Source organism: Letharia columbiana, assembly GCF_014066305.1.
Source record: "Letharia columbiana isolate WasteWater2 chromosome Unknown Sc0000025_s0, whole genome shotgun sequence".
In the NCBI taxonomy this organism is placed as follows: Eukaryota; Fungi; Ascomycota; class Lecanoromycetes; order Lecanorales; family Parmeliaceae; genus Letharia; species Letharia columbiana.
The window spans coordinates 45731-323558 of record NW_023501067.1 but is presented as its reverse complement, the minus strand read 5'-3'; the positions used below and the strand labels follow the sequence as shown (position 1 = coordinate 323558).

Genomic DNA, 277828 nt, shown 5'->3' with positions numbered 1-277828 from the left:
ATGCACATTACGTCTTGACGACTGCCGAGCCATGTCGAGGGGAATGTGCGGGCGCCTGTATTGGGCGACGGTTGGGGAAGATCGAAGAATGGAATGGAAGAGTTATGGTGTTTGGCTACGGGGGAGATTTGGAAGGGAGAGATTCTTGTTGTATGAGAAGAATGTTTGGGTTATTTCCTTTGACTTTGTCATGGTTCTAGAAAAAGAACTTGCATTGTGTTCGTGTACCACCTTCTGCAGGAAGATCCAAATGTGCTGATCCCTAACGCCCTCTTCCTTGTCACTTCCAGACCTCTGGAACCCTGTGAAATGTGTCGTAGCTGAGTTCTGGGTTTATCTCAAAAGCACTGGTAGGTCAGCGCACATTTGAGGTACGTGGGTGAAGCTGCCTCCTTCAAAGAGCCAATTAATGAAGTGAAACATTCCCGAAGAGCCTTCCGGCGGAGGGAGTGTTAGGGTTCCGGGAGGTGATGGGACCAGCATTGGGATGGGCCGCTATGCTCGGATAATCAAAGAAACTGGAGCCGTTGCTAGCATTGGCGTTTACTGCTGAGATCGTCCTTTCTTGATACATCCTGAACATCTGACGTTGTCTCTGAGCTCTGCCTTGCAAGCAGAGCATCTATTGAGTGGTGTGTGTAGCAAACAAGTCTGGATCAGGTCCCAGGCGAACTGTGGAGTTGTGGACACAATTTCCTCGAGGCGGGGGTTGAGTATCGAGTCTTTCTGAATCTCGTTGCCGTGAGCTCGAGCGTGAGAAACGACCAGGTCGCGGAGGCCACGGTTGGATTCCGGCGTGGTGCTGTAGACATGTTTGATGATATCCAAGTAATGGCCATTACCGAATTTCTTCTTGCTGAGGGCCTTTTCGAATTTGTTCATGGCTACCACGCCGAGTGTGGCAATGTCGTATTTGTCTGCTACAGCGAACATCTCCGCATGGAGGAGTGCATGCTGTGCTCGACCCTTTTCGAGGAGGTCCTCATCAATAATTAGGTAGTCCAAATGACCGATCCCTTGGTACTCCCCACGATAGAGGAAATCTAACATACGGTATACCACACGCTTGGTGTCGTGGGACAAGTCGATAAGGTTGCCCTCGGTTTCCTGCTCCATGGCGTAAGCACAGATTAACACTTTGAATTATCAGTGAAAGAATTACTTGGAAGCCTGCGGTGCACATGGCATGAAAAACATCTGAAGCAGTGCAGACCTGTACATTTTGGGGTCAGTATCACTTCTATGGGTCAAGAAAAGGTCGTAAGACAGTTGTTGGGGGTGAAGCACGCTTTTCGCTCATCGCAAGGCATGCCTCGATACTCAATTCATGGTCTGAACAAGGAAGAAAATGCTCCGGAAGGTGGACGTACCACGACTTTGTGGGCGGGGATTTGGTGGTCTTCACATTTGATCTTCAGATCGGAGAACTGGTCATTGTTGAAGAGGCTGCCCGAGCTGTCAGAGATCTGCCGTACAATGTTCTTTGGGAAGGCCAGGACTTACTGGGCAGCACCGCTCACGAGACGGGGACCGGAGGAAGACATTTCTCAAAGTAGCTGCTGTAATGGTGTGCTGGCTGGTACTGTGAGATCCTATGAAGCTGATTATGCCGTCAGAGTACAGTATCATTTAGGATGCCAAGTAAAGTTGCAGAGCGATCGTGACGTTGAGTACTGAATAAACGCAGCCGTATTCGAGATATGGTGCTGTGTGAAAGAGGGAAGAGATTTTGAGGTGGGAAGATTAAAACCCGGAGGATGACGAGGGGGAGCAGAGTAGCCGCGTCTCAACACCTTCAATATATCAAGTGAATTTGTTCTCAGTTATGAGGTTTCGAAAGGCTGTAGTCAAGATAGGATATGGGCCTCGCAGGCACCAGCTACCTCTTCAGGTAGAAAATTTAGTTTCCAAGCTTTCTTGATGGCATGTAATACATGCACACCCGTTTCGAAACATTGACAGGCCCCCCGCATCTAGGTGAAACTTCCAGGCAGGGTGGGCGTCAGATTCGACGCACCCTACTTTGCATTTTTAGGGCACTTTCCGGGTCAACACGAATATCCACCCCTTCTCAGTACTCCTCGAACAAATGAACTTCTTCCACATACGTACGGTCTGACTCTATGGTATGGACGGTCGGAACGGCTGAGTTCGAGCACTTCTTCAGGGATACGACTACTGGTGAACAGTCATTAGAGATATTTTGGGCCTCCAACACGAAAATAGCCAGCGGCGTCTTCTAACGACCCCCAAGCTAGACATCGAGTGGGTCGCACGGAAAAGTGGTGGAAGAGATCCAATCGCTAGTCAGTAGAAAGAGTAAGTCAAGACTTGCTGTGGTTTATAGCGTTCTTAACGCTGTAGCGAACCTCCAACGTTTCCGTATCACAGCACCAAGATACGACGCCGCTGTCTATCCGCGGAATTAGTCGCCAGTATTGAAAACATGTGATAAGAACGTGGCTGTAGGCCATGTGGGAGCTCCTGAATAGGTATCTGCCGACTGTCGAAGCCAAGTGCCTAATAGAAACCGCAGATATCAAATCTTATCTCCATCAGCATCTCCATTTTCTCAATAGATCGGCACACCTTGTAAATCTACATGCACTGAGAGACTCAGTCAAGTGGAATCTGTAGCTCATCCAATGAATGGTCGAATACCTGTAGACAGTACAGTGGACTTCATGTGGGCGCTTGCACTGGCTGCCAGTCAGTCCTTGAATGACGTGTTTACTGTGCTGGATGTGCGAAACAGGGACCGAATAGTGCTGTTGTGAGCGAAATTGACCGATGAAAGTATGACGCTGAGTACGTTGGCTCGAACCTGGAGAGGAAATTGTCTTGCATAAGTGATAGTGGCTGGCCAGGAAGATTTCAATGGCTCCGGGCGCATAGAGACAGCTAGAAAGGCTGAATGGATTGCTGAGCTTGCTCCTTTGTGAGTGCATAGTCAGCACAGAAGTATATTGAGGCAATGATACGCGCATAGAAGGCCTTTGCTGTTCCTGACTTTGACTGAGCTGTTCTAGACACATGAAAATTTTGTATGTATCACGTTTGGTACACTATCCGCTCGTCGGATTCGAAAAGGCAGAAGGGTCCGCGATGACGGACCTTATTTTGAGTCAGTGTTACCTCGGACCATCATCAACTTCCAACCTGTCAACCATCTCTTAAACAACTCATTTTGTAATCGTAACGTCGACCATGGTTGAGACTGCTGTCCGCTTCTACACGCCCAACGGCGTCATGCACTTCTCACCTCGTGCTACATCACCTCCTCATTATCCATCTCCACCACCACCTCCTCCTTCTGGCCATCCTACACCGTCAATTTCACCACCCCCACCTCTTCTTCCCACCATTTCGTCCCCTTCCAAAAGACAAAAGACCACTGCAAAGATGTCAGAACATCGTGCTGGTCTTGTGACAGGCCTGGCCAAGTGAGCTCTCATATTCTACTCAACATTTATATAGATTGCTCACCACTCGTGCAGCTTACTGAGAACCGGCGAGTTTTCTGACCTCGAGATTCTTTGCGGCGACAGGCACTTTTCGGTACACAAGAACGTCATCTGCTGCCAGTCAATGCCACTCAAAGCTATGTGCACCAACGGAATGAAGGTTTGCACAACCCCTTCTGACCCACCATTTTAACCCCTTCCATACTGACTTATGGGGCCAGGAATCCCAAGAAAGCGTCATCGACCTCACCATCGACACCGAACCCTGCGTCTCCCGCCTCGTGGACTTCTTCTACCGCTGTGACTATGATGAGCTCGGAGATGACTGTGAGGACGCCAGTACCGATGACGAAGACACCGCCGCCAACAACGACAACGTTGCACAATGGAATCTCGGGAGTGGCAAAGATGACGCTGGAACCTATGGCAACGACGCCAGTAGTGACGACTTTCTCCCTGTCCCTCTGATCGTGACTCCACGCCAGCTCTCCTTGCACATCGATATGTACGTCCTCGCAGACAAGTACGACGTATCTTCTCTCGCCGAGCTTGCCAAGAAGAAGTTCGAAACAATGGCTGAACAGTCTCGCCCTCTTCAACGAAAGGAGTGTTTCTTTCCTGCCTTGGAGACGGTCCCTCGCATCTACGCCGTCACGAGCGAACACAACAGAGGGCTTCGGGACGTAGTCGTCGAGTACACCCGTCTTCAGCGCACGAAGTCAAACAATAGAGACTCGTTTATGTTTACGGACAAAGTCGAAGAGCTTTTCGAAAGCGTGCCGGAGTTCGCGGCGGATGTCTTGCAAAGCTGGCTTAAAATGCCGTACCTGGGCTACTGCGAGGAACAGGACTGTGGGCGGATATTGCGCGAACAGAACATCGTTTGCGGGCCGTGTGGCGAGTGTGGGCGCAACAAGAACAGAATTAGAACTCGAGATCCGTCATCCCAATCCCTTTGGACCGCCTTGGAATACGGGAAATGAAAGGCTGGGTGCTGGCTAGGTAGGCGCCAGATAATACTAGGAAATGGATATGGGGATGTGCTGGGCGTTGGATGGGAAGGTGCTATGGATGGGTAAAACTTACCCACCGTCTCTGACGAGCTTTAATGACGGCAACGATTCGAGAATTTTGTGATGGACATCAGCGGCGTGGAATTCGGCGAGCACACGACGAGCTCGATTCTCCTTTTTTAGCTCCGGGACCGAGTACTTGAATACCCACCAGCTCTGACGAGCATTAATGACAGCAACGTCTCGGGAAATGTGCGACGGACATCGGCAGCGTGCGTGGAATTCTGCGAGCACACGACGAAATCAATTTCTCTTTTTCCAGGGTGCCAACTGGAACTAATCGCAACGGACATCGGCAGCGTGATATTTCTGCGAGCGTGGGATGAGTCTAACGCTCTCTGCCTGGACGCAAACAAGCAGGCAAACAGCTTAGCGAGAAAGCCATCCTTGTACCTTACCCTCCGTCCTCTTCTGGCTCACCATGTTTGTAAACGTAGATGGCAGCACATCTCACCGAGCGGGCAGATCCTCATGAGACAAATGTGACATCTCTCCTGAATGAATTTTGATACCTACACACATACGGGAACCACCGCCGTCACCCGGTCCTACAAAACCCCCTTCCTACGGAATATTGCACACAAGAAGTGGACGCGTGCTCGGACCAGTGTCTTCGTGAAAGAAAAAGAAGACCACCCCCGTCATTATCTGACACAAGATCGTAACGAACTTACATCCTCGACTCATATCAACGCCTGCAAAGGGGGAATAGGACTGCATGCTCCCGTGCCACTCCCAACCTTCTCATCTCCCAGCTCTCCAAACGGCGTAGTAGTAAGAAAATTACAACGTCGAGTCTGATGAACATCGGCATCAACATGGTAAAATCGACCCCACCCCCCTCGTCCGTTTTCCCTTTCGGTTGTATCTTGAAAAAATCACTTAACCTCCTTCTTCCGCCTGCCAAACATTCTTCCAAAGCCACTGCTTTCTTCCTTTTCCTTCGCTGGACTCAACGGCCTCATTCCACCGACCGGCCCACTGGGAGGCGGTGGTTCCGTCTCCCTTAAGAAATCTGCCAGGTCGCCCATGCCTCCACCCTGTGGTGGTCCGCTCAATGCCCCATGCTCCTCTCTCGCCTGCAATTGCTGCTTGGGTCTACGCTCCACATGCTTAGCGTACGTTGGCTGCGTGGGTCTGTAGCTGCCCATCTTAGTGCCATTTTGGCTGACGAGGTGGGGCGATATAGCGCGTGGGTTGATCGGAGGGAGTTGAGGCGCTTTGCTGCCGCTACTGACGTTCCGGTGAGCGGATGGCCGAGAGCCGGAGGAGAGGGGAGAAGAAGGCTGAGGTGTTTGAGTTTTGGCGCTGCGATTTCCTGCGCGATTCATTGGATTGAGGTGGAGACTTCGCGGAGGAGGGCTTCTTTGGGAGTTTTGGGCGGTAGTGGACGGTAATCAGGGATGACGGCTATGTTGCGTTGGATGCGTTCTTTTAAGGTGACACTTTGTTTGGCTGGTTTGGGGGCGCCAGTGATGCCGATTGGAGGAGGGCGAGTGGCTGCTGCTGGGGGAGGTGTGTAATTGCGGAGGAAGTCGCTGAGTGACTCTTCTTCGCGTTCAGGCGGTAGTAGTATGTCGTCGTTCTCATCGTCAGATTCGATGGCGTAGGGATCTCTGACACGCCGCTGCTTGCGTGCTCGACCGGGAGGAGGGTCGATGCTGCGTGGTGATGGGGCGCCGCTGTTCCTACCAGCTTCGGGAGTGGAGGGCTGGGCTCGGTTCGATGTATCAAGTAGACCTGTCCTGGAATTGGTAGATGATTGGGTCATTTTGGATGCGGCGAAGCTATCCTGCGTGCTTGCGACCGAAGTACCAGAGCCGACTGCTTGTCTCCCATTGACGTAGCCATTGGAGGTCGTGGCGGGTTGTATGTGGGCGCCTGGTCGTTGTGCACTACGACGAGCGTCCAAACCGTCAGGTCCTGAGCGGAGGAAGTTTGCAAGATCGGCGGTGGCGTTGTTATTGGTGACGGCGGCTTCACGTGCTTGCAATTTTGATGCAGTCCGCATTGGAGCAATTTCAGGCTTTGGAGGTGGGCTGATGTAACTTTGCTTGGGAGAAGTCACGGAAGGTGACTTCGTGAGTTTCTTAGGTCCTACTTGTGATGTAGAGCTGCTTGGGCGCTCTTTCTTCGCGGTGCCTGACGTTACCGGCCTCGCTGCGTGCGTTGGTACACTATCCGGACCAGTCGATCGAATGAAGTCGGCAAAGTCTCTCATATTGTGGTCTTTAGCGTCTGCTTCACGAGGAGCTGCTACGCGACTAGACCGTACTCCCGGAGACTTCGGTGGTGCTTGAGGTGGACTTCTTGTGGTCTCAAATGAGGGTGGGGCTTTCACGAATTCGGTCACGTTGGTGGGATTGGCGCGCAGCCCATTGATGCCGTTCAGTGACCCCGTGAGCGATCCTTGAGTCTCGGACCGTGCGTGGGTTTGGTATTGCGGGGATTCAGGGGTCTAGAGGACATCAGTAACGAAACCATCGATGTCTGCTTTATCACAACATACCTCCATCTCGCGCATGTTCTGTGGTGTAAGTGTGTACTTCACAGTCTCGTCGCTCTTGATTAAATCCTCAAAGTCCTGCTCCCTGTCTGCAGATCTCGGGGCTCTCTGGATACCGTTGACCAAGCTACTGCTGCCATCGGACGAGTTGCGCCGTGGCATTGGTTGGCGAATTAGATCCCCAGATTCCCGGCCTATCATGCCCTTGATTTTTGAAGACATTTGCGACGTAGTAGAGCTGGCAGTCACTGGTCGCCCCTCTCGAATACTGCTGGTTGATATTCTCCCATTGGCAAGCGGTGTTGTACCTGGAGATACCCTCTGCACTGCAGCTCGATCTGTGCCAGTGTTTACCGATATTGGCTGAGCTCGGAGATCAGCCGACTTGCTCACAGCTGTTGAGGGTTGGCTTGCAGTTGAGTGTGTCGGTAACAGAGTGTCAGTCCTGACGTTGTCAGAGCCTTGGGAGCGATGGGCTGGCATATAAGCATCGCTTCTTGGTGTGCCATGGCTGGGAGCATTGGAAGACGCTTCATCAGAGGTGTCATGAGCAGCGTCCATCAACTCTTGTAGTGGCGTAAGAAGAGGAACGCCCTGTTGTCTGGGAATTGCTTTCGGCCCAGGCTCGACATTTTGATTATCTGCTCCCGTGGGCGTGGGAAGCCCACTTTCATCTGGCGGACCTGTGCTGGAGCGTACGTTGGCATCTGGATTGTAAATCACATCTTTGTTAGATGGTGCCTCATAGAGTACAGGAATGTCGCGTTTCACAGCCTTCCCGCTTTCATCATAGGTGCGAAGTTGGTGCCCTTGCAGCATTGCCAGATTAGCGAGATTTCCAACGTGGCCTGATCGACCTGTGTCATTCTCCTGGTCCAGTGAATCAGCACGCTTTGGAAAAGCGGCACCCTCAGACTCGTCCTTTTCCCTATCTGAGATTTGATCCGAAGTCCTTGGTTGCGCAACAAGATCCATCTCGCTCCTTTGGAAGCTATAACTGCTCGAGACGGTACTATCTCTTGATTCGGGAAGAAGTCCGTTTATTGGTCCATTGCCTATTGTCTCGGTAGGTGCGGAGGATCCGTTGAAATTGAGAGCTTGAGGCGCTAAATCATGATCATACTCATCAGTGTTGAGAGATGATTCTGTGTAGGTACTCATACCACGGCTTGGCTGGTGAGACATTTCCTCCGAAGCAGACCCGATTCCCTTGCGGATGGTCCCATCATACATTGTCGACACGGCTGTACTGTCGCCTGCAGGTACTGGGACATTGGTAGAGTCATCCGTAAGCCGTGGTAGTTCCTTTTCGGCATCAGCCCGGTCATAATCGCGTTCTAAAGGATCTGGGCGTTCGCGGGGTGTGGTAAAAGCTTCATCCACTGGTGATCCAAAGGGTGTTTGCCTGACAGGGACAGACGAAGAGCGCTGGTGCTGTTGTACTGGTCGTTCCTCGGAGCCAGATGGCACTGAAAAACTGGGCTGCGACAATTGAGACGGGGTCTGGGTCGGCGTTATGCTACCATGTTTTGAAACTTCAATCATGCTGCGTCGCCGGCCTTGCTTTTCGTCGGCACTCTCTGCATCAGGAGTCTCAGCGGAAAATTCCGAGAAGTTTGACTCCTCTGGCAGGTCCAAAGCTTGCGGAGCAGCTACCGGGACTGGCTCCTTTTCTTGTGGCGGTAATTGCATTGCGGAGGGTCTCTGGACGTGGTCGAAATACCCGAATCCGTCTCCTTCACTGATGCTGGTCTTCCTGCTTGCGGAATCACTTGAGAAAGATGTCTTGTGCCGTCCAAGAGAAGCTGGCCTCGGACTCAGGAGACTGGAGGACCTGACTCGCTTTTTCCACGATCGCCAGAGGCGTCCCAACGTCCCATTGAAAGCCAGCTTCTCCATATCAATTTCTTCCACTACTGCTCGTGGATAGTGTGGCCGCGGCCCCTTGGTCTGGAAACGGTTGTACGCTGCTTCCCCGGCCAGCAACATGGCATGCTCTCCAATGAACTCCAAGACAGATGTCAAAAAGATGGCTGCTGCTGGCGAGATAGAACCAATCTCCCTATGAAGGCGCCGTCGTCCCTCGTTGGCATTCTCTTCTTCTTGTTCGAGGTATGTCTCCTCGTCCTCTTCCTCCATATCTCCCAAGCGCGTGTAGACCATGCATCGCAGTCGGGTTCTCCGCCATATGAGATTCAGATCATAATCTCCTCGAAAGCTCTGACCACCGTGGAAGGCAAGAAGCTCCTCCGCATCTCCTCCAGCCATGTAGCCTTCCAGTTCCTCGTCCGCGCCTTGGATGGCTTCTTTTGCTAGTCTTGGCTTTAGAACTTCCTGGATTGCGGGCCTGAGAGCTGCGATGGAGGTTGATCGTGAGTTGGCTAGAAAACTGTACAAGAGCTGATCCAGGAAGCCGTTGACGAGAGCGACTGAGCCAGGCGCGACAATTGCGGTATCTAACTCCCCCTTGATCCCTTCCCCTTCGAGATAGCCCCGGTCGGCGCGATCAGTGTTGACAATCTGGGAGGCAGCGGACAGAGCAATGTAAGCGGGATCAGGGCTTACTGAAGGCGGAGACGTAAGAGAGGATCCGGAAAAAGAGGACGTTCGCTCGCTGGACGCGCTGTGGTTTCGCTGAAACATAGAAGATGGATTTTCCAGGCCGTTTGGCCGTGCATCCCGCTGCATCGTGAGGAGCGATGATGGAGTGGATGACAGAGAAAGGGCCATCCGATGATTGATCTCACTTCCACCAATAGGGCATGGTCCAGATGGTTTGTGGGAAGTGGGGGGAAATTCGACGACTTAAGGAGTGAATGAGAGCAGTCGTGGCCGGTGATACCTCCAGGGGATCAGCTTAAAGGTTCAAGAGAAGAAATTGCGACGAATCACAATGCATTCGATCCGGCGCTCTTTGCGAGAGGGAAGGACTTGTTGGAAGGTGTCTAGTTGTCGGGCTGTCACCGTTAGTATTACTCCGATTGATACCGGGGCAAAGCGTCATTGACGACTGTAGGTAATGCTGGTGAAGCGCAGGCAGCTCTGGCGCTCGACTGACTCGAGCATTTGACGATGAAGGGGAGCCAGAGAATGGCGACTGGAGAAGCAGCAAGAGCTAAGATATTTTGTTCAGGAGACTCATCTGAGACAAAGACAAAGCAAACTTCTTGGCCCTCTTCTCGTCTTCTCAGGCGCGGCGCAGTTTGATCTTCGCCGCTAATGATGCCTAATGACCTAGAGTACTAGGTATCGGTGTAGCCCGGGACGGAAGCTTATTTCTCTCTGCTTCCTGGGGCTAAGATTAAAGATCGCGAATCTTCGCTAAGTCTTGCCTTCTATCTACCCTCGTACCTACAACGAACAATGAAATGATTGGGTCATGTATTCACAAATGGGCACCTGCAGCTGAAATGTAACTGCTAAAAATGATACCTCCACAATGCTCTTCAGAAGTTGAAACAACCAAGTGGATGACTCTTCAGACATTTGCCCTCAAAAGCTGAATTAGTCTCGTCTACGAGTACAAGTACCTGTTGGTCTCACGGCTGAATCGCTGCAGCAGGCCGTGAAGACAATCGAGCATCACAATGAGCATAGAGCCCACAACACGATGCTTGCTTCTATACATTTGGGAGAGGTTCAAGACCCGGGGTTACGATCTAATTAATCCTAGAAGTGCCTCTTCTGTGTCTGTCGATTTTCGCTACCAGATAGTAATCGTACAACGCCATCTTCAAACGTCGATTCCGCGCTGGCTTAGCGTTCTTCTCTTAAAGTTAAGTGGCAACAGAGTCAGGTTTGGACCAACGAGATTGTAGGCGATTGTAAGCATCACGACTCTCCTTCGTGTAGTATTGGAGGGCTGGAGCTGATCGAGAGGTATATGGAAAATTGCAGTTGGGGTGGATTGGCCCAAGATACGCTAAGCTATTTTGGGCGCTAACTTGGCCTCAGACTCAACTTGCGTCTATGTACATTAGGTACACTATATTCCCCACCAACGCTGGTGTCTCATGGGCCCGAAGAATAAGGAAGTAACACCAAAACCATGATTAGTTATGTGGAAGCCCATTGGCTTGGAGAATCAATCGATCGTTCAAAGCCTTGTCTTCCAAGAGCTCCCTGGAATCGAGGATTGATTGCTGAGTGTCGGCTTCGGGCTTGACACCTCTCTGGGAAGTCATAACGACAGCGACGTCGAGTGTCCTGATAGGCCCATGGAGGAACAATGATACTACCACATAATAGGACAGCGGGATAGACCTTGGCGAGGAGGTCTTGGCAAATTCACCATATCGGAGGACGTGGACCAACTTGATCCCGACAATTGAGAAATCGGCCAAAATCCCAGCCCTGACTTGTAGTCTCCAAGTCTGCACTTTGTGCGAAGAAGTTACCAGATCTAGAGACATGAAATCTATTCAGGCTTAGCGTAAATATTTAGCGTCATGCATGCCAATTGAACAAACTGTCTTCACCACTTATGACACGATCATCCTTCGACATGTTAAATGAGCCTTGCTAATTATCTCTCGCATATCTTCGGGGCTGGCATCGGCCTGTTTGTGCCGCATAGAGAAATGCGATCTCGCCGGAGTGTCTTGCTTCCAGCTGTATGAAAAGAGGAGCTTTTTATGCGTATCGCTACCTTGATAATGACTGAATGCACCAGCACCACACGTCGGGCTCAAAGAATTGAATACTGATCGTGGCTTCTACCTATCCTCTTGCGTCTTTGGACGACGCATTGAGCCACGTTGGCTGCATAAAGAGACGAGCAATGACCTCAATCCAGGCCATTCTCGACCTTGGTCGGTGATCTGGAAAGGCGCTGATGAGAGTCTGACAGCATCAAGACATAAAGAGTTCTCGTGTGGGGCGTTGGTTTTCAGGAGTGAGCCTCATGCCTTTTTACCCATACTCTCGATTAGTTGGACGCACCAGGAGAGTCGAGAGTCGCGATGATCTCGCCCCTCTCAATTACCTCTGGTCGATTGAATAACACGATGTCTGCTGTTGGATCTTTGATCTGCTCCACACATTCCTGTTTTGCCTGGCTGATGACAAGGAAGGATCAGCGTGCAAGAGCGAGCGCCAAGAAGCAGAACTTGATCATACTCTCTCGAGTCTTCGGACTGTTGCATTCATCTGCTCACAATAGACAAAGAGAGTCGCGATGATCTCATCTCTTGTCTCTGTGTCTGGCTTCGGCCGACTGAACAGGGTTCGCGCTGATGGCTGTCTGACAGGCATAGTACAGAATGTATTTGCTACTATAAGGGATTCTTGTACTATTTCATGCCTACCATCCCACTTGCTCCCGTCTCAAGGCCCACAAGCTCACACTGACTTCTAAGTCCATGTGACAGACAAGACTCCGATCGCTACGAAGATACTGCTTTCCGAGCTATTTTCAAGAAAAGTCGTTCACCATTGCTTCATCGGTTGGCTCTATGTAAATGGGCCGTCATAAGATATCCTTCAAGAGGACCCTCTCAATTTATGCACATTTCATGTTACGGTGGATCGTGAGCTCTAAAGAACTAACTTTCAGTACAGAGATATCCTTCTCCGAAGCATTCAACTCGAGCCGCCGATCACAGGCTCGTGTGGCTTGATTCACTCTGCAAGACACAGCTTAACCATCTTCCTTTCTATGTGCTGACTTAGTGAGCTGCAATCTACCGCTTGAGGTCGTAATGTCCTCGGTATTCGCAGGAAGAAGCGTGGGCTGCATTGTTGGAGTCATCACATAGGTCAATTTGACAAGTGGATACTGTAGCGACCACTAGGGGTTCTGGATGGTTGGCGGGTGCAAGATGGAACATTGGGAAAGTCTGTGATTACATGTCAAATACACAACACTAAACTTTGGATGATTTTCCTAAATGTCATGACGTGACATGCAAGGATGTTAGCAAGAGAGTTCCTTGCTCTGTACATGTAGGAAAGTAATGCTGATGACTGCAATAGAGAAAATGACGAATCAGATTGTCACGATAAACAATCCAACTAAAGCGCGGCAAAGGCGGAGAAACGCCGTCTTGGCGGAGTTGGTGCATGATATTTTACTTATGATGGTAAAGTAGCTTGTGATCGAATTAAGGAACAAGCACTGCAGATGCAAAGACCGAAAAAGCAACATCGCATTTTGCTTGGAGGCCTAAATATCCTTTCCGAGGAGCAAAGAACGCGGAGATGCAGCTATTGCGGAGTATCAGCTTACGGTGGTCTGACGCAATTCGGCGTCGAAGATGAGGCTACTGAACGTGCAATGACGGTCCAGGGACACGAAGGGGGAGATAAGAGCATGTGTGGCTTTTCCTTATCGGGCCATGTGAGGGGTGCTTTTGAGGGGCAAGCGACATCACAGTCTCAAGAATTGCTGCTGCGTTTCAGCAGCTGCTTGTCCAAGCATTCGACATCTTGGCTTTCCCACCGAGAGATGCATGGCAATCTCCATGTCCCATCATCCAATGCTATCTCTAGACCCGATCTACTACCTTAGTCGGAGGAGATGCCTCCCTACACCTGGCCGCAGGCTGCCTGCTGCCACCACCCGTAGTAACGCATCGAGGAGGTGTAGCACAGACATTAAAACAACCAAATAGATTATACCATCGTCGTAGAGAAGCAATGATAGTACTTTTATAATAGTAATAATAGAGTGGCAATTGAACATTCAATCTGACATTCTTTACATGCTTTTTTTCCGGGGAGCACTGTGGCTAACAATAGCGTGGGCAGAGCAACGGCTTTAAGATGCCTCGTGGAACGTTTGTCCCCAACCAATAATTGACTTTGATCTTCTCATCCCTGATCCATAAGTACCTCGCAGCTCCCTTGCTTTTCTTCTTTCCTTCAGTCACAACCTCACTCTACCAGACACCTTGATAGCCTTGCTCCAAAGCCTAACACTCCGCTTACCATATAGTTCTACGCAGTAAACACCCGCAAACATGGTGAGAGCTACTCAAGACGGTCACGCAAACTTGCAGGCACTGACAGACCCTTTAGGCCGAATCAACTACCATCTCCAACACGGAGAATGTGAGTTGGAAGCTCTCCCAACTCTCAAGAACTTGCCCATTGCTGACTTTGATTCCAGCTCATGAAGTACATGGGCCTCGATCAGAAGGGCTACAGCATGGCCGAGTACATCTGGATTGATGGCCAGAACGGTGTTCGCTCCAAGACCAAGGTACGTGTTCTACTTGTTGCCCCCACGTACAGCCGCAATGCAGGCTTCCAGCTATTCTCGGTGCGGCCGAAGCTACAGAAGCGCTCTTATCGGCAGACGGGTGACACCGTGAGGCTTGGCAAGCAGCTCAATTTCGCCTCTGAAAGGGTTCCCAACAGCCGCAAATATCTAATACCGCTGCTTACTTGTTCCTCCCAACAGACTCTCGACAAGCCCTGCAAGGACGTCAGCGAGCTCTCAGAATGGAACTTCGACGGTTCATCTTGCGGTCAAGCTCCAAGCGGCGACTCAGATGTCTACCTCCGCCCCGTAGCTATCTACCCGGATCCCTTCCGTGGCGGCGACAACATCCTCGTTATGTGTGAGTGCTGGGACCACGATGGGACACCCAACAAGTTCAACTACCGTCACGAGGCCGCCAGACTCATGAACGCCAACTCAAAACAAGAGCCCTGGTTCGGTCTAGAGCAAGAATATACTCTTCTTGGTCTTGACGAAAGGCCTTACGGTTGGCCTAAGGGAGGGTTCCCAGCTCCTCAGGGACCGTACTACTGCGCTGTGGGAACCGGCAGGGTATACTGCAGAGATATTGTCGAGGCTCACTACAAGGCTTGTTTGTTCGCTGGTATCAAAATCTCAGGTATCAACGCAGAAGTCATGCCTGGCCAATGGGAATTTCAAGTTGGGCCTTGTGAGGGTATTGAGTGTACGTCGATCCTTATCATTGTTCCTCAAACGCTTTGAGCTGACTTTGTCCAGTGGGCGATCATCTTTGGATGGCCCGTTTTATGCTCCACCGCGTCGCAGAAGAATTCGGCGTCATCATCACCTTCGCTCCCAAGCCAGTGGCAGGAGACTGGAACGGTGCCGGCCTCCACACCAACGTCTCAACAGCCGACATGCGCAAAGACGGCGGGCTCAAGACCATCGAGTCCATGATGGGCAAGCTTGAGAAGCGCCATGTTGAACATATGGAAGTCTACGGAGAGGGTAACGCGGAGCGAATGACTGGCGAGCACGAGACTGCCAGTATGGAAAAGTTCAGCTGGGCCATTGCGAACCGTGGCAGCAGTGTTAGAATTCCACGACAATGTGCTGCGGCTGGTAAAGGTTACTTCGAGGATCGGAGGCCTGCGTCGAATGCGGATCCGTACCGCATTACGGGTATGATGATGGAGACTGTGAGTGACACACTGCCAACTTTATCTCCTCACTCCCACTAATGCGTCTTTTACAGCTATTTGGAGGATTGCCCGATGAAAAGATGTCGAAGTAGGAGGTTATGTGGACTCGAACGGGTGTGACTATGAATCGTTGATGCACAAGAGGTGGCAATGCAGGCTTTTGATTAAAGGAAATGGTACGGCGAGACGAGGGAACTGTTTGAGCTTGTATTTTTCATCCTGAGCTAGTCAAATCAAACCTATAATTGATCATAGACCGTGCAGTGTTCTTACGATCGACGACAGCGTCTGCGATACTTGACTTCGGCTTCTAGCGCCTATAAACCCAATCCCCCATGTAGAACAGTAGAGTAGACATCTCGGTTCATGACACCACACTCATTTACTGTACTCGCATTATAGCGGAAGTCATCGCTGCCCCGACACTGCAACTTGCAGATATACACTTCAATGTTGAATACGTGGAGCCGAATGCGCTACCGGTTTTTGATATCAAACATATCTCGCCCTTGCTGCGCCTCGAGCATATCGACCACATACAGTTCCGCAAGGATGCTGGACTTCACATGCTCAGTCCAAGCCTCCCACACTTGGTAACCACACGCAAGGCCCCAACAAACACAATGGCGACTCCGACATCCCACCCAAACCCCCAAACCGCCCAAAAACAGCCCGCGGCTTCCCACCTCACGCCAGCCTCGGCGGGCTCTCCACCAGCTCCTTCCTCCTCGCACTCGCGCTCAGTCACCTCGCCAGCTTTTTCCGCCCTCAAGGCTCCCGCCCGCCAGTTCCACCACCGCAATGGTTCCGCGCAAATACCCGGCAGCACGCCCAGAGGCGGTCCTGGTACGCCAAGACCAGGAACGACGAGCTCTACAGAATCGCCTGCTGCGACGGCAGCAGCTGCCATGCTGATGGATCCGCAGTATGGCTTTACAAACGGTGCGGGTTTGGGGCTGGGATTCACGCCGAGAGGGACAGGCTTCACGCCTGTGGCTATGCAGATGACGGGGAGTAGTGGGGGTATCAACAGCATTCTAGCTGCCCAAGATCAAGAAGAGGAAAGGAAGAGAAGAATGGAGGCTGTGGTAGCTATGGTAGCGGGGAGGTGGGGCTTCGTGAGTCAAGAGGGTGTGGAGAGGTGTGCTAAGAGACTGGGATTGGATGCACTTTGGGAGGATGGAATGGGGGAAGGGAAGAGAATGTTGACAATTGCCGGGACTGCAATGCTTCTCGAGGTGGGGTTTGAAGCGGAGGAAGTAATGGGTTGCGTGTTGACTTTTCCGGGTAGTGGAGAGGATGTTGGGCGGAGGGCAGCCAGAGGGGCACAGGTGCTGAGAAGGGATTTGAAAGGAGAAGGGTATGTAGGGTTGGAAGGGTTTGTGGAGAATATGGAAATCCTAGGGAGGATGGATCGACTGGGTGGGGAGAAGATCAGCTGTTTTGATGCTACGGATGGAGTGTTTAAATGCCTGGAGAAACTGTGGAGGTTGGAGACTGAGAGGGAGAAGCGACAAGGGAAAGAAGTGGTGGAAGAGGAGGTCATGTGCCGGAGCAGTGGGAGACCGAGGATGCATGCGAGGGGACGAGTAGGCGTGGCATTGCAATACTGGATGGAGAGGAGGCTGTTGCTCGGAGTGGAGGAGAAGGCAGACGAAATGGACATTGACAACAAGGAAGCTGGCGAGGTGGACGACCAAACGGACATCTGGTCAGCAATCATTGAATGCGAAGCCTCTTCCGCCGAGCTTTATCCTGCGATCAGAGTCTCGGATGCCTGGGTGTCTGAAGCCGTCGAGAAGCCAGCACCAGCAGAATCTAACGACCTACCTGGCAACGACTCATCAATCGATTGGCAAGACCCTCCCCCGACGCTCCTGCCCCCAGACGAGCAAGGAGAGAGCGGCGTCGCAGTCACAGAAGCAAATCATCTCCAGCAACCCAAACCACCAGATGTCCGCTTCGTCGCTAAGTTCGAACCGCCAGTGGTTCTGCCCTTGCCAACAGCCATACAAGTCCAGAACTCTGTTGGCGCGCCAATATCCCCGGAATTGATCCTACCCACCACCTACGAAAGCCTACTACTTGCGGGAAGTGAAGTCCAGAACCCCCCCAGCGACCCTCGCACCATGGAAAAGACAGTCATGCGCTATGACTCGGCCACTGACACATCGACCTCACATATACACAAATACAGCTTGTTCCCTCAACAGCAAGATTGGGCAAGCGCGATCACGCACCTCCCATTTAGCCACCCAAGACAGATCGTTGCCGTTCTGCCTATACTACGCCAATGGGCTCTGACAGGCGGTATCCTTCGCCGGGCGTTCGACTGTGACAAAGAACCTACTCCACCGAAAGCAAACGGCCAGTCGACCTCCCAAGATCAGCCCTCCGAGCCAACAACCTTTCAAACGCTCGACGCTGAGCTTGCTGCCTTCATGTCCTCACCTCTGCCAAACGCCCCTAAGCCACCCTCAGACAAGGTGAGGGAAGTGCAGATCACGTTCAAGGCTACGCCTGTGCCCCAGTTCCAAGTCAATTTCCCAAATCCACGCTACGGTGGTAAATTGGCTGGCTTGAATTTCATGATCGGGTTGAATGGAATCATTGGTGGTGTGGACGTGCATGATGGAAGCCCTGATTGGGGCAGTAACGGTGCTGCAAACGCGGAGGCAGATGAAAAGGGACAGGAGAGGGTGAGGATGAGGGAGGAAGTGAGGAAGGTATTGGAGGTTGGGGAGAGCGTTGGGGTCGCTGTTGAGTGGATGACCAGATAGGAGGATGAGACGTTGAGGATGGCACCGAGGAAGGTGTAAGCGCATAGCTTGATTGATCTCTGGGGAGGGAAAGGAGTTGTTTGTAGATACCCAATTTAGTTCGTCATTTTTGCTCTAGAACCTCGAGTAAGGCTCTTCCACCAATTTACTCAAAGTCTACCCGCTTATCCGTCAAAGATCGGGACGACAGAGGAAGCTGCCCAGAGGCATGCAGGACGAATCGGTACGCCGACAATCTGTCATCGAGGAGCGCGTCCTACTATATACATTACAACTTGAGGCTCAACAGTCTATGCAGACAGTCGTCTCTCCCCTACCGAGACAAATCCGACGGATCGAGCGTGGAGCCGACGCAAGGGTCGCATTTGGCCGGAAACGGACATTGCATTTCTCGCACAGCGAACATCCCGCAGCTCCGTAACGTTTCGTAGCCGGCCATTCCGAGTCCGTACGATAACGTACTCCATAAGATGTACATGATCCGACCCGGTGGTGCCCGCGTTCTCGGCGTTTTATCTACCCGGATGCAAAACACACCTCTCCCTTTCCCTTTCCCAATCCCTATCCCTACCTGTCTCCGTGGCGACTTCTTCTTCTTCTTCTTCTTCTTCTTCTTCTTCCCTTCCTCCTTGCGTCCAAGGCCGAGACGGTCACTCGGTGGGAGGCGCGGGGATTCCGGTCGAGGCGGACGGGCAGGTTGGAAAAAGAGGCTCTGGTGCTCTTGCGAAAGAGGAGCCCGTGGTCTCCGCTCGGTCGGGTAGATGGTCGCTGTGGAGGTGTGAGGATGTGCGTGGCTTGGAGAGGTCGGAGGGAGTGGGCGAGGTTGGCTGTGGGTATATCATCTTGTGATGGTTGGCTTTGACTTGTGAAGGCTTGCTCACGGGGTTGTTCCACCCGTCAAGAAGGCTATACAATCCGATTTCGATGTCGGTGTACTTGGACGTTACAGGCTGATCTTGCCCAGTCAAGTCTTTGAACTTCTCCTTGAAGACTTCAAGGGCGTCCGGAAGGTGTCCTCCAGAACCGAGTTCAAACTGCCCGAGGGATCCGTCTGACGTCCTTCCGAGCGCCTTTGCGGTCTCCGGCTCTCCAAACGCTCCATAATCAAACCGTGTCGTGTAGAGGTTTTTGGCGCATACCTCAGCGCGACATTCGAGTCATAGGTAGCAGAGTTTGTTCTTGAATTCCTCATGGATTTGTCTGGAATAGAGCAGCGCCGTAGGGATGGTCACCGTCAAAAAGTACGGAGATATTGTCGAAACATGCTTAACAGGACCAGTCAGCTGGAACGATGAAACTCGACTCACCCGGCTCCAAGTCCCAAGGCTCTTTCGATCCGCCATCCGGAGTCAGACCCGGCTTTGGCATTGACTTTGCATAGAGTGCTGCCAGGCCATCGCCGACATATATAGGGAAGTTCTGGACGTGACGTTGGAAGTCATCCCATAAGTCGTTTGTCTTGGCAAGTCACTCCAGGTCCAGCTCCATTTTTTGAGCAACAATCTTTCGAAACGTGCTGTCAGGTTCGGGCTGCGCTCCACAGATGGCAGGAATGCACTCGTGAAAAACGACCATGTCCCGATGCTCTTTGACAGCTTTGATGAAATACTTTCTCGCCAGCAGAGCCAGAGCTGGAAGCTCGTACTTCTTCGCCAGGGTAGACACGACCACGTGAAGACGGGAGCGTGGGCCACCGGAAATCCCGAACTCTCCGGATTCCTCCAAATGTGAATAATTGCTGAACTAGAGTAATCAGACCTGAAATTCGGCTGCAAGTTGGGTCCTCATGCGTCAGGTCGATCGCGTAGCTCAGAGCCTCCTCCTAATTGTAGCATGTTAAAACCTTATGACCATCTGTAATGCATCAAAATGCAGGGACTAACCCTGTACTGACTCATTTCAACAATGGAGAGGTCTTTGAGACGCGGTGATTGCGACTATACTATGGCACGATAGACTGCGATCTCTTTGCTTCCGCAGAGGATGTACCCCTGACGACATTCGAGCATCCTAGGCTCGAGTCAGGTCAATAGATTGAGTGTTAGTGAGCACATTGGGGAGTGACCTTTGTAAACTGGCAGACGGTGGATAGGCCACGCCTTGTGGGCGTTCCCTCCAGCAAGACTCGCAAGGAATCCGATAGGATGGATGATTTTCGGTAGGGTAAGCCATCACTGCCAAGTCACACGGGGACACGGGGTTCTGTAATCTCATTAAGTGGGGAAAAGTTCGGGCCAAGTCCTGCGAGGGCAGATGTGGGCAGAGGGGTAGCCGTCATGAAACCAAAAACCCCAGCTAATACGTCACGGGTGGCAAGGACATGCGTGGTGCGCGGTTGGCAAACGCACTCCTACTAAAAGTGAGCAAATTTCGAGTTCTCACCTTCTTCCAAAGTGTCAAGCCTCAATTCACGGCGCTTTGTCACGAATAGGCAACATGGAGTACGCAGTAGCAAAATGAGAGGGTATATCAGATGTAGCCAAGAGTACGGCTCTCGGTGTAGTTACTATCCATAATGAGCGTATCCGAGCTTTGGTTTTCTCTGCCACATCGCTTTTCCACTTTCATCCTTTGAACGCCCTGAAAGATTCCAACGCTAACGATCTTCTGGATCCCCCGAGAACAGATTCACTCGCATCCGATGGCTCTGCGCCGGTTGATTAGCACTGTCGTCCTCCCAGAGAGCTCATTCGTGTCACTCACAGAAGGCAGCTTGGGTATCACAACGCCTAGAACGGCAAGGAAATTGATGATAAAGTACGTCAGGTCGTAATGTGTGTAGTGTGTGCTCAAAAGGAAGAGAACTATGGGAACACTCAAAAGGAATTTCTTTGCCGGAGTGTATTGATCCCCATTGTCGATCTGCTCCCACATGTTCAGGTTGTCGTAGGCCCCAGCATTGAACTCAAAGGGGACACCTCGGACGTAGTGAAACATCAAGTATGAGCTGAACATGTAGACGATATTGACAAGTGTCCATGATGTTTCTTGGGAGACTCCTGGAATGACGTCGAAGAGGAGCTTGAGACCAATGATGCATATGACGTGGATGGCCCAGGCTCCTTGATGGAGATAAAAGTGTCAGCAGGGTAGATAGAAACGATCGGCTGGAAGGGCGAGAATGTGAATCCGGCCACAGAATCCAATGTTGCCTCCTATGATCCTCCCTGAAGGACCCAGAACTAGAGGCGTGCTCACCTTTTGCGTTGACCCAATCTGCATTTACGTTTGGCAACGCCGACTGATCGCTCATATGCTCAATAGACTCGGGTGGCTCCTGATATATCAGACTGCTAGAACGCCTCCTCCTACTTTTCTTCCCGTCATTCATCTTTTTTCCACCAGACGATCTCAGCGAAGGAGCAGGCTTGGTATTAGGCGTGAAGGCTAGCATCCGAGGGACGAGTAGAGAAGACAGATTTGCGGTATTGCTGGGATTTGAACGGTCCGCGTGACAAGCGTACAGAAGGCAAAGGATAAAATAGCGGACAGAATGTTTGTCTGTATAGCAGTCAGTGCTGAAGCCTAGACGCAGCTGTCTTGTTTGAATCAAGCGAGACACGAAGGACGTCACCGGCCCCAAGCTCCACTCCGAAGAGAAGACGAAGAGGCAGTTGCAGTCTTGTTGACAGCTTCGCGAGGAATAAGACGGTGCTTGCTTACTTGGGGGATGCAAATACTGCCTATTTAGATATCAATCATAAGAGCTGCCTCGGCTAATGGATGAAACGAGAGATGGTAAGTCTGCAGTGTTCGTGAGTCGAGAGATAGATGTACTTGACAGCAAGATTTTTTTGGGACCTACCTGTTGACTGAAGAGCTTCGTAATGAAGGGTGCTGTTGCTGTTTCTGGGCAAGCAAGGTTGAGGTCTCCGCCGGCCGGCCGAAGTTCCGTCCGGCTTGGCACCTTAGCTCCGATTGGACGTCATTTCGCGTACTTTTGCCTCTACTCTCAGTTCGAAATCATTGTCAACATTCAATAAAATTTCTACCAAGATACTGCATCTTGACCATAGCGTGTTCCACTCAACAATTCTAACTGTCTTCTTGAGTAGACATGCCCAGACAATGGCTACCAACGCAGCAGATCCAATGGAGCAAGATACCGACACCCACACTGCTACCCTCGAGCGCAAGCGGCCTCACGACGTAGTTTCTCGCGGTGACGCCTCCAATGCCGGTTCTGCACACTCAACTCCTCGAAAACGTGCTAAGCACGTTGGAAAGCTGGGACATCAGGATGTCAGGGACTTCGTACCTGGGGGGGGGAAGCTTCAGCACGAGTGCCGTACCGGTAGACGAGGCACAGGACAGCGGTGATGACGGCTCTCAAGCGGAGATAGGCCTCAAGGCTGAGACATTCAGTGATGATGAAGTATTTAAAGTCTCCGAATCTAATGTTGCGGAGCAAGAGAAGGCTCCCATCGAGGGGCGTCGATTGTTCATCAGGGACCTTCCATCAGACACTACAGAGGAGGATCTCAAACAATTCTTTAAGGGATACTCCATGTGGGTCACTGTGCTATTTATTTTGCTCGCTAGTACTGACGCTTACTAAAGCCAGAATATATGGCTTCCGGACCTCAAGGGCAACCACTCTCAACTGGCCACTATCGTACAGACAGAGAGTCTTTCCTTGGACGGCGATCCTCCCTTGACTAACTCTTCAAAAGGAGCCGCTACCACTAGTCCCAATGACGGACGTCGCCTGTATGTTGGAAATCTTCCTTACGCTACGACGGTGGAAGATCTCAGGGAATTCTTCAGAGGGTTCTCCCTGTGGTTCTTCCAATGCCTTCTAGATAGCTAGCTATACTGACTATGAGCAACAGGGAAAACGTCAACATCCCAGTCACCCCGCGTACGCGTCATCCTGTTGGCTACGCCTTTGTTACCGTCTCCACTTCTGATGAAGCAGATCGTGCAACATCCCAGCTCTCTGGTAACAAGATCCTTGAGCGAAAGGTATCAATTCAACGAGCTCGGGCAGAGGAGACGAGAGCTCCAGATCCAGGCACTACTACTGCGAAAGAGGGGGCTTCTACCACAAGGAGTAATACAGATGTCAACGTCGAGGAAGAGAGTGAAGGAACCAATATGCTCAGTGAAATCCCCGAGATTATGACACCGCATGTTGCACAAGTTGCTCTACCTATAAGTTGGAATGCCGTCAACAATACAAAGATCCGGACTACTCTTGGGGGCAGGGTCGGCAAGGAAAAGCACTTCGTAGACGAACCAAGTCTGGTGAGTAGGGGCCGAAACGAAGCTGAAGGTCATCCAAGTCGAGATCTTGGTGAGTCGATCCTGCTTCTGGTATCAATGGCCACCTAGAGTTGCAGAAGTTACTGACTTGTGTCTTTCGCAGCTACTTCAGTGGCACTGGAAAGGGTTAAGGGACTCCGCATTCGCCTTTCCGCCATGGATCCCCACGATGGTCCTGTATCTGCGTACAAATTAGCGCAGCAAGAACTCCATGATGCAGAGATCGACTACAATTATTGCTTGTACTTTCCAGTGGATGAAGCGTTCCAACCCCCTCCCCTATCAACTGCGCGGAAGTTCACGCCGAAGAGAAAAGATAGCAGAGAACGCAGGTTGCGCATGTGGAGCATGGTCGAGCAGTGCACGAGGGAAGGAACCCTACAAGATCTCAAAGAGGGAAAAATACGTGTGAGTAGCGCTGAGCGCTTAGGTCAACCCTCGCCGGCACAGAGAAGCGCTTCCGAGTTGTCGGGTGGTTTAGAGCAGACCAATGGTCAAAGGGACCTGCAACGGTCAACAATTACCGATTCTTCGCAGATTCAGATCCTCGGTCAGTTTGCCCTTATTGGAATCCTGCCCCAGCGGATCTGTATTAGTACTAACGGTATCAAACTCCAGAAACTCAAGAAACGTCTCGGAAACAGTATGGTTACCTCAAAGCATTCCCCAACATGAAACCGGGTACTCACAACTATGAGAAAATGAAGAAGAGAGTCCACGAGACTGAAATACATCTCAACTACTGCAAATACTTCCCTGTTGCCGAGGACTACTTGCCTCTCGCTTTTGCCAAGAGAGGATTGAACGAACTAAATAGCTCTAATGTAGACGGTATCAAGGCCAGTGAACGCAGAGCGGCCCAGATATGGAAATTGGTTGAACAATGTACACAAGACGGAAACCTCCAGGATCTCAAAGATGGCCGACTTGCCGCATGGCTTAACGGCGCGCCGCCACCAAACCAATCTTTCTTTGCCTCGGCGCTACAGGCAAGACACCCCCAAGGAGTCGCCGGGATAACAGGCCATAATTCTAAGCCTCGACACGGTTTTGGGCCAAAGAACGCTCATAAAATGGATGCTGGTGCAGCCTCTGCCAATGTGAAGCTGACACTGAAGGAAGTGGGCAAGTCTCAAGAGCGCCAGGGCGCTTCGGAAAGTGATGGAGGAGTGATGGTAAACTTGGACTACAGGAATCAAGATATGTCATCTGAAATTGAAGATAATGACATTGAATCAGTCATGAACTCGGGAAACAGAGACGAGGAAATGCCATCAGATGTCAACGACCAAGACATCAAACAAGAGTTGCCGGCAATGAACCAGGTTGACGATGATCTTTATGCAAGTGACAGTGGTGCGGCCAGCAATAATGACACTGAGAGCAACGACTCTGATATGGATAGCGAAGGCCAATCTGAGGATGGTGACGCCATGATGCAATATTCAAATTCTGAGCAAATCGCTGCTGATGAAGCCGAGCGAAACAAAAAGACAACTGCAGTCCCGCCAAATCATAGGGCATATGTCCTGGCTGATTTAAGTTCACACGACCTCAATACTCAGCTGAGATATTTCCACACCACGAAAGCTCGTGAAGAAGTCGACGGGAAAACACCCATCAGATGTCTTGTTTGCGCAAAAGAAGGTCATATGGCTGAGTTGTGCGAATTTCTCACTTGCTCTGCCTGTGGAGCCTTCAACCGGCATACGACACAGGCTTGTCCCAATAATGCGAAGTGTGAGAGATGCCGTGAGCAAGGCCATGACGAGCGTTATTGTCCCTACAAGTTAAAAAGGATGCCCAAGCATGAGATCGTGTGCGACTTATGCCAGCGCAACGGCCACATCGAAGAGGATTGCGAGCTCATTTGGCGAACATCCGGCCGGCCATGGGAGTCCGACTTGGCGCATGCAAGCGTACGGCTCTCCTGTTATGAGTGTGGGCGCTCCGGCCATTTAGGCAATAATTGCCTCTCCCGGAGGCCCAACAAATCAATGGGTACGAGTACCTGGGATGGCAATTTTGGTCAAGTGTCGATCAAATCCACGCGTGAAATCAAAATCAAGGGAAAAGCAACACAGCAAGATCCCATCAACATTGACGATAGCGACGATGAGCGAGCGAACTTCTACCGGCCTAAGATCTCGGTGCCAGAGCCAGTACGCAAGGGACAGATCCGAATAATCACTGGCAGATATGAATCGCCAGTATATGAAAGTACTCGGAATAACAGACAGGCGTACGCTGATAACAGGCATGGTTCATTTACCACTGTCAATGAATCCTACCGAAACGACGAAGCCAGACAACCTTATCAGCAATACCGAGATGGTGGAAGGGGCAATTGGCGTGCAGTTGATGGGCCAGACTATGCAACAGGCCACGATGATCTTCGACATAACAGATATAGGCCCAGTGAACGAAGCTCAAGATCGCCTCCAAACCGACACCTTGGAGGCTACGCCGGAGGAAGTTCCTGGCCCTCTCCACGATCAGCACCAAAGGCCGTAAACCAAGACAGGCGTCCTCCTGTACACGCGAATGTCTACCGGCCCATGCCGAGTGCCGCTCAGAATGCATGGACTAAGCGTCGGGTGTAACTTTACTCTGTTTTGAGAATAGTGTTGTTCACGGTGGCTTGAGGGTTTCCTTCTTTGTTTGCATGAACGGCGGAGCAGATGGCTTTTAGCAAGGCGCTAAACAGGATGCACAACGAATGAGATACCCGTGTGCTAGCGATGATAGATGGAGCATGCAGATGCTTCTTTCCTAGAATGTTCATATGACAATCACCATCCTCAACCAAGGAGAAGATGGGAAAAAGCCAAGAATATGTACATTCTTCAAACCATACCAGAGTCAATTGGCCAAAACCTCCCTCGACTATTAATATTTTGTTTTAAGATAACGTCGATCGCGTTCGACAATACCCCGTATGCGTCTCTATATATCGGCTCCACCAGTGATAAGCTAGCTATGACTCTCCGTATGTATTTACCCATCATAATTAAAATATTGTTTTCCAATCTCATAAAGCTTTGACTAGGACAGACCCGCCCTTGACGGGTATTAAACAGGAAAAGAATGATCATATAAACACCCCCCCCACCCGACAGCCATTTTCCTAACGGGGAATGGCACCCCGGCTTGCCGGACCACATCTGACAAGACGGAAGAGGTTAACCACTACACCATTAAGGAGTAACGATAGAATGATCACTGTTGTAGAATATCGAACCAATACAGCAGTTGCGAGTAGATTAGGCGAGCCTTAAGAGCGACATCGCCGTCACCATTGTATATGCAGGCAAGCTACCTTAGTACGGACCCGTGACAGATCGGGAGACTTCAAGTTTAATGAGCAAGGGAGTGGACGATATTTCGCCGCTAGCTGTCCTCTCCGTATGGGATATAGAGAAATCGCGAACCTTTCCTGCAAGCTCTCCAAGCTTCAACAATCACTTGCGCCAACTGCTTCCGCACACCCATACAAGTCTCAGAGCTCCGCCGAATCCTTTCCAATATGCCAAAATATAAGTTTTCCCTTCCCCGCAGCTTTGATTGACTCTACTAACAGCCAAGCACTCTTCTGTAGGATCTCTACCTCCCTCGTCTCTCACCATCAGACGCTAACTCCACAGGCGACTACTGCGATGTCTACCTCACCCACGACTCCATGTCCGTCCGAAAAGCCCATAACAGCGGTCGAAATCACGAGCGGAACGTGCTAGACTACTATCAACGTATGTCTCCAACTCCCCTTTCCCCTTTCCCCTTCCCCTCCTCCTCTTCTCTACACAACAACACCCGGACTGACTCCAGACTGCAGAAATCGGCCACGAAAAAGCTCAGTCGGTCATCGACTCCATCACATCCTCCTACGCCGCCGAAGGCCAAGCGGGCGCAAACCCCATGCTCGCACCGCAAGGCGGTCCACCCATGGGCGGGCAGGGCTTTCCTCCCCCGCCGTTTGGTTTCCCCGGTACGCCGCCCCATTCCCGAGCCGTTCGTTGCCAAAATCCCGCGGACGACGTGTGCTAACAGACCCCCTTCCCTCTCCACAGCCGGAATGCCCCCGCCGCCCTTCATGCCCGGCCCCGGCGGTCCCGGCGCCCCTCCGCCCGGCTTCGTGCCCCCGCCGGGCGGTCGCGGCATGCCTCCTTTCCCCCCTTTCCCGCCCGCCGCTTCGCCGAGTGGCAATGGACCCCCGATGCCCGGGATGCCCGGCGGGTTGCCGTTCCCACCGCCCGGAGGCATGCCGCCGAACTTCCAGGGGTTCCCGCCCCCGATGGGGGGGGCCGGGGCAGGGGATGAGTCCGCCGCAGGGCGGGTTCCCGCCGCCGCAGGGTATGCCGCCGTTTCAGGGTGGGAGGTAGCCGATGGGATGTGGGTGCTTGAAAGGTGGATGTTTTGAGCGGAGAGAGAGACCCCCTGCTAGGATTTTTATGAGGGGCTGGAGAAGAAGGGGGAAGATTCGTTTGATGGATCTAGATTACAAAAGCATTCTTAGGGAGGCTGGAGATCGGAAGCCGTTGCTTTGGTTGCATGATACCCAGGATCGGGCTATGTTTCACAGCATGAGGGCAAGGCTGCTATGCATAGACCAGAAGCTGCGAGAATTTCGACGGAAAGGCTGGTGGCTAGCATTTTCTGCTGGGAAAGCTATCAATGCGTGGGTGTCGAAACATCCAAACCAATTACATGCCACGCTTGCTCAATCCTTTTCGTAACCCATATCCCTTTCATAATCCATCGAAGTCTTTCACGACTTCCCAGGTGGATCTCTAGGCCCAATGATCTGACGTCTCGCTCCAAATCCTATCCCCGCTCCGCCCCGGTTTTGACTATCACCACCCAGATACCCATACTGATTCACGTCCCAACTGCCATCGCCAGGCCCTACACCACCCTCTCTTACCCCTGAAGCAGCAGCCGCTTTAGTCGCTCTCTGCGCTTCTTCCCATTCTTGCTGGCGGAGACGGTCGAGTTCCATTTCTCGGCTAAGGAGAGAGGATGGCTTGGCGAAAGGTGGCTTTTTGGTTGGTGTACTGGCGGACTGCGACTGAGGAGGCGGAATCGGTGTGGAGATGGCGGGTGATGTAGGTCTTGCGAAGGGTGACTTGCGTTGGGGAGAGGGTTGACGGGGACTGGAAGCGTAGCTTGCTGGATTTGGGAGCGGGCGTGGTGGAAGGGATGAGATTGGTGGTGGTGAGGATGCTTGAGGAGTCGGCAGGGGTCGAGGTGGTTGCTGAGGGGGTCCATCTAAGCTGGGCAGGGGGCGCGGAGGCTGCGGTGGTAGAAGGTCTTGAGTTGTTGGAAGAGGTCTTGGAGGCTGTTGTGGTGGAGCTGGCTCGGCGTTGTGGCTTGACCATTCTTTCCTCAGATAGTCACGCTCGTCTGCTCTCCGGGAGTCTTCACTGTCCTGGTGCGAATGTGCTGGCGCCGGTCGACTCCTGCTTCGAGGGCGATCTTGCTGTACATTAGCGCTTGACCAAGAGGTCCCCTCCTGGTTTCGAACTTGATCTGCTTGCAACCGCTCCTGTCGCTCACGTTCATACTTCGCTTCACGCTCCTTGGCTTCTGCTAGCTGCTTCTCTAGTTCTTCGACTCGATCTCGTTCTGGAGCTCGCTCGGGATCCTCTCCGCTAGACGCCGGAGGCTTTTGCAGCTGTTCCGCTTTGTACTGGCTGAGGTACTGACCCTGGAGTTGTGGCCTTGGCTGGATTTTCCCTTGCCTTTGCCTCGCTGTCTTGATCTCAGCTTCCGCCTCTTCTTTCGCTCTAATCTCCTCCTCTTCTTTCCATTTTCTTTCTTCTTCGTCCCACCGGCGTTTCTCCTCTTCAACTCGGCGCTTTTCTATTTCGCGTTTTCGTGCCGTCTCTTCTTCCCACCGCTGCTCTTCAGCAAGCCTCTCCCTCTCTTCTTCGGCTTCTCGTTCCACACGCCGTTTGTGCTCAGCTTCGTCAGCTTGCAGTCGTAATCTCTCATCCTCTGCTTCTTGCTCACGCTTCTTGCGCTCCTTCCCTGCTAAGCTCGGAACCTTGGGTGCTGGTGTAGTAATCTGTCTCCGGCCTCCAAATGAGATTCCTTGATTTCCTTGACTCGCACCACCCATATACCCATACTGATGGATGTTCCAAGCCGGAGTTGTAGCACCCTCATCGCCCTTTTTGCTCCAGCTACTGACGCCTCCCGAAGACGATGCTGGTGGAGCGCCATTGACGGTCTTTTCTGCATGATTGTCGGATATTGAAGGACTGCCTCGTCCGCCTACTGCTTTAGATGCCTGGTGTGAGGCCTGGTGGGAAGTAGCTGAACTAGCCTCGCTTGAGTTGCTGATGCCTCGAGGCCGCCCATATCTTGCTGCAGAAAAGCCTCCAGTACTCTGCGGGCTGATGATGCCAGTCTTGCTCTTATCCCCTCCTATAGTACTCGAAAATTTGCTTGGCTGTACGGCATGGGCTCTTCGGCTAAAAGAGGATATGCACTGTAGTACCTGAGCAGGATCTTTCGACTCATAGAGATCGACGGTCTGGAAAATATCATGTGACTGTAGGTTCAAAGGAGGCGATTGGCAGGCGCGGAGAAAGTGAGAGATGTTCTCCATCTGGACGAAAGGCATGGATGAGTCTTTGAAGCGTACACCTGGTGGGGCTGCGAGGTTGACAAGCCTGCCGGACTTGTGTCAGTCTCAGTACTATCAGAGGTATGGTAATACCGTATGGCATACTTGCAGAGTGCAATCCCATCCTTCAGTGCCTCCAGCAAATCCCCATCAACCAACCGCTCTCCCAGAACATCCTGGATCCATATCCTCACTTCATTCGCAGCTTGCGGGGTGTACTTCGACAGGCGAATATTTCGCATGTCCTTGTCGAGGGAAGATACCGAAGCCATGGTGGTTGACCTTGCTCTGTTTTCAGGCCACAGGAAGGCTACCTAATGTCTTGCTGGGATACTAGGTTTAGCAATACTGGTTGTACATAATGTTCCAGTGCTGATCCGTAAGCCTGTGCATATTTATGCTTGTGTAAAGTGAACTCAAGCGTGCTGTGTATGTTTGGTACAGTGTCAAGGCTGAACTCAGTGTTCCCCAGATTGATGAACTCCCGCTTAGCGCGGCGGGATGACCAGGGTCGCCACTAGACATTTTGATATCGAATGAGGATCCCAGCAACGTCTACTACTCAATCTCCAAATGTCTGCTCCTTCTTCATCTCCTCTCACTGCAATATGGCGAAAATGGAAGACACTAGAACTACCATGGCGGCGACGCTGGCTAGCCGGTACATGCTCTCCAGCGTTCGGAGCGCCTACTATTCCAACCACTTTACTGACATACAACTACAGGCACCGACCTCAACGGAAACACCTTCTGGTACTTCAAGCCTAGCCTCGCATTCACCCGTCCTCGCCGCATCCTCCAAAACAACCCCAAGATCGCCTACTCCGACATCGAAATCTCCCCAAGTTGGCACCAATGGCTCCGCGGCACTCGCCCTACTCCCCCTTCACTACCGGAACAGATACAAGATGTTCGGCGCCAACGCGATTTGAAGCAATTGGCTGCTGCGGCAGATGCGAGATGGGCTGCTAAGCCGTCGGTTCTTGATAAGCCGAGAAGGGGGAATTTGGAGCTGGGGGTTGGAGACGGAGAGGCGGAGGGGACGGTGGGGAGGAGGTGGGAGGAGGGGCAGAAGACGGGGAGTGGGGAGAGGGTGGAGAAGGAGTTGAGTGAGGGGGAGAAGGGGGAGAGGAGTGGGCAAGTGAAGAAGCAGAAGGAGAATCCATGGGCTCGACAGAGAGGGAACCCTGGCGAGGGGTGGCAGCCTGAAGCCTGGGCACCTGGGCCTGTGAAGAGATAGTGGCATATTAGATGAAAGCACACATCATAGATGGGCGTAAGGGAGCTCAACGATAAAATGAATTTGGCTCTGACTATCTACATTGACTAGCTAACAACGCGGCCACATGCATCGTGGCTTGCTCTCTTCAACTCGCCAGATGCCTGATTTTTGCCATGCGCCCCATTGTACAATTACCGTCACCACAAGAGCGGTCTCGAGCCCATCATGTCCCAAAATCCTGCGGAAGCACTCAAGTGCGGTAAGAAGAAAATGCTCAGACTCCACTCTTTCAACCATGGTGGGGTTCATAAAATAATCATCGAGGCAATATTATCAATATCTATTATATGCTGACGCCGCGGCCGTAAAGTGGTCCTCAATGATCGTAACCGGCACCCCGCTGCCATGGACTGGTATTGTTCTGCTGTCTGTAGCCACCTGCAGTATTCGGGCGGTAGGGTGACTGGTCTCGTTGTCTTCCCATCAATGGCATGTCGGCGCCAGGACGAGAACTCGAGTTGTCGTTTTTGTACATTGGCGGTCCATGGCGAGGAGTACCATCGCTGGGGAGGTACTGCATGTTCGGATCAACGGGAGAACGCGGTGGCTCTCGCGCGCTGAGGTTTCGGTTTGAGTTGGCGGTGGATGGTGGCAGAGGTGCGCCCGCGGCGTCATGACCCATTTTTCCAGACCCGGAAGAGTAAGAGTCTTCATCGTCATCAAGGTCACGACCATAGAAACCCTTCTGGGCCATGTCTCCTCGGGCAGTGACACCAAGGGCATCAAGCTCGGTATTGAGATTTGTCTGAGACTTGATGAACGAGCCGCGATCGTCTCGCATAGGCTGGTATCTCGTGTCGGGATTCTTGGAGAATATTGCGTAACATGTAGCGACAAGTACCATTAACAGGAGGACTAAGGCAAAGGCGGCGTTGTAGACGAAGAAAACCACACCCATGACACCAGTAACAATCCCCTGTGTGTGTGTCAGTATTGAATCTGGGTCCAATGGGATGTGGACAAGCTTACCGGTTGGTTAAAGACCGAGGTGAAGACTAGCAAGAAGATAGCGTTGATGAAGTTAATGGCTGCGATGGAGATGTTGAATGCGTTGGTCTTCTTGTCCATCCATGGCCGGAGAATGCTGACACCGATGAGGAAGCCAGCCTCGATGACGACCAGTGCAATGGCTTGAGTGATGCCGCTGTTCTGGGCAAAAGCAATAAACAATGCTTTGATCAAAATATAACCCAGACTTGGCATGATGAAGTAGTAGGCTGTAGCACGGAATTGGACATATAAGAAACCCCATTTGTTGAGAGCGGACGGATCGGAGTAAAGGATGTAGGCAGGGTTCTTATGCATGGTAACTGATCGCTTGGCTATCCGGAAGACCTTGAGCGAGGCCCAGGCCAAAGCTATGCTCATTGAGACGAAGAAGAATAACGCAAGTACGACTTCGGCGGCGGAGTCCCTCTGCGTCAACTCCCAAAGGCATAGAATGCAGATTTGCGGATAGCCAATGAGCACCTACAGTAGTCGCATTAGTGTTGGGTCATTAGACCTAGGGCTCATGGCTTACCAAACGGAACAATATACCCTTCAGCACAACCTTCCATCCAGTTCTGAAGTCTTCAAATTTATCGCCCTTAAACCATCCGGCCTTAACAGCAATTTCGCAAAAGCCCTTGAATAGCATTACACAGACCGCTGTGAGGAAGACGAAGATCATGAAGAAGATGAGTCCCGTCAAGAAAATGTTGGTGGTTTCGATCTTCGCGCGAAATCCAACCCTTTTGATGCCGGAGACTATGACCACTTTTGCGGCTGAGGCTGTCGCAGAGGTATTGTTGACTCTTTTGGACAAAGCATGAGCGGCACGCATAATACTCTTGCCCACATTAAGAGACCGCTTTTGGACTTCGACAGACTCCGTGTTGAGAGTTGACAGTAGCGTTGACGGCGTTCCCCCTGTAGCCCTTTGATACCAGGTACATATCGACTCCAGGAAACCGACTCTGATGATTCCCAAGCTCCATTGAAAATTTTGGGTCCATGAAGCAACGATCGGTGGAAGAGGAACAGCAGTCATACCAATAATGGCTTGAGCTTGGAAAAAGCCGAACAGAGACAGAGCATTTGCGGCCACATGGGCTGCGGTATTTGAATGTCCTAGCCCCGAGGTCACCGCAGAAGCTAGCAACGCTAGACCAGCGATGACCGCAGTCGTCCATCCGACCCCTTTCTGGTCGACCGTCTTTCCGTTGGAGAGCGGTGCTTCGACACAAGCTTCACTAGCCCCAGTCACGTTGTTCTTGATGTAGACCTTGACAACACCATCCAAGTCCGGCACACCGTATGTAATGCTGGGGATATATTTCTCGACGCTTGACGGAACGTCAATGTTCGATTGGATGTTGATCTGACCAGTGTTCATGGGACACAGGCCCTCTAGGTTTGAGGTGCAAGGGTCCAAGGTCTGCTTCAAAGCGGTGTAGCCGTAAGCAATAACATCGATCTCTGCCGTGACATAACCTGAAATCGATGAAACCCCGAGGATGTTGAAGGCTAAACTGTTGTTGTCTGGTGTGAAGATGACATTGAATAACGTCGCTGTGAAACTGGAGTTCGCTTGGCAAGGGTTCAGGGATTGTGACTCTATCAATCTCTCCGGTGATGCGAAAGGCGCCAGGGAAACTATAGTGGCAAGAGAAAGCCATGCTGACCCGGACAATGATGAGAAACGCATAATGATGTGTGGCCAAATAAAGGATCCAAGCGTTCAAGGTGAAGATGTAGAGGCGCTTGGTTGCACCTGAGTGCGGTGTTCGAGACCGGGTTGCGCAGCCGCGCCAGGTATCGAAACAGCTGCTCTAGCGAAGTGATGTTTCTGTGAATGGAGCGCTATCAAATATGAGCCGAAGAGGGAATAATGAGACGTCGTGATGGTTGATGGTATGAGGAGGATTGACGGTTGTCGCTGCGACGACCAAAATAGAAACAAAGAAATTGAGCGAGTGGCAAGGCTGGACAGTACTCGTACCTAGTGGACAATGGAGGTCCCGGATCGCCGCGGTTTTTTTTTTCGTTCGTAGGACCTCAGCTTGACCAGTGCATTGTAAGGATTGTATTTGGAGAGTAATTGCAAGAGATGTGTTTGATGGATAGGAGACTCGGTGATGTTTTATTGAAGGATGGATGGGCAAGGAGGCGCAAGTAGCGCGACATTTCATTTCCAGGGGACCGGCCTCGTATTTCCCGTAGGATACGCGTAATGGTCATCAATGTATTTTCTTCACCACCAAATATTCGTTCTACAATCGTAAGCTTACTGACAGGCTCGGATCACACCGTCTTCTACGTGGAGAAATCAAAGCCATCATGCACATTATGCTCATGGTTATTTCAGGATATTGGTCTGGTTTCCTCAAACGGCCTTTTGATCCAGCAAAATACTCTCCAACTTCTTCGGCTTAAGAAGCAATATGCTTGAATGTCCGGAAGGGAATGCCCTGATCCATCACTGTCTGGTGGAAGATTCCTTAACGTTGACTTTCTTTATTTTCATAAAGGATAATGATGATAAAGGACAATGATATATATCTCGTTCCTCCGCAGTTTGACACTGAATTATGCCTATGATCTATAGCGCTAACCTGTCTAAGCTAGACTGCCAAGATGATAGACTTCTCGGCCACAAGAGTAATCCCGGGACGAGCTTCTCTTCTGCCAAATAGCCAGCTTTAACGGTTCCTTTTAAACCTCAGCCAACGCTAGTGTACGATACCGGAGAGTCATTAGGCCGGTACAGCCACATTCCCCTGATTAGTAAGAGATTCCCATAGAAAGTAGGGGGCGGATCCTGCCTTCCTACTGCATCCTCCCCATACCTCGCTGTCGCCCTCCCACACCTCCTAGACTCCGCTCCGTCAAATCTTCGCGTAACCCCCTCTTGTATTCGTCAGCCCCCTGTCACGGTTCCAATGACCTTACGACCTTACTTACTTGTGTTATGGCTTAATTGGGCTTAGCGTGCCAAGGCCTTTCGGCCTTTCTACCTTACTGTGAAGCCTATACTTATAATAATCCTACATAGATAGTATTCTCTTTATACTATAATACAGAGTTATTACATATACCATTAAGTTTCTAATATAATACTATCTATCTTTCTTCTAGAGCGGTAGCGACCTATTTACTAGTTATACTAAAGGTGTAACTAAGAAGAAAGTATATTATTAAGAAGTTAGTAGCTATAGTTGAAGGAGCTTACTACTCGAAAGATCATTTAAAAGAAAATCTTTTACTTATATAAAGGCTAATCTAGCTAGATTAAATAAGAATCTGAAGGAAATAAATATCTTTAATATACTAAAAGGAATAAATTCCCTTCGTACTCTCACTGGCTTAATACTAGCTATAAACTCATCAACCTTAAATCTAGATAATACACAAAGTTAAACTATTATAGATGAGCTATAAATACGTTACCGTCTAGAAGAACTTAAGAACTCCGATGAGAAGGTCTTAAATATCTTTATATTGTCCGCATAATGTAAAAAAAAGCGTTCTATCTTTAGAAGATATATTATCGAACTTAGTTTAGATTATATCGAAGTATAACTTACGAATATTATTAAGAAAGAGTCTATTGCAATCTTTATATCTATTGTTAACTCGTAGAATTTTATAAAAAGCGCTATCGATACTTCTAATACTTAATATAATAAATTAAAGACTTTAATAGAGAGCTTTCGAACTGCTAGCCGAAATATTAAGGTGCTTTAATAATAAAATAAATAACTTAACTAGAATATCGCTTATACTAAGATAAAGATATTAGTAATTACTATCTAGCTAAGTAATAGTAATAGCTAATTATCCCATAAGCGAGAAACTAATAATAGATTTTAAAGCTTACGTAATAGATATCGTATTAATATTACGAAACTTATTAAAGAAAATAAGAAACTTAAGTAAGACTTAAGACGTAAAGAGCAATAGCTAAAGAAGTAATAACCTTACATATTAACTAATTTAAAAAACTTTAATAAAAAGAACGTAAAGGTTATATCTTATTAGCCGAGTATTCCCATTAATAGCATCTATCGAAATTTACGTTATATCTCTATTACGGATCGCGTAGAGAATATAGAATTAAATAAACGATATCTCGACGTCTCGGATTTTTATAGTATTAATGATCGAAATAAGTAGAATAGCTGGCGTTAATACCTTAAAGCGAAGTTTAGATAAAGCGCCATAATCTTCTCTACTAAACTTGAGAAAATCGATTACATACGGGATTATTATAAGTTTACTACGTATAACGTTATTAAAACGAGAGTAGATAAAGATACCTTAGACCTATACTAAATCGCCCAAAAAATAATTAACGAATTAGATAATATATTCGAAATATATAATAAGATTATTAAATTGAATACTAAGATATTCGATTCTAAATTTAATATAGGAGTAATAGATAAGAAGAAATCGTTCGAGAACTTCTACGCACGATTCTCTGCAGCTATCGCTCCCTTAAAATTTACTAATATCTATAAAATATCTAACCTAAAACGATTAATCTCCACACGCCTAAGATATCGAATTTCAAGATAGCCTTTTAGCACTTTCCGAGAATTGGTTATTTTCCTACAAACATTAGATATAAACCTACGGGCTATTGATAATACATTAGATTTAAAGAGTAAGGAAGAAATCAATAAAACTGATAATAGTTGTGGGAACTTTATCCCCTCGAATAATCAGCGTAATACTTTATCCACTAAAAGAAACAATAATACTACTATCGAGAATTCCTATATACGAGAATATAAGTATCCTAAATCATTAGTAAATAGAATTTAAAAAGAAAGTAGATATTTTAAGTGCTTGAAGACTAGATATCGTTTTAGCGATAATAGTGTTTTATATAAGAATATAGACTTATTAATAAAAGAATAAGTTGATATAATTCTAAAAGCTGTCGGCGTTAAGAAGAACGTCCTCGTCGAACTACTATAAGAATTGGAAAATTAAACGTCCCTAGCTAAGTCGCCGCCAGAGATCTAAAAGCCTTATATATAAGGATCAAAGAGTTAAAAACAGAAAGGACACTCGCTTTCGTCTCTCTATCCGCGTGTGCTATCGCTACTAAAGCCTCTTTATAAAATAAACGCTAATTAGACTTTCATAGAAAAATTATTATATTAATAGAATAGATTAAGACTAACTATCTCTCAGATATCGAAGCTTTAATACTAAGCTTCGTAGATATATCTTTTATTAAAGTAAATAAGCTATTTAAGGTAGTACTAATATAATTCTATAGGTTATAATTAGCCAATAATAAATCTATCTCCGTATTCGATATTATATATATGACCTTAATAAAACTCGCCTTAGGAGATCATATAGAAGAACTTTGATGCTTGATTATCTATAAGGGCGTAGTTCACTAACGGTTAGCTAGCGAACATTAGCTATAAAAGATATAGTATCGTTATGGGATTTAATAGTATATTTAATAGTAGAACTAATCTCTAAGAAATATTAAAACTTCGGGACATGCGAAGTAGACCTATGTCCGTCAAGCCCCTAGACATATAAGGTACGTCATTAAAATTAGATTCTAAAAGGGACCCTAACGTAGTATATACGATATCGGCGCCTTGGCGTAAATAGCGTCAAGGTCTATAACGCATTAAGCCTAACAATTATCTTCTCTTCTAGGCCCTAGTCTTTAGACGCCTAAATAAAGATAGAACGCTTATTAAAAAATCTTTAAACTCTAGTAAAGAAATAAGAGAAAAGAGTCGATCTATTAAAATTACGATATCGTTTCGATAATGCGATAGAATTAACTCTTACGCGCCGTAGGCGCGTTACTAATATATTATATAATAATATTAATACTATCTTCGAGAATAACATCGCTTTTATAATATTAATTAATAGTAATCTATAGTAAGTCGATACGCTTAATATTGGCGTTCCTATAGCGCTAGTTAATAGCCTCTATAGCGAATAATATTAGATTTAAAAACTTATAATAAAACCTCGAAAATCTAATAAGTAAAAGAAGGGAGAAGAGTTTTTCTATAGATAACGTCGTTTCTATAGCGTCTTACGTTTATAGCGAAGTAACGTAATAATAATCTTTATTATAGAAATTCGAAGGGAGTAATTAATAGAGCGACGCGTTCGCGATAATATTTTTAATTATTAATTAATAATAGTAGAAATAATAATAATAGCTAGGTGACGCGGCCTAGTAGGTAATAGTAAAATATTACCGCGTCGCTACTATCTACGTTATTAAGTATTATTTATTAGTAGTAGCGCTATAATAGAGAATATAAAAACCCCTTTTAAATTATTTATTTTTATTCTTTATAACTTCTAACGCCTCTCTTATAAGTGCTTACTTTAACGCTATAACGTCGATATTAATACTAACATAAGCGTAGTATATCTTATTATATTAGTAGTCTACTTCTCTTTATCGTAAGTATCTTATTATTATTAATCGCGTTAATATATAGGCTAATAATTTTATAGTATCCTTTTTTAATAATAATAATAACTTTAATAGTAAGTATATAGTCGCCTTATAGGCGCGACTACTAACCCTTAATTATTTCTATTACTATCGCTTTATATATGTATTTATTAATAAGTTCTAGTATCTAGTTTATTATATAGGACTTACTTTTATTAAGGCGATAATTTATATATTTGAGATAAGTCTCTCTTCTACGATAACTGTAAGGTCGAAAGACGCGATATTAGTTGCTATATTAAAATCTCCCTATATCTTTAAACGTAGATAAGAAAATTAATATGGCGCTATCGCCGCGCTAAATAGTTTTAAAAGCTATCTCATCGACGAATTAAGCTTAATAAGAAGATTATCTAATAATGTAAGTTATAGAAGTATACGATAGCGATAGCTTCGGCCGCCTTTATTATAATTATAGATCTTTAAGATTAGCTTATAACGATATATAAGCGTATAGAGGAATTAAAGGGAATAAACGAGTTACTAAAGAAGAAGCTTGAGAGCCTTCGTTAGTATACGGTGGACGTCGACGAATATTAATATGAAGACTATACTTTAATTATCTTCTCATTAGAGAACTAGATTAATAAACTTGACTCGAGATCTAATGCTAAGATAGCGGAGGATACTTAAGTAGTGATCTTTTTTTTAATAGTAGCGCTAGCGTAGGGTTCTTAGGTAGTTCTTTAATAGCTACTCTAGATAAAAATACGCTTATATTAATAGCATATACTCTAATATAATAAATTTTCTTTATAGTAGAGTTTAGTAGATAGCTAAATAATATAATTATTTTATTAATCTATATCTTAATAGTAGTAAGTATAAAGGAATACGCGCGTAGTATAAGTATTATCTAGAAATATATTTAATTTAATCGATAATTATATCTAATTTCATCGCCTTCGCTTACTCGTTATTAATTTATATAATTAATTAAGCTCTTTAGTAATAAGAGACTTATTATTTATTACTTAGTATTTTCGCTTATTATCTATCTACTTATAAACTTAAATTAGCTCGCTAGTATTAATAAGTTTATTATCTAATAATTATTAATTATACTCTTCGCCTTAATTAGTTTATTTGACTTTATATTAAACGTCTTTCTTATACTTAATCTTATTAATAATTTCTTTAATCTTTTAAAGCTTATTATTATTAATAAGATTGAGAGCTTATATAAAGACTTTCGCTGTGTTACTATAATCGCGAAGATAATAAGACTTAAATAACGATATATAAAAGATATTATGAATTCTATATGTCGAGGATAGAAGTAAATGGTATATCTACGCCTCTACCTTATCTATAATTCGAAATAATTTTATGAATTTATAAGATAACTTCTTATTTAGATGTTTCTACTTTAAATTCTTAGTCACTAATATTATTAAATTGTCTATCTTATAGTTTTAAGACTAATATATTTTATTATAGTACTTAAACTAAGCCGTAACCGCGCTGCGAAGGCGCTCTACTATCTTATTTCTTAATGCTTATAACTTCTTTATCCTATTATTTATAGCGGATATCTCTCCTTTAATAAAATCGTCCTTAATCTCTTAACGAATTTTAAGATAATATTCGTATATTAGAAAGAACGATATCGTTTCGATAGAGGAATATCAACTATTTATATAAGCGAACTCTACTATTAATAGTTGTTTCGTCTAAATATTTTACTTATCATTAGCGAATACGCGTAAAAAGTATTTTAGTATCTGATTTTATCGCTTAGTCTATTCGTCGATTTACGAGTAAAAGGCGGTACTTAAGCGCCGCTTAATTTTGAAATAAAAGTAAACGGCGAACTAGAAGCTATTAATAAATATAGAGTCTCTATTATTAATAATATCGTTTAATATACTATAGCGGTATACTATTTCGAAATAAAATACTTTTATTAGCTAAGCGATATCGATTATAATAGATATAAAAATATATCTTATTATTTTTATAAATCGATTTACTATAACTAGAATAGTATCGTAGATAATACTCTTATACTTACTCGCTAATAAGCCGATAATAAAATTTATAGAAATTTTCTTTTATAATTTAATGGCGATAAAAAATAAGTTTAACTCGCTATATAGATGATATCGCGAAGCTTTAATTCGCTAATAAACGTTATATATCTTAATATAGTCGATAACTTACTTTAGGCTTTTATTTTAATAATATTTACGAATAAGTAGCTTATATGTCTTCACAGCGTCAAAGTATTTTAATAACAAATTATTATAACATTTACTAATAAACTCTTCTTTTAAGACCTTATCTCTAGAGATATAAAGGCGACTATTATATCTTAATAATCCCTCGAAATCTAAGATCTATACTTAATTACATACGCGACGTTTAACCGCTAGCTTATTAATATTAATTCGAAAAGAGCTCATCTAATTATTATAAGCTTATAGATCTTAAATTAATATTTTTATTAGCCTTTAAAATACGTTATAAGTAGTCTCTTATACGGCCTTAAACTTCCTTCTAGAAATAATTATTTAAATATCGATAATGCGAAATATAAGCGCTATCGCCGCTATAATCTTTTTACCCCTTTATAACTACTCACCGCTAGTTTAAAGTATAAGTTTATTCTATAGTATCGATAAAAGTTTAATATTTAATAGCGAAGTTTTTTTATAGTTAAGGCGCCGCGATAGCGGGTCGATAAGATTTAATTTATCTATTTAATAAAAAATCTTAAAATTATAAATAGCTAACTTTAGCGCTTAACGGGTTTATCTAAAGTTTAATTCCTTCTACTTTATAAAGCCTTTAAGATTATTATAGTTCATTAAAATCTTAATATAAAACGTATTACCTTCTAGATAGTAATGCTATTATTTTATAAACGCTATAATAGCGAGTAGCTCTTAATTATAGATCTTATAATTTTACTTTATAGAAATTATTTTTCTAAATTAGAATATTATTGGTCGCTAGTAGTTATTCTTATTCGATTATAAAAGTATAATCTCTATATCGAAGTTAAAAGCGTCGATCTTAAGATATAACTTCAAATTTAAATTATAGTAATGTAGAAATAGCGTGATTGCGAAAGTACTTTAAAGCTGCTAAAACGTTAGCTCCGCGTCATCTATCCACTCTAGCGATTCAGGTTTTTTATTATTCTTATTTTCTTTAAGTAAGTTAGTAAATAGCGTTACTATATTAGAATAGCTATAGATAAATCATTAATAAAAATTAATAAAGCCTAAAAAGACTTATATATCTCGATAACTTTTTAGTTTTGGCCACTTCTTAATAATAGCGACACGTTTCTAATTTATTATAACACCTTCGATAGATATAATAAACTCTAGAAACTTAACTCGTTCGATATAGAATTAATACTTTTTTAAATTGGCGTATAGTTAAAATTAACGTAAACGCTTAAGCACTTATTTAATATATCGCTAATACTCCGCTAGATTAGCACTATAAATTAGAATATTATTTAAATATATCACGCACATTATATTTATTAGGCTTATAAGGGCTCTATTAATATACGCTTAAAAAGTTATCGATATATTAACGAGCCTAAAAGGTATAATCAAATATTCGAAATAACCGTAGCGACTACAAAACGCTATTTTTCACTTATTATCTTCTTTAATCTAGATTCGATAATAGATATTCTTAAGATTTAGCTTTATAAAGACTTTAGCCCTATATAAGCGGTTTAGAGTCTCGATAATTAGAGATAATAGATATTGATTTTTAATAGTTATCGTATTTAGGCCTCGATAATCAACGTAAAGATAAAGCCTCTTATTCTTTTTAAAAACGAAAAGAATTAATGCTTTGACTAAGAAAGTTGAGTAATAAATCTAGTCTTTCTAAAGGGAGTTCTTTAGATAGCGCCGTAGCTTCGCTAATTTTATTTAAGATAGATTATATAAAAGACTATATAGCGGCTCCTTACCGCTCTTAATCTTAATAATATAATTTCCCTACTTAAGCGTAGATAAGATTCTTATTTTTTCATTAAAAAAAACGTCGTTAAACTCTAATAACTTCTAAGAAAGCTTTAGATTACGCTTATTTTTCGATTCGCTTCGCGCTACTATAACGTATACAATTATAAACACATTTAGCTTCTATTTAATAGTTTAAATAAATTTAATTAGTTCTTCAATCTACAATTTGCTAGCGTTAACTTTAAATCGCTACTACTTCGCCGCTAAGTCTAGTAGTACTTATAATTAACTTAGCCTAAGCATACCTAATACGATATTAAGACCTTTTTAATTAATGGCATAGAAGAGTATACTATACTTTCTACTCTAATTCTAGCTATTTACTAATTAATAATTTAGCTAATACGCGCTATAGCAATATATACTTTAATCGCTTAGCGCTTTCGATTATAATAAGATAGCGTCGTAAGATTCTAAGTTCTATTAAACCACGAACTTTTATAAAATTAAATTAATATATACTTTAGTGTCGAGTAGAGTAATAAGTTATCTCTATTTACTCTAAAGCTTTATCTACCCCTTCGTAAGAATAGAAGAAATTATCTCTATTAATCGTTATTTTTACCTCGCTTCTAAGACGGTTATAAAATCTAATCTTTTTTTATTAATATTATATCGATATAGACTATAGATAATTTATTAAGATCTAAATACTTAGATATTTAATAATTCTATTTATTATAATAAAAACAACTATTCTTCTTATAATTAGAGTTAAAAGATTCGACTTTACGCTTTACGCTATCGTCTTAAATACGCGCTACATAAGCGCCGCCATTTAAAGCCAATTTAGACTTCGAAATTTAATCCTTCAAAGACTTATCCTTAGCGAATCCTCTTAAAAACTTCGAATAGAAACCGCCGCCAAAGCGTACGCGTTTCAAAATCTTTTTCTATATAATAATCTAGATAAGAATTTCTTCTTATTATTTCGATATATTATTAATACTTAGAATCTTATTCTTAAGCTCTAGTCTAAGCTTAGTTAAAAAGAAATTAGCTTAATACTTTTTAGAAAATAGGATTATATAAGCCTCTAGCTTCTTTAAATAAGTCTTAAAAATAAATACCTTCTAATCGAAGCGTTATTTAATCTTCTCTCACTTTTCGTAGACGAGAAGATAGCGATTTACTAGATCCGCTATTAAATTAAATAAAAACTACTTAAAAAATTCGAAAGTCGTATCTCTTAAACTATAAATTTGATAGTATTTATATTATTAAGTATTAAGATTACCTTCTAAAAATTATATATAATAAATAATCCTTAATTAGTTAATAGTGAAATATTTAGAACTTATAAGAAACTTAATTTCGACTTCGCGAAACTAGCGTAGATACTCTCTCTTATTAATATTTTTATAAAAATATATTCTTTTAGAGCGAAGTGTTTTCGCCTTAATTAATATATTCATTAGAGGCGCGATAGTAATTAATATAGGTGAGTTCTCGCTAGTTATAAATAGTAAGCTAATATTATAAAGCTCGCGATTGCGGGCCTCTAACGTAGTTAATTCTTATTCTTATTTTAGGCGACGATTTTCGGCCCTAGCGACTATAAAACGTTCTTTTATAATAAAATCTTTCACTAATAAGAAATTCTCGAATTTATCATCGACGCTATAGCGGCTCTCGATATTATCTTTATTTTTCATTATACGATTTAGAGATAAACCCGATATCGTAATAATAATAGGCCTTTTCCTTTGAAAGATAGAGAGATTAGAACTATAAGAGTATAGTTTACTAGCGATTAGCTAGCGGACATTAACTATAAAAGACGTAGTATTATTATAAAATTTAATAATATATTTAATAGTAGAACTAATCTCTAAGAAATATTAAAACTTCGAGGTATACGAAATAGACCTATATCCGCTAAGCCCCTAGATATACAAGGTACGTTATTAAAACTGAATCCTAAAAGGAACCCTGACGTAGTATATGCGATGTCGGCGCCTTGGCGTAAGCAGCGTCAAGGCCTATGACGTATTAGGCCTAATATCACCTTACTGAGACGATTTAATATTATTCTAGATATGCCATAACTAGAATAATATAACTCTTATATATTCTTTAGATTTAGAATTATTACATTTAATTTAGATTATTATATATCCAACTGTTTATTATATAGCAAACCCGTTATAATTTAGAGTAATAATAAGTCTTTAAGAAAGGACTTGAATTATATAGTAAAGACTATATTTAAAAAAAAGGATATAGTAGAGATCTCCGCCTATGCCTTTATCAAGATGGCTAAGAAATTAGAGAATTAAGTTATTGTTATATGGCCTTAAGACTTCGAATAACTTTCTAATTCTATCGATGAGAAAGCAAAGTTTATTACTGACGTCGCCGCTATTATAGCGGAAGATTACGAGAAGTTCTTTTATAAGCTAAGAAAGAAACCATCAATCACGAAATAGCTACGGGAATAAGTTTCTATAGTATATCACGAATAGCTAGACGTTTAAAATCCCATTAAAGCTAATAAACTTCCCTTTTATCGCTTTATTAACCACGAAATAGATCTTAAGAAAGAAGTTATCCCATCATCGAAAAGGGCTTACGGGCTTTCTAGAGACTAGACATTAATCGTAAAGGAATATATCAATAAGATACTAGGAAAGAGCTATATTAGACCGAGTACTTCTTTCTACACAGCACTCGTTCTAATCGTGAAGAAACCCGATAAAGAACTTAGGCTATGCGTGAACTATAGAGCCCTTAACGCACTTACTATCTCTAACCGAAACGCTCCCTTATTAATCAAAGAGACCCTTGCTAAATTGTACGCGGTGAGGATATACAGTAAATTCGACATCATAGCCGCTTTCAACGAAATTAGAGTGAAAAAGGATTACGAGGAAAAAACCGTATTTCTTACTCGGTATAGCCTATTCGAATATATAATAATACCTTTCGAGTTGTGTAATGCTCTTGCCACTTTCCAGGCATTCATTAATAACACCTTACGCGAATACCTAGATATATTCTATATTACCTATCTAGACGATATCCTTATCTATAATAATATCGAAGACGAGTATATTTAGCACATAGAAAAGATATTAGAGAAACTTCGATAAGCTGGCCTCTACCTTAATATTAATAAATATAACTTCTATATTACCAGAGTTAAATACCTAGAATTAATCATTATTACGGAAAGAGTAGAAATAAATATAAAGAAAATTAAGGCTATTACTTAATAAAAGAAACTCAGATATACTAAAGATGTATAAGCATTCCTAGAATTCACTAATTTCTATCGGAAGTTCATTACGGGGTACTCTAAAATTGTCGTACCTCTAACGAATCTTACTTATACTTAATAGAAGAAAGACTTTATCTATTTATGGGCTTAAGGATGTTCTAAATAACTCGCTTTCGAAACGCTTAAGAAAGCTTTTACTACTGCTTCTATACTTACTTACTTCGACTCAAACAAAAAGACTTAACTAGAAACGAACGCATCTAATTTTGTAATTATTACTATCCTATTATAAGAAGATAAAGACGAAGTACTTAGATCTATAATATTTCTCTTTAAGAAGATATCTCTTATAGAGTGTAACTACGATATCTATAATAAGAAACTTATGACTATAATACGGGCCTTCGAGAAATAGCATCCTAAATTAACTAATACCCCCATCGAGGATCCTATCAAAGTTATTTCAGATTATAAAAACTTATAATACTTTATATTATCTAAACAACTCAACTCCCGCCAAATAAGATAGACGAAGTTTCTATCCGAATTTAACTTCCGTATTATCTATCGCTTAAGAAAATAAAGTATTAAATCTAATAGCCTCACCCGACGAGTAGGAGATCTATCTAAAAACGAGGACGACGATTATACCCGTTATCGATATCGTATAATTCTTAAAGATAACAATCTTAACGAAGGTATCAAGAACGCCATACATCTAACCACTATACTTCTAGACGATATAAAAGAAAATATTACCTCTCTAACTGTAATGCTATATAAACTCAGCGAACGAGACAATATTAATAGTAAGAAGTCTAATAAAGAATTATCATTAAGGGCCTCGATAAAGACTTCTTAAGAGAAGTTCTTAGAAGAATCGAGAGAAGTCTCTGCTACTAATGCTTCTGAGTTATTATATCAGATAAAGAACACTTATAATTACGACAATACCGCTTAAAAAATTATTTAGTTAAAGGTATTTAAATAGAGGAAGCTATCACTTAAAATAATCAAGAACAATCTTAAACTGAAATTAAGTGATTATTACCTTTACGACGGGTTATTATACGTCAATAACAGATTATACATATTAGACATTCCCGAATTACAAACCAAAATCATCAGAGACATTTATAACTTTCCACCCGAAGGCTACGCTAGTAGATTATTAACCTATAATAGAATAAGTAGACTTTACTATTAGCCAAGAATAACGAATTCCATTACCCGCTATATCAAGAGCTATTATATCTATAAAAGATCTAAGACTTATAAAAAAGGTAAGTAAGGTCTACTTAAACCCCTTCTCATTCCCGAATAATACTAATAAGACATTTCCATTAACTTTATTATATTATTACCTATTTACCTCAGATATAAATATCTCTATTAATATATTATAATGGTTATAGATAGGCTTAACAAGAAGAAGAAATTCGTTCTCTTAAACTTTCTGAAAGTAAAAATAGTAGTTTAGGCCTTTATCGAATTTATATAGCGAGAGAAAAAATATCCATTTACCATTATCTCCGACCGAGGCATTCAATTTACGGCATATTTCTAGAGAAGACTATACGAAAGAATTAGAACCAAATCTAAACTCTTTACTACGTTCCACCTCGAAATTAATAAATAAACAGAGAACGCTAACGCTGCTCTAAAGTAATATCTTAAAGCTTATATTAATTATAACTAAGATAATTAAATAAATTTATTACTAATAGCAGAGTTCGAAACTAACTCCAATAAGAATATCTTATTAAGCATATTATTATTTCTTCTTATTAAAGGATACATTCCCCGCTTAAGAATAAAACCCCTAATCCTTTAAAATTAGTCCGCTAGTTAAAAAGCGAAGAGAGATATTAAGTTAGCTGATAAATTCATTAAGAAGATAGATACTATAAGAAATTACCTAAAAAGTTAACTCGAATAATTACAAGCTTTATAAAAAGAATAAGCTAATCATCACCAGCTTTCGGCATTAGAATTTAGAGTCGAAGATATAATCATACTTAATAGAAGAAATATTAAAACCATACGCCCCAGCAAATCACTAAATTATAAGAATTTCGGATCGTTTAAAATTACTAAAGCTTTAAATAATTTCGCTTACGAGTTAGAACTCTCTACTTTTATAAATAATATTTACTTTATCTTTTATCTATAGCTATTACATCTCGATAATAATAACCCACTACTAGAATAAATCGAGCCTTCATCGCCATTTATCGATATTAATAAAAAAGGTGAAATCTACGATACTAAAGAAATAGTTTAATCTAAATTAGATAAATAAAAGAATAATCCCTTAACTAGTAAGAGAGAATATCTTATATATAAAATTAGATATAGGAACCTCAAGATCGAGGAAAATCTATTCTAATAACTATTTACGAATATAGTAGGATATTCGAATCTAATAGTAGACTTTTACTATTATCACCCCGAGGCCGTTAACCCTTATTTATTATTTAAAAGACCTTCAGAATAATCTCCTCTATTAGCGCTACTAATTTATAGCAGCTATATTAATTTATAGAAAGACCTTAACATCGTAACGAAATACTAAATTAATACATCTAAGAATATTACTTCATATACGCTTAGATATACTTCTTATAAGATCGATATCTACTATATAATAATCATCGCCGGAGCTTCAAATTAAAGAGAGGGGTAATATCACAGTTCTAATAACCTTACGACCTTACTTACTTATATTATAGCCCAATTAAGCTTAGCGTGCCAAGGCCTTTCGGTCTTTCTATCTTACTATGAAGCCTACACTTATAATAATCCTATATAGATAGTATTCTCTTCATACTACAATACAGAGTTACCACACACACCATTGAGTCCCTGACACCCCCTCAGTACGGGGGCTTCGAGGATACTCAGGAGGAGTTGGATTAATACGGTAGCAACCCGGAGGGCATTGATCGAGACCGCAGCCCGAAGGCGGAGTCTTCAGACGACGACTTCCTACCCCTGATGCAGGAAGAGGATAATAACGACAGCGGCGGCGAATGGAGTAGGGCCACGTATTCTGACGCGTCTAGATCATCGTCACCGAAATCCATTGCCCCTCCCTCCTCTTCCTCCTTGAAACGCAAGGCCGAGACCTCCTTAGACGCGTCGATAGATCAGAAAGAGTCTCGCAAGGGGACCAAGCGAAGAAAGACGCGTGCTGATGAAGTAGCCGTCTCCCGTTTGAGATCAACAATTATGGCCTTGCCGCCGAATATTGAGGCAATTCGTCAGACCCTGTTTGATGTAAGAGAGGAGGTCCGGTGGACGGCTGAGGAATTCGCCCAACTGTGGCCGTTTATGGACAACTTCTGGGTATGCAATAAGCCCAACAATCCCATCACCAAGTCGGGCACCCAGTCATCCTATTGGTGGTGTCGTCTACACAAAGGGGCCACTGAGTCCGACAATGCCGGCTATGACGTGTCCAAATTGCAGGCGCCTACTAACCCTGCAAAGGTCTCAGTAGATAGCGAGGATGAGGGCTAGATAGCTAGCTAAACCCCCAATGAAACACCCATAAAGCAACGGCGAGGTAGATTTCGTCTCGAGACGCTAGAAATATTAGGACGACAGCGACGGTCTTCTCATTAGATTCCGCCCTGATAGCCCCGAGATACCGTAACGGTGACGACGTCTTCCCACTCAAATTCCGCCCAGCCTTACTGAGTCGTTCTCCGCCCCATAGGAGGCGGCAGCGAGGTCTCTCATTATAACGCAAACTCCGCTACACCTCCCATACAAATCCCGCCCTAACCGATAGCAATGCCAGCGGGTACAGCTGAGAGGTCTCCGGCGACAGCGGCAGCGACAGTAAGGTGTCAGCATCGTCGCGCCTTATTTTGGTGTGGCTACCATACAAATCTGGCTCAGCCACCTTATAAGTACGCTAATGGTATTTTTCTTAGCATTGGCTGAGGTATACAGAGGTCTGCACCGAAAGTCCTACACCCGCCAAGACTCTTACACTCAGACTTCGGATAACGCCCCACCTAAAGAGTTACCTAGACAATACGTCTGAAGTTCTTCGGAATCGCACCTAGCCCTAGCCAGGTTTCGGGGCTTACTACCCCTATTAAGGCTAAAAGAAATACCTTAAATCCCATTATACGCTGTGAGAAGATATTTTTAGGCTTCCCCTCTACAGAGCCGCTTTCCGAAAGTAGGGTTAGGGCTGCACTAGTGCGGGTGTAGGACTTTCGGTGCAGACCTCTATAAAAGCTACCGCTTTAACTTTGACCAAAGATCGACAACGAATAATAAGGGTCTGGGGCAAGGAAACTCTTCTCATAAGATGATAAGACTCTCTCCTCTCTTTTAGTGCTCGATTCTTATATAGCATACAAAAAGTACAAATCACCAGATCATGCAGGTACGCGTTGCTAAGTTATCTTTGTAAGACTCCAGTCGGGGTGTCAAAAGATACACTTCCTTTCCATTCATGGTATTGACCTGATATTGCACGCCGTAGCTGTTTGATTTCACGAAGTGCCCTCCTTCTCATTGACAGAATTTGTCGGCGCAGAGGTTGAAGATGAGGAATCTCAGACAATGTTCTCCAGATCTGCCCACGCCCCACCGGAAGGCTATCCCTGCTATCCGTAGAGATCTCCCGCTAGCCTCTCGCTTAAATTTTATTAGCGTGAATCTGTGAAAGTAGGAACTTCTGTCAAAACCGATAAATACTGTGACGTGGAACAACAGAAAGATTTTGATTGAGACATGGAGAACACGGAGCTCAGATCGAAGAAGCGAAAGCGCAAGCACGTCAGTGAGGTGGTGGAGGCTGAAGTATCTACCGAAGCAAAGGACGCTTCAAGTGTCCTTCCCTCAGTCAATGGCTTTGCAAAGTCTGAGCCTCCCAAGAAAAAGAAAAAGAAGCATACACATCAGGAGAAAGGCGATGCGCAAAAGGGCACCCTGTCAAAGCCTGTTTATGATGGTCCCAGAAAGGCGAACGCTGTGGAAGGTGCCCCAGTAGAGGAGGTGGAAGAGGAGGTGGACAAAAGAGCTGGGCTGGCCTCGGGTGACGCTCTCAGGGACAAACACGATGTGGAAGATGAATCATTAGGGTCGGGGGGAGAGGAGGTTGAGAATGTTGCAACCATAAATGCGAACAGGAATGATGCTCCCCCTGCAGACACAGACGTGCCATCGGCTTCGGCTTTATCATTACCGTCCACAGGCTCTGACCCCAAAAGCTTCAAGGACCTGAACTTGTCGAGCAAGACGATGCAAGCCATAGCGGACATGAATTTTGAGAAGATGACGGAGATTCAGCAGAGAGGAATACCACCGTTGTTGGCTGGTAAAGATGTTCTCGGCGCAGCAAAAACAGGCTCCGGCAAGACTTTGGCATTTCTAATCCCGTATGGATTTTTCTTTGTTATTCTGTCCTAAGACATATTCCTTGTGTACTCAAGACATCTTCCCGGAGCAGTACCCTTGTTCCGACTACGACACCGCTCCCAGAAACTTTGTTGCACCTGGAATTGCGTTCCCATGAAGAAATGCTGACTCCGAAATGTATGATAGTGCGGTCGAGATGCTGAGTGCTCTCAGATTCAAGCCCAGGTAGGGCGGAGATGCATTTGTGTCTACGAATCAGGCTAATTGACCGTAGAAATGGAACTGGAGTCATTGTCGTCTCACCGACACGAGAGCTTGCCCTACAGATATACGGCGTTGCGCGTCAATTGATGGCAAATCACAGTCAAACAGTATGAGAATATCTTCGAAAGATTAAAGTATAAGTTAATTAATAAATCCAGTACGGAATCATTATGGGAGGAGCGAATCGACGCGCCGAAGCTGAGAAAATCGCGAAGGGAATCAACCTCGTCATGTAGGACTCTACTCGCGTTGCTCCGAAAAAAATCTTTGGTTCTTGGACTAATGGTTCCTGGTAGCGCCACGCCTGGGCGTCTACTGGACCACCTGCAAAACACGCCTGGCTTTGGCTACAAAAACATCAAAGCACTGGTGAGTCTTTAAGTCATTTACAGTATGTCGAAGTTAGCTGATTGCTTCGTTACATAGATTATAGATGAGGTAAAGGATTTCCCGAGACCAAAACCCCTCATCCGACCTTGATGTTGAGCTTTAAGACATGTCTAAGGAGTGCAAACTCTTCAGTATCGTCTAAGGGCTCAGAAAACTTTTTTGAACAGACAGTGCTGACTCCGAAACCTTTTTCTAGGCAGATCGTAGGTTTACACTTGAAGATCCTACACCTTTGCTTTGGAGCGCAGGGTCAAGCCATACTAATGTGCAAGCAGGAATTCTTGAAGTTGGGTTTGAAGACGAGGTCAGGCATGTTCCTCATGATAAGACGATGTGATAAATTAACGATATGCTTGCAGATGAGACAAATCATTAAGATTCTCCCTAAGGACGAGCGGCAAACAATGCTTTTCTCTGCAACGCAGACTACCAAAGTCGAGGACCTCGCAAGAATCTCACTGCGACCTGGACCCCTTTATATCAATGTCGAAAACACCAAGGAACACTCAACAGTGGAGGGATTGGAGCAGGGATACGTCGTCTGCGACTCAGACAAACGCTTCCTCCTCCTTTTCTCATTTTTGAAGCGCCAAAAGGTGTGTCATCATGGATTTTGGAGACTTGTCCACGGTTGTACTGACAGGTCCGATCAAGAACAAAAAGTGCATAGTTTTTTTCTCGAGCTGTAATTGTGTGAAATGTATTGTCTTCCTCCTTCTGCCCGCTATGGTTTTTCGGCTAAAGATCTCTTGCCAACAGACCATTCCGAGCTGCTAAACTATATCGATCTTCCCGTGTAAGCATCCCCCTCTTCTAAATCATCTTACTCGATCGACTAACGAGTCATTAGGCTAGATCTCCACGGGAAACAGAAACAGATCAAGCGAACAAATACGTTCTTTGAATTTTGGTGAGCAAAATTAGTCTTACTCCCGAGAACTTGACTAATGCTGGACCAGCAATGCTACCAAAGGGACATTGATCGCAACTGATGTAGCTGCGAGAGGGCTTGATGTGGGTTGGAACAACTTCAACTGCACATCCGAAGCTGATTTGGGCTCAGATACCTGCAGTGGATTGGATTGTTCAATTTGACCCTCCAGACGATCCTCGGGGTATGTGTTTTGACCATTTCCTGCAAGATGTTATTGACTTTGATTAGATTACATACATCGAGTCGGACGAACAGCACGAGGAGTAAGTACCCGAGGTCCACGTTCTCTCTTTTCGAACAAATCCCAGTTCGAGACATGTCCTGGGTGGTTCTTTACTCTCGAAACATGTTTCAAGGCTCGATACATCCCTTCAACCAGGCTCTTTTCAACCAGGCAATACTAACCTGGAAACCTTAATCTAGTCGGGTGGTAAAGGCAAAAGCCTCTTATTCCTGCAGCCTTCAGAAGTAGGCTTCTTAAAACATCTCAAAGAAGCAAGGGTACCGTTAGTGGAGTTTGAGTTCCCAGCAAAACGAATATTCTCAATACAGAGCCAGTTGGAGAAGTTGATCAATCAGAACTACTACCTCAACAAGGTAAAGTCTCCCTTTTCTTCCTTCTGGACCCTGGCCTTCGTCGAAGACTGACCGTCTTTATCTGTAGTCGGCCAAAGATGGCTACCGCTCCTATCTACAAGCATACGCCTCTCATAGTCTAAGGTCTATCTTTGACGTTCACAAGCTCGACCTCGTCAAGGTGGCAAAGAGCTTCGGCTTTTCTGCACCTCCACGCGTTGACATCACGTTGGGAGCAAGCATGAGCAGAGACAAGAAGAAGGAAGGGAGGAGAGCGTACGGAAGTCAACCGAAACAAGGGCAGAAGTTCCAGCGGAAAGGAGATTGATTTTAGCAAAAGAAACAGTGTTCTCCATTTTTAGCAAGGTGTTGGTTGTCGCTCAACCACGTGCTCATCCCTCAAGGAGGAATGCTGTCAAGACCGATTGGGCAATATTTGACGGCAGTGGCATATTGCCGACTTGAGAATAATAATGGGTAGCAAACAGATCTCTTGTACCTACTGTACCCAAGTTCCCCAATACCGTAAACTCCCAGACATGGCCGAGAGCGCTTGAAGTTGATGAGTTGTCAAGCGCGGGATCTTGCATGCCCAGACATCCACGAATCCAATTGCAATTGGCTCTCTCAGCGGTCTCCCGGTTAACGACCTTCCCGCGGGCCAAGATCAAATATTAATGGTAAGACTAAATAAGAACCGCAGGTTTGTCTGTCAGTACGCATCACACAACTTTGATTTGGATGATGTTTTGGGGACCGAGTCTTTCATTTTTTTGGCCACACTTCACTCTGAGCGTGTGAAGGCACAAGCAGAGCAGATCCTTTTGTGAAGGAGGGGCGGGAGATCTTCGGCTTGTGGCAAAGCAAGATTTCCGGCAGACAGGAACCGCTGCACAGCTCAGGAGAAATGCCAAGAAAATGCCAAGGATTTTCGAGCGAACAATAATGTAACAGTTGATGTCTTGCAGAATACCTACGGTCAATGTGTTTCGGAAGTGTAGAAGTGTAGAAATAGATTAGATTCATCAATCAAATCATTGCGCCTACGAAAGTACTCCGTAGAGGCCTGTCGAAGAAGGGCGTTACGATTTACCAAGGAGCAGAGCTGGTGGCGCCAAAGATATCGACCTATCAAAGCTCGCTACCGAAGCCGATTCCCTTAGCTTACCGACAATTTGGTGGTTGCGTTTGTTGTTCCCTGGCTCAAGCTTTCAGCTTTCCCTCGACTTCAGGTTTCTACAGAAACAATCTTAGCTTCACCACTCCAGTTCTTTCTCCTCTTGCTAGTTTCTCACTGAATACAGTGCGGCGGAGTTACAGGTGAGCTTTGAGCGTTCAATGCTGCCAAGGCCATACTGACCTCGCCAAGTGAGAAACCGAAGGCTACGGTCGAGCTCGGCCGATACAAACAAGATATCACCAGCCATCTATTTCCAACAGCGGATCGCCCTGCCTCTTCCACAACTTCCACGCACTCAGGCACTACTCCTTAGCTGGCTTGTACCTTCTTTTCAGCCTTGCAGACGTTACGCTACCATCGTCGAGAGTCGGATAATTCCCTTCATGGTCATTGCACCAAATTCTGCGCCTTCCCAACCCACGTCATCTCCATATTGAGGGCGCTGCACCACGCACAGAAGCTTGATATCACTTCAACTGTGGTCTCAAATAACCAACCATCCATCAATGGTCTACAATTAGTCCGTCTTCATACCCTTCGAGGTCAAGACAGGTTGATACATCGCAATGGGCATCGAGACTCGCAAACCGCCGTTGCCAGCGCCAACCGAGTCCTCAACCTTGCAAACATCAGGAGGCAGCGGTGAAGAGGCTGACCTTGCTACCGACGTCTCACGCCGCACAGATCGGACATCCTACTCGATACCTGAAGACGGAAGTCCAGTAACCATACCTACGAAGAAGCGCAGGGACTCCCGCGATAAAGGCCGTGAGAGTGCACTTACTCACGCTTCGCACCATTCCCAGACGTCGCTATTGATCGAATACTTCGAGGGCGGAAAAGGACCGAACGTACATTCCAGGCCCAGCGTCCGGGTGAAGGTGACGCCATCAGCTGCGCGTAAGATCAAAGACACAAACGAGCACGTTCAGGTCACCGCGTCAAAAGGCAGTCGCAAGCCTTCTTACACAAGGCGGATATCGCTGGGCCAACACTCTACGGGAGAGAGGCAGGCCACAGAGAGTGCGGACGACAAGAGTATTAGCTCGTACACATCGGCGGCGGAAGAGTCAAGCTTAGCTCATCGATACCCGCCTGTGGAGGTCGAAATAATGCATAGAGACCAAGATAGTGACCTATCTGGCCTAAATCTAGCAAGGGAGGAGCGATACACTCATGTGAACCCATCCGACATATCGTCTATGCCACCGGATAGCATGCTCGAGGGAAAGGCAGGAAGTGTGACACCTCGCCGCGGCAGTCGAAGCACAAGCAGAGATGCTGTTGTCACCACCGATACTCTGAAGACGCCATCGCGGAGGAGAAGCCGAAGTCTCAGTAAAGAGAGACTAGCCCACAAGGCTATGGAAAAGCTAGTGGAAAGGCCTCGAGAAGTCAGTGGTGGGAAGCACAAGCGCAGCAGTAAAACTCGCAGCCGCAGTGGCAGCAATGAGCAGCTTGTCGAAGATGTCAATAGTAGGCGGCGCAGATCGAGCAAAGGATACAGAGAGGAAGAGCTTGCCAGTGGTGCCGAGTCAAGCCTCCTCACAACGTCTCAGCTCTCTCCTCGACGGGAATCTGGCGATCAATACTCCTTCCGATCTGGAACCTCAAAATCCTCAATCAATGCCAACCCAAGATTGCTCGAGACGGTGGAGAATGCTATCCGCCGCTTAATCATGCCGGAATTGGAGACGTTGAAGCAAGAGCAGAAGATGCAGCAAAGTCGCCAAAAGTTCGACCGGAACAGTAGGGGATCCGTGGATTCGGGTCGAAGCGTTTCACATACCGAATTGTCTCGCAAGCTCTCCAAACATGCAAGTGCTCCAGATGTTTCTGGAAAGCCCAAGGTGTTTCTTAATAGAGATGAGCACAATGCAGGGACACTGTTATCGGGCGATTCGATTAAGGGCAGGAAAGAGAGCAGACGGGACAGAAAGTCCGATTCGCCTTCTGAGCGCAGGTCAGAGCGCGATATGTCGGAGGAAACTGTCATTCGTGATGGAGAGAAACCCTCTCGAAAGAGAAGCAAGGAGCACCGTTTGAAAGACACTACGGCTGGAGCCATTGCGGGAGGAATCCTTACAGCTGCGGCTTTGAACCATCATGACCTGAAGCACAATGACTCAAGGTCTAGCATGGATCGGGAGAAGCGAAGGAGGAGGAGGAGTAAAGGGAGTCACAGTCGAAGTGCGAGCATTGCTGAGAGTACCGAAGAGATCTTTAACAAGCATGACGTTCCTCCGATGCCGATGCGGAGCGACATCCAAAGTTCGGAAGTGACGCGAGACTCAATCTTGTCAGAACAGACCGATGGGACATTAGGGACGTTAAGGACACTATCCCCTTCGGAGGAACGAATACATACCGCAGAGATACGACAGGTATCTCGCGGTTCTCCCCGCGAGATTTTATCTCCCGCCTCAAGAACGCCGACCAGAACACCTCAAGATGCGCGAAGGGGAGGGCTAGGAACCTATCATAGCAATTTATCGCAGGGAGACCTCGCGGAGGCTAGTCCACACAGCAATCGAAGCTTTCGGGATGACGAGCATCACTCAAAACTGGTGGAAGCAGGTGTTGTTGGAGCAGTGGCTGGAACAGCTGGTCTCACTGCCCATAACTTATCAGATCGCAACGATCAATACGATAGACACGGATTCGCCTATCAGCAGGAGAGTCGTGGCCTAAGTCCTATCCAGAGTGTCTCTAGTCGTCAGGAAAGCGAGATTAACCGGCAGTCGTTCGGTCATAAAGGCTCTTTGTCATCCCTGAAGCAGCCCCTAAAGAAGGACTCAGCTGCTTCGATGAGATCGTTGGCGTCTCCTGTTAGCGTGGATATGACTCGTTCGAACAGACCCAAAGGCATCAACTTCGAGCCAGGTGAAGATGTGCTTGCGCAGCTCCGCGACTCGAAGTTTACGGAGGGTGAGTACTCTGATAAAGACCCTGCGATGGATGAGTGGCTGGAGCAGGAACATGAAAAGAACGATCGCTATCGCGATTCTGGCAGCTACCGAGACTCTATGATTGATTACAAGCATATGACAAACTACACAGATGACAGCATGGATGCCCCATATCTCGACAAAGTTGCCGCCGCTCAAGAACGTCACACCGTGGGCGTTGGCAGAAACCCTGATTACAGAAGCACACCAGTAGCCGTTGAATCAGCAGTTGCATCGCTTCTTGAGACTTCAGTGATTTCGTCGAAACAGGAAGACAGATCATATGCTGGATCGCGCGAACAAGAACGGGTGGAAGCTGATGCGGAGCGCGAAGTTGCTCAAAATTCTAGGGAGCAGCAGCACGAGCATCAGACCAAGTCATCCTCTGAGAAGCACTATAGTTATGACAGGCTTTCTGCCAAAGACTCTCCACGTCAGAGCATTGCTAGATCCCTGGATGAACGCGAGGAGCACATTCCCATGGGTGCCAGTGGCTTGCCAGTAGCTGATGACCCCATACCTGAGATCGGACATGGCTTGCACTCGGACTCTGAGATTAGCACCAACCCTTCCATCATCCAAGGACCAATGGGTGGCTATCAGAATGACAATCTCGATCACTGGCCAAACAAGCCCACCCCACCACAGGCCAAAGGAGAGTTCTTGTCTCCCTCTAAGGATTCAAGTGCTCAAGACAGCCTCAAGGCCGCTGCTGCAGGCTTCCTTAACGCAGCGACTTTAGCTAGCGGACGAGGCTCCCTTGAAGAGCAAGGAAAATCGCGGGAAATGTCAATACACGACGACTATCAGCCCAGGTTTCATGATGACTATGAGACCAACGCCAAGCATGATTTCAGCCCCGTTCGCGAAACTTATATGGCCGGTGGAAGAGTTCCTAGTCCACCCAAAGACGAGGGCTACATCTCTGGGCCTCAACGTGGTGCTGCCAGTCCGGAAATACGCTTCAGAGATGCTAAAGCCTTCAACGACCGGGGAAGGGATGGCATGACCGAAGATGAAGATCCATTTATTAGCCGAGGCCACGACAGGCATCTGAGCACCAATTCGCATGGACTGGCACATGGAATGGGCTCCCCGCTCTACGACAGCGCTACAGGCGGCGGCATTGACAGAATCCAGTCAAAAGACATTGTGGCGCTCATGGATCATGTAAGTGACTACCCCCTGTGTGCAATTCAATTGTGCCGTTCTCCATGCTAAAAAAGTACCAGCTTACGGTCAGGGACGCCCAACGCAATGCCAGAGATACTGAAATATTGGTGACTCTGGTCAGAAGTGCAGCTGAGATGCGCAACTCCTTCGAAGAAATGAAGAAGTTCATTGCTGAGCAAGACGACCTTCTTGTCGACGTTGGTAACAAGCAGCATGACCGTACAATTCAGAAGATAGTCGTCGGTGGCCCACGACCTCAGCCATTGGGACCACCCAAATATCAACGTCGCTCTTCTACAGAGGACGATGCAGAGGATTCGCCTGCTAAGAGACGAAATGTGTTTAGGCGCGCTCTCAAAGGGCTCAGCAGCCGCAATCAGAACGATATTGGCAAGATAGAAGAGATGCTGGTCCATCTACTTGGAGAAGTCGAAGGGTTGAAGGCTGTTCAGGGCGTGCGGCCTGCTGGGGGAGGAGATAACCGCGCTGACAGCCTGAATTCGTATAACAACATGCGCGCAGCTGGCCCAGACGGGTATGAGCCAGAAGGTCAGGCCGGTACCGGATCAACAGGCCAATCCGGGTACTTCTCAAACCCTCCATCACGGGAAGCCAGCGCCATGAGAAATAGAGACAGTCGCCGCGGATCTCAGAACCGAGTAAGTACAGTACTTGAAGCGGACGAGGAGCCTGAGCCGCATGAGCAGGGAATTCTTGACAATCATAACGAACAGCTGCTCACCCCTACCAGGGAGAACGCTCGAGCTGGGTCTGTGCCATTGGGTACTCCACCGCAGACTCAGGTTCCAAACGGGACTCAAAGTAACGAGCATACTCCGAGAACAGGAACAGATAAGAGTCGCAAACACAAATCCAGCAGCTCATCGTTCTTCCCGAAGATCTCCAGGTGGTCAAGGACAACAGCTTCTTCTGTCGGGGACAATTTCAGGAATAGCATGGACCGACGACAGCAGCGACCTTTCTCAGAGGCATCCCGCTCGGGAGAAGACCTACAGCCGTATGAAACAAACGATCATTATGACCACCATGGGGACGACCGTATTCGTTCTAATGACTCACTCGAGAACGATGATGTCGTTCGTGATGTGGCCCAAGAAAACCGACCTCCTTCTCCCCTGATCCCATCTCAAGTATCTGAGGATCCGAAATATCAAGCACATCGGAATTCTCTCAATCTGCAGCATCCCCAGCCACGTCCTGGACCCACGCATCGATTCCAGCACCATCTCGAATCTCAAGCCCAGAACTTCGGCTCCCGCTCTCCCATCTCGCCCACCTCCGACACCTTTGGGTCTGACCCCACTCTTGCTCGTTACGTCCCAGGTGCCATCAACAGATATAGTGGATTGGCTGGCAACCTGTCCCCAATATCCGATGCAGGACACTCAGAGACATCAGGGGCCGAACAAGCTTCTGCTCCTCCACGACCGCCAAAAGTCAAAGATGATGGTCCACTGATTCCATCAGGTCCGTCGCGCCCGCCAAAGCTAGCGAGCAAAGACAGCAGGCCAACCTTTGCATCGCCTCTAAGTACAGAACATCTGCAACCTGAGCAGAGATATAGCAATGGTTCCGCTTATGATACTGCAAGTCACCTTTTACTAGTCGGTTCGAAAAGCATATTAACTGACCATCTTCTGCAGGCGAAAGACTCACCGCGCTCTACCTCCGGCGCTGCCATGCAGCGCAAGCCTACTGGTCCAAGGCCCATCACCTCTTCCGGTAGTTACAGCCCAGACAAGGAAAGCGTCAAGCGGAATAGATATCGCGGATCGCCAAATCAAATACCTTCACCAACCGAAGAGGCTGACTTCTAGACATATTTTTGACATGCGTATTGCTGTGCCTCTTATTCTCCGTGTCATAATAGCAGCATCATGCAGCGCACATTGACGAGAAATTTCATTTGAGGGAGCGGAAGACGGTAATCGAGCGATCGAGCAGGGCGTTGTCAGGGGTGTGGCATATAATAGGTGCTAAAAGCATTTGTGCCGTTGTCATGAGCCAGGTGTTCTAAGACATTTTACGACTCATGCGAGAAGAAAGATACTATTCGAGACCCATAGTTAGCGATCAAAAAGCCTTCTTTTAAGTCCCACCTTCTCCATACTTATCATCTTCGATTATTCCGTATCAACAAGCTTGCCTTCTGCTAAATAGTAGCACATGGAAGGCATGATCAGCAACATGGTAGGTGAATGTGGACTTTCACTCATAGCTGTACTCGTAATGAACACGCAAGTGTTACACCGGGGCAAGGCATATGCTATTGGGCGCTCTTGATTGCAAGAAGCTTTGAGCATTACTCTCCTTCGGCTGGCAAAATTCCATGAGCCGGCATCTCTGACCAGTATCTCGTCTGTTGACTGTTAACGTGTAGCCACATGTCAACGCATACCGTCTCCAGTCCGGCCTCAATCACGGAATCACAATGCTCGCAATTGTTGGTCAGGGAAAGACACTGGTCCCGGAAGTGATTAGCGTTCATCAAACATCACGAGGCCAGCAATGTGCTTTCAGAGCGGTCGTCAATTCTTTATCCGAAAAAAAGGGGGGTAAGATATCAGTCCGTGGGCTTGGTCAGCGACACCTAACTATTGAAGCACGGCTATTTCGTATGTCGCCAAAGGCAGCAGCGCCAATGGCATGTTCAGCATGCTCCACCACTTCGAGCGGTCAAGGACCCACTCGGCATGATTTGGAGAGTTCCTCCTTAACATGTCTGTTAGAGAGAGTAGTTCTGCTTGATCGATACTATCACAATGACATGATGCGTTCCCAGAGAACGAATGTTCATCCTTGGCGCTACGATGTGACTTAAATTGGTGCCATGCATGGAGAATAGATTCTGACAGAAGAACTTGCTGCAGTGATGCTTTGGGAGAAGACTCGCAACTAACGGACCGGTGAGTGGCCCATGCCCTCCCTAAAGAGCAATCCCTGAAGTCAAAAAGCCTATCAGAATAGCCACTCAGGAGTCACGTCCCCATGACTTCTTTAAGGTACGTAAAGTCTCAAACTATTCCTTTCTTTTCTATACTGTCGTTCGAGTTGCAAGAACTCCTACGTCCCCAGATTTTCTCTGGAGAGAATGCTGATCCCAGTATCTCTCCAGGATTACTGTTCCGAGGCCCATTTGACACGGAGGCTGAATGACCTGGGATGCAGAAATGTAATAAATGTGCGTAGACTGTGCCTGGGGAGCTGTGAGATGCTTCGTTACTCACTTTTCTGGAAGGTAGTGGAATGGGCTTACATTGGAGAGAAGTTTTGGAGAAACGAAATGGGGAAAATCAGCAAATCAGAACCTAGGCACAGGATTTGTTATGAGTATGCTGACTACGGAGATTTCTGGGATTTGATAGCTTGGTATCATACGCAACGGTATTTATTCCACCTAGTCCCTCTATGTTGTGGTCATCATTGACTAAAGTGCGAATAGCCTCATCCTTCCGGAAGCGTTTTTGTGGCATGTCTTCCACTCCATGGCGAACGCCCTCTGCTATTGCTGCTATGGGACCAACAATCCATCGTCCCGTAAGCGCGGATGGGACGGCATTGTCCATATGGATATAAAGCCGGAGAACATACTGCTTGCCGCGCCTGGTCTAGACACGCACCGACTCTATCCCTGCGTGAAGCTAGCAGATTTCGGTAAATATCCCAAGCTTACTAATCTTGGATACTGACATGAACAGGATTGGCACATACCATGGGAGTGAGCGTGGCAGAAATTCGTTACTTCAAGAGCGCCAGACCGAGTGGAGGAACTGAGGGGTAAGTACATTGAAACCACATCGCCTATACCTTGCTGACGTCGAGACAGATACATGCCACCAGTGAGTGTCTTGGTGACATTTCCAGACATCATACCCGCTACTAACGGTGATCATAGGAAGTGATAGACAGGACGCCGGAAAGAGAACGTAGAAGACGTCACCCTCACGAGCTCATAGGACCGCATTGCGATGTCTATTCTTTGGGAAAATCCATCCAGAATGGAACAAATCTGCTCGGTCTACATTACCAAACCCTCAAATTCTTAGACACGAAACTCAACCGCTTCGAACCTGAAACCAGACCAAGATTGGACCTGGTCTACACGTCCGATCTCTGGAACCTGATGAACCGCTGCCAAAATGAAGACGCAAGGTATCGTCCGAAACTTCACCACCTGTACAACGAAACAAAGCTACGTATGGAAAACTTCCGCGCCCTTGCACAGGCCGAAGGAGCAGAGGCATTTGGAAATGGCATTCCCGACTGCTTCCACAGCAACGTTCTTTATAAAAGGGCAGATCGCAAGCGCTTCGAGACCGATCCTGTCTTCCGCTCGAACTACAGGAAAGCAAATCTGCGGCCCGTGTGGGAGATCCTTGGCCCTCTACCACCTCAGAACGTGGCGCAGGCCGAACCGTCCATACCGCTTGACGCAGACCATTCTGTGCATGTGAATCGAGAGGACGGAGCGCAGGTTAACGAGCGGACGGGTCAGCAGCGGGGTAGGTTACCGGCGTATGTGGAAACGAAGATCGAGAAGAAGGATAAAGAGAAAAGGAAGAGGACGGCGCGAGTGCAGCGGGGGATCCGGGGGTTGTTGAGTCGAATGAACTTCTTCTCCTAGGACATTGGGTGATTCCTGGATCGACTCAGACTAATAATCTGCTGCTTGTGTTTAGATCACTACCACTTTGATCACATATTGAGGCTTCGTATTGCAGAGACCGGGACTTTATTTGGTATCTATCGCTAGAAAAGCTCCTTGCCTTTTATCGGACGCGGCACTTTCTTGCTGCCATCGGGATGGCTTTTCTCCAAAAGTCCTGGCGATAGAGGGCGGGACCCTCAATCAAATCGTAGAGGTCCGACGGTTGCCAGAAAATAGTGACGATTTTCACGAATTTTTCCTTGAGAACCGTTCTTTTACTAGCAAGGGAGAAGTTGTAGAAGTAGTAGAGTTCAGGCGCAGTACCAGAAGATAGTGACGATTTTTTACGGATTTTTCCTGAGAAGAGTCGTCATCACAGAGCAGTGAAGGTAAACACAACGATCAAAAGATCTCGGCTTTTTCAAATTCCGAATACCTCACTTCCAAAATCAACCACCCGTCCAAAGACAAAACACTTCCTTCTATTTCCTTTTATTTCAACCCTTACAAACTGTACGACCGCCATCATGGAGCGTTCAGATGACAAAAACCCCTTCGACCCCGACACCTACGATCGACCCGCTCTAAGCATCAAAACCACGCTCGAGCTTCGGGCCTTCTGCGCCGAGTTCTTTGACAGACACATCCGCACCAGCGTCAAAACGGACGAGGAAGACATCGCAGCCTTTCTCGCCCTAATCACTTATTCGCAGAGCTTCTTCGCACGCGCTCGCGCAGTCATTCCAGAGCTTCAGGCACCTGACGTGGAGTCATCGCACCCAAATGAAAACGTCCAGGTCTTTCTGTACGCGACCCGCGATATGAGAGGTCCACCGGGTATGAAGTGGGAATTTCTGCCCGAAGAGTCGGCATGGACGAAGCTCGCAAAGGAAGGGATGGACAATCTCGCGAGGAACATTGCGAATAATGGTACGGGGCACAAGAAGCAGGCCAGCGATGCTAGTGCTCGAGGTCCATCTAGTAAGCACACGTTGGGTATCATGCCGGAGAAAGCCGAAAATATACCCTCAGAACCCCCTCTGCACCCACCAAAGAGCGTCAAAAGCAAGCCCGAATCTCTTCCGAAGAAGCTCGACCTCCCCGCCATCCCAACGTTCGTTCCGGGAAACGCCATGGGGTCCGACGAACTTGTCTGGTCACCGACCTCCGGCACCCGGCAGCGTCGAACCGATGAGCTCTACCAGAGCACCAAAGCTAGTCCAGCGAACCCGATACAATTCGGCCAAGTGATTCCTCCAAACCCCACCTCTGCATACAGTATCAAGGCCCAGTACCTCTTCCATGGCTCTCGTGATCTGTCTGATACCCCTACGAAGGGTCATTCGGACTCCATAAGGATAACTCCACCACCGCAATTCAAGAGCACCCAGTCACCACTCAATCCATCTGCTGCATCGTCTGGCCGATCGAAAGGAAACAGTACCAATCCAAGACGCATGCGCCGCAACAATCTTGAAGAGACGCCATTCCCTGACAGCACTAATCGTATGATGGAGATGGCGACACTCGGCCACGATCCCACCAGCAAATACCCGTCTTCGTCCCTCTACGACACCACGGCCTACCCTGTCAATGATCTCAGCCGCACAAACACGCCTTCTCAATTCAAAGGTCCCCAGTACCCATCGAACCAGGCGCGCGGCGTTTACGGTGCTGATCCCTTCTCAGCTCCACCAACCGTTCCTGCTTACGGAACTCTGAACCGGTCCAGTCAGGGCATGTACGGTGGACCTCCAAGTCCATTCCAAGGCCAGCTCGGTCCCCTCCAGTCTCGACCTCAGGCAGCATCTTTTCATTCTTTCCCTGACCAGGTACCGTACGTACCTAACCCAGACCTCTGGGCCACCCATACCCAACGACCCCGCCATGGCGCGTTGCCCAATCAGATGATCCAGCCCATTCCTCAGATGACGGCGCGAACACAACTACCTCCGTCCATGGCCCAAGCGCCCACCAGCGAGGCCCTCAGCGTCCCACCCCCAGGTTCCATGGACCCCCTCGACTACTGGACCCTGCTGACCCAGCGCGAAAAGGACATAAACGCCCGCCTCCAAAACGCCAACCGACCCATGACAACCCACGAGCACCGATACATCTCCTTACTCCGCGAGGCCCGCATCATGGCAGCGGCGACTCAGCTGCCGGCCCGTGGCGGCATGTCCAAGGGTAAGTGGCTCGCGGAGTTGGGTCGGACGCTCCGGTCGATCTGGAAGACCGGTCCGCGCGGCGCAGGGTTCCCTCCGGTCGTCGTGGCGCGCAAGATGGATTTCGAGAAGGCGATCGAGCGGGAGATTGGGTTGACGTCGCAGGAGAGGCAGCACGCGAGCTTTGAAAGCGCCTTGGATCGTGCATTCGGTGCTTGAGGGAGCGAGGCGGTCACGGTTTGGTTACGGTTCCAGGTCTTCTACATCAGCACGGTTTCTTCAATCGAGAACTAAGATAATCGCATTCCGAAGGGACAGGATACAGCAGCAACAGCGGGAACTTTCCAACGGAGCGTCTAGGCCTACATCAGCACATATCATTCAGGGGCGAAGAGCTGAGCCATGCTGTCAGCAGTCGATGCTTTTAAGGAGCTGGCTCTGAGGATTTTTCAGCAGGGACTTTGGCCTCTCAAGCGTGTCATCCACGCAACACGTTTTGTATCATAAGCAAGCTTTCATAGGAAACGATCTCCTCTCCATTAGTGGCGAGCAAAAAGATTGCCATTCGGCAGCGTCACCCACAGCAGTGTGAACGAAACCACGAACAGAAACTCCCAGAAGAGCTTCGAATCGCATGAAAGAAGGTGAGGGATGAAGGTAAGGATTCGACATTTCCTCCGTGCTTAGTCATCTCCTGCTGTTGCAAGCATACAATCCCTTCAAAATAGACGCACTCTGTGAGTCTCCGCACCGTGATTCAAATTGTCTTGGTCCAAAGCATAAAAGACCTAATACGCAGTGCCCATCTCCCCAGTCTCCTCAACGCTCTCGTCTTTTCATCCATCTCCAGCGATGCCCCTTACAAATTCTGTCATTCTAGCAAGGTAGAAGGCTCTGCTGGGCACCCCGGATGAGGCACGGAAGGAACCATACCCATAGGGTACACCTAGACTGCATCAGCGCAAGCTCCTCGAGAGTTAGTGCACGGAGACAACACTCGCCTCCAGGATGGCGGGGCCTGCAACAATGTTCTCGTCCGAGGGATCGACGCAGGAATCTGATAACACGACATATACCTGGCCTGAGACGCCAACTGGGATTTCATCGACCACATAGTCGCTGTCATTATTCGCTATCCGTACGGGGACGGGCAGCTGAGCGGTGGTCAGCCACTGCCAGGTCCGCGAGACTTCGCTTTTGGGAGAGAGTCCGAACCTTTAGGAGGCCGGAGATGAAGACGGCGTAGACGGTCGTGTCTTGGGTGACTCCAAGCTGCTCCGCATTGCTGAATGCACCGGAAAAGGTGACAGAGGATAGACCAGCCCTGACATCCTATCAGCACCAAGAAGTATATTGACCAGAGCAGTCCTTTCTCACTCATAGTAATACGGCGTGCACTGCGGCGTCAAAGTGGGGAAAGCCGTAAAAGGCAATTTCACCGGGCCGCTGTTGAAGTTCTTGATGAAAGGCAGAGCAAGTGTGTGGACCTCATTCTACGATGACAGGCATCAGTCTCCGTCTCCGGTGGCCACAAGCCCAGACCCACAAAGTCGAGCGGGGTATCGAAAGCATTGGGAAACGGCGCCTCCCCAAGCCCCGCCCGGACGTACGAAGACTGGCGGGCCTCGACCCCCAGCATCGAGGCGACCGCGGTCCGGTAATCCGGATCCTCGATCGACGCCAGAGCGCCGAGGTACCTACACCTCGTCAACGAGACCCCCCATCTCCGGCATTCCCTCCTTCAAAAACCCACGCCGAAACGCCCCACCCCCTCAACCACGCCCGCGAGACCGACAAACGACCCCACGTCCGCGTACGGGAACCCCGTAGAGTACTCCAACCCCCCGTCGCCTCCACCCCGGCCGCCCGCAGCGCCGAACCCAACACGGCGACGTGGCTCCGCTCCCCGAAGCACACCGCCCGCACGTTTCGCGCGGAACGTACGGGAATCCGCGAACCCGGCGGCCCGGTGAAGCGGGCCAGGGCGCCGGCGTAGAGGGCGCGCTGCGGGAACGCGAGGGTCGGGGCGAAGTTGAGGATGGTGCCGTCGTCGACGAGGGGCGCGGGGACGCGCGCGGGGGGGCGAGGGGGAGCGGTGGCGGCGGCTAAGGCGGCGAGGAGGAGGGGGGTGAGGAGTGGCATGGTGGTGCGGGGAGCTAAGGGGTGATGTGGTGTCCAAGAATGGTAGGATGGAGGGTGTTGTTCCTAGGATGGGGTTTTCCTAGGAGCGGGTGTGGTGTGAGGGAGAAAGGGATGGTGGAGAGGTAGGGTGGGTTCCGGTGAGGAAAGGCATGGCTCGTGAGTTTCCGGTTGCCGACAGTAGCGAAGACACTGCCGTCCGAGAAGGTCGGCAGGAGCGCTCGAGGCCTTCAGGGGTCGGAGGGTTGGACATGCGTGGCGACTGCGAAGTAAAGACTGTTAGCAGCCACGTTCCAAGAGAAATGCAGATCAGTTCTTCGACAAGTGCCTGGAGCAGAGCGATGGCAGAGAGCCAATCGAAGACGCGAATTCTCGTTGTCCTATCGACTATTGGATCTATTTAATTGAGGTCCGGGATCTATTTTACGCACCAAAATCGAACGCTGTGAGCATGCTGATCGTAATGCCGTCAAACGCTACAGAGAACGCTATCATCGCAACAAGACCACCGAACTACCAAAGGCTAAGGACAACAGCAGGACGAGGCCTGTAACGACGGTCGTCACCTCAATCCTTGGTGGTCCGACGGCAAAGGCGGCTCCCTTCTTCCCTTGAGCCGCGTTCGCTTTTCCGGTCCCCGAGACACAGAGATTGAAAGTCGGCGAGCCATGCGCAGCGGTAGCTTGCGTGCTTCCTGTCTTGGTTTGCGCGTCGGTCTCTTGAGGAATGCCGCTAAAGGTTTGACTCGCCGTGACGGCTGAGGCGGTTATGGACGCGCCAGGAATGGAGCTTCCGGAAATCTCTACAACGTTGGTATCCGTAGTGTTGAAATTGGTCTGGGCCATTCCGATCTGATTGTTGGTCAAGTCATAGACCACATACGCTGACCGAAGGAAAGCATCCCCAAAAAGTATGGGCCCCGTGCCGGATGACATCAACCCCCATGAGCAGATAGTCCCTGCCCCATCTCTGAATGTAGGTTGCACACCATCTTCGTTGAAAATCGGTGTAACAAATTCACCCAGACCGACTGAGATCGTCAGGCCATTATTCCCACCAAAGCCAAAGCTTAAGGTTGCTGGCGAATTTGCTAGGTCGCAAGGCACAATGGTGCCATAATCTTTGTCATTTATGACACCGACACCACCGAGAATCGGGTTGACGACGCTATCAGGAAGATACGCGTCAGTAGTCCCGCTGTCCAAGATAACCGGCAGATCCAAATTGGTCTGGGAGAACTGGACCGCCCCTGAACAATCCAACACAGATACAGACGACAAAGCCACCGTGAAGTCGGTGTATGAGCCGTTGGTTGCTTGCACGGGAAGTACGACCAGGTTGCCGTGGTATTTGGCAGTGTCAACGCCTCCGAACAGGATTGATCCAGTCAAGGAGTCTGAATTTCGTCAGCAAGGTTGCAGTCTTTGGATCGAAGGTACGTACTAAGATCATTGAGCCACAGACTGTAGGCCAAAGTGCTGATGAACCCTTGAGCCTTCATCTGGGCCACAATGTTCGGGTAGACGTCTGTTGGGCTCATGGCTGAGATCGATTCGTCGGCATCATAGCCAATACCCATGATGCCAAATGGCCTAGTGGCCTGCATGGCAAGCCCCATGGTCATATCCTTGATCACAGTATTCCCTATTGCCAAAGTCTCATTGATATAATCACCAGTGACTGCGCTGTTGTCTTGGTACTGGATCTGAAATGCACCTTGGCCAACATCGACATAGCTCGTTGAGCGCGTTGAGTCGTATTGACCAAGCTGTTGGCAGGCTTGCTCATCTTCTTGACAAGCGTTGGATTCGACCGATGGTATCCATATGTCACTGCTACCCGTATCGAGTTGTACGCTGAAAGGTTGGCCCGGTGTGCCGACGGTCATGTTAATGAGGTACCTGTATACACTGTCAGCTAGTACTTTGACTCTGTGAAGTAGGCAGCACTTACGCGATCTCCGCATTGTCGATGTTCGCTGTTACTGTCTTTTGACGCTTGCGTAGGCGTTTGGGAAGTGGCGAATTGCGAGTGACTTCTTTCTTGAAGTCGAAGCCCAGGACCTTTGGAGATCTCTTGTGCGAAGTGAAAAGCGACGCGGTGACATCAGTGACCAAAGACAGGAGAATTGTCAAGACTGAGAGTGCCAGAAGGACTTTAGGTGACGGGGAAGGCATGACGGTGCTGCGAGGCTGCAGGGACTCCCGCAAATGCCTCAATTTAGGTGGATGGAATGAAGTCAAGGAATGGTGGTAGGCAGAAGAGAGCAGTCTAGGATTTCAGTAGGAAAAGAAGAGAGTTGGGCAGGTGGTGAATACATATACATATACGGAGTATTAAGACAAAAGGTGGAAGGAAGTGTTGAGATAGGATTTTTTGACACGCTGGGCTATGCTTGCCCCCCAGTCGATGTGATTCGCCGCTGGTGCCGCCGATGTGACTGAAGGCGAAGGCCAAGCTGATCCAATAAATGACTTCACCCGCCCTCCTTCCGTCCCTAGCTTCCCGGCTTAGACCGTCCGGAAGTGGGCTAACTAAGGCACTAAGTCCACAATCTGGCTACCTTATTTCCAGCCCCCATCTCGCCAAAATGATGTGTTTACGCAGCAAAACAGAATTTCCGAGACGTTCTTGAAACATGTTTCAGCCGAGAGCTTCCCGCGTTAACATTATTTCGTCTGAGAGTAATCGCATGAAGGCGTTGGACAGGTTGGCATTGTAGCTGTTGAGCTTCTGATGAAATTGTTGGAATGCGACGGATAGCCAATCTACTCTCTCGCTCGTCAGGATGTTTCACACGCTCGAATCGCTGTTCACAGCCATCCAAGAAATATGCCCAGTAACATGATCTTTACACGGGTTGTGAAACAACTGCTCAGTCGCCGTTTCCTTTGCATTGAGACCTCTGTCCTAAGATGTCACAGCCGCCGGGCAGCCTCTTCAACTACAGCTCCTTGTGCCCCCAATCCAACGAACGTCCACAGCCATGGGTTCTTCATTCCTGCTGGAAGTGTTATAAATAAGGACTTCGAGCTTGCTTAGTAGCCTCTACTACATGAGTCCACTGAGGTAGCCTTCCCAGCGGTACTTGGATGGCCTGCTTTCACATGGTCACGTGATGCCAAGGTCCCGGAAACCATGTTAGGCTGGGCCCGTAACAGCCAGGTCTTCTATTACTCAATCATTTCCTCTAAAATGTCGCTGCACAGCATTGCCTCATTTGGACCACAGTGTCAGTCCGTACCCAGGGCGCTCTCGTTCTTGGCTTCGCTCTTGTTTTCCTCATTGGCCTCGCTCTTGCCTTCCTCATTGGCTTCGCTTTTGCCTCCCTCATTGCCCTCGTCAGTCTTGGAGGGGTGGCTCTTTTTTCCTTGATGCTCTTCCACTCCACAATCCCAGCGCCCAGAATCATGCAGGCGCTAAGGGCAGCGGTTAGGATGAAGACTCTAGTCAAAGCGTAGCTGTATGCGTTTATGACGGTGTTGAGGTCGCCCAGCGGCACCATGCTACGGTAAGCCGTCGCGCCAGCGTTAACGATAGCCTCAGTGTTGAGGCCCGCTATGCTAGAAATGCTATCAACGAGCTGGCTGGAGAAGATGTTTTGACCAACGGAGAGGAAGACGGAGCCGCCGAGCTGCTGCATGAAGAACATTAGGGCCATGCCGAGAGGGACGTCGGCACGCGGCAGGACGGTTTGAGGCGCCAGGTTGGAGGTCTGGAAGCCGCAGCCGATGCCGCAGCCGTAGATGACTTGGTAGCCAATCCAGTGGCTGCTGCCTGCGCTCGGTGTAAGGGTCGAAAGCATGCCGCCGCCGACGGCGCAGAAGACAAGGAGAAAGCAGCATGGCGGGAACGTAGTATCCGACGCTCTCAGTGGAGATGGCGCCCACGATGCCCATGACGACCAGAGACAAGACCAGAGGGATGGTGCGGATTCCTGCTTCCATGGCCGACTGGCCTTGGGCCGCCTGGAACCAAATGGTTAGGTAGTAGACGACGACCATCATTCCACCGGAGAGGAGGAACATGAAAAGCATACTGCCACCGACGGAACGGTTCAGGATGACTCGGGTCGGAGCCATGGCGGTCTCTGGTGTCAGGACCTCGACGGCCAGGAAAGCGACGAGCAAGACGGCAAAGGTGACGAGAAGGCCGATGATTCGGGGTGCCGACCAGGGATAGGTGGTATTGCCCCACTGGAGAGCCAAGATGAGGCACACCATGGATGGAATGAGGAATAAAAGTCCAAAGGGGTCGAGACGCTTGAGCTGGTCCAGGACGGTGAGCTTCTCGCGCGGTGGAGGTTTGAGGTGGAGAAACAGGAGTATGGCGACGAAGGTGAAGCCACCGATGGGCAGGTTGATGTAGAAACACCATCTCCACGTCAGGCTCCTAAGAGAAAAGTCAGTACAAGATGCTTTCCCGGCGCAGGGCGTCGACTTACCGGTTGTCGGTAAATGTGCCGCCGATCAGAGGGCCGAGCACCGACGAGACACCAAAAGCCATACCGAAAAAGGAGGTGAATATAGGCCGCCTGCGAAGGGGAACGAGCGGAACGATGATCATTATGCCGCCGCAAAAGATGCCAGCAGCGCCGATGCCAGCGATGGCGCGTCCGACGATGAAAGCTGCGGAGCTAGGGGCGGCGCCGCAGAGAGCGGAGCCGACCTCGAAGACGAGGATGGAGACGAGGAACACCCATTTGGTCGAATAGAGCTGGTAGATGCGGCCAAAAAGCGGATTGAAAATGGCGGCAGTCAACATGTAGGCGCTGCCATACCAGCCGATATCCTCGATCGAATGGAACTCGTTGGTGATGCCGGGGATGGCGGTAGCGATGATCATTCGATCCTGTTGGGGCCGTGAGTGTGAGCCCAGCGCTGCAGAATTCAATCCCAACGAAACTCACCAACGCGACGAGAAAAATCGACGCGTACATGCCGATGATGATCATCCAGAACCTGGGGGATCTTGGCTGGAAGTTCTTTTCCGCATCTCCATACTCGTCGTCTTCATCGAAGGGCCGAGGCGCCTTTGGCGCACGTTGCGCGGATTGCAGGGAATCTGCAGAAGACATAATCAATCACACAGCGGGAACAATGAAGAAGTTGCTGCCCAAAATCTGTCTGGCCATGGAACGCTGGACCAGCGGCGAGCTTTGCTCTTATAGCCATCGCTCTCGATCCGGGACCGATTTCTTTTTTCAAAACATTAGGAGTTTAGATATACCGAACAAGCCTGTGAATCGCATGACGGGCATGTAGTAACAACCCGAGCAAGGAGGGTTTTGATTTTAGCTGTCGGGGCAGTAGAAAAGCCCGACGGGGCGGATCAAGCTTGGTCTTGGCATCGGCCCGCAGATTTAAAATGGGTCAGTGACTGACTGGGTCTCTTCATCTCTGCGCTGGTGTCCCTGGCAACTTGACAGGCCTTTCAACGTTCAAAACTTCCGACTTATACTGATTAAAGTATTACTCTCATCATTTGCCGCAGCAGCCGGCGTCGACAATGATGTCAACGCCAGAGCGAAGCAACCCGGCCACGTCTCTCGCGGCCACGGATCGTCCCTTCTCACAAGCTGCGAAGCCGCAGCGGGTGCTTGCTTGCGTGTTGTGTCAACAGCGAAAGGTGAAATGTGACCGCAAATTCCCCTGTGCCAACTGTATCAGGTCCCACGCGCAGTGCGTACCCGCCGCGACGCTAGTCCTCCGCCAGCGTCGCCGCAGGTTTCCCGAGCGAGAGCTGCTGGACCGCCTCCGCTACTACGAGAGCTTGCTCCGCCACAGTAACATCAAATTTGAGCCGCTCCATAAGGAATACTCGACCACAGAGAAGAAATCGCTCAACACAGACATCGAGGGTCGCGGCTATGACTCCCAAGACGATGAGCAGCTAGTAGCTACTGCGGGCGCAGATCAGTCGTCGTCTCCTTCGATGGCAGTCAAGTCCGAAACTGTATACGAGGCCAAGTACGCGCCTGCTCTCCAAGAAACAAGATGACCAATAACTTTCTTCCAGGAAATTCTGGCACGCCATGAATCAAAGGGCACAGGTACGTTCGCCTATGTGTCCAAGCCGCACTGACAATTGGAGATTAGTCTCGAAATCCCGACGATGATAGCAGCGATTCCTCGCCCGATGATGTGCGTGAGGCTATGGTCAAGGACGCCTGGAATGAACTGTATCACAATAACGACCATCTCCTGTTCGGCTCGCGTGAGACAGCCGTCGATGTCTTTACCCTGCACCCGGAACTAGTCCAGATCTTTAGGCTCTGGCAGATCTATATCGACAACGTCAATCCGCTGCTCAAAGTCACACACACTCCCACCCTGCAAGCACGCATCATAGACGCCGCCAGCAACGTGGCCAGCATCAAGCCCACCTTGGCGGCGCTCATGTTCAGTATCTATTGCGTGTCCATTCTGAGTCTCGGCGAGGACGAATGCCGTACCATGTTCGGTACGCCAAGGGAACGTCTTCTGACGAGGTATCAGTCCGGCTGTCAGCAAGCTCTACTGAATTGTGGGTTTCTACGCTCCGGCGATCGTGACTGCTTGACCGCGTTATATCTATACCTTGTGAGTCTGTCAGGCTGCCATCTTCATGCTGGCCTAATACTATCAGATCTCGGTCAGACCCGCTACAGATCCCCAGTCCCTGTCTTCCATGCTCGGTGTTGCGATCCGCATTGCGCAACGCATGGGGCTTCACAACGAGTCGGCCTATGCCAAATGCCCCGCTCTCGAGGCTGAAATGCGCCGAAGACTTTGGTGGTCTCTCATACTCTTCGACACTCGCATTTGCGAGCTGGCCGACTACAAGACCGCGATGCTAGTTCCTACCTGGGACTGCAGGACTCCTCTCAACCTCAATGATTTTGATCTCCAACCAGAGATGAAAGATCCACCAGCGGTTCAGGAGAAATCTAGCGAGGCCCTTTTCGCCGTCGTGCGCAGCGAGATGGGCGAGTTCGTCCGTCACAGCGCGTTCCATCTCGACTTTGTCAGTCCGGCTTTGAAGGCGGTTGCCAAGGACGTCCAGGGCGGCCACGTTCCAGAAGGTGGCAAGCTGGTCGCGCTGGAGAAGACGATCGAGGACAATCATCTCAAGTTCTGCAATCCTGAGAACCCACTCCATTTCATGACGATCTGGACGGCGCGCGGTTACCTCGCTAAAAACCGTCTCCTTGAACATTATTCAAGATTTCCGAGGTCGTCTGTGCAGCAGACGGACGTGCAACGCGACGCTGCCATTTCCCATGCACTGAGCATGCTTGAGTGCGATACGAATCTCATGAGTTCACCCAATACCACAGGGTACCTTTGGTTTGTTCACTTCCACTTTCCATTTCCCGCATACATTCATATTGTTCAAGACCTGAGAATGCGGCCTGTCAGCGACCACGCTGAACGGACTTGGGAAATTATGAGCGACAACTACGAGGCCCGATTCATGTTTCTGGGACAAGACGACAATCCGCTCTTCAAGATTTTTACTAAAATAATCCTCCAGGCTTGGGAAGCGCGCGAACTAGTGTTCAGACAATCGGGAAAGCCGCTAGTGCCACCACGAATTGTGTCTGACATTAAACGAAAAGTGGCGCAAACGACGGAAGATGCACATGATCCTTGTATAAAACAGCCCAACGATGTTTTCGGCATGAATACTGACTTTTCAATGTCGATGCCAGTGGACTCTGGTTGCCACAGTCTGCTTTATGGCATGGGAGATCAAGGCTATGTAGGGTCGGAGTCGAGCCCGCAACATAACATGCCCGGACAGGCTGCGCTGGATGTTGATTTGAATGACTTGAATTGGACTCCAATGGACTGGAATCCGTTGTATCGCTGCGACTGGTGACGCTGGTAACTCTTGAGGCCTATTACTGCCGTGCTACATGATTCGGCTCGCTACACTTCGCGGCTCATAGACATACGGGATATCCAACCTTAACCACAACACGGGGTCGTCCTGACCTCTCCCGAGAAAGCACCTAAGCCCTTCTTTATGCAGAAGGACTCCAGAGATCTCCCTCGGTGATATGCTCAACAGCATACTCCTCCGTCTGTGCATGTACCGAGTCTTGTAATGGGTCCAAGTATGCTCTCAGCAACCAATCTTTTCGACAAATGATCCTGTGACGGACCAAGTCGAAATACAGGCACATGACGCACGTTCACGGGCAACAAAGTCTGCATAGGCTGCATCATCCACAATCCTCGACCAACTCTCGCCGCTATAGAAGCATGGTTGGAACAACCATCGAAGAACTGACCCCAAACTTCATCCTCATCTGCATCTCTACTGCAGCATCGACGTCAACGAAGATCACTACCTCCTCCACCCCCAGCACTTACCCATAAAGCGTCAACAGCCTTGTAAGATCCCATCGCTAGACCTTCAGCCACAGATATTAGTGACCCACAATCAAGGAGGAGGAGTAGGAAAGGAAAGCAGAGAGGACCTTTTCAGTTACCGTTTTCGGGACGACTGGAAACGGGGGCCGCAGAGTAGTACGCAGGAGAAGATTGAGCGGTTTCTTAGCATTACACGAGGAGAATGTCGAGAGATAGCAGTACCGGAATTTGTTTGCAATTGCCAAATGTCCTCAAGGAGCGGTGAACTAATACCCAGTATCTCAAAGCCAATCGGCATCACGCCGCCTTCGGCTCCGCCTCGAGGCCCTCAATTATGTCTCCCAGCGTACACGGAGGCCCTCGCCGACACACTATGACACCGAGACAAGAGACCGGCATATTGACGGGATCCTTTCTGGAACGACCAGGCTAGCATCGCAGAAACTTCAATAAGTGAGACTGGTTTACATGCCACAGACTATGCAACGCGCATCCTGTCGCAACAGTGGAAAGAAGCGAAATTTGGAGGCTATGGAGTATAATTATGGACCATTCCTTCACTGGGATCTTTCGAGGACGTGTCGCGATAAAGCATCTCGCTGCACTCCTGAGGCATAATTTTATCTACCTCCTGCAGCAAATGCATGATCGTTTTGAGCCGCGGGTTGAGATGATCCGCAGCTTTTTTACTGTTCCGAACCTTCCTTTTGAGACTTTCGTTACCGATTCCAAGCTGAATTGCTTCTTCTTCAGCGCGCTGCCTGTGTTTGAGTTCTGCGGTCGCCTGTTCTTACCAGTCACTCAGCTCCCGAACCAGTCGAACATTATCTTCTCGGAGTTCGTCAATTATTGCACTAAAGCTGACCTCTGGATGTCTCCGTGGCTACATGAAGTCAGCAAAGCCCACCAGCCAAAAGGGAATATTGTGTACATTCAATGATATCGCGCATACAGACTTGCTGAATAGACAGCTACCTGGTCCTTTTTGGTCACGACGAAGCTCCAGTCGGGCGTGTCACTTCGGTGCCTCCGCCCTTAGACTACCTTCCCGAATGCCGCCTTTTCCTTTCTTCAGCTGTCTGGTATCTAGTGCTCGTCTGCATTTCTTCGCTCGACCTTGGCTCCGCTCTTGCGTTCGCTTTAAGAAACTTCGAATCGACCCATATATTAATCTCAAATGCGCCACAAACGCTCCATATGCGATTACAAAGGTGTATTCGAACGACCATATACAAGCTTGACGATTTGCCTGATCTCATAGACGCGTCCAAATCGCCCGCTCTCGGCCAGAGCTGTGTCTTTCACCCCATTGCTCGTTTCCTCAAGTGTGTAGAAGCGGGGAAGGTCGACTAGTGGCTATGCGTCACTTTTAGACGTGAAGTAGCTAAGTCTAGGCAACAAGCCCGACGAAGCTTATGTGAGGCTATCGCTGGGAAAAAGCATTCCTGCCAATGAATGTCAAAGTCCCTGCATACTGTATCTCTCGATCTCCCCTTGCCTGACCTCAGCTTTGCAGATTCGTACATAAGGACATCTACAGAATGGCTTCAGAGACCTATACAGTCTTCTACAAACCCAAAGGCGTCATTGAGTTGCTGGAATCTGGCACGGGTAGCTTTATAGGGATCGTGGACAAGACCACTGCCTTGAATTTCCCCACAACCCCCGGCGACCACGGAGCACTTGCGACTCTCGACCTTGAAGCGTAAATCCTTACAAAGATTGGACCTCACAAGCATATTATTCGTTCCAAAGGCCAGAGAGATGACGGAATTCTACTTGAACGTGCACTGCACGGATCCATAGCCCAATTTCTCGAAAATCCCACAGCGACAGGGAAACAGAAACTCGCGTGGGCATGTCAAGCCACGAAAGCTGTCAGCGCAACACACGAGGCCAGTGTCTACCACTGCGATATAAGTGTCAATAATCTCCACCTAGACGAGAGTTTGACCATCAAGCTTTGCGACTTCCAAGGACAGCTTCTCCGTCTGGACGGCACTGTCGACAGAGATGGCCTTTCTAGGGAAAACACCAAATCCTGTATGCCTCGAACCGACGACGACTACTCGTATCGAAAGACCGATATTTTCGCTCTCGGCTTTGCACTGTACTACATATTGCAGGGTCACGAACCCTTCCCGGACCTGGATCCTGGCGATGATGAGGAGGAAATCAAAAGAAGATTCATGTCGGGCCAATTCCCTGAGCTGCCGTCCCACTTGATGAACCTCGTGACCCACAAGTGCTGAGCAGGGGAGTATTGACTCGGCCGAAGCGGTTTCGCAAGATTTGGAATCCGAAGCTGTGCCTCAGCTGGCTGGGGCTGGGGCCTTGGGGAATGAAGCGATATTTTTCGGGAGACTTCTGAGACCCTGTGTATGCGGAAGAGAAACCCCAAACCATACAGCCGACAGGAAAATTCTACTGAAGGCTATCTTTCACCACCCTGATTTTACCTCGTTCCTCTCAGGGCAAGCAAATTCCGACAGAACCTAGTATATGTTGAAGGTAATTTGCTACCAGTTGCACTTTAACGTCTACCCTACGAGCCTTGGAGTATTGTTATTGAGTTCTACCAGACTAGAAGAAAATGGAGTGGCAGTAGGTAGGTGGATGCTGTTCATTGAGCCGTCACACTACTTCAATAAAAGCGGCTGCGCCAATCCCACCTTTCCAAGCTTGTGCTTGATATATTCCACGATCTTTCGAAAAGTAGCGCGCCCGCCCTGACAATCATTACTCTCGAGGTGTTGCATCAAGCCGCTCAGGGTCGAAATTTGCCATACCGGCTGTGACAGGTTCATCTCGGGGGGCATATGGAAAGACTCTTCAAGCGGCGAGGCCATCAGATCATGTATCTCGACCAGATCGTAGTGTGCGAGTCTACCGCTCGGAACGCTGCTTGGACCTTGAGTTATAACTTGTCGTTATCATTGCGAACCGTGGGAACACGGAGGTTAGATGCTGCAAGCTGCCCTCGACCAGGCCGACCTGCCTTGCTCGGAGGTTGATAGCAGTCAATGGGGTTCAGATCTGCAGGCCTTGCAAAATGTAGGTGCAAAGGGAGTAGATAGTAACAAATTGGCTATTTTTGTTGTGAAGGAGTCTGAGAAAAGCCAACGCGAACCAAGACGGCGAAAGCCGGTTTAATTCTACCCAAAAGGCTGGTTGGCCATCAGCTGCAATCTCTCCAGCACGCATAGCTCACCCCCTTGCCTCCAGACTCTTAACAGTACCGGTCCGTGCAGCCTCTAGCCGCTGGAGCCTTGTATTTGGGCGCGGCACCCATACAATTTCATCGCCACTGCGCCCCTCGCAGATGTGGACGTCCCGTCGAAAGGCCTCAGCTGCAGCGACCCAGATCTTCGAACCAAGATCGGCATCAGGCATCGACAATACTGCATCCTGCATGATGCTCAGCAAAGAACGAGATCCACGTCTCGAGGCCAGAGTCGTGTACTTCTCGATAGCAATTCTTCAAATTTGCTCCTCAACCAAATCCCTAATTCCCGTCTTGATTTCATGCCTCGAGAAAGGTGGAAGGAGCAGCCAGCTCGAGGAGCTCGGAGATGTATGGAGATGAAAACTGTGAAGGGCGAGAATTCTAGGATACGCGTGGAAGTAGGCGTGATCCTTTACAGTAACTTCAGCAATGGGGCTGAGGGGGACCCGGAGGAGCGTTCGTACAGCCATTGGCTGTCCCGAGGTGCTAGAAGGGCAAGGAGGAGCCGGCCTTCAAGCGAGCGAGGCCGATAAGGGGGCGATGGACTGATTGGAAGGGAATGTTGAAGGAAACTTGCAAGAGGAGAGGGGGGGTCAACGGGATCTATGCAATCACCATGGCGAGGGCCTGGCAGCACCTGTAATCGAATACAGGTCGGCACACAGAGTCATGGACAGCGCTAGTAGCCTGACCCTAAGGTACCTACTCTCGGAAGTAGATCTAAGTACCTTAGGTACCCTTCGGCTCGGTTGGGGCGTTATCCGAGATCTTGGCGCAGCAGTCTTGGCGTTTTGTGTGCCGAACTCCGTGAATAGAGGTAAGAGGCTGAAAAACCTATCAAACAATCTAGTGGAATTTCTATGTAATCACTTCAAGACTTACCGTACATAGTACGATAGCTGTGTCAATTAACATCATTGCTTTGATGTCTATGCTACAAAAGTGTGTGGAGGACGTGACAGGACCCAATGCCAAGACTTTTCAAGGATTCTGAATACGCTAGTACAAAGCGATTTGTCAGGCGAGTCATAGAATATCTAACGGCCGCACGCAAACAGAAAAAAAAAACTTTGTATGACGACCTAACTTCAGAAGCTTTCCGACTCGGAACATATAGTCATGGCCTTCCCACGACGATCCACCATACGACATCCTGGCCGGCCTACCCTCCTCGAGCGTACACACCTCTCTCCTCTGGTAGAACGACCTGCGGCTCATACTTGTCTTCCAATGCTGAGCTGTGAAGAGAGCTCGGGGCTAAAGACATGTCTAGATTCGAGCAGGGAGGTGGTGGGCCAATGACAGATGCAGATCAAATACACAACAATTCGGGTATCGAGCAGGAGAAAATTATCAATGAGCCTACCTTGAGAACAAGCGCGGATCAGCCTTCAGAGGATATCAATGAAGGGAAAAAGATCAAGCGTGAAGGACCATACATACAGCCTGCAGAGCCTACGCGAGGCCTGTCACAAAGCCAGAGTGCAGAGATCGCAATACCAGGAGATGAAGAAGCCCTGGATTCAGATCGAGCACCCATTGAGCGTCTGGGGAGGGAACGACCTGCTAAATTCAAGTCTTCTGGAGCTGAGCTTGCCTTCTGCTACTCTGTTATAGCCTCGCAGTTCATGTCGGTGCGTTTCGTAGCAGCCACGCTCTTCAAGGGTGAGTTCTAACATAGACTAGGAATACTTCGTCTCTGGTTTCAACGTAATCCTACCAACCTTGATCAAGGACCTCTCCATACCGCAAGCTTCTGCCGTCTGGCCTGCGAGTGCCTTTGCCCTGGTCTCTGCCGCCTTCTTCCTCCCCTTCGGCCGTCTGGCAGACATGTATGGTGGATACCCGGTCTATCTCTTTGGCTTGGTCTGGTTTACAATCTGGACTATCATAGCGGGTTTCGCTCAAACCGATTTGATGCTGGATTTTTGTCGAGCGCTTCAAGGATTAGGCCCTGCTGCTTTTCTTCCGTCGGGTGTGATGTTGATCGGAAGCACGTACAGACCTGGACCCCGAAAGAATCTGTACGTATCTTTGGAAACCGCATTGCCTCTTCTGAACCAAATCTTGAGTGTCGAGACATGTCCTGGGAGTGTTGACTCTCTAGACGTGTTCCAAACCTCCCTATACCCTCTCAAACAAGCAAGACTGACCTTGAAATCATAATCCAGGGTCTTCAGCATTTACGGCGGCGCGGCGCCACTGGGATTCTTTGCCGGTGTTTTTATCGCTGGCGTGACTGGCAGTTTTCTTCAATTTGGATGGTACTTCTGGATAGGAGCCATGTTAGTCTCCACTACGATTGTGGCAGCGATATTTGCGATACCAAACGACATTGAAGAGCGGAAGGCTATGGGCGTTCAAATGGACTGGCTTGGCTCCATCTTCATTGTGTCAGGCCTGATCCTGGTAATCTTTGCCATCACTGACGCTTCCCATGCGCCAGATGGGTGGAGGACGCAATACATCTATGTCACCCTTACTGTGGGTGCCTTGCTCATTGGCATCTCCTTCTACATTGAAGGATGGGTGGCCGCAAATCCGCTGCTACCTTTCGATCTTTTTCAAGTACCATATCTCTCAGCCTTATTCGTGGCTTTGTTCTTTTCGGACGGTGTGCTGGGGATCTTCCTTCTTTATGCTACGCTCTATATGCAAGACATCATGGGAGCTTCTCCCTTACAGGTGGCAGCATGGTATGTTCCGATGTGTGCTGGAGGTTGTATGATCTCCATTGTTGGAGGTTATATCTTGCATCTACTCCCTGGCACCGTGCTGATGCTGATTGGTGGAGGGGCATGGGTTGGAAACTCTCTCCTTTTCGCCCTGGCACCGGAAGGCGCCAATTACTGGGCGTTCATTTTTCCTGCTATGATCTGTGCTACTATGGGAATCGACATCATCTACAACGTCGCTAACATATTCATCACGACCAGTCTTTCACAGAGCCGTCAAGGGCTTGCAGGAGCACTGATCAATAGCCTTCTGTACCTGGGCATTGCGTTTCTCCTCGCTTTTGCGGATGTGATTCAGACTGGGACAAGGGATGTGGGACTGAAGCGGAGCTACCAATCGGTCTTCTGGTACCAGTTTGCCTGCTCAGTTCTGGCTCTGGTCATCATGATCGGATTCGTTCGAATTAGAAAGGCGGAGAGCGAGATGACTACAGATGAGAGGGCTGCCCTCGAGGTCCACAGATCTAGGTCTAGATAGCCCAAATATTATACATAGCGTAATTCAATGATCACAAGGAATCCGAAAAGCAAAGCCAATTGATGTTGGACATCAATAATATTTTAGAAGATAGAGAGCAGAAGACATTGAAATAGAGCGACGTCGATCACTTCAAACACTTGCATGTCCGTCTCTTTTCGCCTCAGTCAGGAATTGCGAAATTTCCGCTCTGGCATCCCCTCGGCCAAAATGGCATCCAGTACTGCTCATCTCATGCCAATGGCGAATGGACTGCCACCCGGAATGTCGTCCGACTCCCAAGGTTTCCAGGGGAGGGCGAGCCGCCTGCTTCCAGGCACTGGATCCAAGCGAGCCTACTGCTACCTACCCTTTGCCCTCAAGCTCAAGCCTCACTCCTATGGGATCCCTGTTAGTCACCTTGAGACGCTCTCTAGACTTTTTAATTCAATATGAACTCCACACCCCCCTCGCAACCTCTGCGCCGCTTCTGTCGCCGCTCCACATCTGAGTGCGCAGCCCGCGAGAAATGACATCACGCCTTTGACCGCTGTGTACGGCCTACAACTTTTCATTCAGTTGGTGCAATGCGCTTCATGTAGTCGGTTAGTCAAGCCATAGTGTCAACATGCCACTCTCACAGTGGATCTACGGCAATCACGAGAACGGCTCATGGGCAGGCCCTCATAATGTTCCTCCTTCCCAAAGCCCCAAATCTCGACCTCCGCGAAGTCTACGAGACAAGGTACCTTTTCATGGCACCCTTCCAAAGTACTCTGGCCCATATGGCGTGCGTATACATGGCCTTTCTCTTGACGGCTAGAGCTTACTGGCATGCTAGGTCGGATTCATGGACATCGAGATTCCTGCAACCTCACCTCGCCCTTTCTCCCATATTACACGCCACGGTCGGCATATACTGCAGCTTGAGACAGTCCTCGTCTCCCTCTACTACCCCTCGGCCATAGGGTCCGGCAATGGCAAAGACCCTGGAGGCCACAAGCACTGGTCAAGAGAAGTTTGGCTACCTCATCCAAGGTCAGAAATGTCAAAAGGGTACGCTGCTTTTGCTGGATTACCGCAATGGTTGACAATAATGTGGTTTTTCGTGACTACATGGTTCACGAAGTTACCGGCGTTCAGAAATGCAAAGCTTGCGAACCACTGGCCGCCAGAGAAGAATGCCACTGAGGGCGGTTTCAAAGTCAAGAACGAGAAGGGCGAGCACCCCAAAGGCCAGCCAGAGGAGCCGATATTTCCACTGGTCTTGTTCAGTCACGGTATGGGTGGCTCAAGGACGGCATACAGTAGCGTTTGTGGAGAATTTGCTAGCTATGGATTCGTCGTCTGCGCGGTGGAGCACAGAGATGGTAGTGGAGCACGAACGTTTATCAATCATCCATCAGAAGGGAAAGGCAGTCGGAAAGAAAGGGAGACCAATGGTCATGTTGATCACTGGGAGAAAGAGACGAAGCGCCACTGGGACGTTGTCGATTTCATATTTCCAAAACAAAATCCAATGGATACTAGGCCAAGCAATGAACAGGGCGTAGACAAGGAACTTCGGTCTGCCCAAATTGAGATGCGTCTCGTTGAGATCGAAGAGTCATACGACATTGTCAAGGCTATTGTTGCGGGCAAAGGGTCCACGGTTGCCGAGCGAAATCTACGAAACGCTGATGGAATTGGGGCATCGTCTCGTGGGCTCGACGGTGTAGACTGGGACTCTTGGAAGGGGAAGGTTAACATCGCCCAGGTCACCATGATTGGCCATTCTTTTGGAGCTGCCACGACTGTCGAGGTCCTCCGCCATGCTGATCGCTTTCAATGGGTTGGTCAAGGGATCATGTATGACATATGGGGTATTGCTCTTACTCCGCCAGAGTCAGAGCCGAGACATCGCATCAACGCCCCGCTTCTTGGAATAAACTCAGAAGCATTCATGTACTGGAGCGACAATTTCAGCGCTGCTACTCGTGTCTGTGATGAGGCCAAGATGCATGGGTCTTTAGCCTGGCTTTTGACCGTCCGTGGTACTGTCCACATCTCCCAGACGGATTTCGCTATTCTCTACCCACATATCGCGTCAATGGTTTTGAAACAGACGATCAACCCTCGTCGAGCTATCGATGTAAACATCAATGCTTCCCTTGAATTCTTAGACCATGTCATGCCTACCCCTGTCGCACCATTTCATCGTTGTCTCGAAAACGAGAAGCTGCTTGAATTACCCTGCGTCGACGAGCTACCTACCGAACACAGGCCTGATGAGAAATGGATGGCGGTCCGCTTAAAATTACCTCATGAGGTTCGGGCTCGAGTTTCCCCCAAATTACGGCGAAGATTGAAGAGATATGGAGGGTTAGATGGAGAAAAGGAGGTCTGGATGCATATGGCACCGGGTATAGAGGATCTACAGTGCAAGGCAGGCAGAGGCTGTGCACCCAAGCAGAAAGGAGGAGGCGCGGATGAGGTTGGAAAGATTACAGACGTAGCTGCTACAGGGGATGAAGCGCTCAAAGGCTTTGTTGCGGCTAGTATTCTTGAAGAATGATGCCCAGTACAAATTCTGAAACATGCGTTCTCAGTCATCCACATTACTTGGCCGGCTTTTGACCACAAAATGGGCATTAAACAAGGCTACATGAGTCTGTATCTATTTAAGATTTCGGCTTGTCCTCTTATAACGTGACAACAGCACACACCTCGGAACCCTACATACGGAAAGAGCGACCTATTGCACTGGTAACAATCCAGAGTATCATCCGAGAAACACCGGCATCCTGCCCACGATCCGCCTCAAGAACGGGCTGCATACCCATCAAGAATGGCTCCGTGCGAGTGTGGGAAACGGTTCGACGACCTCACGGAATGGAAAGCGCACTCTACAAGGACAGGCCATTGCTGTGTATATGAATGAAGGAAGCAGACTTCTGCGGCTTCCATCCGTGGCTTTGCCTTTGAGATAGCAACATCATCAATCTTTGTGACGAATCATACACCGGCTTGGTACGTTCCAACAACATTCGAAGAAACGAATCCGAACGTGGGTTGTTAATCTCTGCCTTATGACGGTTGGAAGTATTTGGTATCCTGGAAATTGGATCCTATCGAGACTTGCTACCCGTTGTTTGGCATTTGGCAGGGTCTAAATACTTTCACAACTCCTCCTCCTGAAGGTTTTCCTCCGCTGTCTAACGATGTTTGGAAAGTCCCGGTCCCCTCTGGAGGGCAGCCAAACTTGACTCACCAGTCTCCTGACGGGCTAGCCTCCGTACCCTTCACAAAGTCTCCAACTGCGGTACATTACCATTCATTCAACCCACGGCCCCCTTCGATACTCACGGCAGTACCTCATCCTGTGCTGGCTTCTTCCACCAAGTCTGCTACTACCCCTGCTCCGATGCCACGCCAAATGCCTCCTGCAGGAGATGCTAATCCCAGATCTACAACATCGTCTGTTCTAGAAACCTCCAAGACACCTACTGCGGCGATTCCTCCCGCTCCGACTGCGACTATATAAAAATAGGCTTCTCGAGGGCCGGCTTCAATTCCAGGTCAATGAAGTCAACACTGGCTCTCAAAAGATTGATAACAACGGTGCTTGGGAATATGTCTTCCAGAATTTCAATTCTGGAACGATCATTTTAGCCTCTTCTTCGACTTTGAGATATAGCTAAGTGCGCCGCTAATATGGCTAGTTCCATAATGCAAATATTCGTTATGATCTAGTTCCTCGCCTTGCTAAGCAACTTTTGCATAATTCAGTCAAGGTTCGGAAGGCGTCTCTAACTCCCACACACCTTGGGTCAAACATCTCAATCTGATCCGCCTCTTCTTTCACGGGGGCGACCTACTCTTAACCGATACTCTGGTTCTATACCGGCCGCGTGAGACTCTCAGAATTCTAATGTGGTTCCGTCGTGTTCATATCCCGGGAAAGCACCTGGTACCTGGAAGCTTGCCGTAGGCCCACATGTTCGTTATTAGCTTCTCGACATCATGGGTGCATATTCGAAATTAGGAAAGAATATCTTTGGATGCAGCATACAGATCGCGGATATCTATACAAAAGTCTACTGGCTTTCTTCAAAACCCTGACCCAGGCGACAACGGCCTCATGTGCTACGAATGGGACTACGAAACTCCCACTGAAGAAGCTCCCATCGTCAGCTCCTCCAGTCTATTTGTCTTACAAGCTCGCAAAGAAGAAAAAGGCGAAGGAGCGGTTATATTGAAGTCATGACACCTGAAGACGCATTTACACGTCACAAAGTCACCACTCAAAGCAAGCTCGACGAAATGGGAGCTAATAGATGTAGGAAGTTGAAAGAAGGACTACCGACTAAGAGAGCTACGGCCAAAAAGGTCCATAAAGAAGAACGAGAAGCTGCGAGACTCTGATGTCACCATGGCCGACGGTCAGGCGGACGAAGGCTACCAGAAGAACCGTGAGCACAAGAGGTTTGGTAAGTCACAATTTTGTTGGGCGCGGGGGTAATGGTCTGCGCCAACTGACACCCTCCATAGATCGTACCATCGTCGCCGAAGGTCAGGATGTACAGACTGCCAGCATTTCAAGCGATGTCGAAACAAATCACATTACGGCCAAGTCCCTGTCAGACGGCAGACCTTACGCCTGCTCACTATGCAAACGAGCCTTTCGGATGGAAGAAAGCCCTCGACAACACTACGGAGCCTCGCATCCCGGCTGTTTCTACCAGGTATTCGCACGGACATGTGACACTTGCAAAAAGTCGTTTTCGAGGAAGAATGCCCTTGAAGAGCATCAACGTGTTGAAAATCATTGTTATTGTCACGAATGTACGATGATCTTCGAGTTTGAATCCACAGCGGTCGAGCACTTTGAGGCTTTGCACGCCTCCCAATTTCGGTGCAGTGACTGCGAGCAAGACTTCGTCAGCGAGCATGCTCTGAATCAACATCTTAACGACAAGGTCCACCGAAGGATACCTTGCCAAATATGCGAGCAGGACTTTGGAAGCAAGCCAGCGTTGGACCGACATATCGTGGTAGAGCACCATGCTTCCGACAATCCAGAGAGGGTTTTTTACTCCAGAGATGCCCACGGTTGCTACATTTGCCAACGAACATTCGTCAAAAAGAACGACTTGGATTAGCATTTGACCTCTTTGAAACATCATCCTCTTAGTGATCTCGGGTGCGTTGCCAGTGACAAGTGCAAACGCCGTTTCGTTTCGCCCTCCGCTCTGCTGCATCACCTGGAAAGTGGTACCTGCTGTTCCGGAATTGACCGGCACACTGTCAACAATCTTGTCCAGGACAACGATATCGAGCGTATTATTACCAGTAGCCGTACCGGTCAGGACCTTCATTACAACTGCAGCGGGTCCGAATTGTCTTCATCGACCGGTACACCAGTCTTGACCCCCACATCAAGCGTAGCAAGCAGCCCTGTTATGGCTGCGATGGCAGACAGCACAGGCGAGGAACCAGTGTCTTTCCTCTCACTCGAAGCTTCCCTTTCGACCAGTGGAATTCTCCGACCTAGACCTCCTCAGATGTCTTCTACCCTGGAACCTTCGCCATTCCGACAACAACCAAAAGTCCTTAGCGACTCCGCGTTGCCGGTTCGTTCTCTGTTCCACGAGTACAAAACTCCGCTGTTCCACTGCCCCAGCGCCCTCGCGAGATCAACGCAGCATGGGGCATCACCCAGGAATTTCACCACCTCGAGTGGGCTGGCGCAGCACGTTGAGAGTGGAGCTTGCGGTGAAGGATCGGCTACTCTGAAGAAGGCGATGGAATTTGTACAAGAGCATTTGGATAAGATGGGCCTTGGGACCATTCGCCTGCTGGAATGAAGGTCTGCGCTGGGTGAGGGGAATTGCGAGTCAAGTGATCTCGAGGCTTGGTTCCGTGCGCCTGAAGTTTGGAAGGGCTTTCTTTTTCATTAAGTAGAGGATCGATGACATGACCCTCGAGCTGCACATGAAATCGCAATCGCACACGAATCACGAAGAAGACTCGTGTTCGCATCGATATCCAACATCGGCTTCCCCCGCACTGCTCCAGGCACGTTTCCACGCACAGTATCCCCGCGACCGACCCAGCCGGCTGGAAAAAGGATACGACTTCCGAACCTTCACCCCCGTCACTTCCCCACCCCCTTCCTTCACGGCCTGTTCGATCACACTATCCGTATCCTACAGAAACACCCCAATCGCCCCATGCATCCCCCGCCGTGTCATACCCCCGTCGGATTCACGAACCCCACCCCCTTTTCCCCCTCCCCCACCACCAACAACACTACTCAAACACCCGTCCCGCACGTTCAACCCCGCGTCCCCGATCGACGCGTAATCGCACAGGTCGGCCATCATCGCGACGGCCAGCGTGCAGGCTCCGGTAGGTGTCCTCGCGCGGCGTCGGCTGCGCGTGGGGCGGGGCGGGGCGGAGAGCAAGGAGAAGGTGAAGATGGTGCTTGCGTGGCTGTGGGAGCGGTGTTAGGATGGGTTGGGGTGGGGAGATGGGATGAACGACACACACACGCGCGCGTACCGGTATATTTCGTAGTCTTTCGAAGGGCGCGATGGCGGTGTCGTGCCAGTCGTGGGCGAGGCAGGCCGGGGCGGGGCTGTCGATGCGGCGCGGGTTGCCCGGATGAGGGGTCCGGTGGCGTTGGGGGGGTGGGATTGCAGGCGGGGCGGCGAGGGGCGGGGAGGGTGATGGTGGGGATGGTGGAGGAGAGGGGGAGTGGCGTTCGGGCCGTTTTTGGGGAGTTGTTTGGGTTTGGGAGGGGTTGGGTTGATATCTCTGACCACGGCGTGCGGGGCCGACTCATCGTTTGGGGTGAGCTGGGTTCAGCTAGCTAGGGGCGTTGGGAGATGTGTGGAGTTTTGATCTTGTGCGTGCGGCAGATCGGATCTGGTCGAATGCGCAGGTTGGACGCAGACTGAACTCGTGAGCGGATGTGGAAGTGGAAGTGGAAGTGGAAGTGGAAGTGGATGCGGCGAGAAGGTATGTGGCCGCATGTTGGGGTTGCTCAGGCGCGTGGGAAAAGGCAGGATTGGTCGCGGATATGGCATCGTGTGATCATTGGCCAGGTCTTAAAGAAGTGATGGCGTCGCGGGTGGGCAGTGATGGAGATGAGGAGGGCGAGACGCAGGGGATGGAAGGTTCATGCCGGGAAAGAAATGCTTGCGGTTGGGATAGGACATGGTAAAGCAATAGCAGTGATGAGGGGATTCCGGAATGCTTATCTGCAGCGCCTAAAACAAACAGTTCGCTCTCGATTCAAGAAATCTGCACCGGCGCCGGCCCCGCTATCGTCACCGCAGTCAAGCTGTTGACATCCGCCTTTGTGTTCTGCCCCGTCAGCGCCGCGAACGCGATCCCGGCCATCCCCCCGCAATCGTACTCGTAACCACGCCCTCCCCGTCAACGGTAGCGCGCTGGTAGTCGACCACGTTCGCCTGGTTCACCCAGCCGATGTACAACCCCTTGCTCAGATCTTTCTTGCTTACAGCCGTCGTGTCGAAGACGAACTTGATCGGTCCGCCGCTCCCGGTCGTCTTGCCGGTGACCTTTGCCGTCAAGGCCGGGATGACGGGGAAAGCGGGCGTGGCGGCGCAGGAGCCTTTGACGATGAAGGGCGCCGCGAGGTTGAGGGCGTAGGCGGCGGAGATGCGGGTGTCGAAGGGGGCCGGGTTGGGCACGTCGCTGACGGAGCGCTGGCGGAAGAAGGCGTCGTGGCGGGCCTCGATCGCCAGGATGGAGGCGGGGCCTTGCACCGTCCCGGGGTCCGTGAGGGCGAGGCTCGCGACGACGTCGACGACGGCGCCGAGGCCGACGGAGGTGATGATGTTTGCCAGCGCGTAGAATTCGTCCGCGTTGCCGACGGGGAATGTGTATTTGCACGGCGTGAAAGTGGGCGCGCCGTTCGCTTTCAGTATCCCCTCGGCCGTTTGCACGTGGATGAGCTCCTGCGCCTGCACGCGCGTGACGACGTCGATGGCGTGGTCGTGTCGGTGGTCCGTGTTCCACTTGGTGAGGTTGTGCAGCCCTTCGAGGAAGAAGGCCGACTCCAGGTTCTCGAGGAAGTTGACGCCGGAGAAGTTGGCTATGGCGCCGGGGGAGATGCCGAGGGGGGAGGACCGTTGGGAGGGCCTCCACCAGCTGTGGCGGCGGTGGATGGAGCCTGGCGGGGGAGGACGAGGGCGGAGGAGGAGGCGAGAAGGAGGAAGAAGGGGATGATGGTTGAAGTCTGCATGATAGCTGATGTCTGCTTTGAGGGGATGGAAGTGGGAGGGTGGTCGAAGGATGCTAGGACAGAAGATTGATACTAATGCTGAGTTTCCGCTAATGGGTAGGTAATACACAGAGAACGAGGTGGAGGACACAAAGGACTGTAAGAAGTGTCGTGACTATTCTGAAACCTGTGCTGATGGCCGGTGCTTGATGAAACAATGACAATGTTCTATGGGGGGGGGGGGCAAGCCTCTGATATACAATTCTGCAAACATCACAGACCCCATGTTATCTCGCGAAATAGATACATCAGCGCAGTAATAAAGAGTAGCAACATAATCTCCAACATGTTACAATATGCATCGTCGTATTTAGGGTCTGGTCGTGGAGGACGAGTTGTATGTTGTAAAAGCTCGGGAGACTTGGAGGCGCAGTCCGTAATTGAGCACGCTATTTCTGGCCAAGATACCGTATTTCTGGAGAGCACTGCCCTTCCGCCGCGGACACTCTCGATTAGCTTCTGATATTTGGTAGTCATTGGTAAAGAAGGACATGTCTGTAGAGATTTGATGATGTTGGTGGTACTTTAATAAGATGAGAGATCATGGAGATGAGTGAATGAGTACGGCAACCCATTTGGAACAGCGGGCCAACCAACAAATTTTGATTTTTTGATTTTCGCAAACCCATAATTCAGGGCCCCATCATGATTTATTTATTGTTCTATCACAACGTATACAATAGATCTATAACGCTTAGAGATAATTTATTAAATAGTATATGTATTCGAGATTATATCTAGTCTAAATGTTATTTAAAGCTTAACGCTGTTTCATATCTAGAAAAAATTCTAGAATATCTCATTAGAAGATTATTTCGCGAGAGCGAGATTAAGAACGCTATAGTTGATAGTCCTTAGGATTTTAAAGCAAATGCCTTATTGTGATGTGCAAGGCCTACAATTAATGAAAAATGGAAATCCGTTGGTTGACCCCCTGGTCCAAATAGGTTGCCGTAGTGAGGGAGTGAGTGACCGCGTACATTAGTGTGAATATTTATATGTAAACAAAAGGGTATCAATACTCCGTCTCATCTATGGAGACTTGCCGTTAGTCTCCTCTAAGCGGCCACGTTCACTGTGCCATTTCGCTCTCCTGTCCCCACGCTGCTGTCCACGGAGACCTTCTCATTGCTCAAGTCAAGCACCTCTCTCTTGATTTCCCGATCTGCACCTTTCCGCTTCCCGTCTATCGATTCTCTGTTCTTCGAAGTCCCGCGCTTCGTTGTCCCAGACATGAATAGACTTCCTTTCTTCTTGAGTATCTTGCTCCCTCTTCTCTCTTCCCCACTACTCCTCGCTATGGCCACGCTTTTTCTTTCTCTGCGTTCCTCTTGTTTTGTCTCCAGAACCTTCTTTGCGTGACCCACAGTCTCGTAAGTGTCATTCTTGCCCATCTTTCTCTTCTCTTTCAACAAGGCTACCCGTCCCTTGAGACCCTCCTCCTTCTGCGCTTCATCTTCCTTTCGAATCTCAGACACAATCCGCCACGCAGCATCGATCTTGGTCAATTCTCGTTGCTTGGCCTCACCGTCGAGAGCCTGAGCATCTTTGCCTCCTTGGATCATACGAGCCTTACGAATGAACGCAGTCGGCTGCCGACCCTTGATGAGCTCCTTATGTACCCCCTTGAGCGTGTATCCGAAAGGTCCGATAATGGCAGCCAAGTCTTTGAGCACGAAACCACCGATACCTTTGCCTACACCTTGGACGAAGCCAAGCGCACCGTTTTTGCGAGCCCCATGATATGGCTGTAAGACCAGACCAGTGACACCGTCATAGACACCAAAAGTGAATTCAGAGCCGGCAGCGCGGAGGCCGGAGTGGAAACCTGATATACGTGGGGGAGTGCGGACGGTGGTATCGCCATAGAGACGTGGAGCATTGTGAAAACCTTGCGCGATAGCGAGTGAGAGATCCATCGGGGCTTTCGCTAGTGCCTCACCAGTTTTGGCAAATCCGTGTCCGGTGTCTTCTGCAAGAGCTTGGACCAAGTCTTGACCCGGATGCTCGTCGGATCCTTCCGATCCAATGTCAGAGGTCACATAGTCGTCAGAGACGGGAGCGTTGTTCATTGTTGCCTTGGCCAGCTCGCCATCTTGCTGTTTACCATGCTTCTCAACGTCGTCATGCACTCGGTCCAGAAGAGTATGTGGCTCCGGAAGATGGCTCTCGGCAACCAGTTTTCCTCCATGGGGCAGGTCACCATCAGTTCCGCCTTCCTCATCTTCCGGCCCCTTCTTCTTGTCGGCATGCCCGTTTGATTGTGAATAAGACTTCATCCCACCATCCCTTCGCTGAGCTTGAGACCCCCTCCGCTCTTTTTGTCTCTGCTCCCTCTTTTCCTTTTTCCGTATGCTTTTTGCCCACCTGACAGGCATCCCACCCAGGCCTTTAGCAATGCCGCCGGCCGAATTTGCAAGAGCTGCACCGGCTCCGGTGAGGGGTTCACCAGGCCCTTCAAAGTCATTCCATTCGTAGTGTCGGCACAGCCTGAGGTCCTTCCATTGAATTTTCTTTTTCTCAATCAGGACTTGTGCTGCAAGGGCCGACAGCCTCAAATTTGAGCTCTTCAGTGTCCAGACCGCGACACGGTCAGGGAGAATAGAGCAACGCATTGAGTGATCGCCTCGCATAGGAAGGTGACGGTGGAACGATTCGACAGCGTTCTTGGCACCGTCTCCCTCCGCCGCAATCGACTTCGCAATCTTCTCTGCAGCCTTTTTTGCTTCTGGTGTTAGACACTGCTGAATTCCTTCCGCAAGTGCATCGGCCGAAAGCTTCTTATAGGGTGTGGCCTGGTGAGCACCCGCACCCGCTTTTGCAACCATCGCACCCCAGAATGGTTGATCCCCGAAAAACGGTACGATCATGGTAGGCTTGCCACACTTTAGGCCAACGGCTGTTGTCCCAGCTCCTCCATGATGTACCACTGCGCTGACACGAGGGAAGAGCCAGTCATGCGGTGTGTTCTCGAGCATATAAATATTGTCTGGTGTGTGGCCCTCGTCACCGAGACCACCCCATCCTTTGCTCACAAGCGCACGGACACCGGCTTTTTCGACTGCCTCGAATATAAGTGAAGTAAATTTGTCGGGATCATCCACGACGATGCTGCCAAAGCCGATGTAGACAGGAGGTTCGCCGGTATCCAAGAATTTGGCCAGTGTTTCCGGCGGCTTGAAGGACGATGCAAGATCGAGGAAGACGAAGCCAGCAATGTCAATTTCTGGGCCCCAATCCGTTGGCTTTGGGATCAGCCCGGGTGACCACATGTACGTGTAGGGTACTTCCAGTCGGAACAGCTGTCCGGGCGCCCATAGAGTCGAGACTGGCTCGAGCCCGAGGGTCTTCACTCGAAAGCGATTGACTAGATCTCCTAGTCCTTGCCACGTCCTATCATTCTGTCAGCAATCGCTTTCTACCAGTTCATACACACAACTTGACGTACATCATCTCGACCAGCGGATATGACATGAAATTGGTATAATTGGTATCAACATTACTCTTCTTGATATTCGCTAAAGGATGCGGGAATTGTTGAGTAGGACTGTACGGAAATGTGAACATTAGATGGAGAGGAACTCCAAGCCGTTCTGCGCAATGAACATGTGCGAAGGATGGTGGATTGGCGATGATGGCATCGGCAACGAACGGATGCTTGCCACCCATCATTTTGAGATTGGCTGGAAGGGTCTCATCATCTGTCGCGTTGATACATGCTCTCCAAAATCCTTGGAACATCTCAAACATTGCGTCTCGCCTTCGGCCAACCTCGCCTGCCCTTACCGTAGATACGGAGGGCATCAAGCCAGGGTTCTTGACCATAAACGCCATGAGCTCTGCTGGATCGCCTCCAACAGAAAAGAATTCCAAGTCCGAATCTTGTTCGACGAACTTCTTGAAGGCTGGATGAGTGGCTATTCGCACACGATGTCCATGATCTTCTTTCAACAGCTTCCCAAGCTTCAGAAATGGTTGTATGTCTCCTCTGCTTCCAATCACCATGATCACAATGTTCAGAGGTGGCCTTGAGGTTTCTTCGTCCAATGATGGTCGCGCAGAAAGAGCGGACAGCCTCGCTACCAGATCTGGTCGTCTGATGTTATCCTCCTCATGTAATGGCGACAGAGTCCGCTCCAGTTCTAGTTCGTCGTCATCGTCAGGGCGCTTAAAATGATGTTGCAGGGTTGCACCGAGAGCATGCGCCAAATAACCATGATTGTTGGTCTCGTTGACACTAATGTTCAGGCGTCCGTCCCTTTTCGATACCTTCCCCTTTGTCTTGTAGTTTTCATTGCCCACAGAGAACTTTCCAAATTGCCCTCCACCTGATCTTCGTCTGCCGTTCTCGTCTGCTTCAGGCACACTTCCAGCACGTCCCCTAGTGCTAGGCGATCGACCGCTGCGATTCGACGGTCTGGAGGCCAGCTTCATCTCTGACTCGTCGTCTGAAGAAGACGATTCATCGTCCGAGGTATGGCCACCAGCTGCGGTGTTGAGAAGCGTAGGCACGTGTCCAGTGTAACCCCTTCGCGGCCTCAAGAACGTCGATGTTCTCTGTGATGGTACAGGCCGTTCCGACTTGAACCTCCTCTTCGCCTGTGGCCGAGGCGCCTCGGGTGCTCTCCCAAGACTTGGTGGCCCTGGTGCCTTCGTTGGCGTTGGTGCCCCATTGTCGACGAGCGGGTTCCTGCTGCGGACTGAAGCATGATGTGGGGCTAATATTGAGGGCGCCTTAGATGGGGCCTGGGATGATTCGGTGCGGTTCTGGGGAAATGGAAATTCGAGTGCTGGTGGTATTGGGAGGATGTTGGTCGCGTTGTTCTCTTCCGAGATGGAGGAGGAGTCCTTCATAGTGAGAGGATAAGGGACACAAGCCTAGCTGTAATTATGTGTGTCAATTTCCAAGTAGTCCCAGGTGAGACGATGGGTTTGGGACTGCCGTGACTTGTGGAGTGCTTTGGGTCATGCGTACTGGGAGTGAGGCTGGAAAGAGGTAGAGATTAAGTGAGATGGCGGAAAAACGTGGAGCGAAGGATTGGCATCTTCACCAATGGGAAAGTAAGAGATGTGGGGAAGGGGAAACAGAGTTGCCATATTGGAGAAGAGAGTGAAGGAGAGAAGGTTGCTGCTGCCCCAAGATGACAATGACATCGAATGCCGACCATTGCTTCATCCGACACATCTTTCCCCCAAATTCCGAAGACGCCAAGAATTGCATTCATTATGATTTATGATTTATGACTTATGATGGCATCCGGCCCGGACGGGATTTGCTGAAATAGCATGTTCAACCCGTGATCGACAGCAGGGTGAGGTCATTATCCGCTTTGCTAGCTGCCGTTTCGGGGGCTCATCCGCACATGCCGAAAGTATGATTTACACACCTGATACGCTGACACGACTCACGAGTACAAAAGCTATCAGCCCTACCCATAGACGTTGGATCTAATGGTAGTGGACCACAATGCTTTGTATGTAACGAAGAATGCTTCAAGGAGAACAGTAGGAAACATACAAGTACATACAAAAAGGTAGCTTTGCGAAGATCAACGCCTATTGTAGTCCACAAAGAGACTTGACGAGGATCAAGCATCGTAAACAGGATATAGATAGTACAGGGAGACAGAGATAGGCAGAACATGGACCCTATGCCTGGGAGGACTAGTGAGAAAAGCAACACGAATCATTGCAATCCTAGGGGACACCTTCGACTCCCCACGTGGAATGAAGGTTGTTGCTATTAGTATCTCCCTCATTTACTCCCATTACATATACTGCTGTATACAGCCGAATCCACCCCATCAATCATCGAACTCAGCCTTCAACATCTCCACCGCATTAACATCCCCACCGGCCTCCTCAATTGCCCTCAACGCCGCCAAGCTCAACTTCCTCTTCTTCTCATTGGCCTCCTGCTCCCTCCTCGCCTTCGTCTTCGAGCTCCCGCTCGGCGCAACCCCGGTGAGGATCCTATCGCTATCATGCGCCGTGAAGTTGACAAAGTTGCCGAAGCTGGAGCCGGTCGATTTTGGAGACTTGATGTTGCCGAAGGATTTGGCTGATTTGAGCGTGCTGGACGATTTCGGTTGCTTCAGTTGGCCCACGGATTTGGTCTTTTTGTGGCTGCGCATTTTTGACCGGCCGCGAGATTTGGTGGGAGAGTGGAGCGGTGGGGAGACTGATAGGGAGCGTAGCTGGGGAGGATGGAGGGCGAGCCATCCCAACTAGATCGGGGTCATCGTGTCCGTAGAGCGCAATGGGTATCTCCTCTGCGCCTGGCGACTGTAGCGGGTTGGACGACACGATCGAGTAGCCAGTCGACGGGTCTTCGTTGACGAACTGACCATAGGGTTCGTATTGGATCAGGAAGTCTTGGCGCATGTAGTCTGACGACGGCTGTGCGATTCCTGGCGTTGACTGCGTGGCACTGGCGTTGTGTTGGTAGGAGTCTATATTGACATTTTCTGGAAGCCTGTGCAACCAGCTGGGCTGAACATGGTTTGGCGACGCCGCTGAGAAACCGAGGTCAAGAGGAGATAGCGGCAGATAATTCCATGATGATGGGTGGCGTAATTGTCGCACATGCGTGCGTTCGCTTCCCTGTTCTTTGCCTTCAGCTTCGACGTCGCCGCTTGTCGAGGGCATGGAGTTCATTTCAGCATCGCTCACTTGGCCTTGAAGGGCATGAGCGTTCGGGAGAGGATGATAAAAAGATGTCTGCGGAGTGGTAGATTTCTCTTTGGGTGCCTCTGACTTCACATCAGAAACCCTCATAGCATCTTTCGGATGCTGTTGTGTGGACTTACGACTCGAAGTCACAATATCGCCGGGTCTATGGTCTCGAAAGCTACCTCTACTCCGTGGAGGTGACAATTGAGGGGTATTGTTCGGCGTCTGAAGACTGATCTGCTCGAACCGCCGTGTCCATTCATGATACGCCGGCGTGTCTTGCCGATAGTGATAGGAAGGACGCATCATCTCGCTTGAAGGAGTTTTGAAGACTTTCTGCGACCTGCCACGCTGTGGTTCTTGTGCGGGAGCGCAGAACTTTGCTTTCCTCCGTAGCGTTCCTCCGAGCGTTGGAACAGCTGAAGGGGACGAAGATGGTATTAGTGGAGCCTTCGTTTGGCGATTTTTGTGGGACAGTTTCCCTTCCAGTTTCAGAAGTTCGCTGCTGGAGATTGCACTTCTCACCGTCGGCGCCTCGCATCGGATGAGAGGAGGGCGGCTTCGCAAGGGTGGAGTCAGCTGAGGAGGTGAAAAACGGAGATCAGCTGCAGGTAGTCGTTGGGAAGAAGGCAGGCTGGTGGTCTTGCTTCCAGTAGAATAGCTTCCACTCGAGACCGTCTCCTCATCAAACGCAAAATCGAAATCGTAAAAGTCGTCTGATCCATCTGCCGTATCGCTGATAGTGGTCGGGTCTTGGTTCAGCCATTCATCAAAGAGGTCATCGCAAGGGTCATCGATCTGTGTGCTGGTGTTGCCGAAGTCTTTGTTCATCGAGCGATAGCAACCGAAGTTCAGCATTGTGTCTGGCTGCATGCGTGCAGATGAGTAAAAATTTTGTAGTGCGATCAAGAGGCAGGGGCTTAAAGGGACTTCGTTAAAAGGAATTGAATCGTTCAACTGAAAAGCTGAACATGATGAGACCGGTTTGCGAGAACTTCGTTCAAGTTGCCGCAGCGAGCAGAAAACAACAAATACAAGTGCAGAACGAGTAGGGTTTTAAGATACAAAAATCACTTCCAGCCCTCGCTTAGCATTCCCAACTGTGCGGGGAATGTAAAATACCAGTCCAGAAGCATTACCTGAAAACAGTCTGGTGGCTGGTGGGCCAACTGCGAAGAATGCTGTTCGATGAATGCAGCCTAGAGAAACTCCAAGCGAGTTAATGCCCAATTGCAATCCAGAGAAGAATTGATGACTCAAAGTAGGATGAATAGTAGGTTAGAGCGCAAGGCTCTTGAGGACGAGTCTGAAAGAAGTCTTTGTGTCACGGCTTACGCTGTGCAACCAAAGGCTCCCAGCGGAAGGCTTACGAAGCCAGAGGACCCGTTCAGTTTCGATTCGACAATGCTTGCTGCAGATCCTATACACCACCCGATGATGAGTAACGCCATTCAGAGTTCAGATATCGAAATTCTGAACTTCTGGCATCCTGCCCAGTCCACCTCCGCCAGTCCCTTTCACGCTTTGTTCCAGTCCCTTGCCCTCCACCTTCGCGTTCGGTTCCTCATGAACGCCACCAGCGCTCCGATCAATGACATGCTTCCTCAACATTGCTAGAATCTCACTATTCTGCCACCGCTGTGGCACAGGTCTGTACGCAGGCTTGAACGTGCCAACAGTTTGAGCCCATTCACCGCTTCTAGGTGCGCCTTGTCTCCACTCGTCCGTCTCAGACTTATCCATGGCTTTGCCTTGAGCAGCCGGTGTAGACGAGTCCGAGTCGCCACCTTCTGCGGTCTCACGGGATGTTGGTGTCGGTTCTTGTGTAGCCCAATAGTAGATATCCCAGTCGTTCTCATCGAGGAAGAGGTCGTATTGTTGGAGCTGCTTCGTGGTCATGCGGGGGAGGTTGGTGTCAGCGAAGGTGGAGAGGAGGAGATCACTTTCGAGGGTTCCCCTCTTGCGGCTCTGATCTGTTAGAAAGAAGGTCTGGGTCAGCCTTTGCATGTCTTTGATGGTTAAGTCGAGTAGAGAAACGGACATAACAACCTAGCGCGCATGGTGTTGCCATCTTCGCCAGTCCGCCTCAGTGGCTCCACCTTGAAACTTGCTCCCTCCATCTCGCCCACCTCAAGCTCCGCATTGACGCCGCTCTCGGGCGCACCCTTCTGAGCCCCCGCCATCATACGCTCGGTGTTCTCCGGGATCGAATCTTTTGGCACGAAATCTGGGTCGACGGAGGTGAGGAGCTCAGGCGGTGCCTTATCGGCACCTACACTTGGCATCTCATTGGCAATGGTAGAGTTGGTATTGGTCATATGTGGCCCATCGGGCTTGGACTTTTGTGATTCTTGCCATTCTGAGGCATTCTCATTCGAGTGAGGATTTGGGAAGGTGCGGGGCATAGAGGTTGATATGGGTCTGAAGGCTCTGGAGACTGGCCGAGCAGAGCGTGGTATACATCGTAATAGAGACATGGTGGGAGGTGATTGAAACGTGCTTGAGATTAAAGGAAGAGTGTGCAATCGTAGAGATGATGGTGATTTATGGATTTTGGGAATGACATCAATATCGCGAGTCTTGGCATATCTTCACGTCTTGGCATTGTTCGAAGACGTATATCTTTCCGTCAATACAGCTGTTCAAACCACGACGCTACTCGTATCATGTACGAAGTTTCTGCCGTACCTCCTTGGCACCCTTCGTTTAGATTGGAAACGTAGGTACCTCTTTATAAAGATAGGCCATCAGAGGTGAAAAATATAGGGCGAAAAAAAAAAAAACTTTTGATGGGCTGAACTGGGATTTGAACCCAGGACCTCTTACATTTTGTGATGACCCAAAGCAAGAATTCTGCCACTGAACTATCCAGCCACTACGATTGATTCAAATATTATTTATTTATATATACACATATTTTTAAATCCTCTCAAGCTGGTTCGCCTTCCCTCTTTTGAAACCATGATCCTGCTTTGAGTTGCCAATTTACTACATCTCAAGGGCCAACTGCTATTCAAGTGGCTGATTCAATCATGCACCTCTGTAGCTTCTATGTAATGGGGCCGAAAGGCTGAATTTCGACACACGAGCAGTTCAGTCCATAGCCGTAGAGCTGAGACCCCTTTGCGAATTTCACTGCTCAATGTCCTCTTTATAACATAATTATCTCGAGACGGTCTCATTGTTTTGTTCTTCAGATCTAAGCTCATCAGCAAGGTTTCTAAAAGGCTCATGCAAGAGTCACAGTCAGAGTCCATAACGATAGATCAAAGATCGAGAGGCATACCGTGACCGACTTGGACGGATTCTTGATGGATTTCTGCTCTTGCCGCCAGGAGGAACAGTCGCACTGGAGGCACGTTCTGCGTCAAGCTTCCGTCTCAGAACGGGTCGCAGCGATTGAGTCATGCACATTAGAGTCTCTTGGGCGCTCAGCATCTGCCAACCGCTGACCAATTGAAACGCTTACCGTACATCAAGACGAACAAACCAGGCTAAGTCTATCTTTCCGTGGTTGTGGGTAAAGACGGAACAGGTCATGGCTTCATCTATGTTGGTTTGCTAGTAGTCCACAGTAGTCCACATGGAGGACTTCACTCCAGAGTGTGTCAATATACGAGGCCAGTGTATAGTGCTAAGGCAGCGTACGTTGTTGAACCCTACCACTATCCAGGTCACTAACATAGCCCAGTACTTTGCGTGGATCATTTCATCACGGGCTACTCGACCAAAAGGGACCAAAATGGAATCAAGCGCGTCGAAGACTTTGCAACCATCGCCTTAGTAGCTTCGGTGATTCTTCTCAAGATACCTGTAATGTGAAGCAAATAAGAGTTCTATGTCTCTTGTGCGAAGCGGTCTATACTCATTGGCTACAACGCATATCGAGTGATTTCTCCTCTATGCACCTACTCTACCTACGTTTTTGACGACAACAGTGTCTCATTTTGAGGTTCAGTTGTCTCGTACTCGATTGGAACGCACAGGTCACAAACACAAGGCCACAGCTAGATATATGTACAGTGACATCAACTGTGGATCAACTATCAAAGCGTTTCAGAACCGGAGTTCATTCCGTCCTTCTGAGGCACAAAACGACTCCGAGTCGAAGGACAGTTGTGTTTGCGGAGGGCTTGCAAACACGCCGGGAATCTGAGTTGTGTAGACGCCGTACACCGAGCAATTGTTGCGTGATTTCGCCCCCAGTCTGCATGGAATAAACCGTCGAGCCGATGTCGTAAGCCCTGGCGGGACCTTCCATAGCGAATCAGCATCAGCTACAAACGTTCCAAACGTGGGCCTGGAAGATCTCACAATTCGAAAACGCGTCTTGGGATATCGTGACATCTGATATGTCTAGGTTGTTGGGTACTGGGTTCTGCGGAGTCTGCGAAGCCACCAATGTACAGCCAGATAACCACTGAATTCTTGAAACAAAGGTGACCCCAATATAGCTGCAGACCTGAATGTATGGACCGCTGGTAGATGTCATATTGACCCCACATAGTAAAAATTATTGGTACATTCGGCGACTGCAGACGGGAGTGCAGATGTCTGTACAGAAGTCGCACAAGACCCGATCGGGTAAATACTACACACGGGAGATGGGACAGCTGTTTCTGATAGGGTATCCGACGACGTAGGAGTTGGAAGAGTTCCGGAAAGGGAAAAGAGGTCGTTGGAGGATGAGCGGACGCGTATGTTATGAGGGCGCTTATGATCTCTGCCTGGAGGCTTATCAAGGTCGCATTGCCTGAACCGACTATCACACATTTCATGAGGTTCCAAAGGCTTTGGAAAGAGTAGTAGGGTGAAAAATTACTTATTGGAGTTACCTACGGAGCGCAGCTGCATCCCGATAAAGATCCGACTGTGCAAGTTCCGGTTGCGGCGGTGTTATCACCTAAGCAAGTAGTGTCCGGACAACAAGGCTAATCCTGAATTAGCCAGAGTCTTTTGGTCATTGAAGTGATCGAAGAGACCCGCTTACCGCTGAGGAGTTGTTTGGGCAGCCAGAAGACGTGGTTGTAGCAGAAGGTGTGATTGCGGACTCAAAACCGGTAGCTGGAAGGATGTTCGTTGCGGCTATGGGCTGGTTCTGGTTCAAAGATTCGTCAAATAGAATCAGAAGATTCACTGCAATTACCTTCATACTGGCGTCCTGGTTGAGAGTGCATAAGCCTGGGTTTTTACCACAGATGTAGTAGAGCAAGATTAGGAACTTACGGATACTAATGCCAGCTGTGCTATTGCTCGGCCCGCAGTAATCACTATCTGCAAGTTGGCCGCTAAGTCAATGTTTGGATTGATATCCGCCGTGCTATGGATCAACAAGAATGATTGTAGGGAACCGTTGGGAAGGGCCCATCGCTGCTATTGCGAAGTTTACTGCGCACTCGACAGATCTTTTGCGTAGTTTGCTGCTTGAGCACGTCTGTTCCGCCTGGTTTTGGAGCCATTGCAGCGCCGCTGATTGTTGTCAGTGTATCCCTATTGATCAATAGATTTTGGTATCTTCAAGGATGTCCATTTGCATCGTAGAGTACACAAATACAAGATGTGACAAGCATGGCATAACGCGCCATATAGAAAAAGTAAGAGGAATAGTGACGCTTTTCCCAGATGAACGTGTCAAAAACCTCCCCGTTTATTGACTAAATATTAAAAATGGAACCACTCACTTCAACCGTGCTGCTTTTAGGCCGAGGTTCTCGAACCACAAGATATAGGCGTGGGCGGTACACCTCCGAGAAGACTATCTTCTCGCCCTCAGAGACGAAGAAAATGACATTTTTGCTTCGAAGGTCTTTGCGCGGCCGGTTCACCGTCTGCAAGTACATGAGAATATTGGCAGATTCACGTTGCCAGATCATCGCTCGAGGTCCAGAGCTCACAGCAACGAGAAAAACGCACACTCGAAATCGCTACCGAACACGCCCCTCGATACGTGCCCGCCCGGTCGCTAACCGGCGGGAAGGTCGGTTCGGTATGCAATGCTCGCGAGGGCGCCGTCTGGGTACGGGGCTGGTCATGCAGTGGTGGCGAAGATGCCCGGAGACTCGGGTTGCAATCCTTGTGCAGGGTTCCGTGGGGAGGATCCGAAGTCTATACTGAAGTTCCGGGATTGTATCGGAGTGACCCGGACCACGACGAAGAGATCGCATGACAAGAAGAACCATTAACCCATCGGAGAACACTGCTCGACTTTTCCACAATCTCAACAACAAGGTCGTTATATCGATGATCCAAGGCCTTCAACTGTCGAAAGTGGCCGTCTTCCACAAGCTTACCTTCCTCTTACCTTCCACGAGAAGTTGAATATCTGGTCGAATGAGATCTTGAAGTTTTCAATCTCAATCCAGCATTATCCCCATAAGCGTTTTAGAAAACATTTCGCGGTCTGCTGGAAAAAAATATCTTGATGTGACTCGAGGATGTGAGACCTTGCAGGACTTCAAGGACTTCGGTGTGATTCCCATCGAACTCATCGAGGCCGTCTATGAAACAACAGAAACCGTGTGGATTCGACTGTTTTTCAACGATCGAGGACCTCTGCAATGTCGGCGCGCGTCCAATGGAATACTGCATCGTTGACCCTCTGCAATTGTGACTGACATATCTGCGAAACTAGCCCGGGCCGCTCTTGAAACACATTTTATAGGAGAGTCTGCAGAAGACCATGTTGAGATTTCTGCGTATATGCTCCCGCATTCCAAAAGAAGAAGCTGGCGGTCATAAGTCGATTTTCTCCTGCCCAGTTGTGGAGTGCTCTTCGTATCCTCATATTGGTGACAAGGGATTTCATAAGTGTAGACTTTCCTGACCCAGCCTTCTCACTGAGTGAGTATATACCGTTACGCGCTTTCAATTAATCCAGCACAGAGAAACCCCGGGACCCCACCAGGCTTCATATCTGTGAAAAGCCAATCGAAGGTTGACGGGTAAGCCTCCACTACGCGTGCTGGCCTCTCAGAAATCATCGCGAGGCGTAAGCTCTCGATAGGCTTTAACTGTCGTGTGCTTGTGCTGCCATCAATGGCGAGCGTCAAGGGTTGCAAAGTTAAGTCCTTGAGGGGTCCGTCAGAATCCCCGGATATTAGAACAGTCAGGCGATCTAGCGACCTCACGATGTCCCTCTTCAGCTGTGTTGCTTGGTTCTCTACGGACGTCCCAAGGCTACGGTGGCGTGAGGCCTGGTTTTCCAAGGCGATGACAACATTCGACTGTTCGTCCTCTTGAAGGAGAAATCAGTAATGAGTCAGCTCGTGGATCTTATACCTACCTGAGAAGTTTGATGAGGTGAAAAACGATCTGCGAACGATGATCGTTTAAGCGTCCACTATAATTGTCGATTTCTTTTGTGTCTTCCAAACATTTCTAAGGGCTTGGCGTAGGCTTTGCAATTTTTTGTGATGACCTTGTACCTTCAGATCACGCAATATAGACAATAGCTCTTTCCCGACACTGAATTGTGTACGATCACGATCCAAGAAATGAGATGACATCTAAAGTCTGAGCGTGACTCTAGCAGGGCTTGCACACTGGAGAACCATCGATGACATATTTCCCTTACCCAAAGACAGTGAGGCTGCGAGGGGGGCAGTAAAGAACGTCAGAGAGTTTTAACGCAAATCCGACTTCTTGAAGACTACCCAAGGTGCAGCAGGGGAAGTATGTGCGGAAGCGATGCGAAAGGGTCTGATGGGGAGGGGAAGAGCTCGTGCTGTACGAGAACGCAGATTAGACAAACCCTGAGGTTGAATCCGCGATGCTCGAAGTGTATTCTAACGATTTTGTAGCGAAAACAGGCGATATCCGGCTTCGACGTGAGGTGGAGCAGGTGTAGAAATTGACACATTAGCGGCGATTGAGCCAAAACATATACGGATGAGATCGTGGTATGTGTTGCTCAAGACTAGTTCATGATCATGCCTTGCTTGATGACTGGCATCGAGTAGTCCCTGGGCACAAAGAAGAAGAACCTGTCTGTGTTCATGCCATGATCAACAATCCGTCAAATGTCCCCCAAATCGGAAAAGAACCACCACCTTCGTTGCAGAGACCTGACCTTTGTGATGGCTTCCTTCCTTTGCAACGCTCGGACTGTTCCTTGATTCTCGCGAACCATCCAGCGACCCAGCTGCGTCCTTTTATTCACTTGCTAGGCTTGGGTTTCTGAGCACTACCCTCCTCAAAGTCATCGAGCTTTCCAACCGCTGGCCCTTTGCATTTGGGGGTGTAATTGTGGTAATGGAAAGTACAGCTTCTGTTGAGATCAAGCACATGGTCGATTCTGGATATCTTTCCGTGGTCTTGCGAATATAGCAAGTACTTGGCGAACATCGCTGCTATTTCACCGCCTTTCATGATTAGCTCCCGGAGGTCGGCTGGAAGACCCTTGTTGGAGCTTGATTTCAGTGTCTGCATTGCTGCGACGACAACCATACATCGTAGCATCAGATGGCTGCTGGTGTTGTCGAAGACGAATGAGAGATCTCGAGCGGAGACTCTCGCTTTGGAATCCCGATAGTATCCTCTGATGTGATCAGCAGTGAGATTACCAAGATGTTCAATCAAGACTTTCTCTGCCAATGCCAGTAGACCGAGATGTGCCGAAAGCTCGTCGTCATTGCTCGGCGGCTTGAGATTGCCACCATAGAGCCAATTGACAAAGAGCTCAAACGACGCGTCGTTGTCGTCGGGCAAATAGAGCTCTTTAGATTTGGCTTCAGCAAACTCGCCTTGGAATGTTGCTTTGAAGTAGTCCGAGCGGTCGCACAGCAAATGTTCGTGAAGGCGGAAGGTCTTGCGCTTCGGTCCGACGAAGACGTCAACCAGCTCGATAGTCAGAAGCCTGTAGCATGTCAGATGAAGCCATGTACCAATTGTATTCAGGAAGAGTACATACGAGCCTAGGGGCTTGAGATTCAGCACAACGAGCTCATAGGTAGTGGATGGCTTGGAGCGCGCCTTTAACGGGGTGGCATCCTCTGCTTTGGGAGCCATCGTGGTAGAAACGAGTCTTGTGATGCTTTATGGTTGGCGAAGAAAAAGCATGCGAGACTCAGCAATTGGAGCGACCGAAGACCAGGTGAGTCGGAGACTGAAGGAGGTGAAGCGAAGCAGGTTGTAGACTAATCAATTAACGTGAGATTGGAAAGTGAGTTATCAGTGAATCTACCTCTCGATTTAATAGTCAGAGTGTGCCTAAGGACCGAAAAGAAAGGGAACAAGCAGAAGAGAAAAAGATTGCAGAACGGTGAAGGGATGTGGTATCCAAGGTGAGGCTGCTCGGCGACTTAGCGGTCAGGATGCGCCGCCAAAGGCTGAAGACGTCGAAGTGAAGAACTGAAAAAAGCGTAGACTAGATGATTGACGGGTCTGATCCTCGAGTCAGTAGTCGAGGTGCTCATTTTAGTACCCTGTGCAAAGCTAAAAAGTACATATAATGTAGTAATCTGACCGAATGTAACGCAAAATGCCAGCTGTAAGCATGGACTAAATCAGATGCTTCGATCTGGGAATGTGGAGTCAGTGTCGGCTCCTGCCTATAGCAGGGAAGCAGTCCGGAGGAACGTACCTGAAATAAGCCCTCAAATACACAACCTGCCACGCGCCCAATCCTACCAGCATTCCCATGGTCCCAAAAGCGAACCATTTGACGCGCTCATTGGTGCTCTCGTTCGTATCCCTAAGCTTCTGTTCTCTTGTCCTGAGGTAGTCCATCTCGCCAACAATTTCCCCAACCAGCTCTTCAATGCGTCGCAGCTCCGTCTCAACCGGCTTGAGCTTCTCTTGTGCCTGGATTGCAGACCAGTCTCGGGCATCGGCGCCAATATCAATGTCTAATTCAATGTGGCGTGACGGGCTCCCTCCTCCTGGACTATTTATTAGCACCCTCGGGTTTGTGTTTGGGGGCAGTGCTTACGAGATGAGACAAGTTGGTTCTCGAAGCATACATCGAAAGCAGCGTCAGCATGCGATGTAAATGCCATCCTTTTCTCTCCCACAATGTCCTTGGGTCTTCCATACTCATTGCCCACAGCGTCCTTTATCTGCAGTACAAACGTAGCGTCAGCAGGATTGCCCTTGCACGCAATTGGCGTAACGGGAAGACTGACATGCATGTTGACTTGCTGCCCATCTCCTTTTTGCCCGTCAACAATCGCCGTTACAAGGACCAATGTGTCTTTGGCCACGAAATTCCGTATACATCGTTCTCTTCCTGTGTGTGCTGCTAGATCAAACTTGAGTGCCCACGAGAAAGGTAAGAGGGCAAGAGAAAGGAGGGCGTAGAGGACTGGTTGGCGCGCCATTACGGGCAACAGAGGCAGATCAATCGAACACGGGTGACTGTTGAATACGCTGGTATCGAGGGGTGACGGCGTTGTTTTGGGCAGGTTCTGTTGGAAGCTCAGGAGGCCGTGGAGGCCCATCCAAACTCTGGCAACTTAATCCAAGTCTCGGCAAACCTTCCTTACTCCACGCGCGTCACGCTTAGAGTAAGCGCTCGATTAAACCTAGTAAAAATAGATAGAGTAGATAAATCATTGTTGATCTTTAATTTCTATATCTAAAGTAAATAATGTAGTAATACTTGAGCGTGAGGATGATGAGTTACGTGGGCTACTTCAGCTTAAACATTGGTCTTGAAGGTCAAGTTTTTGATGCATTGACTTCGGCAGAGTGAACGAATGCAGACAGACATCGAAGGCTGCTTAAAACGGGAACTCAATGTTCTCCAACGTGAATGGCTAAATTCTTTGGTTTGACGTGCACAGAATGCATTGAATTGAAAGGCTAAGGGGCGAATTGACAGAACAGGTGATAATATCGAGGCGTGGAATCTTTTATGTTTCACGCAATCTTTCGGCATCAACCAAGAGTATTCTGTTATGGATGATCAAACCTCTTCAAGGAGACTGATACATAACGAAAATTGTAAGCATGGCTGCTTCTTTGACCGAAATCTTAACACTGCTTCAGGTGCAACCTTTCCTTGCACCTACCCTACCTGTGTGGCTGTTAGATTGAGAAAATACTCAAGATTTTCTCCGTTCATGGCTCTTGCTGGAATCTCATACAAGAAGGCAGGTTCACGATTTGCTGCCATAACAGTAAGAGTGGTTCTTGAGCAAGCCATATCTATGTGATTGTATCTGCAAAACGGATTTGCCCGTTCTGTGCCAGAACAAAGCTCGATCAACGGTTACAAGAATCTCTCTGCAAGAATTTGTGAACATTCCCCGTCTGCACCATTACCAACAATTCCATGACCAGTTCTGTGAGCTTTACCTGACCAGTTCCATGGCCACGAGCAATCTACTTTGGTCAGCCGAAAAACCTGGTCAGCGATAATGATCTGTTGCTGCTCACCTCTTCTATGTCTACTAATGGCGACGGCCTGCAGGATTGTGTCGTCCATCGTAGCGCCTACTCGAGCTCGCAAAGCTAGCGTCACTATCATAGCTATCATCGCGATCTTGCGAGGGAAGGTCTTGCCGGCCTCCGTTATGACGAGAGCTAGCATCAGCGAGTGAAGGCTGTGCAGCTGAACGTTCGCCTAAAGGCATTCCACCACGTCGAGGTGGTGGTGACGCTCGGTGACGATAATCACGTCCTCCAAAGTCTGCAATGTCCTCAGTCGAGTATCCCGTATGTCTATGCGCTGGACCATAAGTATTGAACGCCCCAGATTGAGTACGAGCACCGAGGTTGCCACTCCCTCCTTCAGCGTGGAAACCGTCGGACTCTCCAGCCAACGACTCGTCGCCATAGCGAGCCTCATAGTCTCTTCTACCGATGCCACGACGATCACCATGACCATGGGACGAACCGCTCGCATGGCGATCACGAGCCTTACGTGAACAAGGTATCCAAGACCCAAGATAATCAAACCCTCCAAAGCCATTGGCAGCATAATCAGCTCTATTGTTACGAGCTTCATCACGACGAGAGGCTCCTTCCCACTGATTTTGGAGCTCAAGCTGCTCCAAAAACTCTTCGTAACTCATGATGGCAGCCCGGGCTTCAGTCCTCTCGAAACGCGCTCTACTCGCGTGATACTCTTGCTCAGTCAGACTGCTTAAAAATTCCTCCACCCTTCGGCTTGGCATGTTGATGATTTGGGAAATAATCTGTTGAGGAAAATTGGTATTAGTAAAATGCTCAAAGAAATCTGAATACGGAGTTGTGTCTATGGGTCGTGGATACAAAACCCAAAGAAGGAAGATGCAATGGCAGCTTTGTTCGCGCAGAGTGTTGGGGATGCAAAAAGAAAAAGACGGAAAATATCGTAGTAGTTATGTTGGAGCAGACTGCTGAGTACCTAATCTGAGAAAATTTGCTATCCCAAATTGCACTTGAAAGGCAAATTTGTGACCACGTCGATGATGATATTCCTCTTGAGAGACCGGAAGACTGAAGAGTGGTCAGACAGGGATTGTCTTTGTGTTTGATGATCTTTGAGGTCGGGGAGTGAAGGTTGGTGATTCAATGTCAGGAAAATGAAAGTTGAAGATTCAGTGATTCATAGACACTAGAGATTCTAATTCGATGGGTAAATTGCTAAGTGTTAAGAGTCTGTGGTGGCGAAGAGAAAGTGTTAAGAATCTGCGGCGGCGAAAAGCACAGTCTGGTTCCGTTGAGGTTGCAGAACCCAAAGCAGCTCCCCACGGCCTCGGTATTGCTGAAAGCAGTGTCAAATGTTTCACCCTCAAACCTCACCAGACTCCCACACAACCGGTACACAAGATCTCCGTCATGTTGTATCAGGAGACCAATGTGGTCATGAGACTTGGCATAGCATTTGGTGTTGGAGCATCTTTCTGTTACGCGGCATCAAGGTTCTATCTGGTGGTAGAGTCTTTTCTTAGCCTACGCCCCGTTCTTATCCGAGTGTACGCCGCAATTTAATGGGTCGAGAACATCCCTCTCGTATAATGATTATGCCATAAGCGGTTGAGCGTGATTTTTGGTCTTGACAGAGTCGCCATCACCAGGTCTCAAGGGTAGCAGCTCTATTGAAACAATTGATTAAAGCCAGTTTCAAGTATGGTATATGGAGCCATAAACGCATCATATCCATCTGCTAGCCATTCAAATGATTGCCACCTCCTACGAGTAATCTGTATTCATATCAATGGTGGAAAGAGGCACGCGATGAGGATCCAAACCCCTTCGACGTTATGATGAGACGACAAAAGAGCAAAGTTGTATGCAAAAAGGCGACAAGGTTAACAGAGCGAGCATGGAATAACGCACGACAACTCGATTTCTCCTCGACTGCTCAGTTCCTCAATTCATTCGATCGCATTAAATCCGCACCATCTCCTCGCCTTCAACCCGTCCCTCGCACCCCCAAACGTCGTCTTCTCAACCCTCTCATGCGAAAACCAAGTCCAGATCGGGTCCTCCTGCAGCAACTCGACAGACTGTATAGCGCTCTTTTTCTTATGAGGAAGTGAATTATTTGCTTGCAGGCGCTAGAATCGATCTCAACAGTGAGGCGCAAAATTTCGGTCAGCGTTTGCAGAACCTCGGTATTGACGCAGAATTCAAGCTACGCTCCATGTGGCACTCTTTGGCAAAGACAAAGTCAAATTTGATTCCATCTACGTCGCGCAAGAGCAGCTCCCGTCGTTGTCTCGCCATCGCATCTACGCGGATGTCGTTCAAGACTGATAAGGCAGTTGAGTGTGAGAACTTTCGTGTGCGTGGAACCGTTGAATCATGGATATACATGAGGATATTTTAAGAAGATAGAGAAAAGCCATGGAATCGGACATTCGAAACGATTTCGACTGCAAAAGACGTATCGCATGTCTAAGGAAAAGAAAGAATTCGGGCAATATAACTCTGCGTTATGAACGACCTGGGTAATCATCCAGTGGACCCGGGACTTTCTGATGGGCCTCGTGAATCCGTTCTTGCGATACTCCTCGGTGCATTTTCCCGTGCTGGAGCAGGAATTGCTGCACTTGAAGAGATGGAGGTAAGTTTGGCTTTAGCTGCAGGCCTACAGTCAGGCGTTGCATTAGAAGCATAGTGATCAAGAGGAAAAAAAGGCCGATGTTTTGGCAAGATCAAGGAATACTGTACTCCGTATACACTTAATATTGTGAACAGTGACAACAAAGTTGAGCAAAGGAGGAACGCCCGAAAAGGAACACCGTTGATGCCAAGACGCTAAGATAAGAGTACTCTACCGATACGTGAGATGCCCGCCAAGCTCTCAACGTCATTCTCCGACCGCGTCCGAAACCGGTTTGAAGCACACGACACCATCAGGTTTCCCCTCCCCTTACCCCTATCCTCCCCCCGCATATAACAAACAATCCGCACCGAAACCAAACCGCCCTCCACCCTCTTCCACCCCCATCAACCCCCACCCCCATACCCCCCAAAAAATCCCACGACCACCTCCTCAAACCCACACCAAACCTTTCAACCCCCCAAACCCGACCCCACGTCGCCAAACATGGCCGGCTCCTCCTCCGACACCTCAGGCGGCATGAGCGGCGCGCTCGTCGCGACGATCGTCCTCACGGTGCTGGCGGCCGTGGCGGGCGGGATCTACATGTCGGGGGCGGCGGACGACGTGGTCAAGTTTGTGATGGAGAAGTATTTCAAGGCGGAGGCGAAGGCGGAGGAGAAGATGTTGGAGAAGAGTGGGGAGACGGCGGCGGAGGGGTTCTTGTTCGTTTTTTCCTCTCTCTTCTTTCTTTCTTTCTTTCTTTCTCCCTTTCTTTCGCCCCGCCCATCCTACCCCCTTTTCCTTTTGTTCACACACACACTCTCTCTTCTTCCCTCCGTCTCAATCCCTCCGTCTCGGTTTCGAAATCTGGATCGGCACTGCGGGAAACGCAAAGCTGACGTTGCGATGTGGGCAGGAAGGATCGGCTGAAGAAGAACCCCGTCGTCTCCAACGATGAGCTCAACCAGGTTTCCGGCGGCCTGGGCGACGAGGCGGCCAAGGAGTTTGGGAAGGATTTCGGCAAGGGCGGGCTCGGGCAGGGTATCGGGAAGGCTTTTGATTAGATTGGCGGTGTGCTGGGGATGATGGGGAGCGTGACGTGTTGGAGAGGACGGAAGGGTTGGGTGGGGAGGCGGTGAGGAGGGGTGGTCGGAGGCTGAGGCTGGAGATGAGAAGTCGCTGTTAGATATTGTACCATTACTGTTGGCAAAAGTATAACATTGCTCCGCTGTGTAATAGCCGGAGATGGAATCGACTTCGAGGCTTGCTTGCTTCGTTGGTTTGAATGTCTTTTTCGATGTCTAGTCTATGTTCCAGTCTCAGAGCGGATGGATGCCCTTGCCATCTCTGGACCCCTGCGCTTGTTCCCCTCCGCTATGCAATCCCTATCGCTAATTCGAAGAAAATCTAAAGTCCTTCAAAGTCATCACTCGCATTACACCATTCTAGAATGCCTGGAACGCCCAGTCACCGTACACCTCACGACCCTGGCATGCCGTCTGGTGGGCCTCATAACGGCAGCGAAGTCCTCTCCTTCCTCGACTAGCAGCCTCCATCACCTCGACGGAAGCCCCTCCTCGTAATCCGGCGGCTTCCCCTCCAATCCGACCATCTCCCTAAACCTCGCCATCCCCCTCAGCTCGACCCCCTCACCCCTGTCCAAATGCGCCCGTTCGGGCTCCTTGACATAGGCCGGCGGCGCCTCCCCAGCCTCGTCCAACCCCTCGTCCCTCCCGGTCCCCCCTCTCTCCTCATCCTCGAGCCCCTGCCCGGGCTGCCTATGCCTGGTCCAACTCCTCACATCCTCCGACAGCACCCTCTGCTGCATTCTACTCAATTGGGCCGCGGCCTTTCTCCTTCGTCGGGCGAGGGACCAATAGATTACGAGGATAGCGACGACGAAGACGGCGAGGAGCAGGAAGTAATAGTTTAGGATTCCGTTGTGGGGGGAGGAGGTGGTGTTGTTGTCTTGGCTGCCGTAGCCGGCGGAGTCGGTGGCGGAGGGGATGGCGGAGGAGAGGGAGGAGGGGGTGAAGGATGAGGGGGCGGTGTCGCCGTTGGCGGGGTTGTTGACGAGGGAGGGGATGGCGCTTGAGGAGGTGGTGGAGGTGGGCGATTGCTGGGGTTGGGCGTTTAGGCTGCAGGGTTGGGTTGCGAGAAGGATGAGGAGGGAGGAGAGGAGTTTGGAGAAGAAGGAGGACATTGATGTCGTCGGCCCGGTGATTGCCATTGCTGTAAGGAAAGTAGAAAGAAGGGATTTCGAAGTCGTGACGGTGACGGAAGAACTGCCCCTTCCGGAGCAAAGTCCACAAGAGGAAGAGAGATTCAAAGCGAAGAGGAGTGAAGGAGGAAAGGCGCAGCTTCAGGCCATTTTCAACAGGAGAATAGGGAGAAGCATAACACCTATAAACTTCCCTTAAAAGGTGGATCAGGTAGTTTTAGGGGGTAAACATGATTGTGGATGGAGATAGAGAAGCACTCCGGATGCCATCGGATTCCGATTTATTCAGCATGCTTTTCTGGCGTTTGCATTCCTCAGCCCTGCACAAACCCAAATTTTATGCATGAATTAAACCTGCACTAACACTATCATTGCTCATCGACTGGTTCTCCCAATGCCCTTTCTCCAAACAAAACCCCCGCATCATACCTCAATCCAGCCAGCATGCCCAAAGCCGTCAAAGGTAGACACCGACCCCTAAGGGTAGGTCCGCCATCTCCCAAGCCCGACTGACCCGACAAAAACCCCAGGCGTCCTCGTCGAATGCGACCCCTCCATCAAAGCCATCATCCTCAAGATCGACCAAGCCAAGCACGACTACATCGTCGAAGATCTCGACGATCAGACGCTCGTGGTCAAGGAGAGCCAGTTGCAGCGGTTGAAGGCGAGGCTCGAGGAGGTGAGGAGCCCCTCCGTAGATGGTGTTGGGAGGAAGGGAAGGGAGGGAAAGGAGAGGAGGGAGAAGGGAATGGGGTGTGCTGATATAAAGGTGTAGGAACTCTCGAATACGCAGCAGATGCCTGATGACAGTGCGTCCGATTGAAGCTGTGACGAAGGTATGGACGTGAAGACGGTGTCCACGAAAGGATTGGGGAGCACCTGAGCGGGAGGAACTTGGCTACCCGGGTTGCTAGGAGAAGGGTGGCTGTGAGGCATATCGGGGAGAGAGGGCTATGAGACACAGAGCTCAAAAGTGGGCCGCTACGGTTCGACAGACTTCTCAGGATGGAATTCCATCAATGGCCGTGATGCTACGAGCCTCTCTGAAGGAACATGCCTGGGGCAGAGGAGTTGGTTGTTAGTGGTGCTGGAGGAATCCTTGCCTAGGCTGGCTTTCATAGACGGCTGGCAGGATTAAAGCAAAGATGCAGTACTAGGAATGGTGCTACATCAAATAGTGGAGCTATTGAATGTGCAAACAATTACCGTGTGCACTTGATATCAAAATATGTGCTTGTGCCTCCCTCTCCTCCCGATTCGAATGCTTGTATGTGTTGCATCCATGAATGCTCGGCTCTACATTGTTGGGCCTTCGTATGCCCTGTTACTTGAAGCTGCAGTCGTGTACTTGGCAAGCTAATATATATACTGCGAATAAACGACGGCGGTGTCGCTCCCAATGCAGAAATCAGAACCAGCCTCCTTATGTCCAGTCTCGACCATGGCTATATGCATATTGATGTTCTTTGCGGTAATTCACGAAATCTGCAATGCTATTCCTGGGACGCGGAGGCCTAAATCATGCCTCAAGATGGGAGGCTGGACAAGAACCACATACTTGGAACCCTGGCATTTCATTCGCATCTGGGAAAGATGCTGGTGTCATGAATGGCATTGCGCTCTACAGGCTCTAGACTGCGTCTCTTTCCGCAGCATCAAGCATTCAAAAGACCTTCTCGGACTTGTGAATCCCCCTTTCGTCAGCTCTCTTGTGTGAGGAGTACTTGGAAAACGTGTCGACAGGCCGTCAATTTCAAGGGTAGCGACAGTTTGGAAATATTGCTCTGACGGTGAATTCAGTCTCATTTCCCAGTGCCGAGAACTGTTTTGACGCATCCCCTCCCCATCACTCGTTGGTGGTATGCCAGCAGGTTCGGATACCTCTCCTGATTCAACTCTTCAAACTCCCCAACGATATGGCTCAACACTGGCCAGAAGGCGCAGTCGATGATCGTCCAGTGGTCTCCGGTAATGTATTCCGCGGCTCCTGCAAGAGTTTCCCAGGTCCAAAGGCTGCTGTGGAACTCTTCGAACAACGACGTGTTCGGCGTCATTGGCCTCTCCAAGTTGAAGCGGTGCGTCGGTGGTGAGTTGGGTCCCTGCAACTCTCGCATCTCACGCGAGAGAAATAGAAGTTCGTTGGCCTTTGCAGTCTGGCTATAGATGAGGGCAGTGGCTTGATCAGATTGCGCCACAGGCGCCTCTGTACCTGGGAAAGGATAATGCTTCTCCAGATAGAACATGATAGTAAGGTCGCCCTCTATAGCGGTAGCATTTTCATGGATGTCCTTGAAAACAGGATTCTCGCTGTTGGATAGACCATGCATCCAAGGATGGAATCTGGTCTGGAAGTCCTCAGGTTCAGGCGAGGGGGGTTTGTCCTGTTGGGTGGCTGCACAGGAGATCGATTTCTCGCACAACGAAAGCTGCACGCGAAGATTGGCGACCGAGTCGTTGCAGAGAAAGAGCTGCGCTTGTTCGTTCACCAGATTGACGACATTGAAACCACTTCCGTACTCAGCCTCCCAGTCGAAATCTGTGTCGTGGTTTTCTTTGCCGAAGGCTTTGATCATGGCTTCCATCTGAGCGTTGTCCCTGGTGGAGATCCCACTAGCTTTCTGCCTCGACTTGCTCTTTGCTCCAGAGCCCCAGATCGTCTTTTCTTTCTTGTTCATAAAAGTACCGATCTGCCTGAAGGTGATCGAGATGCGCTCACCTTCAAAGGCTTTCTCCTCATCCGTCTTCTCTGAAGCAGGTCGTTTGTCAGCTCGAACTCCATGCAACCACTCCTTGTTGCTTTGAGGTCCTAATACGAAGACAGAGTTATGTGGCATCTTGATACGCTGTGTCTGCCTCATGCTGGGACTTTCTGTACCGTGTTCGGACTTCTTCGTACGTAGAATCATGACACGTTGGGCACCGATGCTCACATTGACAATACTAGTACCGCGAGCAATATCCAGAGTCTATCATGGTCAGCTCAAATTTCAACTCCGCACATTGTAAACAAGTACCTTGTCAGAGTGCTCGGAGATGTTGTCCTGTCCGTCACGGTATAGCTGGATCAGGGCGTGGTTGAATGACTGCTTCAACGCTGACACGACTTGTTGCCGAATCTTTTGAACCGTGGGAGTGAATGGTAAGAGCGGCGGCGACTCATCCGCAGGATGTCGGTAGATTGGTATGTCACCATTTTTCCCAATCTCTCCTTGCACTGCTACAAGCCTTGGCACTTGCCCACTGCGGTGAAACATGGTCTGCCAGTCAACCTCTTCCTTGATTTGGCTGAATGCGTTATTGATGATTGGAGAGCCAATGACATTGTGGATGATTTTCGAGTCGCCAGACCCGATACTGTCATTCGGTCCTAGTGTAACCGATCTGGATTGCCAAGAATTTCGATCCCTCGAAGCAGAAGGCCCCGATCTGGCTATTGGCGAGACCTCTTTCTCTTTCAGCGCCTTCTCGACTCGCGGTGCTGTTTTGTCTACAGTAGATAGTGATGCTTGCCAACTGGGATCAAAAACGTCGACTGGCGGCAATTGTGAGCGTCCGCCAACCTTGGTCGCACCGCCAACTTCAGCGGTAGCAGGTCCTGGATTGCTGAAAACCATACCTTCCATCATAGACCCACCTTCTGCTGCCTCTTGATCGGAATTTAGTGAAAGCTCCTCGAGAGTGATACCAGGTGTTTCCGCGTCGGGCACTGGACGACCTCCAGACTCCTCGATGATCTCTTCACTATCAATACCATTAACACCCATGATGTCTGCCATTTGACGCAACGCTTCCTCGTGCTTGTCTTCACTTCGATACCCAAGGCAGTCTTCAACGACAGTTACCTGTAGTCCATGCTGTACTGCGTCTGCTGCAGTAGAGTACACTCCCACATTCGTCAAGATGCCACAAAGGTAGACCTCGGTGACCAGCTTAGTCCTCAAAGCTGTAAGAAGTGACGTCTGGTCGAAAGCCGAATAGTGATGCTTGGTCACAATCAGGTCTAGTTCTTCGTCCACCACATCCACCAGCTCGTCACAAATCTCGGCGCCTCTGGTCCCAGCAATGTAGAACCTCGCCTGCTGGCCTTTCCTGGGTTTACTCAAATGCTTCTCGATAGAGTCGCCTTTGTCGTTTTTGAACACCTGCAGATCGGCTGACCGTTTCTCCGCTCTAGTCTCTGCAGAGGCTTGCGCCATGATGTCCTTCGTTTTGCTTGACGGATAGAAGCTAGGATAGTCAGAGCCTCCTTTGGGATCGATCTTCTCAAGTCTCGCTCTCCTAGCAGCCTCCTCTCGTTTGGCGTCAAACTCGATCTGTTGCTCCTTCAAGTTCTGAGCTTGTCTGTTCTTTTCCGCCACTTCGTTAGACTCTTCTTCGACGCGAGCAGAGTCAGTCGGTGGGGGTGAGGCAGTTACCCCCATATGTGTATTGACCCAGACAATATCCCCGTTCTTGCGGAAATAGGGGATCATCTCCTTGAGGCGGGGCACAAAGTCATGGTTCTTGGTGATATAGATCTCATCCTTGACGTAGAGGGAATCATTTTGTAGATTGATGATGATCAACGCCTTTCTGGTCTCGAAGGACGGTATGCTTGAAACCGGGACGTGGCTCATAGAAGTAAACATGTTGGAAATGTACCTTGTCAATGTGAGTGATAAGCTTGTACCGTCCCCTCAAGACAGTATTTGCGATATCACATAGTCAAAGCTTTGCGCTTTATATACCTTCATAAGCAGCGGATACGGTGTTGAGGGGGAGCTGATGGGTTTTCAGCTATAGGGACCTGGAGCAAGTCATCACGAGGCAATAGGGTGAATGCGACTTGGATGAGATTGCTCTGCTTTCAATGCATGATCACATGGTCGTCTTCCATCCGACTCTACTTTGGGAGTTGCAATCTTGTGACATTGATGAGTCAACGGGTATAGGGACAGAGAGGCAGCGGGGAAATGGCAGAAGGGGTTTCCGATTTCCGAAAGAAAGTAAACACCCGTTTGGGTAAAAGAATCTTGGGGTTGTCACGTTCACGTTCCCGTACACGTAACTACTAGTACACGTTCACGTTGAGGAGAGGATTCGTAGATAGAGGTACGAAGGTACGAAGGTACAAATAGGTACTCGTGGACATGGGGACCTTTTGAAATTGGAAGGGAAAAAATGTCGGCAGTCACAGTCGGAAGACCGTTCAGACTTCAGCGGGATCTCAGGCCCACCAGGCCCCGTCCAGTGTGGGGTGAGGGAAAACCAACACCAGCTCCTTCCCTGTCCCCGTTCAAACTCCACCAATCCTCATCGCCGCTGACTTCGCTTTGCATGAAGCTTCGTATGCAGCTTGGTCTGGAAGGCTTGCTCTACGTCAAATTCAATGGGGAACTATGAGCAATCTACGAGCAAACTACGTAGTAGTCCGCAGAAGTCCAACAATCATGTGCTCGCATAGCTGGCATTTCTCGGCGGCTAAAATAATTGACAGCTCATCGCTTTCTTTGCTACTCTTCCGCGAAGCGAAGGGGAAGGTGTGTTCTTCCTGCCTACTGATCTCATCATGCATATATCTCGCTTATGCCTCTGCTTGGGCCTCGTGCTTTACGCCCTCAAGCTCCATCTGCGCGAAGCTTACGCGATCCAACGATATTCTCCTTCACTCCCTTTGCCTATTCTATCAATAATCACTAGCCAATAATCACCTTTCCTTAACGACCTTTGGCACAGACGTCCAAGCCACACCTTGAAGCAGGCACGGCTGCAGCCTGCGGGCTGAAGCCGTCTCGCCGCGGCCCTGCCGCCATCATCATGCAGCGTCTGCGTGAAATCTTATGCCACATCGCTTCGGTGATGCCGTCATTTGTAGAAGCTGGTAATCTTCTGACTCCGGTCGTTCGATTTCGCGGGGCTGCCCTTTACCGTGCCGTTCTTTGTTGCGCTTCTCCTCTTCCTGTTCGGATTTTTTTCTGGGGAACTTGTGGATGTTGCATGAGATTCAGTCTTGAGGGATTTTGCAACTGGCTCACAGTGATCTTCTGACTTGCGTTCTCTTTTCACACCAATTTTGTTCAGAGACTCTGCTGTTAATCGATCGCCATCATCTGACTCGTACTCCCGTTTCAAACCGAGCCTCGGTGGTTCAGTCACGGGGACTGGCAGCGGAGCATTGTCCTCAGTACTGCTATGGTCGACAGTCGTCCGTGCGTCGCCCTTCTCATGCTTGACCGCAACGCCCTTCTCCTTGACATTCTCCTCCTCCGCCTCGACCTGCTTCTTCTCTTCCTCACCCTTGGTAGACTTTTTGGCATTTGAGAAGAAATTTGCAATGTTGTTCTTATTGTCTGTGCTTGCCACGGGCACGATGAATGTTGGAGAATTATTACCAACCTTGCCGACGTCCTTGGTAACAGGGTAGCATTCGAGCTCCCCTTCGAAGGGCTTCAATAGTAACTGAAGGTCCTTCGACCACTCGGATCTGCTGGGATCGAGCCATGTCCGTATCTGATCCGACCCATTCTCCAGGATGACAGGCATTCGATCGTGAAGGAAGGAGAGCTGCTTATTCGAGTCTGTGGTGATGATGGTGTATGTGTAGTGTTTCTCATCAGATCCCTCATACTGAACACAGTCCCAGAGACCCGCAAAACACATGAGCTGTTCGTCCTTGCGCTTTACGTAGTGAGGGATCTTCTCCTTGCCGCCGTTCTTCTTCAGCCATTCATAGAAGCCTTGGGCGACAACAATGCACCTCTTCTTCTGCTTCATCGTACTCCACATACCACCTTTGCTGGCCAGAGAATCGTCACGGGCGTTGATCGTCCTCATCACCGTGCCGTAATCTGGATTTCGTTTTGTCCAGAACGGAATCAGACCCCACTTCATGGATTGAAGCTTGTAGCGTGTCTCCTGAGGATCCTCGAGTTGAGTAGAGGGCCCCTCCTTCTCGTTGGTTGCATCTTCGTGGTGTTGTTCTCTGTCGTGAGGTCTGCCACCTGAACCGTAATCGGGCGCGTCTGCTCTGTAGACTAGACCATGATTGCCAGGAGCAAAGTTGTAAGTCTCGCGTACGTCGTTATCGTCTGGGGCGTCTGCTACAGGCATGTCATGTGCCTGGAGCTGATGGCGGACAAACGATGCCCTCTGGAAAGACGTTAGTTCTGTGAGTAATCAAACCTTCGAGCAGAGGCTTACAATGCCTAAGGCATATCGCCCGCACATGATAACCCTTTCCTGCCTGGAGAAAGCAGGCGTAGCTATTGTGCAAATTCGTACGAGTGTTCAGACGTGTAAAGTCAAGCTCCTCTAGAGTACTCCATGCGTCATCCATCGCCAAAATTTGGCCGAGGCTCAACCGCAAACACATTTATCACGATCATCGCAACAAGCCATTGAACTGTTTGTCCCTATTTTCAAGCATCCAAACCGCGAACATAATTCTCCACCATGTTCGCAAGGGCGTGTCCTCGACCTTTGCGATCGAGCGCTTTGCGTACAGCATTGCACGAGCGCCCAAGATGTCAGTCAGCTTTCCACACCTACTCCTCAAGTCTTACTCGACCAAGAACACAAATGGCGATACGCATACAGTCTCCATGGCCACGAGCGCGACGAAATATTTCAACACGAGAAGCAGCCATCAAGCTCTTCAAAGAATACCCCTTCTCCATGCCCTTCGCCTCCATCCTGTACTCCCCCCATCCTCTACTCACTCCCCCACAAGTCCCTAATACCCTCCCAGAATCCTCTTCGGCATGGGCATGCTCGTCTACGTAAATTACTTCTACCAAACCTACATAATCGCCGACTTTGCCGCCTACCCGGAGCCCGTCGCTGCCAAGTTGCGCCGGGCCCTCTACTATACCAACATCGACTTGCAGCCCAAAAATGCTCTGAAATACTACCGACAAGCACTCAATTTGGCTGAAGAGATGGGTCTCGATCCTTTCAGCGACGAGCTGCTTGGGGTTAAGTTCCAAGTGTCGCATTTTTTCGAGAAGATACACCAGTACCAAAAGGCGATCGATGTGCTGGAGATCGTTCGGGGAGATTGTTTGAAGTGGATGGAGGTATTAGGCGGGAAGAAGGGGAATGAAGGGAAGAGGACGAGGGTCTTGCGGAAGACGATTTCCGTTAGTTTGAAATTGGGGGAGTATTACGCGAATGAGCAGGTTGGGGACCAGGAGGCCGCGGAGGAGAGGTTGGTGTGGGCCGTCACGGCGTTGTTGAAGGAGCAGAGGAGGAGGGAGGATGAGGGCGTGAAGGAGGGAGAGGGCCCGTGGATGAGCAACGAGGAGATTGGGGGATCTCTTGAAGGTGGCTTCCTTTCGCATGCATGCATGTGCGATGGCATTGCTCACTGACACCCGCCGAACCAGCACTCGGCCACCTCTACGAATCCAAAGACCTGCATTTCCTCGCGGCTCCCCTCTTCCTCCAAGCTCTCGGGCTCGCCCCGCCCGGCGGCTGCCACTCCGTCGTCCTGATGAACAACCTCGCCATCTCCCTCGCGCAGCAGAACCCTCCTCCCAGCCTCTCGCCGAACCAACCTCCCGTCTCGGCCGCCTCCCACCTCTCGGATGCTCGCCAGTGGGCTCGAAAGTCCCTGGCGCTCGAGTCTTCGATTAAACCGCCCGAGCGGACCAGGGAGTGTGATGAAGGGTGCGCGGTTGCTACGATTAACTTGGGGGAAATTGCCATGATGGAGGGTCATGTGGATGAGGCGAAGAGGAGGTATGAGGATGGGAAGAATATAAGTAAAGGCATTGGGTTTCGAGAGGGGGTCGCGAGGGCAGACGAGCTTCTTAAGGAGCTCAAGGAGAAGAAGTAGAAGAAACAGCATGAGCATCGGGTATGAAAAGCCGGGCTTTTAGCACTTGCGTTGGAAGAGGCTATTCTTGAATACCGAAGGATGCAGAGTCTCCACAGTATGTCCAGTCCGCAACGCTCATTTGCATGAAGTTTTCCGGGCTAGCTCTGTGGAACAGCCATCTCGCAGCAGCTGGCTTAGCATCTACTTGAAGATTTTCGATGCCATCCTCTAGGATACTTGAACCATATCTTCGACCATCCATCAATTGGTGGTCCCCTCTATTGCCTCGACATAACACCCCAAGCCCTGATCAAGTTATCCGTGTACCCCGCAAACAATGTCTGCCCGTCCGCGCTCCACGCCAGACTTACACACTCCGGCTCCCTGCTCTTCTTGCCCACAGCCGTATAGTCGGGCTTCAACTCATCAACCTTGCTCTTCTTCTCGAGATCGAAGATGATGATGGAGCTCGACGTAGCAGCGCACAGCCAGTATCGGTTGGGGGAGAACACCAGGGCGTGGATCTCGTCGCCGGCGGTCAGGGAGTAGAGGTGCTTGGACTCGTTGAGGTCCCAAAGCATAGTTGTACCGTCTTTGCCGCCGGAGGCGCAGAGGGAGCCGTCGGGGGAGATGGTCACGGTGTTGATGTAACCGGTGTGGCCGATGTGGTCGGTTTGGATGCGGCACGAGGCGAGTTCCCAGACCTGAAAAGTAAGACACTGTCAGCGAAGACGTTTCCAAAAGCAACAAGTCTCGGCAGCTCAAGGCCTTTTCTTTGGTTGTTGTCATCAGTGCATTGGTGATTGTTTGTCTCATTGCTCGAAAGCTCTGAAGTAGCAAATACTTGTAGGTTGCAAAGCATCCTCTGACCGGGCTCCCCTTTTGTAAAGAGCAAAAGACGTACCTTGACAAGCTTGTCCCATCCCGCGCTCACAATGACCGGGTTCTGAGGATTCGGGCTGAACCTCACGCACGAGACCCACTCGGTATGACCCTTGTCGGTGATGGTAAATTTGCAGTCGCCCAGCGTGTTCCACAGCTTGATCGTGCGATCGCGAGAGCCAGAGACGATTTGACGGTTGTCGGCGGAGAAGGAGACGGAGAGGACATCATTGGTGTGGCCGACGAAGCGGCGGGTCGTCACACCCGTAGCGAGCTCCCATAGGCGGAGAGTCTTGTCCCAGGAGGCGGAGAGAGCGTAGGCACCGTCGGAGGAGATGACCTAGAAGACCGAGCGTTAGCACCAGGAGTTCTAGGGACCTGGGGGGAGAGGACGGCATACGCAGTCAGAGACGATGTGGGAGTGGCCGTGTAAGCTCCGCTTTGGGTAGCCGTAGTGCGCATCGTCGCGAGTGAGGTTCCAGATGATGAGGGTTTTGTCACGGCTGCCGGAGAGGAGCATGTTCGGGTTCTCCAAGCTGGTAGCTAATGAGGTGACCCAGCCGCTGTGGCCCTCGAGCGTCCCACGCATAACCAATTGCTCCGCCATGCTGGGCAGATAGAGGATAGTTGCGCTTTCAGGTTTTCGTGAGATGGGTGTAGTACTCGCCAGGTGCAGGTGCAGGTGCAGGTTCAGGTGCAGGTTCAGGTTCAGGTTCAGGTTCAGGTTCAGGTTCAGGTTCAGGTTCAGGTGCAGGTTCAAGATTAAGTAGGCATGGATTGTTCGAGGAAGAAAGTCCGCCGTGTCATTTGTGGGCCGAAGTTTAAGCGAGAGCTTCATGACCATTTTCACCTTTATCATTAAATATTTCTGGTACGTATGTCAAACTACGCATATACACTACGCATGTACTCAGTTTTTGGAGCTGTCTAGCTCTACACATTCATGATGTTATTGAGGGGGGTCAATTGTGTTATTCCAGCCGGTTGAATCTCCATAGCCGTTCGTCGCCCTCTGTCCGAGGACGAGATGGGTCTCGTTGGCAGAATGGAAGATGCACAGCATTATCAATTTCTCGCTCAAGGGTCGCAACCAGAAGACCATCGCAGAGGTACTTGATAATGTCACCTGACTGGCGTCTTTAAAGCGCCGTAGGAGGGGCAGCTTCATTTATTCCGAATGCGCAGAGTAGCTTGATGTTGCATTTGCATGTCGGCTTGGATAAAGGTAACCAGAAGGCTTCAGTCCCTCGAGGTTTCTTTTCACTTGATGCCGCCTTCGTGGTCCGCCTAGGTAGAAGCCCGCGTGCCGTCAATCGCCCTCAAAGTCATATGTACAATAATCCACTGCCCACATTCTTTCTCACATGCCGTCTGCGCCAACCTTATTGGTCTTTGATGATCGAATCCAGCATCGCCTTCCCTCAAACGGTCCCCTGATTTTCCTCCCTTTCCCGCTCAAGCTTCGCGTAGAACAGATCGCGCTTCCGTGTGGCAGGCACGTGGTAGCCTGTACGAGCCTTCAGGGTTCTGTTTATGCCATACAGACAGGAACAGCCTTGCTTGGCGTATACATACCGTACCAGTAGAGGTATCCGAATGTCGTTCCCAGACCTGCTCGGTATCGCATCAGCAAAGCTCCTCCGGCGGTGTCCCGGCCCGTTGTCCAGAGGGTGGATTGAGCTTTAAAGGGGCCAATTGACTGAATGTGGGCTCGGGCTTACCGAAAGCTACGCTGAGATCGAGCACAAGGCCCCGGCGGAGCATCTGTTGCACGAGATCAGCCATCATGTTCGACAAGCCAGGCTTCGTATTTATGCCGGAGAGCGTGTGGCGAGACTTACTCCTTCTATCGGCTTGATAGGCATCTTGAAAGATTCTATCGAGAGTGGTAGAGTCTTGGAGTTGACGAGTCCTTTCGCCTATTCGTCGATGGAAGACAAGAAGGGCTGCGGAGGTGAGAGTTCGTCGTTGCGCCAAGACGCAGAATAAACGCTAGCCCGAAAACGAACGGGTCTTGGCGCTCCTCGGAATACGATTGGCGGAATCAGCAGCGCAAACCACGACGACACTTTGCACACCACCTACAGGTACCTGATCCCCCCGACTCTCGAGCAATCCCCGCTCTAGATACTAACCCCCTACCACCGCCACAATGTCATCAACCTCCTCCTCCTCCTCCCAATACATCTACCCCCCCTCCCTCCCCCTCCCCCTCCTCCGACCTCGACTCCCTCCCCGACTCCGCCCCCAGCGACGACACAACCTCCACCTCCGACGACGAAGGAGAATCCGACGCGGAGAAGGAATGGAAGGAGTCGCTGCAGCAACTCGAGCTCATCCTGACCATGGTGCTCGTGCCGTACGCCGGCAAGTATTTCGGCAGGAAGTGCGCTTATTGGGGTGGGTGTGCCGTTCCCTTGTTCTCTTGTTCCGTTCCGTTCCGCTCCATTACACGAAGGAAGGTGGTGGAAAGGAGAGGGGAGGGAAGGAAAGGAGGCCGATGAATGAATGAATGGGTGGGCGCGGGCTGACCGTGTGCACACAGGCTGGGCGAAATTCATGCAGTGGAAGTACCCCGTCGAGGTCGTCTTCACGAGCAAGAAGACCTTCAAGGCCGCGGGGGCCGTCGAAGCTGCCGCTTCGTTGTGAAAGAGGGGGGGGGGTCCACCTTCCTACCACTACCCTACCCTACCCTACCTATCTACACGGAAAATATTTCCGCCTCGCCTTCGAGCGTACGACCCGTCTCTGCGAGTGGAGAGGCTCGCTGCCCTATGGCATCCATACGTTTCTCGCCATCGAGCGTGCATGATTTGAGCCTTCTCCGCACTGGAAGACTTCCCTGCGCCTCAGCTTTCGGATGCGCGGTTCTACCTCGGCGAGCCCAAAAGAGCGGGAGAGTTACAGCGGCTTCGGAAATGAACACCTGGTCTGTACCAGCATCACGGGCTGTTCTGTTCTATGCTACGAAAGAGATAGGGACGGTCGATCTCAGGCTCAGCGGAGCGTTGTCGGAGTACATACCCTGGTGACATTTTCAGACGACACGTTTGATACAAGATACGTCAAGAGCTTGGGTTGAAGGCTACCGCGTATTTCGCACGGGGATATGTTGCGAGTTTTCTTCAGTACCAGGAGGATTTGGTTAGCTACAGGATAAACTGCATTCTGGGACTAAGTGAAGTGAGTGAGAGTATGTAGGATGCAGAACAAAAGGAGCCTAGAAATTTGTACATTGTATTCATTATCCAAGGCCAGCAATTGCGATGGCCATATCCGTAACCTTTTGAGCCCAGCGACCAAGCCCATGCGGTGCAAAAAGCCAAGGTCTAAATACAGTTGCCCGCCCATGATAGATCTATCAGCATTATACTACACCTCGGTCGTCGGACATGAAATTCGTGAATTTATTCGTTGGAGAACATGGCATCAAAGATTGTCTGTTCCAGAACCTTGGGCAAGAAGACTCCTATGGGACTGCTTCGGTCCAGCCTTGAGGTCGACTGCAGAGTCCAGATCTCATACCAGGAAAAACAGACGCAGGGCTTTGTCAACACAAGACCCCTGTCTACGATATAAGCCCAGGTGGTACCGTTATTGAACCCGGTGCTGTTATGGAGAATCCGAGCCTTCCAACTGGCTCTTCCAGCAACGGAAGCGGTCCCTGTCCCTTGTCACATGTACAAATCCGCGGTAATCGGACCCCCCGGAGTCCTTTGGCTCCAAGTTCTCTGACAACTCCTTGCACAGGGCCAACAGTGCTTGAACTGTACCAAGCAAACAATGATAGGAAACACAGAATTATATGGAAAGACACTTGTAGTAGAACAAGGGTGAACGGGCAAAGGCGCAAAATGGTTATCTCAGTGTGGCATGATTGGATCCGTTCCTGCAGGTCTCGCGGAAGGTATTGGGACCTGGTCGCTAACCCCGGCCAGGGCAAGACAGAGATAGGAATCTCCTAGATGATTGTCAGTTAATGCTCAGTAGTCAAATGGCGGGTATGGCTGACCTTAGCAGACTACATCAACCGATCTCTTCGTAGCCAAAGTCGTTCTCCTGAGATGATCTATAGAATACAGGATCGTGATGCCCAGGGCCATACTCTGGTGTCAGGGGCTCAGTCCATGGAGTGCTTGGAGTCCGCTTATCATGCCACTCCATGGGAATGTCCTCCGGTAGCCTGTGAGTGCACTAGGTACAGTCATAAGCGTGTTGAAACCCAAATTCGTCACCAGTGGATCACGTGCCTTGGTCTTCTTTTTCTTACAATTAGCGCAGGCGCCTCCTGGGCAATCTCTTACCGCCTTCGCGTGGGCCTTCCCCGCATCTGTCAAGGTTCTCGGTTTCCGAGGCTTGATTGTTCTAGGCTTCCTCTTGCGCTTTTTGGCGAGACCCTTGTTCGCAGCATCATCGTTGGCATGGACAGTCACTGGGCTATTGGGGGCGTTAGCTTCAGCTGACTTCCGGAGAGAAAACCTGGTCCTAGGCTGTCCTAAAAACGGAACGTCAAGACGGCCATTGTGAGGAGCAATACGCCTTGTGTCCTGGGTGGATAGCTGCCGGTTGGACGGGATCTCCTCTTCAGTTGGCCGTATGAAGTAATTCTTGGCCTCTTGAGGTCTCCAATCCGCGGTTAAACTGACATCTCTTTGGTAGGGGTGGTAGACTGAACCGCCATCTGTATGGGGGTGATTACCGCAATTGGCACAAAGGGTAGAGGGATCCAGATATGGAGAACTCAGAGCATCATTGAAGGAGGCAGACATCTGTGCAATTGGTGAGACATTTGGTCTCCAATCTGTGTTCGAGCCGTATGGGCTGATGGAATCCGGATACCGCTGTCTGGGATCTGAGATGGGTTCGCTTCTTGCATGCATGAGATCCGAGATCCCGCCCTCTTGGTTTCTACGTTGGGATCTTTCTTGGTATGCCCAGCCAACGGATCCGTAGCCGCTGGCAATAACTTGAGATAAAGCATTGCCAGAGTAAGCGTAGTACTTATCTGAGGTCTCCGGACTGGTGACAACGTATGGACTATGAAACGGGCTGACTCCGAGACCAGGCTGGAAACTAGGCACCTCCCCTCCGAGAGACCGTCTCCTAGTGTGGGATCCATGGTTTGTATGGACCAGAGAGGATAACATGGGCTTGTATTCATAAGCTTCGCGCCTCTCAGGTGGGTTATATGGCCGATCCTCATGAATAAACTCGCCACCAGTGTATCTTTGTGTTCTAGGTCCGGGATATCCATAGCCATACATGTCACACTGCTGCCTTTGATCCATGAGCCTCGCAAAGAATCCCGTGAATGACTTTGTAGAAATGAAGGAAGTAACTCCAGACGCCGGTATCATAAGTTCGATTGGGAAAAATGATGATGCCGGGAAGGACGATCCTCAATTGACTTCAAGTACGATTTCCTCTGGCATCCCTCAACTGGCAAGCCTCAGACCAAAGCACGTGGAAAGAATGGAAGTCCGGACGTGAGTTACGGCCCGATGGTAGACCGCCTAAGGACCGCCCTTTGACTCGAGAAGCATGAGATTTCCAAGGGATCCTGCCTTTCCCGGGACCAGGTAGAAGAGTCCTCGCGGAAGCGGCGCGGAAAGTCAGCAAAGCTGTTCAATGATCGATCCGGAAAGCAGGAAGGCAAGACCTCCAATTGGCGCTTGGTGATTGCAAAGATCCGACGCCTTGTCAGATCCGGTTAAGGTACTGTGATACCCAAGCGGAGCGTTTCTTGGTGCTCCCGTCTCCTTATGTGATTGTATCAGGCCTGTCCCTGGAGGTTTTCTCGTCCGGCTCTCCTTTTGCGCTGGCCGGATTTAGTCCTGACCTGGTGGCTAGAGTGCCTGCTCAGACTTTGGGCCGTCGTAACGTTAGATATATCTTTGTCTGGTTAGCTCGGAGGGTTTGGAGACCAAGGCTGGATTGGAACCAGGTGGCCAGCTACGCACAAGGTTCTCCTTGGGCCGGGGCAGTGTCCGACCAAAAAAAAACAATTGAGTTGTTGATGGAGTATACACCTGGGAGGATATCCAGTGGTACGGAAAGTTGAGAGAAAAGCGGGGGCCACCATTTCTACCTCGGATGATAAGTATCCAACTCACCGAAAGCATACCGAAAGTGCAGGCAAATTCAAGGCAGCAATTACTAGTAAATGATACACAACGCTATCACGGTGACATAGCGGCAAGTGTACACCATTCCCATGAGTGGTGAAGGTAGGATGTCAGAGAAATTGGCCATGATTGGCTCACTTGGCGATGTATAGGCATTGCTGCCCAAACTTAGCGGTCACTGCGGTCAGTGAACCGTCTGTTCGTTGGCCACGTGTAGCCGCTCTTCTGCACCCTCTTCCTTCACTCAAAGGTCAATTGGCTGTCAATAACTTCCTGCTTGCTCCTTGGTCTTGAAAGAGGGTCGAAGGGCTGCTGGAAGTGGAATGAAGGAGGGTTGGGGCGGCAGAGCCGCGCTTGGGATAGGTGAGATATCGTCTAGGTAGATGAGTAGAGTATAAAGAGGATCAATGCACATGGTTGTGGTTGTATGAGACAGTGCCCCTGCGCCTGCTGCGATACCGAGGTGAAAGAGTGTCGTTCCGTGGAGGTAGGTCCGTATCTCGAAGGGTCCACCCGGTCTGCGACTGCCGAAAGCTTGGCAACGGGCATCTTGCGGCCAATAATTCATTGGCCAGACCTTTCTTTTTTGAAGCAGTGTCTCTCGAAGAAGGCTACAAGCAGTACCTAGCATGAAAACGGTGAGTTCTTTACTTAATGATAACTTTGATTCGCCGATATCTTTCGAGTCAATGAAATCCCGAAGCAGGGAAGAGAAGTTGGCATTCGTCAATAATGTCAAGGATTACTCCTGCCAATTAGAGGAAACTATCGAAACTACCTATGACCGGCAGTCTCCAACTCCTCGCAAACAATCAATCATCGCGCCACGCACTGGACTCCTGCCTCACCAAGTTCACATCATCATTCGTGAATTGAAGATTACTGATTTTTATATTGCTCCTACTAATAGCCCGTTATACACATGTACACATGATACCTGCCAACTCTGCCAAACACGCGTGAGCCAAAACCACACGCCAACCCCCAATCGCCGTCCGACGTGTAAGACGGCGAGCGCGGAAAGGGAGGACGCAGGTCGAAGCAGCTAAGGTTAAGACGGCATTGAGCGAGGAACATGACGTAATGACGTCGAGAGAAGGGAAGTTATAGTCGAAGTGCGTTCAGACTTTCCCAGGACCTATCGCATCAATTAGTCTTTGATCGACATTGCAGTGGCAGCAATGGACATGAGCGCATGCTGCCTACCATTGCTCTAGACCTGGGACATAGCGGGCCCACCTCTTCGGATGCCGCGCATGCCCGTTGTCGTCCCACCACCCCTTGCCGACAGCCCCGAGAACACCAAGCTTCCCAGGAACGCGGCGAAACCGAACCAGAGAAACGCAGTCGCCGCTTGAGCTTCTTGGCACCTCTTTGTATCGTTGTTTGATCCTCGAGTGACCTCGTTGGTCGTGATATAATTCTATGGCCAACGGTCAGCATACGTTCGAGATCGCTTCCTTGCTCTTTGCCCCTCGTGCTTACCTGGTTGTGGCAGCTGTGCACGTTGAGGTAACCGGCAAGCGCGATACCACCAACGAGGAAGAAGAGGGTGTTGAGTGCATCCGCTGCGATCATGAAGAATGGCGAGATGGCGAAGGTCTCGCTGATGGTCCCCGCAATGAGGTAGAATAGCGACAGCATGCCGAAGACGGAAACGAACATGACATAGTTGACGATTGATGGATTGCCGCCGTGTGCATCAGCGATCATGTTTCCGACGAGCGCCATTATGAGAAGAGTCCAGAGGAACTGTGTGGAGAAGGATTCAGTCAGTACTTAGATCGTAGTGCGATTGCGACTATGGGTGACTGTGAGTGATGGTGGGTTGGCGCTCACCTGGAGTCCTCGAAGGGACAAATTGATTATCGATGCCATTGTGGAGGATGTAGGTGGATTTTGATGACGAGAAGGAAGGCTTCAGATGAAGGCAATGTCGGAGGCGATTTCGAAGGAGACGTTGAAGAGGTAGAGACGGGTGGGAGACGTTGGTAATATATGCGCTGGTTGGAGCTGTCGGCAGCGTGCCGGAAGCTCGAGGATTTTGACATCAGATGATGACGGAAGACGCCGACTTTTTTTCATCTTACGTCAGCGGCAAATTCCCGGAGCTTGCTCATAAATCTTGATTGAGGTACGGAGGTCTGCACCAAAAGTCCTGCACCCGCCAAGACTCTAACGCCCCATCCAAAGGGCTACCTGGACGAATGCGCTTGAAGTTCTTCGGAATGGCACCTAGCCCCAGCCAAATTTCGGGGCTTCATGCCCCTATCAAGCCTGAAAGAAGTACCTAAAGTCCCATCTATGTGCTGTTGGAAGATATTTCTAGGCTCCCCCTCTACAGGGTCGCTTTCCGAAACTAGGGTTAGGGCTACCACTAGCGCGGGAGCAGGACTTTTGGTGCAGACCTCCGTAACTCCGTAGGAGCCGTCGGTGCATATTCCGGAATCTTGGCCCGGATGGAATTCTACTCTTTACAATGGAGAAGAAAACAAAAAGTGGGTAGAGGAACACGTCATGATGGAAAACATGATGGAATTTAAAAGCACGTGATATGACTGCTTGGTACGAGTAAGCGATACGAAAACGAGATGTTTCCGCAGGCATAGCAATTGCCACTGTTCGTCTGGGCGAATTTACCTAGGCCATTTTGCATCGAGTATCGATCCATCGGTGATCTACATACTTTACTCCATATACCTAATTACAACTCTCAAAAGCTCATATTTACCGGCGGCTCCACCACAAGCGTCCGAACCCTCTCTCCTGCAGTTCACGTTTGGCCGCTCCATCCATCGTCACTCCCTCGCCTTCACTCGTAGAGCTACCGCTACTGACCTGTTTGGCCCTTGACCCATTGCCAACGAATCTGAGCAGTAATGTCATGGCGAACGCACTCAGTATGGACAAGCAAAGAATGCCAACCATAACCAGCGTGCTCTTCCGATACTGCTTCCTCCCAGGCTGGCTGTCTGCCGGCCAGCCGGTAAAGAGGGCGTACGTGGTCAGGATCGATCCCAGGTTCCCCAGTCCGGATACCAGTGCGGAAGCAGCCGCGACGCCGACTTCGCCGTGACGGGGCTGGAAGATCTCGTTGGTCCATGTCATGGTGATGGGGACCGTTGGTCCGAGTCCGAAACCGACCATCAACAGACCGCCGTACCGTGGCCAGGGATTGGCTTCGCTGCCTCCGTAGGTGGTCAGGAGTAGTCCTGCGATCTGGATGCAGACGGGTACGCTGAAGAATAGCGCACGGTGGTGGTGGAAGCGATCCGAGAAAGGCGTGACTAGAAGGATGGCGATGAGATCCATCTGTGTTGGATCAGCAGGAGTCACATCCACGTCAATATGGAGTGAACTTACAATCCAGATTGGTGCGGTCAGCAAACTGAGATCGATGCTTGTCAGTTTGGAATTCGTGGACTGGATGATGACCGTAGCATAATTCTGAACGCCTATACCCACGCCAACCACTCCAAAGTACATGAGCAGAAGCGGCCATACCCGCCAGTCGATGACTACGTGCCATAGATCCTTCACACCCCAGCGAGATCGATGATACACCCGGGTCAAATCACGATAATGGATCAACGCATCCTCACCCGTCAAAGCAGGCCTGCTTTGCGGGATCCATTTGTGCCAGCCACTCCGGTCCGGGACTTCTCCTGGTGGTAAGGGCCGGTCTGGAAGCCACCATAGCAAGCTGAAGCCTACGAGGATCCCCACAAGACCGTAGAGCAGAAACATCCATTGGAAGCCCACGAGACCTCCTAGCCCGTCCATCTTCTGGAATCCGGCCGACACCAGACCAACTACGGCGGCTGAGACCTGAGCGGCAGTGAAGTACTGACCGATTCGTTTGCCGGTGCGTGATGGTGGGTAGAAGAGGGTTAGATAGTAGGCCATGCCGGGCCACATCCCTGCGATTACGATGCCGAGGAGCAACCGCAGAAGGTACAAGCTCCAGGCAGCTTTCATCGCAGCCATGCAGCTCCCTATGATGCCGACACCGATCACGATCCGGCTCATCCAGACCCGGGGGCTCAGTCGCGTCATGATGAGGTTGGACGGAAAGTCGAAAATGACGTAGCAGACGTAGAACAGCGCCAGACCCGTAGAGACCTGCTTCGGCGTCAAGTGCAGGACCTCTTCCAGGTCGTGGTGCTGCGCCTCGTTCATGGTCTGCGCGAGACCGACGTTCGATCTGATGGCGGAGCACAGGAAGTAGAGCACCCAGAAAGCTGGGAGCGGTCAGTTCCGGCGTGGGGGAGGGAGGCTCCGGTGGATACATGCCTGGGATGATTCGGTGGTCGAGCTTCCTGGTTGCAATGGACGATCAATTGAGGTTTTCAATATCAACATTTGGCCTTAGCAGAGCTCACCTGTAGACCTTCTCGATCCTTTCGATATCAACGGTCTCGATCCCGGCCTCGGGATCCTCCCCCACCAGGCCGGAAGAAAGCTGGCCCACCGTCGGAGCCTTCTCCTCCATAATTTGAGGCTTGCGAATGGGTAGAGTTTTTCGTTTGTCTTTGTTTTCTAAAACATAGATAGAAAGGATAGAATTTCCGATCGTCAGCCGATCCACTGCAACGATCCAATCTGCCCGGGAAACCGGGGGAAAATTCTAGGGTAGAAGAGGATCGATGACTCGCCTGCCCCCGCTGTAAGTACACAATCAGTCGCATATGCACGAGGCACTGATTTCGGTCAAGCGGGCGACATGGGAAAATAGGGAACTATCACTATTACTCAACGGCGATACCGGAGACTTGCGGGAAACCGTTGCGCTGCGGGGACCTAAGATTAATTATTATAAAAGAGGTTTGACCGAAAATTCAAAATGAATTGGCCCTTTTTTCCCCCTTTTTTCCCGGGGCCTTTTCTTATTCCCCCCCGCGGCGACATTTGCATCACGGGTACGTATACGATTTACGAGTGCTGTCGCTTCCTCTTCACGACCTCCTGTACGTAGGATTTTGGCGTCTGCTGGATTATGGATCGGTAGTGACGTCGATGGAGGAAGGGGAGCTGGCTGCTTGGCCCCCCCCTGTGCTGCCGCGTCCGAAACGAGGCAGGTGGTGCCGGGTGGAGACGGCCGTTGCCGCTGGAGGGTTTTTCTTCTTCGGGGCTGGCGGGGCTGCGAATGGCTGCCCGGAAAGTGGACGATATGTGAATGCTGCATCGGATTGGCGTAATGGCATTGGGGATCGTTGTGCATTCTTTTGGAATGAGGCTTTTCTGTTGTGTGAGGAATGTAGATGCCTTACGAGTGATGTATGGCCTTGTGCAGGGATTGAGACGTGGCGATGATGGATGATGGTACTATTTGCAATGAATAATCTACAAGATTGTTTTCCCCAGCCCTCAGAGTGCAAAAGGGGTATTTAGCAATCACTCAACCCAACACCATCCCATCTCTCTTCCCACAGCACTCGTTCGAGATATACGTAATATTACAAGGACACTGATAAGGCTCGCCCCGTCCATCCAGATACCGCGATGAAGGAATCATCTCTACCACTGATCCCCGTAATCGCCAGCGCCAGCACCAGGCAGACCGAAACGGGCGCAACGGGGTCCAAACCCAGCGTCTTTGCATCCTGCGCCGAGGGAATGGCGCAGAAGCAGTCGTCCTCGGCGTCACCCGGCCCGCAGTCGGAGGGGGCGCTGCAGTACTGGCCGCATGTTGTCAAGTTGTGCGAAGATGCTGGTGGATCCGCATCCGCGACGATCAATGTTGCGTTGGGCGGAGCGCGCGGGATCGGGCCCAGGAGATCCGTAGGCCAGGTCGCGGGACAGAATTGCTTGCCGTCGGGACCACAGGTACCTGCCGGGGGGGGTCGGCGAGAGGCGGTTCGACGGCGGTTGAGGAGGGAGGATCTGCATCTCGCCCTGCTGGGAATCTGTGGCGCCGAGCGTCACGGGAGCCGTCGCCGTGTTGGGCGAAGGATTGGCCGGCGACTCTGTTCCAGAGTACGGAATTGAAAACGTCCGCCGCGGGGCCCTTTTTTCTGCGGGACCCCGTTACAGGCACACAATGGCCAGCAATAGGTGCGGATTGCGGCGGCGAAGAAGAAGTTGGGGCCGTTGAAGGTCCAGTCGTGCCGCGGGGTGAGTTCGTCGGAGAAGAAGACCGTTTTGGAAACACCGCCGCCGGGCAGATCGGAGCGGTGGCAGTATCCTCCGGCATTTGCGCCACTGGACAGAGGATGTGGTGAGCGAGGGCTGGAAACTCATGTGGGCGTGAGGGAGTGGAGCACTAACCTGTTGCCGCCGGAGAATTGCACTGCGCACAGCTCCTGCAAGGTGCTGAAGTCGGAAACCCGGTAAGGCGAGGGGAACGGAAATCTGGGCAGGGTACCATGGCATTCAATCTCATTTTCGGCATTCATGCTTGAATAAGTGAAGCGAGGGTGAGTGTTGAATTTGTCCTCGGTATAAGCCAGCTGGCTCAGAGTCTGTAGTTCGTAGACTTGGACATCGCTCGTACCAGCTGTTCCCTTGTGCGAAATCTGCGGTGCATCGACCGTGCTGCCAGGCTCCGCCGATCCCAAATTCGTGGTCCAAGCCACGTCAAAATCATCGACTATCTCGACCTGCAGCTCGTACGTCTGATCAGACTCCCAGACGTTTGTATTCGGGACTGCTCTCGGCTGGGCTGCGTTAGGTCCCAAGTTGTAGTTGCAAAAGCAGCGGTAGGAGCATCCTAACATGATGCGGGGGTTCGCCAGAACCGGATTGATTTGTGCGGCCGCGCTTAGGTCGAAAACCACTTGGTTGGAATAGCGGCCCCATTGGCATCCAGCCACCGACATGTTGGCCGGGTGGACCACCGCCGAACTGCGTCTTGGCGCAAAGCTGCTGCATGCTGACGGTGTTGGGGTTGAAGCCCGCGCTGATGGGTAAGTCCAAGTCATATTTGTCTCCGACACACGTTATGTTATTGGTTGGGTCGGCATTGGCTGGATCGAGGTTGTCAGTTTGAGAGGAGGATAAGCTTGCATCATCAGCATTGGCCGCAGCAGGTGATGAACTTCCAACGTCGATTAGATTAAGATTGTCTATCGCAGAGAGTGAGCTTCCAGTATTGCCTGCTGAAGCGTAAGGGGCGTAAACGACAAGGAAACAAGAAGTAAAGAATGCAAGATACTCCGATATAGAGGGAAGACCGCGGGAAGTTGGTATCATGTCCAAGTACCCTGAGATCATTGAATAAGTATGAATTGCACAGCGGCGTAGTAAAAGAGTGATGCCTTGATAGTTCGATCATGACGCCGGAACAGCTGGTTCAAATGAAAAAATTATCCATACCCCGGGCTTTGACGCACCAGTGTTGCAGCTATTGAACCAGCAGCTGAAGCCTAAGAGTGTTTTTGTCCATACTCCCGGGTTTTACCCAACCGTGTTGCAGCTGTCAAAGCGGCTCTGTTCAAATGAAAAAATTCTCCATACGGCGCTGTGGAGCCAAGAGTGTTGCAGTGAAACCCGCTGAAACCTTTTGGGGAACTTTGTTGACGTGTTTCATTCTTGTATCCTTTCTGGCATCTGAGTTTCGTTTGTTGGAATTGAGACGGTAAGCAACGAAGCACGACGGTCAGATCGAGCGAAGAAGAATCCGGTGTGATTGAGACGATGGAGGTCAAAGCACCACGGCAAAGTGCTATTATAGAAAGCCTGATTTCTGTCGAGCCTTTGTAGTCCACTTCGATTGAGTCTTGTATGCGAGATTCGTTTATTGCTACGAACGTGAAATCTTGGTGTGAAGTGGAATTCAGCGCTTGTTGGGTAAAAGAGGGGCTGCCCGAAAGAATCTGGAAGAAAGGGGGAAGGGCTGCATGCAATTTGGTTTGACTTGGTCGGTCCAACGTTTTGGACCCAAGTCTCCTTAATATAACCCAGCCGCGGAGCATTCTTTGGGGTTTTTGAAAAAATTTTTTTATTTTTTTTTTTTTGGAAATTATTTCTCTTAATGCTATGCCGTTGGCGCGACATCATGGGGTGGAGGGGGAACTTTTGCGAGTGGTAAATGGAGGTCAAAGCACCACGGCAAAGGCTATCATGAAAGCCGATTTGTCGAGCCTTTTAGTCCACTTCGATTGAGTCTTGTATGCGAGACTCGTTTTGCTCGCGTGAAACTTGTGTGTGGTTTTGTTGGGGCTGCCCGAAAGAATCTGGAAGAAAGGGGAAGGCGGTTTTTTTTTTTTTTTTTTTTTTTCCCTTTTTTTTCCCCAATTTCTTTTTTATTTCCCCCCCCCGGGGGGGGTTTTTTGGGCGGATGTCGCTACGATGGCAAACATCGTGAACTATGCGATCCTCTTCGACGTATGATCGTTTTATGTCTGGAGCGTTTCAGATCCTCAGAGACGCCATCCTCCAAACCCTGGCAGCCGTAAGTATTGGAGAAACCTTTCGGAAACGAATAGCCTGCTTTGGACTTGGTATATGAATCACTTTACTTGAGTAGCGCTTGAAGTTTGCGATTGATGGAGAACGGTGCTTTGTAGAGGTGGACTGCAAAGGTATTAGTAGTAATAGGAAGACGTGAATGACGAAGAGGCGTGAGAATCTTTTCAAATCTATCATGCGGTCTATACTTATCTCGTCTGGCTGGCTGGCATTGAATGTTCCACGTCTTCAAATGGCAAAAAGAGGAATAGGAACCTAGAGTCGCCACAGCCAAAAGTGGAAAACCTTCGTAAGGCTTTGCGACCAAACGACCCAAAAATCATGATCGCCTCTATATCTCAATTCTAGGAACGAGCAAACTCCGTTTGTAGCTAACGCCGCCGGTTTCACCACTAATACTGCTGCTGACCACCCAAATCGCGGCCATAACTCTAATAATGCCGCTCGTCGCCCATGTATCATGTATAGTCGCTCTTCTACCCGCGGAACGACTCGTAGCGGTTAAGAGCGATATCCGACGAGTGAGAAGAGTTGGCGTTGAGGGCGAGGCGTCGTTTCTTAGCGCCGAAGAAGACAACGAGGGCGGTGATGACCAGGATCGTGACGGCGAGAACGGCGACGACAACGGCGCCGGTATTAGAGTCTGCAAGAACAAAGCCGCTGGTTCAAGGGGCATATCAGTGGGATTCGTGCTTCGCGGAGTGCCATGGAAGCGCTCAGTAGGGCGTGGAGGAGGAAGAGGGGGGCAAAGTCGAGGGAGCTTACAGCACGGCATTGACCATTCCGAGCAGGACGACTGATCTTCCAGACCAGAGATGCAAATGAGAGACCGTGGTGCGCTGTCCAAGCTTCTTGTAATTACGGTGGTGGGAATAGCCGAAATAGATCTGGGGGAGTAGCACGGCGACGGCAATGATGCCTAGGATCTGATGCGTCTGGTTGAAAGAGGCGTATTCGGGATCCAAGACGCTCAAGCTAATTGCGCAGATCAGGCCGACGAGACAGATCGCGCTGGCGGCCACCTGGAGCATCCAGTGGAACTTGAACGAGCCGAACCACCGCAGGAGGATCACCCCGAGGGGAAATAGGAGGAAGAAGGAGCCGGCGAGACCGATGGCATGGATGACGACCAAAGCGGAGAAAGCACTTGACAATGGTTTGGTGTTCACGTTGGATGTTCCGGAGATGTTGGGAGCGGTCGTTGGTGAGTCGGATCGGGCGGCCGTCATGTCCGCAAAGAAGTTTCCTGTGGGGAGAGTTCAGTCATGACAGGCAATGATTGGCATGCATCACCCGTGCATTACCTACCATTATTTGCGTGTTGGTTAAAGTTGGCGGATTGGGAAGCAGACACCAAAGAGTCTCCCGGCCCAACTGCCCAGATCCATGGCTGCTTGGTCGAATTCACGTCTATGGAGCTGCCCGAAGACCACTTGGTACAATTGTAGCATACTACATTGGCTGTCATGGTAGAGTTCTGGATGGTCGTAGACAAGACGACGAGATCGATGTCGTTGGTAGCTTCTGGCGTGTTATGACCGCTGGCAGGAGGATGAGTAGGATGATACAACCTGATCTGAGGTTCCAACTCACTGGGCAGTTCTAACGCTAACGGTGACACCTATTGGATTTGGTTGGTTAGTTTGGCCAAACATGGTTACTGAGTATCTACCACTTACTTACCATTGTCTTTGCCAGATGCGTATATAACAAACATCAACGATCCGTCCATCCGAGTGCCTGAACCGACCGCACCCCAGCCAGCAGCCTGGGGGGCGGACAATTGAAAAAGAAGATTTGTGGAAGATGAATTTGGCGCACTGGAGACAGCGAAGCCTATCTTGGAAGAGGAGTCGTAGAACTGCGCATCACTGGCGAGGGCAGAAGGTGGTAAAGCTGGGGAAATTAGATCAGCTTTGTCTTCCTCTCCAATCGCCCTCATTCATCCCAATGGTTTTAGTGAGGCTTACTGAGGAAACGCAAAAGCGTTAGGGCAATAAATGAAAATACCCGGCTGCATGCGCTAGATTGGAGGTCATGATGCATCGTGTTGGAGAGGAAATGCAGACAAACAAAAAGCGATATGCTAGATTAGGAACTCTCAGTTACAATCGTGTGAAAAATGAGTAAAGTATCATGTCATTTATTGAAAAGAAGAGGGAAAGGGATAGGAAGGGCGGTGCTGACAGCGCTAGGTGTGCAGATTCGACCAATCAGAGAGGCGCCATTGTCAGCTTTGCCAGGAACAGCCGCTTTCGCATTACTATAATCATGAATCAAGATATACTATGCCACACTTTGCTTTTCCTCTCGCCTTGCATCTGCCATTCCTTGACGTAAAGACGTCAACCATGGAAGGCCATGTTTCTCCTCGGACGATGTCGCCAATTACAAGGTTCAATTGCTTATTAGACGTTGCATTTGACCACCCACATTACGTGGACTGTCGTCTCTTCACGTTGCTGAAGTCATAATGGATCTTGGTACGCTGCACTTACGGCGAAAAGGCAACTCGACGGTGCCTGAAAATGTCCATCTTGCTGGCGGTGCCGAGTCAAATTTGGGAAGAGTGAGAGGATAAGAGGCCCATCCAGCACAAAATCCAGCAGCGCCCATCGAAACGGATGAGAACATGGACGCGCTGATCGAAAACAGTGCGTAGCCTGGGCTAGATCACAAGTTGCAGCCACGGTTTAGGATGAGGCTGCTGGATGTCAGATATATAGTGGCACCAGTGGGAAAAGAAGCATTTTTCTCTATATGCACTCAAAGATCATTTGATTCTTGAGACCTGATATCCGCGCCATTACGGTGTAAAAAATAGCTTGGTCATAGCTACATCTCCATTGCAGATGACGAACATCAATGCTGTCTTGCATTCTAGCACTTCCTTGACGCCTGTATCCATCCGAGAGTGCCCGAGAAGTCCCACCCTTTCAATCGGGCCTGACTTGACTGCCTGAAGTAGCCCCAAATGTCAACTCCAAATTCGGTTCAATACCCAACTCTGATCCTTCAGCGTCTTCCTTCCTCGCATTCCACTTTGTGTTTTTCTTAATACTATTCTCTGCCTAATGAGCTCTCTGCCTATGTTCATTGGCTGTGGCTCTCTCCAGAAGCTCTTCTGCCGATCTATCGGGGATAAATCTTTCCAATCGATAATCGTATGAAATAGAGGGGGAAGTCGGAAGAAAAAAGGTGGTGGAAAGATTGATAGCAGTCATTTCATAAGAAGAGCCAGAATGAGCAGCGCACCGCTTTCCTTTATACCCGTCACGCCCGCCATGTCCCAGATCATCTGGTTGGGACTGTAGCTAGCGGAAGCGATGGCGCGCGCAAGTTCTTCCATGTACCTCGGTACCGCTCGAGGCGCCAAGACCACACTCTAAGCAAAAAGGAGCAAGTCTTGCCGAGCCATTACTTTGGGTGGAGATTCATCGCCGTCATTGTCCATTTTCCCTCTCGATACCCAATTCCTGATTTAGTTCGCCTGAATGTTCGCTCGGACTGTGCATAGAGCATTGCTCAGGCCCGTCGCCGTTGCCAGCCGCCGCAGCGTAGCAACATTAGAAGGAAATCCTTACATCGTACGTCTACCAATCTGTACCCAGCATCTCATACTCACAGTTTGACCAGTATGTCTTTCCAGACGACCGATCAATCAACAGCCATATTCTATCTCTTCTCTCCTACGCTCCTCCCAGAGCCGAGCTTGCGGTCGGCACCACTACCAAGCTTCCCCCAACACCAGACTCGTTCACCGAGAACCACAGATTTCTCGACATCCTGCAATCCGTCATTGCACAGCATGCATGTGAGGATGTGAACGTCATATCGCAAGCACAAGCAATGGCCTCAACCTCCGGCTCAAGTCTCGGCTCCGGCGGAGCTTTCTTCCCACAGCAGCAGCAGAAGAGACGGGGGACAGCGTACGGCGGCGGCGGCGGGACTGGGGGGGACGGCGCTGGGGGAGCGAGTAGCCAGGGTGGTGCTGGTGGCGGTGGACGGGGTGGCTATATCCACGTCTACGACGAGAGGCATCCACCAGACTTCGGTCGGATACCGGACCCCGAGGATATCTTTGGAAGCCTTGAGGTGGATGGGGAGGGGAAGTTTGTCGATGGACATGGGAGGTATCAGAGTTCTGGGAGCTATAGGGTTGTTACAAGAGATGGCTTGTGAGTTCAATGTCTGCCCTGACCGAACCATGGTTGACGAAGATCCAGCTTGGGTCTAAGTCCTTTTCTACGACAAAAGCTGGTAGAGAGACTGAAGCTGGAGGATGCTAATTTGAGGTGACTATGTGGCATTGGACAAACGCATCGAACGTGCAAGAGGATCTTTCACAGCAATTCTTGATATCAGTGGCTTCGAGGGCCTCGGAGCGGCGCCCGGCCAACACTCTTCTCAACAGCATATTCGCTTCCACATCGCTCCATCTAAAGCCTTCACGTGGGCTCGTTAGGAAATCCCGGACATCCAACGCTCTTTCCCCAAGCTAAGGCTAGGATAATTCTGCCACCACCAAAGTCGGATGTTGTGCGGCTAATGATTTGAAAGATACAACGAGTTCGTCTCGATTGTATAGATCTTGATGAGCAGTGCTGGCTCGAGTGTGGAGATGCCTCCGAAATCCCACGCCTTTCTGCTTCGAGATCTCTCAGTGGGCCAACCAGCAGCTATGTGGAGATCCTATCTCCGAGGATGCAGCATCTTCGAACCATCAATCTGGTATACAGTAGCCAAGGGTACGAGGTAGATTCTACACCATTGATGAAAATGAAACCGATGCCCAGCCAATATTCTTTCCCAATGGACATCATGATCATCAAGCCAATAGCCATTCTTCAAGCCTTTCTATGCTAGATGCGGTAAACCATTCCTGGTTGGGCGATATTTAGGACTCCCTGTGACATTCACCAAGGGAAGCGACTGTTGAGGCATTCAGATAAGGGCATGAACCTTGTAGGGCCGTTAAAAGGTCGATGAATTTCGGTTCGAAAGACTTGAACCATTGAGGCTCCCATGTCTGATGCCAGCGCCATGGTATGGGATGAGTGGAAGTGCAGGTAGACCGCCTCTCCAGGCTACGTACAAGCTTTGCATGCACCACTTCCCACGTCCATCCCAGGATTTAGCGTGTGCAAACCCGTTTTCCAATTTCTTGGCATCACCAATCGTTCCTTCGTCCACCGTAGATCTAGTTCCAAGAGAAACCTCCACCTACTACTTGACTTATGACAACTACCCGTTTATTGTTATGAAAGTAGGAAGTTGGAATAAGAAGATATATATGGGTTTTGCAGACGCTAAATGGGTTCACTGCTAAGGTACTTTAGGCCCCGGGAGCCACAGGTATCTGCCGACATTAGCGGCTAAGGTACTTACCTTAAATATTGTAGGGGTAGCTCCAGCCACAGGGCACACTTATCAACTAACTTGAAAGTGACTCGACTTTCCCATTCATCTTCAACGCACTTTACCCATCACGCATATTTCCCTTACCTCTCCGCCTCACCACAACCTTGCTCAAATCCTATCAAACTTTCTCTATCGCTATTTTGGATATCTTTCCCACCACACACCGACTTTCATACGTCAATTCGGAAATCTTCGCTCTCGACACCGGTCAATAGACACAGACTTCCGTACCCTCACCTTCCGCGACCTTCCCCATTCCCAACCACCCAGAATTCATTCTGACCACAAAAGAAAGCTGTATGAGGCTATACACAATAACCAAACTCCCTCCTGAACCCCATCTTCGGAAAACAAATTGGCAACCTCTCCGGGCAATACATCTACCTTCCCCTCGACTGTTTGGTGAAAAGATAGTTTCGGCATATTCAGAGAGCGAGAGACCGAAGCGCTGTGTCCAAACACTCGCCTGAGGCTCGTAATCGCGAACTCGAGCGGAGCTCTACAACCTTCATACCTACAACATTGGTACTGAGTGGTACAACGAGATGGCCTCTACTTTCGACGATGAGGAGCTCTCCATGTCACTCTCTGGGCCTGCAGCAGAACGTCGCAATCAACGACATGCGGCCAGACCCAGGACAGACTCTCATCAAGCTGCTAGCCGAGTAGCCAAGATCCCTGCCGACCGTCGCATTGCCCAGCAAATAGGTGCATATGACGTCGTACGGACACTAGGTGAAGGGTCCTTTGGCAAAGTCAAGCTGGCGACCCACCGCTTCACCAAACAAGAGGTGGCGCTCAAGATCATATCGCGCAAGAAGCTTATATCAAGGGACATGGCGGGGAGAGTTGAAAGAGAGATTCAATACCTGCAACTGCTAAGACATCCGCATATCATCAAACTGTATGAACATCTAGGTTTCCATGGGAAAGAGAGACAGTAGCTGACCGTTACAGTTACACCGTCATCACAAGCCCCACAGACATCATCATGGTACTCGAATACGCTGGGGGAGAACTCTTTGATTACCTTGTCAAGCATGGAAAAATGGCAGAGACCAAGGCTCGTCGGTTTTTTCAACAAATCGTCTGTGCCGTGGAGTACTGCCACCGGCATAAGATCGTCCATAGAGACTTGAAGCCAGAGAATCTCCTGCTCGATTCTGACCTCAACGTCAAAATTGCCGACTTTGGGTTGAGCAATATCATGACGGATGGCAACTTCTTGAAGACCAGCTGTGGTAGCCCCAACTATGCGGCGCCTGAGGTGATCTCGGGGAAGCTGTATGCTGGGCCAGAGGTGGACGTCTGGAGCTGCGGTGTCATACTTTACGTTTTGTTGGTCGGCCGCCTGCCATTCGATGACGATTTAATTCCGGCACTCTTCAAGAAAATCGCCACCGGCTCGTACCAGACGCCGCCCTTTGTATCTTCTGGGGCGAAGCATATTATCCATAAGATGCTAAAAGTCAACCCGGTTCAGCGCATTAGCATTCCAGACATCCGCCAGGATCCATGGTTTAATGAAGGTCTCGAGGATTACTTGAAGCAGCCTGTCGAGGAATTCATCGACACAGGAGTTGATCCAAATAAGGCCATAGATCCGCGAAAATTGGCACCTGGAAAGCCGCCGGCCGTGCAGGAACAGATTCATGAGTCTGTGATCGGTAAATTGGGGAAAACAATGGGTTACGCCAAGGACGATGTACAGGATGCACTTGGCAAGGATGAGCCAAATGCGATCAAAGACGCGTACTTGATCGTGAGAGAAAATCAGATCATGCAGACAAACCGTAAGTAGTACCTTCCCTTCGACGTCCTGCAGGTTGTCAGCATCAGATGATTTAGTCGAGGGGTGACTAAGTAATTGCCCCAACAGCGAATCTCACGCATGCCCAAAATCTAGGCTTCCTCGCAACCTCACCACCAGCATGGAATTCGACATCACACCAATTCTCTTCGCCAATGGCTGAGGCTGCCCAGTCAAACTTTAACAGCTTCCCCACCCGTAAAAATTATCAGCAGCTACGTGAAGCTCAGCTGGACTCAGCTACCGCATCGGCAGGCACTGAGCCTAACTCCTCTACCCAAGAGACTGCTGTCGACACGACTCGTGAAGAGGCACTGGAAAAGCCATATGTCAGCAAGATTGGTATCCTAACTACGAGTCTACCTATGTACCACAATCAAATTATGGAAATGCGACGGGCGGATCAACGCCGTAGGCGTGCAGAAGAACGAGGCGAGGCTCTCGAGCTTGAGGGAATGGACAAGCTTTCCAGAATGTCACTCGATGTCGATAGCCGTGAGCAGACTAGTGAGGAGCAAGCTGAGACTGCTCGGCGTCTGAAACCACACTCTCGGTCCACCATTCAGCTTCAGACAATCACTGCCAACGCCTCCAAAGATCCCACGGGGGTCCTCATCACTGCTCCCAAGACAAAGGGTAATCGCACCAAATGGCAATTTGGCATTCGAAGTAAAAGCGAGCCACTAGACGCAATCAAGTGTCTTTACAAGGCATTGGGTTCAATGGGGGACTGCCAATGGCAAGTTGCGGAACCTCAACAGAACAAGCCTCGCGATGGTGCTCCTTACCCTGTCAACGTTGCTGGAGCCACTCATCTTACCGCGGCCGAATCTACGCTTTCTGAGAGTCCTGAGAAAGACAAGCACCATATACGTGGTGGCCATCGCGCTGCCGTCAACGATCCTTCAGATTCTAGTGGGGATGATGCCGCCGCTTCCGAAAGCGACCGCACTGAAGCCCGACCTTCCTATGAGGACGACTCCGACAGCGAGAACGATGATGATGTCGATATCAACCATTTTCCTCCGGGCTACATACCCAAAGATCCTTGGTGTATCCATGTCCGTTGGGAGAAAAAGGGCATGTCCCCACCCGGCGTGATCAACTCCAATTCTGCACAAAGCAGCCGCATCGACCTCAACAGCAACGATGGATCAGGCCGACGCGGTAGTGTTACGCTTGGTAGCCTGAGCTCGGCAGCCGGATCTGCGACCAGCGTTGCCGGCATAGAGCATATCATCGACAACTTCGACAACACTGCCTGTTTCGTCTACCTGGACCTTCAGATCTACGTCCTGGAGCTAGAAACCTACTTGGTAGACTTTAAGTGTGCCGGGTACGAGTCCATTATTGGAGAACATAAGACGGTGAACAAGAAGGGTGAGGAGATCACGGAATTCATTGGGTCTGGATATAGGGTTGCAGACAAGGACGTTACCAGTCCTCAACCATTCCTCGATCTCGCCAACAGACTCGTCATACACCTTGCGAGGGGCGGAGGATAGAATTCCTGTGATGGAAAAGAGAGAGAAAGACGGGGGGTCTTCAACATATTCTTATGCGTTGGCGGTGTATGCAGTCACGATTTAGCGTTAGGCGCTGGAGGTCGGCGTTGTTGCTTGGAATTTTGCAAATTTGGCTTGCATGAAAGGGTGGGTTTTTGTTCGATTAAGATACCACATCGGCGGTCCCCTTTCATATACGCAAGCATAGGATCGATTCCCAGCGTATGTGTGGCAGTATAGGTAGCATTGCGACAGCAGAAACATGAATAGACTCTTCTCAAAGGACTTGCATGCGCTTCATTGGGTATCTAGAGCCGAACCTGTCACTCCCATAGCCTGTAATGTTCTCTACTGCAGCCTCCTATCATCCCCCCCACCTCCCTCCCCTCCCCTCCTCTTCCTCCCACCCGTAACCGCCACCTCCCCCTCCCCCCCTCCACCCCCCCCCCCCCCCCCCCCCCCCCCCCCCCTCCCCCCCCCACCAATCATCATCATCCTCCTCCTCTTCCCCCGTTTCTTCTCCCCCCCACCACCCACCCCCCCCCACCACCACCACCCCGCTCTCCGCCTCCGCCTCCGCCTCCGCCTTCCACCGCCCCACAACCTCCTCCTCCTCCCGCCCCTCCATCCCGTGGAAGCTGGCGTGGTGCCCGCACCCGTCGCACAAGTACGACGTCCCCGCCTGCTGCGGGTGCTGCATGAACCGGTGGCACGGGCAGCTCGTCACGATGGACGTTTTGCTCCGGCAGGGGCCCCGGGGGGGGTGTAGGACATCTGGGGGGGGGGGGTTAGTGGGGGTGGGGATGGGGGAGGGGGGGATGGGGGGATGGGGATGGGGATGGGGATGGGGGATGGGGATGGGGGATGGGGGGGGGGGGGAGAAGGCGGACCTGGGCCCAGATGCTGGGGGGGTTGCTGTTGCGGGGGTGGGGGGCCATGGTTGGGGTGGGTGGAGTGGTGGGCGGTTGGGGGATTTGGAGCATGCGCGTTTGCGGGCTGGAGCGGGGTGTTTGTGCGCTTGGCTGGCTGAGGAAGGAAGTGGAGGGGTTGGTGATGGGTTTGCGGTGTTTGAGGGATACGGTACTGGAGTTATGGCGGATTTTTGTAAATAGACGGAATGGTTCCGTCTTGGCGGTCCTGGTCTTGGCGGGATCTAAAACTCTCACTCTTCGCGATGCTTGTTGTCGAAGTCGATGTTTTCAGCTTGGATATTTATGGGATGGTGGTATTCTATGAGGAATTGACAATTGATGAGACTGATACTCTCTCGGTACGGTGACCAATAGTTATGGTTCAATCTTCCACGTCGATTTCTTTGCATGCGTGAGCATACCTGGTAAGTGACAAGAAGCTCTCGAGAGGCTGTCTCTCGCTGTGCTTTCCATACACGTGAAGAAGCATCTAGACTTGGGTTTTCTTTGCGAATGATCCCCGACAAGCAAAGTGTTGCGAGGTTGCTTTTTGGTCTACTATTCAGTCTTCGGCCCTGTGTCCAGACGTACTTACGACAGAGATTGTTGTAACGGATATCCTGGCCTGATGACTTTGGAGATGTGGCCGTAGATGTCGTCGCTGTGCTCCCGAGGGAGGACGGATTAGCCTCTCAGGGGACTAAGTGCCTTCGTGCTGCTCAGAGCTGGTCTCATAGCTTCGGAAGAATGAGGGGAGCTCGTCCGGCGCATCTTTGGGTGACGAGACCGGATGTATACCATCTGGTGGAGCATTATTTCACTGTCAGACGGATATTGTCCTGAAGGATTTTCCTTACCAGGTTGGGAGTAAGACACGGTCCGAGTGTTGCTTGGTACGCACAGCATGATGGAAGGTAAAGTACGCAGGGATGCATGAGTCTTTGTTGCGCTGTCGAGGCTGCGCTATTAATGATGCACAGATAAATTCTACCATCGATCATACATTGGAATGGATCAATTGAAACTTTCTGCAATTGACACTCCTTCCGACCTCGTTAAGACATGTGCCTGCAACTTGAACATCCACCAGCCCAGCTTCCTTCGCCTCCATAAGCACTACGGCCACTCTTTGTGTCAGCGTTGACTCCTTTTGATTTGAATCGTGCGACTGCTCTCGAATGAGATTCTTTCGGCCTACACCATCTCCCGCGCAGGATCTCCTAGAAGTACGTTTATTAGTGGATAGACTTCCCAAAGATCGACACACTTCCTTCTCAGCTTCATCATTGTAGAAATGATCCTTTCGTTCTCTACCTCGGGACATGATTCATACGCTCGGAACACTCCGCTTGCACGAAGGCCAATGTGATGTGCCGCCTTGCCGCAGACCGTGGTTGCGATGCGTTTTTGACTTCCTAAGATTCCGTCTTCTGTGATGGGTATACTCGACTACAGCCTCGATACCTCCCTAATGTTGACTTCGGCCTCGTGAGCTTGAGCATAATTTTGCATACGGCTCAGAGCAATAGCTTCCTTGTCCTGCCCAGACACCATGTCTACATCGATGGCCGCACGCGTAGGCCGACTCAAGAATTCTCTACAATTCTGGGCTGACGATCTGACGTACAATCTACGGAACATTGGATTCGACGTTCTCGGTTTCATCTTCCAACACCTATGTTCGGATTTTTTAGAAGCTAAAAAGTTGTTGTAAAGGATTCTCTGTGGAAAGCCCTCAGCCGCTGCTGGATCCACATCCTCCCTGTAGCGGTCTTTCTATACCTTCTGAGGCTGAGACTCAGGGGCTACTATATTGGCGAGCACCTCGGAGGATCTTCAAGCAACGATCAAGAGGATAGTGTCACATTAGCATTCATTCAAGTCGCCGCCAAAATCCAAGTTCGTAATTGCATTCCATTTGGCTCATGAAGACATTAATTGACGTGTGCATTCAGGAACTACTCATAGTTGCATGCTACACAGTTGTTCTGTTTCAAGTCACAAGAGATGAAGTGTTACGTGGCGATGGCCTTCCTCTGGGTATTGCAACTTCTGGTTTCTCATTCTCACGCCTCAGCTATTTCGGCGCTTGCTTAATGGGGCGGTGTTTTTGGGGATTCTGAACTCGGCACGGAGACGTAGTGGCTATTCAATAAAGACACCAAAGTACACTTTCCCAAGGATCTTGCAAGGCACGCCTAGAGGGGAAGGCTTCAGCGTCGAAGCCTGGTCAATTGCGCCTCATGCGGCAACCGGTTTTTTTCAAACATACCTTTGGTCTGACAAGCACTGGTCTCCCGGTAACACTACACCCACCAGCACTATGTCAGCACAAGTACCCTCGCAAGCCTCGGCAGTACGCGCTGTCTGGACACACGATCTTCAGACCTTTAACAATGAAACATCGAAGCTTTTGTTGCCTCAGCTTCGTGAGTATGAAACCTGGATTGAAGGGGATGAGCAAAGAGGACCATACGAGGACATCATACTGAACCAGCCACTTTTCGCCATGACTAACATATCCTCCCTCACCACGATCTGGATAGCGCCAAAGTCCAACATGAACTCCGTTACGACGGGACTCGTGGTCATAGGTCCTATAGAAGAGAAGACTGGCCAACGTTACGGAGTCGGCTGCTCGATAGATGCCCGATGGAATAAAGCACAGCATATCATGACACAATCGTCATCATATTCGCTAGAGAACACTGGCAAATATATTGGCGCAACGATCAGCAGTGCACGCTCTTCGGCGGAAATCGTAGATAAAGCTTTACCCATAAATGGTAGTGACGGCAATTGGAGACACATATCAGCAACCAGGATGGCTTGAGGTCTTAGATTACATGGTGCCCACACAAGGTTATCCAGGAGAAGATACCCCGGGGCAGACTACCACCGCGCTCACAAACTTGATTCTCGTCACAGACGTCACATTAGACAGCTTAACCTTGACAACTTCTCTGCAGGTTTTTTGGGTCCAACAAATTGAGACCGTGCTTTCAACTGCCTTTGCCGACGCCGCGTCACGCGTCGCACTGAATTGCAGGAGGGTAGCCTTGCTCTTTTCACAGACTTTGCGACCGACTGTTCCGAGATCCCAAAAAGCTACCACTTTTTTTTTCCTGGACGTCTGGAGTTGGGCTTCCCAATGACCTTTAATGGCTCTACCACCGGTAAAACCTCACTTTCCCAATGATTATCAGCAAGGTGGTTTCTCTAATTCTACCTTGCAGGCTATGCGTATAAAGCTTCAAGACCAACAAACTATTCATCAATCGCCGTGCTCTCGCTCCACATCATCGTTGCCATAGCTCATACAACGAGGCTACTCCTGACGGAACGCAGTTCTGCATGTTGGGAGACGTTCGAGGAATTTGTTTTGCTTGCCCAGGTTTCAAAGAACCGATACCGATGATGTCGCCAACTGTTGCGCAGGTATCAAAAGATCTTCGACAATGGGATTGAATGCTCGCATCAGGCCGATACCGCACAGGGCGGCCGGGAAAGGCAAGCAGGAAGATTTGCAGACGTTCATCTCAAAGTATCATAGCAAAGTCACTGAGGTCGTGAAAGAAGGAAAGCCCTATGGTAGATTGTGAGAAGAGGGCCGTGTGGCGGGGAAAGGAGTGGTACGTGTCTAGGGCAGTAAGTCTGTTACCATGAAGCCGGCGACCTTGCGTACGATAACAACTTCGAATCTACACACATAGCTCAGAAATCAAAACGCCTTTTGATGTATTTTTTCAAAATATTTCGGCGGCCATTCCTGATTCAGCGCCGTCTTGCGATTAAGTCTGCCGCGTCGTATCTTGCTAAGATAGACGAGACCGTGCTTATGGGTTTGATTGCATGTCTACAATTACTCATTAGTGCACCAGTCATCTGTCGTTGATATTCTAGGCCTCAATAAATCGTGCCTATACAGCATAAGGTACACAGACTTGGTATCCGTTGGTTCAATATTCGCGAAAAGGAGCCGAGGAAGCACGGTAGGGCTTCCATCCTTGTGGGTTTCCGAGCTGTTTAGGGGTTTCATGATTTGTAACGTCCCGATTCTCGGGGCTGCCGCGGCTATCAACTGCCCCATCCGACAGACTGTCTGGTTCGTCTACTTTCGTCGCAGCCTCGTCTGATTCCCAAAACTCTAGTGCCTTTTCCAGCCATGTGTACATGCTTGAGAAGTTGACGCCGTGCTTCATCGTGTGAAACAAGATGATTCTGGCGGTGGAAGAATGTTGCAAGATCTCTCGAAGCCAGGAGTTGATCTGATTCCTTCCGTTCGTTACCTCGGCAGTATATGAAGGTCCTTTGGGCAAGACGGAGGTAGCCGATGACTTTCCTAGTGAGTCCGCGCCATCTGGTCCAGGCTTTCCACTCAAATCATTTGTGCGTCGAAGTCTTGTAGCGTGAAAAATTGAGTCGTAGCGACCCTCAAATTCATATCGAGAAACCTTGATGCCGTCTCCTAGCGAATAGCTTGGCTGTCTTATTTCGCCGCCATAATCATTAGAGATTGACCTGGGGCGGAAGACCGATGCAACCATGAGTCCATCTACGATGCAGCCTTCTTCTGAGATAGCGGTATTTAGCTCCATCTCCCACGGTCGTTCCTCGGGAGGCGATACGGATTTTGCGCCACCGATATGGTCATGCATTGCTTTCACAGCTCTGTTATTATAGAAGAGAGCCTCCCAACGTCGGTCCCGAATGCTATGGAAGTCATCGGTGAGATTTTGGTCTTTGCTTTCTAGGCCCCGATGGAAGCCCCTTTTTTGATCAGATCGACGGTGTTTGTCTAGGAGTCTATCAGAAAGATGATAATTGTGACTAAGAGAGCATTGATGAAATTCTTGAATATGTTGAGCGAATTTCTCCACGGAATGATACGACAGGAGCAAGTTGCATTCTCCATATCTGTGTTCGTCTACTAGATGCCTACCTCGCAGGGACCATTCTGGCGAGTCTTGATCAAATTCGTCCCCACAATAGAGGCAAATAAAACCGCTTGCAGAAAATGCGGCTTCAACACCAGGCAGAATGTCGCAACTCCACTCCACTTGTGTCTGGGAAGGCCGTTGCAGGAGCTCCTGGGACTCGAGTTTCGTCCTTCCGAAGGCAGGACGTGTCGAGCTAGCATGTGCCACATCCGGCTCCGAATCTTTATCTTCACTATCCAATCTCTTAGAGGCAGTGAGCGCTGGGTTAGAAGATACCAACTCGAGAATTCGAGACACATTGGAAGCAAGGCTCGACATACTAGCGCTACTCATCTGCGATGAGTTTTCTAAACGATCCAATTGACTTGAAACTGGATCTAGATGTGTAACGAAGCTGTTGTCGAATTCGAGAAGTCTGTGGGTAGATCCGTGGTTGAACGATGTCTGAGCCTCAGCAACATTTTTGACCTCTTTAGCGATGACGCTGCCCTGTTGGAGAATATGTATATTGTAGGAACTAGATTGATTTCAGCCCTCCATCGTATGCAATTGAAAAGACATGCATACCATCCTAGTAGATCAAGACTTAGCTGCATCCCCTGAAGATGTCGCGCTACTTTTTGATGAAACACGCTGTAAGCACTTTCCTCGCTGGCGACACGGAGCTTCCCGAAAAAGGATTTTATGATTTTCGAAGAATTGGCATGATGCATGGGCACATCTTTTACCCATTCATCTATATCAGCTCGGCAATTTTCGATTTGCGATGCAAGTCTACTGGTGTTCCGGGCTTCTGCACCAACAAGCCATTCTTCTGGGGTTCGCCTGAGGAGATCGGATATCGCTGTCAGAGCACTTTCAAGAGAGTCGATAGCTCTGAGAAAGCTTTTCACCGTTTCTGAGGCAGTCGAAACCCCGTGAACGAATTCCTTGAGCTTCAATATGCCATGCACGGCTTGTCCAACGAGACCTAGTATTCCCACAACGCCAGCGACTCCAGCGACACCTGCAACTACCTCCATTGTGTAATGAAGGAGGGTTGTGAGCTCCTTATAGATGTTTCAAGTGCGGAATACCCGCTTCGGTGTTGGTGTTAGAGTTTCAGCGTGTGATGTGTAGGTTAAGTTATTATCTATCTCAAAACTCTCCTAGGGTATACCTCTAAGGTAACCCTATACAAATTTAGTAATATAGCCGACACGCGCAGGAGTCACAGCTAAGACGTGGCTAAGAACCATATTTGGACAATTGGCGGTGGGCTTCTTGTTGCATCTTGTAATGATATGAGAGATGCCTTGGGCGGAAAGTGTAAGATACAAGTTACTAGATGCGAAAAAAAGAATGCGTAACAGCCTCGTCAGGAATAGGTGGCGTGCTGGCCGTACAGCCACGGAGGAACGCAGCACTCAGCCTTGATTTCCAATCATTGGCGAGAATGTTGGCCCAACTTTGCGCAATGCATCCAAGTTGATAGCCGTGCAGTGGCTTCCGGCGGGCACATACTCTAGGCCGAAGAGGTGACCTGCAAAAGGCGCTTGGAACCCAAGCATGCGGAACCCTGGGCCGGTGTTTCAACGGGGAATCCCCACACGGGCGCTGTCTACCTATAGGTGTGCCTACAAAGGGGCAACACTATTGCGAGAACGTGAAGAGACAGTGATAAGTTTAAGCTGTAGCAAGGCGGTCAAGAGCTAATTAGTATCTGTTAACACTGATGGAATCACTTAGAGGCGGACATCACGTTTAAGGCGGACATCACATCAACGGCACTCATCCTACCATAGAGATCTGACTTGCTGAGTAGCGATGGTTTAGTACCAATATTAAGAAGGTGACATGGAAACACCAATGATCGTTGTCTCTCTCGCTTTCGCAGGGGAACCATCATATCATATCTTATCTTATATTAGCGTTATCACTAGTGTATGCCAAGACCTGGAGAAGATGCCGAGGCTCACAACAATTCTTCGAACAATCAAAACAGAGCATCTTTCCACAGCACAGCCTTCTCTCTACCTTTAGTCTCCACCATGTTGGCGAACGCATATCAGATCGAGTAAAGTTGCAGCCATATTGAGACCATATCCAGCCTCAAACAATCCCTCGCCCCACGATGGCAGACCACTCAGCTCCCCCAGCATGCAAATACTTCAACGTCACTTACCCCCTCCCGTTCGTCGCCCACGTTGAGATCAACCGCCCGGACAAGATGAACGCCTTCAAAGAAGAGTACGTCCGGATTTCATCCTTCCTCGATATCTGCCTTTCGACGGTCCTAACACTCGACAGAATGTGGCACGAACTCCCACCCCTCTTCACCCACCTCTCCACCTCCCCCTCCACCCGCGCCATCATCCTCTCCGGCGCCGGCCCCAAAGCCTTCACCACCGGCCTCGACGTCCAAGAAGCTTCCCAGAATTCGATCCTCGGCCCCAACCCTGACCAATCGCGTCCGGCTCCCGACGGCGCGAGAACGGCAACGAGGCTGCGCAGGCACGTCGACGCGTTCCAGGCTTGTATATCCAGCATCGAGCGTTGCGAGAAACCGGTCGTAGCGGCGATACATGGCTGGTGTTTGGGGTTGGGCGTCGATATCAGCGTCTGCTGCGATGTGAGGATTTGCGCGCGGGAGACTCGGTTTGCGGTCAAAGAGGTGGATATTGGCCTGGCGGCGGATATAGGGACGTTGAGTCGGTTGCCGAAGGTCGTGCGGAGTGGGAGTTGGGTTAAGGATGTTTGTCTTAGCGCGAGGGACTTTGGGGCTGAGGAGGCGGAGAAGGTGGGGTTTGTGAGTTGGGTGGGGAAGAATGGCGGGAAGGAAGAGGTTGTGAAGGAGGCGTTGAGGTGGGCGGAAGTCGTGGCCGGCAAGAGTCCGGTGGCGGTGCAGGGGACGAAAGAAGTCTTGAATTGGAGTTGGAATAGAAGTGTGGAGGATGGGTTGAGGTATACGAGTGTTTGGAACTCGGCCATGTTGCAGTCCGAGGATACGAGAGAGGCTGTGATGTCGGGGATTACGAAGAAGAAGCCGAGGTTTGCGAAGTTGTGAGCCGATTTGGATTACGGCGTTTGCATGGCGATTGGGTGGGGTTGAGGGAACTTGATGTAGGCGTTGTGGGTGTTGGGAAAAGCTAGCTGATCTACAGGAGGAATGTAGACTGAGTTGCAGCATGAGGCCAGAGTAATTGGAAGCGAGCTTCCAACTAAAGGTGGTTCAGGCAACCCGGATTGGTGTGTCGAAACAGTGTATTTGAATCATTTGGACCTTCAACATTACTGTTTGCCAATACGGCCTATACTGCCCGTTGGCGTACCATTCCCCTGACCTGCGATCGCCGAGCCTGTTGCTGTCGTGTTCAAAGATTCGTTACTAAAAACTAGTCCTTAAGTGAGACTGACAGGATTCATTGCTTCGTTGCTGACGATGGCACACCCCAAAAATGCAGGCAATTGTTGCTTTCTTTTTTGGCATGGTGATTGTAGATGGAATTCGGCTCAGCTGTGCGTAGAAGACGAGGAGATTTCTGTCATTGGTGAAGAAACTTAGCAGGTGCGATGTGAAGAATCATTGAAGGAAATCTACCTAATCCGTAAGAATGAGCGGCTCAGTCGTTCGCTACTCTCAGGCTCGTGCAAGAGACAGACCGGGTCGTTCACTCCATAGAAAGCGCCTAAGTCCGATCCTGAAGCAATGCTGCTTCGATCTCGAAGAGGCGGATGGGCCTGTCGCGTAGCTTTGAGAATGCTCGTTTCACTTAGCTGAAAATCCAAGTTGCAGTCTGCTCAACAACTTGAATTGCGGCTTGTCTGAAGACGTATAGCGTGCAGGCAATTTGTTAATGAACAAGCACTCAAAGTCCAAGAGTCTCGAGAGATCTCTTGAGGTTGTCAATGGACATAATCTGCACGCATAGATTATCGGAGGTCTCGGCGCTTTGCTGGTGGTCAGCGCAATGAAACGCTGTATGTTGGCCTTTCGAAAATCGCTCATGCCATGAGACTTGTCTGTCTCTCATTTCCTGGACCAAACCAAACAAGCCATGGGAACCTTGAGAGTTGTTGACCTCCTGTGCTACAGCCTTTCTGGCCAGTGTACGCCACTCATCGCCACTGAGATCAATGTTAATGGCCATGGGGCAGTCGGGGCGGCCCGTGTGCCGGCTATCAAATGGCGAAGATGGATCGCCGAAACGAAACGCTATCTTCTCGGCTTGCTTAGACCTCTCCTCAATGTGCTTGAGAAGCTTGGCGTACTCGATGATCAGCAACTGTAAGAGGGCCCCAAGCAGCATGGTATTCTGCAATGCGGTGTTGTATGCCTGCAAACAATTATGACATGCAACAATGCTGCGGCCGAGGCTTGCTGCGCTTCTCAATGCTCCCATCGAATATGGGAATGATGTTTCTGGTAGCGAGTGGAACTTTGCTAGCATCGAGTAGAGGCTGGACAAGCAAGAACAGCCTATTACGGCACTCCCAGTGCTACAACTGTTGCTGTCTACCTTGCCTGGGACATTAGGTGGAGTTTGCAACCGTAGGGGAGTATCGGCAAGCGTAGAGAAAGGTTGGCCTAGATCCTGCGAAGGGTCCCAATCAGGAAGGCCTTGCTCAAGATTGGACGCCGGGCCTTCAGGAAGGTCAAAGCTGAAGCAGTCTGTATCTGGAAAAATTGATCCGTTCCCGGGTCCAAAGGGGAACGTATCTTCCTCTTCAAGGCTGTTTCCAGAGAAGTGGAAGCCGTCTGTCCCCAATCCCGGATCGTTTCCAGAGAAGGTTGCAAGATGCGAGTCTCGGGGTCCCACATCTGCTGCACCAACATCTAAACCCTCCGAAGCTCCCATGTTCTCTTCCCTGTCTGTACCTCCTGCCTCTTCATGCCGCCGTTTCCGCGGTCTTCCCATAGTCTTCTTCTGCGAGTAGTGGCAGGTGGTGCTTTCCGATTTGCAGCGCGAGCATCCTGCAGCTTCCCCCGAACACTTTAGCTTTCGCGTACCTGCATAACAAATATCGTAAGCCACAGGTCCTTCAAATGACAGAGAATAGCCTACGGCACTCGTCGCAGGCACTAAGCGTCTTGTGAATCGGAGGTGCTGTTGGAGTGGGCATGTTTGTCACCGGGTCAGGGCACTTCTAGCTGTGGAGACCTTCTCTATACAAGTAGCCAAGATACGGGCCGTTCTGATCGTATTGTCACCTAGGCGCATAGCCATGGATCTATATAGCAATGCTCACCAGAGTCTTCTGAGGTATAATTGGAAAGCTTGCTTTCTTAATGCTCGAGACTTCAAAATAAGAATGGGTGCTACGCTAAGAGGCTAGTGACTAATCATATCCTCGGATTTCACGATTTTCAGTCTAAAACATATCTTATTTCTTCATTTTTGATCTAAATACGGGTACGTCCCAAATAGGAAGCACTATAAGGCTAAACCCCGATTATTAAAATACTATTTACATCTTTCTTTAATTTCTTAAACGCTATATACTATATAATAGAAAAGTAGATTACTAAAATTATAAATCTACTTAAGCGTCTTTTATATAAATCTATAAAAATAATATTTAACTAAGTATTAAAATATATATATTAAAAGTAAGGAAAATAACTATTTAATACTCTTATTCGAGTAAAGTTCGACGATTTTTAATTAAAGCTATATGAATTTTTTCTATTAAATTTTTTCTAATTACGAGAATATCTTTAATATAATCTTTCTCGACTAAATTATTTTTATTATATTTACTAACTAAATAACTAATTAGATATAATCGCGAATATCTAATTAATAGCTTTAAAATCGCTCTTCTTATTCTTTTATATTCTTATTTACTACTCTTAATTTTCTATATCTTTCTTTAATCTTAAAGCGAAGATTACTTAATAAAATTAACTTTAATACTATTACTATTCAACTTCTTAATTCTCTTATTATACTTACGAAGAATAGTTCTAAATAAAAAAGAATTAAGAAGTTTATAACTTCGAGATAGTAGTAGTTAACTTAAAAGTATATAAAAGAGATAGAATAAAAAAGATATATAAGAAAGATAGTAAATACTTAGAAACGTTTACTATATAAGTAAAGAGATTAAAAATAACGTTATACGCGTAAGATAATAAGAGTAATACGTCGTAAGATAACTTCTCTAAATTCTCTTACGCCTATATTAAATCCTACGCTTACATCTATTCACTATAAAATATATAATATTTATAAGCTATTAAATATCGTAGTACTATATCTAGATCTTATCTACGATATCTATAGAGTCTAGATTTAATAATATAAGTTTAAAAAGTATAATATTCTATATATATATTTCTTTCGTAATAAGAGAGAGTAGAGATAATATTATAGCTACTATATAATTAGATAGATCTAAAATTAATAATCTATATTATTTACTTTAATTAAAGATAATATTTCGCTAGAAATACTTTAATCTTATATTCGAAATAAGGAAATATTAGTCTTAACTTACTTTATAAAGAACTAGAATCTAATCGCTAATTTCTATATTAAGCTCGATAAATTAAAGCGAAAGATATATAATATTTACTAGAGAATCGAATTTAATATAAAACTTTAAATTATCGAGTTATAGACTATTTACGATAGATATTAAAAGAATTATTTAAATAATCTTATTCTCTATTTAGCTAAGAATATAATAAATTTAAAGTCTTTATCTTTTTATCTATTATAATTAATAATAGCGAAAAAGATATTAATCGCTAGAGTATATATTTAGATAAATATATTCTATTTTAAGAAATATTAATATAAATATAAAGGTTATATAATTAGTTAAATATAGAATATTTCGAAAATAATTTAAAGGCTTTTATCTCTATCTTAAGAACTTTAGATATTAAATATAAAATTTTTCTCTTTAGATAAAAGTGAAAGCGAATCTAATTATAAATATTAGTTAAGATTCTATATATATTATTAATATATCGAGATTTAACTAGTCTACTTAATTGAATATTATCTTAACTATTAAAGATTTTATATCGATTAAAGTTATTTATTCTAATTATTAATAAATAACTATATTATTAATAATATATTAAATATTCTAGATAATAATAAGAAGAAAGATAGTAAGTATATAAAGGAATATAAGGGTATAAAGATTTAAAAGAATTTAAACTCTAAAAAGAAAGTTCTAAACGTAGATATATAGCTATAATATTCCTTAATTATCTTTCTTTCTCTCGCTCTCTCGAGTTTATAAAAATAGTTCCTTTAATAAAAATCTTTAAAGAGCCCTCGAAAAGCTTTTAAAGAGTCTTTTAAATATTATAACTTTATTCTTTTTTTTCCTCTTAAAACTCTTTTATTCTTCTCTATTTATCTTCTAATTTTAAATCTATAAGAAGGCCTCTTTAATAAAAGCTCTTAAAGAGCTCTCGAAGAGTTTTTAAAGAGTTTTTGAAATAATAAATTTACTAATCATCTGCAAATCTAAAAAGTTTCTATAAAATTTGAAATTGCTGATCGCGCGTTTATCGCGGAAATTATAAAATCCGTCGAATTAGTAAATCTAATTAGAATTCGTCTAAATTCTATCGGTTTAGTAAATCTGATTAGAATCCGTCTAAATTCCGCCGATTTAATAATTATTTTAATCTTTTTTACTAGTTCTATTAGTTTAATAGTAATACGTATAAAAAAGAAAAGTTCTAATAATTAACGTTATAATAATAAGATTTTATAACGATAAATATTAACGCTAACTTAAATTTAGCTACGAAATTAGATAATTTAATAAAATTAATTATATAAGTAATACTCTAATATAGCGTATAATAATATATATATTAATAATAATATATATTAATATTATATATATATAGAATAGTACTTAGAGTATATTAGAGTATATTATATAAAATTTTTAAAGTTATTAAAAATTTTTAAAGTTACTAAACTAATAGAACTAACGAAAAGAGTTAGAATAGTTATTAAATCGACGAAAAGAATTAGATATAGATAAAGTTTACTAAATAAACTAAATCGTACTTATAATACGAACTCGACGGAAATCGTATGAAAAGAAACTTTTTAGATTTATAGATAATTTCGATTACTTAATTTTAAATTATATTAATAACTTAAAAGTCTTTAGTAAAGAGTTATACGTATCGAATCTTATAATAAATCTATTAAAGCTTTATATACTTTAAGAATAGTTTAATTATATATCTTTATCTTTAATTAAAACGAATATCTCTTTATACTTTTTAAAATATAATATAATTAATAAATATAATTATTCGTTAAATATCGCTTATATAGCGTTTTCGACGCTATTCTTAAATAATATAGTCTCTTTTTATAATATTTATATAAAAGACGTTAATTTTAAAAACTATATTAAATACTTAATAAGATATAAAAATAATAGATTTATATAATACTCTCGCTTTTATTAATAAATTTTTAATATTATAATAAGAGCGTAATCTAGAGAAATTAATAAATAAATTTAAAAACGCCTAGTTAATCGTAATATAGATCTCGATAAATTATAAAATCTCGTTATTAATAATAATAGAAAAATCTTAAATATCTTAATTCGAAAGATCTAGAGTTTATAAGATATATATCTCTATTAATAGCGAGTAAAGATCGAATTAGAGTTATTTATCTATTATTAAAAGACTTTAAATATTTTCTTTATTATTAATACTACTAATTTTTAATAATATAATCTCTATAAATATATACTTAATAAGAATAAATATTTTAATATTATTAAAGTCTAGCGTTATAGTATAATCTTTTATTTAATTTAATAAAATTCTTATATTATAGCTAAATATTTAGATTTATACTTTTATTTTTTATTTAAATATATATTATATAAGAAATTCGATCTCTTAAATTATTAATATTAATTCGAATAGTAATTATAAAGAAGTAATTATATTTATAAATTTCTATAAATCTATAATATATTAAATATTAATTATATTATCGAATATCTTAAGTATTAGAGAATTAAGATTATCGCTATTAATCTAGATAACTACTTATCTTCTATAATAAAGTATTTATTTAATTTTTTTTTAAAGTATACTAATACTCTTTATAAGTTAGCGAAGCTTCTTAATCGAGTATAGTATTATAAATATATATAAAAGTATTATTAATAATATAATAAGACTATTAAAGAGATTAGATATTAATTCGCCTTTCTATAGCTAGAGTAAGAGATTTCTATTATTAATAATTATAGTAATCTTATCTATCGAATCTTTAAATTAGCTTATAATAACTTATAGCTTAATAAATATTAAACTACGATAAATATAGCTTAATTATTAAATATCGATTTCGCTTTATATATTAATAAGAAGAGTATAATTTATTATCTCGCTAAATATATCTTTAAAGAGAAAAAGAAGTTTAATAAACTCGTCGATATAGATAAAAATTTCTTTTATAATCTTTTATCTAATATCTTTATACTTATCTAAATTATAAGATTATATAATAAAATAATATTAAAACGTAGTTAATTTATTTAAGAGATATACTATTTATTATTTAGCTATAGTCTTTATAATAGCTCTCGCTTAATAATTAATCTTAATATTTAATTAAATAATATTTAATATAGAAGGCTTTATTTAAACGAAATAATTACTACTCTAAATAAGATTTAAATTAAACGCTATTACTTTTATAATAAAACTTTAGAGAATTAAAGTTTTATATAAATTATATGAAATTATATCTAGCGAAATAAGATCTTTTAATCTATTAGAATTTAGAAGATTTTATATCTATATCTCCGATTTAATTAAAATAAGAATTACTTCGAGTAATATCGAGCTAAGATAATACTTACTTTATTATCTCTTTTATAAGATCGATCTATCTAATCTATTAATTATCGAATAAGATTAAAAATAAGTCTATAAAGACTATCGTTAAGGGGAATATAATTATCTATTAAATTCTTTAAAAGACTTATTTATCTATAAACTATCGTTATTAAATAAGTATCTTATCGATATAAATAATAAAAATCTAGACTATTAAGATAAGAAGCTATTAGTTCTTCGAAATCTATATTATAATAGTAATATAATTTTAATCGAGACTAATTTAAAAGATAGACTAGAGAATCTAGATTATAATTAACTAATAAGAGATTTTATTATCGATATCGATAAGATTATATTATATATCTAATTTATTTATAATATAATTAATAGCGATTCTCTATCTTTAGTAAGTCTTAGCGAGATTAATAATCTAGTTACTCTTAATACTAAATAAAGAAAAATATTTAATTAAATTATAAATTACTATTAATAAGATAATACGATTTAACTTCTTCTCTATATTAACGATATAACTAATATAGAAAAATTAAAAGTTATTAATATAATATCGAAATATCTAGTCTATAACTTATACGATTAAGAAAAGATTTATTTAATTCTAAGAGAAGCTCTTATTAAGATAACCGCTTACTTAATCTATAATTCTACTCTATATTATCTATTATTATTATTCGTAAAGAGAAGTTTTTAATAATTAAAAGAGAAGTCTCTATCTCGACTTTAGAAAGTCTTTTAAAATTACTAGCTATTAATTATTAATAAGAAATTAATAATAGATATATAAATTCTTTATTATATCGATCGTCGATTATATTAAATTAGATATAAATTTAATATCCTTTATAAAGAGATAAATATTCTTTTTTATAGTAATTTTAGATAACTTTCTTTAATTCTTACGATCTTTCTATATAGCACTCTTTCTTATAATTCTAAGAACGTTTTAGTCGACTATCGAGTATATATAGTATTTAATTAAATCGTTATTTTTTTATAGATAATATAATAGTAAGATAACTCGTTTAAGGCTATTTAATTTTATAAGACTCTTAATTAACTATATAATAAGTCTATTAACGTATCGAGTTAATAATCGCTTATAACTTAAATAAAGAAATAACTTAGTATCGTAAAGTAGAAGTTATTTTATAACGCTCTACAATTATATATTATTAATTATAAGATAAACGACTATAATATTTAGTATTTAAAGTCTCTTAAGTATTTAGTTATAAATATTTAAGCTATTAATATAGATAAAGACTTTAAATAGACGAGTTTAAATAACTATAGCAATCTCGATAATAAAGTATTACTATTAAAGAAAGTAAAGGTTATACTAACGTAAAATCTATATATTAATAAGAAACTAATTAATAAAACGATATTAACGATATATTGAATTCTCTAAATAAATAACGTTTAGAACCTCTTTAAGACTATATTAATAATAATTTTTATTAAAGTTAACGACTATAGTAGACGAGCTACTATTCTTATTAATGAAAGATATATAATTTTTATACTATTACGAATATAGTAGTAGAAGTATAATAATAATATATATACTCGAACGTAAATTCCTCTTACTCTAGTATATACTATTATTATTTATAAAAGTTAAGAATTAACTCTCGATTAAACCGTTATGAATATAGCTATTAAAAGTATTATTATTATTATTTTTATCTATATCGCTCTATCTAAAGTTCGTTATATTATTAATCTCGCTATCGAAGTTTATTTCTTCTATAATTAGTTTCTAAAAAACTAGAGTCTATATATTAAGATGCGAATTAATAATAAATATTATTAATAAAATAAATTTCTTCTATTTATCGTATATAATACTATTAATAAAAAATAAAGATAAAGCTCTATCGTTAAGAAAGTAGAGGATATTATAAACTATTTAATAGCGAAGTTATTAACTAAGTAAGTAAGACGCTAAACCTATTTAGAAATTAGTATATAAGTTTTAAAGAGATAAAAATAGCTATTCTATATCTTTTACTCTTTTATACTCTTTTACTCTATCTTAATTATCTTAGTTATTATCTACTAGTCTTATATATAAAGATTTATTAATAAGTTAATTATAAATATATTTCTAGTATAATTTAGTTATTTATTCGCTATATATAGAAAGTATAATTATAGAGTATAGTAGTAGCTAGATAAGTTAAGCGAAACTAATTCTTATTCTATTAATTTTCATCTAAGCCCATCGACTAACTAAATAATAGATTCTATTTATATCTATAGAGAAAGCGTTATTTTACTACTTTCTTTTATATTAACTACTATTATAATACGATAACTATATATTAGAAGTATCTATTATTACGATTAAAATAATATATATATTCTATCTACTACTAAGTATACTTTATAGAAATATTTACTATATCTTATCGTCGCCGTAGCTCTTTACTATATTCGAAATTTTCGCTATTCGAATTAATGTTAATATATTCTTATTACTTTACTTAATCGTCTACTATCTTAATTAAAGCGATATATATATCTTATCTATTATCGAATATACTTTATAAAGATATTTACTATATCTTATCGTCGTCGTAACTTTCTATTATATTATATTATATCGTCGCTTCGATATATTAAAAGTATATTCTAGTATATTTTAATACGTTATAATATATAAAAGTATATTATAATACGTATAAATATATTCTACGATTATATATACGTACTATAGCTCTAGAATATTAAAAAAAGAATATCTATAGATTTATTTAAAAGTATATTAGTAAGTAAGATATAGTAAATATTAGATAAATACGAATAATATAGAGAGAGTTTTTTATATATAGTAGATATGTAATTACGTATATTATAGACTTAATAATTTAAATTATTATAAAATTTTAATATATATAAAATTTTAATAAATTTAAACTTATTTATTTAAAATTAGACTAGTTACGTAACTAGTTACTAGTTATAAAATATATAGTTTTTAAAATAATTTTCTATTATACTATAAGATCTAGATATAATTTCGATTACTATTATTAGTTATAAAGATAAAAAAATTAAAATAGACTATATTTACCTTAGTCCCTTAGATCTGCCAAGATCGCTAAGCCCCTTCGAGTTAGCTTACTAACTTCGCAGTTAAACGACGGTAGATCTGAGTGTAAAACCCCGTAATCTTATCAGATCCGCACTATTTTGGCGTACGTCCTATATAAATTTTGAGCTTATATTTTTTTTTCATGAATAATCATCTTTAAGGCACGATTGCGATTTAAATTTCTATTAAAATAATCTATTTCTCGATATAAGCTAATTATTTTATATCTTCTCTATCGAATACGCCATTTTTCAAGATCATCCCTCGAGAATCCAGCGACGTTGACATGGGCATTCAAAAATTGTTAGAACTGATACCGAATTTTGAGTATTGCGCAACAACAACAATAATCGACTGGCTCGAGATTTCTTTGTCGGAAGATTCGTATGTATGTATGAGCCTCCGGAGCACGTATTTGACGTAAATAAATAAGTGAATTGTGGTGCGTTGGTATTCGAGGCTGATTTAGCTTTAAAATGCTAAGAATGCTAAGGAATTTGTATGTTAAGAATGCCAAAAAATTACCGCAATGCGCGCAAGTTTTTTTAAAAGAAATAGAGAAGAATAAATGGAGAAGAATAGAGAAAAACAGAGAGTAACGGAGAAGAATAGAGAAAAGTCAATGATTTACTTATGTGTGCGTACGCGTATATATATTTATATATGTATGTGTGTGTTGTAAATACTCGACGACACGCGTTAATTTGTTAACGTATTTTAATACATTCAAAATACGTAGTTAAAATTTGTACTTAAGTCAAAAATGCGAAATTATACGGGATTCCTTGTATTTTATTAGAAATAAGCCGGATCTACGCGTAAGATTAGGATTTGCCCTTAGACGTGCTTTCTTCAAGTTCCGTAGTAGTAGAAGGCGCTAACCCGAAGGGGCTTAGCGAGGCGAGCTAACCCAAAGGGGCTTAGCGATCTTGGCACGTTCTGAGGGACTGAGGCAAAGACTATATTTAAGTCTATATCTATATTACGTAACTCGATAAGCTTTTTACTACTAAATAGTCTCGCGCCCTAGCACATATTATAATAAGCAGTTGAAACAAGGATGCCAAGGCTGTAGGGCTACTAGCGGCTGGCCGATATGTTATGCTCGCTTTATGCATGCACAAATGTAGTTGCGGCACCTTCTTGGGTTGTCCTTTAGGCGCCGAAATCCTCTTACTCTTCGCCTAATGGAGGCATCACATCCGTGACATCCAACTTCAACAGTCGCGAGGCTCAAACCCTTCCATCCACTGAGTTCTGTTCCTCAACATGAATTCTTCTTTCGACTTACATGCTTCGCAATCTTTTAGAAACTTAAGCGAATGGATATCTCCGCTGCAATGAGGCTACTCCAAGATCGAAGGATCCTGCTTCTAGGAGTGATTGAATATTATGAAGAAAACGCCGTAGACAAGGGAGGATGGTTCGATAGACTCCTGTCAAAAAGAGGGTCTCTACACTGATTCATAGAGCTCCTTGCTATCTTCAGACCAACCTATTTCTGTAAGGGACAGAAAAGCAAGCCTCCAAGCATTCTGCTATCCTAGTTCCATAACCTGCGGATCCAGAATCGCAGGCAACGCGTGTTATCATCCTGGGTGAGGGCAGCGATGTTATCATTGACATCCATAATACCTTGCACATGCCAAGTCGATTTGGTCTCGCTGCCAACCAAGTCCCACATTTGCTGTAGGGTGGCAGTGTTGTGCGCATAGCCTGCGGATTCTCTTCCGACTTGGTACAACCCAGGCTTGATGTGACCAATTTGTTGCCCGAAAATCATCGACCCCGGTTCCTTTCGCAGGAAGTTGACGACTTGCTTCGCTATAGCAACCTGCTCAGTCCAATCGAAAAGGTGAAAGAACATGCTTGCGAAGACGATGTTGAATTTGTCGTGAAAGCGCTCGAATTCGAATGTCCCGGCTACGATGTCTCCAGTGAAGAAAGTCATCTGCGTGCTTCGATCCACAAAAAGATCGTATCCAGCCTCTATGAGGATCCTATCCGTGTAAAACCCGAAGAGGTCTTCAGCTGCTACGCCTTTGACACAAAGTTTGCGCATATTTTGCCCGAAACCACAACCCAGCTCCAATAGCTTCTCTCCTTTCAGCATTCGAGCCTTCATTTTCTTGTAGACGGGGCTCTGGATGATGGTGCAATCGGCAAACCATGCCAGCCAAAGGCTGGGATTAGCGCCAATTGTTTGGTGCTTTTTGAGCTGCAAGGAGACCGTCAGCTATCTGCAGCCTGCTAGAGGTGTCTTATCTAATTTCGAAGACTTACCACATCCATCCAGTGGTCTGGTACTTCCGTTACTGACATCTTGCTATAGTTCCAGACCAGTTGTACTGTTTCTGGAGCGATAGCAAGGGCCTCCGTATGTTTCGATTTTCCAGACAATTTTGAAATATCCGTGTCAGGTTTCGATATTCCTGACATCTTCTTATCCATATCGTTGATTGCCCGGATACAGATCTGGTCTGAAACACCAAGGAGACTTGCTATGTTTATGGCTGCAAGGCTTGCGGAATCCACAGAGATGCAAGAGTCTACCCGCAAGGTGTATGGGTCAGGGAAAGGGAGTGTGCTGTAAGACTGCTAGAAGATGGAGGATCTCTGATGATAGAGAAGCTCGAATACCGGTTGCAGAGGCAAGTCCAGGGTATACTAACCGTATGCTGGGAATCCGAGAGTTAAATCTGAAAAGAAGAGCAGAACAAGCCTTGAAGGAGGCTATGTTTCGTCCTCTTTTCGATCGCCTCATCTCCTCGTCGGCCCATCGACCGTATAGGACGAGTGTAAATCCATGAAGCTTCTGCACTAGCGTGTCTGGCCCACGTCCTCGGAACACTGGTTCAGTTATGATGAAGACCGTCTCCGATTTGGCCCGACAGTATCCCAATGAAGGTGAGGAGCTCCAGTGGGATATAAAATCTGCACTCACAGAACCTCTGCCGTTCTCGCCATTGGTCGGCGCGTTATCTTGCCTAGCTTCCTCGATTTCGTGTTGGGGAACTACAATTCCGATGGCTTTGGAGAGGTCTATCGGGTCTATCATTCTCTCGAGGTGAGTTGTCAGCAAGATCGGTAGTCTCACCCGGTCATCTCTGACGTCGTTTTGCTCTTATCTTCCCTTGCGTGTCAAAATAGGATTCGTCTATCAGAATTGTTGGCAAGCATAGAGTTGCGTGGAAGATTTCGAAATAGGTCGCGCGAAGATATGCCACGCACATGACTTGCTAGCTATGGCTGGTATGAGAAAGATTGCGTACAGTGTTCCGATCGTAACGTGGAACGAGGTAAGTGCGTGGAACAAATACTGTTGTAGCGCAAGGTCGGCACGCATATGTGGTCCGGAACATGGTGAATGGCAAGCAAACAACGTCGATTGTGAGACGTGAAACTAGACGAGTTGGTTTGAATGACATCTATGAAACTGGACAAACATCACTGCTCTTTCATAGTGTACATACCCTAGCAAAGACCCTGATAAATGACGCCCAAGCTCTACGTACGCGATGTGCCAAAGTATAAATGCCAAAACAGACTGCAGAACTCCAGCAAAAACTACTCGGAATGTTTCCATTTACAATCTTCCTGGAGGTCTCTCTTCTCAGTATTTCTTATCAATAGAGCCTCGTCCCCTACGCGTTCGTCGCGCTCACTTTCCCAGAGTCTTGGGGGTTCAGCGAGTATCCATAGCTCTGCGTCACACTGTAGACCTGGTTGCCTCGCATCTGTCCGTAGTTGGTGTCATACGGCTTGCCCCACGGCTGGGTGTACTCAGCGCAATGCGTGCCGTCAACGACGCCCCCGAGAACCCCGACCCAGGCATTGAAGAAGTTGCATGGCATGTAGGTCCCGTCGGCCTTTGGGGTAGAGCGGTCGTTGGCGGTCGTGGCGGCGCATTCGGAGGCGCAGAACGTCGTGTTCAGAGTGCTGCCGGCTTGGAAGCGCACGCCGATGTAGGTGGAGCCGTCGGGGGCGATGATGGCGCCGGTCAAGGGGGTTGGGCCGTCGAATCCGGGTTGTGCGGGCGGGAGTTTGTTGTAGCCGTTCGATCCGGCGATCACGACGTGGAATGAGGCGCGGTATTGCCCCGAGTTGGTAGCTGTGGCGGATGTGAGGGCGGTGCCCCAGAGACTGCATTTGACATTTGTGAAGCTGGATGGGTTCGGGCATGCGGATGCGTCGGGGAGAACGCTGGGATCTCGCTCGAAGTAGAGGTTGAATGCCGTGCATCCGGTCACTGCGTCGCATTTGGCCTTGCAGACGGACGGGTCGTAACTTTGGAGGTCATAGTATGTCAGGTAGTTGCTGGTGGTTGTCGCGGCTTGGAGGTTCACGAAGGATTGTGCGTAGCCGGGTGGTGTGACGGCGCTTGAAGCGGCATTCTGAATAGCTATTAGTCAAGCGCAAGTCATTGAAGGGTGGAAATACACGTACGGAATAGACTTGGTTGGCAAGGAAGGCTTCGGCTGTGTCAGGGTTAGTCGACTTGGGACCGTAGCCTCCTGGTTGTGCTGTCTGCGACGCGCAAGACGAGCTGCTGGGTGCTGGACTTGGCGCTGCAGCAGGTGCGGCGGCAGCGAGGCTGGCGAGAGATGATAGGATGATTGTAGAACGCATGTTAGGAGATTTGAAAGTAAAGGAGTGTTCTTCTAAGAGATTGTGGTATTTGAGATAAATGCCGAAGATATTCAGGGTCTTTCTATAGTAGAATGAGGGTATTGGTTCTTAATCTCCTGGTGACTTGTGATGATGAAAAGCGGATTGTTGGGGACTTGGATGCCCTTCTTATAGAAAGAGACGAAGTCATACGGGGCTCTCCGATGGAAAGCTGGCGCGGTCTAGACACCAATTAGGAATTCCGAATACTGAGCGGTTTCGATAGAAGAGAAGGCTTGGCGAACTTTTGCGGCGTGAGAGTTGCCACGGCGTTGATAGATGAAACATGCCATGTGCTATCTTGCCATGCATTAGCAGACATGACAAACTCCGCGTGAGGGCCACATGGAAGAGCATACCGCGACGAAGGCTTGGAGTCTAGAATCTGTCTTTCTGCAAGCCACAGAAACGAGAAAAAACCGTAGAGTATGGAACGAGATGCTTTAGGTAATAGAGGAGTAGTCCAAGCCGAGCTGCAGCTGCAATGGACGCCCCGTGCCTTGAGGAAAAACTTAAATGAGACAAGGCTTGATGGCTTCAGGCTCGTTTTCTCTTTCTGTGTAGTATGATTGAAGGTTTACATATTATTTTACGGCTCAAATGTACCTTCATAGCTCGATTATTGTGGTACTGTAAACCCCCGAATGTGCTTTGTTCTTGCAAACGCCATGATACGATGATGGTATTTTTCATGAGACATCCTCAGCGAATGAAAAGTTCTCCTCGGGGCTTTTCAATGGAATTTTCATTGGCGTTGGTATTTTTATTTCCGCTGTCTTTCTATTTATTCTCGTCAAAGTGATTCCACATAGTACTAGAAATCCAATCCTAGTCACAATCGGACGTGGGCAGTTCTCTGGGACTGGGACCGGCGACGAGGTTCCGCCGTAGTTGGATAGGCCCGAAATAAAATAAGATGAGGCCCTGTTCCTAATAGATACCAGCATTAGTCTTACACTTTGGATTCAAGCTTGCTCGATCAAGTAAGGATTTCGTGGAGATATTTCGAGGCTTCAAGCCCACGAGAGGCGTCGGAGCAATGGCAAAAGCGTAGTCTGACTTCACAGATCTGGAAGACCTACTTGGTTTACAGCCGCTCGATTTGAAAAAGGTTCGTATTAGAGAGTGAAAGGAATGAAGGTTTGGGGAGTCGAGTTGTGGCTAACGCCACAAGGCACGTGACCGGAAGCCTTGGCGCACAATCTGACCGTGCGTGGTGCCGAGAAAAGTCACTTTCTCCCACCACAACCAATACTCAAGTCATAGCCTCTTGTGCAGTTTAAGCGATATTATCTGCTTTCTGAGGTTGGGATTCTGAACTGGAGGAGCAAGTGAGTACGGAGCTGAAAGTCCATGAGCAAAAACGGCGGCTTCCTCGTCGTCTTTCCTGTGCGGTCTGATAATCTCCATACTCCGAAGGGCAAAGGAAAGACAGTACTGGAACCTTTAAACATACTAAAGGAGTGGCTTCTGCCTTCCAGACCGCAGAATCCACGACCATGCATGTCTGGCGGCCGGTCCGGGAATCACTGGTTCGCCCTTGTTGAAAACAGCCTCAAGCACGCGGATATCTTGGATAGGCAGTCTTACGCGGTCAGCCTCTCTCTCGCAGGAGAGACACTCCAACTAGAAGCATTCCGAATCTCTAAGGCATAAGCTTCGTGATCGCACGCTGACTACTTCTGCTCCGGGACGGGTGTTCGACTATGCCAAGCAAGGCGTTCGTCGTCTAAAGCCTCGAAGATCGTCTGGACGAAGAAGGAAACCCTGACAATGATTCGAGAAAAATCTGTTCAGCCCACATTGAAGAGACAAATTAACGGATATTAGCGTCTTTCCAAGCTTGGCTACGGTACTGGCTCCACCGTCTGGCTAGCTAAGGATGTTCAAAAGCTGGTGACTTGATGGTGTACTGAGCCATTTTTCCCCAGATTACTATGGCAATCAGAGCGCTGTGTGGCTTTTGAAGTCTTCACTTGTTTTACGGGCGACTGCAAAGCCGCTGAAACAGAGCTTGCCATATCTCAGCGTATCTCGAATGCAGTGGAATTGTAGAGGTCCACCTTATACTAGATTGATACAGTACTATCCCATTCATGGAACCTTTGGAGAAAACTTACTCTTGGCGTTCGAACCATAAAGAGAAGTAATGGGCTAATAGGCCGACGTCTTGGCCCAGAAGGCTTGTCGCCAATCACCGTCAAGGCTTGCTTGAAGCCTATCCTATAACGTCTCAAGTTTCTTCGTATGGAGTGCCACGTATTACACACGGTCAAGGGATGGCGAGTTGCATCTGTTACAAAAAGCGCTGACAGTATAAGCCCAGATCTTAAATCCGCCAACATCATCCTGGGCTTTGAAGATACGAAGGATTGTTGCTACTCCCTCGTCAAGATTGAGAGAGACGATTCTGCCTCTCGATAATTCAAGTATGTCTGTATCAGTGGAATTTGTCTGCAGTGCAGCTCGGTCAGCATTCCATGGAAGTGACAACTCGGATGTTCAATTGATGTACTGACATTGTTGGTTCTCGCGCATACTGGCTTTCCGAGCACGCTACTTCACGCGAAAAGACTTTTCGTAGATTTAGCTTCGACGATAAGTCAAGGGTGTCTGATGCTAAACAGTAATCTCAGACATGCCCGTGTACAATTGCTGGCTGCCGTCAACTCGGCTTCGGGCTTGCGTGACCGCCTGAAGCTGCGGGAAGGCGAAAAGGAATGTCATTATCAGACTATGAACATGATTCTGATAGGCCTCTGGGTCACGATGGCATTCGGGTGAGTACAATGATCCTTTGCGGCTCAAATTGAAGCGAAGAGCTGTCCGATGTGACACGAATACAAAATGGGTAGGCTGTGTACTACATAAAAGGGCTCATCATCGCTCACCTCTTTCCCATCCCCCAAAACAGTCAAGATGTCTAAAGATAGGTGAGTAGACCAAGCCCTGTCCTGATCTTGTGTCTTGCCAAAGAAATACAACGCCAACCTTTGATGCAAGGACTACCGCCAATTTCGACTCACCGTTCGTCGGAATTCCGCTTCTCTTCATCGGAATCTACTCCAACACAGATGTTAATGAAGAAGATTACAGATGGTCCTTCATAGTCTACCCCGCGAAGAAAGAAGGTGCTTCGGAGGAACAAGAGTACCTGTTGCTCTGGCGACTTGGCCACGGTAGAGGTAATCGTTGCCGCTTCGAAGCACATCAAGGCAGACTCCGAGACCAGGAAAATATGCTCGGTTGGCTGGTGATCGCTGAAGTCAAAAACCTAAAGGAGCTGGACGACACACTGCTTTCTTCTAGTCCTTCCACTAGTGTGCCGGATAATCGGAAATCTAGAAGCCTGTTCTGGGTTCAGGGAATGTTGGAAAGGTTGGTGGATGCGGGGTGCTTGAAAGGGAAACCGAAAGCGTTTGAGGATATCGAGACAGAGGGCAGAGAGATTGCGCAGAGACACACGCAGTTGGGTAAGACCATGTATGTGCCCCAGGATAACAGTTTGCTTGACCGGAGGAACAGTCAGGGTGCGGAGACAGGTAAGGAGACGGAGGCTGTGGTGAAGGGCAAGGAGAAGAACGCTATTCTTCAAAGCCAACAGATTCACTCTGCCCCTTCGACCGACGACCGCACTAGCCACGTCCGATCCAACCACCCCGCGACCTCTTCGACCGGGAAAACCGTAACTAACCTCGTGCCGGAATATAACACCGACAGCGACAGCGACGCCGAGGACAACAGCAAGGACGTCGTCGAGGTCCACAGACCTTCGTCTTCGGTCGGACCGCCTAGCATACCATCTCCTTCTACGGCACCGCCCAGCACACCACCGACCTCCATGGGACCACCCAGCAAGCCCGCTTCTTCCATGGCCCCACCCAAGCTTCCGGTGAGTGCGACTCGAGGCAAGAGGAAACATCCGGCGGGCCGGGATGCTGGGACCGAGGCTCCGGCCCCCGGGAGGAAATATTTCACGATGGATGACTTGCCACTCGTGCGGTATGATAAGAAGGGTCATAGGGTTTGGTAGTGCTTGCGTGGGAGGGCTATACTGTACGTAGCTTGACTTTGCGAGAGGGTGTTGGGGTGGGATCGTAGCGGGATTTCTCTGGATTGTGGTTTCGACTTTACATGTCTGTTAGTCTGTTATTAAATTCTTGGAGACTACTTCAGCTTGTAGGATTCGCTTATGTGAGTGGCGGCGCTGGGAATCTTGCAAATTTCCAAAATCTTGTTCAGATTGACTAAGTATGTGACAAGGGCATGTGAAAAAGTAAGTTTCGTCGATGAAGAGGCATGAGCGGTTATCCAAATTCGACATTGTGGTATCCAGCACGAGTGTCTCGGTTCAGTCAAACCTGCCAGGCATCGGAGCTGAGTCTTCAATCGGCCTCTTTTGTATCGCTTTGTCTTCAACTGAAGCCTCCTGGAATGGCCGGACTAAGGCTTCCTGCCCCTGTTCATCTCGACTCGCTGCACCCTGACCATCCGCTGAATTTACATCGCGTAGAGTGTCAACGCCCAACCTCTTTCTCGACAACTCAATACTCGTATCCGTCGTTGCCCCGTCAATGAAATCGTTCATAATCACAATCGTCTTCTCCGCCTGCAACCTATCCAGTGCATTCGCCCGGATCCATGGCAGCGTCTGCATGTCCAACGCTCCTTTCGTGCTAGTCAGACAACTCGATGCCGCGTTCGCGCTCACGACGCTGTAAATTAAGACCTCTTTGATACTCTGCGATGTCGCTTGGCATTGCAACACGGTTATGTCGGTCGATTCTTGGCCGGCCGTGTTCATGGACTCGAAGCGCCCGAGTATGGGATCCGCTTTCAAGGTGGCGTAGGCTGAAGCGGTCCAGGAGTCGTATTTCTCGGCCATGATTACGACGATGAGGCGTTGGCCGGTCGAGCGGAGGGTGTCAATTGGCTTGCTGAAGCATTCCCGGTGGCCCCAGGTCAGTTTAGCATTCTGGGCTCTGGCGCATGCGGAGTTGAGGGCCTGGTGGATTTCTTCTTCGGTGGGCTTTTTACATTCTTTGATGATGTTGTCGTAGCGGATATGGAGCGTGACTATCTCCGTGGGGTTAGCATCCAGGAACTGGACCTGATCGTCGAGGAACTCGTCAAATGCTAGCCCGGGGATGCACGCATGCTGGAAGTAGAACTTGTTGGGTAATTTGGATACTTTCTGGAACGCGGGTAGAAGCTCCGCGGGACGGAATTCAAAGTACCTTGCTCCGAGGGTAAGCATCACAGGAACCTGCTTCTTTTGCGTAATGGACACGCCGTACACAATGTTTGGTAGCATATGCACGAGTGCCTCGTCGGGGATGTGGGGAAAGTGGTGCAGTCCGGGCACAATCTTGCGCAGGTCGGCTACCATGTCACTATTGACCGAAGAGAGCACTGCGTCGGCTTGTTGCATACTGTTCATACCGTTATCGTGCGGTGCTGCGAGTACGAAGCGGGAGAATGGGTGTTGGGCCTGGGGTGAGCCCGGCGGAGCTACGGCACCCATCCATGCTTTGTTGCTGGTTGAACAGATAGTTACGTAGCATTGGTCGTGATTAGTGAGACCAGCTTCGCCGTGGCCGGCGTCGTAGAAGCCGAAGGTTATGACCACGGCGTCCGTGACGATTGGGGCGAACTCTGCCTATCTCTCGTCAGCAAGTACTTCGCTGTATGCATGTCTGTGAAAGAGGGCGCATACGGTAGAAGTCATGCTCCCGCCCTCCAGATTGCCAGTCAGACTATTGATGTCATTGTATCTGCTGCCGACAATGTTGCCGTCGGGATCGAAGGCTTTCCATTCGAAGCGGCCGGTATAATGACGGATGCCTTCGATGTTGGATGATTCGACTTCGAGATCTTTGGCAGTAAAATTGTCCGCGGCTGTGTTTCGGACAGAAGTCTTGGGGGCGGTGAATTCGACTTTGTAGCCTTCCACGGAGATGTAGCTGTATACTGTGATGCCTTTGCTAGGCATTTTATCGACTTGGGCAGAGCTAAAGGTGCAAGCTGAGAAACAAGTGATGGAATGACGGAATAGAATGACTTGTATGGTTACGACAGCGAGGAAGACGCTGAGTAGAACCAGCGGAGAAGAATACTTTACATATGTAGTACGACGATACGCATCATTGCCCCACTGTAATTTCAGCTAGGGCGGCTAAGCGTACAGGGAAAGATAAGGTAATCCCCGTAAGGTAATCTAGGGGACACGGCTGCGGCCCGCGTATAGAGCTCGCCTTCGGAATCGGTATTACGTATTGTGTAAAATTGCATTGCCTCCTGTAAGATATTCTTACCCAGTGCAGAAAGTCTGCTTGACTGGGAGGTAGCGAGTTGATTTCTAGATGTATTCTCAGGGGAGGAACGTCGATCTATGCTCACCTAGCCGTAAGAGGAAGGTGCTTCACAGTCCGACCCAATTCGGACTAGGGTGGCGGTCAGCAATGGACTCCATCCATTTTTACAAGCTGTGTCCCACAACAGAATCTCCGTAGCTTTAGCATCTCCTTTTCTCCTTTTTCTTGTCATCTCCGCACCATTTCTTCTTCATCCGGCTAAGAAGCCTAAGAGACCGGGACTATCTTCCCACAGCATTCGCAATGGACCCCCTCACAGCTTTCAGCCTTGCCTGCGGGGTAATCCAGGTCGTCGACTTCAGCACCAAGACCTTGGTAAAATGCAAAGAAATTTACAGAGAAGGCTCTTCATCTGAGTATCTAGAACTCGAAAGTATGACAAGACATCTTGTTGATGTTCGAGCTGGCCTTGATCTTCCGGGTCCCCCACAAAGTGCCGACAGCATCCACAAAGTCGACGACCAGAGCATGGTGGAGCTAGCCAAGGAGTGCTCTATAACGGCTGACCAGCTGATTGAGAAACTTCGCTCAGTGAAGACTGAGGGGCCGCATAAAAAGCGGCAGGCTATCATGAAGACCGTCAAACTTCTTTGGGAAAAGGGCGAGATCCAGGAGATTCAGAAGCGGCTAGATGGCTACCGAAATACGCTAGACACACAGATCCTGATCAATCTAAGGTTCGTTTAATCTGATGGTCCAAAAAGCAGCGTATGTCACTTGAAGCTTACGTGTGCTGATCCGTACGTGAACAGACAGCGTGTCGACTTGGCCTCTCTGCAGCACAACAAAGAGTTTCGAAATTTGGACGAGAAAATCCAGAAGCTCATCCAGAGTTTCTCTCAACGGCCAGTAGATTTTGAAGAGCTCAGGGCCCTTATCCAAACGGACAATGAGAAGACTAGGGAACATGTTCACAACAAGCTTCAAGAGCATGAGAGACGTCTAGCGGAAGAGGAATATCGCACGCGACTTCTTGACAGTTTATGGTTCGCCGAAATTCTTAGCCGAGAAGAAACCATTGCCGAAGCCCACAGCGAGACTTTTCAGTGGATATTTGACAGATCTGGCCAGGCTGTGCGTCCCTGGGACAACTTCATTGCTTGGCTTAAGAGTGGTGAGGGTATCTATTGGATTAGCGGCAAAGCTGGTTCCGGGAAGTCGACTTTGATGAGTTTTCTCTGTCAGGATGAGCGAACAATAGACGCATTGACAACCTGGGCCGGAACGAAAGACATCTTCACGCCCAAGTTCTTCTTCTGGAGTGGTGGGGAAAAGATGCAAAAGAGTGTCGAGGGTTTGCTGCGCTCGCTCCTTTGGCAGATCTTATATGAGTTCCCTGAAATGAATGTTCTATCATTTGATATCGGATTACGAACTGAGCTCAATAGAAGCATTTCCCGCGAACACGGTTCAATCGGGGCTTGGACGAGACGTCGACTTCAAAGGATGCTCCTAGAGGTAATAGACAAGCTACAGAATTCGTGTTGCTTGTGTTTCTTCATAGATGGACTAGACGAATTCGATGAAGACGAAGATGAATTGATCGCGGTTGTTCAAGATATTGTGTCGAGCACTGGCGTCAAAGTCTGCTCGTCAAGTCGACCATACAAAGTATTCGAGGATGCTTTTGGTCCTTCAGCCAAGCTTAGATTGCAGGACTTAACGTACAAAGACATTCAGCGATACGTGACGGATAAATTTCAAGGTGTACGGCAACTAAAGTCAATGACATCAGAGAACGAATACGAGATGAATGAGTTGAAGAAGGAATTAGTGACCAGAGCGGAGGGAGTCTTCCTATGGGTCTCGTTGGCTGTTAAGGATCAGATTCGCGGCCTCAGAAACGAGGATAGCCCAGAACAGCTGCGGGAAAGACTCGCACGTCTGCCAAGTGAAGTTGAAGGTATTTATCTCCGCATGTTGCTTCAAATTGATAAACCCTATCGACAAGAGGCATCACGATTCCTCCAGATGGCTCTAAACTCCCCAGGATGGACACTTTTGGAGCATGCGCTTGCGTCTTACAAGGACCTAGACAATATTCTCTTGACTCCTGCTAACATTTCGAAAAGTGAATTGGTTTTGCTGTGTCAATGGACCCGGAAGAGAATTACGACAACGTGCACTGGGCTTCTTGAGGTCCGTGAGCACCGAACTCCGGGTACCGAAAGCGAGGCTAGTGATACAGACACTCAGCTGCTTGATGCCGACTCAGAAGATGAAGCGTCAGCTTCCGACTCTAAAAGCGAGACCACGGACGAGTCTGACCATGGACAAGTATCTCGGCAGCCAAGTCCGGAGCCCGACAACAACGATTCACACTCAGACTATGGCTCCAGTGACATAAGTGCCGAGGCTTTCAACCTGGAGTCGTACGACACTGTCAAACTTATCCATCGCACGGCGGTTGACTTCATGAAAGTCGGGCAAGGGAAGGCATTTTTGGAGGCCAATTTGTTGCCGGAATTCGATCCCCAACTCTTGTATCTGAAGACTCTGCTTGGGACATTGTGTCTATTTCCAGAATATCAACGGCGCGGCCCAAGTAAAGTAGCGGAATTCATGCTAGATCTAGTCTTTACCGAGAATAGAACTGGAATGGCGCAAATCGAACTGTGTGAGCTCATCGATCGTACCATGTCAGTTTTAGATCAAGGCCATCCGGACTGGCGTCCAAACTCTCACTGGTGTACGCGTTGGGATAGATTCCTGGAAATGCAAGCTCGAGAACAGGACAGGTCGTATTTGAGTACGAGGATGAGTTCTCGATCAAGCTCGAGGGACTCGTTTTACTCCGCAAGGAGCGATCCTATGGCCCGCCGTGAATCGATTGACGCGCCGGCGGGACTATCGCATCTTCTTCCATACGACTTCCTTGGCTACGCGGCCTCATGGGGTCTCTATCACTATGTGCAGCAAACACTTGACTGTCGAGCGAAGCGTCTTGACCTAGAAACAGCAAACTACTTATTGTACTGCTCTACGTTGTCTTGCAAAGACCGCCCCAGGATTTGCAGCCAATCGGGGCTTGTGGCTGATCTTCTAAGGAGAGGAGGCAACCCGAACACAAGACTCCTTACGAACACGATATGGGGAAATTTCCTGAACGGATTTTATGAATACACATTTCAATGCGCTCTGCCCTATATGACTCGAAAGACAGATCCTCTTTCCGATTGGCTGAGCAACTTCACGGAAATGATTGCTGCTTTTGTTGAACATGGGGCAGACATTCACACCATTTTTGACCTTTCCCTGGATTGTCGCGAGTATCCATGGCTGGAAGTATTTGGCATCTCTCTGAATGAGAAGGTGAGCTCGTTCAAATTTGACATGCAGATGTCCGCTCTGTCAATAATAGAGTCATATCTGAGTCATCAGCCCCAATTCTCTCGTATCCAGGAGATGTGTATCGCCAGAGGCGCTCTCTTGTATTCGAGATGTGCGACGTTTCATTTTCGGCTCCGTGGCAAAGACGTGGAGTACACCGAACAATGGCGAAAGTATGAGCTATCCGAGCAGGAATCACGGGAGTTCCTTGAATTACTTGCGCCAAATGCGGTATTTTGCTTCGCAAAGGGTTCTGGGGCAGAGGGGTCCGAAACAAAGGAGGCCTTGTCCCATCAGCGTGCGAGATTTCACGATTGGATTAAACTAGTCTGTTGTTATGAAGAAGCTCGTCTTGACCCAGTGACTTCTCCAATGAGCGGCTCTAGTTCGCTTTCTCAGCGATAGCTCATGAACAAGTGACCGAGGATCCTAATCGATCAAAGACACTTCCCGTTCCCAATCTGGGACTATGTATATCCAAACTCCAGAGCTGAAAGAGACCCAAAGAGAAAGATGTATGTTCGCGCGCGTTATTCGTAACTTCATTCTCACCATCCCCACCACCCTCTCGAAAAGCTCCGGAAACGAGACAATTTTCCTATCTTCGCTGCCTGAGCTTCGGATTGTCCTACCGGCTTTTACGCCCTTCGATAACGCCTGAGCTGTTCGACAAAGGTGATGCGGCACCAGACCCTACACAACTCAGCACTCCCGTAGGGCTTTCGTCGCGCATTCGCGCTGCTGGTACAACAGCAAAAACGCGACCTACACGAGTGTTGGGTTTTGAGGAGTGTACCCGCGGCCTATGGCTCGGCACCTTTTGCAACGGGCGGGTTCTGCGTTTCTGGAGCGAGAATGGTGAGAATGGGGAGGTGACGCGGCAGATGTGTGAGAACTGGGTAGCTGGCTTGGTTGCTGAAGGGTTCGGGCTGGGGACGTTTGGGTGGAGATGGGAGGATCGAGTGGGAGGCCGGATTGGATGGAAAGGTCCTCGGAGATGGAAGAATTTGATGAAGAGGGGAAAGGCAGGCCAAACACCTTGTGGAAAGAGGGGATGAGTCCGGATTGGGAGCATGGAGGAATTGATCCGTGCTTTCTTCTTGGGGGTGCTGGAAACTATTCATTGCCGTGTTTCGCGAAGTCGTATTGCGAGTTTTGGGGGCGGACGGTGGTTCAGCATGATTTCCGTGTTCGTTACTCTCTCCAGTACACTCTTGACTACTCTATCTCCATCACTGTCTCACTATCTAGCCTATCTCATTCTCCATTCCTTGGGTCATTCTCAACTTCCGCGCAAGTATGATTCTGTTCATCGCTCTCTTCTCTCACGTTTGAGTCGCTCTCCCCATAGCCTCCTTCGGATTCTCCAGTCTCTATGGCATGCGCAGGCCACTGGAACATGAATTGCCGTCGGCCTCGAAAGCAGCAAGCGAGACATCTTTCTCGCCTAGCTCCTTGCGAAGGATCTCACCAGACAACTCCCGTAATGAGCTGCTTGGCTGTCAATCGTCTTGCCTGAGATGATAAGAGCCCCAGTTCTCTCTTAGCAGCCAGTTCGTTTGAAGCTGTCGAATTTGAGCTGGCCAACAGCTTGGGATATACTGTTCCTTCAGAGGCTTTGAGGGAGACGTGTAAGGATAAGACCTCTGCGCTGAGATGACCGAAGCTCTTCACAGATAGACTCTTGAACATCTACAGGTCAGTAACGAGCGTTACTAGAGTAAGAAAGACCATATGTGATTTGGAGGTACTTCAGGCTAATGTGCCACAGGGTAGCGGCATCTTTGATGTCTATTTGATACGCACGGACAGATGGCAATACCTAAATGGCCATATGATTGGTTCATTAATGTGTGTCAAGTTACTAGCGTCCTTATGCCACAGGCTTTTGCTACTATTTCTACGTAGAAACACCACTCCATAGAATCAGTGACCAATCCATTACCTTTGACCGGTGTCGTACCCTGCGCCGATGACGACCAATTCGTGCTAGCATGCTGTGGGGGACAGTGGGCACCAATCCAGACCGTGAACGACCGCAACCTCGCGCTATACTCAAAACTACAGCAGTTCGGCACATTGTGTGGGAGACCTTGATCCCCCCGTCATCTGTATCGTATGACAATCTTCAAACCTGTAAGTGTGCGAGTATTAACCTTCTCACTTCCTCGCCTTGGAACCAGCTACTCAGCTACGCGACAGTGACATCTAATGCTGTGCGAAGGCGACACAATCTTACCACCCCTCATCTTCGTCATCCTCAGCCTGCGCTTGCAGCTTCTCTTTACTTTTTGCTTGCTTCAGCTTCTCAATCTCCAGCTCAAGTTCCAATTGCCTGAGTTTATCACTGCCACCCTCAACCTTCCTGCTCTCATCAGCCCTTGTATCTCGATTGCCAGCACCGCGCCGAGCGGGAGCCGTCTTTCCGGATCGATTGTCGAAGTCCTGAGTCTCAGATCGCCCAACAATCATGGCTGGGTGGGTATCCTTCCGGATTTCGTCCCGCGCCGCTAGAACACTCCACGTATCTTCCGATATGTTGTGGACATCGCTGATGTAGTCATCAAAATGCGCGCTCGTCTGAGCTACGCGATTGAAATGTCGGGCACTGAGTAGCGGCCTTTCAAAGTTCTGGCCTTGTTTCTCCTCGTAGAAGTCCCAATTAGCAAGCGCCAACGCCGTCTGAAAAGCGTTTTTGATCTGCCGACCGTTCCAGTGGCGGGACGGGTTTTTTATGTTCTCGAGCCAGTGGTCTTCCGCGAATTTGCGGATCTCATCTTCGGAGAAATCGAGTTGGAGGCCGGAGTCTCGGAGACGCAAGAGGTTGCGCTCCCAGATGTTTAAAGTGGCCGATTGATCCAGCTTGGGGTAGTAGAGGCTGACGTGGATACGGGATCGGAACGCTTCGTCGAATTCACCGACACGGTTGGTGGTTAGGATGATGACGCCGGAGAAATATTCGAGGACTCGGAGGAAGACTGTGGGAAGCTTAGGAAAAACCACTACAATACAGCGTCAAATATAAAGGATGCAACATATACAAGCATAACAAAACAGCAAAACAAAAAACCAGGGAAAAAAACAAAAGCAAAAAAACAAACCAAAAAAACTAAAATACAAAAGAAACAACAAAAAGTAGTTTAAAATACCCCCTAAACATCTCTTATTTAAAAGAAAAAAAGCAATTAACATATAAAAGAGCTTATAATATCACTATAATATAAACGCTCAACATATAACCAAAAGCAGAAAATTAATAACAGCACCGCAAAATAATAAACAAAAACATATAATTCCGGGCAAGCTAAAAAAAGATAAACATCAACACCACAGACATACCGATTTTTAAAGAACAACGTCTATTATTCTTTAAGACAAATAAAACAAACGCCACAACCCCCAAAATCCCTAAGCTAAATAACCCACAATACAAAGACTAAAAAAAAAATATATATAACACAGAAGAAACATGTAACAAAAAGGAACTAGTAAATATCAGCAATTAACATATTATTTACTATATACTTTAGAAAAAGAATCGCCCATAATATAAGGTTCACAGAACGCTGTCTTTAATAAGAGCACGATTTAAAAAAAAACATCGCAGCCAGATATTTAAAAACTTCAATAATATTATATAAAGAGAAATATTATTAAAAAACAAAAAGAGAAAAAAGCCCAGAAAAAAAACAATCACAACCAGCAAAAATATTAAAAAAATCTCGATATATTTAAAAACCTTCAAAACAGAGAATCGATATTAACTAAATAAAAAAATCTAAGCCTATAAACTTATACCTATATTATTCTAAAATAAAAGATATTATATTATAAGGATAGAAAACGAACGGCGATCAAGTCTTAAAGACAGCTAAGATAAAAAAAAACTAAGAACAACCGCGGAAAAAAAAGAGATTATAAGAATCTACTAATAACGAGATCTTTATTAAAAGCATTTTCTTATAGCGTAAAAGCCACCGCTATTTTAAAACTCATAACTTTCGAGTTGTATTTTTTCTTCTAGTTTATTAACTTCTCTTATAATTAGTTATTTCTTATACTCTAAAAGAGCGATATATAGAACTCGCCATCTAAAAAACATTACGACCATATAATAAAGCAAATTCGTATTTATTATAATAAAAAGACAAAGCCCAACACGCGATATCTCTTTATAATATTTTCTTTAATTATACGCTATATAAACTCTCCCTTTAAAGAGCTCTATTTATTTATTACTAACTTTATTAATAGCATACTATAACACCCAGTCTTCTTCTATCTTTTAATAAGAATTGATATCTTAATTACGGAGCTAACATATCTCTTTTAGCTACGATCTAAGGTATATCATTATTCGACTACTTCGAATAGTCGGTATTACTTTATAAAGTACTCGAGGGTAGAAGAGAGAAAGGGATAGAATTTCGAAAAGACCGAGATTTATCGGAATTGCGCCTAGAAATATATAGACTAAATGTGATTTTCGATAGCTATTCTATTTAGAAATAACTCGTCGAACTCGGTAATATACTAAAGAGGCTTAATTCGAAGTCCGCTTATAAGCCTATTCTTCTAGAAAGTATTATTTAACTATATATTATTCCCATATCATTATATACGCTTATCTATATTCGTTATTAATTATCGTCTATTAATAGCATTTATATATTATTATTTCACCCTTAGCCACTTAGCTTATAGCGAAGTACTCTTTATAAAGCCCATTTGGCTTTATAACCAACTACCTTTCCCCAATATTAAGACCTGTTTATACGATGTTCCATTAGAGTTATAGCTTGAATAGCAACTAGAATCATAGCCTATGCTTTAGATTTGAAGCCGATGTCTACTCTCTTATTAAGACGATGTTATTATACCATTTCGAGGTACAATGTTACCTTTATAGTCCGGCTTTAAATCATAGATAATAAGACACCGGCACCGGTATCGGTAGACACTATGGGAGCAGGCTCGTTTAGGCAATAATGAGAGTAATAGGAGTATTAATGATAGCTAAAGCCTTTATAGCAGTAGCAGTAGGTATCTCGGCCATAGTGATGTGGAATAATAGGAATTCAATGGTTTTACGGAAAGACAATTTTGCGACGATTCTGACTCAGCCTCAGAAACAGGGTTACAGAACGGAACCGTACACATATTCTACTTGTTTTGGAAATATCCAAGCGTATTTTCAAGCCTTGTTTTCATTAGCCAAGTGGTGGCGTTATTTAGTGGAAATAAGTAGGGGTTATTTCCAAAATATGTGTTCAGAAGGGGCCCTTAGCATGTGTACGAGACTGATTGTTCCCATACACTGAAGCTGACCTGAGACGAGACCGTTCCTTGTGATGTCACCCTTCTCTCTTTTCGCCAGAAAAACATCTGCTTCGTCCAGAAGTAGAACACATCTCCATCTGTGTGCCAGCGCGCAATACTCCTGAAGCGTTTCCTCGGCTTCTTTGACATCTGTGCTGACATCACCACATGTTATCGGTAGCAGTGGTCTTTGGAGCTGAGCCGCCATGCACTCGGCTGTGGATGTCTTTCCCACTCCGGGAGCACCGTGAAGAAGTATGATAAGGCCTTTGCCCTTTCCTTTGACGACATCCATTTGAAACTCATCGCCATTCTCCTCTCCTCTACCAGCTGTCCGCTTCGGATCTCTGACCTGGTTCTTGACAATGGCTTGAAGAAGCTTTTTATGGCCTCGTGGCAGTATCAAGTCCTTGTACCCAGCGGCCGTCATTCGCACTTGATCCGGAGTTATGTCATAGACTGAATCGATGTTGAGTGGGAGCCACTTTCGATTCAGCATGGCATATCCATAGACTCGAAAAGGAAGCAACATAACATAATCGTCTGAGAGAGAGGGTTCGAGAATGCTTCGGTACCTGAGTAGCCTGGTGGATCCGCCGAAATCTCGTCGACGGTCTACATCAATGATGGAGTCATCGAACACGTCTGTCATTGAACGTTCGTCTCTCTTGGCGGGCAAAGGGTCAAATACTTCTCTCCAGTCGGCTGTAGTTTGTACGCTGATGACTCCACCATTGATTTTAATTGTCTTGTGGAGAGTTTTCCGATAATGTGCCACGGCAGCGGCTTGGTCTATCATGACCTCACTGTTGACCTAATCGGTATCACATTAGTAGCAAAATACTAAGATGAAAGAGGTGTAGTGGGTAACGGAGGGCCCAAGTACCTCTTGCTCGTGGATGGTGTAATCCCCGTAGTGGTAGTCCGAATCCCAGAGTTCTCTGCTCTCTCGCAGCGTCGTACCTGAGTATCGTTTATGAGCTCTACTTGCAAGCTGCGTGAAACGTCGTCCTCTTTCGACCATTGTTTGGTAGACCTTTCTGTATTGCAGATGAAAAAATGACAGGCATACTTCGAGTGCGTCCACTTTCCGTTTACCACTGTATTGTGGAATAACCAGTCTCATGGGTTTTGGTCCTAGTCTGTCACCATCAAAGTCAACGGAAAAGCAGTCAATAATGAAAGGCGTCACGTATGAATACGAGCCCCGGATGTTGTCGCAGACGTTTTCTTCGGTCTCTGACTCCCTGTCCCATTACGATTTCGGACTGCATAAATTTTCGACTTGTTGGCGGGGTCAAGAATTGGTCGTCCACCAGTGACATGAAGAACGCGATAAGCTTGGCAAGTCTTACTTTCCTCTGGAGATGTCGTTGAATAAACTAAGTCACCTGGCCTGTAAAGCAGCCACAGATGCTCAAAGGCCACCTCCTTGAGAGTTTGGTCGGCAACCTGACGCTTCACATCGAAAATATCTTGCATATCCGTATCCATAAACTCCACGAGACAACGGAGGTGGTCCCTTTCAACTTTCGCGCTCGATGCATCCATAGCATGCGGTGCTAATTCCGCAGCTCCTGCCATTAATTCTTCTCCCTCTCGCATGGGCTTTGCACCTGGAATACTGACTTCGCTGTTGGGCTGGCTAGTGTCTATCTGATCAGACAGCCGTGATCCTGCTTCGAACTGATCGAAAATCACTTCAACGTCCTGCAGAGTCTGTCTTATTTCCGTCTCATAAGCAACGAGGTATTTGAATGGGCGCAGCCAGACGTTGCGGTCTTCTGGAAAATCCATACCAGTGCAATCGTTTAGTAAGTTGAGAAGAATCTTCGAGTTGATGGCAAGACGGTATGCATTCTCAAATGGAGGGTCTTCTTCCAGGATCGAATTGCCACTACCAAGCGTGTCATTGTTTCTCGTGCTCCTTCGCTTGGTTGAACCTCGCCGTGGTCTGCCATGCCCATTTGAAGAAACAATGAGAGCTGGTAGGCTCCGAATGATCCCACCTTTGTTCTTGACTCCTCGCCATTCCCAAGGATGGACTCTGAGAGCCCTGGCTTCCTGTACGTGCATGTCCTTCTCACCCACTTCGAATTCCCGAGCAGTGTGATATTTTTCGGCCACGCCTAGTTCGGAGCTGCAATGATATGAAACGTCAGCAGCCTCATTGGTGGTAAAGGGAGGGGGGGAAAAGCTGGCGAGAGCGTATACATCTGTGTGGACTTTAGTCTGCTCAATTCGCTCTCAACGATGCCCAGGTGTGTTTTTAGAATTGTTGCATATTCGTTGTAGTGCGGGTTTGTATTCTCCGGACGCTCATGGTGATGTGAGCCATGAATATCTCCATCCTTAGGCATTGAGTCTGAGGCGTGTGTATCTCGGCCGTTTTTGGGGTCGGCACCGAAGGGAAGGGACATGGTAGAAGGCCTCAAAGTCTCAGGCTGTTCAGGTTCTTGGGAGCGACAACCATTGCAACCTTTTCTCAGCCTCGTAACGCCACGCAATCGAAAGGCAGGATGCTTCCAAGGACTGTGAAAGGATGGTCACCCTTAATGAACAAAAGATAAGGCTGACGAGGCTGACGAAGTGCCACGGCATTGCCATCCCAGCACGTAAGCCGGCGGGAAACATGAAACAGCGGAACAAGCAGGTGGGGCGTGATTAGCAGACGTAAAAACCTCACTACCGCAACATCTTCGAACGCTTTAACAAACTTGATCCCGATGGGCGAGTATGCAGGTAGCGCAGGGAAGCTTTGCGGGAAGAGTGCTGACGACGTCTCATGGGAGCCACGCCAGGGTCGAATACAGAGTGTGAATGTAACACTGCGATGCATGACGAATTCCATAATAGTGGTGCAGTATGTCGTACGCGGAAGGATGCATAAAAACGAGAATGTCGTATGTTTAGTCAGCAGAAGAGAAGGATGTATTGGATACCAAATTCCCCACAAGATATGCTATTATCGTATGCAGGTACCTTTGGAGTTCTTGGCATTGAGAAAATTTTGCCCTCCTTGGGTACCTGTTGCACCCCGCTTCAATAAAAAGGGACGGTAACACAAGTAGATGCATGATAGCTTTGGTAAGTATTGGATAAACGTACACTCGAATCGTTTTGATTTCATGAGATTGAGATCTCTTCAGGGCTTAGATCAACTTTTGATGTTCATTTGCTTAACTCTCAAGTCTAAGTATCTTTCCTTGTGTTGGGCCATGTTCAGCTCGTCGCACCTCCTGCGGAAATTGGTTTACACTTTGGACCCTGCGCGGCATGGTCACTGCACGCAGACTAAAAGAATAGTCTGGTTGACTTTGAGCCAATGAACAGAGGCCTTTGAAATGGCTAATGCGTAGGCTAAGAAAGCAGGGCGTTTTGTAATCCCCCAACTTAAGCTGCTGCACCTATACAAGAAGTGGGGTTTTATGAGGGCCACGAGCAAGACAAAACTCTGACTCTTGGACGCCCTCAGTCTTTCGAAAACGCCCGCTGGAAACAACAAATTTCACCTCCTGCGTATGGCATCTGCAATGGAAGACGATACTTCCACGAACCCTGCTGGCGTTACACCACCTCGGCTGTACGGCATTGTTGGTGCTTATATACAGAAGCAGTTGCCTCGAGATATCCACCCTGCTTATAAAGCACTGAGAGATCATGGTGAAGTAGTTACTATATCCCCACAGCTACGTTCAACCGAAGAGACGACGTTGCCTTCGCTGGCCGAGCAGGATCAGGGAATCAGAATCGACCAAGTCAGTGGAAACAAGGACGACGTCAATGATGAAGATGGTCTTCCACTGTACGTTGTATCTCGAGGTAGATGTCATTTCATGGCTGACTCGGTAAAGGGAAGAATTGTACAAAGACGCTGCGAGTGAAAAACGACTCTTCAAAGCGGCCATTGAAGCGTACGAGAAAACAACCAAGGACTCAAAGTACATGACGAACATCATAAGCGATGCGACGCATACATGGGAGGATGTTCTTGCGGAAGTAAACGCTGCATCCGAGCGCTACAACGATGTCTCTGGCTTTTGGGGAAAGATTCGCAAAGGCCTTCGTAGCTTTGGCGCCAACAATCAAGTGTTTGACGCCTGGACAGGCCTTCTACCAACTCAATCACAGTACCTTTCTATACTATGTGGGGGTCTAAAGCTTATATTCAGTGTTTGTGTCAGCACAATCCTCAATCCACATCTGCTGACTGTCAATAGGCTGCGGCGCGCTTGCAGGACCTTCGTAACGGTATCTGCGAAGCCTTAGCGGAGATTCCAATTTTACTCGCGAGCACACATAGAGCACTGGGCGCCTTCAAAAAGTCCAAAAAACTTCATCAATGCAGCGCCGCTCTCTATTCCGCCACGATAAGTGCGCTACGCCACATTGTTGACTGGTACAAGGAGAAAGCTATAAGTAAGACCTGCTATGCGTATAGATTAGATAGGGACGTGACTAACTCTATGCTCAGAGAAGTTCTCCAAAAGTATTCTCAAGCAGAGCTCCTACGAACAGCAATCGAGCGATTTGATTAAAGCCATCAGAATCCACGCTCAGAATTTCGATGATTGTGCGAGACTTTGCGCATACGAGACCATAGTACACACGAATCAGACAGTCGGGTCTCATTACAAAGATTCGCGGAAAAATTACCTGGACATTGCGGGACAATTGGATCGTTTCAAGATTGACTCATTTCGGCAGAATAATCTGCTGGGCAATATTGTCGTGACCGAAGCTGGGAATACGCAGCAAATGATGGGGGTGATGGCGAGCAGGTTCAACGAGGTGTCAGCAACTATGATGAAGGAGATGAAAGAGACTATTGTGAAAGAGACGCTCGTGAACTTTCTTTCCAGCAGCAATATGATGGACTTCAGGACACAAGACGGTCAGTTCCGGTTGTAGATCTCCCTTTAACCCAGCTGATTTCACTCAGTGAGAGGGCCAATGCTTCCTGTACGCAAAGTAGCACCGGAATCCCAATTGCTCCGAGGTATGCTCCACTGTGCGATTATTGGTATCCAAGCTGACCCGTCCTACAGAGGGTCGACGTTATCGGCAGCAGCTCTTGACTGGGCTCGAATACGAAGATTCCGTGCTTGAACAGGATGTACAGGGCAAACTTCAAACAATCTGGACATCCCCGAGGCAAGACCAGGACCGCGTGGTGGCAATCATGCGCTCCCATAAGCTACACAAGTGGATCACAACCACTGATTCTTCAACTTTGCTCATCAACGCCAACCACAAAGGGTCCGCAAGGCAGCAACCCACGTCCTTCATCTGCGCAAAGCTCGTTGATTCCATCATGCCTTCTTCCACTAACGCGCAGCCAGAATCTCGAATGACCCTCCCCCTTGCCTTCTTCTGCGGCGAACACCTACAGAAAGATGACCCAGACTGTGGACCAGACGGCATGATGAGGAGTCTGCTCGCACAACTCCTTCTCGCTTATCGCGACTTTGATCTCCGCACCGTTCAACGAATGCAAAATTTGAACTACGACGACGTGAACGATCTATGCGATGTCTTTGACCTGCTCATCGCGCAACTCCCGCGTTATGTCGTGGTCTTCTGCGTTGTTGACGCTATCAGCTTCTACGAAGACAACCCCACAGTGTGCGAAGAGGCTACGACAGTGGTACAAGCCCTGGTGGATGTTGTGGAGCGAACAAAGGAACACGGGTGTGCGTTCAAGTTGCTTTTGATGAGTCCGTGGAACAGTCGCGTGTTTTATAAGAATATGCTGGATCAAGAAGGGGATGTGGTTTGGATGCCGGCAAAGGTGCCTGCGCAGGGCGGTTTTACCGCGATGAAGTGGAGTGCTAGTGTCGATTCAAATCTGGTAGTAACAGATTCAAGACTAGGGAGTGAGTGACTGGGGGAATGTATCTAGAGGGTGAGGGCGAGGCATGGATTAGAGACTTGACATCGAGGAGGAAGGGAAAGGATGGAAGGAAAAAGGGGAACCGCAGGCGCACATCATCATATATACAATATGGAGTTACAACCCAGTCACCACTTATACCGTGAAAGCGTCTTTCGATACCCTAGATTTAGCAACTCTACTTCTTTTCCAGGGCTTCTCAGTTTTCAGCAACGCCACCAAGGCTCTCAAGTTTGCCCAAGAACCGTGCAAGTAGGCCCAAAGTAGAATGAGAGCTCCTGGGGCATGAAGAAAACAGGCACTGTGAAGATGTTATTATCGATTTAGACTTGTAGCTTACGAGATTCACCAAGAATAGAGATGTTTGTACGCGTGAAGTGACGAAGATCAAACGCAGGTGTGCCGCCACAATCCGGTAACAATAACAGAACACAAGCTGATAAAGTTGTTAGGGAATCCATGACTGGCCAAGGATGCAATAAAAGTCCAGCGATGTCACTATCGCCATGAAACCCCCCAAACCAAAGCCAGCTCGCCAAATTCTGCCGCCGCGAAGCAGTTGCAGTCCGCTACGATTGTTGTGGAAGAGAAGAAGACTGCAAAGGATGATCCACGTCTTCGGCGAACAGCGCCTTCACAGGTTCCACCGCCCAGTCACTTCTACGTAGCATGTGCAACCTCTCGCCCCTTTGGTGGGTCCGGAGCGATGGTAGGCTCACCCATCCTCCGGAACCGACCCGGAACAGCAGGGTAGACGTTCAACCATGCCGAAGAAATGAAGTCCTGGTAACAGGGACGGTATGGATTCGGAAGGGCGAACGCAATACAGTGTGATACATCCTCCTAGACCTTGGTTTGCGGTCACGCGGGGAAGAGGAGCCTCCCCTTTTCCTCTCCCCAAAGGGGTTTGTATAGTTTCATCTTGAATTTTCGAATACTATGCTGCATATGGCATTCCAAAAGTTAGAGATGGGTGAGAAAAATTCTCACATTTTGGACTTGAGTATCGAAGGCTATGGATCCACCGACGCACTGGCAAGCCTTGTGTTCACTGTCATGCTCAAAGGTTGAGATGACCGTTAGCTTGACCTCTATCCTATAAACGGGGGAATCGCATACTGCAAGGCCGAAATCCACCAAATCCCCTGTGCCATACGGAGAATCCCCTAGGAGACCGCTTGCGGCTTGCCTTTTCGGTAGCGCGTACAAATCCCACTGCTTGGATCTTAAGAATGTTGGTTCCTCTCGAGCATTGTGTACTTGGGCCTGGCTTCCCGAATGGATGGAAATGTAGAGATAGTTTCCCTAGGGACCAAGTAGACAGGTTCACTACGTGACTAGCTGACATCGATGATGAAACGTTTGAAGGTCGATCATAGAATCACTGGACTACCGGATGAGAGCGTTTACGGCTGCCTAGCCTTTGAACTTGGAGGGGAAAATGATATCAATCATCGCGTGATATTTACGTACTATCTGATAAGTCGAGCTCCTTCCCTCGTATGATACCGCGCCTGGGGCGTTCAAGTCAAATGCTTCAAATCTAGAAGGACGTATCGAGCCGCGTCTCCTCATAAAACGTATCCCGAAGGGGGAAGCCATACCCCCCACTCTCCACTTCACGATTGGAATTGATCGGTCCGGGGCGCAACTGGTGCGTAGCGGTCGCTTGTGAAATCGTTGCATCGTACTCTTCCATCTCTGTGTACTCGCCTTTGACGTGTGCCTTGGAAATACGGGAATTGTTCAGGGTTCTCGGTGTTCTAGCCATAGACACTGTAGGAGACGTCAAACAGGGTCTCGCATTTCTCCCCGTATTCGCAGAGCCGGAAGATGATGAAGACTTGGATCCGAGCGAGAACGCTCGATACAATATGGGACCGGCGTGTCGGAAGAATCTGGGCAGGACGGGAAGGCAGCTGATAATGATTCCGGTTGCGACCTCGGCCAGAGTCCAAAGGCCCATCAGGATCATGTTATAGCTGACGTCCGGCTCTTTCACAACTTTCCAGGTGTAGTATGTCCGTAAGACGGACGTCACACAAGCACTGAACGTATTCACATATCAGCACTTTTGTCTCTGAACGCACGCGCGAGGGTGGTTGATCAGGAGCATGTCGATGGTGGAACAAAAACGGGCCTAGAAGCGGCAAAGTAAAGGGACGGCAAAGGGGTTTGGATGTAGCTACTCACAAGGAACCCGTTGCAAATATCCCAATCGTGGTCAATTTACTCTTCAGCGGAATCTGGAGTCTCCATAGACAAGGCATGGGCAGGATCAAAATAGTGATGTCGGAGACAGCATTAAACGTGCCGCTGGCCAGACTCCACACGCCAGAGCTATAGCAATGGCCGTTGGATAACCACGGCTGCCATATCTTTCTGCGGGGATTACACAGACCAATGGTAAATGCAACATCCAGTAGATAGAAGAGAAAAAGGCTCCAGATAACAACATGGGTCGTAAGGAACATGGCCATGTTGCTTTTTCGAGTAGGGACAAAGATGCGCAGGTATTGGAGGAGGATCGAGAGCTTGATAAAGAACACGGTGAAACTGTACATGATTGAATGAACATGGACATCCTGGACTTGTAGTCAGCCTTCCGTGCTTGTAGTCTTGAAGCTAGACTAGTACATAAAGTAGTCTTGAAAACGTTTTCAATTGTATGTCCCACATGTGAACTCCACGTCCATCTTTGTTAGCCATTCTTGACGGTACAGCTTGTCCAATCTGGAATATCTACAATCTTCAGTGCTTGTGGCAACCCAATGCTTTGGTATAAGCTTACCCATCCTAGTATGATCGCATCTGAAAGCTGTCAGCCTAGGTATACTTGGGGAGGAAACAAGACTTCGACAAGCTTACAATCTTCGTAGTCCCAAGACCGAATGAGGAAGAGCTTGGTATAGATCCGCATCAATACAGCAAAGCCTGCAAATACCAAACACAATGTCAAGGTCAAGATGAATAGACCGTTTAAATTGGCAGGATTATCAAAGTCAGGCCTAACCCCGGGAGGTGGCGGTCCAGCTGGTCCATTCAGAAGTGCTTCAAGCTGCTGAGGCGACAGTTGAGCTGCCGGCCCTGACATTGTGTCTTATGGCAAGGAGTAGAAAAGAATAGAGTCCTCCTGTGTGCGGCCACGACACTTTCTGGGAAGGCACAACCACGAAGAAACCGTCAGGCTGAGACGTTGTCTGTCCAATATAAGCTGCAGGGCACAAACAAGAGTGTGCAGGCAGACACACCAATTTTCGCCATGGAGACCCACCTTTAGATCCTTTCGGCTTGAGGAACCCGGTCAGCAAAGATTGACCCGTTTGCCCGCATACGGCGAAGTAAGGCTGTTAATATTCATGAAGAAAGTCATGCTAAATTGATATCGTACATTGCCATGTACACGCATTGCACTGATATTCCTTATCATGTAGCACCACCATCACAGACAGGATGGTGGGAAGGCCTGTATTCACGCATCGACCTCGATCCTAAGTGGTCGTCCACATATCAAAGTCTTCAGCCTCGCGAGGGAAATAGTCAGCTTTCCCTACGTTCCGTGGTCTACGCATCGGGGCCAGTGATCTGCGGGAAGAAGATGAAAGGACTGGAAATGACGTGCCAAAGTCGGTTTCGGTTACAACGATGACTGCATGGTGGCTTATGCGGGCATCGGGCACAGCGTTGGGGCAGTGTTAACAGCAATCTGTTTTATTATTCGTCAAACACGAGACTTGGCAAACTCGTATTTTTTCAAGTCTCATTTGAGGAGTCCTTCTCGTGATCCTGATAGTGGGGTGGCACTCTCCATGTAGGCATAAGGCGTGTGCGAATGCTTTAGGAGACAGGTAGGCGTGCACATCATTGTTACTCCTAGACAACCTGTTCACACGATCCTGTAGAACCCTTTCCAATGAATCGAATGGCTGTCGTTGAAGACGGACCTGCTTGGGGCTATCTACTGTCGTCGGCGACCTTTTAGCAGCTCGGGCGGCCCGATCGGCCCTTCCAGCCCCTTGCGCTACTCTAGCGGTCAGCCCTTACGGCGCAAGCTGCTCCTACCTAAGCTAGGTAGGAGGGCTTACAGTTCGGCAGTGTTGAAAAAAAGTTCGCCGAGGGCGAGTAGATCCTGAGTACATGTGCCTCGTTTCGGGTGAAATGGATACAGTCAGCATATGCTAACACCTCTTCGGAGATGGAAAAAAGAATTACCCAGTTTAGCGGAGGAGGTCCAATGCCTCCCCGCCCCCTTCAGCTCCGGAAGCATACGCAGCCTCCAAACGAGCTGTGGTTCCCATGAAGGCAATGTGCTTCAGCGAATCTACACGGCGTGATAGCGTCGATCTATGCATCAGTGTCAAATCCTGAAGTCGAGACTGTCTCCGTCCTATCCTTTGAATGTTGCTCGAAGAAAATGAGGTTACGAGGTTCGATGTGATTGATACTTGATATTTGTACGCTCGTGTCGAACTTGAACTCATCGTAATTTACTTGAAGATTCTACTATCGATAGCAAAAGATGTGCATTGAAGTTTGTTGATCTATACGGAAATACAACGAACATGTTGTTTGCCCTACTCTGCATCTAGATGTGCCACAGGCGCTACGTCATCCACTTGTATGCCACCGCGTTTTTTCTCTTTGCTGTCGTGGAAGGGCAATGTCCATCCCCCTTCGCTTTCTGGCGTCGCCAGCCATAACCTCATCAGATGCCGTCTCGGCGCGGGTGGCGCATGATCTTTATATGCGGTCCTCGCATGCAGTACATGCTCATTCGACAAGAATTGTATGTCCCCAACTTCGAGGATCATGTGTAGCGCGAGCCGATTGCAGGTGGCTTCGAGGACGTCGGCGGCTTCGAGCTGGGCAGGAGACAGAGGAGGTATGACGCCGGCGGTGGAAAAGCGCTCTAAGGAACGGATAAAGTAGGGATCGTATCTGTAACAGGCGTTAGGAAGATTTGCTGGTAAGACATGAAAGGAGTATGCCTTACTTGCAATATACCCGCCCTTTTCCTCCAGATTCCAGGTAGAAGACGCTTGCTCGGATGTAAGGATCCTCGCCTTCGCTGACTTCGCCCTTGCGGTCGAAATACCATATTGGTTCTGTCAAGGTCTTGAGCACATCGGGTCTTTCTCTTCGCAAGACATTATAGACATGGTGCACGGAAGTGATGTCAGACTCTCCGCCTTCGAGAGCTCGCGCAATGCAGAGTAGGCCCACCAGATCCGAGTCGTCTGCATGAAAGAACTGGCTGCCATGGTGTCAGTCGTTTATACGACAAGAGACCCTTCGACCGGCAGTGGACATACCGTGCGTTCGTCCGATATATCCTGACTTTGTCAATCTGCTTTGCATCGTCTCCCAGATCTTTCACATGTCCAAGAACATGGCCCTTCCCATTTTGACTGACAAAGTATCCCAAGTATGTCCCCAGCCCCATATATGCGATAGCTGACTTGTGATTTCCCCACTTCTCCACGGGGAAGCCCTTGAATAGTATGAAGCCTTTGCCATTGAGGAGTTCGTTGCGCATGGACTCGAGAAACTTGGAGAGACGAGGAAGCTGGAAGTTGTCCTAAGGCTTTGTCAGCTTTCGTTGTCGTCATATATGTCTAGGATAGCAACCTTTGATATTCCTGTCAATGGAATGCCGGCATTCGTGAAACTGTCGGCAGCTTCACTCATCTCTGCAATCTCCTCGTCTGTGAACCAGTGCGTCCATCGTTCAGGGTTATCCTTGTAGTCATCTGCGTCCCAGACTGTGGGGCCAGTAATCTCATGGGGGAAGTCTTGGTAGGGACTGAGCTGATGGTACAGAGGGGGATGTTGGCCAGAGGTCTTGATGCCATCAGGGAAGATGGACCGCGGCACGTGCTTGTCAACGGTAGAAGTCTGGTGTGGAAAGGTCGCTGTCAGTCCTGGTGCCATGATTGAATGAGTACTTCGGCTCGAGGGAATGGTGTAGGAGCTGGTAATGGGTGGGGAGCAGGGTAGGAAGAAGGATAGATCGAGTTGTTAACAGCAGCAATGGCATATTTGTGTATTCACGCAAACCCCTCCTTCCCCACCAACAGCGAGGGAGAAAGTGAACGTCATGATTGGCTAAGATGATGCGCGATAACGAGATGGTCAATAGTGCAACAGATCAGTACTCGTACCAATGATTTCACCTGCACGAGCAATGAGCCTTTGGACACGCGGGATGTCGCCATTTTCCGGCGGTCGTACCAGGCCCGAAGAGGGAACACTTGGAGCCTTCGGTCCGATAATGTTCCGATGACCAGTGCTCTGCTCTGGTTGGCTCCACTTTCGAACGAGAAATTCCGTGCCAAGACCAGGTACCGAGTCAGTTTCAATGCGCAACAGTAATGGTACATGTCAGTGCTAACAAGGCTGCATCTTTGAAGTTTGGGATGAACAGTCTAAACGTCTATAATGCAACAGCACATGGCCAATTCTGTGGGATCTACTCTACCTAGTTGTACTGCTTTCCCGAGGACTTTAGTCGCAAAAGATGAAAGGGCTTGATCACGACATTCGCTAGCAATGCAATCCCCCCCGGGATTGACCTATCATTGTCCCCCTCTCGGCACCCGTCCAATCCAAAGCATATGGTGCACGGCATTGTTGGCGGTTATGTCGTCAGCGTGTACTTTTGCAGGCTACATATTGCATGAAGCGCGTGCCCAGTCGTTTCTCTTGAGGCTGTATCTTTCATTGACTGCATATGGTTTGAATGCGAAGCATGGCCGAAACCGAGAAGCAGATCACTGGTGAGGTACATGATGGCGCATTCTACGCAGAGGTTGAAAAACACAAGGCTGCCTTATCTCCCTCCAGTGGGTCTGAGGTTGGTCAAGATGCACGCTTTGGCATCAACGAGAAGGCACTGCTCCGAAAGCTTGACCTGAAATTATTGCCCGCTTTAACGCTGTTATATCTCCTGTCATTTCTCGACCGCAGCAATGGTAGGGCCTTCAACCCTGGCAACCTCTGTTCGACTGCTCACGGTATCTTAGTCGCCAATGCGCGGGTCGAGGGTTTGGTGGTAGACTTGCATATGAGTAGGCTACGCGTGCCGTGACATCATTGGACCTGTACCAAGTTGACGACTTTGCACAGCCGGGAACCAGTACCTTACCGGCTTGACCTTATATTTCATCGGCTACGTCCTCTTCGAAGTGAGTCTGGACACGAACGATCAGCTTCGTATGATGAACTGATGCAGAAAGATACCATGCAATGTCGTCCTGAAAATGACATCGCCCAAAGTATGGCTTCCTACACTCACACTCGCTTGGGGCGTGGTTGCGACGCTGCTGGGCGTCACTCAAAACATGGCTGGATTCTTCGCCGCACGCTTTGTTCTGGGCATGACAGAGAGTGGCCTCTTCCCTGGGGTCGTTTTCTACCTCTCCATGTGGTATAGGCGGGAAGAACAGCACTACCGGGTTTCTCTCTTCTTTAGTGCTGCGTCTCTGGCGGGCGCTTTCGGTGGTGTCCTAGCATGGGTAAATCAACCATTTGGTTTTCCAAGTTTCCACTGATGGTATGTTTCTAGGGCATCGCTCACATGAATGGCGTCGGTGGTTTACATGGTTGGCGTTGGATCTTCATCCTCGAAGGAATTTTTACCGTGCTCGTATCCCTCATCTCATACCGCTTCATTGCAAACTATCCCTCGACTGCAAAATTCCTTACCGAAAAAGAAAGGGCATGCGTCCACGCTCGTCTGGAGGCCAGCAATGACGCTACAAGGAACGAGGGTTTCACATGGGGCAACGTCTTGATGGCTGTGCGTGACCCAAAAGTTTGGCTTTACGGTCTGGGCTTCCACACCATGAGTCTCCCTCTCTATACACTCTCGCTCTTCTTACCAACTATCATCAAAGAGTTGGGCTTCACGGCAGCCCAAGCGCAATTACTCACCGTCCCACCGTACGCAGTCGCGACCGCCCTTACACTCACCGTCGCTCTCTTATCGGAGCGCTTCAAGCTCAGAGCACCCTTCATCATGGGCTCCGCAGGTCTTTCCGCTATAGGATACATCGTTCTACTCACTCAAACAAAACCTGGCGTTGCCTATTTCGGTACCATCCTGGCAGCAGGGGGAATCTATCCTGCCACCGCCATTGTGCTTTCTTGGCCCGCGAACAATGTAAGCGGGCAAACCAAGCGCGCAACGGCGAATGCAATGCAGATATCCATTGGAAACTTGGGCGCTGTTCTGGGCACCCAGCTTTATCGAGCTACGGATGGACCGAGGTACTTTCTGGGACATGGGTTCGCGTTGGGTTATTTGTGCGCCAATATCCTGGTCGTGGGCACGCTGTGGGCAATCCTGAGAGCAGAGAATCGTAAAAGGGATAATGGCGAGAGGGATGCCCGACTGGTCGGAGTGGGAGTTGACGAGTGGCTGGGCGATGAGGATCCGCGGTGGAGGTTCCAGACTTGAGCTTGCGTGCCCAAGGGAAAATGGTAGAGTGGTGATGTCGCCCGACGTTTCTGATGCAGGCCCACACCCAATTACAAGTCTCTTGCCAAATCTCTTTGCTAGTCTTGCTGGATACCGTTCACTTTGAGTCTGATTGCAGCTGATACAGACCCTTGGTGGATTCTTGCTGTCAAAACACAGAGTATGCCTCCCAGTATAGAGTAAAGGAGCCCGGGAGAATAGTCCTAGGTTCACGGTGAAGGCTTGCATCGATATTTGTCTGATTGATGTCGGTGCGAGGTTTCAGGATGCAAGGTTTACGCATTGAGCGCGTGCGTCGGTTGAACGCACAGCGCATGTACAGCGGCAGCATATGATTGGAGAAGGTGCAATTACCAGAAGTGGCCAGGCTTCGTCCTTGCTATTCTACTGGCCAAGTCGCTCACTGCATCATGTTGTTCCCTCTCCAAACATTAACCCTCATCTCCGCCATCTCAGCTGCGGTCTTGCAGCCCTTGCAGTCTATAAACAACCCACTCTTGACCACAAACGGCTCCGAGATCTTTTTGTTTTCCAATGCAACGAATGCAACCGCTTCAGTACCCGCCGAGCTCGGCACTGCTATAGCGCGTTGCAGCGCCTCAAAGTACGGCTCCAATTTGAATGTGGCAAGCTGCCAGAACGCTTTCGAAAGCGTCCAGTCCGACGACCATTATTCCAGCTTCGGCCTGCGACATCACGGGGCTCATTACAACGGAGTCCTTCCTTTTATGTGGCTTAGCGGTACATAGCATTCCTCCAGCAGTGTGATTTTGCAGCAGAACCTTCCTTGACACCGCGTTGATTATTAGCGGATCTCGATCAGGTAATTACAGGTGCTCTTTCGATTTTTGGCAGATGACGGTTTTTGCAGCTTCAATCTTTTCCTCGTCCGCTCCGCTACAATTGCGCACGCAACGACCACGGATATCAAAAGAGCTGCGCAGGCTTTGTTGGATAGATGCGCGGCGACGACGCCCGCCCGAGGCGGCGTCGCAAGCGATATAGGTGTGTGTGCTATCATCCACCCTCTGGAATTGTCAGGATGCTCGCACCGGAAAAGGATGAGCTGACGAATGTCAACTTGCGCAGGCGGCGATGGTCGTCTTGCTGTCGTGATGAAACCCAACTCCAACGCCAATATTCAGTGCGAGGAAGCGCCTATATATCCAGCCCCCACTGGAGCCGTCCGGGAATGGCTGCGTTCGTGCGACGATATCCTGGTCGATATGTCCGTGACGACGACGGTGAAAACATTTGGTCCTCATGAGCATCCGAGCGTCGCGGTCGGTTTGCCCAGGTAGTTGCAGAGTAGTGAGTTACAATAGCCAGTCCTGTCGGTCTGCGTAGAGGTCTTGAGTTGCAAGGCTGATGCGGACGCAGCGGATAACAAATGCACAGTACGTATCACTGACAACGGATCGCCGGATCAAATCAGTTGGTATAACTTTTGGGAGGAGGTGCGCGAGATCTATTCCGTTTGCTTGCGCGTTGGCAAGATTAGGGAGGGCGGTGGGGCTTGGTGAGTCTTTCGGTTTTTGACCTCCATAATAGATGAGCTCGTTTGTTGACTGAAACTCAAGGCACCAACGGCAATTTAGAGCTGGCTCTGGATCTGGATCTGTTTTGCTTGGGTGATAGCGGGTATCTTGAACACGATGAGATTGCAAGGAAAAGAGGAGAGAGTACAAAACGATGCAGGAACGTGAGAAGAATTTATATATTACATTGTATATACTGAAGCCAAATCCGCTGTGCATACACTGTTACTTGATCGAGTTTTAAGCATCGCTTAAGTGACCCTATCAAGTTTCTATACATCTTTCCTTTTATAGAAGTCATAACGTCGAACTTATACACGTCGAATACTTTGTAAAGAGGAAGCTCGAACTGGGTCGTAACGATTCAACGGTGAAATAAAAAGAGGAGAGACTCCATGAAACGGAAATTTCATGACTATTCCTTGCATAACCAGTCGCTATTATATCACTACATATTTTAATCTCTTTGCTCTTCAGTTGCAGCCATCGCAGCAGCCACCTCGGCCTCGGAAGGCATGTTGACGATCATGGGATACAGCACATCCTAAGCAGCGGTGTCAGCATGATTCTCTCCTTATCATCCATCGGAAGCACCTGGACGACTCACCTTCTTCAACAACTTCTTGATGGCCATTTGTGGTGTCGGAAGGGAAAAGCCCCAACGGACCAACGCTAAGCCCTAGTCCACCGCCCGTTCCCATTACCTCTTTCTTCTCTTCTGCCGCCTCCGAAGTCTCCCTGGGTGCTCCTTCTCCGCGGAGCATACCTTTCTACGTGAGTCGGCGTTTGCGGATACCCTTGCGCTTCGGTACCGGCATCCTGTTGCTCCCCTCCAGCCTATTTTTGGGACCCAGCGCACGAGGTCTTGAATTTCCAGCATCGTTTTACTGCGAGCTACGCGCCCGCATCGACCGGTCTGCAATCATCCGATGTGTGACTGCACAATTCTCCACGACGTCCGGATCATACTTGCCCTTCGCCAGTGCCATGATACCAGCGGATAACAGCGCATCCTACGTCCCTCGGTCCCAGAGATGATCTCTGCAGACCTAGAGGCTCGACTTCATGGCTTTTCCCTGTCCTGTTGAAGTCGACCATTGCTATGACCCCGTAATGGGTATAGTTCTGTTAATACCGGCTCCTTGTCAATGTGCAAAGCTGATGTCCTGTGCCAAAGGATCAGAATTTTGGGGAAAAAGACAAGTGTCCACGTAATTATGCTAAGGACGATGGTTCGTACGCTATGTCTCCGTGGAAGCTATGGATGTGCCGAGTACTAACGGGTTGCAAGATTCGCCGTCTCGATTTTATAACGATTCGAGTTGTTTGGACTCTCAAGGCCTGGCTTTGCCAAAGATCAGAAGATTCTTTATATTTCATGGGAATCTGTTGTTAGAGTCGGAAATGCCATACTGGCTACACTAAAATTCAAAATCTAGAATCTAGAAAAAGAAGAAAACGAAGCGGCTATGAGTTGCTCGCTCAATCAATCTCAAGGGCTTTCGAGGGGATTATCTCCAGCCTTCCGTTTGTTTCGATCTTTCCAGTACCCCTTGGCCAGAAAACAAAGACTCAGAAAGAGACCGAAGCCTGAGAGTCCAATACCGAAATACCAAGCACCGCGAAATCCCAACAAAACATCCTTCGGGGTCTTGCCACCATGGTTGACGTGGCTTTCAACGGTGCCGGCAAAACCAAGTGCTAGCGAAATGCTGTAGTTGACGATTGTGTTGACTAGACTTGCGGCGATACCTTGGTGTTTCTTCGCCACCGCGTCAGATAGGATAAGAGTGGCGGCTGGGAAACTCATGTCCATGCCCCAGGGAATGACGATCGTGCAGACGAAGGACTGCGCCCAGTAGCTTTGCTCCACTGGCGCGGTGGCGATTAGGATGGTTCCGACAGTGAATGCTGTAAGTGCAATCGTCATCACCCAGGCGGGCCTGAGACGGCCAAGCAGGAACCCGGTAGTCACGGAGGCAATGGCACCGGAGATCGCAACCGGAATAGTCCAGGCAGCGGCATGGAGCGGAGAGGCACCTCTGAGTTGCTCATAAAACTGCCACAGATAGTAAACCCATATACCAAAGCAGCTCCAACCACAAGCTACGCAGGCTAAAACAAATGCGACGTCGGTCGACAATGCATCGAAGGGTATCAGCGGCGATGTTGCGACTCGCAGTTCGATGAAGAAGAATGCGGCGGTGAACAATGCGCCGAGAATCAGGCACACGTAGACGTATGCTTTGGCCCATGTGACTACACCAGACTGGTTCCAGGCGAAGTTGATAAGAATCAAGGCCGTGACACCACAGAGACCCCCGAGTAGGTCAAGCTCCGCTATCTTCTCGCGCAGTGTCATCGCTTTCGTGAACCTTTTTGGTGGTTCGGGGATCACATAGGATCCAACGACCGCTATGCAAGCTAGAACAATAGCGAAAGACCAGAAGGTCCAAGGCCACCAGGCTAAGCTGAAGAGGCCCGCGAAGACGGCGCCCATGACAGCACCTCCAGGAGCTGTGGCCCCGAAGATGGCGAAGACCATGGCTTTTCGCGGACCCGGCGCGTATGATGCGCCGAGGATGGCGAGGCCATTGGGCAGGCATATGGCTGGTCCGACGCCTTGGAAGACGCGCGCGAAGTTGAAGAGAACGTGGTTCGAGTAGACGGCTAGACCGGCGATCATGCTCCATACCGAAAACCAGGAGAAGCCGATGATGAGCATTCTCTTGTAGCCGTAGACATCGCCCAGACGACCCGCTAGAAGGATGAAGGTGCCAACCGTCAGACTGTAGGCCGCGATGAGCCAACTGAGCTCGCCAGGGTTGGAGAGACCATAGCTGTCCCCGATGACGTGAAGGATGGCGAGACATTGACCTAGACCAACTTGGGTGGTGAATTGTGCGCAGCAGATCAAGCCGACGAAGAGGATTTCTTTGCCCAAGGGCAGCGTCTCGGCGATGGACTTTGTGGATTCGATCTTTGAGAGATCGGCTTGCTCTTTGTCTTTCTCCTCACCGTTTCTGTCATCATCATGAGTAACATGCTGTTGCAATTCTTTATCCTGATCTTGTTCCTGGAGGGTGGATGTGCCAGACTCTTCATCGGCCATTGCGGGAGGCAAATGTTCCTTTTGGACAGTTTTTGATTTTATAGCGAATGGTCGTATACTCTGCTTCCAATTGGCGATTGCTGATTAGACGACATGTCTAGTAATGTATTTCCACTATAGGTACTCATGAAGGACAAGCTGTTCAAAGAAGCTTTGATACTCATCTTTTCGTGATATTTTGTTCGGCAATGCTCGGATGAATGCTCGGCATCCCGCGGGCTGCGCTAGCGCGCTGACTACGTAATCATTCAATACGTGCTTAGATAAAGTCCCTGGAAGTTCCTTAGTAAGCAAAAAAGGCTAACCCGAAGAGGCTTAGCCAGCGAAGAATGAGCTGAGCATGCTCTGAGGGACTGAGGCAACATCCCTATCAATCAAGTCCTCTTTAACTCGTAAGAATCTGCGTACCTACTGACATCGGAAATGGTGGTGCTCTTGTCGTGTTATCTGAGCTTCCAACGTCCAAGTATGCGGACAATCAAGCAATCTTCGACTCATTCATTCGTACGGCGCGGGCTAGAGGTCGCAACAGTGGGACTGTGGGTTAGTGGGTCCATCATGAGGCCATAGCGTTGGTGGTTGTTTGATCAACCGTTCCATCATTATGCGATATGCGATAGTAGGGAGACAGGTGGCCATGGCGAGTACTATTTGTATGGCCACTGCACCAGTAGTGGGCTCTTCATTCGAATTGTTCTCTTTCAGAGCCATATCATTGTTCTCCCTCCCACCCACGCCTATATATAGCTATAGCTTCATTTTCACTCCAGGGCATGTCGCTTAGACATGGGAGTTTTTCTAGCGCTGGGGGGCCTGTTCTGGGCTATTTGCATGTCCAGAAAGGTCTTAGCTGCCCCAGTGTTGGATATGCCCAATCATATATCTACATATCTACTTGTGCATGCGTTATTTCTGTATGGCCTCACTGTTTGCGAGCACTAAATACAGCTTTGTGGAAAATTAATTCGAGCGTTTGCTTTACCTACCTTTATTTGCATCGGATGCTAAGATTAAGGCCGGTTGGTGAAAATGGTACCAATTTTAGCCGTTCACAAGTATTCGCTCGCTTTCTGAACTGGCTTGCTGTCAGGTTGCGGGGTCATGCCAAGCAAGAATGCGAAGTGTTTTCTTGATGTCCGAGGTGCAGACGGAGCAAGTAGTGGGCGCTTACGCATGAGCATCAACTCCAACGGGAACTGGAGGCTTGACCTGCAATATTTATTCTCACCGCCGTTCCAGCGCTGCACACAATCGCCTCCGAACCCTCAGAGTCCTCTTTTCCATCGATTGCTCAATACCAACTAGCCGTCGTCAAGACTCGGTTCCAATTGTGCTGTTGCTCTTCTACAATCCATACAATGGCAACCGAGGACGTGGAAAAAGTCGCTCATGATCTTGCTATCTCCTAGGAACAATTCGCTCGAGAAGCGCACCCGCTCTTCCGAATCTTTTGTTGTCTCTTCTGTGCCTGTGCCCCATACACTTGCACAATGGAATACCAGAATCGAGAGTTTGGCCGGCCTCGAGGCACGTGGTATCGCGCGAGTGCCTCCAGAGGAGCGGCATGAAGGATCCGTCATGGGCTATGCGCAAATGACAATCCTCTGGTTCAGCGCAAATGTCACTGCAAACAATCTTGCCGTAGGTCTGCTTGGGCCATTAGTCTTTAACTTGGGTTTCGTCGACAGTGCGATGATGGCGACGTTTGGTTCCCTGCTGGGCTCAGCGGCGACAGCCTACATGAGTATCTGGGGTGCGCAAAGTGGAAACCGTACGATGGTAAGCTATGGTCCCTTTATCAACGATCTTCCCGTCCTCCGAAGCTGTACGCTTCACATTGAAGCTATGCCGATGCTGGAGATAGTCTAATAATCAGCTCTACCATTCAGATTGTGACACGTTACTTTATGGGATATTGGCCTGCGAAGCTGATATGTTTCCTCAACATGATTATTATGGTTGGGTATTGCACCATCAGCTGTATCATCGCTGGGCAGATCTTGTCAGCTGTCAGTGGAGGTAGTATGAGTATTGCTGTTGGAATCATCATCACTGCGCTCGTCAGCTGGCTCGTTGCAGTCTTTGGAATGGCTGTATTTCAGACATATGAAAGGTATGGTTATGTTTTCCACACTTCCATTGTCGGTCTCCTTAACGCTAACGCTAACGGTGTGCAGATGGGCCTGGATCCCACAAGTAATCGTCCTTCTTGTATTGGCCGGTATCGCTTGTGAACACTTCGACACGTCCTCGCAGTCTACAGGGGGAAGTGCTGCTGTAACAGCCGGTCGTCTATCGTTTTTCTCTATTAGCCTCTCGGCTCCAGTATCCTGGGCTGGTGCGGGGAGCGACTTCTATGTTTATGTCAGTCTCTTTTCGAAGCCCTCCACCCCACATTGTATTCCACTCCGCGATCTGCGCACGAACAGAGAATGTCTGATAGCTTTATTCTCCGGCAACCGCTGACTAGCAGACTTATGTAGTATCCAGAGACAACCTCCAAACGCTTGGCTTTCTTCATGACCTTGACTGGCTTGTGGACTTCGATCACCCTCGTGTACATCATTGGAATTGGACTAGCTTCCGGTATCGCTGTGACACCATCTTGGTCCACTGCCTATGACATCTCTTCCGGGGCCCTGATACTTGAAGGTTACAGCGCCGTGGGAGGATTTGGAAAATTCTGTGGCGTGGTCGTTGCTTTGGGTGTCATAGCAAACAATGTCCCGAGCACATATGCAGCGGCACTCGGCTGCCAAGTCATGGGTCGCTACGGGAAAATGGTGCCCCGCTATCTTTGGGTCTGTGCCATCGTGCTCGTCTACTTCGTCTGCGCCATTGCAGGTCGCGACCATCTATTCGTCATCTTCCAGAACTTCCTCGCGCTCATGGGATACTGGGTTGTGATCTTCGTCTCGATAGTACTGGAGGAGCACTTGATATTTCGTCGGAACCGGGGCTTCGATTGGGCTGCTTGGGAGAACAAGGAATACCTTCCCATTGGCGCTGCAGCATTGACAGCTTTCCTGGTTGGATGGGCCGGCGCTATCATCGGAATGTCTCAAGTTTGGTATATCGGCCCTGTTGCGAAGCTAGTGGGCGGCATTGGAGCTGATGTTGGAATATGGCTGGGCATGGGTTTCGCACTGCTTACTTTTCCGCCCCTTAGGTATCTGGAGTTGAGAACATTTGGAAAATAGAAGGAAGGGGCAGGGTATGCATAGATACTCATTAAACTCAGATGGGAGGGTGATTTGATCTTGACATGGCTGCACAGCCTCAATGTGGTCTACAAACACCTAGCGCAAGCTTCCGGGTGCTTTATCCGAAAAATCTGGGCAGTGGACTCCTCGGACACCCACGGAAATGCGATGTGCATGTAGCGTTGGAAGCCACTAGAAAGCTGGTACATCCTCTTTTGACGTCAATGAAGACTATTGCGGCCATCCAACCACAGACCCACGCGTGGCAACTTCAGCCCTAGTGACTGACCATGGTCTCTGTGTCATCCGATCGTTCAAAATCTTCGATAAGAAAAGCAAATTGTCTGGTTCGCAGCCGTCGATAAGGGCAACGTATAATCGGACACATCAGTATCGTATTTAGAGCCAGTGAAGACGTCCCGCTCAAAGAACTATATTTGGGTACACCTACCGCTGAGAGATAAATGTGCCATCGAGTAGATTTTGACGCTTATCTTCTTGGCATTTCTTCCTGATTTCATTGGAGTAAGCTGCAGATGGCTCAGGGTCTCCGCCCCAGGCTGCAAGCCTCCCTGCATGGAGTAGGTAAGCATGGCTCTTCGCTCCATCAATACATTTCTTCGCTGTCAACGGAACTTTATTAATCTTCCGGCTTCCTACATGACACTGCCCCAAAGATGTGTTTCGACCTTATAGAGATGCATATTTTAATCCAACCCTCGTAAATCCGGCAGGAGGTGGATACGCGTCTTTCGAGGGAAATATGCATAGCATCGCCACTATGCACATCATTTTTTCAAAAATGCCATTTGACGCACTGGCATAGCTGCATTGCAATACATCTGGCGTTTCTACGGAGCCATGTTTGATTACTTGACCCTAAGCGAGACTCGCCTTCCCAATTCTCGGGTTCGTCCAGCCCGTTTGTTCGCCGTCCACCTCGGAGCCGAACCTCAGACGGGGCTGATTGTCTACCCAGCGACAGCCTTACACTTGGGCGAGGGAGTATTCCGGCAGGTTTTCGGGCTCTCCTGAACGACAAAGACCTCCGGAGCTCAATGATATCATTGTCGGTCCGTCCCACCGACCAGCAGTAGGATTCTGCAAGAAGCGTCGCCTTCCAGCGTACCGATCCTCGAGGATGGAGGCACGTTCAGGCAGCAAGCGATGCTGCAAATGGTCTGTTCTTTCCGACGAGCCACCTTGGAGAAGGCTATGCCCCAGGTTCTTCCTTATACGGACAAGGAGACTCGCTTCCAATAATTTGTCTTGGAACGACTGTCATCTTCTCTCCATACAATATTTCTCGACCATCAAGGGTCATATTGTCATTGGCTAGTGTAGCACAGCGTGGGCTAGAAGGGAACTGGCAAAGGTGATGACTGCTTCTCCGGGACACGCAGCTCCGCTGAGACCGAAGCCTGGACCAAATGGTTCCAACACCTTGTATCCAACCATTCTGGCAACAGTCATACTTTGCAGCATCTTGACGACAGTCTTTACTGCTGCCCGTTTGATCGCAAAGCGACTGACCTCGACTTACGGTCTTGAAGATTGTGAGTGCCAAACAGCTCCCCTGAGCATCTCTCAAGCTTCTAACCAGGTGCTGAACCTAGATATGTTGATGATGGCATGGGTGACCACTCGCTGCAACATCTGAGTTTATACAAGAGACTTCGACTAATGCTAAGCAGGTAGCTAGCATAGCTTTTGACTTTTGCCTCCTTGCAGCAGGGCTGGCTGGACTTGGCCATCACGTCTGGTACCTCCAGAAACCCCAGTACGTGAACCTAGCTCAAGTGCGTCAAACCCTCAGCTTCTAAATGCTCTTGCTCACTCGATCGCCCGATTCTGATTTATGCAGTATGCCTGGGCTCTTGAGTTACTATATACTCCAGCGATCTGGCTAGCGAAAGCCTCTCTACTCTTACAACTGATACGTATCTTTACACCTATGAAGTCTGGATTTGTCTATTGGGCCTGTCATACTCTAATCTGGGGCAACCTAGCTTTTTATATCTCGATTTTCCTCTCAATCCTTTTCGAGTGTTATCCTATCTGGGAAGTCTGGAACCCGGCCTATGAAGGCCATTGCATCAACAGAAATATGCTACTGGTCGTCTCTAGTGCGGTCAATATACTATCGGATTTCCTCAATCTCCTTCTTCCAATCTGGGCAACGTGGCACTTGCAGATGGCAACGAAAAGAAAGGCTGGAATTACTGCAATTTTTGCCACAGGACTACTGTGGGTTCCCCATTTCCTCTCGCCCTCTCCGTTCTAGTGCTGCTTATCCGGTCGGCATAACGAGGCTGATCAATCTTATGACGTAAAAGCGCCTTCGTTTCAAGCATCTGCCGGCTTGTCTACAGCACACATATCATCTCCAGCCCCGACGTCTCCTACATCATCGCACAGACCGCACTGTGGGGGTACGTCATTACTCATCCACCTTCACCATTTCTCGTCATGCTGATACACTCAATCGTGTCCAGGCTGGCAGAAATCGCCACCATCATCCTCTGCACCTGCTTCCCCATGATGCCCCGTTTCGTGAAACTCATCACCGACCGCTGCTCCAGTCCCAAATCCTCTTCACCTTCGCGGATACCAAATGTCCGGAGACTGAAGATCGTCAAGGTCGGCAATGCTCAGACTTCAATCGGCATCAGCAGTGGAACTCCTCAGGAGGAAGAAGATATAGCGTGGCTCAAGAGTCCGTATCAGCATTTGGGCGAGGAAGGGAATTATAGGAGCGAGCGGGAGGACGCTGTGAGGGATTTGGGAACGATGAGGACGGTGGATATTGAGATGCCAACGTGGGATCAACTCAATGCGAGAAGTAGGGTGGCATCGATGGTTTGAGTGGTTGGTAGACTGGGATAGAGACGTCATGTTCATCTTGAGATGGGGGCAAAACTACTGTCGTTATACACACTATCAGTCAGGCAAACCGGCCTTGCGGTCTCCATTGAGAGAATTTCTGCGTTGGCAAGTACGTGTAAAGCTTAATGCCAGCAGTGTAGATGACGATAATTTGGACGAGCAACCAGCCTGGGAAGCAAGGCGTTAGTGTAACGAAGGTTGGACACGTGATAGAATAGGGTAAGCAGCAAAAGCCATGTCAATGATAACTTACTCATAGACCTCCTTCCGAGATACGTAAAGAGAGGGTTCTGGAAAACCCTTTGGACGAGGTTGGAGCATTCGAGCAGGTAATAGAAGCCAATGAGTCATAGACAATGACTAGCAGAGAATCATCGTCTGCAAAATAAAAAAAACATAGGCAAGTCGCAGCAACACCCCGGACAAGGTTTTAGAGTGCAACACAACACCCACCATAACATACAAGTATTTTAGGGTGTTTCAGGATAGGTACAATGTAAAGTACCCAAAAAAAGGGTACACAAACAAAAACAAACCCCCAAACTTACAAAATCAACCCAAAACAAAAACCCCCTTCAAATCTACAAAAACCAGGAAAATAAAAAAATTTAAAAATCCCATAGTTGGGTATAATTGTAATCGCCCATCAGTCTCTAGCTTGAGGCTCTCTCACGTTGAAAAGCCTGTTCAGACCACCAGAATAATAGAATCTAGTATGAGCCAGAAGCTCTTTGATTTCATACTGCAGCCTCCAGTCGGTCCACAGAAATTGCATCAACACCCCAGCGATGAGCAAGAGTACGAAGGTATCCAGGTGGGACATTATATCGACCGCCAGACCTTGGAATCATGCTTGGCCTTTTCCATGTAGTGCATGTTCGTTACGGTATCCGCTAAGAGCAGGACCGGTGTTCGAGTACCATGCCAAGGATTGCACCTACCAAGCCGAAACTATGAAGCAAATATAGGGCTTGACGCGCCATGAGTCGCGGGTGTAGGGTATGATGACCATTGTGAGGTAGACAGAACAGCCCTGCGAGTACATGACGTTGACGAACCATAGAGTTTGCGATGGGAAGGCGGTGTTGCCTGCTTATTCGAAGAATTTGTTGTTCGTCCGAAAGAGGTTAAAACGAAATTGAGGTAGACAAGGCCATTTGGTATTTCAAACGGTGCCCCGAAAGAGACATTGCCGGTCTCGTGTATGTACGGGTTAACGTAAGTTGTTCCAATGGTGGAGGATAGGATCTTAACAATGGCCAATGCTACGGCTCTAGGGGACCAAAGGCGGGCCTCGCCGGAATACAGCGCTGGCGACAGCTGTCCTAGTTTCCCAGGTACGGTATGCAGATTGTCCGTGCCGCGAGGAGATTAAGCGATGAGTAGATCAAGGAATCGTTCCAGATCAGGACCGACAGAGCCTGGCGAAGAACCCTTTCATAGGTTGACCCTAGGGAATTGGCGGAGTCTTTGACGGCTACTGGCACGAATGTCTGCAGGAACACCCAAAGAAAGTATCGAATGACTAGGAACCCTCGAAGACCGAGCAGATAGCCTTGTCCCGACCGAGAATGGCTGTCCAATTCCTTCATTGCTGGCGGAATCGGCCACCTATGGAATGATGAGGGGAATCAATCAACACAGACACAAGAAAAGCCAAGCATGAACACGACTTCAGAATCATTGGGCTCTCCATGGAGCGGTCTCCTGTCAATGCGGGCTTGCAGTGCCCAATCCAAGCAGTTATGAATTGCAAATTAAATAAGAATCTAAACGATTCAGCTCGCCCGACTTTTGTTAGCGCCATTCATAGAAGATTGTAGAGAACGTACTTGCCACTCTTACAATAGCCACGTCGTCTACTACCCAATAGACATTTGTGATATCGAAACTAGTAGATATACACGCTTTCCGGTGTTTGCCCTAACTAGGCGTATAATAGCTATATCGCTAGCCCTGCTTCGGACGCGATACCACTATTTAGAAAGAATCATCGATAACCCTACTCGATAATATGTGCTGGGGCGCGGGCTTCCCAGTAGTGAAAAGCTTGCCGAGTACTGGTTTTGACGTTTAATTCTCAGGAGACCCTCAAAACCCCTCGAACCCTTCGGAGGCTCTTTAAGAGCTTCCGAGAGCTAGAGGGGCTGTTAAAGTAAGCTCGAAATTTAATTATTTTAATAATATTGATTAATTTCGAGTTTACTTAACAGCCCCTGAAAACTCGAAGAGCCCTTAAAGAACTTTAAAGGTTTAAGGGATTTAAGGAATCTAACCTAAGAATCGAGAGAGACATTTATCGATTGTAATTTATTTGATATACTTAAGGAGATCCTCAAAACCCCCGACCTTTCGAGGGCTCTCCGAGAGCTTTTCGAGAGCTTCTATCGGAGAGACTCTTCTCGTAAACTCGATACTTAGATAAACTTTATTAAATTTCGTCTATATTACGTTATTTAAAAGTATATAAGTAATTCTATAACTCTACGTACTTAGTTTATTATTATATTTTTAATAAAATATAAGAAATTAAAAAAGGTGGATTTAAGGATTTTGAAGTTTTTTTTCAGCTTTCTCTTTTAGACGTACTCGTATATACCCGCGTTTAGATCGAAAATAAAGAAATAAGATATATTTTAAATGAAAATAGTGAAATTCGATGATCTAATTAATTACTAGTCTCTTAATATAGTATTTATTCTTATTTTTAAGTCTTAAGTATTAAGAAAGTAAGCTTTTTAATTATAATAATATAAGATAAGATAATACTATTAATATTCTATCTATATATATTACTATTAACTATTTACTCTATATCGAAATTAAGAAATACTATTATAGTAAGAAAGATATTCTTAATTAACTAATCGATCGATTACTATTTCTTTATAACGAATATTCTAAAAGCGTAATATTATTATTCTAAATAACGTTAATATTTATATCGATTCCGTATATTAAGACTATTACGATAAAGCATTTCAAGTAAAGTACTATAGACTATATATTTAACGGCGAAATTAAGATATTTAAATAAGATTTAAAGTATTTAACTATAGAGATAATAGAGTAGTTATAATAAAATACTACGTAATATTAATTAAAATCCTCATCTTCTCATAATCTTAGATATTATAATATTATTATATTCGTATTTAAACTATATAGACGCTTTAAAAATATAAATAAACTAATATAAGAGTAGTAAGTACGTTCTCTATAATTTTCTATAAATAGCGCTAATAAAAAGTCGAAGGCGGAGCTAAATTAGCTTTATTAAGTATTTTTATTTAATCGCTATAGCTTAATTAAAACTAGTAAGAGAGAGATATAGTATATACTTATAATAGAATAGTCGAGATTACTATATTGAAAGAGCCTTAAATAAACGATATTCTCCTCGTTTCTACTCTTTATTCTTATTTCTCTCGTTATAAGAAGAAGTTTTTAGACTTTTCTCTTTTCTAATATTAGACGAAAGTAATTTTCATTTAAAAATATATTATTCTTCACTTATATTATTGCCATTTAGTTACTATTAATAGTTCTTAAGCGTTCTTATAAGTTTATCGTAAAGACTATAGCTATACGTTAAACTATTATTATTGAATTATTATCTTTATAAGAATTATTTACTAAATCTATAAAAGAGCTCTAATAAGACTTTCTAAGAAAGCTCTACTGTATTATTTAAAAAACGAGGATATTATTATATTATCGCTATAATTATAGCGAATTATATTAATAGAATATCTTTTATTTAGATAAAATAGAATATATCTACTTCGTCGTATAGTTATACGCTATTATTATTTTATATAAATAAATACTTCTAGTAAGTATAGAATAAGAGAGTATATTCTTAAAAATATTATTATTTATTTTAAATTAGATAATACTTTAGTATATATTTTACTACTCGCTATTATAAGAAGAATATTTAATTTAAAAAGATATTTATTATTCTTATAGTTATTCGTAGATAGCTATCTTATTTATATTAATTATATCTTACGCTCTACTATAATAATAGCGTCGTTATTAAGAATATCTATAATAATTCTATATATAAATCGATTATAATATCACTTAGATAAATAATTATACTATTTATTTAATACGATATTATTTATAATATAATTTAAATCTCTATTAAGTAAAATACTTTAGCTAATTTACTCTCGCTTTAAATTTAATAAAATTATTAATTTATATCTATAGCTAAGCGCTCTTAATTTATATAAAAATTATTAAATACGATTTATCTAAATTATAATATAAAAAGACTTCTCTAAATTATAATATTATAAGATATCTCTAATAAGATCTAATTAATAAAATAAGAAGTAACTATTAAACGACGAAGGCCTCTTATATCGAATTTTATATTTTATTAAGAACTATCGCGTTTTTCGTTATTATTTAATTATTTATTAATTAGATAATACGTCTAGCTAATTATTATATTTATAATAAATCTATTAAGATCTATCTTATAAATATTCGATTAATCTATATAAATATAAAATTCGAGAATCTTAAGATCTTTTACTATTTATTATTATAATAAGTAATTATTAATATTCGTAGATTATATAGCGAGGTCGATATTAAAAAACGCCGTTTAATTATATAAGATCTATTACCTATATTCTTATTTAATTCGATAAGACTTTCTTAGAGAAAGCTATCTTATATACTTTCTTTTATCTTATATTTACTATATTTCTTTATATAGATAAATTTATATAATCTCTAGCTAAATTCGAGAATAGCGACTTTAAATAATAATATATTATAAGATATTTAATTACGCTCTATAGCTATTATATAAAACTATTCTTATTAATCTTAAAGATAAATTTATTTAGAAGAGAAATTACTTTATTTATTATCGCTATAAATAATAATATCTATCTTATTTATTCGCTATAAAACTTATTTACTCGCTTCTCTATTAGTAAATTATTATCGCTATTTAATTCGAATAAAGTCTTTATAAGATAATACGTTATCGCTACGCTATATAATATTTTATATATATTTAATTACTTAAATTATTATTTAGAATACTCTTTTATAGAGAAATCGCTATCTTTATAAAAAATATCGACTAATTAATAATAAGATTTAATTATTTAATTATTAAAAGTCTAACTTATATTATCTATATATTAAAATATATTTAATCTATATTCTTACTATATTATATTACTTTTAACGTTCTCATTTAACTTAAAGCTAATAATTCTTATTAGATATAGATTTATTTTAAGAGTTTTTCTAAAGTTAAGCTATATAGTAAATCGCTATCTATATATAACTAGATTTTAAAATCTAACTAATTATTATTTAAAACTTATTTATATATATAGTTTTTATAGAATATTATATAAGATAATATTAATCGCTATAGCTTAATTAGAAGCTAATAAGAGAGAGATATAATATATATTTATAATAGAATAATCGAGATTACTATATTAAAAGAGTCTTAAATAAATAATATTCTCTTTATTTCTTACTCTTTATTCTTATTCTCTTATTATAAAAAGAAGTTTTTTAGACTTTTTTACTTACCCGCGTCTTATTTTTTAGCGTTTTCTTATATTTAGACTTTAGATCTTTTATTTTATATAGAGGGAGTTTTTTAAGACTAAGCTATATAGTAAATTGCTATCTATATATGACTAGACCTTAAAATCTAGCCAATCATCATTTAGAACTCATTTGTGCGTATAGTTTTCATGGGACGTTACGCGAGACAGCACTAGTTTGCAATTCATAAAGGGTCTATGGCTCTTGGCGCTCACTTAGCAGTCATTTACCGAAAAACCTGACATACATGCGAGTGTCAGCGTGTCTAGTTCCTTCTATGCATGCGTCCTTCCTACATCCTTCCATGCAATTCCATCATTGTTCCTTTCATGTATTTAGCCATAGATAGCCGTACTTTGTTCTCCGTCAGCTACATAATAGCTGATGGCCCCACCACTGAATCTACACGCTTTCTATCATCACCACTGCTGTGCCTCGCTGAGAGCGAGTTCGACCGCGGCACAGGCAACTAGACGAATGTGTCCTTGCTGAGATGCATTGGTTGCTTCCTACATGGCTGACGGGACCAGTCCGAGGGTAGGTGGTGGTGGGCAGCGCCACACACTCGCCGGCCTTGGCAAAGCTACCGTTGCTCAGCCTATTAGTTGGGATCCATGTTTGAGTAGGAAGAACGCGAAGTTGTACTACAAAGAGGTAGAGTGGTAAGGCTGAGTGGCGCTAGAGAGGTATATATCCCGCGATTGGAAGGAACATAAGAAGCCATATTAAGTAACGTGCCTGCCAGTGGCCTGTTTGCGTCCTCGCCGAATATCTTACGTGGCCACTTTCGCCACTGTTGTAAACGCTGCCATTGTAGAGCCAAACAGACGTCCTTTTGTCGCCATTCTTCTCCTTTACTACGAGTTACAATATGTGATAGGCTAGAATCATTGCTGGAAGGTGTGTTCGAGGCAAAGTGGATTACTGTCACTATGTGGACGTTCGCTTAGGGCACATGCGAATCAGGAATCTATGCGATTTGCCACTTCAACGGCGGGGTTAGGGAGGCTTGGGAAGACTTGTAAGTTCGCCGTAGCCTTGGTCCTCGAGGCTCTGCCATTGCCAATCACGAATACCTCATCCAAACCACGAATTGTCCCTCGATATTGAAAGTAGATCATGATGTCATGAAATGCGATGTTGCCTTTTGTTTGCCAGAAGTATGTCCCGAGTCAAAGGATCATTGCAGCCATGAATCATATGTAAGAAGGTAGGTTGCTCTAGTCGTCTATACCCAAGTAGTCGAAGCTTACTCAATCTCATGATTAGGTTTGAAGCGTTAACCAAACATGAGTGTGATGGGTTGCAACGTATTGATGCTGTCGAGAAGTCTCATGAGTACACTGCCAAAACGCAATATCGCCGATGTTAATTGCAAGCCCGTCCTCCAAACCCCCCAATCTCCTACCATCAACAGAGTGCCAAAACGCAGTATGGCTGATAGCCACGAGCCCATCCTTCAAATACCCCGTTTTCCTCCATCCAGCATTGGCAGCTGATGTCCATAATATTAACTTACAACAGACACACTGCTTAAACGCAGAATCACTGACGGCAACGTGACCGTCGTCTTTCAACTTTCCATTTTCACCCACGCAGCATCTTCAGTTGCCGGTTCCACGAACCCTAGCTCTCGAAATTGGCCTTTTTTTATCTGCCACTTCTGATCATCTTTGCCCTGATAGATGTTAGCGTCATCGACGCGAGACCGCATTCTTCGGCCTACCAGTTGCGTTCTTTCAATATCCCAATCTCACCCATGGCGCATCTTCAGCTGAGTTCTCCTTAACTCATAGTCTCCGTCGTCGGCCTCCATTCATATGTCTTTGTCCTGATCATAGTCAGCATCGTCGTCAGGAGAACTTCCTTATCGGGCTCACCACTTGCCGTCCCTCGAAAAGCCTATACGGCAACTGCGACACGCAAGGCGGCTGCGTAGCTCATAGGCTTGGCTACCGGAGCACAGTCCTTCTCCGCCATCTTGTTGCAGCTATTCGCTACAACGTGTCTCCACTCCTTTTCTTGTTGCCTTTGGGTCGTCGTCAGGTGCTTGGCTTCCTTTTGCAAGACGTGCTTTGGACTGGATGTCGTGGATTCCGTCTTCATCGCCTTCCTTCGGTCCGGATTCTGATGACTGGTAGATGAGACCTTGCGCTTGCCGAGTGTCGGATTTGGTGTTTGCGTGGGTATATTGGTGGTCTCGGATAGGGTCAGTGATTCCGCCTGGCATGATGTCGTGGTTTGGGGCTCAATGTGCTCAGCCAAGATGACCTTTACTTCTTTCAGGACCTCGATGTAGTATACATGACTTTCGTTGGAGAACTTGGAGAGATCGTCCGTTGACTTTCGGGACATCCAGTATGAATATTCGGTCCGTTCAACAATGAGGCGGTCAAGGAGAGCCATCATGCTCGCGGGCGTCTTCTGTGTTTGGCGCGCAAGCTCGGTGATGTTGTTGACAATGATGTCGTATTTGGGATGGTCTGTGGACGTTGTCAAGATGGCGTTCGATGTCACTGCCCAATCTGGCTTGCTCATCCTTTGGCTTGCTTGCGCGATAGGGTAATACAAGGGGGAAGAGTTTCACTGCATGAAAGACTTCGACCGCATGGGTAGACTGATTCAACAAGCCAAGTTGTAAACTTGTTGTTGTCTATTTTCAGTTGCTTGTACATCTTCTGAAGCTTCCATTCAGCGGGTATGCAATCTCCATGTACCCCTGTCTCATCCATCGCCTTCGTTCTCTCCCGCTTCCGAAGTCTCCAACTCCCCAATGTCTCCTTCGTCTCTCCGCTCCCCTTCTCTTCTCCGCTCTCCTTCGAACCTCTCCGCTCTCGCCAACTCCCTAATATCGGTCTCTCCTTTGTCTTCTCGTTCTTGCGTCTCCACGTGTCGGAAGGTGACAAACGGCTGGCTGCGATAGCAAGCATGATGGCGGTACTGGAGATGAGGATGTCTGGGATGTAAGGACTGATGATGATGACCACTTTCGACTCTGCGAAAACGAAATGCTAAGGCGACTACACGAATGCAGTGTAACTCACATCAACTTTAAGCAGCTGGGCGGTGTTCCATAGTAACCAAGGGTTATGGTCGAGATGGAGGCTGTGGTGATGGTGATAAATCTTAGAAAAAGAAGAGATTCTGGAAGTCTTATGCTCTGTGGTACCCTTGCGGGATATAGAATGACTCATAGTGGGAAGTTTTCGAATAGCGCCACCAGTGCATGAGGCCGTTGCGAAGTTTGAGATAATTCTTGGCTTAGGTGCAGAATATCAACGCAAAGGATAGTTTTCTACAAAGCTTCTTATCGAATGCGCTGAGATGGTTGGACGAAGCGGTTTCTGGCCATTGATATATTTGCTTTCTGTCTGTGGGAGATTGGAATATAATAGGGAAAAGAATGCCAAGCTGAAAAAGGGGGAATATGTACGAATTCTTGGCATAAAGAAAGTACGAGAAACAGTCTTGATCCGGGAGGACTCTTTTCTTAAGACATGTACCGTACATCCATCATGATTCTCGTGACAATTCGGAAGGAGCAGGGGAAAAAATGCTCAGCGAGAAAACGTGCTCATACCCAGGATTATAGTACGCCAAGGGACGTGGTAGGCGTCAGCTTTTCCTTAGTTACCCGGAAAAACCCGCTCACTACTTGGTACCGAACAACATTCGTGGAATCCTCTAGCAACGGTCGTGGTAACGGGCTGACCCTGTCATCGAGAAACCGCCCGGGGTGTGTTTCTCAAAGCCGGAGAACACGGGCCTTGAGTCTCCGGATTGAGATCCCCAGCGCGCACAGGTCGCTGTTACTTACTCGCTTGAAGTTGCTGAAAGAGTACGAGCTGCTCCGGTGCAGGGGTAAATAGTTTCGATGGCTAAGTAACCCGCTCATGTGATATCCAAATTCCAAAACAAGTACGAAAACCACTTATAATCGTCAGTCGCATGGTCCTAGGCTATCCCATATAGCTGATCTCATCTAGCAATGGGCTCCTGGCCAGCCTACTTATGTCGCGTTACGGGCACAGCTGGACTCTTGCCTACTCATATATAAAAATTGCCCAGCACAAGTCCACTCAAATATCTTTAGCAGTCATCAGCTCGTGCGTCCAGTATGTTAGGTATTATACAGTTTGCTCATTGAGATGACAGTTGATCGCTAGGTGCTGATTGAGACAATGGCAAACGCGAGAAGAACAATCAGACGAAGTTGTAACTTAGCCAAATAATTATGGATATTCAGTGTGCAGACGATGGAGCCACGAAAACGGTCAGGGTGGGATTGACTAGGATAATGTTGATCATTGACCTTGTTAAGAACGTCCTTTATCATTAAGTCTCACAGGGTTGACACTCTGGTTTACAAACAAACTTTAATGTCCGCTCAACACCCAAATTTTCTGAAAGCATGGGCTTTCTCTTCCTTCGAATGAGTATCAAAAACAGAGCCTCTTGCTTCAAAATTTGAGAATGACAATGAAGAAAGGCGTGGTCGAGTGGAGCCGATGATAATCGCACCCATACTGGCTCACTGAACCTGATTTGGAGGCCTAGAGAACGGGTCCACAGCTCTCCTCGCCTCGCCACACCTTCTGTTAATCTTGATTGTAGCGGCTAGAAATCCGTATGTTGCTCGCGGATTCACAAGTCTTGCTCTATAAACTGCGTTAAAACCTTGGCCATGTCTGTTGAAAAGCCGTCATCATTGATAGCCCTTCGATCTTCCACAACAGCGATACCACTGCCAGCAAGCCCTTGAATAACAGCGTCGAACAACGCCTTGTCTGCAGCTTTATCGTAGTATGGCCCTCCCTTTTGTCGAGAGCATACTGATACCACCCAAAGGTATAAAGACTCGTGCCATGTCCGGCTTTTCGACATGGGTTCTCAACTTCTCTGCAATCTGCTTTCCCAATGTGCGACACTCGTCTACAGAGGTTCGTACAAGCGTAGTATCTGGGTTGTGTTCGTAAAGTAATCTCGCTTTGAACTGAGCAGGAACAGATGCACGTGGTCCGAAATTGACAATATCCAAACCTCCTAAGCTCACCACTTGTGGAATGCCAGCTCGCGCTGCAGCCGTGAGTCTGTCCGGTCCTCCTTTCATGATTCCGCCTACTAGTTCGTCTGCTAGCTCCGACGTTGTCAAATCTAACACACCATCGATTCGATGCTGCGAAATGAGCTTCTCCATTGCCCGTCCTCCAACGCCAGTCGCGTGGAATACAAAGACTTCGTAGCCATTGCTTTCGAGCTGCGCTCTTGCAGCTTCGACTGCGGGAGTAGTAACACCAAACATTGTGATTGCAACGCTTTTCTTTCTCTTCTCATCAGCCACCTTATCATTTTTCTCCTTCTCTGAGCGATCATGAAAGGCTTTGGCAGCTCCCGCAATTATACCAGCCGCATTCTCGAGAATCGGATTCAAGATTGAGTTTTGACCCGCTACATCTACCACGCTATACATCATCGTGATTTCAGTCTCACCAACAAAATTACTTACGTTGCCAGATGCGACTGTTGAGACTATCAATTTGGGAAAGCCAATTGGGAGGGCGAAGCGCATCACTGATGCTCCCAAAGATGTACCTCCGGAGCCGCCTATACAGATGGCAGCAGTGATCATCTTACGAGAATGAAGCTCGGTTACTAAAGAGGACGCTGCCGAGGTCATTGTCTTGATGACTTGGCCTCGCTCCATTGAGTCCGTATCGCGCTGGACTGAGAGATGCGAGAGTACTTGGGCATGAGTGTAGTCAATATATTGATGAAGTACAGGGTTGCGCCTAACATCCATAAGCTTAACGCCGACACCATGCTGGAGCACATGGTACCGTACGTAGAGGAGCTCCGATAGCTTGGTGTCGCAGGTACCCAGCAGCAGAACGAAGGGTTTAGAACTTGTGCCGGCCATATTCGTGGTCAACAAGGAGCTTTCGTGGGGCAGACTTGGTGCTCGGACAAGGAGAAAAAAAAAAAATTGGTTTTTTAAAAAAAGGAGGGAAAGAAGGGGAAGTAAAAAAATTTGGGAGGGAAAGGAAGAGGAAATAAAATTAAGAGGAAGGAAAAGGGAAACGAAAATCATTAATAAACATTATTTTTTTTTGGAAAGGGAAAGGCCAAATAAAAAAATTTTTTTTTATATAGATTAAAAAAAAAAAAATAAGTTATAGGGGGGGGGGTAATTATATTAATTAAGGAGGGAAAGAAATTAGTGGGTGGGAGAGGGAGGGTTTGGGGTGGGAAGGGAATTCTTGGGGCGGGAGCTGGTCAGTCCACCACATCACTTTCTTTCGACGTCGATGGTAAATGCGTTTAGGGATCGGGCTGTCTGCAAAGTTCGTTGAAAAAGGGGGAGCAGATCTAATCATCATCTATAACTCTGGCCGTAAGGGAAGGTTTATTTGGTTGGGGGGGGGGTTTTGTGGTGTAAAGTTTTTTTTTTTTTTTTTTTTTGGTGTTTTTTTGGAGGGGGGGGGGGGGGGGGTTTTAGATATTTTTTTTTTTTTTTTTTTAATTTTTTTTTTTTTTTTTTTTTTTTTGGTTATTTTTTTTTTGTTTTGGCCCCGCCCCCCCCCCGGTGGGGTTTGGGTTTCCTTTCCCCCCCCCCCCCCCCCCCCCCTCCTTTTAATTCTTAAAGGGATGGGGGGTTTGTGGGTTTTGGGTTTTTTTTTTTGCCGGTTGTTTCCATGGCAGCCCCCTCCCAAAAAAGGTGGAGGAAGGAGGGGTTTTTTCCAAAAAAGAGGGGGGGGGGTTTTTATTTCCCCCCGGTTTGTATCTCCTGACAGCCCCATATGTCTTTAATGTTGACGAGGGGGAGCGCATAACCAAGGCTGGTGCTGATGTGATAGTGGTGCATCTCGGCCTTACTACCGGCGGTAGTATAGGCGCTGGTGAGGGCGAGATCACATTGGATGACTGCGTAAATATAGTGCAGACCATCAGAGATGCGTGCGTGAAGATCGAGCCCGATATCATTGTGCTTTGCCACGGTGGACCTGTGTCAGGTGGGTATTGTCGACCGATGTTAAAGCGAAAAGGGCTGATCTGGTGACATACAGGTGTAGAGGACACTCGTTACGTCATTGATCGAGTCGATGGCATCCACGGTTTCTTCGGTGCAAGTAGTATGGAAAGATTGCCCGCAGAAACCGCCATCGAGCAGAATGCGAGAAAGTTCAAGAATATTGAAATTGGTTCTCGTTAGCTTTTTTGTGTTGGCAATATAATAGGCTATGTTTAATATAATTAGGGCTAGGGCTATATATAAATACTATATAAATAAATCGTATATATAGATAGATAGAATATAAGAAAAGAACTTTATATAAGTAAATATAAGTTTAATATAAATATAAAAAGTCGCTTATTAAATTACTAGAGATTCGTTTTTTTAAGTTATTCGATTTCGATTTATAATCTATAGTAAATTAAATTACTTCGAAGATTATATCTTAATCTTTTAAACGTATTAATTTTATATATATATTAAATAAACTAATTACTTTAATATATTATAATTATAATTATATAACTATTACTTATAATTATATAACTATTATTTATAATTATATTATTTATAATTATATTATTTATAATTATATTATTTATAATTATATTATTTATAACTATATAACTATAATCTTTAATTATATTATAATTAATAATTATAAGTCGTAGCTAATAGCTATAAGTTATTAAAATTAATACTTTCTCTTTATTTAATTATTAAAAAGATAGAGATAATAGAGTAAATAGTTAATATTACTTTTCGAAAAAATCTTTATAGAGAAAATAGAAAAAGTAGAGAAATAATATAAACTTTTAATATAGCTCTTTAATTTATTCTTTTAAAATACGTAGTAGTCTTTATATATAATAAGATTATTTTAAAAAAGTAGATTTAAGTCTTATATACTATCGAATTTTCTTAATAGCGATCTTCTAATTAATTAGATAGCTATATATCTATTAAGAAATCATTATAATTTAACTTATATATATATATAATATAAAAGATATTAATTATTCTATATGCCTATAGGGTAGATATATGCGGTGCCAAGCCTACGCTAGTGGCCCTATGAGTATCCCTAAGGCATCTCATGACAATTGCCCACAAAAAACAGAGAAATGCCATGTCCTCATGGCAAGAAGTATGCATGCATAATTCTTCGAAGGCCGGAAATGAATGGAGATGCCAGGCTAATTAGTGGTGTGCATCCCACGAAATCTCCTACCGAAATGAAAACTTTTGAATAATGAAATGACTGTCGGAGCAAGACATCGGACGGTTTCAATTCGTCCAAATATGCATCGTCCGATAGGTGACCCTTGCCTGCAGAGGTTCAATTGGCTGTGATCGACGCAGTAGATCCTTCTCTTATATGCTCATTGCAGTGATGTATCACATTAATACAGTAGGGATAATAGGCTAAATTGCAGTGTTGTTCTCCGCTTACTAAGTGATAACTTGACGTAGGATTGTAGAGAGCTGAGCCGTGTTCTTGGTGCTGATGGCCTTGCTATCGCTTACTTTCTCCGCAGTGTTCTCCGCATTTGCCTGCTATAGTGTTCCCTCCTCCTCTTATTTAACTGAGTGCTCTGGCTAAGTAGCTGACTAAGTGGATTAGTGAGCTGGCGGGGTGGGTAGTGCTTATAGAGACCTTCTCTTATATTACCGACGAGTCTTCTAATTTCGATACTTCTTCTTCTACTATATTACATATATGAATAAATACTTCGATAATAAAGTAGCGTGGAAATTAAATGGATTATTACTATCTTAGTTATAAGAATTAAAATCGTATAGTAAGTATATAGTAAGATTCGAAGATGGAAAAGTAGAGTCGAATTCTCGATGAAAGTTAGTATGGGCTACGTTAGAGGTACTTAAATATATATATAATTATAATGTAAATGAGGTAAGTCTTATAGCGTATAAGTTTATTATAATATCGATAGATCTATTAAAAGAATCGATTTAGACGATATTAAAAGATACTCGATAATATTACGAGCGTATTCTATATCCTTAATATACTACTTAGCTCTCTCACTCATTCGAGTCTAGCGTGTCTTAATAGAGGCATTTATCTACTACTTAATATCTTTCTTTTATCTATATAATTCGATATCTTAGTTATCTTATTAAATATATCTATATTAATATTATATCTATATCGATTCTAATACTATAACTAAGATTAACTTACTTATTTTATTCGTATTAGCGAATAAATTTAAAGAAACGCGCTAATAGAGGCTTTAGTAAGAAATTAAGTTAAGCTATCGTATCTCTAAGTAAATCTATTAGATAGATAATTCGATTTTATAACGAATCGAACTCGATAAATAGTAGTCGAGAGATAAATAAGATATTAGACCATTCGTATAGTTAGCGAATCGAAAGAAATAGTTAATATTAATAAAATATTATTTATAAGCTTTCTCGTATATAACTTCTCTATAAGATAAGAGATCTTCTAAGCGGAGTAAGTGCACTTAAAAAGCCACTATTTAAAGTATTTATAGTCTTCTTAACGTCTTAAACGATTAAGAAATAAGTATATTAAACTCTCGTAAAGAAATAACCTTACCTTAAGCTTTATAGTAATAAATTTTTATTCTTAATATCGAATAATTTCGACGCGTCTTAAAGAAACTTTACTATTCTCTAATATATCTAGTATTCTTAATACCTATTCTTTCGAAGTATTTAAACTCCTCTCCACTTTATTTTAAATCTTTCTTTCTTCTTTTCTATAGCGAAGTCTAATATCGAAAGAATAGATTAAATTAAGATCTTATTAGAGTAAATTAAGTTTTAATAGATATTAGTTCTATTAGATAATACCCTTAACGAGGCGAACTTAATAGATATATCTTAAGATATTATTAATAGTTTATAATTATAACATTAGACTAAGCACTAACCCGACGAATTTATAATTATATTAAATAAAATTCGCTAGAAGCGAAATAATTTTTAAGAGATTACTACTCGATATTATATCGTCGTAATAGAAAAGAATCTAACTATAAATGATTTATATTAGATCTATAGAATAATTAAGAAGATAAACTAACTAGTTTAAGACTTTTAGAAGAATATAACTTTTTTATAGCGGAAAGTTAATAGTCTTAAGATATAGTTAATAAAAGATTTATAACTATTATCGATCGAGGAGAAACGCACGCTTAGACGCTTAAAAGAGAAATTAATTAAGATTCTAGACTCACCTCTATTCATCGACGATAGCGATCTTATCTAAGACGACTGGTTCTCTAGAATAAAATAGAAATTCAAGACTAATAGCGATTATTATTTTATCGAGAACTCTAAGATAGCTTATATAGTTTTATAACTCGGCGATAAGACTATATAATATACGATATATAGAAGACTTCGAAATTCTACTAATTTATATTAGTCTTTTACTAAGATTATAAACGAGTTAGTCGATATCTATAAGAACTTAGATCGATATAGTAATATATTACGTAATATATATACTCTATAATAAGAAATTCGACTCTTTATCGACTTCTATTTAGACTTTATTCGATTAAATATTATTCTTAACCTTAATAAAATCGTTATAATAGAATATTATCTTTTAAATAAATTAAGAAAGAATCTAAGAAATTTATAAGAGATCGTAAAGAGATTTATTATCTTAAAGACTATAAAGAAATATCTTCGAAAATTAAATAACTCATATCGTGCTAGATAAAAAGATATAGAGCTTATAAAGACTACTATTAAATCGATTACTATACGAACTACGACTAATATATATCTTATATCTATTACTAGAGCTACGATCGCTATATCTCTAGATATTAAGATTAATTTAAAATTAAGAGAATTAATATACTATAACTATAATAAGAAAGATTACTATCGAAATATCTATATAATAGCTATCTAAATCGAGATCGATAAAAAGACTTTTAAGAAAGTATAACTTTACGCGATAGATATAAACGAAGAATTCGAAATTAATAACATCGATATCATAGATAGCAACGATACTTTATCGAATTCGGAAAATAAATAGTCTCTTTTAAAGTTATAATAAGAGATACTTATAAAGTATATCTAATAGATACTCTTAATAACGCTCTAGTACGTCGTTCTTTTCGTATATAAGTTATACTTTCCTTATAAGAGAGAACTTATCTACTTAAGAACTTTCTTATAGATAATAAATATATCGATACTTATATAGTTATAAACGAGTTCTTAGTCTCAGCGATATATAAAGCCTTATATCTGAAACTACTCTTACTATTACGATTCAAATTACTAAGAGATTATAACGACTAGATTATAAAATAATTAATTATATATTAATTACTCTTAACGATAACGATAGAAGATTATCGAGAAGAAATATACTTAATATTAATTATATTATTAAAATACGATATAATAATTAAGAAATCTTAAATAAATAAATACGAAGTAGTTCTTAATATATTATAGAATAAGATACTCTTTCTATCTAGTCGATATAATTATAATAATAATTAGATATTAATAATAAACGAACTCCTCTTTCTATTAACTTCGAAACTTCGATTATCTATATCATCTATCCCCTTATCTATTATATTAAAATAATAAAGTTCTTCTCTACTTACTTATAATAACGAGACTAATTTAAATATCTTCTTATTAAATAAAAATGAGAATAGTAAAGAGTTTAAGTTTATTAATATCGCTAAGATTAATATAGCGGTCTACTATTAACTAGTCTATAAAAAAGATAATAAACTATTTACATTAATAATAAATAAGATCTATAAAAATACGCTAATATTATATATATCTTCTATTACTCGAATATCTCGCGATTCTCGTATATCGATTAATAAACTCTATCTCTATAACTTAGAAAAGAAATATAAAAGGTATTACGATTTTAATTGCTCTATTTAAATCAATAGCACTAATAAAGTTAATTCTAAAAAGATGAAATATAGACTATTTACGAAGTATTACGACTATCTTAATATTTTTAATAGAACTAAGATAAATATACTTTCTCTATATCGTTCTTATAACTATAAGCTAGAATTTAACGATAACTTCGATAAAATAAAACTTTCGAAAAGTAGAATCTATTTAATATTAAGATATAAGCTGGAATAGATAAAGATGTTACGAGCGTATTCTTAATATATTACTTAGCCCTATAGCTAGCGAGCCTTAGCGAAGATATTCTCTATTATATTATATCTTCTTCCTACCTATATAATTCGATAGTCTTATTATTCTAGTTCTATCTCATCTATACTAGTATCGTATCTATACTAGTTCTAACATTATAATAAGGCTTCTTCGTATATCCGACGAAGAGAAATATAATCGAACTCACTTTATTCGAATTAGCGGACGAATTTAAAGAAATGCGCTAATAGGAGCTTTGGCAATTTATATATCCCTCGGCGAAGAGAACTAGCGGGCCTTGGCGGAGGTATTCTCTATTATATTATATCTTCTTTTCATCTATATAGTTCGATAGTCTTATTATTCTATTCTATCTCACCTATATTAATATCGTATTTATACTAGTTCTAATATTATAATAAAACTCCTTTATATATCTCTCGACGAAGAGAATTAATAGATCTTTTTTACTTTCTACTTAAAGTAAGTAACCGAGCCTAATAAAGAAAACGCTAGGTATTTCTACTATATAGAAACCTTATCATATATTTAAATTATCAGATATCTATATTATTCGAAATAATCTATATTATTAACGATAGTCTAATTTATTAAAAAATAAGTTCCCTATATCGAATATAAGAAATTCTTCTCCGCTTTATTTTCTATACAAAGTCTATTACCGGCTAAGAGACTTTTAGCGAACTTTCTATTATTTAAAAGAATATTATTTAAAGTACTTATAGTCTTAACGACGACTTAATCGATTAAGAAACGAAAGAAATAATACTATTTTAAGCGTTATAGTCAAATTTCGACTCTCAATATAGAGATCTATTATCTTTCTCGACTCGCGCACGCCTTTATAGTATCGGAGTTTCAGAGATCTCTTTATCTTACTTGATAAAGATATTATTCGATATTATAATAAATCTTCACGGGGAAGCCTAGCTAAAATCGCCATTTTTACGCCTATCTTCTCCGCTCTATTCTTATCTACATTTAAAACATTATAAATTCTTTAAATTCATTTATATTATTATTAACATATCTCGCTTTATATCGTTAATTATCTATATATAATAACTCTATCTATTATAAAGTAGTAAGAGCTAATAAGAAAGATAAATATTATATAAAAATCTATAACGCTATCATCGAAGATAAGAATAAGTTTTAAGAAATTACTCTTAATAAGTACTCTATATAAGATAAGATACTTTATCGTAAGAATTGTTTATAGATATTCGATAATATATATATCGATATTATTCGAGAGATATATAATTAACTATTCTATAACTATTCTAGAATAGTATATATCTATGAATTACTTAAAAGAGAATATTACTAACGAGAAATAAGGATAATAATAATTATCTATATTTAGAATTGCTATATCTATTAGAGAACTAAGATACCTCGCAATTAGAAATATAATTTACTTTAGTCTATATTAAATTTATCTATATTAATATTAAAATATATTCCTTTATATCGCCGATTATCTATATATCTTAGATACTCTTATCTTATATATAACGATCTATATAGAAGATACTTACCTTCTAACTCGCTATTACTCTATATACTATAAATATAACGCTCTCTATCTACTAAGAATCTTTATTAGCGATATTATAAGATATTAAGTTATCTAAAGAAGATATAAGACTAAAATCCATTTAATATTCTAATTTTTTCTTCTTCGTAGAAGATATTAGAATAATAAGAAGAGATATAGATTTAAAACTCGCCTAGCATCTCTGCTCCGCCTCCGCCTTTATCCTCACTATTACTTACTCTATAAGATTTTAAGATACTTAGAGTAAATTAATAATCGTAAATTAAATAGCTACTTAGTCTAAGGCTATTAGATTTATCTATCTTTATAAATACTAATTTAATACTATTTAATAACTGAAAAATAAGAATTTAGAATAAGCTTATCTATAATAATAATTATTTCTCTATTAATACTTTTAAAATTATCTACGTTATAGCGAGACTTAAAGAAGAGACTAATTAATATATATCTGTTAGATAACGTTATAGCTTCTACTCTTTAATTAATAATCTTCTTAATTACTTAAATAACGTATATAAAATATCGTTATTTATTATTAAAGATATATATCGTTAAATCTATTATATAATAAAGAGATAATATAATTAACTATTTCTTAAGTTCTATAAATAATTTATAAAGTATTTTAAATATAAGATTAGGCGTTTAATAGACAGTGATAAGTATATAATATTCGAATTAATTAGTAAGTTAGAGTTTTCTAAGAGAATTAGAGATCTTATATATAAAGGGAATTAAACTTAGCTATAACTAAAGGCGTTTTTTATATAGCTAGACCTCGAAAATTAAGAGAAAATCTAGAAACTTGCTAATAAGAAGTCGAAGGTATTTATTAAATAATATATTAAGATAAGACTTAAAGATATAATAAAACCATCGTGATAAATATACTATTATTTCTCGTCTTAATCTAGAGAAATATAAGCGATAGATATATCTATACGAACGTATTAGGTCTATAACTAGGCTATATAAATATATTAAATCTATAAACGATATAATTATAAGAACGTAATAGGCGAATATAGTTAAGATTAGTATACGGCTCGATAATACTTTAAACATCGTATTTCTACGCGAATTAAAATCGTTCGATATTAGAATAGCCTCTTTTTATATTCGTAAATCGATTTCTTAGGCCTATATTACTTAATAATAATCTTATATTAAATCTATTAAGTAGACTCCTCTTATTAAAATCGAAAGCCCTCGATTAATTACGTCGCATTATTTTACATATATTTCATTCGCTTAGATATGAATTCGGAAATTATTACTATTCGCCTCTATATTAATAATTATTACTTATCTATTCTTTTATTAATTTCCTTTAAATTAGACTCTCTATACTCGCTATATCTCTAGCTAGCGATAAGATTAATAAGAAATTTATATAAAGTCTATTACTACTACTATCGCCGCTAAAGATAAATATTATATTAAAAATCCCGAATACTAAAAGTTCTTTATTTTTATGAATTTTCAGCGAGTATAATACATATATATACGATGAAATTATTTAGTTCTTTCGAAGGCCTATAGTAAATAGACTAGACGGAAGAAGAATTTAAAGAATCTTAATTATATATAGATAAGATATAGCTATATCTTTAGAATCTTAATCCTCTTTAGTTAAGAACTATACGAATTATAGATATTTAGAGATATAAAGTAAGTAATAAATCTATATCTTCGATCTATCAGCCATGAGAGTTATGGCTCTTTAAGAGAGAGAGATAGTATTATAAGTATATTCTTAATATATTACTTAGTTCTATAGCTAGCGAGTCTTAGCGAAGATATCCTCTATTATATTATATCTTCTTTCTATATATATAGTTCGATAGTCTTATTATTCTAGTTCTATCTTACTTATACTAGTATCGTATCTATACTAATTTTAATATAAATTAAAATAGATAAAGAAGTATCTAGACAAATATCTAAAGAAGGGATTTATAATATTAAGTTATATATTATTTGCCTTATCTATTCTATTCGCGGAAAAGTCGAATAAAGAATTACGTATTTTTATATGAACTATTAAAAGCTAAACGCTATTACTAAAAGAAACTAATATTTAATTTTATTAATAGATAAGATTTTAATAAGAATTTAGAAATATAAATATCTTATTCGATTAGATATTATAGTCGCGTTTAATAAACTATATATATATCTCAATAGCGAGAATTTTACTACTTTTATTATCTTTCTTAAAATATATAAGTATTAGATTCTTTTCTTCGATCTAATTAACGACTCTAATTATATATTAATAATATATAAATATTATTCTATTTAAGTATCTAAACGACTTCTATTAAATCTATCTCGATAATATATTTATTTATAATAAGATAAAAAAGAAATACGTCTAATATTAAATAAATCAGAAATTAAGAGACGGCCTTTAGATAAATATTTTTAAGTGCGAATTCTACGTTTAGAAAATTAAATTTTTAGATCTACTAATATCTATAGATAGATTATAAATAAATTCTATTAAAATTTAGACTATCGTTAAGTAAATTATATTTATTAATCTTAAAAAGATATAAGTCTTTATCGAATTTTATAATTTTTATCGATGATTTATTAGAGACTTCTCTAAAATAGTTAAATTTATAATAAAATTTATTATAAAAGAGATTATATTTAATTAATCTCTAGTATATTAAGAGGCCTTTTATTTTTTAAAAGTTATTATTATTAAAGTCTTAATTCTATATTATTTCGATAAAATAAAAAACGTTATTTTAAAGATTAATTCTTTCGAACTATATTAATAAAGATATTTTTTTTTAATATAATAATAAAAAAGTACTTTACTCGATAATCTTTTATAGTAAAAATCTTACTTTAATCGAGTATAACTATTAAATCTATAATAAGAAGTTATTAGTTATTATTCGCTATTTTAAATACTAGTGTTCTAAATTAAAATATATTAATATCTCTATTAAGATCTTTATAAAGTATAAGAATTTAATATATTTTACTAAAGAAAGAGATCTTAATCGTTACTAAACTCGCTATTTAAATATACTATCTAAATTTAATATAAAGATTATTTATTAATCTAAATCTTAGAATATTAAAGTAAATATACTTATATAAATAATTAAATATAAATTAATTAATTTTAAAAATAAATAATTATACTAATAGTATTAAATAATTTTTATTTTTAATCGATTAAAGTTAGATAGCGAAAGTATTAATATATATATAATTAATAATCTTATTTACTATAAGATAGTAGAGGTTAATAAAAAAATAATATTATATAGAAATTTATAATACTATTATTGAAGATAAGAATAAGTTTTAAGAGATTACTCTTAATAAGTATTTTATATAAAATAAGATACTTTATTATAAGGATCGTTTATAAATATTTAATAATATATATATTAATATTATTCGAGAGATATATAATTAACTATTATACGATTATCTCGAGATAATATATATTTATAAACTACTTAAAAGAAAGTATTATTAATAAGAAATAAGGGCGATAGTAATTATCTACGTTTAAAATTACTATATCTATTAAAGAGTTAAAATATTCTATAATTAAAAATATAATTTACTCTAATCTCTATTAATTCTATAAAAATAATAATAAGATATATTAATCGACTTCGTTATAGACTTATTTATATTTAATAACTATAACGCTATTTAGATAGTAATTAATTAATTTATTAAAAAACGTTACTATATAATCTATTTCGATATTAATAAAAATATTAATACTAAGAAGATAATTAACTTATTACTTAAAGAAGTATTTTATTTATATAACTTATCGATCTTAATAATATCGAATTAAGATTCTTAATTTATAATTACTATATAAAATCTCTTTTATAAATAATTAGATATTATAGTTAAGCTATTAATAGTCTTTTACTCTAAAATTAATAAATAGATTAAACGAGTAAATTAGAATATAGAGCGTTATCTTTAAATATACTATAATTATATATAGAACGACTAGATAAGATAATTACTTATTATCGAGTTCGTTAATAATAATACTATTTTAGCGATTACTAATATTTTATCTTTTCTTATAAATAAGAGATTTTAAGTAAGTTTTAGCTTAAATATTATCGACTATAAGACTACTTATAATCGTCTTAATATTATTTAAATAAAGAATATTATAAATTATATAAAATAAATTCTTAAATATATTAAAAGTAATATAAATTATATTTAGAAGATTATAATTATATAAGTTAATAAGTATTAATAAAAGATTATCTTTTAGATAGATTATAGAATCTTTTTAAGTAGTAAAAATATTATCTTTAATTATTCTTCTCGTAAATTAAACTATAAGAGACTCGACTTATTTAAGATTATAGACTTTATAAGAATTTTATATTATCTAAAGCTTTTATTAAGTATAAGAATCTATAACGTCTTTTATTCTAATCTCTTAAGTCTTATAATAAATAACCTCTTATTAGAATACGTAAATTCTTTATTAAAATATATTACTATTAATAGTTAAATCGAATAAGTTATTAAAGAAATATTTACTTCTAAATTAATTAATAATTATTTTAAATATAAAGTTAAATAAAAAGTCTCGATAATTATCTTTTTAATATAATATAAATAATAATAAATTCGTAAATTACTAAGATCTATCGAACGACTTTTATAAGAAATATCTTGAAATATCTTATCTTTAAGAGATTAATTAATGAAATAAGAGTCTTTAATAATAAAAAATTCTCTAAATCGAAATTATTCCAAATACTTCGTTTTTAATTAAATTAAAATTATCCGATATCTTTATTATAGTCTTATTTTTTTATATTCGCGAAGATCTATATTACTTAATAATAACTTTATATTAAATTTATTAAGTAAACTTCTCTTATTAATAAATACTTAAGCGTCTTTCGAAGCTATAATATATTATTTATAAGCCTTATTATCGCTATCGATAATCTCTATCGCTATTAATTATATAATATCTTATAAAAAAACTCGTTAATATTTAATTAGAGTTTTTAGCGCCTATAATTTAATTCGATTTAATTTAATTTAAGAGCCCTCGATTAATTATGTTATATTATTTTATAAATCTTTTATTCGTTTAGATATAGATTTAAAAATTACTACTATTTATCTATACGCCTATAAATACTATTTTTATTATATTATATCGATTTCCTTCTAACTAGACTTTCTATATACGCCTATATCTCGACTAGCGATATCGTTAAGGCGTAAGTATAAAGAGCTATTATCGTCTTTAATACCTCTTATAAAGAAAGATATAATACTATAAATCTCGAATACGATTATTTCTTTATTACTTTTATCATTTTTTAGACATTAAGCGTATATATATATTTATTTTTCTATCTTTCTACTTACTAATTATAGAATATAATTTTATAAAAAAGAGAAATAATATTATAAGCGTATTCTATATTCTTAATATACTACTTAATCCTCTTATTTATTTAAGTCTAACGTATCTTAGTAAAGATATTTATCTACTATTTAATATCTTTCTTCTATCTATATAGTTCGATATCTTAATTATCTTATTTAAAATATCTATATTAATATTATATCTATATCGATTCTAATATCTCTAACTCCGCTTAATTTAAACGATCTATATACTCTCTTTTAATATATTTAATTTTATTCAATTAGTCTTTAGTATAACGATTAATAAATTCTAGAGTTAATTATTATAATAGATTAATTTATATTTATATTCTAAATTTTTTATTTATAGTTAATTATATATAACTTTAAGTCGAGTTATTAATAAGACTAGTCTATTAATTATAGTTTTAGACGATTTACTAAGAGAATAATTTACTTAATTAGCGAGATATATTAAAAATAAAGTTATTAAGTAGATATTACTTTTTTAGATAAGAATATAATTAATTAGCGATCTATAGTAATAGAAGTAAACTATTTATTATATAGAAAGTAAGTAGAGTTTAATTTAACTTAGAGTTAGAACTTTTATTTTCTTTATTAATTTCGTAATAATAGAAGTAGATTAAAAACGCATAGCAAGTAATTAAAGTTCGATTTAACTTAGAACTAAGACTAAAATCTCATTTAATTTAGAAAAATCCAACTTCATTTAACTTAGAAAAATGAAAAATTTAACTCTATGAATTTAATTTATAGGCCTTTACTTTTTTATTTATATAAAGTTATAGACTATTAAGAAGAAAGTTCGAGTTAGTAATTAAACTTTTTTACGATTCTTATAAAAATAAATATTTATAGATTATGTAAATCGATTACTTTAAGAGTTATAGATTTAATATTAAGTAAATAAATAATAATTAGTATATATATACTCTAATAGGCTATAATATATAGTTTATTTTCTTATTTCTCTTTTAGTAGATATATTAAGTATAGATAATCGAAGACTTTTTTATAATTTAGATTTAATTTTTTATTAAACTATAGTTCGTAGGGTAATTTACTCTCTCTATTATTATATAATAATTTATTTTTTAAATAGTTTATATAAACTACGATCTCTAATTAGAAGCTTATAAATAGACTTAATTAATTAAATATAAATCTTATAAATCTAATTAATATCTTATTAAATTATTCTATAATATTATTCTAATATAGAATATAAATAGTTATAAATTTTATAGTAATATCTCGTTTTTTAAGTATATTTACAACTAACTTATACTTCTCTATATTATTAATTCTAACTAATATTACTTCTCTTACTCTAGCTAATTTATTAACTATAACGAGTAAAGACCTATGAATTAAATTTATAATCATTTTTTTTAATTAGGGCTATCGAGTAAATAAGTGAGCGATCTTTGATGAGCGAACTTTAATAAGTGATATTTGAATTCCTTACGGTTAGATAATTATAAGACTAAATTTAAGAAAAAAAGAAAAAATTTCGAAAGGATATATATTGTTCTATAATTTAAAAAAAGAATCTCAAAATTTTAATAGAAAATGAAAAAGTTATTCTAAAATTAAATAATGTGTATCTGATTTTTAATTAGGGCTATCCGGCTGTCGAGCGAACTTTAATAAGCGAACTTTAATGAGCGATATTTGAATTCCTTGCCCTCTAATAATTATAAAACCAAACTTAGAAATTCTTTTTTTATCTAAAAGCTCAAATTTTATTCTATAATTTAAAAAAAAAATCTCAAAATTTTAATAGAAAATAAAAAAGTTATTCTATGTGTTAATAATATATATCTATTTTTTTAATAAGAGAGACGCGGGAGGGCGAGATTTTGATAGTTGTAAACGCTAATTTATTTATCCGCGATAACTTAGCCGATCTAATTAAAGAGCGTAGCGAACTCGAATTTATAATTAACTATATATATAAATTTAAGATTTTTAAGCTTAACTCTATCTATTCTATTATATATATTAATTATATTTCTAAAAATAAAGATATAGCTCTATTTCTTTAATATAATAAGTTCGAGATTTAATTAATTAATAATCTTATCGATAAGAAATATAAATTACTTACTATCTTTAATAATATTAATTATAAAATATAATTTCTAGAAGTCGATATATATTCGAGCTTTTAATATTATTTTCTTTAGTCTAGAGTTTTTATTAATCTATTAAACTATTTTCGTAATATTATATATATTATATTAGAATTCTTTTAATAGTTTTATTTTCTCTATATCTTATATAGTAATATATATAAAAGAATAAGATAGAGCTAAATTAGAAAATCTTGAATTTGTATATATAGTTAAGTATTAATTTATTAGATCTACGCTTTTTAGTTAGATATCGCGAGTAAATAAATTAGTATTCGTATTTATTAAAAATCTCTTTCTCTACTTCTAATCTTTTTATAGCTTTATTATTTTCTATTAAATTTTAAGATTCTTTTTTTAAATTTTAGCTCGAAACTTGCGCTTTTTAATAATGGAAAATTCTCGAAATTCGGTTTTATAATTATCAAAGCGTAAGGAATTCAAATATCGCTTATCAAAGTTCGCTCGATAGCTTAGGGTTAGGGTTATAATAAAAAAATAGATATATATTATTTAATTATAGAATAACTTTTTTATTTTCTATTAAAATTTAAAATTTTTTTATTTAAATTATAGAACGTAATATAGGCTTTTAGATAAAAAAAGAATTTCTAAATTTAGTCTTATAGATATTTAAAACTAAGAAATTCAGATATCGCTTATCAAAAATCGCTTATCAAAGATCGCTCACTAAAATTTACACGACAGCCCCGATTAAAAAAAATGGTTATGAATTTAATTCATAGGCCTTTACTCGTAGAGATATAGATTCTTTAGATAATACGCTTCGATATAGTTTAATCGTTAATATATTAGTTAAAAATAATCTATTTATTCTTATTTTATAAATATAGATATACTTTTAATAAGAGGTTTAAACTTTCTAGAAGCGAATACTCTATTAAATATCGATTTAGTTAATTAATATAGGTTATTTCTTATATAGCCTCTTACTATTATTAATATATATAAAAGAATAAGATAGAGCTAAGCTAGAAAATCTTGAATTTATATATATAGCTAATTATAAATTCGATAGATTTACGCTTTTTAATTAGATATCGCGAGTAAATAAATTAGCGTTCGTAACTATTAAAAAAAATAGATATACGTTATTAATATATAAAATAATTTTTTTGTTTTCTATTAAAATTTTGAGATTTTTTTTTAAATTATAGAATAAAATATAGGCTTTCAGATAAAAAGAGAATTTTTAAATTTAGTCTAATAATTATTAAAGCGTAAGGAATTCAAATATCGCTTACTAAAGTTCGCTTATCAAAGTTCGCTAATAGCCGAACAGCCCTAATTAAAAAATAGATACACATTATTTAATTTTAGAATAACTTTTTTATTTTCTATTAAAATTTTAGATTTTTTTTTCAAATTATAGAACGAAATGTGGGCTTTCAGATAAAAAAAAAATTTCTAAATTTAGTCTTATAAATATTTAAAAGCAACGAATCTAAATATCGCCTATCAAAAGTTCGCTTATCAAATTTACTCGACAGCCCTAATTAAAAAAAATGGTTATGAATTTAATTCATAGGCCTTTACTCGTCTTATTTATAAATATATTATTAATCTTAATATATAGACTTTCGAATTATATCTTAAAACCTTTTCGATTTAATATTATAATAGATAGTAGATTATTACTTATTTCTAGAATATATAAAATATTCTTTATAATCTATATATAATTGCTTATACGAATTTAAATAATTTCTTTATTTCTCGCTATTAACTTACTTTAATTATCGAATTTTATCTTTTTTAAATAAGACTATAAGTTAATAAATAGTTCTTTATTTAATATTATATAGCGAGTTACTTCGAAGTTTATTAGTTAGCTACTATCTTCTAAAAAGTCTACTATTATAAAGAAATTCTTTATTAATAATATATTATTTATAGGCTCTAGCTTTTTCTTAGTTATTTATAAGTTTTTCTTTTAATTATATATATCGCTTATATCGCTAATATTATTATTATTATCTAATTTATCTATTTTTATAATAGTATAATTTAAGTATCTTTATTTACTATTTTTAAATATCTTTAATTTATAATTTCGTTTATCTAAATCCTTCGCCTTATAATTCTTATTCTTTTTATTCTTTTTATTTAAATACTCTTTTTTATAATACTCGATTTTTCTATAACTATAATATTCTATCTTATTTATATTTCTAGAAGATTTTTAATCTAACTAGTTCTTTTATTTATTATATATAAATAAACCTTTATTCTTAATCTATCTATCTTATTTTATAATTTATAGATATTTTATAACTATTTTAATAGTAAGATTATTATTAATTCTTAAGTTATATTTAGCTATATTAAACTTACTTCTCTAATAAACGTTTATAATTATTATTATTATAATAAGATTATATAATATATAAACTAGATTTAGATTTATAACTTCGTTTTATAAATTCTATAAATTTATTATTATTTAATTAATGATCTAATACTAATTTAATATATTAAAGAAACTTCTATAATATAATAAAAAGACGTTCTTTATTACTTATTTTATAAATTCGATAAAGCTTATTTTATATAAATTTAAAAGTAATAAGATAGGCGATATAACTCTTCTAATTTTAATTAACGTTATCTCTAATTAGTATAGCGATTTATCTATCTAAAATAATCTATTATTTAATTAATCTTCTATCGAATTATATAAATATTAATAATTCTTCTAATACTATTTTAAAGATACTCTATCTTTTAAAAAATTATTAATAATTCTAAGTCTATAGATAGTAGTTTAAGTTCTTTAAAACTTCTATTTTAATATATAATTTACTAATAAGTCTCTTATTTAATTTCGTTAATAAATCGACTATTAGCAAGTTATTCAAATCGAATAAAAGATCCTTCTCCCCCTCTTCTTTCTTCTTTCTCTTTTCTTTTAAATAAAAAAAACTCTTAATTAGTAACGCTATCTATTTAGCGAATAAATAATCTTATTTTTTAATCTATTATAGTCTTATCCTTAAGTATCCTTCGACGAAATTCTTAAGACGACTACGTTCTCTAATATTTAGAGAGATTATTTAAAAGATAGCATCGCTAGATTAAAAGGTATTATCGCTAACTTAAGAGAAGTATATAAAGAAAGACGTATTTATTCGAGCTCTTTTTAAGAGTCTTTTAACGCGTTTATAAGTAGTAGTAGATAGTTAAGCTCGCTTACGACCTCGATTATTAGTAATAATAAATTTATTAAAAAGTAATCTAAGGGCGTTAATAGAGAGTTTAAAAGGCGAGTAAAAGAAATATATATCTTAGATACTTAGTAATATTTAGGCGAGAGATATCGAGGGCGAATTTATTTATAATTAGTAGATTAATAGAATTATAGAAGAAGAATAGTTATATAAATAGATAAAAGAATTATTATCTAATCTTAAACGCGTCTAATATAACTATTATAACTATTATATTTAAATATTCATTTAATCCACTAATAGTAGATTAAACTTTATTATTTTTATAGCGTTAGAAAGCGTATACTAAGCTCTATAATTTACGAAATTATAAAGAAATAGTATTCGTAGAAAGCTAGTTATTTCAGAGTGTAAAACTTCTATATACAAATTTTTAATAAGGAAGCTCGAGAGGGCTAGCGGGCTAACTTAGTTAGTCTAGCTAAAAGGCGTAATAACCTCGAATTTATAATTAACTACATATATAAATTTAAGATTTTCTAGTTCAGCCCTACCTTATTCTATTATATATACTAATATATGTGCGAAGAGAGGCGCGCTAAGGCCTAATTAGGAAGGTATAATAATTGCCTATAAAAAAAGAGAAAGGCCATGTTCTTATGATAAGAAGTATCGAAATATCGAAAAGAAATGGAGACAACGTGCTAATTAGTGGTGTGAATCCCATAATATCTCCTACCGCAGTGAAATTTTTCGAATAATGAAATAGCTGTAGACATCGGACGGTTTCAATTCGTCCAAATATGCATCGTTCCGGAGTGATGATTTGATGTGGAACCGTGGAGAGCATATGACGTGGGATCTTGGAGAGCTGAGCCGTGTTCTTGGTGCTGGGGGCCTTGTTGCCGCTTGGTTTCTCCGCAGTGTTCTCCGCATTCGCCTGCTGTAGTTCCTCCTCTTACTCCTCCTCTTATAGAGTATTAGACTGAGTGGCTAGCTGAGTAGCTAACTGAGTAAATAACTAATATAACGTGGGACCTTAAAGAGCTAAGCCGTGTTCTTAACGATGGTAGCCTTATTGCCGCTTAGTTTCTCCGCAGTATTCTCCGCATTTGCCTATTATAATGACTTCTCTTACCCTAGTTGAATAGATTAATATAAGATCGTAGAGAGTAGACCTATTGTATTATTACTATTACTAACTATATCCGTAATATTTACTATAGTATTCTCCATATTCGCCTATTATAATTTCTTCTCTTATTTTACTAAGTGCTTTAACTAAATAATTAATTAAATAGTTAATTAAATAAATAATTAAGTAATTAATTAATAATCTAACTAAGTAAATTATTAAGCTAATAAAGTAAATAGTATTAATTAAATAGCTAATCGAGTATCGCTGACTTAGAAGAAGTATATAGAGAAAGACAATAACTATAAATCCGTTTAAGCTCTTTTTAAGAGCCTTTTAACGCGTTTTTAAATATAAATAAGTAAAGAAGAAAGATGCGTTTTAAGAGGTAATATCGCTAGGTTAGAAGGTACTATCGCTAGCTTAAAAGAAATATATAAAAGAGAATATATTCGTTTAAGCTCTTTTTAAGAGTTTTTTAATACGTTTATAAGTAGTAATAGATAGTTAAACTCGCTTATAGCCTTAATTACTAGTAATAATAGATTTATTAAAAGATAGTCTAAGAACGTTAATAAGAGATTTAAAAGACGAGTAAAAGAAATATATATCTTAGATACTTAGTAATATTTAGACGAGAGATATCGAGGGCGAATTTATTTATAATTAGTAAATTAATAGAATTATAAAAAAAGAATAATTATATAAATAGATGAAAGAATTATTATTCGATTTTAAACGCGTCTAGTATAACTACTATAACTACTATATTTAAATATTCATTTAATTTATTAATAGTAAGTTAAACTTTATTATTTTTATAGCGTTAGAAAGCGTATACTAAGCTCTATAATTTACGAAATTATAAAGAAATAGTATTCGTAGAGAGCTAATTATTTCAGAGTGTAAAATTTCTATATATAAATTTTTGATAAGGGAGCTCGAAAGGGCTAGCGGGCTAATTTAGTTAGTCTAGCTAAAAGACGTAATAATCTTAAATTTATAATTAACTATATATATAAATTTAAGATTTTCTAATTTAGCTCTATCTTATTCTATTATATATACTAATATATATATAAAATATTTTATTAGAATTTCTATATTTAAAAGTATAAAGTAGTAATTCTAATTATTATTCTAGTTAATAATTAATTATATTTATCTTTATTCGATATACTATTATAGCTATTACTATTATAACTATTATTATTATAATTAATAATTAATATTATTATAATTAATATTATTATAATTAATATTATTATAATTAATATTATTATAATTATTACTTACTATTATAACTATTAATATTATAGCTACTATTAAAATATAATCTTCGTATATTTTAATTATCGTATTCTTTAATTATTTAATTTTATATTATATTTAAAATCTAGTCTCGAAGAGATTTTAGAGAATTTATTTATTTATTTTATATATTATATATCTAATATTTTAATAGCTATTACTATTATAACTATTATTATTTATTATTTAAATAGTCTACTATTATATAATAGTTATAATAGTATTAATTATAATAATATTAGCTATAATAATATTAATTATAATAGTATTAATTCTTAGCTATAATAGTATTAATTATAATAAACTAGAATAATAACTAGAATAGCTACTTATACTTCTAAATATAGAAATCTTAATAAAATATCTTATATATATATTATTTTATAATATAATATTATAGATATATTATATCGTAATATATCTTATTAAGATCTCGAACTTATATTAGAAAAATAAAATAATATTTAATTCTATTTATATTATATTCGAATACGATATAATATTACTTAATATAAAATATTTTATAAAATATATTATATCTTTTTAATTAGTAATAATAGCTATAATAGTAATAATTATAATAATAATAATTATAATTATAATAGCTATAATAATAATAATTATAATAATAAAAGTTATAGTAATAATAGTTATAATAATAATAATAATAATAGTAATAGTTATAATTAATTATAATAATAACTAGAATAACTACTTATACTTTTAAATATAGAAATCTTAATTAAGATATTTTATATATTATATTATATTATAATATATTATTATAAATATATTATATTATAATATTATAAATATATTATATTAATATATATAATAGAATAAGATAGAGTTAAGCTTAAAAATCTTAAATTTATATATATAATTAATTATAAATTTAAAGTTACTACGCTTTTTAATTAGATTAACTAAGTTATTATAAATAAATAAATTAATATTTATAACTATTAAAAAATAAATATATAAATTAACTCTCTAAAATCTCTTTAAGACTAGATTTTAAATATAGTATAAAATTAAATAATTAAAAAATATAATAGCTAAGATATATAAGAATTATATTTTAATAATAAATATAATAATAATAGCTATAATAGAAATAGCTATAATAGAGATAGCTTTAATAATAATAACTATAATAGAAATAGCTATAATAGATAGTTATAGTAATAATAATTATAATTAATTAGAATAATAATTAAAATAACTACTTATACTTCTAAATATAGAAATTTTAATTAAAATATTTTATATATATATTATACTATAATATAATATTATAAATATATTATATCGTAATATATTTCGCTAAGATTTTAAAGTTATATTAGAAAAATAATATAATATTTAACTTTATTTATATTATATTCGAGTACGATATAATATTACTTAGTATAAAATATTTTATAGAATATTTTATATCTTTTTAACTAGTATTCGATCTTTATTTTCTTCGAAATCTTATTAAGATTTCTTATTTCGATACGTAACGTAGTTATAATTACTTAATTCTTTTCTTTTTCTTTTTCTTTTCTTATTTTTAACTATTTAAACTTATTACTTAGTTTTTATATTATATTCTATTATCTTTTAATAGAATTCGAGAATAAGCTATTCTATTAATCTTAGTAAATACGATTTTCTTTTTTATATTTATACGCTACGTAATAAAATAAGAAATCTCGATAAGATTTTAAAAGAAGTTAAAATCGAGATAAGATTTCGAAATAAGATTTTAAATTTTCTTAAAATCTCGATATTATCTTATTTAAGAGTAAGATTTTAAATTATATTTTATTATCTTAATAAACTTTAAATATTTCTAAGTAATTACTTTAAATTTAAATTTTATATATTAAAAATTATAAAAAAAAAAAAAAAATAAAAATTAAATTAAATTAAAGTATTAGTATATTAGTATATATAATAAAATAAGATAGAGCTAAGCTATAAAATCTTAAATTTATATATATAATTAATTATAAATTTAGAATTATTACGCTCTTTAATTAAATCGACTAAGTTAATTCGCTAGCCCTTTTAAGCTTTCTTATTAAAAATTTATATATAAAAGTTTTATATTCTAAAATAATTAGCTTTCTATAAATGCTATTACTTTATAATTTTATAAATTATAAATCTCTATAGAAGAAATATTATAAGAGAAGAAACTATAATAAATAAATGCGAAGAATATTATAAAGAATACTACGAAGAATACTACGAAGAAATTAAGCGATAATAAGACTATTATTATTAAGAATACGACTTAACTCTTTAAAATCTTACGTTATATACTCTTTATAATTTTATATTAAATTATTACTTAGTAAGCGAAGAATATTACTATAACTTAATCTATTATTTCTATTATATTAATATAATATATTACTATAATAACGTAAATATCGAATAATATATATTTAAATAAATTAAAATCGTTCGATATCTTACTTTAATAGCTATTTTATTATTCGAAAGATTTTACTACGATAGAAGATAATATAGAATTTATATTACTAATTAGTATATTATCTTTATTTCTTTTCGATATTTCGATACTTCTTACTATAAGAGTATAGTCTTTCTCTATTTTTTATAGATAATTATTACGAATTAATTCTTTATACTCGATATATCTTTCTAATTAAATCTTAGCGCGTCTCTCTTCGTATATATATATTTATATATAGATTAAAAACGTATAGTAAGCGATTAGAGTTCGATTTAACTTAGAACTAGAATTAAAATTCGATTTAACTTAGAAAAATCTAACTTTATAAATTTAATTTATATATCTTTACTTATATAAAAGAATAAGATAAGATTAAGTTTAAAAATCTTAAATTTATATATATAGCTAATTATAAATTCGAGTTCGCTACGCTTTTTAATTAAATTAACTAAGTTATCGTAAGTAAATAAATTAACGTTCGTAATTATTAAAAAAATATTCTTATTAAAGTTTACTCGATAGTCGAATAGTTAAAAAATAGATATATATTATTTAATTTTAGAATAACTTTTTTATTTTCTATTAAAATTCTAAGATTTTTTTTAAATTATAGAATAAATTATAGACTTTTAGATAAAAAAGAAATCTTTAAATTTAATTCTATAATTATTAAAGTATAAGAAATTCAAATATCGCTTATTAAAGTTCGCTTATTAAAGATCGCTCGATAGTCGAATAGCTCTAATTAAAAATAGATATATATTATTTAATTTTAGAATAAATTTTTTATTTTCTATTAAAACTTTAAGATTTTTTTTAAAGTATAGAATAAAATATAAGCTTTTAGAAAAAAAAAAATAATTTAAAAATAGTCTTATAATTGTTACAGCGTAAGAAATTTAAATATCACTTATTAAAGATTATTTATCTATTTACTCGATAGCTCTAATTAAAAAAGTAATTATAAATTTAATTTATAGATTTTTACTTATAAGATATTAATATTTAAAAAGATAGTTAAAATATAGATAAACTATTAAAACTATCGAGTAAATTTAATAAGTAAACTTTAATAAGCGATATTTGAATTTTTTATTATTAAATAATTATAAGATTAAATTTTATAATTATTAAATTATTAAAACGTACTAGTCGAAAAGATATAATATATTTTATAAGATATTTTATATTAAGTAATATTATATCGTATTCGAATATAGTATAAATAGAGTTAAATATTATTTCATTTTTCTAATATAAGTTTAAGATCTTAGCGAGATATATTACGATATAGTATATCTATAATATTATATAATAAAATATTATATATATAAGATATTTTATTAGAATTTCTATATTTAGAAGTATAAAGTAGCTATTCTAATTATTATTCTAATTAACGATTATTCTTATTTAATAAAACTAATATAATAACTAATATTATTATAGTTAATACTATTATAGCTAATATTATTATAGCTAATATTATTATAATTAATACTATTATAGCTAATACTATTATAGCTATTATATAATAATAGACTATTAAAATAATAAATAGTAATAGCTATAATAGTAATAGCTATTAAAATATTAGATATATAATAAGAACGAATAAATTAATTCTCTAAAATCTCTTTAAGACTAGATTTTAAATATAATATAAAATTAGATAATTAAAGAATACGATAACTAAGATATATAAGAATTATATTTCGATAGTAGCTATAGTAATAATAGTTATAATAGTATGTAATAGTAGTATTAGCTATAATAGTATTAGTTATTATATTAATTTTATCGAATAAGAATAGTTATTAATTAAAATAATAATTAGAATAACTACTTTATACTTCTAAATATAGAAATCTTAATAGAATATTTTATATATATATTATTTTATAATATAATACTATAGATATATTATATCGTAATATATCTTATTAAGATCTTATATTATATTAGATATAAGATTATATAAATCTTAATAACTTATATTATATTAGAGTATAATATAATAAATTAATATCTTATATTATATTATATCTTTTCGATTAATATTAAAACGTACGAATTACGTTCTATAATTTAAAAGAAAATTCGAAAGATTTTATTAGAAAATAAGAAAGTTATTTTAAATTTAAATAACGTATATCTATTTTTTTTAATAAGAGCTATCGACTATCGAGTAAATTTACTAAGCGAACTTTAATAAGCGATATCTAAATTCTATGCCTTTAAAGAATTTTAAGATAAAATTCTAAAATTCTTAAATTTCTAGAACGCGTATTCTATAATCTATAATTTAAAAAAAATCTTAAAATTTTATTAGAAAATAGTAAAGTTATTAAAGAATTAAAAGTAAAGTAAGAGATTTTAATAGTTATAAAGACTAATTTATTTACTCGTAGTAAATTAATTAATCTAATTAAAGAGCGTAATAACTTTAAATTTATAATTAACTATATATATAAATTTAAAATTTTCTAACTTAATTTTATTTTATTCTTTTATATATATTAACTATAAAGATATTTTAAAGATAATAGCTTTAAATTAATATAATTAATACGCTTAACGAAGATAATAAGATATTCTTATTATTCTATTAAGAAAATTCTATTTCGATCTAATACTATCTTTTTAAAATCTCGTCTTAAAGCGAGAATATATTAGATATTTAAAATTCGAGTTATAGCTCGATAGAGATAAAAAAATCGATAGAGATAAAGCTTTAATATATACTCGCTTTATCTCGAATAAACTTATAATATATATTAAACGTATTTATTTTATCTCGAGTAAACTCGAATCGAGTTTAAAATAATATTAATACTTTAAAGAGAGATAAAGATATATATTAGATATATACTTTTAACTTCTAAATTTCTAATTATTATAAGAAGTAATACTTTATTATTAATTCTTTATTATTAATTCTTTATTATTAATTCTTTATTATTAATTTTTTTTTTTTTTTTTTTTTTTTTTTTTTTTTTTTATTAATAATTAATAAATATATATAAAATTAAAAAATATTTAAAATAATTTATATATATATTTTATATATTTTTTTTTATTTATTAATATTTATAAAAAAATTAAAATTTTTTTTTTTTATTTTTTTTTTTTTTTTTTATTATATTTTTTTTTTTTTTTTTTTTTTTTATTAAAAAATAAATAATTATTTTTTCTTTTTTTCCTTTTTTTTTTTTCTTTTTTTTCTTTGCCGTCCCCCCAACCCCCCCCCCCCCCCCCCCCCTTTCCGGGGGGTTTTTTTTTGGGGGGTTTACCCTAAAAGGAAGGTCTTATTCTTGGCGATAAGGAGCTTCCCGCGATCCTGAGTAAGCACGATCTTAAGACAGAGTTAACGGCAGCCATTATTGGACGATTGATAATCCTACATTGAATCCCTGCTCGCGTGTACTTAAAAAAAGGAAGGATAAAATCTGAAGGTCTTCAGCGGAATAATTGAAGAGTTATGCAGCTTTTCATGAATGACACTCTATTTCATGGCACTCGAGGCTCCCCGAAGCATATTCCGCGGCTGGCTATCGAGATGGACAGCCCGATTCATCCTACAGGCAGCATGGAGGCTGACCGTGACGCCACAGCCGTGCAGCGCAGAAAATAAAAAGCACCGCAACACCATTGCACCAGCGTCGAACGGTGTTGGCGAGGGGCGAGGGTTTAGGTTCGAATCCCATGCGACGCATTGATTTGTGAAGCGAAATGTTCCCCGTTAGTCATAGTCCGAGGGCGGACACCTATTGGTTGTGGTCGTGTTGTTGGGGGTATTTAGTTCGTATTAGGTTCGATTCCTAATGGTGTTGCGGTGCTTTTTATTTTCTAGCGCGTTGAAACGAGCTGAAGCCTTAAGATTAGAGGCGTTTCGCAACCCTCTTCCATATTCCTGCGGAGCGAATCAGCCTCATCAGAGCGGAGCACTTGTCTACTCAGCCTTCCGCAGCATGCATTAGTTTGACACTTAACAATAAACATTTAATGTGAGAAGACATCACATATTATTGTTTCTTTTTGCTTTTGACATTTTGTGCCTCGAGATACTCCGTGAAATAAACGTCGTTGTACTGCCGTTGTCCACCTTTTAATCACTCGCAAATACAAGCTCGCCGCCTAGGCTACCACTATGCGACTTTTCAACCTTTTCAATTCTGATCAATCCGTTTCATGCTTTTCAGCGACAATACTCAGCACCACATTTTTAACAGCTTCTTCTGCCACCTCCATGCGAAGCGAACATCTTGAAACACGTCAAGCACCGGGCGTGGTTGCAACTTCGAGTTATCTCCGACGAGGATACCAAGCTTGTGAGTGTACACATACATCTAGAGCGATAGATTGAAGAGTAACACAGCATTCGTAGCTACCGTTGCTGGTGATTGGGTTTACATCGATGGGGGACAATTTTCGTTTTTGAACGACGCTGGACAATCAGTCTATGAGTACTGTAAGATAAGGTTATAGGTTCCACGTAAGTATTGGTGCTGATATGTTGGTTCAGCGTCGACACTGCTTTCTATCGATCTTTCGAAAAGTTGGACGAATGCGACGGTCGTGTTGCAATCCACTGCAAAACCTAGTGGCCTTCCCAGCCTCGATAATCCGTCCCTTTGGTATTACGAAGCAGACGACCTTCTGTATACCGGATTCACTGGCTATCCTTCAGGTATCGGCGTTCTACAATCTGATCCGTTGTCACTGTGGTCTTTCAAGCCCGACGATACCGGAAGTGGAGCTTGGAATCAAGTGATTGATTCCAACTCTTCTGTTTGGGAGCCGCTTACGCGCCCTGGCGGCTCTCTCATGGCGTACAGCCAGAACAAAGCACTGGTCCTCGGTGGTGACCGTGCATACTATGAGCCCGTCTCGCCACAAACCCTTATGTCTGGCGCGGTACTCTTTGATATGGAATCCCAGTCGTTCACAAATCTTAGCGCTCAATGTTGTAACGCGACGGGTGGCATTGAGAGAGGCGCCATGGAATTCGTCCCATCTTTTGGGCCGGAAGGATTATTCATCGCCATGGGAGGGTTGAATGGACTAACTTATAATACTACCGATGGTCTCATAGGGCTGTCAACTGTCTCGGTGTTTGATCCTGCGACGCAAGAGTGGTACAATCAAACAACGACTGGAAGTCCGCCTAGTCCAAGAGTATCCTTTTGCACTGCCGGCATCAACTCAACGAACGGCACCTATGAGATGTGAAATCCGCTCTCCACCAAGAGAATGTTCAGAAAACGTGCTGACTATTGGCTTAGCTTCGTCTACGGAGGCTATGGCTGGCGCTTCGGAGACAATTCCATTCAATACGATACAATCAATGTCCTCACGCTGCCCGCATTCCACTGGTTCAGCGTACCATATCCGCCCCAGTATCCTCGGTTCGCGCATTCCTGCAATGCTGTTGGAGGGAGCCAGATCCTTTCCATTGGGGGGCTGGACGCCAGAGCCACGAACGACCTTCCTGGACCTGCAAATGAGTACAACAACTCTGCAGACCAATTTCTGCAAGGCCTGGCAATATTCGACATGACCACCATGGCCTTTGCAGATAATTTCACCGCCGCAGCTCCACCTTACGAGCAGTCTGGCGTGGTAAAACAGTACTACGCGCAAGCACAGCAGTAGGTTTGGCATGTGTTATACCGAATAGAATACCGAGGGCTGAAATTCTTGCAGAAATTACATGAAAACCCTCGTTCCAGAGGTCGCGTCACTTCTCCAAGTCACGCATTTCACAAACAGTATTCTCATCCCCTCCCCCAAACCGTGGCAATCTTCTCAACTGACTTCTCCAACCTCCAGCCTCTACCAACTCAACCTCCACCAACTCAACTTCCGCTTCCAACTCCCAACCCCCAAAACCCTCTCCATCAAAATCCAACAGCGGCGCCATTGCAGGCGGTACAGTCGCCGGTGTGTTGGTCCTTTTCGCCTCCGCCATCAGCATAATCATCTATCTCAAAAAGAAACGCAAAAATGCCCCCCAAAAAGCTGCATCTAGCCCCGTAGCTGAATTATCCGATGGGCCTGATTCGAAGAAGGACAAAGGCTTGCAGGAGATGCAGGAGGACTTTCGGCCACTGGAGCTCAGCGGAAAGCCGTTGCACGAGCTGAGTGAGCAAAACTTGCAGGAGATGCAGGAGGACTTTCGGCCACTGGAGCTCAGCGGAAAGCCGCTGCAGGAGCTGAGCGAGCAAAACTTGCAGGAGATGGAGCAGCCGGCACAGAAGATAGAGTTGCATGCTGATGGGCGATCGGAGATGGGAGCGTATGGGAACTCCTTTTAAGACCATTCTTAAGATCTGACAAGTAGCATCCTTTAAATAGCTCAGACGAGAACTAATGTAAAGGAAAATGCTACGGAAATATTAATTAGAAGACTCTTATAGTAAAAAATTATATTCGATAAACGTCGACGTCGAGATAATAAATTTAATCGAGATTTTTCTTCTATATTTAATACTCTATAGCTTTATTATATTAATTATTAAATAACTTTACTATTAATAGTTTAATATATCTTAAATTACTACTATATTTATTTCTAATAAAAATAAATTAGATTAAGTCTTAAGATAGTAAAAAAAGTCGCGAAAACTAGTAAGAGATAGATATTTCTTAAAAAATGTAATAATCTTCTTTAATATATTCTATTACTTTTAAAGTATTAATTAATAGTAATATAAGTATTAAATAACTACTAATTATCGTTTTAAATAACTTATTTATTACTTTATATATTATATTTAATCTTATATAAATTACTATTATTTAAGAAATACTATTAATTAAAAAGATATAATATAATATAAAATATTAATCTATTATATTATACTCTAATATAATATAAATTATTAAGATTTATATAATCTTATATCTAATATAATATAAAATCTTAATAAGATATTTTATAATATAATATATCTATAATATTATATTATAAAATAATATATATATAAAATATTTTGATTAAAATTTCTATATTTAGATATATTTATTTGATAAATTTAATATAATAGCTATTATTACTATAACTATTATTATTATAATTATTTATTATAATTATTACTATTATAACTATTATTATTAATAACTATTACTATTATATCTATTACTATTATATCTATTACTATTATATTTATTACTATTATATCTATTATTATTATATCTATTATTATTATATCTATTATTATTATATCTATTATTATTATATCTATTATTATTATATCTATTATCGAAATATAACTTTTATATATTTTAATTATTATATTTTTTAATTATTTAATTATAATTATAATAGAAGTAGTTATAATAGAGATAATTATAATAGTAATAATTATAATAGTAATAGCTATAATAGTAATAGTTATTATAGATAATAATAATAGTTATAATTAACTAGAATAATAATTAAAATAGTTACTTATACTTTTAAATATAGAAATCTTAATAGAGATAGATTAATAAATTTATTATAAGATTATAACGTTAATAACTTTTAATTAATTATTTTATTACTATATAATATATAATATATATATAATATATAATATATAATATATAATATACGAGAGATAAATAAATATAATAAGTATTATTTATATAACTACTATATCTATAATAAACTCTTTATTCGAATTATTCTCTTTTAGAGTTATATTATTATTCTTCTTCTTTTATAATTAAGTTAATATATATTAGTCTTTATTTAATTATTATAAATACTATTTAAATATTATAAATATATTTTATACTCTTATATACTTTATAATAGCTTTCGCTATTATTATTAGATTTAAAAAAGTAGTTATATAAGTTATACTCGTCTTTAAGATTATTAAAAAGATCTTTAACGTCGTTAATAAGATCTTTAAGACTTTTAAGATTAAAAAGACTATTAAAATTAAAATATCTCTTCTTCGCGATAAGATCTTTATATTCGAAATACTATTAAGAATTATTATCTTAAATAAGATTAATAAAATATCTTCGTCTATTAAGAGATTTAAAATAAATTTTATAAAATTAATAGTTTAGCTATTTAAAATCTAAGAGAAGTAAAATTATCGCTATTATAATAAGAGTCGAGTTTATTATAAGAGTCGAGTTTATAAGTTATATTATTATTATCGTTATTATAATCGTAATTATCGTTATTATTATTCGAATATATTAAATTTAAACTTATTCGATTTTAAATCGAATTAAGAGAAAAGAAGAGAGATTCTCTTTTATTATATAAAAGATAAGAAATTCTTTTTTAATATTATTAAAAGATTTCGAAGTAAAAATATTAAATACTTTAAATAAATCTTCTTTAAAATATTTAAGATTAAAAATTTCGTTAAATTAATTTATATATATATTATTTTAATTAAGAAGAATAAGAATATTAATAGTTATTAATATATATAAAAGAATAAGATAGATTTAAATTAGAAAATCTTAAATTTATATATATAGTTAATTATAAATTCGAGGTTATTACGTCTTTTAACTAGACTAACTAAGTTAGCTCGCTAGCTCTTTCGAGCTTTCTTATTAAAAATTTATATATAAAAGTCTTATACTTTAAAGTACTTAGCTTACGATATATATAATTACTTTATAATTTCTTAAATTATAGAGCTCGCTTTACGCTTTCTAACGCTATAAAAATTATAAAGTTTAATCTACTATTAATAAATTAAATAAATATTTAAATATAATTAAAAAGCTTACTTTCTTAATACTTAAGAGTTAAAATTCTAAATAACTTCTACGCTAAGAGGCTAGTAATTAATTAGATTCTCGAATTCCACGATTTCTAGTTTAAAATATATCTTATTTCTTTATTTTCGTTCTAAATACGAGTATATCTAAAAGAGAAAGTATTATAAGACTAAATCTCGAATATTAACTTTATTAATTTATTCTATTTAATTCCTTTAACGTTACGTAATAAATAATAATAAAGTAAATTTATAGAGTTATAGAGCTAATTATACACTTTTAAATAAAGTAGCGAAGATAAAATTTAATAAAGTATTCGTAAAGATATATTAAAAACTAAGATTTTTATTTAAATTATCGAGCTTATAAGAAGAGCCCCTTCGATAGAAGCTCTCGAAGAGCTCTCGAAGAGCCCTCGAAGGGTTAGAGAAGTTTTAGAGAATCTCTCTCTAAGTATATTAAATAAATTATAATATCTCTCTCGATTCTCAGTGAAATATAATATCTCTCTCTCGATTCTTAGAGTTAGATTACTTAAAATTCTTTACGCCCTTTAAAGCTCTTTAAAAGCTCTTCGAGAGCTTATATCGAAGGGGCTATTAAAGCAAGCTCGAAATTAATTAAATATTACTAAAATAATTAAATTTCGAGCTTACTTTAATAGTTTCTTCGATATAAGCTCTCGAAGAGCCCTTAAAGAGTTCTCGAAGGGTTCGAGAGGTTTTAGAGAGTCTTTCTAAGAATTAAATATAGTTAAAAACTAGTACTCGACAAGCTTTTCACTATTGAAAAGCTCGCGCCCTAGTATATATTAGTTATATACGTTATAGTAGTTATATTAAACGCGTACGAAATCGAATAATAATTCTTCTATCTATTTATATAATTATTTCTCTTTTACTATTCTATTAATTTATTAATTTAAATATAGTAGTTATAGTAGTTATATTAGACGCGTTCGAGATCGAATAATAATTCTTTTATCTATTTATATAATTATTCTTCTTTTATTATTCTATTAATTTATTAATATAAATATAATCGTTCTCGATACCTCTCGCGGTAACGTTACTAAACGCTTTAGACACGTATTTCTTTCACTTATCTTTTAAACCCCTTATTAACGCCCTTAAACTATCTCTCGATAAATTCGCTACTATTAATAATCGAGGTCGTAAGCGAGCTTAATAGCTATCTACTACTACTTAAAAACGCGTTAAAAGACTTTTAAAAAGAGCTCGAACGAATTTACAGCCATCGTCTTTCTTTAAATATCTCTCTTAAGCTAGCGATACTCGATTAATCGCTTAGTTAATACTATCTATTCTATTAGCTTAGTAATTTACTTAGTTAAATCGTTAACTAATTAGATCGTTAATTAGTTACTTAGTTATTTACTTAGTTAGTTACTTAGCTAACTACTTAATCTAATACTCTATAAGAGAAGAAGTAAGAGAAGAAACTATAATAGATAAATACGAAGAATACTATAAAGAAACTAAGCGGTAATAAGATTATTATCGTTAAGAATACGACTTAGCTCTTTAAGATTCTACCTTATATACTCTCTACGATTTCATATTAAATTATTACTTCGAAACGATATATATTTAAACGAATTAAAATCGTTCGATATCTATAGCTATTTTATTATTCGAAAAATTTTACTACGATAGAAGATATTATAGAATTCACACCACTAATTAATATATTATCTTTATTTCTTTTCGATATTTTAATACTTCTTACTATAAGAATATAGTCTTTCTCTATTTTTTATAAGTAATTATTACGAATTAATTCTTTATACTCGATATACTTTTCTAATTAAGTCTTAGCGCGCCTCTCTTCGCATATATATATCTATATATTATATAGATTAAATTAATTTTATAATAGTAAAAACGTATAGTAAGCGATTAGAGTTCGATTTAACTTAGAACTAGAGCTAAAATTTTATTTAACTTAGAAAAATTTAACTTTATAAATTTAATTTATAAGCCTTTACTTATAATTATATAATATATTATTTTTATATATACTCGATAGTCGCTAGTTATTTTATATACGTTAGCGTAAAGTAAGATTTAAATAAGATTCTATATACGTATACTATTCGTTTACTACGACTATTTATTATTTATAAATTTAACTTTATTCTCGCTTATTATCTTATCTTTATTATTATATATATTTAAAGTAATTAAAATAATTCTAAGATTTAAAAAGCGAATAATTAGAATTATAGAGATTTTCTTATATTTAAAAGAACTTATATAAGTAATAATAAGTTAAAATCGTTACGTCTAGCCTTAATAAGCTCGTTATCGCTAAAGAAATTAGAATTTATAAGAATTTTAATAGAGGTAATTATTTTTACGAGCGCTATATTTATTTATATATTTATATAATCTATTAATAAAATTAATTAATAAATAAGTATTTTAAAATTTAAAATTTAGCTATAAGTAGTTTTAATTATTTATTATTAAGTAATTATATTATTAAGATAAAATAACTTTTAAAGTATTTATAAATATTCTAATCGCTATAATATATATTTAAGAAATTTCTATATACGCTATATAATCTATTAAATTTAAATTTATCTTATTAGAAATCGTTAATAATTAATAATTAATTTAAATAATTAAACGATTATTCGAATTTAATATTTATTAAAATTATTTTAATTATTCTTTAAAAGAGCGTTAAGATAGATTTTCGAGATTATATCTTAATTTATTAATACGTTAAGTACTTTAAATATTATAAATAAATCTTTAAAAATAGTTTTAATAATATTATTTAATCGAGGTTAATCTTTAAAATAAGCTCTATTATATCTATTCGTTACTCGATTTAATATCGAAATATAATAAAGATTAAAAACGAATTTATAATCTCTTATTTTTATATAATTATTTAATTAATAATAATATTTAAACGAAGTAAAGTATATTAAAATATATTATATATAATAATATAGTAGTAATATTATTATAGAAAGACTTAAAAATCTAATTTATTAAAAGAAATTTTAAAGAAATTTTTATATATATATTTATCGTTATATCGAATTAATAGCTATTTAATTTTAATTATAATAAATACTATTAAAAAGAACGATATCTATTATTTAAGTTACGTATATTACTATTTCTATTTAATCTCTTTATAAAGAATTTTATTTAAATCTTAATCGCGATTCTTATATAAGAAGTAATATTTTACTATTTAAACGATTTTTTTATAATTCTTTTATTAGATAATAATATATTTATATATATTTAGTAATTCGATTAATTATATAGCGAATTAAATCTTTAAATTAATTATATAAAGAGTATTATAGATTTTATAATTAAATTTCTAGAAATTAAATTCGATAATATTTATATAAAGATAAGACTTTTCTCGAATAAGCTAGTTAAAATAAGAATTATAATTAAAATTCTTTTAAAAAGAATAATTATCTTATATTAGAAGCTCGAGTTAACGATTAACTTTCTCTCTTTTATTATTAAAATTATAATTCTAAAAAGAGTATTCTTAAAGCGACTTTTTAATATTCTTTAAAGATTTATAATAATTATATAAATTAGAATATATAATAGAATAAGATAGAGTTAAACTAGAAAATCTTAAATTTATATATATAATTAATTATTAATTCGAGATTATTACGTCTTTTAACTAGATTAATTAATTTATTATAAATAAATAAATTAATATTTATAACTATTAAAATCTCGTTCTTCTATATCTTTCTTATTAAAAAAATAGATATATATTATTAATATATAGAATTACTTTTTTATTTTCTATTAAAATTTTAAGATTTTTTTTTAAATTTTAAAGCGCTATTTATACTTTTCGAATTTTTTAGAATTTTAAAATTTAGTCTTATAATTATTAAAGCGTAAGAAATTTAAATATCGCTTATTAAAGTTTAATTATTAAAGTTCGCTTATTAACGATAATTTACTCGATAGTCTTAATTAAAAAAAAACGATTATAAATTTAATTTATAAATCTTTACTCGTCTATATTAATATTATATCTATATCGATTTTAATATTATAATTAAAATTAATTTACTTATTTTATTTATACTAATAAACGAATTTAAAGAAACGCGCTAATAGAGATTTTAATAAGAAATTAAGTTAAGTTATTATATTTTTAAATAAGTCTATTAAATAGATAATTCGATTTTAAAGCGAATCGAATTTAATAAATAATAGTTAAGAGATAAATAAGATATTAAATTATTTATATAATTAGCGAATTAAAAGAAATAGTTAATATTATCTTATAAATATATATTAAGCTTTCTTATATATAACTTCTCTATAAGATAAGAAACTCTTTAAGCGAAGTAAGTATACTTAAAAAATATTATTTAAAATACTTATAGTCTTTTTAATATCTTAAATAATTAAGAGATAAATATATTAAGCTCTTATAAAGAAATAATCTTATCTTAAATTTTATAGTAATTTTTTTTTCTTAATATCGAATAATTTCGAAATATTTTAAAGAGATTTTATTATTCTCTAATCGGCCTAGTATTCTTAATATTTATTTTTTTAAAGTATTTAAACTTCTCTTTAAACTCTTCTTTCTTCTTTCTTATAATAAAATTTATATTAAAAGAATAAATTAAATTAAAACTTTATTAGAGTAAATTAAGTTTTAATAAATATTAGTTTTATTAAATAATATTTCTAATAAGATAAACTTAATAAATATATTTTAAATATCGCTAATAGCTTATAACTATAATATTAAATTAAATATTAACTCGATAAATTTATAATTATATTAAATAAGATTTATTAAAAGTAAGATAATTTTCGAAAGATTATTACTTAATATTATATTATTATAATAAAAAAGAATCTAATTAAAAACGATTTATTTAAGATTTAAAAAATAATCGAGAAGATAAACTAACTAGTCTAAGACTTTTAAAAGAATATAACTTTTCTATAGCGAAAAGTTAATAATCTTAATTTATAGTCGATAAAAGACTTATAACTATTCTCGATTAAGAAGAAATATATATCTAAACGTTTAAAAGATAAATTAATTAAAATTTAAAATTTATCTCTATTTATCGATAATAATAACTTTATCTAAAACGACTAGTTCTTTAAAAATAGAATAGAAATTTAAGATTAATAGCGATTATTATCTTATTAAAGACTTTAAGATAATTTACGTAGTTTTATAACTTAGCGATAAGACTATATAATATATTATATATAAAAGACTTTAAAGTTTTATTAATTTATATTAATCTATTAATAAGATTATAAATATATTAATTAATATTTATAAGAATTTAAATTAATATAGTAATATATAATAAGTAAAGATCTATAAATTAAATTTATAGAGTTGAATTTTTTAAAATTATTAAATTAAACTAATAACTAAAAAAAAAAAGAAGAGAAAAGAGAACTTATAAGTATTTAAGACTTTATTAAGTATATTAAATACTTATTTTAGCTATATAGCTTATAGTCTAATAAGCGATATAAGCGAGTCTATTAATTCGCTTTAAGTACTTTTATTCTTATAATTATATTCTCTCTTAGAAGATTTAATCTTTAAATCTTATTATTATTATATCTTATAATTAAATATATATAAACTTATTAATATTATCTATATTATTTATTATTAGCTTAAATATAATCTAAACTAATATATATTATAATAGCGTATTTATACTATATACTCTAAGATCTTCTTAAATATATTATTATATTTATATACTAAATCGCGATAGTATCGCTATATATATTATTATTTTAATTAATAGAATATAGACGTAATATTATTCTATTACGAATATACTATTATTATTATTATTATACGTTATTATTATATTATTACTTTATAATTATAATAATTCTATTATAATAATTATTAAAAGTCGCGCTAATAAATATAAAAGACTTATTTTTAATTTAACTTTTATTCTTCTTAGTAATAATATTAACGTTAACGCTATTATAAGTAAATATCTAATTCTTCTTTATATCTACTATTTTATCTTTATTTATTCTTATTATAATATCGCGATAGCGAGTTATATATTATTATAATAGTATAATATATATATTAATTAAGATAATAATTAAATAAGATTATAGTTATTTAGATTAACTTTATATATAATAAATATCTTAAAGAATACTTTATAATACTTTATAAATAGTATAAGAAGTATATTAATATATTAATAGTAGTATTAAATCTTCGCTCTTATAGCTCTTATAAGTTATTAAGTACTTATAGTTATTATAATTTCTACGCCTCTACGCTATTACTAATAAATATTTATATTTATTTTAAAGATATACTTAACTAAGAAGACTATTAGCCCCTCTTACTTACTTTTTATCGCTATTTTATTTAATTTTATTTAGTATTTATAAATAAAAGAGATATTAGATAATTAAGAGATTACGCTAATATATATTAATTTTCTTTTATTATTATTATATATATACTCTTATATATAATTCTTTATATAATTTATATCGCGTTTTCTATTAGCTCGCGTTAGCGTAAATATAAATAATACTTTTATAAGAGTTATATATATATTATAAACTTGATTTTTATTTATTAGATTAATATTCTCGCTATAATCTATATTAATAAGAATATTTATATTATTCTTTATCGTATAAATTAATATAAATTTTAATTAATATATATTAAAGTATATAGCTAATATATATAGCATTTATTATATTAAGAAACTTCGATATAATATTATTATCTTCGCTTTTCTTTAACTACTTCTTTTATTATTCTTTTATATTAAATCTTTTTATTATCTAATAAATCTTCTTAAATAAATAATTATTTTTTAATATAAGATAATAAATAAATTAATATTAAGTAGTATTAATCTTATATATAACTCTAATAATTATTTTTCTTATTATATATAATATTTTAACGCTTTAAAATTAATTTATAAATATCTTAGCTATTTTCGCTAAATCTTTTAATTATAACTTATTTACTCTTTAAGAACTTCTCTATTACTATTATTTTTTTATAATTTTTTTTACTTTTTAATTTCTCTTAATAATTATATTTTTAATTTTATCTTAAATATTAATTTATATAATTTCTTTACTTACTTAAAGTTCTTAATTATATTTTTAATATTTTTAAGATACTTTATTAATTTCTATAAAGCTTTATAAGATAAGAAGTCTTTTTTAATTAATAAGATATTTAGTCTTATTCTTATAAACTCTTTTATCTAATATCTTATTAATCTCTCTACTCTTCTTCTTTATTAATTAAGATTATTTATAACTTTAAATTATTATTATATAAATATTATAACTCTAATAATAATATATAAAATATAAAATAAATTTTTTTATATCTAGTAGAGAGATCTAGCTTATAAATCTATATATCTATTTTCTTTAATACTTTAAAAGATCTAAGCTATTTATAATTAAGTTTCTTCTTTAATTATAAAATATATATATTTAAACTTTATAATAATATTTTATCTTTTTTTTTTAAAGATTATAACTTCTATAATTACTATTATAATACTTTATTTATTACTTTAATACTCGCTTTTATAATTCTTTTAAATATAATCTTATTTCTTATAATTATTCTACTCGCTCTATAATAAGCATAATAATTTTCTCTCTTTAAGATTCTACTCTTAAAAGTATTTTCTTAAATCTACTATATATCTTATTAATAGATCTTATAAAATCTTATTAATACTTATATATACGCTATTATTATATATAAATATAATTATTAATAAGATTTTAAATTAATTATTTTATTTATAATTATAATATATTTATAAATAATATTTTAATATCTAATTTTATCTCTTAATCTAATTATTAATTTAAGAATAAAATATAATATTTAATTTATATTTCGTATTTAGATATTAATATAATATTATTTAAAATTTACTTATAAATAGAAAGTCTTAATTTAAAATTAAGTTATATATTATATCGCGTAATAATATAAACTTTTATTATAAGATATTAATAAGATTATTAATCTTTAAATTCTTAATAATTATTATATATATTATATACTTAATTAACTTATTTATTAAGATTAAAATAATATTATAAATTTTATTAATATATAAATTTCTTATAAATAATAGATTTATAATAAAATTTAATATTATAATATAAAATAAATTTATATTATCTAGAGAAATCGATATTAACTCGCTATATAACTTATAATAATAAATTTATATTCTTTAATAATTAAGATAAATATAAATATACTCTATTATATCGCTTATTATATTTATTTAATAATATTTAAATCTAATATTCTTCTTAATATACTTATAAATAAAGTATTTAATATTAAAATTATTATAATTTATATAAAAAATCTCTTTCTTTATAATAGAATTATTAGAAATATAGATTATAAGACTATAACGTAGTAGTTTATTCTTATTAACTTTTTATTTTAAAAGCTTATTCTATTTAATAGCGTATCTTTAATATTATTTCTTATTTATAATAAAAGTATTTTTATATTATAATTTAAGTAGTTATATTATTATTAATTTTTATAACTTTAAATAAAATCTCTTTAATTTTAAAATCTAATAAATTAGAAATTAAGATAATATTATAATATCTAGAATATATATTTATCTATTAAATACTCTCTTATTTAAATTAATAACTTAAATATCTATAATAATAATATTATTTAATTACTTTATTAACGCTATAAGTTTAATTATAATAAATATACTATTATATTTTTATAGATTAAATTAATATTTTTAATTATAAAGCTTATTTTATAAGATAAAAAGAAAATTATTATTATTATTCTCGCTATTATTCGATTTAATAATATTAAATCTTCTTAATAATATATTTATAAAATTAAGTTTTTTTTTATAATATTTAATTATAAAGTTAAATATAGCTAATTTCTTAATCTTAGCGAATCTACTTTATATTAAACTCTTTTATTATTATAAAATAATATAAATTATTATAATCTAAGATTATATAAATAAGATATTTATTATTTTATAAGTAATATCTTTAATTTTTAAAGTCTAATATAATTATATAGAGCTTTTTATTATATATATTTTAGTAAGACTTAACGTCTTTTAAATTTATAGCTAAAAAAAATAATAAAATATTATTATTTATTCTCGCTTAGTTAATTAAATATATTATTTATATCTATATTAAAAGTATTAATCTTTATAATAAGCGATATTTTTTAATTATAATATTTTAGTATAAATATAATAATAAATACTCGCTTAAGTATTTTAAAAGTCTTATATATTTTTTTATTAAATATAAAGAGTAATCTAATCTTATCTTTCTTTACTTTTTAAATTAAATTTATTAAAGATATAGTTATCTATAAAAAGCCTTATATAAATTATTAATAGAAGTTTATAAATTTTAAAAAGATTAAGATATTCTTAATAGACTTTAATTTTAATTATTTAGTAATAATCTTAATATATAATAACTTTATTTAAATATTACGCTAATTTATTAAGAATCTTAAAAAGATAATCTTATTATAATTAAAAGTATATTTCGATAATTTTATATAGAGTCGATACTTTAATAATACGCGTAATATTTTATATATATACTTTTAATATAACTCTTTTATTTCGAAATAGATTAATATATTATTTAAGTATATTATATAGAAGATATTAATATATAACTTAAATACTTTATTTATATAAGCTTAAAAGATTATAAAGATATTTATAAGATTAAAAGATATTATTTAATATTTAAACTAGTTATAGCGAGTTCAAAAGATAATTTTTTACTTATCTTTCTTTTATATTTATATTTTATAATATATATTATAAATATTAATCTTAATAAAGTACTTTATATATATAAATCTTTTTAAGATCTTCTTAAGAGTAGTAATAATAAGTAATTATTCTTAATAATTATCTTATTAAGTTCTTAATAATTAATATATAATTATAGCGAGTTATTTAATTTCTTTAATAAATAGTATTAATGAGCTAATCTAACTAATTAAAAATTAAATTTATTTTCTCTTAAATGTAATATTTAAATAATCTCTAATCGCTATAAGTTTATTATATAATATATTATAAATTAAATTATTTTTAAATAGCTTTTTAGATAATAGATTAATAGAGTATTTAATTTAATTATATATATTAAGACTATTAAATAACTCTTCTAAAAAGACTTCTAATAAATTTTTAAGTTATTTAAATATATTAGAGTTATCTAATTATATAATATTATATTATATAACTTTATTATAATTATCTTTTATTACTTTTAAATAGAATCTAATATAAAAATATAATAAATACTTATTTTAGATTATATATAATTACTATATTAATTAATAATATAAATTACTTTATATTTATTATTACGATATCTATTTACTTCTTATTACTTATAAAAAAATCGCGATAGATTTAAAACTACTTATATTAATAAATATTTAAATTAATATTATAAATTTAAGAAAAATTAAGAATAAGATTATATTCTTATATATTTATAATATATATCTTTAAGATTTACTCTTACTTTTTTTCTTAACTATTCGCGAGATTAAAGATTAGATTATACTTTCTATATAAGAATATTTAATAATTATTAATAATATATATTATTATTAACGCGTATTTAGATTTAGAAATCTATATCTCTTTAATAAAAGATTATAATATAAAGATTTTCTCGCTATCGATATCTATTAGAGTAATTATTTTATACTTTTTATTTAATATAATAATTTTATCTTTTAATAATAGAGAGCGAGATTATTATTTAATTAATAACATATTTAATACTATAGTAATAAGTATTAAACTTTATCTTTTCTCTTATTTAATTTATAATTATATACTTTATTATTTATAATATAATTTAAATATTTAAATAAATTCTTATAATATCTTAGCTATTTATAATTATAGTATTATATTTTAATAAGAGATATCTTAAACTTAATATAAGAGTCGTTATCTTTAAATTTAATTCGCTTAAACTTTTAATCTTATAACGTATTAAAAAAAAAAACTCTTCTTTTAATCTTATTAATTTTTTATATATTATTCTCTTAGACTTAATATACTATTAATTATTACTTCTCTAATTACTTATCTTATTATTAAAGCGAGTCTTATCTAAAGTAGAGAGCTCTTTTATTTTTTATAGTCTTTACTTTATATTTTAATATTATTATAATAATATAATATAGATAATAGATTAAATAATCTCCTTTATAACTTTTAAAGAAATTTTCTCTATTACTCTATCTTTATAGATCTTTTATATATTTTAAATTAATTATATAGTAATCTTATTATAATTAAAGTATAATAAGATAGTTATTAAAGCTAACTTATCGATTATATATCTCTTATAATTACTTTAATTAATTAGTATTCTATATTATAAGATTTAATAACTAAATTATAAACTTAATTTAAATATTATCTTCTTATATTTCTTTTAGATAAATTTCTTAATATTATATAATATTATATTTCTAATATTTCTTTAAATTTACTTTTTAATATTTATTAAGAGAATTAAAGTCTAGCGAGTCTTTTCTTTATTTATATAAAAATTAATATAAAATATTAAGATAATAAAATTGTTATAGTCTTAAAGAAATATAATTATCGAGTTATAGTTATTAAGATATTATATATTAAATATCTTAATAATACTTATTTTCTTATAACTCAAATTATAATAGTAATTATCGCTATACTTATAACGATATTTTTATATATTCTATATTTTAATTAGCTTAAATTTTTTAATAACTAATTACTTTTTAATATTAAGCTTTAAAAGTTAATAGTATTAAATTTAAATTAAGTCTATAAGATAAGAGTCTTTATTTATAAATAAAGAATTATTAGATATAACGCTTTAATAATTATTATTTTTATTAATAGTATTATTAGAATTTTTATAAATATTAGAATTAATATTATAATCGCTTAATTATATAATAGACTATATTCTTAATAAAAGTTATTTATTAAATTAAAAACGTCGCTAATTAATTATAATAAAATATTTCTACTTTATAAATTAATAGAATTAACTCGCGAGTTACTTATTATAATTAAATTAAATAACTTTATATAAATAAAGTTATTAGAATTATAAGATAGTAAGATTTCTTTTAATAAAACTATATAGTAGCTATATAATTATAAGATCTAGATATATAGTTAATAGAATAAATAGATTAATTACTAGATAAATTAATAACTAAAAAAAAAAAAAAAAAAAAGAACTTATAAGTATTTAAGACTTTATTAAATATATTAAATACTCGCTAGATTATCTTCTTAATAGATCGTCTAAGATTATAATTAATAGATCGATCTTACTAATAACTCGATTTAGAGTTATATATAATTAATTATAGATAAAAATCTCGAAATATAGATATAGATTAATCTACTATAATAACTAGCTCTAGAATTTATTAATCGTTATATTAAAGACTAATCGAATTAAGAATTAGATACGTTGAAAGAAAGTATATAAATCGTTTAAATTAGATGAAGCTAGAGGAATACGTAATATATAGTATTATTTATTATTATATTCGTCTTTAAGAATATAATAATCGAGTATCTTAGACTTAATATATTTAACTTATAGATATATCTTATTATATAAATTTATACGCTACTTTAAATTTCTTAGTAATATTATTATATAATTCTATTTTAACTCTAAATAATAAGATAAAAGCGAGGTCGATTTAAAGGTATTTATTATTTTAGTAAGTAGAAAAAAAGCTATCTTCCTTATTAACGACTTAATCTCTACTTTTATAAACGATCTTAGTTTTAGAAAACTTATTAAGAACTTAACTATTAAATTAAGCGATATTCTTATTAAGAATATAAAGAATTATCTTAGATATATAGAAATTAGCTATTTAATATAAATTAAGATTATTATAAATAGTATTAATTAGTTAAGTAATAAAGTTATCTAATAGCTACTCGATAAATTAATTAATAGCTTCTTATTCTTTAAAGCTTATTAAGATATTATTACTTATATCTAATAGCGTTTAAATGAATTTCTCTATATTAGTTCGATCTTAATTAATTAGATTAAGATTTTAAAGTCTTATATTTTTTATTAATCTAAGAATTTAAATATAGTTTTAAAGATAAGATATCTTTAACGTAGTTTAAGCGATATAATCTAACTTAGTACTCTTAATAATTAAAAGAATTTAATAAAAGTTATTATAGAAGTATATAACTATACTATTAAAAGAAGTAAAGTTCTTTTAAATATCTTAAAGTATATAATCGATAGTCTCGATATCGTAGCGATTTTATATAGAGATCTCGTTCTAGAAGATAAGCTTAATTATCTCTAATAACTAAGTTAAATTAAATTTTATTAATATACTATAATTAGATTAAGTAATAGTATTAAGAGAGATCTTAAAGCGAGAATAAGCGATAGTATTATTTTAAAGAAGAATAAAGGTAATATTAGATAAAGCTATAGTAATAACTATTTTAGAATTATTTCGTACTCTTTATAATATAATATTCTAAAGTATAATCTTATCGATATCTTTATAGCTATTAAGAAAGAAGAGTTAATTATTAAAATAAGAGATCGCGTTTTAAATAGCGTTAGTTATAATAATTTAATTATTATTAAAATTCGTCTATATTTAATCTTAGTCTCTTAGATATTAATTTAATAGCTACGTACTTCGCGTAGAAGTCGATTTTAGTTATTAATATAATATTATTTATAATCTCGCTAGATCGCGAATAGATTAAAGTCGATAATAAGGCTAATATTCTTTATAGAGCTAGTATTATTTTTCTTTAAGTAAATTTAAATTAAATAAAGATAGAAGTCTTCGATGATAATTTATTTATATTATATATTATTTAATAGAGAGAGAGTATAATATTAAGTTTAAAGAATATAAATAAAAAAAAAAAAAAAAAAATAAAAAAAAAAAAAAAAAAAAAAATTTTTTTTTTTAAAAAAAAAAAAAAAAAAAAAATTTTTTTAAAAAAAAAATTTTAAAAAAAATTTTTTAAAAAATTTTTTTTTTTTTTTTTTTTTTTTTTTTTTATTTTTTTTTTTTTAAAATTAATTTTTTTTTTTTTTTTTTTTTTTTTTTTTTTTTATATAATTTCTTTTTTTTTTAATTTTATCTTACTTATACTAGTATTATATCTATACTAGTTCTAATATTATAATAAGACTTCTTTATATACCTCTCGACGAAGAGAATTAACGAGTTTTATACTTTCTACTCGAAGTAAGCGATCGAGTCTAATAAAGAAAACGCTGGGTATTTCTATTATATAGAAATCCTTATATATATTATTTAAAAGAATCTATATTAGATAATCTATATCGAATAATCTATATTATCAACGATAGTTTAATTTATTAAAAAACGGAGTTCCCTATATCGAATATAAGAAATTCTTCTCCGCTTCGTTTCTCGTATAAAGTCTATTACCGGCTAAGAGACCCTCGACGAACTTTCTATTATTCGAAAGAATATTATTTAAAGTACTTATAGTCTTAACGACGACTTAATCGATTAAGAAACGAAAGAAATAATACTATTTCGAGCGTTATAGTCAAATTTCGACTCTCAATATAGAGATCTATTATCTTTCTCGACTCGCGTACGCCTTTATAATATCGAAGTTTTAGAGATCTCTTTATTCTACTCGATAAAGATACTATTCGATATTATAATAAATCTTCACGAGAAAGCCTAGTTAAAATCGCTATTTTTACACCTATCTTCTCCGCTTCGTTCTTATCTATATTTAATATATTATAAATTCTTTAAATCTACCACTATATAATTAATATTAAGATATCTTTCTTTATATCGTCGATTACTTATATATCGCGATTAGCTTTATCTTATATATAACGAACTCTATCTACTATAAAGTAGTAGAGATTAATAAGAAAGACGAATATTATACGAAAATCTATAACGCTATCGTCGAAGATAAGAATAAGTTTTAAGAAATTACTTTTAATAAGTACTTCGTATAAGATAAGATACTTTACTATAAGAATAGTTTATAAATATTCGATAATATATATATCGATATTATTTAAAAGATATATAATTAATTATTCTACGATTATTTCGAAGTAGTATATATCTATAAATTACTTAAAAGGAAATACTATTAATAAGAAATAAGAACGATAGTAGCTACTTATATTTAGAATTACTATATCTATTAGAGAATTAAAATATCTCGCGACCGTCGATATAAGAATACTCTCTCTAGACTACGATCTCCTATATACTATAATTAATCTTATCTTACTTACGAAGATTTATATATAAGATATTCGCCTTTAAATTCGTTATAACTTTATATACTACGTATATAGCGATCTCTATCTATTAAGAATCTATATTAGCGATATTATAAAGTATCGAAGATATAAGATTAAAACTCGTCTAGTATCTCTACTCCGTCTTCGTTCTCTTCTCTATTTTATATTAGTTAAGAGGAGACGTAGGGCTAAAACTCGACGAGCATCTCTACCCTCTTACCGCCGTCTTTATTATTATCTATATTATAAGATTTCGAGATACTTAAAGTAAATCGATATCGGCTAATATTACTATAGTTAGTTAGATAGTTACTTAAATAATTACTTAGTCTAAGACTATTAGATTTATTTATCTTTATAAATATTAATTTAATATTATTTAATAATTAAAAAATAAGAATTCGAGATAAGCTTATCTATAATAATAATTATTTCTCTATCGATACTTTTAAAATTATCTACGTTATAGCGAGACTTAAAGAAAAAGTTAATTAGTACGTATCTATTAGACGACGATATCGCTTATACTCTATAATTAATAATCTTCTAGATTATTTAAGTAACGTATATAAGATACTCTTATTTATTCTTAAGAGTATTCTATAAATATACTTATAATAGAATAAGCTAAGAAAGTTAATTATTTCTTAAATTCTACGATAATCTTATTAAATACGTCGAATATAATTTTAAGAATAATAGTCTTAGCGTTCTTAGAAATAATAGTCTAATAAACGATATATAAAAGAAATTAAAACTTCGTTTATATAACTTAATTAATCTATTAATAAGAGAATTAAACTATATCTAAATTAAAGAAATATATTATAAAAATATAGCTTTAATATTAATAATCTATTAAGAAGTTCGTCGAGAAGAAGATTAAAAGATTCGCGAAGTAATATATAAAAGTAAAGGTCGAGGCTAACGTAAAGAAGAAATACTTGATTATATCTTATCTTACTTTTAATATATAGAATTTAAGTCTTACTAAGATAGAGAATCTTATAGATAAGAATTAGACTTACGTATAAAAGTATAGTAAATACTTCGAATTCGATATAGATTTCGACGAAGTATACGAACTTAGTTATTAGAGTTTTCTATAAACTTAAGACTAGTATACGATTCGATAATAGTCTTATTTTTTAAATTCGTAAAATCGATTTCTTAGACTTATATTACTTAATAACTATCTCATATTAAACTTATTAAGCGAGCTTCTCTTATTATTATATACGTGAAAGTCTTTTAAAGTTATAGTACGTTATCTATAAACCTTACTATCGTCGTTAATATTCTCGATAGATATCGACTATATAATATTCTATAAAGAAACTTATATCGAAATAGTTTGATATTAATTTATAGTTTTAGCGTCTACGACTCGATTCGATTCGAAAGCCCTCGATTAATCACGTTATCGATTATTTTATTAAAATTCTTTATACTAGAATATTAACTCGAAATATCGACTCGAGAGTTATTATAAATTACTAAGATAATTATAATTATTACTAATTTATTTACCCCTCGATTTTCTTTAAATTAGACTTTCTATACTACTATATCTCTAGCTATCGACGAGATTAATAGAGAAATTTATATAAAGACTATTATTACTACTATCGCCGCTAAAGATAAATATTATATTAAAAGTCTCGAATATTAAAAGTTCTTTATTTTTATAAATTTTCAGCGAGTATAATATATATATATACGATGAAATTATTTAATTCTTTCGAAGGCGAATAGTAAGTAGACTAGATAAGAGAAGAATTTAGAGAATCTTACTTAAGCGTAGATAAGATATAGCTATATCTTTAGAATCTTAATTCTCTTTAATTAAGAACTATACGAATTATAAATATTTAAAGATATAAGATAAGTAATAAGTCTATATCTTTAATCTATTAGTTATAAAGATTATAACTATTTAAAAGAGAGAAATAATATTACGAGCGTATTCTTAATATACTATTTAGCTCTATAACTAGCGAGTCTTAACGAAGATATTTTCTATTATATTATATCTTCTTTCTATCTATATAGTTTAATAGTCTTATTATTCTAATTCTATCTTACTTATATTAATATCGCATCTATACTAGTTCTAATACTTATTCTATAGCTTAAAATACTTTAACTTATTAAAGAAATTATTAAAGAAAAATATATCTAACGCGAAAAGTTTTAATATATAAAAAAAGAAATATTATATTAAAAAAAGTTATAATATTTTAATATTATCGTTAGCGCGATAAGCTATTTATACTACGCTTAAAGTATTTCTATTCGATAAAGAAGAAATTACTTATATATCTTAATTTATAATTATTTTATAAATTTAGAGAATTATCGAGCTTATATTATAGTAGAATTATTACGAAGAGACTTTATAAGTAATATTCTCTCTTTTAAGTCGCTACTTTATTTAATACTTAATCTTATTTAACGTTATTATAAAATAAGTTTCTCGCTATATAGATATTATAATAGAAAGAAAAGATATTATCGTCTACTATATATAAGTCTTCGAAGAATATAGAGTTTAATATATTTAGAAGAAGATATCGTAGATAGAAGAGCTTCTTAACGTTTAAATTAATATAGTATATTCTTATAATAATACTTCTACGCCTCTAATGTAAACTTTATTTAAATATATCTTACTTATTCTTTTTTTAGATATATTATACTAATAGATCGATATAGAAGAAATCTTCTATTTATCTTCGCTATCGACGCTATTTATTTAACTAGAAGAAGACTATTAGCTTAATCTAACGTTTATATTCTATATCAATTATATGAAATAAATTATCGTTATTATTAAATATTACGTCGTATTAATTTAAGAGATAAATAAATAATCGTTCGATAGAAGAATTATATTTATATAATTTGAAGCTAAAAATCCTTTAATAAACTTTCGTAGACTCTATTTATTATATATCTTAATACTCTTAAATCTTATTTATCTAATCTAAGCCTATATCGTCTTAATCTATATTATTCTTATACTCTATCTAAAGACTAATCTAATCGCTATTCTTATAAATATATTTAAAGATATATTTATAGACTTTAACGTTAGCGTAAATCTTTATATTAATATAAGCGTTATACTTAGTTAATAAATAGAGATTATAAAATACTATCTAGTAATTCTACTTAGATTTATCGTCTAGTATCTTAATAAACCTACGTCGACGATATATAAAGTATTTAAAGTCTAATTTAAAGACGATATAATCGCTAAAGTCCTTCGGAAATTGCTTACTATATACGTCTTTATTTAAATTTTAATAAGATAAAATAGTATTTATTCTATTAGTAGTATACTAGCTATAATTTCTATAAAGTATATATTTAATAACGATTATATAGAGATTAGAAAATAGACTTTATCTAGAGATCTTAGTATTAATAGCGACGTCTATCTTAATTACGCTAAAGAATCGATCTTTAAAATATAATATAATAAGAATATAAGTATACGATAGATCTTATTTTTGAAATTCTATAATATAGACATAGGTGAAAACTCGATCTATTACTCGTAAAGTTAGTTAGAGTTAAAGCTAATCGATATTTTAATCGATTATACTTCGCTCTTATAGAGGTAAAGAATTTTTTTAAATAGTATTATAGAGCTAATCGATAGAAATTACGACGTATAAAGAATTAAATTATATTAAAAGTATCTTTAAGAATTATTATCTATATTAATTATCTAATTAATATATCGTCTAAAAAGCTATTCTATTAAATAAAAAGAAGAAGAACTATTATATTATAATAGAGGGTAAGAAGAATAAGAGTATATCTAATATCTTCTTCTTTAGAATATTATTTATAAGAGTCTTTAGCTTTAGTCTAAATATTCTAGTAATTAGATTAAATCGATTAGTAACTCGTTTATCGAATAAAAGATTTTTAGTAATCTCGATCTATTTTAAATTATAGATGAAAGTCGTAAAGAGATTTAATCGATCGAACTTAGTAAATAGAATAATAATATTCTAATAAAGTTATTTTATAAATCGTAGGCCTTCTTAATAGAAGAAAGAAAAAACGATATATTATTTACTAGTCTAATTATTTATAATAGCTTTATCGACGTAAATATTAATAACTACTTAATAGATATTAGTTTAAATAATCTTCTAATTTATCTTTAACTAATAAAGTTTATTACTTTCGATAGTTATATAGATATCGTAAATAAAATACTATAATAGTCTATTATAGTAGAGAAGACGATTAAACTTACTAGAACGACTTTATATTATATATCTATAGAAAGTTAGCGATTAATAGAATAGAAGAAATAAATAATATAGATCTATAATATAAGATAAGCGTTACTCGTATAGAGCTATCTCGACTAATAGTTTTACTAACTTATAGAGCGATTTTATTATTACTACGTTAATAGATAAGAAGACTTTTACTTAATATAATATCTATATTAAATATATTATTATACTATAACTATTTATCGAATAAGAATATAAGAGAGTAGCGTAAGAGTATATAGGCTAAATATTAATATAAAATACTAAATCTCTTATTACTTTAAGTTTCTATTAAGATATTCTTAGTCTTAAATACGTCTAGTAAGTTATTTATATTACTCTTTTAAGCGATAGCGATCTCATCTAAAGTAAGATAATTATAGATACGCGAATTATAATATCGTAGATTCTTATAAAATAGCTTATAGTCTTATATACTTAAATCGACCTTTAGCTTTTCGAATATCGATTTAAGAATATTAATATATAAATTAATATTTTTAAGAATTATAACTATTTTATAATAAAGTATCTAATTAATATAATTATAGTAGTTATATCTAATAAAATTAATATAAAAAACGCGATCGAGAGAAAGTTATATCGTATTATAAATTAATCTTAAATATTATTTATAATATAAATTTAACTAAAAATCGATTTTTCGTTCTTTAAAGACGCTAAGATAGATATATAGATAATAATCGCTTTCTAGATTTTATACGTATATACAGGCGATTAAATAATTAATAATAATCTACTATAAGACTATAGAGATCGTATTATTATACTAAATACTATAGCGACGAAATTCTTTATAATTATTAATAAAATTCGAGGTTTTTAGCGTTAAGAAGTAAAGGATTTAATTAATAGTATACTCGCTAAGATTAATTAAATTATTTATACTCGTTTTAACACTCTTATAATCTTATTTTATATCGTCTATTTTAGATATATTAACTTTAGTCTTTTCGCTATCGTAATATTATTCGACTATTTTATCTTTTTATAATATTATATTATAACTATTGTAAATCTAATCTATAAGACTTAAATTATATTATATAGACTTTATAATATATAGATAATATATAATATAGCTAGCGAGCCTTATTAAAGACTAAGTAGAACTTATATAAGAGCTAGAAGATAGATTAAAAGATAAGCTAAAAGAACGTAGACTATCGAAAGAGTCGTTATTAAAGAAGTCTACTAATAGATCTCGTAATAGAGAGTCTTCGATAGCGTCTTCCTCTTATTTAAAAGCTTCTTCTTAATAATATTTAAAATCTAATACGCGTTAAGAGACTTTAAAATAGAGTAATAAAGAATAGATAGAGAGAGAAAGACGCGTCTTAAGAGATAGTATCGCTGAATTAAAAGATATTATCGCTAGCTTAAAAGAAGTATATAGAGAAGAACGTATTCGTTTAAGCTCTTTTAAAAGAGTCTTTTAGCGCGTTTATAGCTAGTAATAAATAGCTATTAAGCTCGCTTACGACCTCGATTATTAATAGTAATAAATTTATTAAGAAATAATCTAAGAGCGTTAATAGAGACTCTAAGAGATAAGTAAAAGAAGTATATATATCTAAAGCGTTTAGTAACATTTTCGTGAGGGATATCGAGAACGATTATATTTATATTAATAAAATTAATAGAATTAATAGAATAATAAAAGAAAAATAATTATATAAATAGATGAAAGAATTATTATTCGATCTCGAACGCGTTTCGTATAATTATATTTAAATACTACTTCGCTTTATTAATAGTAGATTAAACTTTATAATTTTTATAGCGTTAGAAAGCGTAAAGTAAGCTCTATAATTTAAGGAATTATAAAGTAACTATATATATTATAAGCTAAGTACTTTAAAGTATAAAACTTCTATATATAAATTTTTAATAAGAGAGCTTAAGAGAGTTAGCGAGCTAACTTAGTCGATCTAATTAAAGAGCGTAATAATTCTAAATTAATAATTAACTATATATATAAATTTAAGATTTTTAAGCTTAGCTCTATCTTATTCTATTATATATACTAATAATATAATAGTTAAAAAATCTTAAATAAATAAATACGAGATAGTTTTTAATATATTATAAAATAAGATACTCTTTCTACTCGATTAATATAATTATAATATTAATTAAATATTAATAATAAATAATCTCTCTTTTTATTAATTTCGAAGCTTTAATTATTTATATTATTTACTTTTCTATCTATTATAATAAAATAATAAAATTCTCTCTTATCTACTTACGATAATAAGATTAATTCGAATATTTTCTTATTAAATAAGAATAAGAATAATAAGAAGTTTAAGTTTATTAATATCGTTAAGATTAATATAGCGATCTACTATTAACTAACTTATAAAAAAGATAATAAACTATTTATATTAATAATAAATAAGATATATAATAACTCGTTAATATTATATATATCTTCTATTATTCGAATATCTATAAGAGTAAAAGTACTCGAAGCGAATTAATAGACTCGCTTATATTATTTACTAGATTATAAGCTACGTAACTAAAGCGAGTATTTAATATACTTAATAAAGTCTTAAATACTTATAAGTCTTCTTTTCTCTTCTTCTTTTTTTAGTTATTAGTTTATCTAATAACTAATCTATTTATTTTATTAACTATATATTTAAATCTCGTAATTATATAACTACTACGTAGTTTTATTAAAAGAGATCTTATTATCTTATAATATCTCGCGATTCTCGTATATTAATTAATAAACTCTATTTATATAACTTAGATAAGAAATATAAAAGATATTATACTTTTAATTACTCTATTTAGATTAATAATATTAACGAGATTAATTCTAAGAAAGTAAAATATAAACTATCTACGAAGTATTACGATTATCTTAATATCTTTAATAGAATTAAAACGAATATACTTCTCTTATATTATTCTTATATTTATAAACTAAAATTTAATAATAGCTTCGATAAAATAAAACTTTTAAAAAGTAGAATCTATTTAATATTAGAATATAAATTAGAATAAATAAAGAAGTATTTAAACGAATATCTAAAGAAGAAATTTATAATATTAAGCTATATACTATTCGCTTTATCTATTTTATTTATAAAAAAATCGAATAGAGAATTACGTTTTTATATAGATTATCGAAAGCTAAACGCTATTACTAAGAGAAATTAATACTTAATCTTATTAATAGATAAGATTTTAATAAGAATTTAGAAATATAAATATCTTACTTAATTAGATATTATAGTCGCGTTTAATAAACTATATATATATCTCGATAGCGAGAATTTTACTACTTTTATTATTTCTCTTAAAGTATATAAATATTAATTATTCTTCTTCGATCTAATTAACGACTTAATTATATATTAATAATATATAAATAATATTCTATTTAAGTATCTAAATAACTTCTATTAAATTTATCTCGATAATATACTTATTTATAATAAGATAAAAAAGAAATATATTTAATACGTTAGATAAATTCTTTAGAAATTAAGAAATATCGATCTTTAGATAAATATTCTTAAATACGAATTCTATATCTAGAAAATTAAGTTTCTAAACTTATTAATATCTATAAATAAATTATAAATAAACTCTATTAAAATTTAGATTATTATTAAGAAAATTATACTTATTAATCTTAAAGAGATATAGATCTTTATCGAATTTTATAATTTTATTAGCGATTTATTAGAGATTTCTTTAAAATAATTAAATTTATAATAAGATTTATAGTAAAGAAGATTATATTTAATTAATTTCTAGTATATTAAGAAATCTTTTATCTTCTAAAAATTATTGTTATTAAAGCTTTAGTT

At 42.5% G+C, this 277828-nt stretch overlaps 78 protein-coding genes and 1 non-coding gene across 79 annotated transcripts; 35 read left to right on the top strand and 44 right to left on the bottom strand.

The window, feature by feature from the left end:
- Positions 1-543: 543 nt before the first annotated feature.
- On the bottom strand, positions 544-1544 carry HO173_007583 (uncharacterized protein; the record flags this gene model as incomplete). Its single annotated transcript, XM_037309485.1, has 4 exons — positions 544-1107; positions 1163-1213; positions 1371-1446; positions 1504-1544. 4 exons carry the CDS (start codon positions 1542-1544, stop codon positions 544-546), a joined length of 732 nt encoding a protein of 243 aa, XP_037163564.1.
- Positions 1545-3207: 1663 nt separating this feature from the next.
- On the top strand, positions 3208-4447 carry HO173_007582 (uncharacterized protein; the record flags this gene model as incomplete). Its single annotated transcript, XM_037309484.1, has 3 exons — positions 3208-3443; positions 3498-3624; positions 3686-4447. 3 exons carry the CDS (start codon positions 3208-3210, stop codon positions 4445-4447), a joined length of 1125 nt encoding a protein of 374 aa, XP_037163563.1.
- A 968-nt stretch (positions 4448-5415) lies between these two features.
- On the bottom strand, positions 5416-5688 carry HO173_007581 (uncharacterized protein; the record flags this gene model as incomplete). The annotated part of the gene is made up of 1 exon (XM_037309483.1): positions 5416-5688. One exon carries the CDS (start codon positions 5686-5688, stop codon positions 5416-5418), a length of 273 nt encoding a protein of 90 aa, XP_037163562.1.
- Positions 5689-5864: 176 nt separating this feature from the next.
- Positions 5865-9731, bottom strand: HO173_007580 (uncharacterized protein; the record flags this gene model as incomplete). The annotated part of the gene is made up of 2 exons (XM_037309482.1): positions 5865-6995; positions 7047-9731. 2 exons carry the CDS (start codon positions 9729-9731, stop codon positions 5865-5867), a joined length of 3816 nt encoding a protein of 1271 aa, XP_037163561.1.
- A 1364-nt stretch (positions 9732-11095) lies between these two features.
- HO173_007579 (uncharacterized protein) lies at positions 11096-11549 on the bottom strand (the record flags this gene model as incomplete). Its single annotated transcript, XM_037309481.1, has 2 exons — positions 11096-11460; positions 11513-11549. The coding sequence occupies 2 exons, from the start codon at positions 11547-11549 to the stop codon at positions 11096-11098; spliced, it is 402 nt and encodes a 133-aa protein (XP_037163560.1).
- Positions 11550-14002: 2453 nt separating this feature from the next.
- Positions 14003-15520, top strand: HO173_007578 (uncharacterized protein; the record flags this gene model as incomplete). Its single annotated transcript, XM_037309480.1, has 6 exons — positions 14003-14005; positions 14061-14093; positions 14152-14244; positions 14446-14950; positions 15004-15425; positions 15482-15520. 6 exons carry the CDS (start codon positions 14003-14005, stop codon positions 15518-15520), a joined length of 1095 nt encoding a protein of 364 aa, XP_037163559.1.
- Positions 15521-16051: 531 nt separating this feature from the next.
- On the top strand, positions 16052-18208 carry HO173_007577 (uncharacterized protein; the record flags this gene model as incomplete). Its single annotated transcript, XM_037309479.1, has 1 exon — positions 16052-18208. One exon carries the CDS (start codon positions 16052-16054, stop codon positions 18206-18208), a length of 2157 nt encoding a protein of 718 aa, XP_037163558.1.
- A 650-nt stretch (positions 18209-18858) lies between these two features.
- On the bottom strand, positions 18859-19576 carry HO173_007576 (uncharacterized protein; the record flags this gene model as incomplete). Its single annotated transcript, XM_037309478.1, has 2 exons — positions 18859-19304; positions 19516-19576. 2 exons carry the CDS (start codon positions 19574-19576, stop codon positions 18859-18861), a joined length of 507 nt encoding a protein of 168 aa, XP_037163557.1.
- Positions 19577-20804: 1228 nt separating this feature from the next.
- On the bottom strand, positions 20805-21602 carry HO173_007575 (uncharacterized protein; the record flags this gene model as incomplete). The annotated part of the gene is made up of 3 exons (XM_037309477.1): positions 20805-20855; positions 20912-21270; positions 21407-21602. The coding sequence occupies 3 exons, from the start codon at positions 21600-21602 to the stop codon at positions 20805-20807; spliced, it is 606 nt and encodes a 201-aa protein (XP_037163556.1).
- A 780-nt stretch (positions 21603-22382) lies between these two features.
- Positions 22383-26076, top strand: HO173_007574 (uncharacterized protein; the record flags this gene model as incomplete). The annotated part of the gene is made up of 5 exons (XM_037309476.1): positions 22383-22717; positions 22769-22918; positions 23041-23504; positions 23577-24023; positions 24092-26076. The coding sequence occupies 5 exons, from the start codon at positions 22383-22385 to the stop codon at positions 26074-26076; spliced, it is 3381 nt and encodes a 1126-aa protein (XP_037163555.1).
- Positions 26077-26880: 804 nt separating this feature from the next.
- On the top strand, positions 26881-27890 carry HO173_007573 (uncharacterized protein; the record flags this gene model as incomplete). Its single annotated transcript, XM_037309475.1, has 4 exons — positions 26881-27067; positions 27118-27219; positions 27306-27458; positions 27541-27890. The coding sequence occupies 4 exons, from the start codon at positions 26881-26883 to the stop codon at positions 27888-27890; spliced, it is 792 nt and encodes a 263-aa protein (XP_037163554.1).
- Positions 27891-28238: 348 nt separating this feature from the next.
- Positions 28239-30373, bottom strand: HO173_007572 (uncharacterized protein; the record flags this gene model as incomplete). The annotated part of the gene is made up of 2 exons (XM_037309474.1): positions 28239-30147; positions 30207-30373. The coding sequence occupies 2 exons, from the start codon at positions 30371-30373 to the stop codon at positions 28239-28241; spliced, it is 2076 nt and encodes a 691-aa protein (XP_037163553.1).
- Positions 30374-30674: 301 nt separating this feature from the next.
- HO173_007571 (uncharacterized protein) lies at positions 30675-31341 on the top strand (the record flags this gene model as incomplete). The annotated part of the gene is made up of 2 exons (XM_037309473.1): positions 30675-30762; positions 30827-31341. 2 exons carry the CDS (start codon positions 30675-30677, stop codon positions 31339-31341), a joined length of 603 nt encoding a protein of 200 aa, XP_037163552.1.
- A 358-nt stretch (positions 31342-31699) lies between these two features.
- Positions 31700-34072, bottom strand: HO173_007570 (uncharacterized protein; the record flags this gene model as incomplete). Its single annotated transcript, XM_037309472.1, has 3 exons — positions 31700-32299; positions 32353-32853; positions 32906-34072. 3 exons carry the CDS (start codon positions 34070-34072, stop codon positions 31700-31702), a joined length of 2268 nt encoding a protein of 755 aa, XP_037163551.1.
- Positions 34073-49102: 15030 nt separating this feature from the next.
- Positions 49103-49627, top strand: HO173_007569 (uncharacterized protein; the record flags this gene model as incomplete). The annotated part of the gene is made up of 1 exon (XM_037309471.1): positions 49103-49627. One exon carries the CDS (start codon positions 49103-49105, stop codon positions 49625-49627), a length of 525 nt encoding a protein of 174 aa, XP_037163550.1.
- Positions 49628-50860: 1233 nt separating this feature from the next.
- HO173_007568 (uncharacterized protein) lies at positions 50861-53979 on the top strand (the record flags this gene model as incomplete). The annotated part of the gene is made up of 17 exons (XM_037309470.1): positions 50861-51507; positions 51674-51712; positions 51762-51858; positions 51910-51983; positions 52048-52120; positions 52178-52189; positions 52338-52344; positions 52417-52445; positions 52501-52737; positions 52796-52841; positions 52901-52937; positions 52992-53051; positions 53101-53155; positions 53205-53256; positions 53304-53338; positions 53499-53672; positions 53740-53979. 17 exons carry the CDS (start codon positions 50861-50863, stop codon positions 53977-53979), a joined length of 1914 nt encoding a protein of 637 aa, XP_037163549.1.
- A 1418-nt stretch (positions 53980-55397) lies between these two features.
- HO173_007567 (uncharacterized protein) lies at positions 55398-60790 on the top strand (the record flags this gene model as incomplete). The annotated part of the gene is made up of 2 exons (XM_037309469.1): positions 55398-58949; positions 59012-60790. 2 exons carry the CDS (start codon positions 55398-55400, stop codon positions 60788-60790), a joined length of 5331 nt encoding a protein of 1776 aa, XP_037163548.1.
- Positions 60791-61160: 370 nt separating this feature from the next.
- Positions 61161-63597, top strand: HO173_007566 (uncharacterized protein; the record flags this gene model as incomplete). The annotated part of the gene is made up of 4 exons (XM_037309468.1): positions 61161-61167; positions 62672-62750; positions 62800-62812; positions 62869-63597. 4 exons carry the CDS (start codon positions 61161-61163, stop codon positions 63595-63597), a joined length of 828 nt encoding a protein of 275 aa, XP_037163547.1.
- A 551-nt stretch (positions 63598-64148) lies between these two features.
- Positions 64149-66005, top strand: HO173_007565 (uncharacterized protein; the record flags this gene model as incomplete). The annotated part of the gene is made up of 1 exon (XM_037309467.1): positions 64149-66005. The coding sequence occupies one exon, from the start codon at positions 64149-64151 to the stop codon at positions 66003-66005; it is 1857 nt and encodes a 618-aa protein (XP_037163546.1).
- A 758-nt stretch (positions 66006-66763) lies between these two features.
- Positions 66764-67425, bottom strand: HO173_007564 (uncharacterized protein; the record flags this gene model as incomplete). Its single annotated transcript, XM_037309466.1, has 4 exons — positions 66764-66940; positions 67002-67110; positions 67164-67279; positions 67333-67425. 4 exons carry the CDS (start codon positions 67423-67425, stop codon positions 66764-66766), a joined length of 495 nt encoding a protein of 164 aa, XP_037163545.1.
- A 68-nt stretch (positions 67426-67493) lies between these two features.
- HO173_007563 (uncharacterized protein) lies at positions 67494-67928 on the bottom strand (the record flags this gene model as incomplete). Its single annotated transcript, XM_037309465.1, has 1 exon — positions 67494-67928. The coding sequence occupies one exon, from the start codon at positions 67926-67928 to the stop codon at positions 67494-67496; it is 435 nt and encodes a 144-aa protein (XP_037163544.1).
- A 488-nt stretch (positions 67929-68416) lies between these two features.
- On the bottom strand, positions 68417-70102 carry HO173_007562 (uncharacterized protein; the record flags this gene model as incomplete). Its single annotated transcript, XM_037309464.1, has 3 exons — positions 68417-69321; positions 69369-69826; positions 69879-70102. The coding sequence occupies 3 exons, from the start codon at positions 70100-70102 to the stop codon at positions 68417-68419; spliced, it is 1587 nt and encodes a 528-aa protein (XP_037163543.1).
- A 1056-nt stretch (positions 70103-71158) lies between these two features.
- HO173_007561 (uncharacterized protein) lies at positions 71159-73176 on the bottom strand (the record flags this gene model as incomplete). Its single annotated transcript, XM_037309463.1, has 6 exons — positions 71159-71344; positions 71404-71702; positions 71755-72317; positions 72370-72776; positions 72835-72989; positions 73155-73176. 6 exons carry the CDS (start codon positions 73174-73176, stop codon positions 71159-71161), a joined length of 1632 nt encoding a protein of 543 aa, XP_037163542.1.
- A 257-nt stretch (positions 73177-73433) lies between these two features.
- On the top strand, positions 73434-75788 carry HO173_007560 (uncharacterized protein; the record flags this gene model as incomplete). Its single annotated transcript, XM_037309462.1, has 4 exons — positions 73434-73894; positions 73944-73977; positions 74024-74506; positions 74553-75788. 4 exons carry the CDS (start codon positions 73434-73436, stop codon positions 75786-75788), a joined length of 2214 nt encoding a protein of 737 aa, XP_037163541.1.
- Positions 75789-77826: 2038 nt separating this feature from the next.
- Positions 77827-78537, top strand: HO173_007559 (uncharacterized protein; the record flags this gene model as incomplete). Its single annotated transcript, XM_037309461.1, has 2 exons — positions 77827-77896; positions 78041-78537. The coding sequence occupies 2 exons, from the start codon at positions 77827-77829 to the stop codon at positions 78535-78537; spliced, it is 567 nt and encodes a 188-aa protein (XP_037163540.1).
- Positions 78538-80776: 2239 nt separating this feature from the next.
- Positions 80777-82724, top strand: HO173_007558 (uncharacterized protein; the record flags this gene model as incomplete). Its single annotated transcript, XM_037309460.1, has 3 exons — positions 80777-81145; positions 81198-81535; positions 81683-82724. 3 exons carry the CDS (start codon positions 80777-80779, stop codon positions 82722-82724), a joined length of 1749 nt encoding a protein of 582 aa, XP_037163539.1.
- A 607-nt stretch (positions 82725-83331) lies between these two features.
- On the top strand, positions 83332-85257 carry HO173_007557 (uncharacterized protein; the record flags this gene model as incomplete). The annotated part of the gene is made up of 2 exons (XM_037309459.1): positions 83332-83493; positions 83545-85257. The coding sequence occupies 2 exons, from the start codon at positions 83332-83334 to the stop codon at positions 85255-85257; spliced, it is 1875 nt and encodes a 624-aa protein (XP_037163538.1).
- A 1857-nt stretch (positions 85258-87114) lies between these two features.
- On the top strand, positions 87115-87844 carry HO173_007556 (uncharacterized protein; the record flags this gene model as incomplete). The annotated part of the gene is made up of 2 exons (XM_037309458.1): positions 87115-87172; positions 87234-87844. The coding sequence occupies 2 exons, from the start codon at positions 87115-87117 to the stop codon at positions 87842-87844; spliced, it is 669 nt and encodes a 222-aa protein (XP_037163537.1).
- Positions 87845-88144: 300 nt separating this feature from the next.
- Positions 88145-88549, top strand: HO173_007555 (uncharacterized protein; the record flags this gene model as incomplete). Its single annotated transcript, XM_037309457.1, has 1 exon — positions 88145-88549. One exon carries the CDS (start codon positions 88145-88147, stop codon positions 88547-88549), a length of 405 nt encoding a protein of 134 aa, XP_037163536.1.
- A 445-nt stretch (positions 88550-88994) lies between these two features.
- Positions 88995-91222, bottom strand: HO173_007554 (uncharacterized protein; the record flags this gene model as incomplete). Its single annotated transcript, XM_037309456.1, has 4 exons — positions 88995-89177; positions 89968-90053; positions 90106-91010; positions 91197-91222. 4 exons carry the CDS (start codon positions 91220-91222, stop codon positions 88995-88997), a joined length of 1200 nt encoding a protein of 399 aa, XP_037163535.1.
- An 832-nt stretch (positions 91223-92054) lies between these two features.
- On the bottom strand, positions 92055-95850 carry HO173_007553 (uncharacterized protein; the record flags this gene model as incomplete). Its single annotated transcript, XM_037309455.1, has 2 exons — positions 92055-94389; positions 94445-95850. The coding sequence occupies 2 exons, from the start codon at positions 95848-95850 to the stop codon at positions 92055-92057; spliced, it is 3741 nt and encodes a 1246-aa protein (XP_037163534.1).
- A 1128-nt stretch (positions 95851-96978) lies between these two features.
- HO173_007552 (uncharacterized protein) lies at positions 96979-98526 on the bottom strand (the record flags this gene model as incomplete). Its single annotated transcript, XM_037309454.1, has 1 exon — positions 96979-98526. One exon carries the CDS (start codon positions 98524-98526, stop codon positions 96979-96981), a length of 1548 nt encoding a protein of 515 aa, XP_037163533.1.
- Positions 98527-99126: 600 nt separating this feature from the next.
- On the bottom strand, positions 99127-100145 carry HO173_007551 (uncharacterized protein; the record flags this gene model as incomplete). Its single annotated transcript, XM_037309453.1, has 2 exons — positions 99127-99641; positions 99710-100145. The coding sequence occupies 2 exons, from the start codon at positions 100143-100145 to the stop codon at positions 99127-99129; spliced, it is 951 nt and encodes a 316-aa protein (XP_037163532.1).
- A 314-nt stretch (positions 100146-100459) lies between these two features.
- HO173_007550 lies at positions 100460-100542 on the bottom strand. The gene has a single exon. It is a non-coding gene; the product is annotated as a tRNA-Pro (tRNA).
- Positions 100543-105822: 5280 nt separating this feature from the next.
- On the bottom strand, positions 105823-106674 carry HO173_007549 (uncharacterized protein; the record flags this gene model as incomplete). The annotated part of the gene is made up of 2 exons (XM_037309452.1): positions 105823-106522; positions 106577-106674. 2 exons carry the CDS (start codon positions 106672-106674, stop codon positions 105823-105825), a joined length of 798 nt encoding a protein of 265 aa, XP_037163531.1.
- Positions 106675-107166: 492 nt separating this feature from the next.
- HO173_007548 (uncharacterized protein) lies at positions 107167-107984 on the bottom strand (the record flags this gene model as incomplete). Its single annotated transcript, XM_037309451.1, has 4 exons — positions 107167-107185; positions 107249-107546; positions 107597-107723; positions 107790-107984. 4 exons carry the CDS (start codon positions 107982-107984, stop codon positions 107167-107169), a joined length of 639 nt encoding a protein of 212 aa, XP_037163530.1.
- Positions 107985-109058: 1074 nt separating this feature from the next.
- Positions 109059-111713, bottom strand: HO173_007547 (uncharacterized protein; the record flags this gene model as incomplete). Its single annotated transcript, XM_037309450.1, has 2 exons — positions 109059-109805; positions 111690-111713. The coding sequence occupies 2 exons, from the start codon at positions 111711-111713 to the stop codon at positions 109059-109061; spliced, it is 771 nt and encodes a 256-aa protein (XP_037163529.1).
- Positions 111714-112147: 434 nt separating this feature from the next.
- Positions 112148-112707, top strand: HO173_007546 (uncharacterized protein; the record flags this gene model as incomplete). Its single annotated transcript, XM_037309449.1, has 2 exons — positions 112148-112365; positions 112560-112707. 2 exons carry the CDS (start codon positions 112148-112150, stop codon positions 112705-112707), a joined length of 366 nt encoding a protein of 121 aa, XP_037163528.1.
- A 491-nt stretch (positions 112708-113198) lies between these two features.
- HO173_007545 (uncharacterized protein) lies at positions 113199-113873 on the bottom strand (the record flags this gene model as incomplete). Its single annotated transcript, XM_037309448.1, has 1 exon — positions 113199-113873. One exon carries the CDS (start codon positions 113871-113873, stop codon positions 113199-113201), a length of 675 nt encoding a protein of 224 aa, XP_037163527.1.
- A 435-nt stretch (positions 113874-114308) lies between these two features.
- Positions 114309-114687, top strand: HO173_007544 (uncharacterized protein; the record flags this gene model as incomplete). Its single annotated transcript, XM_037309447.1, has 3 exons — positions 114309-114327; positions 114395-114543; positions 114640-114687. The coding sequence occupies 3 exons, from the start codon at positions 114309-114311 to the stop codon at positions 114685-114687; spliced, it is 216 nt and encodes a 71-aa protein (XP_037163526.1).
- Positions 114688-115666: 979 nt separating this feature from the next.
- Positions 115667-118492, bottom strand: HO173_007543 (uncharacterized protein; the record flags this gene model as incomplete). Its single annotated transcript, XM_037309446.1, has 2 exons — positions 115667-116830; positions 116879-118492. The coding sequence occupies 2 exons, from the start codon at positions 118490-118492 to the stop codon at positions 115667-115669; spliced, it is 2778 nt and encodes a 925-aa protein (XP_037163525.1).
- Positions 118493-119708: 1216 nt separating this feature from the next.
- HO173_007542 (uncharacterized protein) lies at positions 119709-121070 on the bottom strand (the record flags this gene model as incomplete). The annotated part of the gene is made up of 2 exons (XM_037309445.1): positions 119709-120992; positions 121044-121070. 2 exons carry the CDS (start codon positions 121068-121070, stop codon positions 119709-119711), a joined length of 1311 nt encoding a protein of 436 aa, XP_037163524.1.
- Positions 121071-121517: 447 nt separating this feature from the next.
- HO173_007541 (uncharacterized protein) lies at positions 121518-122679 on the top strand (the record flags this gene model as incomplete). The annotated part of the gene is made up of 3 exons (XM_037309444.1): positions 121518-121537; positions 121591-122165; positions 122228-122679. 3 exons carry the CDS (start codon positions 121518-121520, stop codon positions 122677-122679), a joined length of 1047 nt encoding a protein of 348 aa, XP_037163523.1.
- Positions 122680-122939: 260 nt separating this feature from the next.
- HO173_007540 (uncharacterized protein) lies at positions 122940-124387 on the bottom strand (the record flags this gene model as incomplete). Its single annotated transcript, XM_037309443.1, has 3 exons — positions 122940-123365; positions 123566-123883; positions 123944-124387. The coding sequence occupies 3 exons, from the start codon at positions 124385-124387 to the stop codon at positions 122940-122942; spliced, it is 1188 nt and encodes a 395-aa protein (XP_037163522.1).
- A 1085-nt stretch (positions 124388-125472) lies between these two features.
- On the top strand, positions 125473-126192 carry HO173_007539 (uncharacterized protein; the record flags this gene model as incomplete). The annotated part of the gene is made up of 3 exons (XM_037309442.1): positions 125473-125497; positions 125656-125943; positions 126089-126192. The coding sequence occupies 3 exons, from the start codon at positions 125473-125475 to the stop codon at positions 126190-126192; spliced, it is 417 nt and encodes a 138-aa protein (XP_037163521.1).
- A 52-nt stretch (positions 126193-126244) lies between these two features.
- Positions 126245-126894, bottom strand: HO173_007538 (uncharacterized protein; the record flags this gene model as incomplete). The annotated part of the gene is made up of 3 exons (XM_037309441.1): positions 126245-126502; positions 126568-126717; positions 126778-126894. 3 exons carry the CDS (start codon positions 126892-126894, stop codon positions 126245-126247), a joined length of 525 nt encoding a protein of 174 aa, XP_037163520.1.
- A 761-nt stretch (positions 126895-127655) lies between these two features.
- HO173_007537 (uncharacterized protein) lies at positions 127656-128900 on the bottom strand (the record flags this gene model as incomplete). Its single annotated transcript, XM_037309440.1, has 1 exon — positions 127656-128900. The coding sequence occupies one exon, from the start codon at positions 128898-128900 to the stop codon at positions 127656-127658; it is 1245 nt and encodes a 414-aa protein (XP_037163519.1).
- Positions 128901-130881: 1981 nt separating this feature from the next.
- HO173_007536 (uncharacterized protein) lies at positions 130882-131546 on the bottom strand (the record flags this gene model as incomplete). Its single annotated transcript, XM_037309439.1, has 3 exons — positions 130882-131091; positions 131154-131420; positions 131508-131546. 3 exons carry the CDS (start codon positions 131544-131546, stop codon positions 130882-130884), a joined length of 516 nt encoding a protein of 171 aa, XP_037163518.1.
- Positions 131547-132395: 849 nt separating this feature from the next.
- On the bottom strand, positions 132396-134160 carry HO173_007535 (uncharacterized protein; the record flags this gene model as incomplete). The annotated part of the gene is made up of 4 exons (XM_037309438.1): positions 132396-132980; positions 133032-133909; positions 133962-133987; positions 134051-134160. 4 exons carry the CDS (start codon positions 134158-134160, stop codon positions 132396-132398), a joined length of 1599 nt encoding a protein of 532 aa, XP_037163517.1.
- An 817-nt stretch (positions 134161-134977) lies between these two features.
- HO173_007534 (uncharacterized protein) lies at positions 134978-135656 on the top strand (the record flags this gene model as incomplete). The annotated part of the gene is made up of 2 exons (XM_037309437.1): positions 134978-134990; positions 135163-135656. 2 exons carry the CDS (start codon positions 134978-134980, stop codon positions 135654-135656), a joined length of 507 nt encoding a protein of 168 aa, XP_037163516.1.
- Positions 135657-135904: 248 nt separating this feature from the next.
- On the bottom strand, positions 135905-136880 carry HO173_007533 (uncharacterized protein; the record flags this gene model as incomplete). Its single annotated transcript, XM_037309436.1, has 2 exons — positions 135905-136324; positions 136383-136880. 2 exons carry the CDS (start codon positions 136878-136880, stop codon positions 135905-135907), a joined length of 918 nt encoding a protein of 305 aa, XP_037163515.1.
- A 1673-nt stretch (positions 136881-138553) lies between these two features.
- Positions 138554-140123, bottom strand: HO173_007532 (uncharacterized protein; the record flags this gene model as incomplete). The annotated part of the gene is made up of 6 exons (XM_037309435.1): positions 138554-138737; positions 138843-139323; positions 139386-139618; positions 139671-139698; positions 139761-139973; positions 140048-140123. The coding sequence occupies 6 exons, from the start codon at positions 140121-140123 to the stop codon at positions 138554-138556; spliced, it is 1215 nt and encodes a 404-aa protein (XP_037163514.1).
- Positions 140124-141571: 1448 nt separating this feature from the next.
- HO173_007531 (uncharacterized protein) lies at positions 141572-142376 on the top strand (the record flags this gene model as incomplete). Its single annotated transcript, XM_037309434.1, has 3 exons — positions 141572-141664; positions 141714-142255; positions 142304-142376. The coding sequence occupies 3 exons, from the start codon at positions 141572-141574 to the stop codon at positions 142374-142376; spliced, it is 708 nt and encodes a 235-aa protein (XP_037163513.1).
- A 1667-nt stretch (positions 142377-144043) lies between these two features.
- HO173_007530 (uncharacterized protein) lies at positions 144044-146813 on the top strand (the record flags this gene model as incomplete). Its single annotated transcript, XM_037309433.1, has 3 exons — positions 144044-144402; positions 144456-145291; positions 145378-146813. The coding sequence occupies 3 exons, from the start codon at positions 144044-144046 to the stop codon at positions 146811-146813; spliced, it is 2631 nt and encodes an 876-aa protein (XP_037163512.1).
- Positions 146814-150047: 3234 nt separating this feature from the next.
- On the top strand, positions 150048-150557 carry HO173_007529 (uncharacterized protein; the record flags this gene model as incomplete). Its single annotated transcript, XM_037309432.1, has 1 exon — positions 150048-150557. One exon carries the CDS (start codon positions 150048-150050, stop codon positions 150555-150557), a length of 510 nt encoding a protein of 169 aa, XP_037163511.1.
- Positions 150558-151683: 1126 nt separating this feature from the next.
- On the bottom strand, positions 151684-153686 carry HO173_007528 (uncharacterized protein; the record flags this gene model as incomplete). Its single annotated transcript, XM_037309431.1, has 3 exons — positions 151684-152522; positions 152667-153181; positions 153232-153686. The coding sequence occupies 3 exons, from the start codon at positions 153684-153686 to the stop codon at positions 151684-151686; spliced, it is 1809 nt and encodes a 602-aa protein (XP_037163510.1).
- Positions 153687-154777: 1091 nt separating this feature from the next.
- On the top strand, positions 154778-155710 carry HO173_007527 (uncharacterized protein; the record flags this gene model as incomplete). The annotated part of the gene is made up of 1 exon (XM_037309430.1): positions 154778-155710. The coding sequence occupies one exon, from the start codon at positions 154778-154780 to the stop codon at positions 155708-155710; it is 933 nt and encodes a 310-aa protein (XP_037163509.1).
- Positions 155711-156512: 802 nt separating this feature from the next.
- HO173_007526 (uncharacterized protein) lies at positions 156513-157767 on the bottom strand (the record flags this gene model as incomplete). Its single annotated transcript, XM_037309429.1, has 2 exons — positions 156513-157654; positions 157710-157767. The coding sequence occupies 2 exons, from the start codon at positions 157765-157767 to the stop codon at positions 156513-156515; spliced, it is 1200 nt and encodes a 399-aa protein (XP_037163508.1).
- Positions 157768-167169: 9402 nt separating this feature from the next.
- HO173_007525 (uncharacterized protein) lies at positions 167170-168077 on the bottom strand (the record flags this gene model as incomplete). The annotated part of the gene is made up of 2 exons (XM_037309428.1): positions 167170-167844; positions 167910-168077. 2 exons carry the CDS (start codon positions 168075-168077, stop codon positions 167170-167172), a joined length of 843 nt encoding a protein of 280 aa, XP_037163507.1.
- A 118-nt stretch (positions 168078-168195) lies between these two features.
- HO173_007524 (uncharacterized protein) lies at positions 168196-168684 on the bottom strand (the record flags this gene model as incomplete). Its single annotated transcript, XM_037309427.1, has 1 exon — positions 168196-168684. The coding sequence occupies one exon, from the start codon at positions 168682-168684 to the stop codon at positions 168196-168198; it is 489 nt and encodes a 162-aa protein (XP_037163506.1).
- Positions 168685-169270: 586 nt separating this feature from the next.
- On the bottom strand, positions 169271-170255 carry HO173_007523 (uncharacterized protein; the record flags this gene model as incomplete). The annotated part of the gene is made up of 2 exons (XM_037309426.1): positions 169271-170020; positions 170073-170255. 2 exons carry the CDS (start codon positions 170253-170255, stop codon positions 169271-169273), a joined length of 933 nt encoding a protein of 310 aa, XP_037163505.1.
- A 2958-nt stretch (positions 170256-173213) lies between these two features.
- On the top strand, positions 173214-174327 carry HO173_007522 (uncharacterized protein; the record flags this gene model as incomplete). Its single annotated transcript, XM_037309425.1, has 2 exons — positions 173214-173227; positions 173298-174327. The coding sequence occupies 2 exons, from the start codon at positions 173214-173216 to the stop codon at positions 174325-174327; spliced, it is 1044 nt and encodes a 347-aa protein (XP_037163504.1).
- Positions 174328-174645: 318 nt separating this feature from the next.
- Positions 174646-176286, bottom strand: HO173_007521 (uncharacterized protein; the record flags this gene model as incomplete). The annotated part of the gene is made up of 2 exons (XM_037309424.1): positions 174646-175953; positions 176011-176286. The coding sequence occupies 2 exons, from the start codon at positions 176284-176286 to the stop codon at positions 174646-174648; spliced, it is 1584 nt and encodes a 527-aa protein (XP_037163503.1).
- Positions 176287-176911: 625 nt separating this feature from the next.
- Positions 176912-180659, top strand: HO173_007520 (uncharacterized protein; the record flags this gene model as incomplete). Its single annotated transcript, XM_037309423.1, has 3 exons — positions 176912-177345; positions 177421-180383; positions 180442-180659. 3 exons carry the CDS (start codon positions 176912-176914, stop codon positions 180657-180659), a joined length of 3615 nt encoding a protein of 1204 aa, XP_037163502.1.
- Positions 180660-182233: 1574 nt separating this feature from the next.
- Positions 182234-186341, bottom strand: HO173_007519 (uncharacterized protein; the record flags this gene model as incomplete). Its single annotated transcript, XM_037309422.1, has 3 exons — positions 182234-182976; positions 185327-186131; positions 186204-186341. The coding sequence occupies 3 exons, from the start codon at positions 186339-186341 to the stop codon at positions 182234-182236; spliced, it is 1686 nt and encodes a 561-aa protein (XP_037163501.1).
- Positions 186342-186505: 164 nt separating this feature from the next.
- HO173_007518 (uncharacterized protein) lies at positions 186506-187737 on the bottom strand (the record flags this gene model as incomplete). Its single annotated transcript, XM_037309421.1, has 2 exons — positions 186506-187457; positions 187532-187737. The coding sequence occupies 2 exons, from the start codon at positions 187735-187737 to the stop codon at positions 186506-186508; spliced, it is 1158 nt and encodes a 385-aa protein (XP_037163500.1).
- Positions 187738-188850: 1113 nt separating this feature from the next.
- HO173_007517 (uncharacterized protein) lies at positions 188851-191201 on the top strand (the record flags this gene model as incomplete). The annotated part of the gene is made up of 6 exons (XM_037309420.1): positions 188851-189122; positions 189172-189490; positions 189538-189736; positions 189792-190211; positions 190260-190316; positions 190366-191201. The coding sequence occupies 6 exons, from the start codon at positions 188851-188853 to the stop codon at positions 191199-191201; spliced, it is 2103 nt and encodes a 700-aa protein (XP_037163499.1).
- A 1552-nt stretch (positions 191202-192753) lies between these two features.
- HO173_007516 (uncharacterized protein) lies at positions 192754-194304 on the bottom strand (the record flags this gene model as incomplete). Its single annotated transcript, XM_037309419.1, has 5 exons — positions 192754-193258; positions 193404-193795; positions 193848-193952; positions 194002-194021; positions 194079-194304. 5 exons carry the CDS (start codon positions 194302-194304, stop codon positions 192754-192756), a joined length of 1248 nt encoding a protein of 415 aa, XP_037163498.1.
- A 1480-nt stretch (positions 194305-195784) lies between these two features.
- Positions 195785-197141, bottom strand: HO173_007515 (uncharacterized protein; the record flags this gene model as incomplete). Its single annotated transcript, XM_037309418.1, has 4 exons — positions 195785-196148; positions 196204-196464; positions 196523-196788; positions 196839-197141. The coding sequence occupies 4 exons, from the start codon at positions 197139-197141 to the stop codon at positions 195785-195787; spliced, it is 1194 nt and encodes a 397-aa protein (XP_037163497.1).
- Positions 197142-197958: 817 nt separating this feature from the next.
- Positions 197959-199668, top strand: HO173_007514 (uncharacterized protein; the record flags this gene model as incomplete). Its single annotated transcript, XM_037309417.1, has 5 exons — positions 197959-198181; positions 198233-198277; positions 198336-198394; positions 198446-198724; positions 198775-199668. 5 exons carry the CDS (start codon positions 197959-197961, stop codon positions 199666-199668), a joined length of 1500 nt encoding a protein of 499 aa, XP_037163496.1.
- A 431-nt stretch (positions 199669-200099) lies between these two features.
- On the top strand, positions 200100-200438 carry HO173_007513 (uncharacterized protein; the record flags this gene model as incomplete). Its single annotated transcript, XM_037309416.1, has 1 exon — positions 200100-200438. One exon carries the CDS (start codon positions 200100-200102, stop codon positions 200436-200438), a length of 339 nt encoding a protein of 112 aa, XP_037163495.1.
- Positions 200439-202719: 2281 nt separating this feature from the next.
- Positions 202720-204339, bottom strand: HO173_007512 (uncharacterized protein; the record flags this gene model as incomplete). Its single annotated transcript, XM_037309415.1, has 1 exon — positions 202720-204339. The coding sequence occupies one exon, from the start codon at positions 204337-204339 to the stop codon at positions 202720-202722; it is 1620 nt and encodes a 539-aa protein (XP_037163494.1).
- A 1389-nt stretch (positions 204340-205728) lies between these two features.
- On the top strand, positions 205729-207539 carry HO173_007511 (uncharacterized protein; the record flags this gene model as incomplete). The annotated part of the gene is made up of 4 exons (XM_037309414.1): positions 205729-206118; positions 206229-206452; positions 206517-206703; positions 206823-207539. 4 exons carry the CDS (start codon positions 205729-205731, stop codon positions 207537-207539), a joined length of 1518 nt encoding a protein of 505 aa, XP_037163493.1.
- Positions 207540-208920: 1381 nt separating this feature from the next.
- Positions 208921-210407, top strand: HO173_007510 (uncharacterized protein; the record flags this gene model as incomplete). Its single annotated transcript, XM_037309413.1, has 5 exons — positions 208921-209098; positions 209159-209178; positions 209237-209322; positions 209879-209974; positions 210038-210407. The coding sequence occupies 5 exons, from the start codon at positions 208921-208923 to the stop codon at positions 210405-210407; spliced, it is 750 nt and encodes a 249-aa protein (XP_037163492.1).
- Positions 210408-211753: 1346 nt separating this feature from the next.
- HO173_007509 (uncharacterized protein) lies at positions 211754-212020 on the bottom strand (the record flags this gene model as incomplete). The annotated part of the gene is made up of 1 exon (XM_037309412.1): positions 211754-212020. One exon carries the CDS (start codon positions 212018-212020, stop codon positions 211754-211756), a length of 267 nt encoding a protein of 88 aa, XP_037163491.1.
- A 5908-nt stretch (positions 212021-217928) lies between these two features.
- On the bottom strand, positions 217929-218564 carry HO173_007508 (uncharacterized protein; the record flags this gene model as incomplete). The annotated part of the gene is made up of 1 exon (XM_037309411.1): positions 217929-218564. The coding sequence occupies one exon, from the start codon at positions 218562-218564 to the stop codon at positions 217929-217931; it is 636 nt and encodes a 211-aa protein (XP_037163490.1).
- Positions 218565-220821: 2257 nt separating this feature from the next.
- HO173_007507 (uncharacterized protein) lies at positions 220822-221943 on the bottom strand (the record flags this gene model as incomplete). The annotated part of the gene is made up of 1 exon (XM_037309410.1): positions 220822-221943. The coding sequence occupies one exon, from the start codon at positions 221941-221943 to the stop codon at positions 220822-220824; it is 1122 nt and encodes a 373-aa protein (XP_037163489.1).
- Positions 221944-222338: 395 nt separating this feature from the next.
- Positions 222339-223236, top strand: HO173_007506 (uncharacterized protein; the record flags this gene model as incomplete). Its single annotated transcript, XM_037309409.1, has 3 exons — positions 222339-222417; positions 222881-223036; positions 223091-223236. 3 exons carry the CDS (start codon positions 222339-222341, stop codon positions 223234-223236), a joined length of 381 nt encoding a protein of 126 aa, XP_037163488.1.
- A 26387-nt stretch (positions 223237-249623) lies between these two features.
- HO173_007505 (uncharacterized protein) lies at positions 249624-251790 on the top strand (the record flags this gene model as incomplete). The annotated part of the gene is made up of 6 exons (XM_037309408.1): positions 249624-249804; positions 249861-249944; positions 249999-250701; positions 250759-251124; positions 251180-251244; positions 251306-251790. The coding sequence occupies 6 exons, from the start codon at positions 249624-249626 to the stop codon at positions 251788-251790; spliced, it is 1884 nt and encodes a 627-aa protein (XP_037163487.1).
- Between the last annotated feature and the right edge of the window lie 26038 nt (positions 251791-277828).